The following is a 288358-nucleotide window of genomic DNA, read 5'->3' on the forward strand; positions in this document are numbered from 1 at the left end:
TATATAAAAAATGAATCAAAAATTATTTCAGTAAGAAATAGATTATTTTAAAGAAATAATTAAGATGAAGTAAAAAAAATGTTTACTTAAATTTTTATTTAAAGTATAAACTGTAAAAATTGTTAAATGTAAATATCTTCGAATTATTTCATATGTATATATATATTATTATATAATATTCATTTTTACACAAAAAGTATTGATTTCCAATTTCATTTTTTCCAGAACCTATTATACACTTGACACATCCTTAAATACTATTATCTTATATTCATATTGTATGTTCAAAAGTAAAATAACTTTGAAGTTATTTGACTTCCATGTAACATAAAAAATGGAAGATATCAAAATCGATAAGATCGCGATTAACACGAAGAATCACAGAAATTGCCTGATGGTTCCAAATTATTTTCAAAGTTACTACGATACAATATCGAGATCGCGATTATTTCGGGACTAACATTTCCAACATTTTCGGATCGGTGAATTTAAGGTCGTCCGTAGGCGGTCCCGTAGTCAGGTAAATATTTTCGAAGAACGTTGCGAATCTCGCGCCTTGAAAACTTCGGATCATTCCGAGTCCAAGCATGCGCACAGATAAGGCAGCCACGTCACGGCCGCGGACGAATATGAATCGTCAACTTTATTCGCGGTACAAATCAGAAGATTATTTCCTTTCCCCGGCTCGCTGGAACTGGGGAACTTCGCTCCTGCTGCTTCTCGGTCTCGTGAAATTGAATCGTTGCGCCCGCAACCTTAAATTATACGTCGTCGCTGACACCCACGCTCGTTACCCCACCCGGTATATTCACGCGCGTCGAGAACTTCAATTCGCGCGAGAGAGGAGTTGAGAAAGAGGAGGAAAAGGAGGAGGAAAAGAGAGAGGAGAGAGTTGCGTCGCGCTTTCCGGATTAAAACGTTTGTTTCGACGCCATTGCCTCTAACTACGACCTCTTTTATTACTTTATCATGGCGACTTTGCGCCTACGTCTCGCTTCTGTTTATGCTTCTTTGATACGCGTGTATGTGCCCTCCTTCGAACTCGAGAGTCTTTGGAGATCAGGAATGGCTTGATGTGTCCTTGAGTTTCACCTATATACTTCGCGTTATATGATTCACTGTACGCTTCGTCTATGAAAATACCTGCGCCAATTTATTTCAGCAATATCTTATTTTAAAATACAATTTTTTACGTTTTAAGATGCTTATTAACATTATTATTATTATTATTATTCAAATGATTAATTTAATGTATAGTATTCCAGCTTCAATTTAAGTCTGCAGAGCTTCAAGATTAGCTGTGTTTGGCACACAGTTTGAAGAATTGAAAAATGTATTTAGTAATTTACGTAAAATTATTGTTAGGCATTAATATTATTAGGCAACTATATTTGGGATATTATTTTATCTTATTGTTTATATGTTATTGTCTTATTTGCTACGACAATGATGTAACTAAAAAAATTATCATTTTATTTGCTTACAGAAAAAAAAGAAAACGATAAAGATAAAAAGGAGAATTACTTTAAAAGAACATACTTATTTATTCCTCTACAGTAAGTTAATTATTTCACTAAAATTACATTTCCCATTAACATTAAACAATTTTGATAATTCCAAACATTCAAACTTATTTTCCAGAAAACTCTGCTTTTTAAGTTGTGTCGTTATTGTAGCAAATGAGCGATATAATCTTACCCTCATTTTTAATAAAAAAAGAAAATTATTATCCTACAATTATCGTAGAATCTAGAATGTCTGAAGGAAGTCGGTAACATTCCACTTTACGGGTGGTTTTCATATGAAGAATTAAAGATAACTTTGCTAGATGTAATTTCTCTTCTTAGAAGAATTATTGCTGTTAGCGATTTCACTTTTTCCTATCCTTTGTCTTTTCTAAAGTTAACTATGTGGATAAGGATAATTTCCAAGTAATTAACGACATCGCTCCGGATAATGTCACGGTCTAGACTGTGCCGCTCGGTAAATCAACATCCCATTCGTGCGAACTTCGCGCGTGAATGATCGCAAAAATGACCGCCCGACGCTGGTAACGGGGCTCTCTCGCAAACGGCGAAACGTTCTCCGTTCGCGAACGCGGCGGCGATAACTCAGCCATTATCTCGCGGGATCTCCCACCATCGCGGTGCCGCCGCGGCGCGCCATCGTGGCTCGCCGCGCTTTTGCCGGGGCGTCTCATCAGTCAATCCTCGCAGAAGTATCGGGGTCCGATGGGCATAAATTCGCGTCTTGCCGGCGCGCGCGAAACTTCGCGAGAAGAGAGTTCGTTGTGTGCGCGCGCGCGCGATTCACGTGCGAGGAGCCCATATTTCTGACTCCGTCCATCGGTGCCATGCCTCCATCCACGGAGGCGATTGGCCGTAGCCGCGGGTGTTCTCCGCCGTTCCCTCTTTATCCCTCTCCTTCCCCGGGCCCATTCCGCTCCTTCTTCGCCCCCCGCCCCTCCGACCGTCGCCGTTTCTCGGGGCCCCTCTATGCCACCGCCTTCCGAGATCTCTCTTTTAATTCTCGGTTGCTCAATTAAATCAGGGCCCCGACTCTTTTTCGTTCTACTTCACCTCCTCCCCTCTCCCATTCGTGCCACTCTACCCTTCTTCTTCTTCTTCTTCTTCTTCTACATTTTTTTTTCTTGCTCCCCGCGCGTTCGATTTCTCAAACCACGCTTATCGGCATTATCTGGAAGGCGTCGTTGCGCTTTTCATGCATCCCGCGAGAGTAAGGTAGCCTCCGGTGAGAGGCTACTATAAACAACCCCTTTGCTAGATCCACGATTCCGTGGAAACGATTCCGTGGCCTCGTCGATAAGTGCTCTCCAATTAGTGCGAAAACATTTCTCCGCTGCTTCGTTTGCCGCGGCTGCACCAGCCACGACGGAGCAACGGCGGGAGTAGGATCGCGATAACGATCTCGGAAACGAGGATTTCGTGACCCTGGCTAACTCCCGCGAACCGCACGCCTTGTTTCTGGTGGTAGCGGATAGCTACCCATTGGGTAGCCAGCCATTGGTGTACCTGTCGGAATCTGTTTTCTGCAACGTCCTGAAACGCGCTGATTGCACGTTTATCAGAACACTCGGATTCGATGTTCAAAATAAAGGATATCCGTGTAAATATATTGTTAACTGTACTGCCTACAGTTTTCAGTACTTCCGTCATATTTATGTTCATTGTTAACGATCAACTACGATCTACTACGAAGAAGTCCCGATAAATCGAAGCACTGCACTGCCTCAAAGCATGGCGATCGCGGACACGCCTGCAAATCGTTCTCTTTCGAAAAAACAATTTCCGTTTCGAAACGGCATCATCGACAAGACGTGCCGGCGGTTGACGGTACCCGTAAATTGTGAGAGAGCGCGTCCATCGAGCTACGAGCTGGGAGAACCCCAGCTATTAGGACCATCGCCGGCATGCTAAATGACATCGGTGGAGAGCGCTTAGTCGGACTAAGGACGACATAAAGTTGCGTGTACGAAAATGAATGTTTGCTGGAATTTATTATTGCCGGGCCCGGCTCGTAACTCAAAGGTAGGCTGGCGTTATCTTCATCAGGGGCTGCACCGGTCCAGCCGGAGCGCCGCGTGAGCCCTCGCGAGATGCTCGCAGCATCATTCGTATTAGGCACATTCGCGTACACTCTCGCACAATGTGCGAATACCCACGCGCCCGGGCGCGTTATTAGTCTGTGTAAGCATTCGCATATATCTACGACTGATGCGTGTCCGTCCACCATAGCCCGCCATAGTAACGTTCTTCAATGACGCTTCCGCGCGCCGCCGAATCTTGAGAGACTATGGGTGCTTTCCAATTGCTTAAGGCTAATTCTACAATGTGTCTTTTATTTTCCTGTTTCTTGCTGTTTGTCTCTTGTCTTATTGACTAAAAAGGCAAGAGACAAACAGCAAGAAACAGGAAATAAAGAGGACATTGTAGAATTAACGTAACACATCTTAACGTAGACGTACACAGGAATGCACAAAGTGTATCATTGTGCACTTGCATTCAATTGGAACAGAATGTGTACGCTGTGCATGGTTGAGATCCGTTTCGGATAGAGTTAGATTAAATGTAGCTTTTTCCACCTGTATTAAATAAAAAAAAGTAAAAGTGCCGGCTCAACATCTTCCAACCTCATTTATAACCGCAGTTAGTAACGTGTAATTGTCACTAGAAAACATAAGCTTACACAGCCCTCGACTGAGTACAGATGTATAGCGTTGTGTCGACGATAACGGACAATTGGAACGCAACTTGTGTCGCCGCGTGCACGAAAGTGTCATAGGAATATTGCAATTGGAAAGCATCCTATATATACATGTACGAGATCTAGCGAACACGTCGAACCACTTCGAATATATGGCGATTATCTCGAATCTCCTTTGAATATTATACAAGAAAAACTCCGGACTGTCATAAAAATATTGAAAATTTTCCTAGTAGCAAAATGATGACGTCGTTTGTCTTGTTTTTTTTTTACGTCAAAATGGTGTTTATGACAATATTTTGAATTAGACAGACAATCTTAGAATTAAATAGATTATCTTAGAGCAATACACATTTTCTTTTTATTATATTTTAAATTATTATTTTTACAGAAATCCAATTTAATAGCAGAAATTACTTATTCTTAATATTAAAAGCACTAAACAACAGTACTAATAATTAATTACTATATCTTTCAATATTAAATTTTTGCAAGAGCAATTCAATTATCATTATATATGTTTACGAATCACTATTTTTAAGAATTTTAAATTTTTTCTTATCTTTATTTTTTTTCTTTTACTTATAAACGTTTCAGATATTTAAACATTTTTATTAAAAAGCATAAGATAAAATTTCAAGATATTCAAAAAACTTAAAAAATTTTTCAATACGCTTCGAATAAAGAAAATATATTCACTTTCGAATAACTTTCAAAATTTTATTAATTTAATTATTTAATTTAATTATTTAAGATTATTGTATGATTATGTATGATAATTAATTCTTAATTAATGAGAATATATGAAATGGCGACTTCTTTAATCGATACTTTTATTTAAAAAAAATACTCCTTCGTTCTCCGAACGTCTCGCGTTTAGTGTTATCTCTCATTCTCTCCTCTGCGATGACTTTGATACGAATATAAATTATTTATTTAAAAAATACCAAGGATAAAATTCTTTTAATGAGAATGATGGCAAAGTCGCAGAATGGAAACCGCCGTGCAAAATGCGCATCGTTAAATTATGGAAGCGTCTTGCCTACCCGACTCCTGATGTGTCGAGAGATGCTTTTCCACAGATATTCGGGATCTGTCGATAAGCGGAAAAGATGCAAGTGGATGTGGCAGCCGCTTCGCGGAAGTGTTCTCAATATTTACGTCGCCGTTCGATCGGCCGTCAGGAGCAGGTAAGGCCAGTTGAAAATAAGAGCAGCGGAAGGCAAACTGACGTGGGAGTTATCCGCAGTGAAAGAGGAACGAACGCATCAGATGAGCAAGCCGCAGGTTGGTCGACTTTCGTCGAGATGGCGCCAAGGGTGCTTTGGGGGTTGGTCCGAATGAATTTACCCTTTTCGAGTTATAGTACGAGACCCTTTTCCATCGCGTCTCTTCTGCCATGAACGTCTCATTTGAATCTCCGATGAATCTTGGATTTTCAGCGATCTCTTTTACTTAGGAAAACATTTTTCCATGAAAAATATGCAAACTATAAAACTAGATTTTGTAGAAAATCGAAGAGAAAAAAGAAAGATCAAGTATTTAAATTTTTTTTTTGATGTGAAATACATTGAAGATTAAAAAAGTGCCAAGAAGAAATTGTTTTCTTTGCTTGAAGAATTGTATATCTAGAAATTAATATAAATTTAGGACATTATAAATATTAAATACATTGCTTAATCACAATCTTAATACGAATGAAGATAGACAAAAAACAATGTAAGTTGTTTGGATCAAAAAGATGTACGATCGTCGAGATAAAATTCAATTTTTTACAGCTATTTTTTTAGGCTTTACGAAAATGTTGTCTTTATTTACAACCTATATCATAGGTTGCTACTTATAATATCTCTCTACTGAACCAATAACTAAAAAACATCGAGGAATCTTGATGAAATAGATATCTACTACATCTTTTGGCGAATAAGCGCAGACTTTCGACAAGTAGACGCAGGCAGAAGGTCGACTCTCGGAACAATAGGGACGAGCTTCCATATAGAAGCGGCGCGATACCAGAACGAGTGAAGAGGTAAGGCCCAATGAAGGAAGATGCGGCAGTATCGAACAAGAAGAAGAAGAAGAAGAAAAGGAGAAGAAGGAGGAGAGGAGACGGTGGAAGAATAGGCAGTAACAGACGAGAGGCAGGCGAGCTTGAGGAAGGCGAGTGCGAGGCACGGCAGCGAGGGACAGCAGGTGCTTTGTCACCGCGCGAGTAAATCCGGCCAGTTCTGGTGCCCCTCTACATAGCACTTTGCGAGTCGCGCGGCCTCGCCAGCCTTCCACACGCGCGCGCTTTTGTGCCAATGACGTCATTGAAATATGGTTCGCCCTTTCTCTGCGGTGGGAGCGGGGGCGCGAGCTGAACTACAAGTAGGGAAAGGGCAAAGACGTGGAGGAAGGAACCCGTACGAGGCCCGCGAGCCGAGCTATACGGGTCTGCTTACGCGCGGGCCTACAGCCAGAAAAGAGTACAGAGGAAGGGGGGAGCGTTTTTGTTTCCTGGTGACATTTATTTGGGCGCTGGGGGACGTCGGGGTCCGCACTTTGCATAAGTCAGATGTAGCCATGTGTGAGTGCAGGCACCGTGATATAAATTCTGGCGCGAGGAGACTGCCCAGTGGCTACCTCTTCCTCCTCCTTCGTCTCTTCTTCGTCTCTCCGATGTACTTTTCTAATCTCTTTCTCTCTCTCTCCCTATCTGGTATCTTTTCGCACACTCGTTCCTCTCTCTTTCTCTCTATTCCTTCTTCATTTCCTTTCGCTCCTCATGTCCTCTCGTCTCACGTCCTTACCGCGGGATTCTCGAGCACAGTATGGTGCACCCTGTTCTGCATATAATGTACCGAACCACTGTTTTTCGCCCGTTGCCCCTTTTACTCCCATCCCCCATCCCCTCGCTTAGCTAGACTCACTCCATCCTATGCACCGGTATGGTCCAGCGGTTGGCGCAACGTTGATGATTCACGAAAGGATCATTGAGGTAACTTTACTGGACTTCCGAAGAAGCACGATTGCCTCCCGAAAAGAATTCGTTCCAGTACGAATATATATTCGACGCTGTTACCGAAAATTAACGACCTAATACAGCGTCGACAGGATCAGTAAATTGCGATTGCACAATGACATGATTGGTGTGAATAAATGTGGAATTCATATATACGAAAGGTGTTTTCATACATTATATTTCAATCCTACCCATACAAAGTTTCAAGTTTCAATTTGCATCGGCGATTATTTTTAATATGATATTTATTAATGTTTAAAATAAATTAGTAATTAAAATAAATGTTCTGCTCGTTATTGAAAACAACAATATGAATGTACGTATTTTAAAAAGACGAACAAAAATAAAGGATGTTCAATTAATAGTATCTATTAATTAAACATCTTTTATTTCTGCTTTTCTTTGGCTCTTTTTAATATTCACATTGTTGTTTTCAATAAGAATTCATTTTTAATATCATATAATAAATATCGTATTAAAAATATTCGTCGATGCAAACTGAAACTCGAAACTTTATATGTGATTGAAATAATATCCCTTATATACAGAGTGTTTTTCGAAGTCCGTTCACAAATCATGTAGCGCTATTCCTAATTAAAAATTGAGTCGAAAAATACAATTTTACAATTTTCGTGGTGATTGACGAAATATTAATTTCTAAAGATTGCCGAATAAGTGCGTATCTGGTCGTCTAATATTTTATAAAATCTAATATTTTATACATCCAAATTTATAAAAATGAAAATATATCAGAATTTACATTAAAATATTATTAGATATCAAAATTCAGTCTCGATCATATGTATCTGACAACCTTTTTTTTATTTATTATATCTGTCACAAAGCATTCTAGTTTAGAATGCTTATAAATTTTTAACTTATTATTGATAACAAATTTAATTTCAATAGAATCAAGATGCATACTATAATAATTTGAGTTAAAAGATGAGATCAAACAGTCATATAAAATAAAAAGAATATAAATTAATCATCATTGTATTGTTATAAAAGATAAATATTTTTCGGAGAATATTATATAATATATGGTATAATATCTTCTCTTCTTTTCTTATATAGACATTTAGGTATAATTAGTATGTAAAATGCTAATTAAGTTGTCAACGATTATGAAATTGGCTGTTGCGTATATTAATTGATAATAGATTCTAATTAGAAGATCTATATGAAAAAATTTAAGCAATGATTTGACATTGGTTGTTTGTAAATTAGTGTTTTTTTTTTTTTTTTTTTTTTTTTTAAGTAGGAGTTGATTATTTCTATAAAATCATATTATACCAATCACGAAATAACGCCATTCAGGTGCCGCCGGGATAGATCGAGGCCGCAAGGATTTCCCCAAGAGATCGACTGCAAAGACCGATTCACGAATCGCGGTAATCTTAAATCGATATCTCGGGGTGTTCGGTAAATTTACTGGAGAACTCGGGGGCGCACATATAATCCGATCGTAACAGCCGATGGTTGATGCCGTGCCTCATCGTAACGAACGGTCGCCACGTTACCGCTGCACTCTACGTAATACGTTTTAGATAAGCTAAGAACGCAGTAACTCTCGCGTCGTAATAATTTTAACAGACATAGGAAAAAGCCATGCCGGATTCGAGTTTCTTAAACGCTGCCGCCAAAGCGATTGGCGATAACCGTCGAAGAACTGCAACGTTGAGGCACTCATGAACAAAAATTGGATGATCGTAATTAAAACCTGTTAGAAATGAAACTTGTTAGAACACGTATATTAAATCACTATTTCTTCACGTATATATGTATCTGGAAGAGCCACTTTCTGTGTGAATATGAAAAAAGTTAAATAAGCGATATCAATGTGAACATACGGGATGTACACGGATAAATCTCCGGTATTTTAAAATGTTGCAAAATAAAAGCAAACACACCCAGATATTTTTTAAAGAACAATCTTAAAAAAGATTCTTACAAAAAGTTAACAAACTTCCACGTGAGCATCTTTAATGTATCGGATTACCGACTTTGCAAGTCGATCCGACTGCTAACTTTGCTGAGCCATAGTGAACCAATCATAATTAATCAGCCTGATGTGATTGGTTCATTATAGGTCGATAATCAAAGTTAGCAGTGGGGTTGGCTTACAGAACCGGTAGTTTGATACGAGCTTTTGTGGCACGAAGGACATCGCGTCGATATTCTACATCATGCACTGTAGCATGTCATTAGTTATGATGTTAATGTTGATCACAACTCTTTGTGCAAAATATTTACGTTTCGCACGTTTGGTGAAGTATACTCTTTGGTATGCTTCGAGAAGAAGAATTCCAAGGAAGCGATATCAAAGGAACGAATTGATTAAGGGAAGTTTAGTAATTTTTTGTAAGAAACATTTTTTATTTGTTCTCTAAAATAAAAATAGGTAGAAATATACATGTATGATTTTATTTTGTATCATTTCAAAATACAAAAGTTCACCATGCACACTCTGTATATCTTTAGAATCCGACAAAATCATCATACGAACCGATAAATTACAAAGTTGCGAAGCAAAAATTTATTTGCAGAAATATGAACATGCATGCGTACATCTTCTGAGAAATATTTATATATAATTTTTTTTAGACCTATACATGTATTATAGATTGTTCAATTACCTTCACAACTTGCATCAAATCGATTTCATCGATGTGCAATAAGTTTACGGTCAGTTGGTACATTTCTTTAATAAGGTTGAATTGACATCATAACACGCGTGTCTTGCATTTTATTCGATAGAATATCGATTGCGAAGGAGTAACAGAGAAAGAGAGAGAAAGAAATAGGGAAGGGGAGCGCAGAGAGGCGCCTGGCTTGAAAAAAAAGAGGAATTCGACGACGGCACTTTCGGTCGCGAATAATTCAGACGGGGGAGTCGTTTAAACGTCCGGGCACGTCGCTCGACAGGTGTAGGCATCGATTAGCATAAGGTAACGACGCCAGCGAACACGTAAACATGTCCTGGCCGAGCGATCGATGGATCACGATCGCGCCGATATTTCCGGCGATCGTGATTAAAGTGGGTCTTTAGAGTGCTTGACGTAACAGATCGCTTGTTCGTCGAAACGGACGCTCCTTGAGGGACAAACGAACTCCGTTTATTCCCCGGACGGATCGTCCTGGTCCCTCAGCACAGATTTCTTTCACCTGTGCCAGGAGCTCGGATGACCTTGGCTGTGATTGACATCCAAGGCAAGAAACATGTAGCTCGTACATATCGTCGACCCGTCGAGCAGGTTCAAGGTATACCTTTCTAGGATCGATCAACAAATTTTGATTGAAAGAAATCCCAATCCATTCGATGCTCGATCGTGATTATTAATCTACGTCGTTGCATCCCTTCTTTACTTCATGTCTCGAGTTTCACAGGGATAAGATTCGAAAGCGAAAGAGAATAAAATTTCTACTTTGATCGCATGATCATGAAAATCCACACGGACATAAATCCACGCTGGAATTAGTTTTTGTGTGACAGATTCAGCTCTTGGTACCATTCCTTAAACTGCAACCTCGGAACCAGTTCTGGTGATCATATTGAATTTATGCGCTGCTCGGTATAATGGCCTATTATCGGCGCGCATTGTAATGATCGGATCGACCGATGCTAATGGGGAATAGCTGGATTTTTCTTTCTTACTTTTTCCTTTTTTTTTTTTTACGATCGTGTAGCATCGCGCGAAACTGCGCGGTTTCGCTACTGAGTTGCTACCGGACGCTGCAGCCTCCACGCGTGTAATCCACGGCAGGACGATCCTTATAAGGTCTGTCACCGTAGTTGCCCGGATAGGATAATAAGATACTACCGTCTCTTGCTCCTGGATCCTGGACAACGGGCGGTGACTGTCCCGATCGTGACCGTCTTGTCACGAGGCAACGCACACCCGTTGTTGTCCGAGCCTAGCGTCTTTCTTTCTCCCATCCGAACTTCTCTATAGCGTGCTTGCGTGTGTATCCTTGATGTTCCCGACGCCTTCCTTAAATCGCCCTTGACGGCTAACCAAGAAAGATGGACCTCTCTCGGAACTTATGCCGCGCTCTCGTTTGACAAATCGAAGATATGAGGGAAGAAAATCGGGCGTTCGCAAACTGTTGTTGTATAAATGGGCGAATTTATGTGCTCCGATCACAGAATCATTTAAAGGATTATATCATTTCAAAGCAGCGGAGACACTTGATACCGGTGGTGTCTTAAGCTCGAGATATTTTGTTCTTTAGAACGTGTTAGTTACCGCGCGTCTTTAAGAGAGTCGCCAGATCTTTCTTAAGCGCGATATAAATTGCATCGTTATGATAATTAATCAAGGCGTACTGCTCCTTACGAAATAGTGGGCACAGTCATTGCGAAATTGAAATTATTATATGCAGTCGAAAGTTCTCAGATACTTAATTGATGCTTTAGTTGTTACGTGTGATCGACTGTAGCAGCTGCTATGAAGGAGATATAAAGAACTGGTTTTCAGGAAAATTAATGTACAGAAGTCAACTTTCTTTTATAAAAGATAGAAAGCAATATATCCTCGTTTGCGCTACAATAAAAGAAATATTTTTACTGAAACTAAATTATGTAGGGGCAAGTTACTAATATATGTACAACTACGGAAGATACAACTGATGTATTATGAAATATATGTCAATAATGTAACACAAGATATATTTAAAAAATATTACGAATAAATTATAATTATAATAAATCTTCAAAATAAAATATGATATCTCGATATGATAATATCTCGAAAAAAGTAACTTTAACTGATTGTGAGATATTAATAGGAGGATACAACTTTCACTTTTTTGTAACTCTTCAGAAATCATTTTATTTGTATATTTTAATTCTTATGTATTTTTCTTCACGGAAACCAAAAATTATCATAATAATGACGCTACACTAAACAAAATTGGTACATTAAAATAAAGAATAAAATCTTTATTTAAATCATTTTTTAAATGATTGAAGCTGAGACTTGAAGAATAACTGACAACGGTTTCGTAACTCCTAACGTGAATGAACTGTAATGATATGAATAAGAATTTTATTAATTTTATTTCATACACGTATACTAATATACTAATTTTTCCTTGAATGCAGCATCAGTATTAGGATAATTTTTTATTTTTAAAGAAAAATACATAAGAAAATGTACATAATAAAATGATTCCTGAACGGTCGCGAAAAAAGTTATCCTTTTTTCTATAAAAAAATAAAGAATTTGTGAATGTTTTCAATCATTCATACTTTGTTAATGTAAAGGCTGTGTTCCAAAATTTATTTTGGATACTAAAAATCTACAGTGTAAACTATAGATATAAATCTACATAAAGTAAATTATAGATTTTCAGCACTGACTATAAATTTTGAAATCCAGCCAAAGTATTAAAACACGTAACTTTAATATAATTGCGTATTCTCCTGTGTGTATATACGAGTTCATCAGGTACGTCTATACCGAGGCGTATCTGACAAAGCGATATTCTCGATAGTCCCGAGAGCGACCTAATCCCGCACGTTTATACACATATAGGCGAGCAAGCATCGAAGTTCACGAGGATCGAACGCACCGGGGGCCGCAGATCGTATCTGGCGAGCGAGTTTACGTAGAAATCCGCGTACGGAGGAGAGCGAGCAGCCGAGTCGTTCTGAAACAACCTAACTTTACCGTTCTCCAGGAGTCAGGCTTCTCGATCGCTAGTATCGCACTACGAATCGTCTCTTCTGGATCTTTGCCGCATACATTATCGCTTAGTCCGCGACGAAGCCATCGCCAGATCGAAGAAATAATTTTGGTTACAATTTCGGTGAAGACACTTCGATCTGGAAAAAAAAATCTATTTGACTACCAAATTATCTCTTCGCATAACGTTGAGAAATTTAAATTATTTATCGGAAATTTAATATTTCAAGAATGTTCCCGGATTTGAGAAATATTGTCGCAATTTATACGAACGCACGAATTGCAATGATTTGGTCATATATTTTTATCACAATACTAAGCATTTGCTGTTAATAACACATAATTGTTTATGTTGACTCATTAAGTTTTAATGTGTATTTTACTATGGAAGAAAGTATTATATAGTATAAAATATATTATAAATACAATAATAAGGGCATATAAGAGTCAATTATATAATACAAAATGTATTGTATATTAAAAAACTAAAATATTATAAAATAATATACTATTCTAATTAATTATAATTGAAATACGTTATAACATGTTTAGGTCTTTAAATTAGATCCTCTTCAGATATTTACTAAATACAAAGGTTACCATAATCTAACAGTATTAATTGTAAAGAAGTATTATATATTTGTGAGAATTTTTTGAATGTAAATTCTACGATTAAAGAGAGAGAGAGAGAGACAAGAAGACAAATACATCCGTTCTTGAAGGACGATAACTCGATCTTTACTACCATAGACGCGGTGACTCCAACAGCCGCATGCGTCACGCGCAAACCGCACTCGGTTGCAAAGCGCACAGAGTTGCGAAGCGACGCTTACATTCGAAACGATGACATTTATGGGCCCGTATGGCGTTTGCATTGGAACGAGCTGATCGGTTCATAAAGCATCCCGGTCGCGATTCCCTGATAGCCACAAATCAACTCAACTGGATTTCGTTGGGGCCCCAGTGCGTCAACGATCGACGACGATGTAGAGAGGACGTACCTACGTCGGAATGTACCTATGGGTCCATGCTATCGCACCAAGACGAGCACAGGGAGATGACGGTGTGACGAGGGGAGGGGCGGGGAGCAAACTCACATATATCCATCGTCGGTTAGGAGCCAGAATCGGTGGAGGCAACACCGTACCTTCGTCTTCTTCGTGGTCTCTCTCGCAATGGACGCGGTGTGATACACGTAACGCGACGCCCTTAAATCACTGTGGGCCCAAACCTTCTCTCTGTCCCCCCCTCCCCCCCTCTCCTATCCCTTCTCCGCACCCCCGACTTTCGGGGAAGAGGCTGACTCGGAGGAAAAAAAGATGGATTTATAAGGGGCCGCAAGCGGCCTGGCGTTTCGGGGATTCTTCTCTCGTTTGCGATTCGGGGACGTATCGCCTTCGAACTGCGCCTTATGCTTCTCCCTGGAATCGCCCTATCGACCCAAGGATTATGCGCGATCTCGGGTAAGAGTCTGAAAGCCAACTGTCGCGAAGTGTCAGACCGGTCGTCTTTTTAAGAAGACGTATTAAGAAGAAGTATGGATCGTAGATGCATCAGTCTTCTCCCAGTTAAAATTCATCAACGTTTGCGTCCTTATTCTTTGTACAAGTTAAATATCTTAAAAAAAAAATACTTCCCTATATTTCACATGTTGGTAACATATTCATATAACATGTATTTTTAATTAAAAATATATATTTAAAGAATAGGACATTGATCTCGCAGCGAGAAATTGCGTTTAGTGTAAATCATTCAAACGATCTGACTGCGTTTAATAATCATTCCCGCCGGGACGCGTGATACGCAATTATTGCAGAATACATTCCGCATGTTGTGTACATGCCTGCACGTGTGCCCCGCAATCCTGCGAAGCCCTGTACTTGCGCGCGCGTGCTCGCTCTGAAAGGGGAGGCCTTATATTGCGAGGTCTTGATATTTACGATTGAAACAAATCGAATGTTATCAAGCATTCCGAGTCGGCGATAAAGAATACAGAACGGACGCGGAGGCATTCAAGACTCCCAGGAGAGACGCCATCGGGAAATCCTCCTTGGTGATGTCTCGCATCGTTAACCTCAAGTCATATTCGCGGCATGCTGTCATACATCGCGCCGTTGACGATTATTGGGTGACAACAAACGTGTTATTACACACCCTCTAAAAATTTATGAGAATTATCGCTCGTCCCATGTCGGCGCACGCGAGGTACGTATATATATATATTCGAGACAGTGTTTTCGTGACGCAGGCCATTTTATGCGGAAATAAAAATATTATAACAAAACTAAATAACAGGATGAAACGAATTGTTATACTCGAAATTTAATGCAAATTGTTACAACATTTGTAATTTGTTACATTATTGTCCGCTATGCATTGTTTTATTATAATAACTTAATATTTTAAAATTTAAATCTCTCTTTTCTTTTTCTTAATTTTCTTCTTGTCCACTTTTCTCCTCTTTTTTTCTCTTTTTTACCACTTTACTTACAATTAATTTGAATTACAAACATAATTTCTACATTAACTAGAACATCAAACCAACTTGGACCAATGAAAAATATTGCACGCAATACTTGAAGCTCATAGTCGAAATCAATAAAACAGTTTTTGAGAAATTGATTACTCTGATTTTCCATAATCTGTTCGAGGGGTTGACACGCGACGACGTTCATCGAGGACGTTCACCAGCACTCGATAACTCACGATTAGCGTAACACGCTCGGAACAAGATATCGTCGCCGCACACGGGAGCGCGAAGCAAAAAGTCCGGCTGTTTCGGATGCGTGGACGTGCTCTTAAATCCTGGCGCGAACGACGCGAGCGGCAAAACGAGTAGAAAGCCGAAAGAGTTTGAAGAGAGATAGAGAGAGAGAGAGAGAGAGAGAGAGAGAGAGAGAGAGAGAGAAGGTTCACACATGAACGGTGTGCACGCACGGATCGTGGTTTTTCAATCAGGTTTCGGCGCGTCCTTTAATTCGTCGCCCGGATAACCACTCATCCCTCCCGCACATTCACGCACACGCGGAACACACGCACGAGCGATGTATTTGCATTCTCGGCGTAAGAGGCAAATTCGAGCGCACACGACAAGTAGACAGCAGGCATCGAATGTTTAATTCAAGATACGCGAGGGAGGGCCCATTGCGTGAGAATGAGAGAGGAGTCATGCGTGCGTGCGTATGCGGGGAGAGCGAGAGAGGGAGAGAGAAGGAGAGAGAGAGGGAGAGAGAGAGAAGGTCGAGCAAGCGTAGAGTAGCAATTGATGGGACAGGGTGGCGCGTTTGTTGAGCTAATTACTGTAAGGCGAGGCGCTTACTCGCGCCGCTACATACAAACGGCATTAAAGGTGGTGGTCATCAATCCTCGGTGGGCCCCTTCGTTCGCCTGGCGAGTCAGCCTCTCTTCTCCCTCCCTCTCTCTCTCTCTCTCTCTCTCTCTCTCTCTCTCTCTCTCCTACCACTCTGTTGCGGAGGATTCCTCTCTTTGCGTCTCTCGTGTCCTCTTCAGTCGCGACATTAAAGATGCGACTGAATCAATGCGCTTTCGCCGTCTCGATACGAGCCAATCACTAACTCCGGCAAATGACCACTTCGACTTGTAACTACGGGATTATTAAAAGCTTATATATATATATATATATATATAACACCATATCTCAATTTTTGTGGAAGATAATATGTATTATATGACCGTAGAGATAAGCGCAATACTTAAGAAACGATTCGTTCAACGATGCGTCGTTCATTTTGATATCTGAATCCGATCGGAGAATCAAAGAAAAATCTGTTATAATTAATTTGCCGCCCGATGTAGGAACGATACCAACGGTAATCGTTATGTTTGCGCGGATCTGTATTTCTACGTCATTTGATTCGATAAATGACTTTGGAGGATGTGCATAGCGTACGTTTAATTAACTGGATTCTAGGATGCCTGTATAATCCCGTCTGAGGGAAGTAGACATCGATATTTTTGACGCCGAGATAATTAATATCGTCGCTTAATTGTATAAACCGCAATAGGAAAGCATGAACATTTATTTTACATTTGTTTAGCGCCAAGACGAATTATTATTGGCGTTACAAACCGATGGGTACGTATTGCCGTACAGGATACAAATGATGTAATATTAATTGGCCGAGATCCGCGTTGGTTGAGTCTGTCGATTTCTAGCCATGCACTACATGCACTAGATTGAAGAAATTAATATATCCCTCCTTCTCTCTAATTAACCAGATTCCTTCCTTTGGCTTAGTTTGAAGTTGTATTCAATTATCGCCTTACATTTAAGTGTTGTAAAGTAAATGTTCAGAGATGTAATCACATTAATATACAATATATAATAATGTTAAATATATAAATATTAATTAAGTTAAATCAATAACAGAATCATCGTGCAACTGTGATTCATCTATCTTTCTAAACCTAAAATGTTAAGTATTACGTTTAATAGCTCTATAAACTTGAGTCTCTTTAAGATTAAAGAGAGACGATTCGTGAACGATTCTGCGTGTCCTACGTTCGTTTCGGACAAACGTACTATCAGCAACATACGTCGCGTCTTCGCCTCCCAATCTCCAAACGTCGGACGATAATTTTCACAGTCTCTCTTGGAAGGACTTCATTAACTATCGCGGAGCGTCGGCGCTCCGGGGAGATCTCGAAAACTGGTACGTTCATCATCAGCGGCCGGCTGATTGGTGTGGGTGAGTCCGGTCCCACACCGCGGGCGAATGGAGGATGTCGCGTGTATCGGACATGCCCTGGTCTTAGGACCGGCGCGTCATCGGTCGAGCGTCGCGGTGTAAATAACAGCATGCTGATAATTAAGACGGCATTTCGGCGCGGGCCGACACCCGCTGTCTCGCGAAGCGACATCGGTCTCGTCGCGTGTAGACACGCGAGGCCGTATCCACGCAAGATATATCGCCCTGGACCCGCGACCACGGAATTCTCCAGTGAAATTCTCGCGGAGATGGGAGACCGGGAAGGAGGAGGGGGTTCAACGAGTATCGATAAGGATCCACACTTTGTATTCGCCTTCCCGTGTCTTGCGGGGATAACGGGGGTGATAAGGGGGGTGAGAGGATCGAAGAAAATAAAAAAAGATGCGCGGAAGATCGCGGAAGAATCGCACCATGTGCGAGGACTTCGCGGTAGAAGGTATTGCGTGGATTCATCTGGATAAAACCGTGGCGCGATCAATCACCGGTGATTAACTGCGTTACCTACGGAATCGAACTCGCGCTTGTAATTTATAGTGGTTTTTCTAGATAAGATATAAGGGACGTGTCGAGGTGTGTGACACAGGTGTTCATGTAGGAAATGCGCTCGTTATTGAAATAACGCTGCTCGTTGTACCCATGATATAAGCGACTTCTACGCGCGTATCTATGTATCTTCGAACGCTTGACGAGATCGTAGTAGAAGGCGAAATCGTTTAATTTGTCCATGCAGATTGGATCGCTCTTTTACGTTAGACAGTCTTTTTCCAGGTAAAGTATATTTATTATCATCCTTTAACTCGCATTGATAATTCATTAACGTTCTTTTATTAACATTAATTATTTCCGTATTAAAATATAACTAGTATGATTCCATCTTGTATAATAATTAAACATAATAAAGTAATAACATTTTTGTCACGACTTTATTACTTTGACTTTATATTATTGTGCTTTTTTTAGTTCCTATATCAAATGTTTTATTAAGATTAATGATACATGTCACGAATAAAATGTAATGTCATTCGACTTCATATGTTCTCCTAAAAAATTCAACAACGAAAGAAAAAGGAACGAATTTTTATGATCACAGCAGGGACAAGGACGGGGATTTAACTATCGCGCGAGTGCACGGATGAGCGCTATTGTGAATGCGCCGCTCCTATCCCATCGATATAACTTTCCAAGTGTAATTGAGGGAATAAAGTCCGCGAAATTTCGCGAGCCGCGACGCTGGCGTGGATCGTAAAGAGGATGAGCATGTCCCGGCGTAACCTGAGGCTGCGAAGGGGCTGCAGTAACGCGACGAGGACACGTCGGGAAATGAAAACGAGGGGCATCCCAGTGCCAGCGACGTTCTACCAACCCCACGGGGAGCCGGCACGTTATATCTTCATTAAGCAGTATACCTAACCGTCCTGTCGCAAGACTTCTTAGCACTTCGCAGCCCGCGTTAATTTCACGTTAACTTCTTCTTTCTACATATCGGTTTCTCCACTCCCTGTGACGTAAGTTCCATAAAGACACTGGAAGAACGAGCAATCCACAAATTGCCTTCTTTCTTCGAGATAATCACGGTGACACATCTTTCAAAATTTCTTCTTATTACGTAATCTTGTACTTGATTTTGTACTTTTTAATTATTTTATGTATATTAATTTTAAACAAGACAGCTTTTTTTAATCGGAAAGATGTATTTCTGTTTTTCCAAGAAATTTATATATTAATATCTAAATTTAAATATAAATAGCTTTTTAATATTTTCTGAAAAAAATTTCATTTCTTTTAAAACCTTAATGTATCATTAATATATTTAATATTTATGAGTCTGGCGTATAAATCATTATTTACGATTGCTTAAAATGTTTATTTAGCGTGTGACGAAAAAATATTCAATTTATTTGATGTTTATTATACGATTATATTGTTTATTAAATATCATTTATTTTATCATATATTATTATTCATTAAACGTATATCTGATAAGTTATGTTTTCGACTTTCGCACCGACAGGGAATTTATAAAAAAAACTTTTGTATAAAGAAATCGAATGATGGTTTTTTTCCTTCAATTGACGCATAAATCTTTCTAGAGATAGGACGTACTCAGCCTTCGGCTTTCATTAAACCGAACAACCTTAACAATCTCCTTTTGGCAGTGAAGGAACCGGCAGCGCGAGAGCAGCCTCCTTAGGATTTAATCATGACCCTTTGTCCGCCAAGTAACGCCCGCGAGTCTCAGGATCAGTGTCGATATACCTACCACTGGATCCTCTTAGGCGGGTGTTACGGAGGAAATTCCAGATCCCCGAATCGCCGTAAGATCAGGACGCATCGTTATGGGTCCGCGCGCTCCTGCGCGTCTCTCTCGCTCGCTCGCGGACGGTATCGGGCCGGTCCAGAAGGAGGACACGGTCGTAAATATTCGGGCGCCAAATAATGCCGGTTCCGAGCGAGAGCAAGCGACCACGACTGCCGACCGACCCGTAATGAAGGACATCCTCGTTAATTAGTCAATAAATTATCCTTCGCGCTCACGACGCTCGTGGTCGGTCCTCCCGCTCGTTCGCCACCGCGCAACCCGTCTCCTCTCGTCTCCGGGATTGCTCGAAAGGGTCGCATACTTTACGACACCTATCTCACGCGACAGCGCGATGCATTTCTCACAATCAACGACCCCCGAAAGACGAAAAACGCACGTCTTGTAGGACGATCTGGACGAGGTGGTCCACTGCGTCTTTCAGATCGCCATCATTTCTCGAGACGCTCTCAACGCTCGTTGGCGTCTCACTGGGAATGCGTCCTCTTGATAGCGAAATGACGGTCGATCACGACCAAAATAGATCCTCGAAATGAACTTGCACGAACCTGTTTCGATGAGATAAAACGTCGAGGTAACCAGTCGCAAGAATTAAATGCAGAATGCAAAAATGAACGTATTCACTTATATCGTTACTGATCGCCACAATCGCGACAACCGAGCTGGAAAATAATTATAACAATTGTGTTGTTATAAGACCGGATGATATAAGAATATCAAAATTTTTTGCTCATTTATGAATTTTCAATAAAATGATTTTGAATGTCCAACAAAGTTATTTTCAGACCTAACAAAATTTTAGATTTTTCAGCAAAATTCTTATTCACTTCTTAACGAATTCAAAATTCTTATTACATACATTACTAAAAATTTTCCATAAATGACAATTGCCCGACACTTGCGCGTAAGACGCATAAGTCAGATCGTGCAACTATCTTCAAATTCATGTGCTGGCCGTTGCAAACCCCCAATGCGCGTTCACACCCCCAATAGAAGCACGCGTGCTGCACCACGCAGGTGGACGACAGCGGGATCCTCTCGTAATGTCCTGCACGACATAATGTCGTGTGCTGAGCATAAAGATTCGATCCTATACGTGTCCGAGTTACATACCGTGCCACATGACCGTACATCACTTTAACTACTTCCTGGCTTGGTACAATTCTACCGGCTCACGTGGCCGCGAAGGACGGTGCTCATCTTTTCCGAGAAATCCCGACGTATTAGAAAACCAAGACGCAAACTATACGATGCATTGATGTCTATTTAAAAGAAACCCAGGTATATTAACGTGTCTCTCTTGAGTTACCTCCTGATAATGATCAATGTTAAAAAAGTCATACATATTATTTTTATGGTATCGCAATGAAATTAAAAGAATTTTTACGGTATCATGATCTTTTCCTTTTATGCAAAATAAGATTTTTTAACTTAAAACTTTTGAACTAATAAAAACACATATTTTGGTGATGCTAAAGGTATATAGATTCTTGGCTAAATCTATTAAGGTTTTTTTTATTATTAGTTTTAGGAGAAGTTAGGAGAAGGAGGTTTTACAATTTCCAATTATATGAAAAATTGCAACTTGAATTTAGTACAAGTATAGTTGGATATAATTAGCCTACAGTGATGTCCATCAGTGATGTGAATTTTTTCGACTCACCGATTCATAATAAAAAATAATAATCACTTTCTATTTAATTACAAGCAAAATAAATATATGCGACCTGAGAAACTTACCTAAAAATGATCTCCTGAAAATAATCCTTAAATAAGGGCATCATTGGCTTAGGACAAAAAATAATAACTAAAAAATAATATTATGAAACATAAAATCATTCCAAATCAACAAAAATTAGAAAAATGTTCCAGGATCATCATTCCTCAAGACTCATACATTCCTTACAGGCAAAGAAAGAATTCTAATTAATAAGGAAAGTATATTTGTAAACATAAGGAAAGTTTACAATTAGATATGTGATGTTAACATATTAATTCAGTACATTATATATAAATTGCTGATTTAATAAAGCCGTAAAAAGTAAGTAAACATCTCTTCCTCGCTTTTTTTTATTAATTTGGTCTAAAAATGTTATTCGTATAGTTGTTCGCATCATTTGGTGTAGGAAAGTCTTCAACGTGAGCTTCCAGCAGGTGAGCACGAAGTTCTTTGGCAAAATTTGTGCAGAATGGATCCATCTCTTTTTCTTTCTCCTTTTTGCAAAATTCGCATTCATAAATCGTTTTACCAGGATGTAAATTCGTCGATAATATGTGCTTCCGGAGATTTTCCTACGAACACAAAAATTCCATGATCTAAACAAAAACTACTAATCAGATCAATCTACAATTAAAAAATCAAAAACAATTAATTAGATCAATACAAGTAGCTTACAAAGTGCTAAAAAAGCGCTTATATGCGCTTTTTTTTTAACACTTTCTTAACTTTTCTTTGTAATCGCTGTGTGTTACTTGGGAATTAAGTAGACTAGAAGTTCCGTAACGGAGACTGCTGACAATCGATAAAAATCTCGCTGTGTTTAGTTTTTAGCGGTCGCGTAATTAATAGCCAATCAATAATCGATATTCCCATAGTCTAACGGCTTTTATTAGACGAATCGAGCACGTTGTTTTTACGAGCATGTTGTTCAATCGTTTACGTAGCTCTCTGATTCTCATCGAGCTCGACCGAACGAGCCTGCCGTTCGAGCGTCGCTATTAAAATTTCATTCGAGCTGATTCGAGCTCGAAGCTTACGCACGTACATGCAAAAGAATCTTTTATCACGATCGAACGCGGGCCTCACGCCAAGTCGAGTCTCGGATCGAGTTCGCATTTGTTGGATGCATTTGTTGGATACGCACTGTGGATATGTTCCTTACTGGTGTGCGAGGAATCGGCTCCTCGCAAAACCGGACGCCGTTGGCGCGTTTAAAGGCGCTTTACCCTCTCCGGGCTAAGTAGCCGGCCGTAGTCGTAAACATCTTCCTACCAGGCGGGCTTATACGAGCCGCTGATGGCAACGCGCGGCAACATCAAATTTAATTTCCCATAAGTAAATCTTTCCGCGGGCACCGCTCCGCGACGGGCGTCCAGATTAAGCCTCGTTCACACCGCCGTGGGCGGTCGCGCGGATCGGCGGAGCGGACGCGCGTTGTCACGCAAATCTAACGTGAGGCCGATTTCGTTGGGCCGATTGATTCGAATTGCCACGAATTTAATTTCTCTTCCTCCTCGTATGTATCAAGAAACTGCACTATCGTAGACCGCCTGAGACGGAAGGACGTACGGCGTGTATTTATGATCGTCGTCGAGAGTGGATGGTGATTTTACGAGCCTAATAATTTTCGGGTAGTCACAGAAGCAGCAAGATGTTAGAGAAAGATGTTAGAAGTAAGAGGATATTAGAAGAAACGTATTCTGTTCTCTAATATATTACACTTGGCAAAGAGCCTGAAGTTGAATATCTGAAGTTCCAATATTTCCACCACCACGTATTAAAGCCAGAATTTATCGTGTGATAAACAATAAATAAGTTTCTAATTCTACTAAAAATAAATCGTGTAACAAGAGATTTAATTTTCTGTATCTTTCTAAAACTTTTTTTTAAGTATTTGATACATCTGCACCTCATGCGAATATTTCAAACTTTTCATATTTTTTACACTATCGCTGATATTAGTTCTTTTATCTCTATAAGACAAAAAGAAACACACCAATTATAATTCTAAAACAAAAAGTTCAAGTCAAGCATATAAAAATATTTGTTTATGTGTACGATTTTTGGAAAATGTGTCACAACTTTTGACAGAGATATGTCTGCACCGAGATATCACGTGGGCTGTGTTCGAAAACACTATCTGAGTACTTCTGAGTATCATTTTGTCCTTGTTGTTTACCAAATGTTAAACAAGGATAAAATGATACTCGAAGGTACTTGGATAGTGTTTTCGAACGCAGCTCAAGGAGATTGAGTGGCAGTCTCTATTGCATGTTTATACGTGCCTCGAGTTGTTTTTAACGTAGACTCAATTAGTGTACCTATCCCTATACAGTCTACCCCCGTCTACACTTTGGAAAGGCAAGCAAGGGAAATATACGTGTGATAACACATGATATCGAATCGTAAAAAAGGCCTGATTTTATTAGAGCTTATTTGTGACAAATTGTATATATTCAAGCAGATTCGAATAAATTAGATTAATTGAATTTAAAAAAAAATACATTGTAAACGATTAAAACAGAAATACTTAATGAATTAGTTCATAAAACAAAAATTAATATAAATACAAATGTCACAAATAAACACAAATAAATCGTTTAACATCGTTTATAATTCGAAATCTTTACATTCTTTCAAATCTTCATCATTAACTCACAAATAATAAAATTATTTTTAATTCTTATTGTGAAATTCGATTTATTACTTTAATATTCATGTATCATAGATTATAGTCCATCGTGATGAAATAAAACATGCGACTTTTCGACAACACTCAGCGATCGATGTGGAAAGCAGGACGTAAGTGCCGGATTCGATGTTAACTGGTATCGGCTTGAGGAAACTTACCACCCTCGACGAAAGTTTTCCAAGTGCCGCCGGTAGCGAGTTGATGGCGGGGGTTAGGGGGATGATTTCGAAGCGAGGGCAGAAGTGTTGGTCGACAAAAAGAGGCTAACCGAGGTAAATCATAGCGACGAGGGAAGCGAGAAGGAAGAGAAAAGAAAACGTGTAATCTCATAGATGCAAGGTGAGTTTTGCGATCCTCTATGTAGGAGAATTTCCTCGTTAAGTGCGCTATTCGCGTATGTCTGTATCTTATTAAAGTACCGTGCAAATAGCTATCGCCAGGCTCGATACTACTCGCAATCGAGATACATCATTTTCAATGGATTACGTTCTTTCATCATTTGCGCGAATGTCCTCGGCCATTTATCGATACTTTAAAGTGGCTAATTAGATGACGACAATCTCGATATAGAGACAATCCTAGATATAGCCTCGCGAAATTAATCCAATATACAATGAATGTAAAACTAATCGTAGAAGAATTTTTATAAAAAGACTTATTTATGAATAATAAATATTGATTAATAATTTATTAACAATAAATCCTAATATAAATTTTCGCTTTGCGAAAATAACTTTATAATCTTAGCTTAGAAGCTAAAAAATGATCCCCAAAACGTTTTATTTTTGAAGAGACAATAAGATAAAAGAAGACAAAAGAATAAAATAAATTACAAAAAGTTTTCGTCATCATACGTACTTACATTTGAAACAACCAGTTTCTTAATCTCAAATCAATATTTCTTTTCGTTATGAAAGATTAAAAATTTAATAATTAAAACTATAAAATATAATAATGCTAATATAAAAAAATGCAAAGTATTACAAAAAGACGTTCTCTTAACCAATTAATTTAATCTTCTTCCTAAAAAGAATTATCAGTTAACGAAGCAGGAATTATTGTTAATTCTTCGGTTTCTACTCACAGTTAGAAATGTCTCAACATGTAAGACACATTTCAGCTCGAGGACGAATAAACCGATCGATGCGTTCGCAAACGCGAATGAGAACCACTGGAATGAGTTTATGTCGCTATATCAAAGAGACACGGAGACCTCGTATGCGAGTCGCATCCCGACTGAAGCATCAAAGGGCATTAGCATACCGGCCGCGCGGTATGACTGGGCCGTGCGTGCGTGTGGGCATCCAGTGGGCACAATTAACTCGTTATCTTATCGCGCCTCGCCGGCGCGACGGCAGAGGCGGCGGCGCAGTCCAAACGTTAAGGTTGTACTCTGCTTAATTTACGCCACGGAGCACCGGCACCGGCAGGACAAAAATTGGACCGCGTCGGGATCGCGGGGTGCGAATCAACCGGGGAGAGAGCCGCCACCGCGACATGAAGGCGAGCGAAGACTTTGAACCCCGATGACGATCGTGTTGCGAGAACGCGCGTGTGCGTGTGCGTGCGGTAGGTCTTTCGAATGCACGCACGTAACGCACGTAATGCACATAACACGCGGCGCTACTGGTTTTAGTTTTTCGCATAATATGAGAATGTTTCGGGATCTTCATTTTTTTTAAATAACGCCAACGAATAATCTGATCTTCAATTAAGATACAGAAACTAAGATAAATCTAAATAAGATAAAGCTTGTACTTCTCTGTTCGCTGAATGAGCGCAATTCGCTCAATTTAACTTACGTCAATAACATAGAAAATAAATTACAGATTAAAAAACTGAGAGTAATAGCTCGGTAATTAGTGTACAAAGAATTTTTAGTAAAGAATATATTCACTTTCAATTAGTTATATCCATCGAAAAATCATACATTACCCTTTCAGTCATCTATTAATCTGTTCTTTATTGTTTAAATTTCAAGGGTCCTTTATAATTTTTTGTTATATAAAAATTAGTTGTATTCGGTGACAATAATAACTTACCAAAGTATTACTGGCATAGGGACAATGTCGACAATTGTACGGCTTGACACCTGTATGTAGTCGCACGTGTCTCCGTAGATTCGAGCCGAGTTTCGTCTTAAAATTGCAGCCTTTATAAGTGCAGGAATGGATTTGAACCTTCTCGGTGTTCGCGGAATCTTCGTGCCGTATTCTATGCCTATATGGAGAATAAATACAATCACTTAAAAACGGAGCAATGTCAGCAGTAATCGGCGATCGTAAAATCTGGTAAACACGAGCGATTCTCGATGGAAGCGATCCACGTTATACACTTTCCTTCCGTTAATTAGATCCTCTCGATGTTGAATCAGTGACGCACGCAATTAAAGCATAATGATACGAATTTACGTATCCGATATGCACGATTATTGCCATTAAATGAAAATTCCTATTGGAATTGAGCGGACGCAAAATTTATTGGGGCCAATCGAAGCGTTTTATGAAAGTCTGATTAACGCCCGAGTGCTAATACCGGTCAACGCAGCTATTAACGCCAGATAAACTTTCTACGCCGAAGTGAAGTTCGATACCGAGTATCTAATCTCGGAAATATATCTGCCGGGACATCATACCGGTGTCATACATAAAGTAGTCGTTACCGCGATAGCCGCGAAGAGGAGTAAGTACGAGTTTGTCATCAAGAAGGACAGCCAGGCGTGCGACAAGGAGGCAGAAATACCTTCTGCAATATTTCCAGTAGCGGAAATATTATCAACATCGCATGCGATCAGCCGATTTATAACAGCAAATCTGTCAGCCATGTTTTAAAATCAACGATTGTAACTAACGACTAATTGAGCGCATAATAGTGATTTATGATCTATGTATATTCCCCGTAGCGCGATATCGATTCTCTCAAGCATGCAAGAGAGTTTCGTAGCATGATAAAAGAAAGTAACGGAATGTCAATAATTAAAGTTCTCGCATGACATATTCGAGTTCAATTCTAGCATGGACGATAGAAAACGAAGATGAAATACTTTATCTATGTCTATTTCTATCAATATAAATTAATTAACTTCAATCTTGCCTTAACTTATTTTTATTCTTACCTAGTTCTGAGCAATAGAAAAAAGATAAATTAAACCGAGTTAATCTACATATGCATTGATAGAGATGAACATTAAACCTATTAAAAATAATAGATTTAACGTCGTATTAATTTATTTATTGTGTCTTTTATAATTATTAAGTCTTTGATAACGTTTTGCGAGTTCTCTCTCTCCTCTGACATCTGCAAGATATCTTATGTATCCAGGGCGCGACAGCATGCAGATATATATATTTTTTCGTTGTAAAAGAGGGGCAGAGAGATCGTATCAGAAGTGTGTCCTCTACATCGTCCTCTCCTTCATCTCCTCCTCCTCCTCTGTGCTCCGCGAAGTTCATCGTCGCAGTCGCGGCCCGGTGATTATGAACGATGCGATATGCGTGCGCGATATTACGAGGGAGCCGTTGGCCGCGGCTACGTGTATATCAGGTTCGAGATGCGTGACACGTTTAATTAAAATCCCGCGTGATTTACTCCGCTGGGCTCATGGGCGACGAGGGAGGAACGAGGTGAGAAAGGGAGAAAGGAGAAAGAGAGACAGAAAGAGGGCGCGCGAGAGAGACAGAGAGAGAGAATAAGGGGGAAGTGGGGAACCGATATGAGTGGACGTACGGTCGGTGGAGGAGAGTTCGCGCGACACACTCTGCGGCTGCGTTGAGTTCGACTCACGTAGTAAGTACTCAATTCGCGATGATATATCGCGGCGACCATCGGCCATGCGCGGACGATCATAACGGGTTGCCCGCACTTAACCGGCTGCCGCACGCAACTTCCGCTTTCGCGGTCCTCCACCTCGATCTTTCTCTCGCCACTGCGCTATTTCTCCTCTCTCGTTCGTTCTCTCGATCTCCTCTTCCCTATCCGCAACATTCGTATTTCTTTGAGAGCCGTCTCTCGTGGAGCGGAGAAAAAAAGCGCGGTGTCAAACCAGGAGAAATTTATTAGCAGCACTTCCCGCGCCACAATAGCCTTAATAAGGCTTAATTTAAATACGCACACACCTCTTTCTCTCTCTCTCTCTCTCTCTCTCTCTCTCTCTCTCTCTCTCTCTCTCTCTCTCTCTCTCTCTCTCTTTCGATTCCGCACTATCGCTAGAAGAGCGATACAATTTTTTTTTAAATGCCCTTTGAAACATTATCTTTCACAAAATATTTACTATATATATTAATTGCGGCACTTCCCCTTCCAAAGCAGAGGGAAATTATTGGCCATCCCAAAATATTAATACATCAATACAAATATTCAAAATAAATAAGGGCTATTAAGAGCCAAACGCTGGATGTTCTTATTGCGGAAACAGTATATATAATTACGTTAAATATATATCAATTAAAAATTACAAGATTAAACATTAAAAATTTGACAATAATCATGCGTTTCGACCTTTAATGTGGTCATCTTCAGTGGGAAACTATTAACGCGTTGAATAACGCGTCTAAAAATTAAATATTAACTGATAAAAGATATATACTATAAATTAATATTACCTCCACAGTATTATACGCATAATTACGTATAATACCTTATGACAATTTACACACAGCTAAGTGAAGTGTGTCGATACGAGGAAGTAATGGCTGCACAACCACGTACCTACTTTCTGACAAACATTTTCATAATTTGTGTTCGAACAACGTACTATAATAAAATAATTTATTGTTAGCAGTTATATAAATTAGCCTAATCAGATTGTGTGCCTCACCTGTATCCCCTCATCAAACATTTTCAACACTGAATTATGTATTCTTAAAATTATAAAATCAGAGATGAACTGTGTTTTTACATTAATACATCACGTAATCGTCGTAATTTATCAAAAATAAAAAAAAACAATCTTTTTTGAATTTAAAGCTAATGTAATAACAAAAGAATGAATGAATCATAAATTTGTTTTTTTGTAATTAACAATCAAGTACTGTGTCATTTGCACCAATTTGATTCGGTGAGATTAGAGTGACGAAAGTTAAATATAAAGATGCTATAATTATGAGACATTTATATTCATTTGAATTATTCTGTTTAATTACACGGCATTTTATTCCTTTAAAAATTCCTCCAGCATGTGTACACGTGATACGTATGCGATAGATAGACAGTAAAAATGAATAGGATGAAAATGCTTGGTATCTGAATGAATCATTGAGTCGTGAATTAATTCAGATACAAATCCCGTCGTCCGGGCCTTAAAATAACCGGAGAATAAATCTAGGAGGTAGAGATAAAAGGCGGTACGAAAATTGCCGCCGTATCGAGACCATGCACCGCTTCGCACAGAGATGTAATCGGATTTTCGATAAATTACTCTTCAAATTATATCCTCCCCATTGTCTCTATCAATAATCCGCGAAGATTGATTCTTTCCACTGTCCGCGTCCTCGCAATTACGTATGCGAGGCGGCGCGCGACGCGAGTACTTGCGTCCTCGCAATTAATTCTCCGCTTCCTCGAAGGCATCGATCATACATACGCGAGCCGTGAGCCGCGCGATTAATGGCACAGGAATGCGTCGTTCTCGACGAGGACCTCGATTAAAATTAATGTCAATAATATCGGCAGTCGGAGAAGTCGTGCTGCCAGCCTCCTACGAGACGAAGCCATGTGGATCGTACGCGAACTGAATTGTTAAAAAGATCCTTGCATCTCTCTCCCGATGGCTGCCTCACCTTATTCCGTTTCAGTTGAGATCGCTAACGAGTTCAAGTATATCGGGCGCCCGTAACATTTAGACGTAATAGTCGTTACAATCACTAACGTTGCGTTCGACACGTGGCGATAAAAATGCTACACACGTCTGCGCATCTCTATTAATGTTCATAATTTTTGCACACTGAAAGAAAAATGTTCGATATCTATAACAATGATTACATAGAAAAATAATTGTAGTTAGGAACTCTATTTTTATAGTTATTATTAGGTGTTGGAATTAATTCGTAGCGTTTTACAAGTGATGGGAAGTACTTTCATTAATGTATTTTTTAATGCTCATGTGAAATAAATAACATTCTTTCATTAAAAAACGCTACGAATTAATTCCAACACCTAATATAATAATGTTAGTAATAATAATTATATTTGTATAATAGTTCTACATACCAAAAAACATATAGTTGGCACGATTATAGTAAGTCATTTTGGACGTTAATTGTATACTTTTTTTGTATATAGAACTATGAATATTGTTATTATTACTGATTCATAGCAGCAATAACTGTAAAAATGATGCTCCTAATCATAATTATTGTATTATGCAATTATAGTCGCAAAACTTTTTTCTCAATGCATATTTGGCCATTTTATAATTTATCGAGATGCGTCGTCCGTTTCTTACCTTGGAAAAACCTGTATCCTTTTACACGCATTTAAAATGTTTAATAACACAGTATAATTTAAAAAATGATGGATATTAAAATGCAGATAACAAAGATTAAAAAGGCTAAAATAAAAGGCCAAGCAAAAACAGATGTCAAATTAATAAAATTCCCATATGAATATTTAATAAAATTAAACAAGCGGAACGTTTCAGCTTAACAAAGTCTTCCCGGCCGTTACAAAGGAATTTAAATAATCAAATATTAAAATATTCAATTATTAAAACAATAAAAAATTCTCGTATAAAATATGATGTCGTAAAAACACATAAATAAAATAATAGAAATAAATTAAGTAAATTACAAAAAAATTGACTCGGTTTTGTTCATTTATTTCAGTCCTTTAAATCTTACGATACAATCTATCCAATACTCAGATAAACTAAAGTGTAAACAATAAATTTGAATTCGATATCTCGCTCACCTGCGCAATTGGGTTTTCGTTTTAGCGGCGTAAGAGCAATCAGGACATGAATACTGCTTCTCAATGTTGTCATGGACCAACCTTCGATGGGTCTTGAGCTCGGTTGCAGTACGAAGAATCGTTGGACAACCCGGAAGGCCACACTTGTACTTCTTACCAGCGTGTCGCAGCATGTGCTGTCGAAGGGCATGTCTACAATACATAACATGCATTACTGCAGAAGATACTGTATTTCATTTTCCGAGTTACACGACAGCTTCATATCATACATCGGACATATTTTTCAAATATATAAGTTCTCATTACTTATTAAAAATTTATAACATTGTAAATAAAAAAAAAAACGTAAACAAAGAACGATAAGAATGGTCACCAAATATTCGTTCTAAAATTACACCGCAGTTAAGGAAATTTGTATGAATTTAAAAAAAAGTCGTTCAAGAAAAACGCAATGAAAAATCTCATCTCATAGTATTTTATATACGTAACTATTTCTATGTCTTTTATGTTTATTTATTAGAGTCATAATTTCTTCATAAAATAACTATCCCTATACTTTATCGATAATTTTGTTTGCTAAATTGCCACCAAGTGCGCACAACACGTCCTGGAAACGTGTCGCCGAAGATTTGCGCGATTTTTGAAATACCTATCGGCGCAGCGTGTCGCGAATAATGATTTTGCGGTGGCGAGAGAACGCCCCTTGGTACTTTCGTTAGATTCAACCCGTAATAAGACAGCACAATGGTCGCGCGTGTGCTCGGTACAGGGACCATCGTATCGGCCGGTTCGCACGCCATACGATCCGATCGCAGCTGTTGCATCTTATATCAGCCCGCTGCCGCCGGCGATGCGGAGAGGAGCGGAGCGGAGCGGAGCTGAGCGGAGGGAAAAGGAGAGAAGAGAGGAGAATTGCGGAGCGCAGCGCGCGCACCGTACTTTAAATAGTTCCTGCCAGGAGATGACGATCTATACGGTTAGTGAACTTGCCGTGTTGCGCTAAGTGAGTCAACAAGACGTATTGAGGCCGGATCTCTAGGTTCTGTACACGTTTGCCGCGTGCCTCGTCCGCCGTGCATGGAATTCCCCATCCTTTAACCGCAAGTGAGATACGAGTGCAATACGGCTGCTTTATAATTAGATGGAAACGAACATTCCGCTCCCCGCGTTTCGAGAGCAACTTGAATTAGCGGAAGCCTTAGAGCGAGCTCGTAAATGCGATAAACACGTGGCGGTACTTTTAATTAACGGCCCCGGCCGGCTCGCGATCGCGACGGTACATGTGCGTCAATCTACTTGACCATTGACGCACTTTAAATCTAACGCGTGTCATTAATGTTAATTATCACCGTATCCCGTGTGATAAACTCCGAGAAAGTTAACTTATCATTTTTTTACAGAAAAAAAAATACCTTCATGTATACTTTCCGATAAGGAATCCGATAGCAACAGGATAATTTCCTTATTTCAGTATACGGAGGTATTTTTAGAATTTTATAGCTATTAATATAGAGAGTAATTTATGATTTAACGTATCTTGACGATAATATTTATCAAAATCGACAGCAAATTTCCAAACGTGGCGCGTATAGCCGCCATTTTCCCGTACATATCTTTGGTAACTCTTCATCGTCCGAAACATCCGCTGGCGGATTTCGAATCTCGACGCGGCTAGAGATTCTATAATTGAGTCTGTCTACGAGCGATTTTATCGAGAGGATACACCTATAACTTAACTATAACTTTATGAAAGAGGATACTCTCTATATCTTTAATTAATTTATTGAATAATATAGTATAAGTTAGAAAATTTAATTTTAATTTAATTTATTGTGTTTTCAAAGAATTACATTCATAGTATGCCAAGTTTAATAAGTACATGAATGAGGCACCAGTAAAACTGCTGCTACACCCCTCCTCCCCCCAAAAAAACGAAACAAATTATGAAAATATAATGATACATAGCTTGTCTAAAATAAAAGTTTAAATGTGGCCAATTACAGATTACATTTAAATAACCTGTTCATGGATCATTGGTGAACACTCACTTATACTCACAGATGACTATCTAAACGTAGTCCGTAATTGGCCATATTTAAATTTTAATATCTTAGAGAACAAAACTTTACAAGTAATTTTAAAAATTAATTTTAAAATTTACAATAACTTCTTTATTTAATTTTTCCAAAATATATTATATATATATATATATACACAATATATCTTTCTCTTTCATACAACTTTGACAAAATTTTTCGTAGCCAGACTGTGATAAGGTCTCTAAATGCAGCCAGAAGAGACTCATGATAGCAAGTCGAAAAACACATTTTTTGATATTTGTAGTTCGATGATATCAAGAAAAACTGAAAGTTGAGAGATTCGAAAGAAAACTAGAAAGAAAGCGAGAAATAGAGAGATAGGATCGCGAGGGTAAGATGATCGGAGAGAAGAGAGGAAGACGATGCCGTCAAAGAAATCTGGGCCGTCCTAGAGGGAGCCGGCCTATCCAATCGGCTACGCAAGTGTAACGCCGAGTTTTACAATGTCAGGGATATACACGCCCTCGCACGGGTCCGTGGATGCGTCCGCAGGCTTGCACCTGCAAGCCAGGTAGTCGCGTGAGCTGGGATCTGTCTTGGATCCAGGGATGCCTACGATGCCTCTGCGCGGGAACAGGTATTCACTGCTGCGCTCTTACGTGCGCTTATGCGTTTCGCTTACTTGTAAATCAGGAAGGACAGTAGGATAAAGATAAGGGTCACGCGGATATATGATCTTATTTCATCATATCGGATTTCGGGTTTCTTCGAAGATGTCGCGTGTACGATCCAAGGATGCCTTGTGGCTTCCGTTCGCTGTGACGTATTACTATACTCATTGTTAGAAAAAAATGTACTAGCAACTATAAAAGTGACAACAAGTTTTATATGCAGAATAAGTACACGTAATTGAATAAATCTTTTGTAACGAATATAACTAAGATAGCGGAATTTTGACACAAAAATAATGAAGACGTAGAATATGGTAATGTATGAGCAAAAGAATTTACAATTTTTTTCTTTTATTTTGTCGAATCCACTTTACAGCAGAGAAATAAATTTAAGTTAAAGGCGTAAGAACGGGAATTATTTGTGTGGGGGGGGTCAATGATTATTCGAATGATTTTCAGTACAATGATAAAAATTAAGTAATACAAGGATTAATTTGTGTATATATATATATATATATATATATATATACATATATGTGTGTATATATATATGCATATACATAACATTGTAGTTCAGGTAAACAAATTCACAGTAAAGCTGGGTGGATAAAATCTCACATTTTCTCGCTCGTGTGAAGATTCCTTAAAATATGCTCTGCGGAAATGTTAAATCCTTTCCAACGCTAAGCTGTTTGGCACCATAATGTTTGGGAGTTTATGTCCGATGGATTAAGCGTTTTCGGCTCCTTTGATTATAAGAATATTTTGATTTTCCATTGCATATTTTATCATAACAATCCCAGCCCCTCTTATCGTCCGTATTTTATCTGGGAGGTGTGATCGTATTTATTATTATGATATTTCAATTGGCATAAATAAAATGTAAAAAAATCTCCGGCTTTAATAATTTATTAAGCACGGATGTAAGACACATTATGTACGGTAATCCAAATAAAAGTTCTGATGAAAACTGCAAAATAATGCAAAATGGCGAATGGGAAATTAGTGATTTTTCTTGTACATATCAGATATGTCTAATTATAAATGCAAGTTTAAAATTAAATTTAATTGCGAATTCAAACACCGCCAATTAGTATATTCGTTTGTAGCACCTGAACTATCAAGCGAGAATGTTGATGGACGTTTCATTTCGCGTGCGGCGCTCGTAAGAAAGATACATAATTTAGTTAACCATGGAAGTGGTCGTTCCTTGTTCACAGCGCATCACATTCACTACGGAAATAATAAAATTCTCGTTATAATAAAATCAAAGAGATTACTCCCGCCGTTTCCTTGATAGAAATTAATGACAGGCGTGACTGTATCGGAATTTCCTACGCAGTGAATCGGTTCAAGGCTCGCTTCATGAACGTCGTAATTGCAATGAGTTATGATAGTCGTGCATATCCGAAGACATGACTTTTCCGCCGGATTGAAGTCGGCGATAAAAGTGACAGCTGCGCGTAAAGTCATATTTTCTCACATTGCACCATGGCGTCTTGAGAAATTATATTCCTGTCGTAATAAAGCAAACTCTCTTGCAAGGAGATACGCTAAATACGCAGAATCCTACTTGGCATACGAGCCAAACACGGAAAAAAAACTCATTCCTAGCTTAATTGACGTGCTATCGATTCTATCGAGCGAATTTCCAGCCAGTGATATAAGAAAGATGCTTTATTCTCGATACTTAAATGTTAGATAGAATATTCTTCGTTGATAAAAAACGTACTTAGAATTTATTGTATTTGTATTTTTAATATAAAGCGGAGTGTTAAAAAGTATTAAAATCAACACTAATAAATAATTAATAAATAATTAATTTAATAAATAATAAATATGTAATACACACAACAAATAAGAGTCCAAAGCCTGTAACGTTCCAGTAATATCTTAACAACATTGCAATAATATTGTTGCGAGCTGTGTTGCAGGTCTAAATCTATTAAGAAATCTAAAAAGTCCACAATCCACAAGGACCGATTTCGTTCGGCATATCTAGCAAATTATGAGAAAACGTTAAAAAATTCTACACACGCAAAGCCCAGTGAGAGTGCGATCCTGCTGGAATGCTGATAGAACAATATTAATATCAACGCCGGGCGAGAGAGTGAAGAGGAGGAAAGGAAGGAGTAAAAGCAAGAGTAAAAGAAGAAAGAGGAGAAGAGAATGCCAGGTCTATCTCTGCGTTTTTCGACCGGGAATGTCGCAGGCGTGACAAGAGGTCGTTAAGGGGAACTTCTCGGTCGCTCGATTGGGCAAGCGGATGCGGTCACCGGCGGATGATTTAACGCGACGTCCGCCGTCATCTCGTGAAATACGTACCGAACCGTCGCCGGCGGCGGTCTAGGACCGACCGCCATCTGAAAGTCTAATTCGTATCGCCGCGTGATCGCCATTATATCCACGTCAGCGTAAACGGCCGCGCACCGATGATGCGCGGGAACGTTTCCCCGCTCGAGGAACTTAAGAGAAACTCGTCTTGTGGGAGGCGGTCGCGATTTCCGGACAGCAGCCTCGCGAACCGCCGCCTCCTACTTTCAGGGTCACGCGATCCCTTCGGAGGATCGAGCGCTACGGCCGTTAACGGCCTGACGACTTTATAGCACCCTGCGCGAGTTTTTAACGTTTTTTATTCCGCCCAGGTCCTGCGGCAGTAAAAGTGACGACGGGCGAAGCTAAGGTTTCACTTTACCTCACGCGCTCGTTGATCGGCATTTTGTAGCCGCGTGTAGCAAGTCGACACGACGTACACGAGATCGTTTTCGTTGTCTTTCTTTGAAGTGCAAGCTAATAGCATCGATGGATTTATGGACATACTGTCGAATAAACAATACTCTGTTAGACGATTTAATTTCATTGTCAAATAAAAATCTCTTAGCTTCCTCCGATTAAATTTCTTTTATTTTACGCTTATGCTTGTATATTATTTGCTTTTTCATTACTTGTAGATTTTGCGTATCTTTTATTATTTTGCTATACTTTTCTGTCGTTATTATTATTAATTTTTTTGCGTTAAATTAATGCACTAATTATGCAATTTTTAGGGTTTTGAAAGTATTTCCTATTTTTTATTACGTAGTGTACCTATATCTATTTAAATTTTTCGGTCAGGTGGCATATTCACGTTATTTGTTAAAGTCTGATAATTCCGCAATATCGAATCATCGCGCATCATTGGCAAGAAATTCAACGAGCCGACGAGCTTCCCTTCCTAATTACACGAGCCGTGTAACCGGTTTATCATCTCATATCAGAAATTAACTTAAACAAATCTAATATATATTTACGTTCGTTGCAACCATTCGCCGAGGGCACATAAGTAACTATGATGCCCCGTATAAAAAACCCGCGTAACATTTACGGTTTCGAATAAACGGCAATAATTTTACAATCTTCGTCTATGTCGGTAATTCAGCTTTATGATCGCGGAACCTCATAAGACGATTAAGATCTTTCCTCGTCGGCATCCACACGGTACCTTATACAAGGTTTATGCAGGGACGAATGATGACTATCTAGAGCCTGAAGACAACTAATTTTTTAAAATATTATTTATGTTTCTGTTAGAAAGTGAACGCTTCTTAGAATTTTCTTGATAAAAGTAGTAATTGTTAAAAAATAAGAACTATTAATTTTTTGTACGCAATTGAGTTAAAAATAATTAAAAATAGAGTTGATAAGTGTATCTCTCTCTGAAAAATATATTCCTATCTTTTTGCAATTTAAAGACAAAAAGTTTTTATAAAATAACAGTAAAATATAAATTTGACATTTGTTTTTCATTGTTAATTATAAAAAATGCGAAGTATGCTTTCATATTTTTGGAATATTTTAAAAGAAAATTTGGAATATTTTGATTTCAAATAGGCATGGTAATCAACAGCATAAAGAATAATTCAGTAAATATTTAAATATTGTATCTTACTCTTTGAAAGTGAATCAGTGTATTATTAGTGAAAAATAGTAAATCGCTGAAATAGTAAATATTCGCTGATGATTATATCAGTTATAAGTGTAGCACTGATTCACTTTTAGAGAGTATATATATATATATATATATATATATATATATATATATATATATGTAAATATCTTTACATTTTATGTTTCAGTATTATAATAACGTAAATTTCAAAGGATATATAATAAATTCTCTCTCCCCCAATACTTGCGTCAAGTTATTTCTTGTTTCTCTGTATTATAGGTGTAATCTATGTTAAATCTTATATAAAGAAGACAGCCTTCAGCTTAATACTTCAGCTTAATCTGATATAGATGCATTCCCGTCCGCAGCCTACCGCGGTTTCCTTTTTAATTTTCAAAGCTGGGCGCGACTACATCATAGAACTCACAAATAAACTTCAACTTCTTGTTCAAAAAAGCGACATTAGCATCATACTCGATTCCTCCGGAAAATTATAAATAACGAGACCGCGTCGCACCGGTCGGCGAATCACTGATCTGGAAACGTGTAATTAAACAGGAAAGCGTTAATCACCATACGAGAGCATTTAACGGTCCCGTCCTTGAGTCAGCAGATCGGTGAACATAAAAATCCCGACGTTTCTTTATCCTGATGATCCAGATAGACGGCGAAGTTGTTACTTCCGTCTCTAGTACATGTAGTCAATAAATATAAATTTCATCAATGGAGGGATGAGTACAAGATAGAAAAAAGTATGAGAAGTGAAGGGAAGTGGGAAAGAGAGATTGATAAATAGGTAGAGAGAGAGAGAGAGAGAGAGAGAAAGAGAGAGATGAAAATGAAGAGCAAATAGAAGGGAAGAAAACGCCACGCGGCTCGTAATGCCAAAGCGAAAATTCGTGTAATTAAAATCAAGTAGCTAAGTATAGCAGCAGTGCTAGAGATTGGCTTGCCTTTGATCGGAACTGCTCGGTCGGGACTGCAGTAAACGCGGGCATATGCTGCACGAGGAAAATACAGTCAGGCGAGATATAGTGACGTATAAGTTAATATAGCTCTCCCCGATCGCTCTGGGATGGGAATGGCAGAGAGTCACGGCTACGAAGCGATCGTGTACTACGCGCGCGGAGGAGGGAAGCGGATGGGAGCGAGCGAGCACGGGCATTAATTAAAAAGGTTGCGCATTAAAATGATTTGTTTTAATTGGCTGAACGCGCTGAGGTATTTATGGCCTCGCGGTCCTTCGCTCGGTCTGTCGGTCTGCGGCCTCTACACAACGACCGAGTCGACTTCTTCTCCTCCTCCTCCTCCCCCCTAGGCCCCTCTTTTTCCTCACCCGCCCCCTTGCAGCCCTTCCTCTCTTCTTCTTCTTCTTCTTCTTCTTCTTTTTCTTGCCCGTCCTACCTTTCTGCCTCTCTGCCTCTCTTCTCGGCCGCTAAGTCCGCGCCCTAGTCCCCTCCGCCCCTGACCTCTTCGATTATCTCGAAATCGGACGATCGTTCATCCGGACCGACGCGAGAGCTAAAAGGTGATTCTCTTCTTGGCGCGCGGAGAACCGAGGGCGATTCATAAATATCCAGCCACGACAAGTGGATCTTTATTACCGCGGATGATTTATACATGACTTAGCCGTATTGTTCGACTTCGATTCGTGTGTCACTGACGTATCTTCGCGTTTAGAACAGGCCCGTGCGCCATCGCGCGTTTGTTCCCCCATGCTTCGCCCTCGGCCTCGACTGCAATTCCGCCGGACCGCCGGGGATCGCCCGACGAAACTCGACTGACGAGGTATAAATCCAAGATCTTGCGAACAGACGAGGCTGATTAGTGTTCCGAGTCCTTGGAACTGTACACACGCGTTCTCAATAGGGCACATTTTTGTGATATATATGTATAATTCGGTCTATTATATTTCTGATCCCTCGACTTTCTATGAATATCGGCTGATCGCAGTTCAGAGAGCGGATGTAATTGTGAATCAGCCCTTTAATCGTTATGTTCTATATTTATTTTTTAGCATTTAAAATTTTTTTTATTAAATCTTTTTAATTCTTTTTAATCAAATTCCATTGCTCTCCCGTTGACGGTAAATCATAAAGAAGTATAGAAAGGAGGATTTGCACTTTTGCTCTCTTCACCAGAAGAATGAGAATTAAATGATTCATTTCCGTATGTATATACAGTCTATAAACAATATTAAAATATTCTGGAATGTTATTTAGGTCCTGAAATTAAAATATGTGTATCTTTCAAAAATATGAAAGTGAATGTAGGTTATTATCATTATCAGGAATTCAACTCGATGATGCTATTATCGAATGAAGATTAAGAAAGATAAAAAATACGATAAAAATATGATAATAAAAACGAAAGAGAAAAAGAGGGGGAAGGGGGGGGGCGAAAGAGAAGTCACGCATACATTCGCGGTCGTAATTCGCGCGCAACGTATTATAACCCCCCCTCCCCGTTCACTCTCGGTAACGAGAAAGCCGAGGAAAAAAAAAGCATCGATGGAATCTAATGAGCAAGGAGGCAAGATCCCGATGGCTCCACGTCGAGCTCGTACTTCGCCATGATCAAGATCAGCCCTCGACGAGAAGGGAGATACGTGAGATACGACAGGGGAGGGGGAGGGGGGGGAAGGGAAGAAGGGAAAAGATGACGGCAGAGAAGAGAGACAAATGCAGGTGCAACCTGCACCGGTACAGGACGGACGTACGGACGTACGAGCGGACGAAGGTGGGATTGAGTTATGACAGCGTTTGCTCCAGGGGGCCGGCTCTGGACCCGGCGAAGCGGATATTCTTCTTATTCTTTATTTCTTCGTCTGCGCGGCCCCGCCGTAGGAACCGTCGGCCATGCATCACCTTCGGTTCACTCCGGCCCGGCCTCCTCTTCGGCATCGTTGCACGACCACACCGCCATCACGGCCCATCACGATCCCACCTCAGCCATCGTCCTGGCTGGAATCGTCGATTCCACCCACCTTAGCAGGTCGAGAGTGCTCGGCCAGCTCCAAGTATTTACGTTTCGTACATCGTCCGTTTCGCCTTCTCCTTCTCCTTTTCCTCCTCCTCCTCATCGGCCTCCGCCTCCTCTTTGGTATCTTTTTTCTTCTTCTTATTTTCCTTCTTCTCTTCGCCGTTGTCGTCCTTTATAGTCGAATCAAACGACCCGGACGACTCTCTTCGTTAATTGCATCTCAAGTGACGCTCCGCGAGGCCCTGAACTTCGGCATCTCTTTCTTTCGAGACTCGGCGACAGCGACCGCGACAATGTTTCTTCCTGATGTCTTAAGACATGAGAGATAAGGAAAAGCTTTAAGTGTCAAATATAAAATCTCACGAAAAGATTACTTTCCTTCATAATATACGTTTATTTGAACAAAGTATAGAATGTATGTGTTATACGTTTTTTTTTTGTAGATTATAAACGTCAGGTAACGTATGTATCATGCACAATAAATGATTTTCAAAATATGCCACTCACTCTGTCTGGCTTTTATATTAAATCTTTATTTCTTCTTTGCTTCAAGCGCATCTTTAAACTTGATCGTGAAATTTAAGAGATATTTATATATATAGTTATGCTACTACGAGCCTGTTTGGCTTTTTAAAAAAATCCCCGATATCGAAATCTTAAATTGACATTAACTTATTTTCTATCGAGAATTTATCCAGCATGCTGATTTCGTCACCATCGCTGCCATCGCAAAACCGGTTTAATCAATGATTCACGGGTGTTACTAAAATTATATTTATATATGTGTACGTTCATTTCACACAATGAAACTGGAAATGATTCAGCTCGCAATGTGGATCACGCGATCAATTATCGATCTCTGTATTGGAAAAAAATTTAATTGCATAAATTGGAAATCTAGGTAGATTTATCCAATATGTTTGATGGAAAATAAACGAATCAAAATTCTTTTAGAAATTACTAGTAAACATAATTCCTTCTTGTTAAATATATCAAAATTTTTTATAATACAAAATTTATTTAGTAATGTCAGCATACATTATATTCATTAGGTGTTCTTCATTAAAAAAAGAATGTGAATATAATGGAAGTTTTAATGAATATAACTGGAAGTTTTATAGGTCTAAAAATACTAACCAAGTTCTCAGTTTATAGCAAATTCAGTAGTACACATTAATGCGTATTAAAACTGTTGTATACTAACTTAATGTAAATGTAAAAGCAAATATTTTGAATGATAAAATACATATTTTATCAAACAGCACAATAATGTTTATTAAGAATTATATTAAGGATTAGGACGATTTAATAATTCCGTTTCCATAATTATAGTACGTTAGATACATATCGTCAATCCATTACAAAAATCGATTATATCTAATTTCACATCTGATATTCAAAATTATCTTTCGGAATCAATGGTCATAAATGACTATATAATTGAATTACCATTTTTATCTCAAGAATATGGTGGCCACATAAACGTAATCGTAACTATCTGCAAAAATGTCTCGGGAAATTCCCTACGTCGCAGAGAATACGGTAACGATCCTTTAATCGGGCGCAATCACAAATCACAATAAGCTCGTGTCGTCCGCGCCGCGCATGCTATTCCCCACGTGAAAGTAGGTTTCATTAGCGCACACGTGACCGCGCGTCGGAATAACTCGGAATTAACGCGGGTCTCCCAATCAAAGACGGCACCGGCCGGAAACAAACAAAACGGAACTTCGTTTCCCGGCGATACCCCGGGGGAGCGGTTGGTTAGCTGCCCAGGCATTGGCGCGCTGATGCTGAAAGTCGAGGCGAGAGAGTATCTTTCTCTTTCTCGCTCTCTCTCTCTCTCCCTCCCGCCTTGCCGCGTCAGGAAGATTAGGGGGTTGCGCGGGTGACCTAGCCAGAGACGCAGGCGGGACGCGAGAGGGCGAAACGTAGGGGTGGTTAACGCTTCGCAGTCGGGGCTCAGAATAAACAACAATATTATAACGCGAGCTTAATTGCGCCAGAGGGCTCGGTAACGGGCGCATAAATCGGAGCGGCGAGCGCGCGCTCGCGAACGCGACCACCCTCCGAACTACCCTTATCCTGTCTTTCTCTCTCTCTTCCTTTCCCCCCTTCTCTCTCTCTCTCTCTTTCTTTCCCCCCTCTCTCTCTCTCTCTTTCTCCTTGTCCGCTACTATGTCCCTGGGACACGTAGCAGTCCTCCACGAACCGCCTCAGCGAAGTAGAGGATTCATTTACAATAAACATGTCCCCCGCTAATTTCGTCGGCGGAAAAGGAGGAATCTCTGGAACAGAGGAGCACCTTAAGTACGATATACGTTGACGTTTCCCGCCACCTCGCTCCGAAAGGAGGATCGCCTTCATGAAAGCTGGATCCCGATCCAGCCCCCGCGATCTTCGTCCTCGAGGCTATCGATGACGGCTACCAATTTAATATATGTTTGCGGTTAATCCTTGTCTGTATTTTTGCTTGGAACTTTCAAGGTTCACGGTGTGTATCATTTTTATATTTTTATTTTCAATGTGACACTTTGATAATCCATTTCTTTAAAGTTCGCGCGACGATATGGATGGGAAGTTTGTGATAAAAATTTTAATAATATCTCTCTGGTAGTCATATACATTATTATAAGATAGACGTAAATAAATGATTATTTCTACAATATAATTGTTTTCATAAATTATCATAGCGTATTGCATTAATGACACACGGAGAGAATTTTGTTTTAAAATTTACTTTGAAAATATGATAGTTGTGGGACAATATAATATTTTAAAGATTTTTATATCATGCACTTCAGTAAAATTAATCAAACTTATTTTATACATTATTGTACTTTTATTAATGAATGAGAGAGATTTACATAAAAATTCTTCGAAATACAATGTTGTCTCACGACTATCATATTTCAGGGTAAAGTCTATATAAAAAGACATTCTCTCCGTGTAAAAAGAATAAAACGTATTTTAATAACAGAAATCTATCAAAAAATACTTTCATAAATCGTTAAACAATGAAATTGATTTCGTATCTACAGACATGTCCCTTCCATTAACATATTCAATTAACATATATATATTTGTACAATTTAGTGTATATTAACTCTTACAATGTGGCATTCTTATGAAGGAAGAATTCCTTTTCCTATGGTAAGCCATGTTTCGTAACCATCCGCAAGTGTGGATTCCGGGACGAAATGTCGCAGCGGTGGCCGAAAAATTTGGACGCGCGAGGAAAGCCGGCAGCGTTACAACGCTTGTGGCTTGGCGGCGTTTCAGCCGACCGTGGATAAATGTACGAACACGTACGAGAAGAGGAGGCTGAAGAGGAAAGGATAAAAAAAAAAGAGAGGAGTAGAAAACCTAGCGGAGGGCTATAAAATGATATGGAGTGCACGCAAGCAAGCTGGCATTACTGTTTTTGGGAGTCTCGATTATGCGTCTACGCATACATTAATTGTACCCCAACGTTTGTAATTCCAATTAATTTAATCATGCCTTATAAAACAATCTAATAATAAGATATATATATATATATATATATATATAAAATATATGCAACTTATAATTTAAAATTTACGAGAGAGAGAAAGAAGATAGTTTCCATAAACATATATTTCTAAAAAATATTTTACCGATGATGTAAGCAAGAATTCGTCCAAGAACAGAAATAAAGTTTAGAAATAAAACTAGACGATATAAATCAATCTGGCCATCACGATGTATAATGATAATGTAAAATAATCCCATATCAAGTTAGAGTTAGTTTTCAGTGTTAAACCGGCATTACACGACGGCAAGCTACTAATTATTTTTATATTACGCAAACGTGCTTCTCATTTAATGTCACTAAAACGTCGACCGGTAGAAAATGGCATTTTGAATTTACGTGCCACCACTATTTTATCCCACCATCCCGAAATATTTTCGATTGCGCGCTCTTTTTACAATTCCCCAGGAGCCTTCGTACCCATTGTGCCCAATGGATAATCCAGCGACGGAAAGAAAGATAAAGAGCTGGGGTATAGCGATGCAGTTGGAGGACCGGGAAAGAAGAGAGGCGAACAGACGAACAGAGAAGGAGATAAAGAAAAAGAGGGAGAAAGAGAAAGAGCAAAAGGGTTCAGGGGAGGGGGTGTCGCACCAGTCGAGTGTAGAGAAGGGCCACGCTAGAAGGAAGAGAACGTGATGGAGAAAGGGTAGAGAGGGCGAAAAGAGAATAGGAGGCGACGCGACGGAGGAGGCAAGAGGATGAGGAGGATGGGGGAGGGGAGGGGGAGGGAGGAGATGGAGGGTTAGGACGGTTAGCGGCCGGTGCGGCTATATGTACGCGTCCTCGACCGCAGGCCTGTTTTATTTTATGAATCGCAATATTTCACGCGACAACTGGACTCGCGGGGCGCGGCCACCACTAAACTGTCTGCATACGGCTGTGTGCTTACCGCGTGTGCCACACACTGTACCCCGTATACGACGCACGCACCACCACCGTCGCTACCACCATCGCGTTGCATAGCGTGGCGTCGCGTCGCGTCGCGTCGTCACCACGTCGATGACACATACGCAACTTCGACCAATGTGATCAATGTGAAAGGTTGAAAGACGTTCGAAAAATTAGGACATCATATTGAATCCTCATTTCTGACCTAATTCATATAACATTCACTTGCTATGCTATAAGAATGTAGATGTATAATAATGTTAGATGTGGGATTTTGGTGCAACAACAATTTCTTACAATAAATATTATTTAAAGTTATTTTTTCGAATCATTAATTAGTATGAGAAAATCGCTAAAATTTTGATTATGTCTAAGTTAACGAGTTGCGATGCGCAGCGCGTGAATGCACGAGCGGAGATGGTCTGGTCGATGCATTTGAATGCGACGAATGCGGCGCAACAGCGTCTCATTGTTTCGATGCGAGAAGAGAGAATCGCACGAAGATCTCTTCCCATCTTTCTCTCTCTTTCCACGCGAATCCTCGAGTAAGCTTTCCCTTCGCCGGAACGGTCGCGCACGAGCGGTCCTGTGGGATGCGTCGAGTGTCTACAGGGTGATCCATAAAGACGACACCGCGCTTCATTGATGACGTTTTGACGAAAACTAACGCAGTCGAAGCTGCAGCTCTCCTGTTTACCGAATCGTATGTAAAAAGATCTATAAATTAAATATTTACTAATAAAACTTCGATACGCTAATAAAAAATGAAATGATAATTGATCATTGCAAAATTGATGAATGCAGTGCAATCAGTTAAAATACATTGGAAACGAATCAAGTATCATAACTATAAATGCACTATAAAGTTTACACTTGAATGCCAAAAGGTTGCAAAAGATCACGATATTCTTTTCATACAAAAAAAAAATCTTAATTAAAAAGAAACTTTTTTATTAACCGAAGAAATCTACATACACGAAAGGAGGTGCAACATATTGAAGCATTGCAGGGTGGCGCCAATAATAAATTCACTATACCGTGTAAGAAAAACGTCGTAACCCCTCTTGCCCCCCTCCCCCCCCCCCTCCCCGTCATTGTATTTTTCTCTCCCGGTATCGAAACCACCGTCAACGGCGGTAGTAACAATTTCACCTACTATGCCTATCTACGCCGATGTTTACTTGACCACGTACAGAAGAAGGTGGACGCGCCATTACTGCTACGGGAGATAAAAGATACGCGCGTACCACGCCGCGGTCCATATATGTAAATACCTCTGGGGATCTCGCGTACACGTCGTGAGGCTGTGAATAAGAGAGGGTTGCCGGAGGTTGGACAGGGCCGAGAGGAGAGCAGAAGGGGGAAGGATCCTGCGGGCCCTGTCGGACCGCGAGGGACGGGAGGTGAGCGGGATGGAAAGGTGGCGGGACACGGGGGGTGGACGAAGGAACGAAACGTACGGTCAGTAGCTCGCGTATGTAACATACTATCTTGAATATGCGCATACATCGCGAGCCGGCCGCGAGTATTCCGAGAATCGGTTAGGCGATCGGTTAGGTTGCGCGGGAGCTGCCTGTCTCTCCGCGCGTAATTACCTTCTTTCTTTCTTTCTTTCTGGATTCTCTCTCCCCCACGATTCGCCACCCGTAACGCGACCCGTGATGCTCCTTTTCTGCTACCACCCCCCTCCCGCCCTCCCTACTCTTCTCCGTCTCGCGAGGACCATGCGGACTCCGCCATCGTCACGTTCGCCCCGGCTCTTTTTATACCTCTCCCTCCCCCCCCCTCCCCTCCGCCCCTCTCACTATTCGCCCTTTTACGCTGCGTCGTCCTCACATGCAGCAGCTACGCGAGCACGCGTCTTGTTCTACAGATAACGAACCTGAGCCCCTTCATCCCTCCCCTCTTCCTCCTTCGACAAGGAAGGGAATATCGCGTTATCGTTGGACCAGAAACTATCGTTGGACCGAATACGATCGATCGCGAGGCACCGGACGTTCCGCCGCGAGTTAATTAGATTATTCGAAGCAGTCGCGTTCACGCTAAACGGGACGAAGATATGAATGAATAACAACTAAGTCGTTTAACTAACAGTTGAAATCGTTGAATGTTAAAATGGAAATTTAGATCGAGAAGGAAAGTTCCGTTTTTAAGTTGAAGAAAACCCAAGGAAAAATTCAACAATTGGATCTAATGTAAGACGATCGAAGATACAATCGTAAATCATTGCAAAATACATCCATAAGAAAAAAATTTTGTACGACTTTACTTATTTTGTATTTCTGAACTGATACGTCATTAATTTTCCCTTCTAGGACTCGTTGCCGGCAAGTTGCCGAATTGAACACTTTATCGATAACTCTCACGTGTATTCCCGCTCAGTAGGATTGCCATTTTGTCCGTTTCTGCCGCAAGATGGGATAAGTTTGATCGGCAATGCATTAATAACTCTACGAGAGGTGTGAAATGAGAGACTTCGTCTTTCAATTCCAAAATCGGATAAATCCCACCTTTAATCGCCGATTGAGACATGATCGACTTTTATATTTCAATGATAAATATTTCTTCTCTTATTAAATTTCCTTTCTTCCATTACCGTTTATTAGTATTAATGTTTAGTTTATTAGTTAATGACATTCTTTTTATAATCGTAATATTTTCTCGCCGTTACAATTAGCAATCGGCTTTTGTATCTCGATTAGGTTTCTTTTAATTAAATTTCCTTTTTTTTTCATCACTGTTTATTAATATGTGATATTCTTCTTCTAATACAACTTCAACAGAATATTTTGTCGTCGTTATGATCAGCGTTCTTTTACTGCAATTTCGTTTATTGTATTAATAAAAACTCAAGCGGTATATATGAAACTGTCTTGGGAGTATATTCCTTTCGAATCTTCTTGTTGCTCCTTTCCGACTTCTTGCTCTGAGAGGAAATAAATCGTGCAGTTAGTAGCTCGCACGTATGACATACTATCTTGAATATGCGCATACATCGTAAGATGCATGCGTATTCTAGGAATCGCTTAATGCGCGATCCGTCGCTGTGCAAGCTCGTCTTCTCGTAATTGGTTTCTTCCTTTATTTTCTTCCTCTCTAAACCTCCGCTCGATTCATTACAATTCTTTTTTGCCCACCACATACCGCAGCGCTGACCTGACCGATATGACTCGCGTGCTTTCAACTTTATGCGCATTATATTTTTGCGCATTACGAAAAATCTTATCTGCACGCGAGAAAATTTCGCCACTTTTTTCAAACCTTGCTATTTAAAAAAGTTTACAGAAAGAGCAAAGATCGTAACTTCTTTACATAGTAAATGTACGATGTTTCCAACAGCGAAGGAAATCTAGCATTGTGGCAATTATTTAAAAGTATTATTCATACGAATTATTTAAAATATCGCTTCCTTGCTTCAAAAGTAATTAAAAAAAATTCAGTTTCTCAGAAAAGAGCGAGAACTATTTTCCAATTTGGCAGAAAATTATTGAGTCAAATATATATTGGTAAACAAAATATATTTTTAACGCGTCATTTTTATTATTTGCAACTCTTAAAAAAACCACCCTTTTTGAATTGTAACAACTGTGACGATTTCTTTTAAAATCATAAGTTGTGACAATTTTTTATGAAGTTATGTTCACTTAACTCATTCATGATAATAACTAAAAAATTACATTTTTTTTCCAATCGTGTGATCATTTTCGAAGTGAGGAAGCGATATTTATGAAAAAATTATTTTACAAGTACTTATTTACATTTTTGTTACAACACAACATTACTGTGGGACATTTTCCAAAACACATCTTCTCTCGCAGACTACAAAAAGTTTTCAGATGTAGGAAGACAAAATGAAAATGCAAAAGAGATGTTACTGAAGTTCCGGATGAAACTTGCGCGTAGACAAGAAGTAAGGTACGTCTTAACGGTAAAGGTCAAGCCGCAGGACTTCCTAGTTGTCGCCTGTACAAGATTTTTTTCTCGCGCCATGACACCGCGTTCCTCATGGTCTTCCTTTACTGCCGCGACGCGTTACTCTTCTACGAACACGCCTCATCTTGGAGCTAACGAACGAGCTTGCCAACTGACCTTCGTAAGAGATGACGCATATACTCCTTCCTGGTCGGCCCTTTTCTATTACAAGACGAAGTGGAAGCGACAAGAAGAGGTGGAGAGGGTTCTAATCAAGGTGGCTTGCTGGAACTTCTAACTCCTTTCGCTCGGAACGAGATGTCGAGTTCCAGGTACGTCGATCTCGCGTACCACGCTGTAGTGCAAGCTAAGCCCTAAGGAAGATTATAGGGTGTCTGCATAGAGATAGTCCGAGTTTGCCGCGGAGATGATACCAAGAACCTCTCGGTAGAGAGTGATTTTCGGGGGATAAGCTCAAGCAGGATCGTAAAATTTGTCGATTAAATAATTTGAAGACTCGTCGGAACTTTACAAAACTAGTTTCGACTTTCTTAAGGCGCGCCACGTAATCGCGGTCTCCGCAGTGGAACGTTCACGCATGAATATAAACCGCCCGGATTATACACGGAAAATGATAGTCTTCGATAAAATTATTTTCATGGCGTTTTGGTAATAATGCCAAAATTTTTATTGCCCATCAATAAAACTGGTACAATTGATACTTCATAAGTACGTTATTGTACGTTACCAAGAAATTTCAAAATAGCGCGACTCAACCAAATTTAAAATTTGCCAATTTTTCTAAGTACAACGAACGCGGGATAATACCAAAAACATTGTCAGAAGACGAATCAACATCAATGAGGGAGGAGAAAGAGAAGAACGGAAAAAGGTAGCAACGTGAACGACGGAGAGAGTGTACTAAAGAGTGTCCCGAATGACGACGGTCAAACATAATCCCTTGGAATGGCCGGAATCGTGGCATTAAGCGAAACCCTCGTGGTTCGTGGCTGCATGTCGAGACTTCTGGCTGGTCGTTCGGCTTCGGGGACGGCGGGTGTGAGAATAGGAGAACGGTGGCTGGATGTTGAATAGGCGCCGTTACAGAAGGTAATGCGTGTACGACGAGGACTCGGAGGAAACGGCGGAGGCGGAGGTAAGACACGGAGAGGAGAACCGAGGTGGCGGAGCCGAGGTGTTAACATTTGCTTTATAGCGGCCGCTCTACAGCAGGGCGATGGTTTAATACTTGTGTGCCGTACGAGCGGCACACAAACACCACCAGGGAGTGGTGACCGCGAAGGCGTTCACCTGGCGCGCGTATTAAAGGGACACGGAGTACATAACCGCTGTAACACGAGCCCGTTAAACACGTGAAATGATCCGCGCTCCGACAGCCACGCACGTTATTCGCCTATTATATTGGCAGAGAGCCCGTACGCCGTTGAAAAATATAATATTAATTTTGTTTACTATACATATTATTCGGTTACAAGAATATGCAGATCTATTCATAGATTCTTAATACTCGTACTTAATACTCGTACTCTTAAAAATAATAAACTATAATATTAAAAATTTAAACTTAATAAAGGAAGAGCATAAAACCTCAGCACAAGGTATTTCTTTGTGATATTTAATGTATAATTACACTAATAAATAATTTAAATTATTTATTAGTGTAATTATATATTAAATATCACAAAGAATATCTTGTGCTGTGGTTTTATGCTCTTCTTTTTATTAAGTTTTGATTTATAAACCATATTTGTTATAATTATATATTAAGAATTTATTCTAAAAAAAATATTTCTTACAACAGAGTTTCCTTATCAACGTTAGAAAATTATCTTAATTCAATTTACTCTTTATTTTTTCCTGAATTTAAAAATTAGAAAAGATAACAGAGTCTTATTCATATTTAATTTGATAAAATGGAATAACTTGGCCTAAATTTTGATAATGCCTAGACAATGTGTATATCAAAATCGGAACATAAGACATCTTAAAAATGTCTTAAAGATGTGTTCTGAGACTTATGTTCCAATTTTGGATAGGTATGCTATCTAGGTATTTTTTAAAATTTAGACCAGTTGTCCTAACTAAATCAAAATTGTTCCTCTTTATGGTACCATATCATGTTTCTCAATACGTTGTCAGAAATAGCGCGATAAAATATTAAAGCTTAACAACTCGTTGATATCTGTGTATTTTAATTTTATAACATCTCATATTAATGCGCGTATAGGCCGCACTCCCATATGTCGGTATTGTAGAAATATACGATGTGTATCACCGCTATATAATGGAGGCCCGTTAAATAGCGAAATGACCGGCGGGTTCATATACATTATTATGAGATGTTAATATGACACCCGTTGTTGGGCCAACGAGCGCACGTCTCTTTCTTCTAACCCGTTTGTATCTCTCTTTTCAGCTCGCAATATCTCGCGGTTCGTCTCGCTTCTTTTTGTCTCGTATTTTCGATCCGCTTTGCCTGGTCTCCTCCACATTGGGCCACGCTCCTTCATTTTATAGTTATGCAGCGAGGACACTTTTACTACGACCGCGCGAACATTTCGCGGTTCCGGCTCGCGGCGAGCGCTTTTATTGCCCGAGGGCGTTTTTACCCCCGAATACGCTATCCTTTATTTATTACGGAACGGTCACGCTGTGGGAAAAATAGCGTGTGACACGTTGTATCGAGAGCAAGTCGAAAAGTCGAAGCTAGTAACATTTTAAAGAGTGAATTTATTTCAATTGTCAATTCGGATCGATCCAAACAATTTTGCTACAAATCTATAAAAAGATCATTATTTTATATTGCGTAAGATGTGCTATTCATCATTTTTAAGTTAACACGTGATTGTGAAATTAAAACATGATTATACATAATCGATTGTAAATGCGGATGTAAATGAACATTTTTCCCTCTGCGAATGATACATGATACGTGTTATTTCTTAGGAAATTATTATTATTGCAGCTAAATTTGCGTAATATTCCATAGCAAATAATGTGATAAATTCTTGACATAAAACATGTCCGACCTATATCTTCGTGGAGCACTTGTCCTGCGATTGTTACGGAATTCTTAAACGTAATTTGTAATTTTAATACGATTTAGCAATAATAAATTTCAGAAAACCATAAATTACAAACTTTCGATAAAAATAAATATTACAATTCTAATAAACAAATTTATTAAATTTAATCGTTATTTTGTTGTGTCTTTATCTACCAAAAATTTATACTTAAACTATTAGGTGTTGGAATTAATTCGTAGCGTTTTACAAGTGATGGGAAGTACTTTCATTAATGTATTTTTTAATGCTCATGTGAAATAAATAACATTCTTTCATTAAAAACGCTACGAATTAATTCCAACACCTAATATTTGTATTATATATCCAAGAATGCAAATCTGTAGCTTTCAGATTAAAAATTAACGCGTCTTTATATATGTAGTTTATACGAATATTTTGGAACGGAAATTATCGAAACAAGCATGTCACTTATGAGATGCAATTCCAATAATAATAACAATTGATAAATTGAATTATCACTTACTTTGTGTAGAAGCCTTCTTTGCAATGCGAACAGATGAAGTTCCGCCGACGACCAGTTTTATCCAGAGATTTCGACGAAGTGTTGCATATCCTCTGATGAATAATGAGATGCGATCTTCTCGAGAATGAAATCGAACACTTCATACAGGGAAAGGGTTTTTCTCCAGTATGTTGCCTGATGTGATTTCGTAGTGATGTTTTCGGAAAAATCTTTCCACAAGTCGGGCACTTATATTTCGGCAATTTGCTCGAACTGGACGCCTCTTTATCCGTTTCTCGAACGGCACCGGCATGCAGGGCTTCGTGAAAAATGAATTCGGCCTTGGAATCCGTGGAAAAGATGCAATCCTTACATTTCCATTCTTTCTCGTTACTTTCAGTCTCAGCAGCGTTCGATGCATCATTCTTCAAACAATTACCCTCTCGCGTGTGCCTAGTGACGTCTTGTGACAGAGCGAAAAGCGTGCCACATCGAGGACACCTAAAAAGATTACAAAATTCGCCATTGCAATTGTATATATGATATACAATTATAAATTTTACACAGGATTTAATTGTAAGTTATAAAATATATAATTTAGAATGCTAAAGAAGAAATACTTTGGAATGCTTCAAAAATATCTATATTATCTACCTATTATATAACTAGAAAAAATGATAATTTTTATGCTATTTCATAAATAAAAGAATTACGAAAGCAACGTGCAACGTCGATGTAACTACATGTAACATCAATAATTTGCCTCAAGAAAAAAAGACAAATTACCGATGACAAAGCTCTGGATGACAAAGAAGAAGATGACTCTTGTGCGCCGTAAGATTCGGCTGCTTTTCATCACAGTGAGGACACTCTCGCGCTGTGTCTAATAGACCTTCCTCGCTTTTGCGTGCCTTTACGGCTTCCTTGTGACTAGAGGTTCTCCGATGCAGAACTGCTTCTTGGGCGGTAGTGAAGTTCATCGAACAGAAGGAACAGAAGTACGGTGCTGGTCGCGCGTCCGCCGTGACCTCGCCTTTTTCTTTGTCCTTGGCGATGTGACTGGTCAGCTGATGACGTTGAAGCGCGACTAAAGACCGGAGGACTTGGGAGCATACATCGCACTTGATACGCTGTTGATACACGTCCGACGCGGTATCACTCGCGGTGTGACCAGTCTCTTTGGCATGCAACCGCAGCTGGAAGTTGTATCGAAATTGCCGATCACAACTGCAGCAGGATAACATACGTTGACGACTAATTACCACCGGCACGGAGCCCTTCATCATCGATACTACGTCACGATGACTCGTACTTAGAAGGTGAGACTCCATTGTCGCGTTGTCTGCGCACCAGAAGTTACACGGAGTGCATCGGCAACTGCCGCCGATCTGAGAAAGAAAAAGAAAAAGAAAAAGAAAAATGACAAAGAGTCTCTCCGCGCAACGGAATATCCGGATGTACGAGTCAATTAAGACCGTCTTATTCGTTTCTCATCTATTTAATGTTCGTTGACTCGTCGACAGATGCAAGAATCGTACACGTGATTGTGCATAATATCTACATCGATGGATGAAAACGTGGATATGTCGATTCTGATCTTGAGCCGAAAAATATTTAACATCTCGCTTCAATTAATGAGCGACCACTCACCTGTTCTACGGTCTTAGAGTGAAGATCGGAACGCCAATGAAGCAGGAACGTCTCCTCGGTGTTGCAGTAAAAACGACAAGGAGCACATTGGAAGGGGCTTTGTCGAACCACGTTCGCTATGTGCTCCAGAAGGAAACGGCGTACGCTTGGATTGCGTGGATTCACGAGGACACCTGACACACGGCAATGGTAATGGGAGAGCAAATGTTTACCCATTTGAGGCCTCTTCACGCGCGTGCGGCACATCTCGCAGAGAAGAATCTCCTTCTCCCTTTGACGCAGACCTTTCTTAACTTTCTTTTGCTCGGGCTCTTCCTTCGTCCTCTGATAACACAGCGTGACTTAATCGTACAGTTTGCATTAGAGATTTAAAAAAATTCCATCCGGAGGGCTGCCATTGTTATTTACATTTGAAATATGTTTTCGTTTCAATATGATTTCTAAGATTTAATATTGTAAGATATTTTTGAAACACAGTGTATCATCTCGTAAAAAATCGGACAGAATTTTCTTAAATCTTATTAAGTTTCATTTGTATAAAGAGGCACGCAAATCTTTTCCTTTTAATCACAATTTTTTTATCGGAAATTTTTAAAATTAATTAAAAATATTTTTTTTTAATAAAGAAATATTATAACAAAGTAAAAATACAGTTGTAAATGTCAACTAATTAATTCATAGGAACTACAATAATTACTTTTTATTTCTCTTTCTAGTAATAGGCGTATTTAATTTCGTTCGGAAACGAAATGCAAGGTCATTGATGCAAAAAGATTCAATATAGGTAAGATTTCGGGGACTAAAAAAAGTGTTAATATGTGTCGCCCGGACAAATATCAACATTTTACAATCCCCGAAATCCCACATTGAATCTTTTTGCATCGACACAATCTTGCATTTTGACTTCGAATTAAACTTAGACATGCCTGCTTTAGCAAGATATATTATTTAAATAAGCTAACAGTAAAAATGTTGGTTTTAAATGTTGGTTCATGTGTTAACAAGTTAAAGAGACCATTATTACCGAGGTCTTCTTACGAGTGGACATTCTTCTGGACACTCTTGCGTGCGAATTTATTCCGCGCCGTAGATGGAGAGCTTCACCATCAAGTTCCCTAATGCTCCTCCTGGCGTGCAAATCAGAGAGCAGATGCCTGTTGTAGACCAATCGCGATGCGAGCTTCCTGCCACAAGGATTGCACCAATATCCCGACTCGATATCCGTTCGTGCACCCGGTACCCATTTCCCTCGCGTGTATCCTGGCGGCGGCTGTCCGGATGTATCCTTGCTTTCGTATTCCTCGACCTTCTGTAATGGTCGATGTCTCTTTGTCCAACAAATCGTCATAGCTCGCGCGAGGTAATGCACGCTTGTGGAATCATATCAAATTCATGCTGATACACAGAATGATTAGCAGACTGAATCGAATATAAATTAAAAATTTGCGCGTTGATTTGATTTAATTTGAATTATTTTTTCATTGTTTCATTTAGAATAATCTCCTGATGCAACTATTATTCCCGTGACTAAGTACAACTTTTCAAAATAAAAATTACAAATTATATAGAAAATTATTCATGTGTTTCTGAATCTTAAATCTGTTTTTTTCTTTTTACTTGTGATGTCTCCGCGGGTCGCCATTTACCGCCAGTATACGTTGGCGGGGGATGTTCCTGATGATCATTGTCGGGCTCTGCATCCTCCTCATGCATATGCGGCGTGTCCTGCGGCAAATCGTCCAGTCCAGGCTTCCACTTTCCACCAGTGTGATCTCGCGGTGGACCTTCCTGTGGATTTTCGCCGTCATCTGAATCCGAATAGGAATCTTCCCCCAATTCCTCCTCCAGAATATCGTCCTCGGAGTCATCGTACTCGAAGTCGTATCTCGCCAGCTTCTTGGTCGTGCTATTCCCTAAAGAAAGGTCAGCTAGAATGGTGTCATCCAACCAACTCTGCTGATTCTCATGCCTCTTTCGGTCGAGAGTTGTCTGCTTGAGGGACTGGATGCACATATCGGGCGGTTCGTCCAGATCGCTGACCGCGGGTAACATGCTGTGAAGTTTATCCTTCGTGCCGGCCTCATCACCATCCACCTGACCTTTCTGGTCTTTCTTTCTTTTGTCATCTTTCTTAAATTTTCTGTTATCCAATAAAGTCGGCGCTCGTCGAGTATTACTCTGTAATTCTAACGAACTGAAGAATGCGTCTGCGTTTAGAAATTCGGGATATGACACTGTTGTCGGTGTCGATGGTGATTCGTGAACAATCTCGATTTTAGCATCCGATGGTCGGCAGCCTGATCGACGATGCTGTACATAATTGTCGAGTCCATGAATTGTCAAATTACACTTGATGCAGAAATGAGTGTCATCGTCTTCTTCGTAGCCTTCCATTAGTCGAACTGCGAAGATAAATCTGCGGTAAAGGAACGAAAGTATTCGCTTGTGACTTAATGTTTGAAAATAACTATTGTTTCTTTTCTTAAGTATTATTATTATGATCGATCTTGTGACGTGGCAGCACGAAACGTTATTGCTATGAAACATCAATAATAAATATAGCAAAAATATATCTATGTGCGACGCATAATAAAAGTTATTTTTTTATTTTTGAATAAACTATTTCGAATATATTTTTTTTCATATTTCTTTTTCTTGACACATACCTATGTTATAAAAAGAACTGCATATACTGCATATATATTATTTCTTTCCTCATATTGTCAAATTTATATTATTATATTTAAACTATTTCTTTAAATTGTTTTTAATATTAGTATATTATGTTATTCTAAATTATACATACTATTTTATTGTCTTGAAAATAATTGAAATGTTTCTATAAAAATACAAAATATATTAATTCTTAAATATATAATAATAAATATAAAACGTTTTTCGTATACTTGTTATTAACTATATTAATTAAATATTTTATAATATTATATAATATTTTTTAAATTTCTGAATAGTAATAAAAATGCTTTAAATAAGGTATTAAAATTTAGAAAAATTTAGAAATAGTTTAAAAGAGATATACTTAAAAAAAAAAATTAATCAAAAAGCAACATATTAAATAATTATTTCAAATAACTTTTCAATATGAATTTTTGAAGAAATACATATTACAGATATTGAAATCTATTTTACATTTTGCTTATCAATAATTGTCTTATGTGCCATATGATTTGAATTAATTCCGTTTATATTGTGTAAATTTTTATTTTATATAATATAATTTAGAGAACGTATAAAACAATATAGGAGAAAAAAAAAGGTTTTTGAAATAGGCGCTCTTTTCAAAAATTATTTCATCTCGTTTTCTAATTCGACAGCAGAAATTCATTTACTCGCGGTTTCGCGCGCGTGCACCGCTGCGAAGTGAATTCGAGAACCGTTTAGCCGTCATACCCCGATCACGCGTCACGCAACAACCGCGTCATGGACAGCTCGCTGAGGACAATCGCGTTAGCGAACCGCAGTGGGCAAATTGAAGGTCCGATATTCGCGTAGCAGAAGGGAAACAAGTTGACGCTTCGTGCGGGCCGGGGGCAGGAAGATCGGTCGATGCCGCCTGGCCGTTATTCGGACGACGACACTTCGCCTCCCAGTCCTGGCCGCCCCTCTGCATCCCTCGCCATCCGTCCCCCTTTTCACCGCGTTCCCCCTTTACCGCCGTGCAGCCCGTGCGCGTCCTCCGCATCACCCCCGCCCTTGTTGCACCCTTTCTGTTTCCCCTTTCCAAAGTCTGCAAACCGGCAGCGACCTCGTGGCTCCGTCTCTCGTCTTATTAAGCGGAGAAAACTAGCGAATGAAATTTCCATCCGGCTCCGAAACACGCTTGTCGGTGTCGTCTCGTCTCCTCCTCCCTTCCCCTCTCTCACCCTTTCTTCTTTCTTTCTCTCTATCAACTAATATCCTCGATCCGAATTTCGTCGTCATTTGTAGTTTACCTTTGACGTGACCGAAATTCGATTTGCGTATAGTCGAGAAGTTGCAAAAATGTTTCGGTTACGACGTAACCAACTTAGCGCCCGGGTTAACCGCTCTCGATCGGATGTCGGGTATCACGCGTGGCCGCATAACAGAAGGGATCTGAACGAGCACCCTTGGTGGATTATTCCCCTGTTGCCGATATACCTTTAAAGAGTAAACTTCGGATCAAATTCCACGGAGAATTTTTTGCAATTCGTTCTCTCGATACCAGACTCTGTAACGGAAACTGTTGAAACAAGACAATGTATCGTAATCTTATTTGCAATAGCTGTAATATTCGATAATAATTTTTCCGCAGATATTCTATGATATCTCTTGGCAGTCTGCGTACTTTTAGTATACTGTGCATAGCAATCTGCAACTATATTTGAAAGAATGTATTTGCGAATTTATATATGACATTTTTTTCATCAACAGTCCATCTATATTCTATATAAAAAAAATCTTGTGCGGTTTGTTAATAAAAAAACATTTTTAAAGCTTAAATAAACCGAATTAATTTTTCAGAAAGTTAATTTTTGCACTGAGAAAAATGTTCGGTATATAAACAATTATAATTTTATTGATATGTAAATTACCAAAATTATGTTTTAATTAAAAATTTGCAATTTTAATTCAAAATATAATAACAAAATTTTAATTAGAATAGTACAATTTATAAAATATAACAAAATTTTGATAATTCATATATCAACAAAATTATGATTGTTCATATCAAACATTTCTCTTAGTGTAGAGCAACAATTTTTAACTAAAATATTCTTTCAATGACAAAAATAGATGCCTATTCATGAAAAGTAATAACATTTTTATTTAGTTTTATCTAATTGTCAGAAAAAAGTGAAATAGTGATTGGTTTTTGAAAAAATGACAAAAAGTTATTTTTCAAGCACTAAAATAATAACCAAACACTTTTTATCAAACTTTCAGAGTAATTAAAGTCATTTAAATAAAAAGATTTATTTTTATTTTCACTGTTCTATCTTTGGATAGCCTTTGTGAATAGTATAATAATATATTATTTAGTTAAAGCAAAAAAATAGATAAATTCATCAAATGATAAAAAAGATATATAAAAAATTCAATAATAAGATAAAAAGTATTCTTCGGTGTGCAAAAAATATTTATAGTCTTCGAAAATCAATGTCGCTTTTTATAGTTTTACATATATTTGAAACTTAAAAGCGATAAACTTAACGCTGGATTAGCACCTATCTGTTAATAAAGTGAGCGAGTATAGCAACTGCTATTACATGAAATAACAAAAATATGAGCAGAATTACGTTTCACATATTTCATGTCAACAATTTTTAATGAAAAAAGCTGCAGATATAATAATTCATTTTAAACACTAATAACTTTTCAGTGACTTATAAAAAAAACTTAACTGAATGGCAACATAGATAACTCGTTCTTATATTAGTAAAAATGCAGATATTGTGGCAATTATGGAACTAATAGATCAAGCGATTCTAATATCGGATATAAGCAAAACTAAGTCGATAAATCAAAATAAAGGCCTTAATAAGAGGCGCGAATAGTACGACGGATTAGAGATCCCTCGAAACCCGAACAATTTCGCGTAAATCCGTCGTGTCACGTATGTAACACGCGTACGACATTAATAAGGAGGACGATTGCCACGAGTATCGTGGATAAACCGGACGGACAGATTCACGCTGAGATTTACGAGTATTTGTCGAAAAAACAAGGATGGCCATTAATTGGGCGATGCTCGCGTGAACGTCGCTGAGGCACCGATACGTCAATGTAATATCCATGGTCGAAGCAACACTTCTAGTACTGCTCGTTGTCGTCGTTGATCGAGGATCGTCGATGACTAATCCTTAATTATAGATCGCAGTCTGGAAAAAGGATGCGCACCTGCTGCCAATGAATAAAAAAAAAACGCGAGATTGCTTCTTGAAAAGATCTTATGTGATCTGATCGTAAAGAGGAAGACGGGAAATCGCGAAAAATAAATAATACTTGTTGATGGAATTTAATTTGCTACAGCTTGATTTTACACCAATTTATCGTAATAACGATTATTACAGTTTTACTATGTTAAAATAATTTGTGTTATATAAGTACGCAATCTTTTTTCGTAACTGCAATTATTTTAATCTATAACTTTCATTTCCTAAAATTTTTCTACACGGAAAAGACGGTTATGCTGAAGTATTTAAGAATTTAACTAAATACAGATCAGAAAATAATTTTTGTTAGTCCATCAAAATAATTATTAGGACACTTAAATTAACTGCTAGAATGTCAAAACTTTTTGCTCAACATGCTTGAGATTGTTATATAATTATTGATAAACAACAAAATTATTTTTAGGTTAGTATATTGGTAAATTTTTTTATACTTCAGAAAATCATTTTTTTTTTGTGTATAAACGGATGAATATGTAGAATATTTATGTAAATGATTTCATATGTTGTAAATATGAACAAAGACATCTTAAAATATTAATAGTATCATGAAAAAAGAATAATTTTGTTAAAAATTTAATTATAGATATACAGATCTAAAAATAAATTTTGTTAAATTATATATAAAATAATTAACGGACACTTAAGCTGGTTCATAGATTATCAAAACTTTTTGCAATATTCCTCATCATGCTCGAATTTCTTGCACTTATTTTGGACTAATAAAATTATTATCAAGTCTGTATCTTATATATACACACACACACATATAATATTTAAAAATCATTTTTTCTATGCATATAGAAAATTGAGAGTAAAATATTATTGTAAAAACTGATTATTTTATGAAATAACATCATATATTTTAGCTGCAGTTAATAATGATTCGCTAATGTAAAAAGGCCAGCGATTTCCATGGGGAACGGCATTTACCGCACCTTCGATCATCACTAATCTGGCTAGAATGATCGAGGGTTTCGCACCCTCCCTCGCTCTTAATGCCCGCTATAATTAACAATAATCAGATCCCTCGGACACGAACACGCCGGCCTTGTACGACCTCGTCACCGAAATCGAAGTCCGAATAGAGCGAGCAAAAGATGACGACGAAGACGACGCGACGCGGAGAAAAGAATCCTTGCGGGACTCGTCGAACGAAATTAGACGATCCCGATCCGAAGCCCTAAGCGACCACGGGCTCCATTCCTGCAGACTCTCTTAACCTCCTTTTCATCGGTCTCCTCCTTATCCCGGTTCAAGAACGATGAGATCCGAGTGATCGTATGAAATCGACTGAATCTCCCTAACGTAATTCTGCTCGACTTGTTTGTATCTGTAAGAGGAATGGCGGACATTCGGTTCTCTCTGCCTCCAATTACAATTTCCGGCGAACCACTTATTGTGCCGTTTAGTCGTTAGGACTTGAGTATCAGAATAACATGCGAGGATAGATCCTTTCCAATTTCTGACTTCGTCGCATAACGTTTCTTTCTTCCAATTTTCTTTCAATCATTGAATATATCTCTATTCACAAAAATTTAATTCCAAGTTCTTTTACGTAACAAATAATTGAAAATTATTGCAGTTTACCTAAGGAAAAACAGGTTTGCTGAAGCATCTAAAAATCTGCAAATCAAGCGTTGATGATACAAGTAAGTGCAGCAACAAGTTTTAACAGTTTAGCAACCAATTTGAGTTTTACATAATTATTTTGATGGTCCAAACAAAATTATTTTCAGATTTGTGATTTAGCTAAATTTTCAGATATTTCAGCAAAACCATTTTTTTTCGTACATTTACACACAATCATGTCAAATATTTTGATATGATATAATATAATTTTATATAAAGTGACGGCTCAATATATGTTAAAAAAAAATATTTATATTCTAAACTTTTTTAAAACTTGGGCCCATAAAAGATATATTGAAAAGTCTACATTTCTGAGTTTGTTTATTAGCGATGCTGTAAAAGAAGCGATCGTATACAAAGGTCCGCGTAATCGGGAGAACGAGTAGTGTCCGAAAGCTGGTTACGCCGCAAGTACCATTCAATGTTTCGTACGTTCGCTAAGAAGTGGCGAGTATACCCTTTCGACTTCAGTCGTCCGAAGCATACCAAGTAGGTAAACCTTCGTAGGACCCGGAAACCATAGCAAGGTGAGCTCGCAGCATGCGAACGTCCGGCAAGCGGGAGAAGGGGGGGGGGAAGAGGAGGAAGGGACCTGCTTGCCCGAGAAGGGAGATGGACCAGAGGTAGACGCAGAGGGATGCAAGGTCCGGGGAATATTGAGCCGCTCCGTTAATGTTTATAACGACGTTAGACGTTGGTGTCCCCGAAGCGCGTGTGTAGGTGCCACGGGATAGGTAGAGAGGTGGCTTCGGCCACCCTTCGCCATAGCCGCCGTCTCTTTTTCTCCCCAGGTCCACCGTTCTCACTCTTCGATGCTGTTTCTCTCTCTCTCTCTCTCTCTCTCTCTCTCTCTCTCTCTCTCTCTGTCTCCCTTTCTCTTTCTCCTCCTCGGTGGCGGCAGTAGTGGCAGCGCCGGTAGCAGGACAGGAACTGACATAAGCGCGCGAGTGTGTATGTAGAGCACGTACTCGGGGGCTCTCCAGTTCGACGGAGTAGGTGGAGGGTGGGTGGTCGTGGGGACTCCTGTGTCGGAGGAGGAGGGGACGGATGGCGGGTGAGTGGGTGGTTGAAGGTGGCGGAGGACGAAGAGGAGAGGGTGGGCTGCATTCTAGCAATGGGATGAGGGAGCCTCTGTCTAATCGATGCCGCGGCGGTGCGCGCTCGCCCCGCTGGCTATTACGCACCTTAATGTCCTTTTCCCTCGACCCCCTCCCCCCTCCTCCTCTACCGCCCGCCGCCCCCGTCCGGCCAACCACCCACTCGACGGCCCTCGCGTCGTCCTCCACCTTCGACGCCGCGCCGCGCGCCACCCGCCGCCGTTGCCGTTGCCGCCGTTGACGCTCCTTCTCGCTCTCTCACCCTTATTCCGCAGCTTCTCACGGCGACCACCGTCCTTCTCTCACCCGCTGCTTTCCTTTCGTTCTCTCCGGCACTGAGAGAGAGGCGGCCATGACACGTGTCAATCTACCGCAGACGCCCGGATCGATACCGACGGACCTCGGCTTCTCTCTTTCACTCTATCTATCTCTCTCTCTTTCTCGACGCTCCTCCGCCTCTTCCTTCGTCGTACTGCCGACAACTGCCATCCCCCCGTCATCCTCCTCAACCAACCTCCCCCTCCCCCTTTATCACTTCCCCGGTAACCGCCGCGCACCCTGCAACGAACCTTCTACGAATGCTGGCGCTGTATGCTAGGCTAGCACTCAATGTCTGACCTGCTGTCTCCATCGGGATCCTCTCTATCGAGACAGAAGAAGCTTCGAATTCAGTTCAAATGTTTTCGAGTTTGACCAATCGGGACGAGATCTTGGTCGTCTAGATCTACGTCGCTTGGGAGCTAAATGGGACGATGTTTTTTGTAGCTTCAGGGTGAAAAGAGGTCTTCTCCTACGTGGAGGCATTTGCCCCTTTAAGGATATCATTTAAAGACGTTCGATTCGTTCGGCTGCGAAAAGGAATGCGACTTCTGCTGACAGATTTAATGTGGTTACCTAAAGGACACCAGATTCTAAGTTAAAAGGATGTTAGGCGGTCAGTAACTTTGCGGAACAAACTTCTTGCGTGGCCAGAACTTTCTCGTAAAGTGCACGATTATTCATAACGGCTGAAAGAAAAGAGCCGAAACAAATATTCTGAATGCGTACGTTTCCATTGAGAGAAAGATAGTTTCTATAAAAAAAAAGAAAGAAAGTTGTCCATTTTATTTCACAGATGCGATTAAAATGAGATTAATACTTTATAGAATATATTATAAATCTGGCAGATAAATTTGTTACAAACGACACATTTTGATAAACAATGAATTTTTTATGCAAAGAAAAATTTTATGCGTACGATTTAATTTTTCCTTATTTATTTGTTGATTAAAAGTACATCATAGCACATTATCGCACACATTGTATTCATGCTATACATTTTCCTTATTTTTTTATATGTTGTGTGTGTAAATGATTTCTTAATCTGTTTTCAAAAGTGGGATGTATTTATACAAAATATATTACATTACATTTATTTCGATAGATATATAAGTAAAATAGCTTTTGACAGTTATTACTATTAAAGCAATAACACTATGTCAAATTTCATGGATGTGCGTGAGTTAAAAATGGTTACAGGTTTAATGGACAATCTAGTGACTGCAATCAATGTCACAGGATAATAGTGACTAGATTCTCCACAACCCCCTGTGAAAAAATGGAGCGCGTGATCTGGACCACCCTCGCAATCCAGAAACGACCTCTCGATCGAGTCGTAAAACTTTTATTTTCGCCTAACAAACGTGTAACGCTTATTTATAATGGCACAGAAAAAAAAGACTATCACCTATTTTAACTATTCAAAAAGAAAAAAGAAAAAATCAAACTATGTTTAATTTTTTTAAAAATCTTAATGTTTACGCATGCATATGATAAATATAATATCATTGTATTAGATATACAATTATAAATGTGAGAAAATTATTTTAAAAGATAGAGAGAAGTTTATTTAAATCCTGAACATTAAATAGATAAGATTAAACTTTACATGTGAAGCATATTGTAAGTTGTTGGAAGTAGAAAAAGAAAAATTAATAATTTAAGCAGTAATTAAACATACTTGAGTGTTACTTTTATTACGTAAATTAATTCCTATATATCTCACTTAAATTGCCACTTCAGTATCATAATTAAGCGGTGTGAAATTAATTTTTCTTTGATATCGAAGTGTTCCTTGCACAAGTAGTAGGATTAATTGCGTTAAGAGAATGTCGACGTGCATGAACGAATTACAGTACGATAACGTTCCTTACAAAAGTGGAGAGATAAATTAACGTCTTCCATCCACACCAACAGTCCGCTTGCGTTTCTGGTACTTTACACTCGCCAAGTTCACAATATTATCGCTCGTACTTCTATGAAAAATTGTACCATGTCGCGTGTACGAGACCGGATAGAGTCCGCGTTGCAATCGTAACTTTTTAACGTGGACAAAAATATGCCGGTGCTCAGACTGAAACGTAATGAAACATAAGGATAAAATATGCGAAGTGATAAGTAATTATAAGAATCTAACTTCCACAATTGATACTCTTTGCATTTTATTCTGAATTCATTATTGTACATAATATTGCTATATATCTGAAATTGTTTATACATCTTGAAAAATTGAATAAAATTGCAGTATTTAACCTCTTCAAATCTAATCTAATTTTATTAAAACGCAATGTAAAAATTTTTTTTATTCAATTCATGCACACTTTAATATGTAGTTGATACTAAACAATTAATTTTTTTTAATTTTGATTATTAGATCTCAGATGATGTCGATAGAATTAAATAACTTCAAGGGATAATATCTTTAAATTTGATGTTACAATGCAGAATGTAAACAAATTAAAAAAGAAAATAATAGTAAAAAATAGTAAAAAAAATCCTTATTAATTAAAGTACAATTTCGTAAAGATACTTGCGTATAAAATTTCTAGAAAGTTAAAGCGTAATATCTTTAATTATACAGCAGTAATTAATTTTACTTCTTACATAATTGGAATAATACTGTACATAAATGTAATCATACTTTTAAAACATAATCATACTTTTAATTGTTCCTTTCGAAAAGTCACTGCGTCATTTTCTATAACATGTCAACAAAACTAATCATATTGAAAAATAGCTGCAATTACTATAATTTAACTAATATAATTTATAGTCATTTTTTGGAACAAATATATTTATAATCGCTTAAACTATGCAAATATTGTAATTATGCTATCAATAAAAGTTGTACACATTGCTTGAAAATCTTTAGTTTTTCCGTAACATATTTTTCAATTGTTATTACCAATTAGTAAGTGAATTTAAGAAAATTATTATTTTCGCTATATAATTATGATTGCATTTACTGAATAAAAATGTTTATTTTATTTACCATTCATATTTTCTCTCTTCTTTTATAATATTAATATTTAAAATTATCATAATTTATAGTACAATTATTTCATATTTGAGAGAATTGTACATATGACATTGTTATTATAGCAGTAATAATTATAATAATGGAGCTCCTATCATAATTATTTAAAAATGCAATTATAGCTACAAATACCAAACACTTTTCTCTCAGTATATAAAACGGTAAGAATAATTTTGTTAAAGTATTTAAAAATTTAGTCAAATACAGATTTAAAAATAATTTTGTTGGACTATAAAAATAATTACGCGTAAAAATTTTAAGCATGATGAGCAATGCTGCAAAACATTTTAATTTCTACCAACAATTTAAACATCTAATATAATTATTATGATAATTTAATCAAATTATTTTTAAATTTGCTAATTAAATTTTTATTTCAGATACTTTAACAAAACCGTATGCATTCTTTCATGTACAGTTATTTCTAGTATTCAATATATATGCTCAATATTCAACTCTATTCAATATTAAATATTCATGGAAACTACTAGATATATCAAAACATATTTTAGTTTTTGATAAATCGAGAAGCAGTGAATATCTTGTATTAAACCTTTTGATTTATTTTTCTCAGGTTTCGATATCAATAGCCATCGGGACGTATACTAATTTCTAGTCTAATTTTTAACGCATATGATTCAATAAAATTCAATGAAGTATCGGACATTTCGTAAAAGTCACGATAGACGAACTTTATCAGCGATCTAAAAAAAAAAGTGAGCCGTAACAAACGGACCGTGGGGGGTTCATCTGCGACTTCTCCACGTCGAAACATCGCGGCAATTATTTTCAAACAGGCCGCCTCCGGTCGGTCAATCTTCTCATCCGGTACCCGAAGGTATTCTAATCGTCGACTCGATCGCTCGCTCGGGCTATTTTTGAAACTACGCGAAGGTTACTTTGTTGGAAATGCGACCTCCCATCCCGTTCCATCTTGCTTCTGCCCCTTCTTCCCTCCCCCTTTCGTTCAAACTCGACGAACCTTTCTATTCTATCTCGCCCTTCTCGCTTACCGACTTTCCTTTCGACGCTCGAGAAACGAGTGCGGGATAATTCATGGAGGTCTCGGGGAAAAGGAGGAATTCGGTGGAATACAGAAGAAGATGGAGAAAATGAAAAGAGAGAGGAATCGTGACGCTTTCTTTGCACGACGCATTGGACAGAAGAAGTCGTCTTCGTCTTTCACCCCCTTGCTCGATTTGTGCCCTAGTCCGAAAATTGTTCCTTGGCGAATGACGCGATTCTAACGAATTTCCCTATCATCTCTCGTTGAGTTTCAAAATAAATGATTAAAAAATGTGCGTTGTTTCTTCTATTAAGATCGAGAAAAATAAGAAGATAAGAGAGAAATAGGGCAGAGGAGGAGAGAAGGGGTATATATATATATATATATGCGAGACGTGATAAAAAAATAAATGTAAACGCCTGTAACTCTCGCACAGATGCAATTCGATTCGGCAACAAACACGGGGTATTTAGCTGGCGGCAATCGACGTCTGTAAACTATTTCGTATACGCGATTTTTTCAGCCAAATTTATGGCCACGAGAAGCGAAATGTCGATAGTAGATCTATTTTCAAGCGTACCGTGTGCGTACGTCCGTCGTATGGTGTTATCCGCGATCACGCATATATAGATACTATTGTACACGCACACATACAAACATGACCGCCCACGTAAAGTTCGCTATTCGCTGGACGATTCTTATTGCGTTGCTGCGTTACGATTTTTAAAACAAATCAGAGGAAATTGTCGGACGTGCCAAATGTAAAAATTGTGTTGGCATATCTAAATATCGCAATAACCAGGTGCTGGTTCTCTGCACATGTAATCTTATTCTTCGACTTTATTTTACATTTCTATTTCTGTCATACAATTTTTTATTTCTATATACATATATTATATTTTATATATTAACATAATATATAAAATATAATGTAATGTGTATATATATATATATATATATATATATAATATTACATATTGAATATAATGAATTTATTAAAATGCGCCGTCTATAATAAATTTATAATATATCATATAAAATGTGTTAATCTCATTTTGAAATTTTTGATCGACTTGTGTATCATTTAATCACGTTACAAAAATAAAATAGATACCTTTTTATTCTTTTTATGATAATTATTTTTCTCTCCATGTATTGCTGAATTATATAAAAGTTTAGTAAGATGCAAATGTGGAAATAATTTTGTTAAATCGTCAAAATAATCATGTAGAAGTGATGTTTAAGCGTTGCGCTGATAATGCTGCAAAAAGTTTTAAGCAACGAGGTTGAGTATCTTACAATTATTTTGATGGTATAAAATTATTTTCAGATTTGTATCTAGCTAAATTTTTGAACATTTCAGCACAGTTCTTGCCATATCTTTTATGCAATTATTGCATTTATGTCTCGCTTTTCTATTGCATTTATGTCTTTCAAAATGTCTCCGATATGGATCATCGAAGAAAACAGTAAATGTGCTTGGAGCCGCAAGGTCTCCAGCAAAAGATTACAAAAGCGTATTCAATGGTTGACAGAATAAGTCTCGCTACATAGCAAAACCGAACATAGTAAAACCCAATGCTACTCGTCTAAGTATTGCATCGGCGTTACATCGAGATTATCGATATCGCCTATTGTTATCTGACAGATTGACGGCTTGGACTGACAGTAAACACACGCTCGCATACCCACGCGGATTTCGACGCGCGCGAGAATCGAGATCTAGGAGGATTGTCGCGATATTGTAAGATTGACATTGCCACCGTGAATACAGCAGATAGCTCTGAGAGAGGACTTTGTTTTACGAGGTGCACTTATTTCGGCCCCGCAGGGGTCTGGCACTACCGGCAAGTAGACACACATAAATTTATGCGCGACGGACTCGTACACTGACCCACATTGTATAACGGGCTGTCTTTAGAAATATTCGCAAGTTTAGTGCCTCTGGGTGCGTCTACCGACATCGGCAGCGCTCGTAAAAGGAACTCCCGCAGTCAACAGTAGGAGACACAAACGCGTCTATTGCGTTACACGAGATCGTTTTTGGCCACTCGTCACTCGGTGCTATATAATCGTAAGGAAAAATTTACTTTTTCATAATTAAAAAATTGTTTATATTATTTTGGAAATAGTGCATCTCCTTTGATCATCAAACTTACAGAACAAGAATTGAAAAACAACTTTGTTGAAATATTAAAAAATATAACCAAATACAGATTGAAAAATAAGTTTATTAGATCATAATAATTATGTAAGAGACTCAGGTAATAATGAGTAATGTAAAAAGTATTGATATTTTAACAACTAGCTTGAGTATCCTATATAATTATTTGGATAGTTTAACAAAATTATTTTCAAATCTGTATTTATAAAGTATATAAATTTTTAGATACCTTAGTATATGCTTTCCATATAAATTATATAATATTTTGTTTAATTTATGTTTTCCTATTTAAAAATTGTATTCTGTATAAAATTTCATCTATATAAAATTTCGTCTTTGACATTAATGATTAATTTTGTTTTTAACGAGGCAACAGAAAGGAATGTTTTAAAAAGAAATGAAACGCATAATCGCAACATTAGCTATTTTCCTTGGGGAACACGGTCATATCGTTTTCCGACCCGTACTGACCATGTACAATACTCCGAGTTGCACTGGTTGGATAAAGTTTACCGTTGGTAAGACGTCGGAAGAAATATTAGCCTGGACGGAACCTTTCGCACAGAGGAAAGTTATCGCAAAGTTATGAGAGCCGTCAAACATACAAGTTAATGATTTATTGAAGAATTTATTTCATGAATCTAAGGTGACTGCGAGATACGTACTTTCTTCGGCAAGCGGACGTTGTTGTCGGCACACTCAGCTAGCCTTTCACCTCTTTGAGCCAAATATCGCGAATGCGGTATCGCGAATGAATCTTACATTGCAACGCTCACATAAGGAGAGCAATTCACATATGTTCGCGATATTTTTACGGAGTGTCTTATAAGTTGGCCGTTGCTTTCATCTATATTAGAAACCAAACTGAAGAATTGTACTCGTTTTCACATTTGTCACTGAAATGACAAAGTTAAAAATAACTCATTTTTTTTTATAAATAAAGATTTAATTTAATTTAATTTAGATTAATTTTTATTAAATTTAATTAATTCATTTTATTTAATTTTAGTAAATTTTATTTATGTTGTTTAAAATAATAATATAACCAAAAAACACAAGTTGTTTGTTTTTCCTAAGGAATTTTGCTTTACAAAAATTTAATTTGGATTTTATGTATTTATTAAAATATTTAAAAACATGTCTAATGATATAAATAATAATAAATTTATATAATGGTCGATTTTAGTTTGATTTTATTTATTAATCAATATAAGTTGATTACATTAAGTCGCTATTAGAAAATTCTCGCGAATAAAAAGGAAAACATTTTTTTTTATATTTGTTTAATATATGTATACCTATAGATTATTATTTCTAACTATTATTTTGCTTCTCTTGAAAAAATTCCGATAAATATTTTATCAACATATATAGACACGGTTTCGGAAAAAACTAATAAATTTAGATTAGGTCTAATTGTCCGATACGAATGTCATTTAAAAAACGATTTCGTCGCCGAAATTGAATTGATTTAATGCGTGTGAATAAAAATGACGCAATCTCTTAAACTTTTCTGCAAAAATAATACAACTGTTTCCCAAATAAAATGTGCTTCTTATAATTATTTTATTTTCTTTATGATTTTAAAAATCAAGATATAAATCTTTATCGACATAAAATATAAAAAGTTAAAAAATTAACAAATGCAATTAAGAGATAAGTATAGCATAAGTCACAAAATTATACAAAAAATTATACAATTGCGTAAATAAAAGTCGAAAACTGAGGAAATTTTCTATAAAAAAAAACATCTTTATTTAGATCATCTTCAATCTTGTCAAATAAAAATTTGCGGAAATTAAGTAATTAAGATTAATATTTATATTCAATATTTAATTATTAAAAATAAAAAAATAGTAAATATTAAATTTGAATATCACGTTTCTCTAACTTAAAAGTAACTAATAAATAAATAAAAATTTTACTGCTTGACGATGTATGGTCAACACATCTTTCCGTACTGTACATTTTATTTATTATCTATTATTTTATAATTTGATTTAAAATTTTTTTAATTGTGTTCCTTGCTATCTTTGGATAAACAGTTTACTTTATGTGCTTGCAGTATTCGTTGACAGGCACCGAAAATTGTGAGTTCCATCCAGCCTTGTAACTGGCATGGGAAAATATATTCTCGACAAAGAACTTAATTTGGCCTGAAGACTGCAATAAATGAATTTCATGTCTTCCGGTCTTTTTTATATGTTAGGCAGTTTAAGTATATAACATTGCGTTATTATCGCTGAAGAAAGTTAGAAGACTAACGAAATGTACGAAATTTATTATCGTTTAACTATTTTTCTTTGTCTTGTCATCTCTTCAATAAATTTAACTTTTATATTGAGAGATTTCTTTGAACAATTTGCGCATTCCGAACACCGCCTATTCCCTTTTCATTTATTTTATAGTAAATATTATAAAATTATTAATTAATATGAGTACGTATAAATAATCCACTTCACTAATTTCATAAAATACTTTCCTCTTTTATCTTACTCTTTATTTACAATAATTGTATAATTTAATAAAAAAATACGTTAATTATAAATTTTCATATACATAATTAATTATTTTCTAGTAATGATTTAGATTATTAGTATATGATATAATACAATTCATATGCAGCACATAAATCCTTGCATAAATCATATAACAAATATGATTGCCAAGATAATATTAAGACTATAAATAATGACTGAAAACTATCCACGTCATATATACTTTTACTGCAAAATGTCTATGTTATACCTGTCGTTCCCGTCGATATATCCACCGATACGTGCTCCGAAAAAAAACCTAGCATTGCATTACGGAAAAATGTTGCCTCCCTTTGGAACGCTTCTGTCTCCGTGAAAATGAGAGCCAGGCGCCATAATCATAAACCAAGGTACATCTGCATGCGCGCTAACGAAAAGCCCATAAGTACAGCTATATTCTCTCGAATCCAGTAGAAAGTGCGCCAGGAAACAAAATGGAGAAAAACAAGGACAAAGGTTAAAAAAAGAAGGAAAAGTTCGCGGCTAGCCTCGTTAATATCTGATCCACGGGGCAAGCTCGCCAGAACGACAGACGACCGCTGGTAAATTGGGCGTCGGTGCACTTTTAATTGACAGGAATGTTTAGCCGTAATGAACGCACGCCGCGCTGGATGGAAGGAGCGAAGGATAAGACGGGGAGCGTACGCCGACGGTAGCAGTAGTGCCGTCAACGACGACGACGACGATGACGATGACGACAGGAAAGAAACAGTGCAGTGCCAGGACCACGACTAGATAGAGACACGGTGGCAGGAGCATAAACATCCTCGACCCTCAGTGGCGGCGGCGGCGGGGGTGCAGCGCGCACGTTCCGCACTGTAGGCGTCGCCGTTCTGTTCCTACCACGACGGCAAGGGTGTTCTATGACGCTATAGATCATGCGGGCTCCGCCTGGTGGGCGGAGACTGCCTGCCAGTTGGTACGGTTCACCCCACAACACTGCTGCGTTGCCAGCGCCTCCACCGGTGCCCGCCAAAACGAGCTCTCAAATCGAGACAGTACAGATCACCGGATTCTTTAAAAATAATATCTTCCAGGGATTTTTTCGAACCCAACAGGATTTCGGAAGACTTGGAGAGAGCGGCGAATCACTGAGTGAAGAAAGCGACGAGAAGAAAGTAGTTGTTCAGAAATGAAGAATGAAGTTTCTCAAAAAGTTGTTCATTAGAACAGATTCTTTATAAGAAGACGTTGAGAACGATTGCTTCTTATTATTTCTTCATTTATATAGTGATTCTTATAGTGAATTTTATAATAATTTATTGATGTGTGACATTTACTATGTTATATTCAAATTGTTTAAAGTGACAATTGAATAAATTTATTGCAATTATAAATATACAACTCTTTCTTTTGTAAATTTTATAATACTGTTCCTGAAACTATTAGTTGCTAGAATAAGGAGGTCACAGACACTTAATAACGATTCCAGATAAATCGTGAATGTCAAAAGATAATCATTTTTACAATTGTTGGAAACATTTTTTTACAACACTACATGTTCGTTAACTATTCGGTAACTTTCGATATTAGCTATAAGTAAACTGATCTCCCAGCATATAAATGCAACGCATTCTAGAGTATAAGCATATACATTTTAGTAAAAGAGAAATGTTCAGCAAAACTTTAGAACTGTTGTTTAATGCAACAATAAATTTTAACTTAGCGGTATTTACTAATGTTTTGTATTTAATACGAAAAGCAGCTTTAATTAATATATATATAATTCTCTATTAGTCTTCTAAAAGTTCCAACAATTTCCAATTAAATTGACGTCATACTTTTCTATGTACCACAACTGTACGTATTGATTTCAACATACATACATATTGCTACAAATTTTCCCAAAAGGAAGCAGTCAGGACGCATAGAATCTTAAATATAACAAATTTTATAGTTTCGTACATCTACTGTGCGTTTTGAGGTTAGATCTCGAAATACTCAGTAATACACTCGACAGCTTTACTTGTCGATCTACCCACGAATTACACTCTTAATTCGCTAACAAATAATACCAATCGAGTACTCACCACGATCAGCAGTATCCTCCTACACGGTTTTCTTCGTGAAAATCTCGAGAAACTCCTAGGTGTGGCTCCGCGTCGCCGTAGTACCGTAGTCGTCGTACAGCAGCGCCGCTCGTGGCTGCTATCAGAATCACCGCGGCTACAGCGACGTCCTCTCCCCCCTCGTGCGCCTCCCTCGTGGAGCGACATAGTCGTGGACCCCGCCTCCTTTTCCGACCTCCTCCTCCGTGCGCGCGAGCGTGCTTATAGTCCCATAGATCTGTCGACAGGCCCTCCGAATCCAGTTGATTCCTTTTTTCATTCAGTATCACGTACAACTCTGTCCGAAAATCCCGCGGCCCGGATAGCTGGTGAAAAAAAACCGGCAAAAAAACGAGAAAAATCGCGGCATTGGACTGCGACAGAGAGAACGACGCGTGGGTGCCACGTCGCGGCCACGTTGCAGTGAGGAGCGCATCCGCCAGAGTTTGGTGCATTCGCAGACGAGAGTGGCTGGCTTTTGCGCCGTCGCTGGTGCGGCGAGACCCCTCGCGTCTGCTCGCGTCGCGACGCGCGTGTATGGGTATAAACCGAGAGAACGACAAGACGCGCACGTCTCCCTCTCCTCCCCCCACGGGGATCTCGCTCATTCACTCGGTACACTTCGTCCAGCGGATGTCTCTTCGCAGATCCCTTCCCGCGTCCCTTCCCCGCCTCCTCGCGGCCTCGTCGGCCTCCTCGTTCACGGGCCGCGGACGCGATCGTGGCCGCGGCCGCGGAGGAGAGAAAGAACGAGGGCGACGGAAGGCGGGAAGGAGAGGTCGAGCGGGCGAGAGTGAGGTTAGCAAGGAAGAGCGGGCGAGCGAGGAAACGAGAACGAGTGTCGGAGGAGGGAAAGAGGACTACTACTACTCCTGGGGTCCCCCCCACCACACGGCCTGCCGCCGCGACGCCAGTCTGTAGTCAGTCAGCGCTGGACCGCCGCCCGCTCGATTTCGCGATCCACGAACGACGGTAGCCACCACCTTCACCTCCTCCCCGCTTCTTTTCCGTCTACCGCGTTCCGGATCTTTCGCTCTCTCTCTCTCTCTCTCTCTCTCTCTTTCTCCCTCTCTCTCTTTTTCTCCTTATCTTTCTCTCCCACACGAATTCTTTCTTCTCTTTTTATTCGTCCGCTCTCTGTTGCCGCGTTTTTATCATCTTTATCTACACGTGTTCTCTTTCACTTGTTTTATAATTATCTATCTGATTATCTGTGTCTTTTTTTCTCTAGTTTTTGATTTTGAGATCTTTCGATACTTACGTATGTACGCCAAGTATCGTACGCGCGTCGCGAGTGAATGCGACGTGTCATCGCGAATTACGTAAAAAGATTATCGCGTGATTATCGGGATTCTTCCCTTTCCTCCTTCGATGTAACTATCAGATATCTTAACGTAATCCCGATAGCGGTCGAGACGAGCATCGCGTACTGGTGTTAACACGACGACCGATCGGGAAAGTGACGAGTGACACTCATGATTGCTTGCAGAGAAAAGTGGTGAACCAGGGGTTGGTGCACAAAGTACGAAGTAAATCGGTCCGGTATCGCGAGATCGAGAATTACTCGCAATTCAGTGCGACCGGTGAAGAATGTAGTGACGATTGTAGCCCGAGGCTAATTAATTCAGCCGCCGATACATCGACGCGAGTAACATCACCGTCGATCGGCTCCGAAATGGCGACGCGAGTACAGATGATTTTACAAAAGTGAGAGATCCTTGGAACTTTGCGTTCTCGATTGCGCTTTGAGATTTGACAGGTATGTTGTCGCTTCGCCTCGTAATCGGTTCCTTGTGAACGTACGTACGATAAAGTGCACAAAGTTGGCCGCGAGCCCTCCATAGAATGATGGCGATCGCAAAGATTGCATCAAGATTGACGACGAACGGGTCGTCTGCGATCACGATGAGGTAGTGGTCGTCGGGACACGTGCCAGGTGGTGACCACAAGTGTAAACCGGAAGAGGAAGGCAAGACTTTTACCCCAGGTGCGAAGGGTAATCCCGGGGGAAGATTCTAGAAGGATACTTTCTCTTGGCAACTTCCAATCGCTTGACTTTTTGGGGACCAACCGATCGCAGTCGAAGGCGAAGAGAACTGGAGGCCGCACGGATAACCGAGCACTCCCGAAGGACGCAGATGCCCCGAAGGAAACAGCACGCACCGCAACGCATGAAATGTGAGTCGAGACAGAATCCATGCACAAGCCAAGACGATTAACAGTGACGATGAAACGCAAAGGAAATTTGTCGATCGAGCCGATCGAGAAATGAAGGGACAAAATCCGTTGAGTTTTTTTTTTCAGATTTTCCATAATCGAATTAGAAACGAAACTAAACTGTAGCGTTAATTGTTGATTTTTGCAAATTGAGGAATTCTCATTGTTTACCTGAATTTTATTTGGACTTGATTTTCGCGAAGATTTCCTCGCGCGAGAAAAATGCACGGAAGCAAATTTTCTCACGTGTGACGAAAAGTTCGATCGAGAAGCCGGCGTTCCACCGTCGCTGATTCGTCGAGCAAACTCGCGGAGCCACGTGGAATACCACGTGGAATGCGGCGTGATTTCGGGAGTAATCGCGGGGAATTCCACGCGCGGGATTACATCCGCGTTTATTTTCTCCCGACGTGACTAATTATTTCTTCGGAGCCGCGTGCTTACGGGAACATTTGACGCGCAACAAAAATTCAAGCGATGTGAGACGGGCACGATTGAACCGTCGTGCGATGATCGTCATCATGCTCGTCAAGCGCCGTCACGTCGGAATAAAATTCTTCGATGCGCACAATTAGAAAATTTACTGCATTTCTGCAGCGCGTGTTTATGGATTAATTAAAACGAAGAAAACGTCTAGGCGATCGTAAGGAAACTTCCATAAAGTCGTAGAATGTCTTTTACTACCCGTTTAGCGTTCACGCGTATCTCGCTGACAGAGTTCCTAAGTTACGCCACTGTCGTGCACAGTGGATATTATCGTGCGGAAAACTTTTAACGCGATGATTAAACAAATAGAAAATACCTGTTTTGTTGAACCGATGCGATCTCACGACTTAACACAGTCGCACGTTCAATGCAGAAAACTAAGCGTTTTGACACAATTTTTAAATTTGTTTTTCGAAAAAATTTTCTTAATTTTTATTGACGATAAATATATAGACCGCATTGCCAGCGATAAATTAAAAATAGAATAGAGCACAATTTTGTTGTAGATAGATCATCGGTATAGTGTCGACTGCTTGAGTAATTTTGAGTATGTGGGAGATGAAAAGTGTAAGTATATAAAATATGAATAGTGAGGTCAGATTCTATCTTTTTTTCGGATACTTTAAAATAGAGATTATCGACAAATCAAAGCTAATTAAATAACTTTTTTATACTTTTATCTGCAGTATTATGAGCGACATATAAAATATATAATTTCAAGAAAATTAATGATCTATGATACAAATGTTCTACTTATATATAGTGCTTAATGATCATATAAAAATATCGTATCATCCTGATATTAAATATATCAACTTTTTATAAAGATAGATACTGAGGAGCAAAGAAAGAAAGAGATTTATATTTTCAGGAAAAGAATGTCTTAATTATATTCCAAGTTCTATCAATTTTTAATAGAATTTATAAAAGCGCGTTTTAAATAATACTGCTATTCTATAAAACAAAAAATTTTAGCCGTACGTTTCTATTATATTTACTATATTTTTATTATATTCTGAATTTTTTTGTTTGCATATCGCTTACAAAATTATGATTAAATTTTTTATAGATATCATCATCTATTAATTAGATATATTGAATTTTTATCTGTGTGCATATGTGTGCATTTGATTATGCAATAACTTTCCTGAAAAATAAATTACACCTAATAAAACACGTAATAAAAGAAAGGTTAAAGTTATATAAGAATTTTTTACGAACATAACTTCTCTTGAAAGACAATTTAGTAAATATAAAACATACATTTTCTGTAACATGGAGTGTACTAAATAATTTTTATAGTACAATATACATTCTTCACCTCTTTCCTTTTACAAAAATATTAAAAAAAGAAACAGTTTTCTTAATAAAATTGAAAATTATTGGAACATGCTAACAGTTATACAATATTTTTTCATGTTAACATCTTTTGAAAAAGGAGTAATGCGTGAGATGTTTATTAATTCAACTTACATACATCAGAATATCTGATTAATCTTTTCTTTTCTTTAGATTATTATATTTTTCAATCAAAATATGCGCATCGATTGTATTCTTATGTCCATTTAAAAATTTAAAGTAAACCATTAATTATGCGAGTGAAAATTAATAAAGTTCCATCGTATTAGCGCGTTTAGCGAATTTTTATAGTTGGGGAAGTTGAAATCTATCTATCCTCACCTCGGTTGGGTAAGGTCGAAGATGGGCCGAAGGCGTGCAGCACGCCATTTCGTTGAATCTCCCGACAGATGGGCAGAGAGTGGCCGCGGCGGCGAGGCCCACGTTCAGACCGCGGCGATTTGTGCATTTAAGGCCGTGACGCGCGCCATGCTGCCTTTCCCACGTGGGGAGTCATGAGGCGTAAACAAACTCGGTGGCGGAGGGACGCCATCTTGGTGAAGTTCTGCCCGGAAACATTTACAATTCACTCAACTTATCTTAACCGAAACTCGGCCAAGCGCCGATAAATCTCGTGCGCGGGCGCGACGCGACGCGACGCGACGCGACGCCGGAGCCGCGTACCATAAATTCGCAGCAGTCCGCGGAGTTTCACTGACGTGTGTGCCACGAGTTTTTCGCCGGTTCCGACATCTTCGACAGCTCCACCGACGATCGAGGCGATTTCCTACATTCCTAATCCAGATGATTTTCTTTCCTACATGTATATGTGAACATTTCGTTACTGGATTAGTTACTGGAAATTGGTTTCAGCCGAAGATCTATTATTTGTTTGGTTGCCCAGAAAATTTAGCTGGACTCGAGTAGAAAGAACCTTTTTAAAAAAGGGTTAAAAAAGGATATCAAGTAGGTGCTCCTTGAACAAAAACACTATTGTACCAAATAAAAAGATGAGAAAGAATTATTGTACCAAATAAAAAGATGAAACCTATAAAGTATAATAGGTACTCAGTATCTTCCATTAAAAAATAAGAGATATTTTGTATTCCCATTGATTTATGACTCAAGTAAAAAATAAACAAAGTGTCTTAAAACTGCAAATGTGAATACACGATTGAGTAACAAAAACTTTAACGGGGTTTAAGCTAGATTTTTTTATAATATTTAAATAATCTTTCCGATGAATTTATGTACATATCTACAGATTATTACGCGCCGAAATTATTTTCAGTCTTGTAATACAATTACAAGCCGAACTGGATTAGTAATATCACAAATTAAGTAATATAACAAAGTATACCATAAATTAATTTAATAATGTTGATATTAATAAGATTTTAAAAAGATATAGAATAGAAAGAATAATTTATTCCAATTTTGGTTACATTTATAATTTTTCTATATATGTAATTAGATAATTTGTCTATAATACATTTTATGCACGGAGAGAATTTTTTTTTAGAATCTGTCCTGAAAATATGATAATCCTGGGACAACATTGTATTTTGAAGAATTTCATATAAATTTCTCTCATTCATTAATAAAACTATAATAAAATATAACAAAAATTTGATTAATTTTACTGCTGAAATGCATGGTAAAAACTATTGTATTGTATCATATTTTTAGGATAAATTAAAAAATAATTCTCTCTGTGTAAGAATGCTTGCTATTGTTAGTATATATATTATTGACTATACGATTCTAATATTATAAACAATAAATAGAATTATTTAAATTATTATAAAAAAAAATCAACAATACTTGTCTGTTATGAAAAGTTTAGCATTAATAGGATTTAATATATTTATGAAGTCAGAAGGTATACAATATATTTTAACTTTCTTTGCTTAAATAATTTAGAATTCTTGCAGAATATTTTTTCCATAACCGAACACACTTTCTTATCTAATAGTTATCTAATAGTGCAGACTTTCCAAATAATTTATGCAACAAAGATGCGCATTTACGAGTTAGTATATTTTTTAATTCTAATAGGTGCCAATCAACAACTTGTTTGAACCGGAAACGAATACGAAAGTTTTTAACCATGCAAAACGATAAAGCCGTCAGCGAAAGCAGACACGTATAGGTTAAAAAAAAAAATGACAAAATATGGCCTGGCGAGCTATGACGCGGATAATTTCTCCGTTTAATTTACGACGTTCCGGTGAAAGGATCCGTAAAGTACGCTGATTCCTACGAATCGATCTGCCGGGTATCGATCGTGCAATCACGCTGCGCTCTCAATAGGCCCAGAAATCTAATTAGCAGTATATTATGGAGAAACGATCATCGCCCGGTCGTATTCTTGTCATTAGATTTATTCTATTTCGTGCAAAACATTCGCAATATATCAAGAGCATTGCAAAATAAAACGGTAGAATTTCTAACTGCGGTTGGAGATAAAGATGAAAATAAATGTACAATTTATTCGACATCACCATTATTGTATATCAGTGCTCCGTGATGTTGAAAATATTTACAATTTAAATTAAAAATATTTCTTGATTTATAAGATTTTAATGAATAATAATTAAATGACTGTGAAAAGAAATATCTCTACGTTGATAGAAAAGTGATATCTTTCAAAATTAGCAACTTCAATAGAACGTTTTTAAATTTCTGAAATAATGTTTTAATTAGAATTATGATGAATTTGTAATTTCTGTAACTTTACTTTCTTTCTATGTTACAAAGCAAATGAACTACAAAAGTATCATTTTTCCACAAAAATATATTAGTCTTTAGAATTGATTTTCTTTCTCAATATCTCAAAAGTGTTAAATTTTTCATTTATGTCACTTTTCTATCAAGATATTTTGCATTTCTCAAGCAAAATTTGATTTATAGAAACATGTTATTTATACAACTGTTATTTATAATACTGTTATATATTTGAGTATATGATAACATTAGTTCCAGCATAAATCTAAGCTATTACTAGTCTCTAATCAGACTGCATAGTCAATTTATTGGACTTGTATTTATATTTGTAATTACTATAACTTCCTCTCAGTGCTCCTGGAAATTAAATGGTTTGGCATATTGTATTTTGAACAGTTGAATCGATTTTTAAATGCAACTTCTCAATCGGTTTGCCAGATTCTGGCGAAGAAGACCAGGTTATATAGATAACGTTTACTAACATTCGCATTCGATGCAACAGGTGCAGCCTCGACGCATCCTTCGGGCCTCCATGCCCGAAATTTGCATTACTAGTATTTCATCGCGTCTTCATATCGGCTTGCATGAAAAAAATCGGCCCTGTCAATCATTGAAAACATGAACGGAAAGACGAGAATAAGAAAGTATTTGTTAAGAATTTTATTTTCTCCAAATACCCCTTATTCTTTCTATCGAGAGCGACATTAAATTTCTCAATTTCGACGCTTTCTAAAATTGCTAGAATAATAATGAGTCCTGCGAATTCTTTGATTTTATTGATAAAAGAAAAAAGACGCGTTCTTACGCACTCGTGCTTTTCTCAGATATTTTCTTGGAGAGCACAAAATGGCAACAATTATATATGATACGATTTTTGCCAATGTTTATCGCGAACGAAAATCAGAATAACTAAATCGAAATGATTGATTTGCCGACAGACACGTCTAATTTATTCAATACCGAAGTTTTCAGACTCCAATTAATATATTTAGAGCGTCTCGTTGTTACTATTCTTTTTCTCTTTCTGTTTCTTTCTATTGTAAGAGAAAAATCGATTTTTGACCGTTCCTGAAAAAGCAACGCTGTATTGAATTAAAAAGACTTACGAGACATATTGATCTGCGCAAAGCGAACAAATCTGAAATCTTGTTGGGTCCAGAAAGTTCGTGTCTGTTTCTTTGCAATTTTAATGAGACGCATTCCTATCCCTGACATACACTGCGAATAAACTAGGCATTTCCAAATCAATATTTTACCCATACGTCCTTGATTGGAAACTATCTGATGATTTTTTGTCATCAGTCTCTGAAAACTGGATATTCTACGCAACAAAAGCTGCTAACTTTAATTATAACTATATTTTACGTTGTATTTAGAAATTTATTTAACTTTGCTGCAAAATAATAAATTTTATTTAATTTACAAAATGTTATTATATTTTTCTTATTTTAAAAATGGTAGCAAATATATAAATTTTTATTCAAGAATCGACTGCTGCTTTTATTTCATATATTATGTTTTATATCCTAGTCACTCTGTAAGCCTTGTGTATTATATAACTTTGATTTTGCTCACTGTAATGTGGAAAATTTTATATATGTTTTAAATGCTTTAGATAAATGTTGCTAAATTAAAATTAATTCTACTAAAACTTATAAATTCATGAGAATACAAATCGTTTAATACTTCAGCAGTCTGCAGTAATATATTATAATGTATGGCGTTATATGAAAATCAAACCAGTAATTTGAGAATATCTTTAAATAATCAGTCACTCTCTCATAAAATTTTTCATCGAACAAAATACTTTTTTATTATCTTCTAAAATTTCCTATTAATCTTTGCTATATCAATGTTATAAAATGTTTTTAAAAAAATTATATTTTATCATATGATTAATGAAACCTTTTACTTACAATTAATAATAATAAACAAATATTAACACAAAAATTATGGCATTTTCGATCTCATCAAGTAATATATACATGTATAAGTTAACTAAATGATTACATCTGAAACATTTGTGTACAAAAGACGGTAAAAATAAATGTCCGCATCGCCGATGCAGAATAACGCTCAGAACATTTTCTCGTCAGGAAATTACGGAAGGCGCGAAGGATCCTCTCACAGAAAAGTTTTTTGGCAGAAAGTTTTCTCGAGTTGATTTGCGGAAAATGCGTCGCTTTTCACATTGCGTTTACCTGAAGCGAGACCCGTGTCGTTAAAGTTTCACGGCAGAGTCCGGTTGAGGAAATGCGTCGAATCGTCTGCTTCGTTCTGAGAAAAAATTCTACTAGTCCTGGTAAAAATCGACGACCCATGTCGATTATTTATTGCGCAAAACTTTCATCTCAAACAATGTTTTAGGCCTTATTTGGGCTACCCTTATACTGTTGCCATAAATCCTTCAATCCAATGAAAAAGCATCACTCAGTCAAGTTCCTTTGCGTGACCCAAAGAAAAACGATTATTCAGGATAAAATGAAAAGTTTTTCCTTCACAAGAAACGAATTGTTTTCTAGAAGGTCTGAGCAGTTTGTGGTAGGCACACATTATAATAAGGTATAAAAATGATTTAAATATTTTAAAATCGAATAATACAATCAACATATTGTTGATAAATGAAGTGCAATTTATATTAATTCTACTGACTATCGTTTTTGCTTTTGTACGTTTATAAATTGAAAATCTTACTGCAATAGACTAACTTGTGTTTTGTAAAAATGGAGAAAAAATTTTTCATTAATTTTAGAATTTATTATTTGTTTTTTCCGTCTTTACAAAATGTGGATTAGTTTACTGTTGTACATTAAGCTGTTATAATTATATAATAATAACAGACAGAGACCAAGTTGCTCTTTTTTCGGTAATCTTTTATAAATTTGATATTTATTTTTGTTACTATTTCTAATTCAAATGGAAATTCGATATAAGGAATGTTATAGCTACATAAACATAATTTGTAAAGCACAATTAGATTTAGAATTTATCGATATTTATCGAATATATCTACAAAAATCAGTATGCGCTCCAAAATGCATAACATAATTTCTACACTGCAGATTCGAGTGTCGCGATGCTAGATATGGATATCTACAAAAAATGCTTTATATGTGAAAGCAGTCTGTAGTAGAAATAAGTTAGTAAGTTTCAACAAGGGAGTTAAGTGTAATTAAAGTTAACGTGTATTTATCCACTTTGCAGCGGATGAAAGCTAAACAGACGGCCCTCTATATGTTCAAGATATGATCAATTTTATAATGCTTTCTGTCTAATTGAACGTTGGCATTAATTGTATGAAAGTCAATGGACATGTCCAACATGATCTTCATAAAATAATCTCGCGCAATTTAATTATGACTGTGACATATTTTATATAACTTACTGTCATTTTTCTTTTATTGAATTTCATTATCAAGCAGGTGTGATAGCCAAAAATGGAAAATGACATTGATAAAAGTAACGTATACAATATATATATACACGCGACATCTGATTAAAATTTATTAGGACATTCAAGTGCCAATGTTTTGAATTTCTTTATAAGTGGTATAAATTAAGATTACTGTGAAATAGATGCACATAAATTTAGTAGTTGGGTTTAACACTTATGCCGTGATAGATACACATAAAAATATCTTTGTATAAAAGAATTTCATATACGATAAAGTAAGCGTATAATTTCCATACGATAATAAATGTAAGATATGTAATAACTCTAGATAAAATTGGACCGTTGCAATGGACCGAGAAACGAAATTTTTTCGCCGAGACGAATGCCGTTAGATGCGCTTCGGTTACCGTTGCAATCATACACTTTTGTACGCGATGGCAGAAGCTGGTTCTCGGGATTTTTGCGGAAAAGAAACGATGACGAATGGAAGAGCTATCGTTCGGCAGAGATATTAAAGACATATCCGCGTGTGAAACGGTTCGACGCTTAGATTTCCGCGTTATTCCCATAGATCAAGCATGGAGTCAGCTTTCTAATCGGCTCCCATTATTTCCGGTGATCATGATTTACACGCAATGCCGCACCGATGGGCGAGTACACCGAATGCAGTGTATCCCGAGATAAATGAGACTTCGCTCAAGAAGCTCCATGTGTTTTTCACTTTGCAATCTTCGGCTGGCGACGATATCTCGCGACTAACATTTGAGTTCGCTCGCGTATGCAAATGCTAAGTATGATCGATGGTGGCCACTAAAGGATTCATGCGGCAGAAACAGACACTGTACAATTTTCATTGCGCTGTCATACAGAGTCGGGTCATTTGGTACATGTGTACTTAAACCGTGTGTCGTTATCACGAATCTACGAGAAACAACTGACAGACTGATGTGTCCCACAAATTGCATTTGCGCATTATGCAAATTTCGCTGGACCAATTTATCCAGTGGAAAAGAAACGGAATTCTTACTTCAGAAAAGAATTGGAATCGTACGATTTTATCATTATTATACAGAGAAAAAGATTTCTTTAAATTTAACAAATTTTATTAAATCCAAAAAACCGTTTATTTATTGGAATAGTCCAATCAAATCGATGTTTAAAGTAAGAAATGTTTAACTTTTAAGATTGTTTAACTTTTTAAATAATACATATCTTAATTAATACAATATCTTATCCTTAAATAATACATACCTTACCTAAAACCAAATATTTTCTTGTAAAAAAATGTTATTTCATGAAAAAATATTGCTCCAAATAATCATGTTTTTTTCTGTCAAACAATGGATTTAATGCAAAATTAAAAAAATTGATATTAAACAAAATAATGTTTTATTTAGAATTTAATTGTTTCAACGAAGTAAGTCAAACAATCAGAAATCGGAGTAAAAAGACAAGAATTTTTTTTTCTCTGTGTATTTAAGCATCCTACACATTTTGATAGTTCAAACAAAATTATTTTCAGATCTACATCATAAGCTAAATTATTGAATACTTCAATAAAACCGTTTTTTCCGTGAAAAGTAAAATTAGCGTTTATAGTCGGTTTTGGTTACATATATTAATCGAGCATTTGATTAAAATTATTTTATGAAATCTTTAGTAACTATCATTTAGACTTAGTTATTACTATCTACTAGATTTTGTTCTAAAAAACGCTGTTTCATATAATATTCGTACAAGAAGAAAATTCCCAGTCCCGAAGGTATCGATGGTCCTCGCGTTTGGGCGGTTTAAAAGTATCGTCACCTTTTTGCGAGAGCGACGTGACGCGACGTCACGACGTTGTAATCGATGATATGAGGCAGGCTGTCGTGAGCGGTCCTCGTCGATATCTTCGTTTGAGACGAGTCATTTAACGGCGCGACGCTTCTCGCCGGTCTCGCGATGAGCGAGCGAGAGGGGTGGGAAGGGGTACGAGAGCTTCTCTCGCACCCTATTTTCGAGACTCGTAAAATCCGCCGTTCTCGTATATCCGACCGATCCGTCTCCCGATTTATACTGCCACGTCGCCCGTCACCACCGCCGTTGACGACGCTGACGCTGACGCTGACGCATGACGCCGCGCGCCTCTCTCTCTCTCTCCTCGCGCTCTTTCTTTCGCTTTAAGCGGCTCTAATAAATTAGCCGTAGAAAAAGACAGCCGCGTGACAGATGCCCGATGGCTGCCATAAAGGAGCTGCTGGCGACGCTCGCGGGTGGTGGCGAGCGCACATCAAAGCGCATCCGTGCGGCCTCATGCCGATCCATACCGGCATACCCGTAGTTTTATGTTTACCGAGTGATTTGTTGCCCCTCGCCTGACGGAGTGCGTCGCGAGAAGCGAGACGCTCATCGTCAAGAGGGAACGCGCCGAAATAAATATCCCGTTCTTATAATAGAGAGAAAGGCGTAGTTTTAAATTTTCTGTAATAAACACGATAAATCAGACTAAATAATATCCTGAAGTTACAATTCTGAAATTACGTTCGACCTATTGGGAATATTCAAAGCATGGCGGATGTGACGCACACGATACGCTCCGTCGCTGTGCTAGGCTTCGGTATATTTCATTGTCAGTCAAATCAATGATGAGAAATGATGACATATCTACGTATTAATTTAGTATTAAAATATTGGTGACATTTAATTAACGTATGATTAATCATTAAGACATTTTTAATGTCTGATTTTTTTTCTTGCGCTTCAGAAACAGAGTTTTTTTTATGTTAATGCTGCCCGACTGAATGCGATTTAACCAGGTACAGATCGAGAGAGCGGACTCTTCGACTTAAGTGTAGTGCGCCTTCCCGGTGATTTTAATTGGCTGTAAATAAGGAACAGAATTACACCAAGGCGCGATCATGGATATACGGGAGAGGTTGGAATCCGTGTCGTGTCGCACTCGACGCCGAAGTGGTGGTGACGGTTGTGAGTATCGATGCTGAAACGTCGCGTCGGTCTGTTATTATCGCGCATTATACATTGTTAGAACTCATTAATAATGTATCAGGATTGCCAGTGGTGCTACGTTGTCGTATCAAATATATTTTCCAACACACGCTTCAACGCGATCGAATCGCTTCGTATTAAATGTATTAAAATCATAGCAGTAAAGCCTGAAGATATGGCTCTCTTACTTCAAGAAAAAAATTAAGTTTTTTCTCAGAAAAAGGAAAACTATTTTTCAATTTGATAGAAAATTTTGAATCAAATAAGAGAAAGAATCCTATTTTCGATCTTGATGCTTCATAATATTCATGTGCGAATTTGCAAATACATTTTTCAATTCTCAATTTGAATCTGGAATGTGAACCTTTGAATTTCTCTTATTCTGTGTCGGCGTTTTACCAATTTGATTACCGAGGCATTGTGTGGAAATATATTTATCGCAATAACTATAGTAATTAATGAATGAACTTTGTTTATCAAGGACATGTGTATAAATAATTATAAGTCCAGAAAATTAGATCGATAAGAATAAAACAAATAAGAGAAAGAAAATTATTGACTAATGAAATAATATTAGTAAAAAGAATATATTCTTAATATTATCAAATGTCATTTTTTATTATTTTCATAATCCTTAAAAATTCGTTCTTTTTTAATTAATAATGACCAACAGATTTTTAATAATTTTTTCCTGAGTTGTGCCAATTTTGATGATTTTTTTGATGAAGGGTTACTTTTTGATAATAGATAGGATAATGGTCGCAGTAATGTGTTTACTTATAACTAATTCATGATAATAACTGTAGAAAATCATTTTTTTTTATTTGTGTCTCTTTCGAAATAAAGGAACGATTTGTTTTTAGCTTATACACATACGTATTATTTATCTTCGATTTTATAATAAAATTAAATTCTAGGCACTAGCTGATTCGTAAAGGAACGTTTCTTCTGACATTTTCTTTCTACATGCAATCTTCGAGATCTTTTTAATAAAGTAAAGCGCTAACGCGCAGTGTTACCCCTCGGCTCGAAAGTCCCATGCCGCGCGATGCAAGTTGAAAGCAAAGGTTATCCACTCCTTCGGCTTGAGGCTGCGAACGACTGCGTTGATCACCGGACGAGAATACGCCGTCCGGTGCTCTCGCGTAAAAGTTGACAGGCCGCGCCACTCGAAAACGAACCACCGTTCGAGCACGCCGGCAGAGGCACGCTTAAGTGACTTTCGGTGTTTGGCCTTTGCACGCGGCGAGAGCCTTTTGCCTTCGCGACAAGTCCCGCGGCGCAACCGGCTACGGAAGAAGTAGATGGAAGGCGATGGTGGTGCGTTGCTTCTCTCTTTTTCTCTCTCTCTTTCTTTTCCACCATTTCTCCCTTTCCCTCTCTCACTCCCTCTTTCTCTTTGCCCAAGTACTCCTTCCTTTCCTCCCTCCCATCCTCCTTCGTGGTCCGCATGCCACCCTCCGCGCGCCACGCCGCGTACTACGTATAATTCAACGCTACCAGCAGATAGCTAAATCACAACGACAAACCGGCGGTAAATGCGCGAAACGAAACTCGCCGTCCGCAAGATATGCCACGAACTAGAAAGCTACCAGGCCGCGTTTACGTGCTCGCGTTTCGTGTTTATTATTCTCTCGGAGTTTGAACAGAATTTAAAGAGGTGGATTTTAAAACCTTAAGGAAGATTTAAAAATAGCGCAACAGAGAGAGAGAGAGAGAGAGAGAGAGAGAGAGAGAGAGAGAGAGAGAGAGAGAGAGAGAGACACGATACGCACACAGGAAATACTACGTGAAATGTAGTGCCATCTAGTAGTCGCTAGCAGCTCTTGCAGCGAGCGAGGGAAGACTCAGTCAACAGTTATAGTTCGTCGAAGAGGGTGGTGTAAAGTATCCCCGACAGGTTGCCTCGTATTCTCTAGTCTATTTGCCAAACTAGACAGTTCGTTATTCCTGTCAGTCTCTCGAGCGACGGAAGTAAAAAAAATGGAAATAAAATTTTCAAGTAGAGAAGAGATTATGGTACAGAATAAATTAAAGGAGAGTACGGAAATATAATTTGTATGAAAATCTTAAAAATTTCAAGATTATACAAAAGTCAAATATTTCGATAAAAAAAAAAAAGGAACGAAAAGATACACTTTACGTGAAAGATGTCATAAAATTTGCGTGATTAAAATACCGTTGGACACGCCGTCAGTAATACGCGAGACACGGCTCGTTCAGGCGAGGTTTAGGAGTGATGGAAAGGAGCACAACTAAGAGCGCGCAGTGGTGGGAAGAGTAAAGGCGGAGGGGGAGCTGGTCAATCGCGGGGGCGGTGGAGATGAGGGGGGAGGCGGCGAGCCGCCGCACGTCGGTGGCTTCCGCGAGATGAACTTCACAGACGGGTAGACGCACGGTCAGCACGCACGCACACCACCGACTAACGATAAGTCGCCGCATCCGACAAAACGGTTCTTGAACATCCTTTTTCCCTGGGTGGAAGCACATTTTGAGAATGATCGCGTTTGACATTTGCCCCGAAACCTCGCGCGTTGTTCAGAGAACTGGAACATTTTAACGTCCGGCAACTCGCAACCAGACGTTAATGCACGCAACGTCGACTGGACAAGAGTCGGATCTTTCCTCGACAATTTACTTTTTGACGAAAGATATTTTAAAGAGAAAGGAATAATTCAGGTCTCCATACTGTAGAGATAAATCATAAGAATGTAAAATATTAGAGACGGTTAATATTTTTACTTATATTGTTCTTATTTATATAACATAATGTTTATAAATAAGGCGATTCATGCTTAATATTGTAATACGATTCTTCTAAGCAATTGACGAGTGAACTTTCCAAACAGAAAGAATTAAGTTTCAATCAACTTAACGTGGTTATTATATCTTTTCGTGAAGTTGCATGTGAATAAAATTATACATTCACGAAGAGACCGTATGAATATAAAAATTGTATTTTAATGAGGCTTTAAAAGTATTAAAAGGGGAGAATCCACGCGGATGTGAACGTGACATGTAATAGCAAGCTTTAGTAGGAAGCAACATAGAAGGCTTGAGAGAGTGAAGAGCTTACTTCCCAAACATTTAAAATCTGTACTTAAAAAAAACGGAGACGTTACAAAGCTTTCTGTAGCTTACTTTTTAATCATTTCAAACGCAAGCAAAGCAGTCTTGCTTGATCTCCATTTCTCAAAAGCCTAAAACGATAGCATACATGTTTCTTGAACTCGTTCAGTATTTTCACTCATAGTCCATGTGGAACAGTTAAGTAATTAACAGTTGATAAGAGAGACAAGCAATGTCGCAAACCCTCGTTGAGAAGCCTCACCGATGTTTCTTGCTAAAGAAAGATCTACCTATCTTTACACTGGTAGAGAAGCATTTTTATCGAGAAAGAGGGTGGAAGACGAGAGAGAGAGAGAGAGAAAGAGAGAGAGAGAGAGAGAGAGAGAGAGGAGCGAAGGAACGCGTAGCCAAAACCCGTAAACGTGAACCCCTCCGAGGGGTGAAATGCCTCGCGTAAAGTACTCCCCACGCACGAACGCACACAAGCGCACTGTCACGTACAAGGTGTGCTTGAGAATTTTTAGAAAGGATTAAAAGAAACAATGCTTCAGTTTAATCAAATTTTTTTATTTTACTTATATATTGATTTTACTTATACATTATGTTTGGGATATTAAAATATTCTTACTAAAGGCATATGATTCATAATAAAGCTAATTAGATGAGATATGATTTAAAGAAAAAATTATCGAATACATTATCATCAAATAATTCAAAATTTTTATTGTGTAATAGAAAAAAAATTTTTTTTAAATTTTTTCTCACTTCCTTGATTTATGTACACAGAAGAACTTGAAGAAATTTTGAATATTCAAAACTTTTTTTGAATATTCAAAACATCAAAAGAATTTCCGTTGACCTCTTTGTCTGAATATTTGTTAAATCTTGACTATCGAGATAGATATTGCGAAAAAAGTTGAAAAGTATTTTTTATCATATATATATATGAATAAAATTTTACTAATCTTTTGCTGCATATATATATATATATATATATATATATGCAGCAGGAGATTAATAAAATTCTGGAAGAGTTGAAACGAATGAAAAGATCGGCATGTTCATCCGTATTTTTATCTGGTTCGAGGGAACTCGGCGCAACTTTTCTAACACCTTGTACAGGAGCGCGTGCACGACACGCGTGTCGCAGGAACATCGATGGCACGGCCACGGCGGCGGTCGAGCTGTTCGGCCACGTAGGTATACGTATGTACAATCTAGATACTGTTTCGCGGTGAGGAGGCCCCGAAGGGGAAGTAAGCAGTATCTCTCGCACGCCCCTCCGTCCCTCCGCCGCCTTCCTACGAGAGCGACCCACCACCACCCCGCCGGCTCACTTCTCCAGAAGCCGTTAGGCGAAAGAGGGGCGCCACGCGGGGGTGCGGAGAAGCGAGGGGGAGCCTTCTCCGTCCGTCCGTCTCGTCTCGACTCGTCTCGCGTGACGGCCTCGTCAGCCGTCAGCCAAGCTCCGTCGGATCGATACGCCTGCCACCCTTACGACCCCAACTTCCTCCACCTTCTACTGCGAAAAGCAATGCACCTACCGCCCCCGCTCCCGCTCCCGCCACCTCCAACCCCATCCTTTTCCTTCTCCCTGCACCGACGCTCTCACCTCCTCCGCGCGCGCGAGAGCCTTCAGCTTTCTCCTCTCCCTTGCTGCTCTTCCTCCTCTCGCTCTGGCTGCTGCCTCCTGCCAGCGCGCGCTGAGTCTAGTTGAGTCGAGTTGAGCCACCGGCCGGGTCAGAAGACGTCTGCTGCCCGGGCGAGCGACAGCTACCCTCCCCCGTCCTCCCCCCCCGGGGACCGACTCCTCCTCGTCGTCCCGAACCCCCCCGGGTTCGGCCACCCAAACACCCCCATTTTACCACCCTCTCCTCCTCGTCCACCTTCGACCAACCGAGCACCCACCGCCTTTACCCCGTAACCCCCCGCGGCCGTCCTCCACGACTCCATTCTACCGCGACGTGCCGCGAGATGGACAGCCTCGCCTCCACGTCGAATCCGCACTACATACACACACACATATACACACACACACACACACACACACACACACACGCACACACACACACACACACACACGCACACTCACACACACACACACACACACACAGGATGAAGGCGTACTCGTCTATACGCGCACACATCCATGCGTGTATCGCGGACTCCGTCTCGTATTCCGTTTCGGTGTTGGTGAACCGCTACCGACGTTCTCTACGACCACCTTCCTCTTTCCCCTCTCCTCGTTTACCCCTCGTCGTTTCCCTTCCTACGAACGCGCGTATCTCGAGTCCGCACTTTTCGCGAGTACTCCCTCGGTATCGAGCGGACTCTCTCTCTCTTTCTCTCTCTCTCTCTTTCCGACGCAATGCTGCCGGAAACCATCGCCGCGTCATCGGTGCCGCGGCCCGGATGGACAATGGGTTCAATGGACTATTACGATCGTCTACTTTTCGTGGTCCGAGACATCGTTGACGCACCACGTTTCTTCGCGTTGCCTTTTTTAGGACTCGCGTAAATGCACAGCTCACGAATCACCGTTCTTCCGCGAGTGCTAAGGCAAACGATCGAGAATATATATATATATATATATCCGGTTTATTTTTTCCTTACGTCATCTTCTATTGCTTTTGCACCCTACTGGGTCGCCAATAGAAATTGGATAGAATACGTCGAGAAGCTTCACGTACACACATCAAAAATATATAATATATAATATTTATTGGATATCTAATTTTCACTAAAGTAAAGTATATTGTTATCTTCACTTAATATGCAAGAGCTTATTTGAAAGATATTAAATACTTTTCATATTTGCTTTTAAACAAGCATAAATAGATATAAGTTTTAAATAAATATAAAATGCTATATTTGGTCAAAGGATCTTCGTGTCCAATAATATTTTTCTACAAATTTAAACAATTTCTAATTCAAGCAAATTAAATTGATACAAATTAAATTGCTACAAGCGACTTAATATTATTGATATTAATATTAAGCACCTTTAAAACGCTGTGAATAATTATTGCGAAAAATGTTATCTTAACCGCGCGAATATATTTGATATACAATTTTATTTTCCGTAAAGAAATATCTCTCATTAAGAAATAGATTTATTAAGTTTTTAATTAAAAATTAAATATGATATATGTATTTGTCAAACGTGATAGAGAAATAAGAAACGATATAATATAATCAGCTTAAATGCAATACTGTATTTCAGGATAGAATCCTGTTTAAGTAAAGTTTAAATCATACAATATTATATTTTAACCGCACATGCAAATTAAGCTATACTGCTTATGTATTAAATCCATATCTCAATTAAAGTCTTTGGTTTCGATCAGTATCTAATAGGGTAACATTTAACGATCATGAACCTCCTATGCGCTTCTTTCCTTTCCTTTAATACCAAGCACGTGAAGATTTCATAAAGTGCGGCTGGTAATGAAAGTATTAAATTCACATTTGCAACCGAGTCTACTTTTGATACCCCGGAATATTATAATTCTTCATTAAACGTGCGCTTCCGCGTTTTTATTACGCAGTATCATTTATGCTCAGTGAACCACTATTATTTGCAGATACGATCTATTTCCATACCTGTACTTGCGTTAATGTTTAAGTAATGCTCGAGGCGCACATCGCACGGCGAATATAACTCGACAATGAAGGGGAAGGGGAAAGTTAAAAGTAGGGAACACAGCAGAGGTAAATTCTTTCTTTTACCGCCAATATACGAACGTTGAGAAAAATGCGAAAAAGCAGCATGTGGGTCAAAGGAATAGGTAACGACTGAAAGAAATGAGAGTTGATTGGGAGCTCTACTCTAATATTCGTATAGTAAACGTGCGCCAGCGATATAATTGTTATTTTGCTCTGTAAGTAATAACCGAAGTAACATTGCCTTCATTTACGTAAGCAATCGGTTTCGTTAAATAAAATCGTAAACATGTCGAATGTATGAAATGTGCACGCACAATACTGTTATTGATATGTCTATAAGCCTTTACTTTCGTTGAATAAAATTATAAACACACAGCGTATCGCGCGTACACGAAATGGTATTTTATATTCAGTTTATGTATCATAAACAGTACGATTGATTGTCCGATATGTCGGATAGGGAAGACAAATAAAACGTTAGCGAAGTTCATTTCAATGCCTCGTGATTTCAAAGCGGGGAAATTGTGGATGGAAAATATTTGCAAAAATGTAAAGGTGAATAGACTTTCCGCGATCCGTGCATTAAGTAAATGCGATTATTACCACGAGCTCATAATCGCGCGCTGGCGTTTCTCGAGACAATGTATGCGACGATACCAGCTCCTCGCCAGAAGTAATTAAAATTATTCCAACTTTTTCTCCTCGCTTTTTTTTTCCTTTTTCTCTTGTAATATTGAAACCGCATCGTTAGAAGGCACGATTTCCTACCTTCGATTTCTTTCCTGTCGAGCACCTCTTCTATGCAAAGACAAAGATCCCCGATAATGAATCATTAGTAGTCGAGAGTCAATCGAAGATTAATTAATCGTTCGGATTCGAGAGCCAATTAAAGTTTCCTCGACAACAAACCCAGCCGGTCGCAGCTACTGGACGATATAATGCGCCCCCGTATAGATTCTCGCTTGTGTTTCTCACTTCATTCCTTCGTTTCCGGTTCGCGTTCGCGCGAATTCATAATGACGCCGAGCTTAATACCGGCAATTAAGATCCTTCGATCTCCAACCCCCAACATCTTCGATGAAGATTTGCGTTTATGATCTGTGCATCAATGCAAAATGCTTTTTATTTTATCGGTTTTATGCTGGAGCATTCGCGATTTATTAAATACGTCAATTACAGCTCAACTAAACTAGTCGATAATTTTATAATACATGATTTATACACTGAGAGAAAAATGTTTGTAACTATACTGTATGAAATAACTATATAGATATAGAAGCTTCATTTTTATAGCTATCACTGCTATAATGTTAGTAATAATAATATTTATATGTCTATCAAAAAATAAACAGTTGACACCGAAAATGATTATAAATTATAGTTTAGTTAGAAAAATTATAACCATTTTTTTTCTCAGTGTACTAACTATTCAATTTTTTAATTATTTAAGATCAATTAGCGTAAAGAGTAGGCGATCGAGCCGACTGAAAGATGCTCAAAGAACATTCGCATTCTGTCAAACTTGCCAAACTTGTGCTTCGTTCCTCACGCAAGAGTGGATGGCGCGAGAGATTAAAGATTTGCCTTCGCTACCTTTCCAGGTGTGCGAAATATAGACAGTAATAAAAAACGGAAAAAATATTCTACCACGAATTCAACCGGCAATGAGTTTAGGTCGCGAGCTTGGAAGAGAGAGGAGAGGACGCAATGCGACGAAGCGAGACGACGAGAGGGACGGTCACGCGTGGCGCGAAAAGAGAGAAGCGGCGCGAAGAGTGGAGAACATATTTGGCACGCTGACAGTTTGGCGCACTTGTCGCTCTTCCTGCTAGAGAGCAAGGTGGTGGCGGCGGCGGCGGCGGCGGCGGCAGTGGTGGCGATGGTGGTGGCGGCGATGGTGGTGAAGAGAGGAGGTGGGTCGCAAACGGGAGCAAACGAGGTATGCGGGACAGGAGGTGGCGCGGACACGGCCGACGATTGACAGTGACGCGGGGCGACGTTGCGCGCTTAGCTAGCGCACGTGTAAGCGTGTCCGAGGCGTGTAACGATGACGGTCGCGCAGACACCGCCAATCAATCAGCTCATTACACCAATTCAATCGACGTCGTCGTCGACCCTGACGTCGTCGGCCGACCGCTCGATAATCACCGCGTCGCGCTTGCCTCTTCTCGTATCCCCCCCCCTTTTCCGCTCGAATTTGTCGCCGATCATCGTCCTATCTGCGTACAAATCAAGGACTGTGAAACTTGTAACCAACTTACATGTACGCACATGGAAAGAACAGATTGCCGATATCTATATTTAACATTCTTGCTAGATATAAATCGGAAAATTTTATTGGACTATCAAAATAATTATATGGGACTCTTATGATGAGCAATGCCGCAAAAAGTTTTGAAATTCTAAAAATTAACGTTCTATATAATTATTTTGAGTTTAATTACAATTATCTTCAGATCTATGCATAATTCTGTGCAATTCATGCAGTTTTTCATCTATATTATGTTTAAATGATCAAATGTAAATGTGTACTCATTCCATTTTAGAATTTGTTGCTCATCTTAACGGTATATTTATCATGAGTAAAAAAAAAGTCGATTGTTGAATATTTATATAATTATTAATTTTACATTGATTTTTTGAATATTAATAGAAAATATTCTTATTAGAGTCTTGATTAAACGTATCCACCAGTTGTATATGAAAGCGTATTTATTTTAATGTAGAAGAAAGTAAGGAAAGGACGGAGAGAGAAAGTGACATACGAACGCCGATTTTTGCTGGTAATCGGCGGTATCTCGTTCACCAGTGGTATTCCAAAAGTTGAGCAACCAAGTCCTGCCAAGATTAATAGCGTTCCTATTCTTGAGATATAACCGATCGATCTGCGTTCCACGCCGACGCGCACGTCTAAATCTAATATTGTTTAAAAGTACCGCCAGCGCGGCGCAGCAATAAATACCTATCACCCGCGTTCGGTAATTAATAACTTTACCGTCCGCATTCAAAAGCCACCGAGTGCCGTACAGGTTCAAAACACGGTCGAAACCGGGGAGAGGTCAGCTGGAACGCCCGTGTGATCCTCCGTAGCTGGGGTATCCACTTCTTCTTCTCTCTCTCTCTCTCTCTCTCTCTCTCTCTCTCTCTCTCTCTCTCGCTCTCCCATCTTTTTTTTCCTTTCCCCGCCATGACATACGCTGAAAATTATTGCCGTCGTCCGCGCTGTCCCATCGTCCTCCTACCCCGGCCCCGCCAACCCTCCCCCCTTCCCTTCTCACCGATCTTCTTGCGCCCCGTGGACGAGTCGGAGGCGATCCCGGCCTCCCGCGATACGGCACTGACGCCATCGTAGAGATGGGTGCCAGAGCTATCTAAGGGGTGATTTCTAATTTATGAGACTGGGGCGATGTGATGAACAGACGTCATAAAGCATGTCGCGCCCCGCGTCTGCAGCCTGCCATACGCCCTCCCTCCCCCCTTTCCGTCCTCTCTCCGGCCACCCTCTGGCCTCCCTGTCTCCTGACGCCAACGGTGCTCCTCGCCCTCGACCATCCCTGTTATCGCTGCGCCTCCGAGTTCACCCCGGACCCCCGACCCTCTTCCACCTTCCAGCGAAACCTTCCTTCCAACAACCGACACCCCCGTCCCGTGATTTGTGGCCTCTCGAATTCTCCTCGCGAGCTCTTCTCCTTCGCGAAACTTGAATTCCCTCCTCCATCGCCTTTCTCGCCTCTTCCACCGTCCACCTCTCTTCGTCAACGTTTACGATCGGACGTCCATCTGGGGACTCGACCGAATCCTTTCCATCAAATGAATTCTTTTTTTTTTCCTCAGACGAACAAGCCATAGATTCTCTTTCGATGACAGCAGTTTGATGAAGCGATAATATGTGGTGAGATTTCGAGAAATACTTCCGCGATTCTTGTACACGATTAATCAAGCTTTGGACGTATACGATTGATGTATAAGTTACGAATAATATTGCAATATTTAATACATCAACTTAATACAAAATAATATAATAATTCTCTCGAGTATATTGCAATTGACAGATGACATCTTACAAAAATAATATTTTTATTGCTGCCCGTAATTTCTTATTATTACAATATCTAGTTGAAAATAGTATTTCCGACCATAAACGTTTCTTTTTTAGAAAAAAAAAAACACAATTGTACGATAATTTTATAACTTGATTAATAGCTAATTATTCATTAGACTTAATTAAGTTTTCTTTAAAAATAACTAAACGACTAGAATAATCGAGTATTCAATCCAGATCGTCAGCATTTGCGATGAGAGCCAAAAAAGTATCTCGTGCCAGATACTTTTTTATGTCTCGTTGCAAAAGCTTCTATTTTTCAAGAATAATACTTTTTCAGTAAGTGTCAGACGTCGCGCCAATTTTTACTTTAATTTCCTGTTGATGGGATATATTTGCTGGATGACCTTAATACCCGCGTCTGGATATACCGGTGTATCATTGTCCATCATAATTGACCTGTGATCAAGTGCTACTCAATCTTGTATATCAATGATCGAAGATCTCGCAGACATTCTATATCTTGCGCGATAACTATTTTTCCTTCGTTTAAAAGAGATTTGAACCGGATACGAGTATATTAAATTATCTGCACATGATATTATTATTTAAGAAAGCACGGCACCGCAAACTTTTATGAATTAAAAATATCAATTCGACACGCTTGATGGAAGATATTTATAACTTATTCATATAGCAGCACATGTGACTATTAATAGAATAAAAGCGCCGTGTACACGTGTACATTACAATGTATTGCGATGTAATCGTTTTAAGAAACGTATATTATTAGGCTTAACTATTAAAATTAGCATAAAGATAACAGGTAACATTATAATTATGTTATGACATTGTATTAAATATTATATATTTCATATATATATGTTTATATATATTTCTTTTTATTTTATTCGTTGATATTCTACAAAATTATCTGTGCTGAATATATATTTATAGTTAGCATAGAGCTAAATCTATCGCAGACAAGACCGTAGAGTGTCCTATTATTGTAAAAGGTTGCATGCATTATTTCACGAACGATCATTGCTGACTGCCATCTAGACAGACCGCCAATAATACTCGTTCTTGATTAACAACTAACGTGAAGCCAATTTGAGAAAAATCGAAGCCAGACGCAGCAACAAGATATAAGCAGTAAATTGTTATAGTTTTAGATCGAACTGAAATCTAAAATCTTATATAATAAAAGTTATACTGCTTTTTTATATTGAAAAGATAATATAATTGACAAGTTTTATTTATTATTTTATTTGAACAATTTATTTAAAAATCTATTTGCTATTTCTCGAAACTTTAAATCAATCAATATTAAATATATTTTCAGTTTTTTCTCTCTCTGTCTAAACAAAATATATAATAAATATTTATTGAAATGTTAATTTCTAAAGTTCCTATATTGTTCAGTTTCTGTATTTTAAGGAACGTGCCGTCTGCATTCATCGATCTGTCGGTGAAAATAGATACACACACACACACAACAAAGTTGTTATGCATATGATTTAATGTAGACATATATTATGATACACACACATATACATAAATATATAAACATACAGAACTACTTTTTAATAAAAAAAAACTCTAAAATATTGCAGTCTCATCTACGAAAATCTTATGTGCAATTAACATTTCTTGCATGACCTCCTTTGTCTTCATAATATATGTTACACAATTTGCATATCTATAAGAAATTTGTTGCACATTGAGAGATAAATATTGAGTCATACAAGACATTCACATACATCTCCGCAGAAAATCGCGTATAACAGGCGAAGGGAGTGAATGTGGAACACATTCTTTTTATGACTCAGTTCTCGAGAAGAATAATTTCGAATGTGCATTGCATTCGCACATAAAGCTATGTTGTTTATCATCGTTTAATCAGATATAAATATGATTTAATGTTGAATACCCTTGTTGTTCACATTCGATTGACGCCTCGCATTGATATATCGCATAAGCGAGCACGAGTCTTATTTCACGTTTAATCTGTATGAGGACGCGAATCGATGGATGCACGGCGCCGAGAAGTCGAACAAGAAACGGAAACGACGTAAGAGCAGAGCGGCGCACGTTGACGTCGTCCAAGTCACGGCGCGGCGCCGCACCTGGCGCGACTTTATGCCCGCGAAAATCTGCCGAGTAATCGACTCTAACATGGCTGTAACATCGTGCAAATTGTCGTACTATACCGTGCGCCGGTACCGGCCACTTGAGACGCGATGAAACGATCATGATCAGATCGGGCAGGCAGGCAAGCAAGCAAGCAAGCAAGCAGGTATCATCGAGGCAGGTAGTCGTCGGCATGACGATGGGGTAAGAGGAGCCAGGCGGGAAGTACGGGAAGATGTTCTCGAAGGGGGAGGGAGGGGGGGGGGTGAGGAAACGGTTTGAAACGTGCGGCGCGGCCCACGGAACCTTTGTGAAAAATCGTGTTATAACCCTAATTTAATTTTATGGCCGGCATTACGGCGGATTGTGTTGTATATCGGGGCCCGGGCATAATGGCCGTATATGGCCGCGTATAATAATGGTGAAGGAGTGAGTGAGAAAGCAAAGGGGGAGGGGAATGTGCGAACGGATAGAAGAGAAGAGAGAAAGAGAGAGAGTTGGGGTAGACGAGAAAGGGGGTAGGAAAGGGGGCTAATAATCAGTTGTAACGCGAACCGTCGTAAACCGCAAAACAACGAGAATCGAAAGAGGGTGTAGAAGAGAGAGAGAGAGAGAGAGAGAAAGGGAACGCGCGACTGGACAGCGGCGGCGGCGGCGGCGGCGGCGACGACGACGGCGACGACGGCGGCGGCGGCGGCGGTTTCTACTGCAACGGAGGATAAGGGGAATTGTATGTTTATATTTAAGGGGTTGATGGAGGAGAGAGTATCATTATCTCGAAAATAGACGAAGGACGGTGGAACTTTTTCGTCCGCTTCGCTCCCTGAGTCCTCGTTTTTAGTCGTGATCCCCTTCAATAGCCGTCAAAACGTGACCACTTGGCGCCACTAATCGTAAAGCTCTCCCGCCAATCAAGCCGCAACTCGTCGTGTTCGGTACGCCAACTTCCATCTCTCTCTTTCTCGCGAGCTACGTATAAATGATAATTATCCACCTCAAACACGGGACTTGAGCAAGTAGACCACTTTTTTTTCCATTCATCTTTCTCTTTTATACCTCGGCGCATGCAATAAACTGTTCTGTCTTTCCTCTTGTTGTTTCTCTCGATTTTGTCTTTTTTTTTTTCAATTCGCGCGAACGGTCTCTTCAGAATCTTTTTTATTACATTAATTGTCAATTTATTATTAATAACTAATTGTCAATTTGTAATTAATACCTAATTTGTTATTAATAGCTTGTTAAATTCTAATATTTACGTTATTATTATGTTTTATAATTTATTCAACGTAATTGGTATTAACTCTCTTTTCAACGATAGACAATTATTAGCTCTTTAATAAAGAGATGAAAATTCAATTTAAGGGGAGAAATTTATATTTTATAGGAATGATTAAATAAAATTCGTAATATCGTAATACGAACAAAGAAAAAGAACGTAACCTGTATTTATTATTTATGCTACGCAGTTTCTTTCAATCATACCTTTCTATATTCTATCAAATCAATTACATCGTTTTACTTTAATATTTAATATCATTATTTTTACATTTCATAATCAACATTATATAGCATGAAACATTAATTTGTATTTTTTCAATTTAATTTGTTTTCATATTCAAAGAGACTGAGGATATATTTTTAAGATCCGAAATGCCTATATGAGATAAATTTTATGCTTTACTCTTTACTCTCTCTGTCGCAATGCGAGAAGGCGACCGTTCTTGCGAACTCTCGATTTCCAACGCATCGATCGCGGCGACCGTGAAAACGACCAATAAACTCGCTGTTTCGTGAGTTCGGATTTTAATATATACAGAGTGTGAAATTATCAATAAATATGAATGGATAGATTATAAAAAATTAGAATAAAATTGGCGCGTTATAACGATAAATATACAACTAATAATCCTTATCGCGTTTCTTATTAGATAAATGAAATATGTCATATAACAATGCAATGTTTTTCATTCTTTTTATATTTATACTTATATGAGAGAAATAAATGCATATTAAAAGAATTGTCAATTTATATAAATAGATAATACGAAAGGATTTTGGAATTATGCCAGGCAAAATTATTATCAAATTTGATGTACACATATTCTATGTATATTTAATATAATTTTCACAGATACATCGCTCCAAATTAAAATGGAAGATAATTTGTCACTCGCCAATAATACGTTGATCTGTAAAATGCAAATATATTCAATTACGGCAGCGCTCACAATGATTATCTAATATTTTGAAAATAATTGTTCCGCATGCATATTATAATAAGTTAGTATTTTGCAAGTAACAAAATAAAATAACAAATAAATTGCTTATCTCGTTTATTTCACCAACGCTTGATGCCTCTCAGAGGCTTTCTTTCTCTCTTCTCTCGTTACTTCATTGCTTCTTTGTGACATTAACGCTCACTCGCGAAAACACGGTTAATTATGATGGCGTGCATACTAATTACATCAGAATACGACGATCGCGCGGCACTTTCCACAGCGTTTCCGACGTTAATCGTGGATGACGTGCGTTTCAGTATACCACCACAGAATAATAACATCAAAAGATACGATGTCGCAGGAAGATACGAGCCGCATGACATTCATAACGTCTCACGAATTAGTGCAAAGGTCGAATAACGGAGGATTTTATCACCAATATATTGTATAAACGTCAAATTTGTACTGTACTACTGTTGATTGAAAAATATGATACAAATAAATATTAGAAGAAAATATTTACTAATTTTGATAACGTTATGACGGCCTTATCGCTCTAATTTCTATTTTAAATAAATAAATAAATTATAAATTAAATTATAATTATAATATCAGATTCGATAAAGCTATGATACAAATTATTAATTACAATTGTTACGTAATTCCTGGTTTGAATAAATAATCAATTTCAATAATTTCTCAATGATTGCTAATTCTAGAAATAATAAGAAGAATGAGCACATACAACGTATTTCAGTACGTTAAAGACATGCCTGTCAATTCATTATCGTCGAAATATTTAAAGGTGAATTCAGACCAAGCTGAGAAGAATGATCGATTCTTCTTCTTCTTCTTCTTTAAAATTTTCTAGCACTCTCTAGGTCGCTAACAAGGAAACTCAAGTATAACTTTTCGATTTCTTTCAAATTTAGTATAAATGTAGAATTATTGTATAAAAAATATTTTACTCAATCTTTCCATTTTAACCTATAAACGGTTTTAAGGGCAATTGTTACCCTTTCAATTTTCACTCTTTTAGTTATAAACAGAATATTAATATCTAACAGTTGAATATAAAATATAGGACATTTTTGGAAAAAGGCGAAATTTTAATAAAATTTTTTAAATAAAAATTAAATAAAATTTTCATATCCGAAAATAAAAGGTGGTAAAAAAAGTTAGATTTTAAACACATTTACTCTCAAATTTTTACTTCCTTAAATTTTAACTTCTTACTATAATATAAAAAATAAATTTTACGTAATATTATTATTACATTAAAAGAGAATGTTTTCTTCAATAATGTATGTAATCAGCAACCTAAAAATTTACAAAATTCATTGACAAGTAATTTAAGAATTACATAATTCGATATAATACTGGATTGGAATTTATCCATGAACAGTTAAAAAAAAATTGGTCTATATTACTTGCCAACCTCTTCGGAAATTCTTCGTCGATGACCTTCCAGCAGCAGACCAAGAGCATCCTTTCGTCGGGAGAAGGAAACCGTATTGCCATGAAATTACTATAATACGTCGCTCGTATCGGCGTCCGGACAAGAGAGCCGCGTATATTTCGTTATTATTATTGATCGGCTCGAAACGATATTAAAGTGGCTAGGGGGAACTACTCTCTCTCTATGTTTACGCCAGTTCGTCCGAAAAACCGTGAAATTACTGATAATCGGCATAAGCGGCCATGCGGCAACAACGCGCTTTCAACAATAACCCTTAACTATAATCACCCTTCTTTCCCTTCCCTCTTCGTATAATTTTATATACGCGTGAATGTTCACTTCCTGCCTTTCTTTGCCCTCTTAATTCGGATCTAATATAGTTAGGGATTCCAAATTGTTTATTTTTATATCTGTGCTTGAAACACATGTTTGTAAAATTTTAATTTCTTTAGAATAATGAGATTTGAAGGCTGATATATATTCTAACTTCCTCGTTTGTGGTTGCATTGATTTTGCATTTGTGCAAACTTTGATTTTTGAAACTCGATTACATCAAATAAAGCTTATGTGACATGACAATATATGTTTATATATCTATATTTGTAATAGAACATACGTCTCTATTCGAGCACGGAAAAGACGGTTTTGCTAAAGTATCTAAAAATTTTGTTAGATTTAAATCTGAAAATAATTTTAGACCATCCGAATAATTATGTAAGATAATAATTATGTATTCAAACTGGTTACTAGAATGTCAATCAATTCTTTGCAGCACATTATCCATTATGCTCGAATGTCCTATATAATTTTGATGGTCCAACAAAACCTCTTTTCATAAAGAGAAATAATATCATCGCACATCATTATTGAGCTTCGTTTATTGACAAGTTAGTTTTTATTAATGTAATTTTTATTTGTATGTTTTTTTTTTATTTCTCTTAATCGATTTTGATGTGTCAATATAAGAAGATAAGTTACGAAATGTATTTTCTTAATTTATTAAAATCATATAATTATTTAATCACTTTCAAGACTAATGTGTTTACGATAAATGCAAATTTCATTAGATTGTAGATACATAAATTAAATGTCTTTTTATTCATGAAAACACGGCATACAATATTTTCTCCGTATTTAGGTAAAACCATGATTATTTTGTAATTTTCTTTCTTTGACTGTTATGTAGATTTCTTCTGACCTTTGTTGTTATGTTTTGCGTTTTGAGATTCCAGAATGCATGATAAATAAAGCTATTTATCTATCCATCTATCTATCTATTTATCTATCTATTTATCTATCCATTTATTTTAAAAGTAGAAAAAAATGAAGAGCTGCTTTCATCCTACAGTCAATGCAGATCGACATATCATAGCACGATCAGAATTTCTTTTGATTTACTTTGTAATGTTCACTCAGTGTCATATCACGTGTCGGATTCTTACGAGTGTTCTCTTTTTCCTCGCTCACGAGGGAGCGACTCGGGGAAAAATAAGATGAGGGGGAAAAATGGTGCGGACGCCACGAGAGAGGAGAGCAAGGATACGTCGTCGTGCGTGTACACGCGTATTCCTGCGAGCGAACAAGGCGGCAGGGTCAGGCCGGGTGTAGGCAGGAGTTCGACTTCGGCTGCCGGCCGCCGTAAAAACGTCAATTAAAGTGTTTTATTTGATCCTTCGTTAGAACGTTGAAATGGAATTTTGATTTATGGCTGCACTGCTCTGTCTCTCTCTCTCTCTCTCTCTCTCTCTCTCTCTCTTGCTCTGCTCCGGGTCTGCGTATATACGAGAGCGGAGAGTGCGTCCGCGCGCATACGCGTAAATAAAATAAATAGGAGGCTATAATTAGTCGGCGGGTACCGGCCAGCCACTCCGCCACGATCGGTATACACGACCGGTTTTGCGGGCTCGGTTAAGTTCGACAAACAAATTCCATGACTCGTTTTACGCCGATCCTCAGAAAATTCGAACTGTGCGAGAAGCTCGATACTCGACCCGTCGAATATCGTATCGAATCGAATCGAATCGAATCTTAGATCAAAATACTCTTGATTTTGTTGAATCACTGTTTTTCTTGACCAAAGGCTGCAAGACTTTAACAAAAGCTCTGTAGAGTTTTCTCTTAATTGTTTGAAAACAATAACACAGATAATGGAGAATGCATTTAAGATATTAATTAATAACAGAAAGCGTTATTAATCACAAGTGTAATTTACGTGATGATAGACAATGACCTAAAATCTTTTAAATTCTTTTGCAACTTTAATTATATTTATATTCAATTTAAATTTTTTAGTTATATACAATTTTCAGATAATTGAATAAAGATATATGTCTTTATTTAAAAATTTTCTGATATATAAACATGTATTATATTACACATACTTTAATCAGAAAATACGATCGATGATTATTTCTTTAAATCTTTGATGCTCCAATTCAAGATTTAATTTTTTAATCCTCTTTGATTTTTAATAGAATATGCACAAAAAATGTCACACTTCCGGACCGTTCAATGCCATAATTACAGAATTATACAACCCGAAGTCTGACATTTTTTTTTTACGTATACTGAGATAGATATTTATGTAGATAGACTGATGTTTGTCTGATGTACAGATAGGGTTTAATTTTAAATTTCTAAGATTAGGAAATGTACAGAAATATCTACTAATTTTATATTATATTATACACGATCACTTATTATATTACTTCGTATTACATAAACGTAAACTTTTCAACAACTGTTGCGGAGAAGTTATCAATAAAGAGAGCAAGAAAGAGAAATTTGTGAATATCGATCATTATGAAAGACAACGCGGACGCGGGAAATCGATCGTCCTGTGCGTAAATTTTGCACCACCGAGGCGTCCCGTCCCCATGGAATTCTTGCGCGCGTCCGTCGCGCATCGATCGATTTATTATCGCGCGAAACGGTGCGCATTCAGGAGAACCGAGGCCGGTGAAATAACACGCGCGGCGCGAGCGAATGACCGAGTTAAGTGAAGAAGAGTCGCACCAGCCGTCCCGCCAGCCGGCCGTCCGAATGTTATTGTTTATTGTGGCCGAACGACAGCTTGATTTATCATGCGAGCCGGTCACATCCATGTGTGAAATAGTGGCATAATCCCGTTGATTTGTGGCGACCATTGTTCGCATCGGCACTCCGCTGAAGGTATTTTTTTCTCCGTTTTTTTGTTGTTGTTTTTGTTGTTCTTTTTGTTTTATTTCGGATTATTGTCTCTTTCGCGTTGTTCCGATGATTTCCGTTTTTCGCTCGTCGCTTCACACGAGATGCGTTTAAAGGTCGCATTTAATTGAATGCGGTCGATTGCGGCTGAAATTTCGACTCTGCCAGTCAAGATCTCTTTGCGAGATAGACTCATGTCCGTGTTATTACGTAAGGATTATGAATTAAAGATTAGAATTCGCCCAGTTAGATAATTTTAATTTTAATCCGTTTCATTTTGATTGGCTGAATGCTAAAATCTTTAATTTACAATCTTCGTTCTCCAACGCGTAGTGAAACACGGACTTTATGTGTATTTGTAGAAAATTTTGCTGGAATAAAATGTATAAATTTGTTTTTGTTAAATTGTGTATGGAAAAACATCTTATTTTCGTTTATTAAATATGCAAAATGTGCGCTGACGAAATATCTGTGTTCCTTCTATCTGTGTTTCCTTCTCTCTTTTTCTCTCAATCTTTCTCGTAAAAGATTTAATGTCATTGAATATAAATTATCAGAATCATCACTTTGTACATTCATAATTACAATATTATGTCGAATTACCGCTAAATATCATCTTGATCTTTTGAAATTTAAAATGTCAACACCATTATAAAGACTGTTCTCGTCAACTTTCTTAAATTGATATACTTGATCAAAAACTTTTTAGAAACTAAGAGAAGCAGTTTACATAAAATAATTATTAATTTTTCTAATAATTTTTATAAATAAAATTTTTACAATGTATAGATTATGATCGTTTAGGGATCGTTTTACCTATTTTCACATTTTCTCGTGTGTATTTTTTTTCATAGAAACAAAAAATTATCATAATAATGACGCTACACTCAAGGAAAAATATAGGTCCTTGGAATAAAGAATAAAATCCTTATTCATATCGCCGTTACGAAATCACTGAAATTAAGAGAATACTCTACTAATTAAGAGAATTGGATTAATAACTCTCAATTATAGTTGTTAAATGATTAAAGCATGACTGACAGTGATTTTGAAACAATGTCAATAAGAATTTTGTTTTTCATTTCAAAGTATCAAATTTGTAACATCATTGTTATGATAATTTTCGGCTTCCATGAAGAATACACATAAGAAAAAATGTAGAAACAAAACGATTCCTAAACGTCGCGAAAAAGTGAAAGTTCCTTTCTCTTATTATTTTTTAATAAACTTGTTATTTATTATGTGAATGAGATAATTGTTTCGAATTATTTTTCTCTCTTCCTTTTTCTCTCAAAGTTACGTATATGTGAAAATCTATATTTATTTTAATGATATATCTTAAATTAATTTACAAATAACAATATTTTATATAAATAATATTAATTGCATTTTTCCTTAAACGGCCAAGTCTGTTACAAATAATTTTTTATTAAAAATTTTACCTTTATTTCACTCGTTATCTCACTTTATTCATGTGTGAAAGAGGAAGGTCTAACCGATTTGGACACGGCAGATTGACGGCGTTGGAAATTTCAGAGACGCGAGCTACGAAATAAGTGGATTGCACGTGGGGCCTGATTCCGTCGTTTTACGAGATGCTAAACGTGAGAGCGTTTCCCCGCCGACAGATGCTTCCTGATTTTTGCCGTCAGAGATTTTCCTTCGATTTTTTTTATTTTTTTATTTTTTTCCACCAGGCATCGCATTCCCAGACACCATGATAGCGGTAGCGATGCTTAATTTTCCAATTAGCATTCGACGTACTGATAAATTGTCCGGATAACGTGATAATGATAGAGCGATGTCGAATAAAAGGAAGTACGTCATTATTCCTCAATGATAGATGCCGGACATTATCGTCGCTGAGATCTCGGCCGAGAATTTTCCCTGATAACGTGAAATGCGTATGTCGTGCATGAAGTGCGTTTTCGAGGCATTTATGACGCGTGTCGAAATCGATTCGACAATTATGAAGTCTCTCGCCAGCCACCGCGCGCTTTCAGCCGTTATTTTTACCAGTGCTAGTTTTCTCGTATACCTTTTTTTCCTTTTCGCGTGCGAGAATGCGAGTGGCACGCGGAAAATAATATGCGAGAAAGATCGCTCGCGATTAACGCTTTCACGGCCGAGGAAGTTTTATAAAGATAACGTGTCCGGTTTCACGATGACGTGAGGGGGAGTCAATAAACGTGGCGAATGTAAGCGTGTAGCAGCAAATAAATTTATTGCGCGAAAGATATATAATCATCGCGTATTTATCATTATGTGTTTGAAGTGCTCAGTTCTCTTTACGATGCCGAAAATGTTGAAACTCACGTGAGAATGTGTGTGTCGAGAAAAAAAAAAAGGATTCGCTACGCAATAATATTTCTCGACATCGCGCGTTCAAGGTGTCAGTGATTATTTGTGGAAATGTATAGGAAGCTAAAAAAAAATCCATCCTTTTTTTGTAACATTGAGTCCGTAACATATCACTCTCTTATTTCAAAAATGACACAATTCAAAAAATCCCAGAAAAGTGGAAAAATTATTTTACAATTTAACAGAAAATTATTGACTAATCAATTAATATTAGCAAAAAATATATTCTTAGTATGATCAAATGTTCATTTTGTCATTTTTGTTTCACAATCTTTAAAAAACTACTCTTTTTCGATGATTTTTAAGTTAAATTAATTCACTTTTAATGATTGATTAACTAACGTTTACTTAACTCATTCATAGTAATAACTCAAAAATTACGTTTGAGTTGTCACTTTCGAAGCAAGAGAACGATACGTACTTATAATTGAATTCTCTATGGATACCAGAGACTCGAGACTCTCGAGAGATTCGAAAGTAAAGTGTTGTTTTAAATAACAATCGATATCCTAACTTCGGAGTACACCGCTAAAATGGTGCACGAACGGCGAGCCGAAAAAGCCCGGGTGGCAGGCAACCCCGTGTGGTCTCTCCCGTAGCCTCTCGGTAAATATCTTGTTCTCTCGTAGGTAAGTAGCCGCGTGGTCATCAATAAGCCGACCTACTATGCCTCTTACGCGGACGAGTATTATGGCGCGAAACGGCGGGCGGTCCCTTCCGTTTGACGAGAGCCATTCATCCTCATCCACCTACGACGATACCCACACATCCGAACGGCGGTAACATGCACGCGCGCACGCGTGTTCTTCCATTGTGCATCCATCTATCACGTGTCAGAAGTAACGCGGCTTAGGTGGGTCGATCGGGGCCGAAGGTAGAGGCCCCCGTATATATATCCTCGAAGAGCGAAGTCGCACTGGCAAACTCGTCGATCAGACCTGTCGCTAAATGCGCGGGGAAACACTCGCGGATAAGCAAATGTGAGTAAACAACGGTAGATTTATGACAGCTGCCGAAGTACGATCTCGCGATTAGATTGGCCTTGTGACAGCTTTTATCGAATTGAACATATTACTTTATTTTATTTTTGGACATGGCTTATAAGCCCTGCGTGACCATTAAGATATTCAACAGTACGTTTTAATGCTATAACCATGTAATAACAATTTAATAATTTTTTTAATTTTCATAATTAGATATATTATTATTAAAACAATTAGGTATTTAATTTTAATTTTTTAATTCAATTTCTAGTTCAATTTATATGTAGTTGCTAATGTCAATTACAAAATATATATATATATATATATATAAATAAAGTATCTTTTCTTAAAGTTCTTAGAAGTTTGGTGAATAGATAATTAAAGAGATGATTTTTATGTGTAATTTAAAAAAACATACAAGATAGAAGATTAATTCTGATGATTTCAATTTCAATTTTCATTTGATATTCGTGTTTAATTCGTGTCTCTGCAAACGTAGCAAAACGCGTAACATTGCGCTGCGTTAACGGGATATTCAATCCTTAGCTCTCGACGTTGTCCCTGACGCGGAAGGGCCTCTAGTGGCAGGAAACTCAGGGCCCTTTGGCGATGACCTGCCAACGGCTCGCGCATTAGCTCGACAGATAGCGGTGCCTAATCGGGCCTCATAAATTACCAAATTAATATCCCGCGTTGCCGACGCCAGGCTATCCGTCAGGTGTCAGCCACGGTGCAGATAGCAGCCGCCTCCACCTACCGCTCTCCGTCTCCCTATACCATCCTCCAACGTCATCTTCCGCGCTTGTTACTGACGGACGGACATTCTCTTAACGAACGCCCGCGTGGAGAACGACGTGACGACGCCGCGAGAAGAAAACTACTTTTGACCGATAACAGAGGTAATCATTTGATTGCGATTACATATATAGAGAGAGAATTACATATATTTTAAATATTTAAATATTTAGTCTTCGCATGGAAAATAAAACATATTATAATGACCTTGGAATTAATGTTATTACGATAAAAATACAAATTTCAAATCGGTTTTAATTTGTTTAACTAATAAGCAAGTTTAAGTAAATATAATTGCAATCTCTAATTAAAATTTTCCGTAAATAATATTAGATATTAATAAATAATATCGTGATTGACCTTTCATTTTCATTATATTATTATAGAAATTTTTATCAATGATATACTTTACTTATTTTCAACATCTTCGAAAATTAATGTTTATAATATTAAAAAAAAATTGTTTGGATTAAGTGGAGTATTATTCGACGAAAATGATTCAACGGCGAATAAGCGAGCTCACGTCACATTGGCTCGAAATTAACGACGGGAGTAGCTCTGTACCGGACCGCGAAGGCTTAAAGGTTTCTATCAATCTTAAGTTGCCGACGACAGGCCATCCGTCCAAAGCCAGCAACACACTGAAGTAGCCATCTCTCCATCTACTGCTTTCTATACCACGCTTCAACGTCATCTTCCGCCTCTGCCGGTGACGTTCCAAGTTCTCCGAGTGAGCGTTCTCCGCTACACGCATATTACGGCACACCACGGTGTATGAAAGCCCCGCCGAAGTTGCGCGGTGAAAAAACGAAGAGAAAGAAAATTGCCGACTCTCACCCGTTTCCAATGCATCGCGCGCACTCCGACACGCGAAAGATGACGGACAAATTACTCTTTCATTAATGACTCGACCTAATACTCGATACGAGGCCGAGCGGCATTAACAAAAGGTGCTTAAAGGCGCCCGTCAATCCCGAGTCGCGAACATCCGAACATCCATCAGCTTTCAGACACACGCTGCGGTTTCTATGTATCACAGAGCTGCTGCCTTCCTACGAGCTACGCTCTCACATTTTCTACGACCAGATCAATATCCACGGTACAACAATATACTCAATCATATCTTTTCTCATACATTCTCGTATCGGTGATTTAGTTTCGGAATATCAGTTTCAAGAAAAGCTTGACCGATTATAAATTAATCCATCAGCAATACTTCTACCTTCATATTACTCCTGTCATTGTGTGTGATATCGAATAGTTCTCTTCTTCCCAATTAACCATCATTAATCAATTTTATTTCGCGACACAATTATGCGATAAAAATAATATATTTTTATCTGGAGAACGCGAGTCTTAATTCTGCCGATGATATTTGTTTCATGCTGTAGTATTCTTCTCTGTTAAACAATATTTAAGCTAATACGTATCTGCTCCGCGCGGCGGCGAACGAAAAGTTCTTAAAGCATGCGTCAATCTTGAGTTACGATTGACAGAAAAAGCATCGCGGGCGACCAGAAAAGACACTCGCTCATGTACGTATATATGTGAACCGACGTGAGGGGACCACCCAGGGTGTCCCAGGGTGTCCTACACAAACTAACGGCGCTCGCAGGTATGCGAGCGGGAATACGTTGTCTCGTCAGCAGAGCTCGCGTCCACTACCGCTCCTTCCGCCTCCTCCGCCTTATTCGTTCGGTTGGAGTCGCCCACGCATCACGCATAAAACGCATGGAAGGCAAGCGCGAGGTACCTGCGTATCCGCAGGTCATTATGTCGCTATTCCGTGATGTTTAGGATATTAGCTCTAGCTGCAGGTAAATCTTGGGATCGGACAGCTTAGAGCAGTAATGTATCTTGTTGTGACGCACCGTCCTATTTCGTTGACCATCTACAGTTCAAATCTTGAACAGGTTGTAAATTATTTTTTATTGAGTATGTAATCTCAAAGATTAATCATGAGTAGTAGAGAAACTTATTATTTTAAGTTCTCTATTAACTCTTACACACGATAATTTATCTATCCAGTCTTTTGCTACACGCAATAAGTCTTTCGTATACCGGATTAATTCCCATCACTTTTACGAGTATACAAAAATTGTTGTAAGTGATTCTTAACATACATTTTAACACAAATTTGTAAGGTTTTATGTATTTAAAAAATTGTATAAAAAGAATTGTATGTTATAATTAATTACTTGATGCTCCTAGTATTTTAAAGAAAAGAGAAATGTGCACAGCGAATGAACCAGTCGCATGTACTAAAGATTAAAATAAAATTTTATGTGATATATTTGAACATTATTTCTATTGAGTGCGATTTTTTATACCGCATTGATGTATGCCTGCGGCATTTATCATTGAAGGCTTTTACTTACGATAATGACAATGCAAATTGACGATAATTAATTTTGTATATATATATATATATATTATATATATATATACTAAATAATTGGAAGATGCAGGTCATAATGATTGAATTATTACAGCTGTCGTTGCCGCAAGTGACATTTTTTAATTATTCAAAGTATTATACAGGGTGATCCACTTAATAAATCGACCATCTGAAATATCTCGCTTATTTTTGAGGATATAAATTTAAAAAACATTTTTCAAATGAAAGTGGAAGGATTTCGAGAAGGATGCATTTTGGTCATGTTGGTTTTTTTTTTTAGGTGGAGGCATTAAAAAGATATGAAAGTTACTTCTATTTTTTAAAATAAAATTGTATGATTTTTTTACATAATATGATTCCTCTAATTATTCTGCATATAAAAATATTAAAATAATAATATTAAAAAACCAATAGTTGATGAAATATTTTACATTTTATTCTGGCACATATTGACATTAAATAACTCGTAAACTATTAACTTTTTGATAAATGAACTAGTTGATGGAAAGAACACATAGTTACTTATTTAAAAAATTATCCATTTTGCATACATATTTTTTTACACTAACTGATTCATCTCATTATTCTGTTCATAAATGTATTAAGGTACAATTATCAAAAAGTTAATAGTTTACGAGGTATTTAACATTTTATGTCAATATTTATGTGCCAGAATAAAGTGTAAAATATCTCGTAAACTATTGGTTTTTTGATATAACTATCTTAATTAATACTTTTATGTGCAGAATAATTAGAGGAATCAGATTGTGTAAAAAAATCATACAATTTCATTAAAAAAAATGGAGGTAACCTTCATATCTTTTTGATGTCTCTACCTAGAAAAAAAACAACATGACCAAACTACCTCTATCCTCCTCGAAATCGTTTCACTTTCGTTTGAAACATTTTTTTGTATCATCAAAATAAGCGAAATATTCAAGATGTTCGATTCAAATGGACCACCCTATATATAATACATATACGTCATTAGGCCGTTGGCTATAAGTTAATTTAACGATGTGTTTATCATCTAATTTCCCCATGTTTTTAATGATGATTATATTAAATTTTGCAATTAATCGATATTCTATAGCGCGACTGACGAATTTTTTAAGTAACAAGAAGCTTGTTTTATGAGAATCATTTATTCATATCCTCTTGCGAGTCACCGTTTCAAAATATTGACGTTGAATGCGACTTCGCAAATCTACATAGCTTTCATTCTTAATAAATATGTTTCGTGATATACATTCAAAGAAAAACATATGATAATAACTATAAAAGTGATAATTACACCAATTTAATAGTCGAATTAATGCGTATCTAAATTAAAATACATATAGTTGAATAAGCTTTATTTCCAAGTTGTAATAATTATTAAATAGTTTATTTAACTATGTGTATTTTGTGTGGGTATTATAATAATACACATAAAACTAGCTTTATTTTTCCAGTTCGACTCTTTTTCTCTAAATATTGACTAGCAAATAAATTTGCTATCAAGGCATCAATGATATCTTAATAAAAGAACGAATGACAACTATTACTCTGTTTTCAAAATATCCACGTCTAACTTCGACCTCTTGCGTGGGACACAATCATATACTCACCGATGGAGGTTGCCGTGACGGAGTGGCGGCGCGTCGTGGCGAGGAGGTAGCTGAAAAAGGTGGGAGGCCAAGTTGGTGGAGAACTGAAGAGCATCGACGCGGGAGAGGAAGAGATGCGCTATAAAAGAAGGGGCAAGAACCGCTTACGAATTACGCGACGGGTAGCCAGCTACACAAACCGGCTCCAGGCTACTTCTATGCGACACGGCTGCCAATTAGCGGACTGACATCGACCTGACTGACCACCGTGCACTGTCGACCAGTTTCTTCGGTTCCTTCTTCGAGGTTTCGCGTTCTACCATCACCACACCATCACCATCACTATCTTTTCCTTCTTTTTTTTTTTCTTTCTCCTCCTTCTTCTACTCCAGTCGTCAGGCCCAGCGCACTTTTTTGTTATTCTTTTCGTGTCCTTTTCAATTTTTCTGTCTTTACGCCCTCGTCACTGCGCTGATGTGTAATCGTCAAGGTATCGCGGTGTCTGTCAACTCGTTAAGTCGAAGCTTTTTTCGTGCGTGACCTCGAAATGCGAGGCCCGATTCACTGGTCCGCACTGAGAAAAATGTCTGATTGGATTAATTGGAATTTTGATAGAAAATGAATAAATTTAAATTTTTCTGGTTATAAATGTACTAAATTTCTAATTGAGATAATCGAAATTCTAGTTGATATAATTAGAATCTTCTGGTTCATCTATTTTCAAGCAGATATTTTTCTCAGAGTAGCAACTGACTGGACATGATTGGACAATGGACGTGCGTGCACTGAATAAATCTTTAAATGGTTTTGACTATTAAAATCTGTGTTAGTATTCATAGCATTTTATTTTTCATCTCTTGGACTCAATTATGTACTTAACTTTTTCTCTATGGCAACAATGTGAAAAGTGAAAATTTTTTGTACATATATGTATGCTGAGAAAAGAATATTTAAAAATTTATTTGTGAGATATAATGTTTATTTCATATGAAATAAATCCTTATTTAAATACGGCGAAATAAAATTTTATTCTTAGCAAATAAATCATCTATTTTATTCTCTTACAATTAATGAAATATATTTCATCATCACAGTCTTTGTTTATAAATATTGAAGAAAATGTTATATGCAATTTTTTGCGAATATTTCGAATTTTTTCTCAGTACACACACACACACACACACACACATATATATATAAAATCTCACTTTTTACATTTCAACTCTAGAGAAAAAGTTACATGATCGATATGATAGACGAAGTCAACAGTTTAATTGTAACATGGTAGACGATGATAATCCTAACTTGAACTTACGTTGCAAAGTAACAGAATATATAGAACTTTCTACTTCTTCCGTTTTGAATTCATTGAAATATATTTTCGATGCGAAAAACACTGCTATAACGTTGCAGAATTTGTGACATTCTAGCCAACTGATAAGTGCCTTGGATGCTCATTACAGCTCCAGAAAAAAAATATTTATAATGTTTATATATTTTTTAAATTCGCCAATTAATGCGACCTAAGTTGTATTTGCATCGAAAGTTACAAAGTTTAATATTTTAGAACCTTAGGCCGAAGTTGTTCCCTTAAATATCTTCTTTTAAATATGCGCAAAATGCAAATCTCGGGTTGCTCGCTTGAATAAATTACAATGCGCATCCAGAGTTGCAATGCTTATACGAGAGAAGAATTCAATTAAAAATCACCCTTCATTCCACTCCCGAATCAATGAGAGGTCCAATTGGCCTGGTCGAATAATCAGCACCGTGCGTAATTATCGGCCATGCACGGCGCTCTTTGCGTCGCACGAAAATGCAATAAAAAACGATCGCACGTCTAATAAATTGTTTCCGGCACGCAGATCGTACGCCCGACTAAAATCCACGATATCGAATTTGGATCGACAAGTTTCTCGGCGAAAGTGCGACACTTCGCACCGGAAAAAATGGTAATGGAAGAAGATACAACGACGGGTGGCGGTTGTGCGTTTCATTCAATCGATTCGATCCACCTCCAGAGCGCGCAGAAGTTATTTTATGAATATTAACGATCCTCCGATTTCGCGAGAGCTCATAATAATTGTTTCTCTACTCATTACGTCGCACATGAAATATTTACGCGACTCGATCGTGCAGTCTCGCGAGCTGTAAAAAGAGGGAAGTCGAGCACAATGGGCATAAATAAGCTTTAATTCGCATGAGGAACACACACTCGCGCCTTCGGCGCCGTGTCGTGCACCTTCCGGAACTGGCCGTACGAGACGCGGTTAAGTAATTGACCGTTACATGTGTAATTTACAATGTGCATACTGTTAGGTATACACACGACTTCGACGCTCCGAGGAACTCCGGGACCTGAGAACTTCAGGACGCGCAGCGGCACGTTTAAACCATTCCGATCGATACACGCCGCTTTCGTCGACGGAGTATGGAAGCTCGATCATGTATCGATGTACGCGAGTCGTACATAGACAATAATTATTACGTACGTCAGCCGGCATTATTCGCGGCTTTCTAAAAGACCAATGAAAATGTGCGTGACCGTTAGATACTTCTTTCTCCCCATCTCTCTCTCTTTCTCTTTTGCTTCCTCCTCTCCGCCAAAGTTGATTTTTTCTTCTTCTCTGGGTTTTTTTTCGATGCCGATGCAGCTGCACGCTTTTCAGTGGTGGGCTCGCGTCACGTCGCATTACGGAATGATATTTGCTAATTGAGCACGAAGATAAAACGACAACAGCGGCCGGCTAATAACCAGCCCTGCCATCCCAGCTCTCTCCATCCCTTTCGTCCCTCTGCTCTTTTCCCTTCTCCCCTGCCCATCTTTTCTCTTTTTCTCTTTTGCACGCGCGGACTCCCGCGGGAACGAATAATCATACCGTTGAACCACATCGCACCTAGCTGCGACACTTCGGGATACTACGAGACTCCCGTCCCCGACTATCTTCGCGTTTTTTCGTTTCCTCATGGTACACTCGCCCCCCTAACTAGCTTCATGCATGAAAAGCGCGCGGTCCATGCTCAATTCGCAATATGAACGCGCATTGCACATCTCGACAGTAGACTCGGAGAAACGCGAAAATTTCACACGCTAAATGCGTATCGTAAAAAAGATAACTCTAAATTGAGACAATTTGATCCGAATTTTGATGACGTCCAGATAGCACACAAGTCAAAAATCGGGATATAAGACGTTTTATTAAGACGTCTTATATCCTGATTTTGGACACTTTAGGAATCTAAACATTTTTTTTTATTTGAACCAACGTTATCCCAACTGCGCCAAAATTACCTCATTTTTGTATATACAAGAAAGTCTATTTATATATATAAATATATATATATATATATAGAGGCATGACGACCTTCCTTCATTTTCCTTCCACGTTGACTCTTACTATAAATAATGACGTAAAAGGCTTTACGCGACGTCTAGTTATATCGCTCGAATCTTCGTCTCAAAGGCAATTTTATTTCTACCAATGATTAGTTCGTAGATCGCACGTGCTGCAAAGACACTGCGACGAAGCACGCGATAGATATCGCGATCGTATGAATCTATAAATTATTGACTTAAATGGGTCACGGATCGAACAAGACACCGAGTGTCTGTGTTAGAAACGAGTGAGCTCGCATAAAGCGAATGAAGCGGAAGTCGGCGCGAGCATCGTTATCGCCACGTCGTTTTTAGTCCCGCGAGCTCATCTCTATACGTCGATTAATTATAGTTACTTCTTTCAGATATTCGCGAAAACGTGGGTGTCGTTCGCGATTACTTTGTCGCGTTCGAGAGTCGTTATTAACCATTCTTCATCTAGTCAAGTAAAGAATATTAATGTTTCAATAAGGCCAAAAGTTCAAAACGTAAATAAAAAAATATTTATGTAGGTGTAAAGAGTTTATTTATGAAGATTGATTATTAAAGCAAAACAATTTTAGACTAATAGACAAAAAATATATCTGAATTCGATATTTTTTCGGAATTAGTGTATACATCTTCATATAAATTTTATACTGAAATTATTGTTCTTTCTCTCTCTCTCTCTCTCTCTCTCTCTCTCTCCTAAAAATATATCACAATAATATTTAGAACATTCGCGTCTCCACATTTAAACCTGAGAAATGTCACGCCAACGACACTTAACTCAGAAAACGTGTCGGGAGTCACAATGCAAAATGCAGAGTTTTAAACGATTTAAACTTTCAGGATGCATTACGAATACGTCAATCGCGCGACGGTGAATTAATGCCGTTTTACTTAACTATGCCGTCCATGCTCGAACCGACAGGCGCCGAGAGTCGGTACGGTCCTGGAGCGATAATAAAAATGAGAAGAGCGAGAAGCGTGTTGCTCGATCTGACGGTTGATGGAGACGTCTTCGTTCCAGACAGACGCCTCGGACGTTCGCGACGTTTGATCGACAGTTTCTTTCCTCCTTTCGCATGCGTCGCGCCCGATCAAGTTCTCTGCTTCCACCTCTTTCCTTTTCTTCTTCTTCTTCTTCTTCTTCTCTCTCTCTCTCCCGTCCTACTTTTGTCCTCCTCTTCTAACACCTTCTCGTCTCCTTCTCGTACAATCTCCAGCCTCTTCCGAAGTCCGAAGGAGGCACTTCGCGCCCCACCGTCGTCATTCGTGTTTTTGTCGAGGCGCCTATAAATAGGTTTACCGCGCAGCGCCTTTGGACCAGCCGGGGCCAGCTTCCTCGCGTCACACGGTCGTCATAAGATCCAAGGTCGCGTCACCGACGAACCCGAGATCGCCCTTTGTCTCGAGTCTCGCATAGACCGCTCGAGGAGTTTGGATGACCGCGTGACGTTAATGCAATCGTTGGGTCTGATTTGCGAACCCTCCGTGAACATAATTTGGATTTTCCGCTCCGTAGAACTTTAATTCTCCACCGTGCAGAGTCGCGTAGACTCTCCGCGGAGAGATTTACATATATTTACTTAATTGACTTTCCATTTTTTTTCGTACGTACGTACATTAATTCGACATTGGATGGTGAGGCTGCATTACAATAAGATACAACTTGACAATTCGAACTTTGATTTTCTTGCCAAACATCAGAATTGAGATATTTTTGATCGTACCTTATACATACATGTTTGGTTTCCGAAGTTTGTGAAGTTTCTGTCGGTTGGTATATTTGGATACTAGGAAAGAAAGTATACTTAAACTTTACTGAAATCAGATAATAGTGAAAGTATTATATCTCTCAGCAATTATACTAAAAAAATGATACTCTCAGACTTTACATTTTACAAGATTTTTTATTTATTAAATAAGATTACGATGCGCATGCATTTATATCTCTGATATTTTGCTAAAATGTCTGCAAACAGATTCCGTATTGTTGGCGATTAATTACACGTTATAATTTACTGTCATTATCTACTTATTAAATTTTATTAATAATTATAATTTATTGCTCTTTAGTAATAGGCTCTTTATATATTTGATTCGTAAATTTTATAAATCCTGCCAACTGGCATTAAAGTGCATCTATTATTAGGAATGGTCGTTTTCTTGCACTGCTTTGTTCTATTTAATTGCTAACCACTATTACAAGTATTCGATAGAAATCTTGCATAATGATATAAATTGCAAAAGATTTCAGCACATTCCACTTAAGAAAGAAGTCTAAAGCTACAGTCACATGATCAACTTTCTACTTTATTATCATGTCGAAATACGTACGCGATTTATTAGTATTTTAATAAATGTTTAAGAGCAATATAGCTTCTTATCAAATGTAATATAATTATGTCGTTAAACCTGGTGAAACACGTTTGAGGACTTAAAAGTGGGACAGAAATATACGAGCGATTCACTCTCGCGCGAAGGTAATATATTTCTCGGCATCATCGCGAACGGCGAAAAATATGCCCGACGAGAACAGCAGTTTTGCGAAGTGGATCTTAAACGTGTCGGTTATTAAGAATTCACTTCCCTAAATTTCCGACGAAACGACGTACTTCTATCCTACGGTGCTATCTACCTCAATGCCACGCTGTCGTCTTTCAACCTGTCATGAAATGAGAACGTTGATGCTGCCTCCTGTTTCATTCAAAATCCTTCCAGAAGAAATAGGAGAGATCTCCCTCCCGCTATATTCCCCCACTGTCTCAGAAAATCCGGAATGTACGATAATCATCGGTAAATCACTCGCATCAGTGTGGGTGTGTGTGTGTGTGTGTGTGTATGTTCGTCAGCATACACACGCACATTCTTACCTGCGCACGTCCATCTACCAAGCGGGCCAATCTTTATGGCGGATATAACTCGTCTGATTTCACTGAAGATTATCTCGTTATTTATTGGAAAGGTGGACATGATGTCCGCGGTTGCCCGAAAAATTTCCTCTTCATCGCTCTCTTCTTTCATCTTCTCTTCATCGTTCACTTATTTGTATCTTAAAGTCTGCGTATGTTCAGTGGCAGATAGGAGCCGATCGCGAATGATTCACGATGATGCGGAATTCTATAAGTAAAGACTATATACTAGTGGCTCTCATACTCAGGGAAATTCACGCTCGCTCCAGTTTGTCATAATTATTTTCAACCTCGCGTAAATTTTGGCGGAACAAAATTTATTGCGTCTGAGATGTGGAATGTCATGTGAAGCTGTTCAGATTTTCGAAGAACTTAATTTGATATTTCTATGGAAATAAAACCGTTTACGAATTAGAAAGTATCAATGATATAAATTGAAATGTACTGAAAAAAATGTATCGAATTTTAATAAATGTTTATTTGAATAGTTCTAAGTAAATATTTATTAAATACAAACATATATTTATTTCGTACAAGAATCATTAATTTAATGTAACTATAATTTTTTTTTTATTGAGTAAATATTTATTTACTGTACATAAACATTTATTTAATACTATTAAAAAATATGTATTAAGATTAATAATTTTTTATAAATATAACAAAACAGATATAATAAAAAAATCGTATCTAATTAAGTAAAAAATAATTCTATTTTCGATCAAAATGGATCTTAAGTTAAGTGCTTAAATATTTTAATATGAATTTAAATACGTATCCAACAGCGCGCTGAAATTTTTTTCAGTCTTGAAACGCAATCTAAACAGAATTAGGATAGTCATATATTAAATTGACAAGAAAAATAATATTGATGCTAATAAACATCTTAAAGGAATATTCATAATTGGATCTTAATAAGAGTCATAAAAATTATAAATAATTTATTGCGAAAAATATTACTCTAAAGAAATCAAATTTAATATTTTTATTATTTTGCACATATTTCTCAAATTAATCTTTCATTACTTGCGTGTTCAAGACACCCTGTTTTACGTAATTCACTAAATGTATAAAATGTTAGGAACACTCTACGCCAGCAATTACATTTAAAAAAACCACTCGAGTAATGTAGGGTAACTATTAAGCTTAGACGTTACTTCACCTTGTTATCGAGTTATTTTTAATAATTATTTTATCAAGTTGATTCCGTAATATGAATTACTGTAATCGTTGCGAAACAAAGACTTTTTAAATCATCGCAATTGATTGATATTCATTGTATTCGGAAGATTTCAAAAAACAGTCTCATAGATGACAGCCTCCCGTTCGTACTTAGGTAAACACCAGGCGTTAATTCTCATAACAGAAACTTCCTAAACGCGAAGTTATGCATACAGTTCTACGGGCCGCGCAGGAACCGTAGGGGGATGAACGAAGCGAGGTGCGGGGGAAATGATAGGGGTGGCTTTCGCGTGTTATACGTGCCTAAGGCGCCGTTGGTATCCTGGTAGGGTGTTCAGCGCAGGGACGCGGAGGGATGGACGAGAACGGAGAATGCAGGCTGCACAACTTGATAATAATAAACTGAAAAAGGAGCAAAGGGCGTTATTTTAAAAGGGAAATGCAGCGCCGCATTTTTATGTCTTCGCCAGAACTTTTCATCTCCCGTGCCTGCGCTAAAAGGTATCGCGCGCGCGGGGGTGGCGCGACTTGCGAGATGGGAGGCGAGAGGAGCGACTCGGCAACGGCCAGCCGGCTCGTGGAAGACAAGATGAAGAGGAGGATGTAGGAGAGACAAGGCGGCAAGACAAGGGGAGACCGGGGGCCGTCAGGGGAGGCTAAAACGCGGAATGAAACGGCAGACTGCCGCTGATGAAATTCATAATTTAGATCCAATGCGCTCTCTGTACCTCGTTTAGAATACACTGCTATTTATAGTCGAAATTTTCCTTCGGCGCAATCCCGCCCCACCCGTCTATCCCCGCGAAAGAACGCGAAGCCATCCCTCGCTTAGCACTCTTCCTCTCACCTTCCCCTCAGATTCTTTCAGACAGAGGACTACGCACGCCACGTGGATCCGAAACTGTGCTATAAAGATAAATGTTCTCGTGGCTGATGTACGATTGCGAATTATCGAAATGAATACGTTAGCGGATGTGTATTCGAAAGAAGCATATGTTTTTTCTCTCAAAGAAATCTGAGAGATGGTAAATAATAAATTAATCATGAGATCTAATTTGCTGAAATTAGAATCCAGGCAGAATTAAATAAATTGTAAACTTTTGTGTTACCGATTGGTAACGTGATAAACTAATTTATGAGATCAAATATGTAGATGCATCCACTTAAACATGGCGTATAACGCTTTCGCTCTCGTTGTGGATTATTACTTAACCTCTCGGATACACGATGTATGCCACGAAACTTCGGTTAGTAAACAACGCGGTCACCCCCGCACAGAAATGAGGGCAGCAGGATGAAAATGGATGCGAACGGTGAGCGTCAGTTTGCAAATTCAAAGGGAAAGATATCGCGCACTTTGTTAGCTACACTTAATTTATCTCTATAATATATTTTTAGGAAAATACATGTTAAGAGCACTATAAAAAAATATTTTTTTAAGAAATTCTTGATTTTTAATTAAAGATGCCAGCACGAAATTCGGGAGATCCAAGTTCGAATCCCAGCTAATGTTATATTCTTCGCAATAAATTATTTACAGTGCTTTAAGGATGCTCATTATCATCAATAATAATTTGCTCGTTAATTAAATTTATAATGTTACGTACTCCAGTAGCTTCAGTCTGTAATTATAGTGACTTTGAAGACCGACGAATAATCGGTGCGCAGTTTGTTGAAAATTGTATAAACAATATTAAATTAAATATCTCATAGGATCGTACGTGTGAGTACAACCGATAGAAGATAAATGCCGTTTAACAGCCTTTTTAAATCTAGCTGGATTTTAAGTGCTCTTATGTAATTCTACATGAATTTATATATTACGTATGCAGTCCTTTTAACTGCGCGCCAAAATGATTTTTCGATCTCGAAAGGCAAACTTCACTGAACTACCGCAGTAATATCACAAGTTAAATTGACTAGCAATTTAACAATTTGATGCTCATAAGCATCTTAGAACGATCTTAATAATGCTAAATGACATATTAAAATTTTTAAATAATTTTATTGCGAAAAATATTAATATGGATTCGAATCGCATTTTTTGCATTCCTTGCGAGCGTCTAAGTCTTTAGACCACCGAAATTGTATAAATTTTCATATATCATTAAGCACTAAGACTCGCCTTGACTGACCTAAATGTGGCTTTCTTCATTCATTTGTTTTAATTAATTTTTATTAAGACGATTCCAAAAAATATCTATAGATAAAACAAAGTCGAGAAGTGTTATATTTCAAAGTTTCCAAAATTTCCGATTTTTTGATTGACAAGCTTTTTCGATCTCTCCAGAAAGATTTGCAGATTTATATTCCTGTTAACAGAAAATTACGCATCAAGGATATACTGTTCTTCAAAGGAGCGATAGTGACTACGGAGGAACCAGGGGCGGCCTAATCGGCTTGATCGACATGATACGGCGGAAGGGACGCGAAAGCAAAAGTAATTGGACACATTGGCGGGCACGAGTATTCGAGTAGTCGGCGATGCCCGGCGAACGCATGACGCGCAGGTACCCGAACCGTAATGTACGTTAAATAGGTGGATAGCGGGGCCGTACGTTAGCCGCGAAACGTCATATTACTCCGACGTGTGACGGCTGGGTGGCACGCATCTTGAGGCACTGCCCCTTCCGTTTATCGTCCGCTGTCGCGTTTCGCCCGGCAGTTACTCCAGTTCCTAATAGGATGTAATATTATACGGAGAGTCACGTCCACTCGAATCCGCGGGTTTTAACGGTGACTGGACACGAAACAGCCTATACGTCCAACGCCGACCGGCTATCCGACTACGTAGCCCTCATGCCATGCCGCGCGTAAATGTATGTGTGTATGTGTGTTGAGGGAAGGAGAGAGGAAGGGAGAGAAAGAGAGAGAGAGAGAGCTCTCCTCGGGTTCGCGTCGATACCGTGACTGAGAGGAGTCAAGATGAAAATTACGAATCGCCGCCTCGGCGCGGCCGATTAGATTTTTGCGACCGGTTTGATGGCCGGGGATGCGTAGATGATTGCGGAGCCGCGTCGAAGATGAGATGGCAGGTGTCGCGTCGATGGCTATCTCTCCATTGGCTTTGTTCGGTAATTCGAACGTGAAGGAATTAATTTTAATATTTTATTCCAAAGTCGCGTTGAATATCATAAGATTAGGATTCTAGCTGTAAAATTGCCTAGTGTTTATCTCTAAATTTCTTGGAAATTTCACTCCAAAAAAGAAGTTAAAATACTGTCATTATTGAAAAGGAGTGAAAAATTTTGCACTCTTGAATAGAGTGGCAGATTTTCACTTTTTTTGGAGTGAGATTCGTTAAAAAAAAAACAATCTACCATTCTTACTAGAGTTAAAATTTTTTACTCCTTTTCAATAGTGGCAGTATTTTAACTCTTTTGAAATAAGATTTTACTCCAAGAAATTTAGAGAGTAAATTAAAATATTATACATATCATATTAAAATCGAAATATTGTATACACCATGCATATATATTCTATATTATCAGGATATCTTGTTCATCAGGATATCTTATAACAAATTTGATGAAGTTTTCAAAATTTCTTATTTCTTTTTGCCAAAAACAATTTTAAATAGAACTATTCATTATTAAGAAAAAATATTTTAATTACTATCAGAAATAATTCGAAAATTCTACAAGAGAAGGAGTTTTATTTAATCAAGTGACTTTTTTGAGAAAACAGAATTAAAAAAAAAAAGAACAAAAATATGTGACTATAAAACGTTATATAGGCGCGCAATCGTGTTTGCACGAAGCGATGCATTTTTCCCTCCCAGAGCTGTATTTTCTCGTCGGAACATTTAGTTACAATTGCCGGAGTTTAGTTACAATCGGTTAAAACGTTGATTCACGTTAGACGACCGTGAGTGCTGCGAGTGCTGCGAGTGCTGCGAGAGCGCCGCTTAACGGGCCGCCCGCGCCGTTCTCCATGAAAAATCATAACGGCCCGCGGTCGCGTTCGCGGACGCCCACGCCGCATTCGCGTGCCGGCGCATTAATTGGTCGTGTTCTCGTAGTATCGGACGGAATCCCAAAAGCAATCGATACGCGGTCCTATCCACCCGTATCTACCTACAGGCGATTACCGGGCCGGCCGGTCGGCGGACGGCGCGGCCCCTGGAGCAGGGAAGACGGAGGAGAGGGAGAGAGGGGGGGAGGGGGGAGGGAAGCCATTGTAAATTGACCGTAATTGCGTTCAATGTTACGCGCGTACACGGACGGATCAAAGTCAATTGCTCGAAGTGACGCTCAATGCGCCCCAAGAAACGCAGCCAATTGGCTTTTGTATACTCGTGCGATCGTCGCGAAAAATCAACGATCGGGAAATTACAGTAGAAAAGAGCGTTTTTTCACGTGACGATAAGAAGAAAAAAAAATGGAGCGATGACATTCGATTGATTTAAGGCTCTCTTGTTCACTCATCATTATCTTCGATTATGACGTCAGAAGCGAGGAAATACATAAAGAATTCTTGTAAAATATATTAGTATATATAAATATATGTTTCAATAAAACAATAATTACAGTCGACAGAATCAACTTATATATAATATACCGTATTTTGGAAACTCTCCTTTTGTTTCGTTAATTAATAAATGACCATATCTGGAAATGAATTATGCATAACCAAAAACAAAATGAGCTATATTCACAACTGTCAAATTAATAATATATAGAAATAAATATGATTTCATTTCTCCCCGAAACAAGAAGATAGTTTTCAGTACATTTTATAAGTCTATTCTACCGATTACAAATGTTTTATTGAAAAAGATTTTTATTCAAATATAATTTACAATAATTTTTGTGCATTTTCTCGGGTCTCTTTCGCCACAATCTAAAATAATAGTGATGAATGAACAGGAGCTTTAATCTTCTTCTCGATACACGTTTATAAAATGCTATTTATAACATGCTATCGCTTTTTTTGAAGAAAAAGATACAAAAAGGGTTATTTTGATAATTTTGTAATATTTTTAATATATAATATTATTAGGATCTAGAGAAGTATATAGATAATGAAATCTAATATAATGAAAGAATATAGTAGTTTTTCTTTTATCAAATTGTCACTTTTGAATCAATTTTATTATTATTGCAGTTACATTACGATCGACGAGTTCTATGAAAAGTCAATATTCTTACGTAATTAACATGTTTGTAGGAAAAGAGATTTGAAAGTTTCACGAGTCTAAAAAGGCATGACAGCTCAATTGATTGATCATCGGCGGAGTATATCGACTGATTGTAACTCCGAACGTTGATTAGGCAACTCGTTCCATACATCGAATCATATTAAATCGCAATTGGTCGCACGAACATTACTTGTCAATCGATAAATTATCAACGAAAGTAGAATGTCATTTCCTATTACAAGGCATTAATCTCCGGTTGTTTCGAGGACTTGTAAAAGAGGACATTATTTATAATAAAATCTTTCCGACTCAATTCGATGATATTCCCGCAGCCATCGCTGCATCGATAACCATCGCTTGTCGCGGAAGTGATAGGACAGTTCTTAACACAAGTGTCAGTTGTGAATGCTGCGCAGAGAGATAATCCGTGAAACAAGTCGAGTCGGTGAATATAGCCGCGATGAGTGCATACAATAAGCGTCGAATGCCGGATCGGTTGACGTTTCAAGCCCGATTCATAGAGGAGAGAATTCCAGATTGCGTTTGAGCTTCGAAAGAGGCGAAACGAGGCGTCGATCAAACGCGGGCCTTCATATTTGCCGCATTGAAAGCCCACCTTTTTCTCCGGTAGGCAGCTTACTAATCATTAGGAAGCCCAAGTGTCAAGGTGTCCGGCTTGTCATGGCTCACTTATCCATCCAACTGATATCGCGTTTATTTGCCCGTAAAATGAACATGAGATTTGCGCCACCGGAAGATGAACTTGGCCTGATGATAACTGTTACAACGCAGCGAGCAAAGACTCGAGAACTGGTTTTCATTTGAGAGAGAGGACACTTAACTGCGAAAGCTAGCGGATCAGCTAATTACTGGCGATGTTATAATGGGCATGAATATATATATTTTATTGACGCAGAGCCGCAGGCTAAAATTTAACCCTTTCTAAACAATACCTCGGACATATTTTGACAAGTATTAAATTCAATTGTTAATCGGATTGTTGTGCCAACCGTATCATATTTTGGAAACATGGGAGGTGGAGACAATTCCTTTGACAGTTTAAAATTGCTATCTATCTGCGCGTGAAGCCTATTGGCTGTTTACTGACGACGAAACGCAACAAGCGCTATGAATATCCACAGAAATTAAAAACTGACGTGAACAATAGAAGGCGATTTTAATTGTCATCAACAACACGCAAGGTATTTCAATATCCAAAAGTTAAAAGTGATTGCATTTTTTCGTGAATAGAGTAATTATTTGAAAAATGCAAAAAGGGATTCGATGAAGTGATGTCACTGTTTGATCGCGTAAATCATAGTTTGACATGAATAAAACACTTTATTTTAATAGAAAAAGTGATTTACAAAATTCGTTTTTATCAAATCAATATGATTCAAAACATACAGTCAGTGTACAAGAAATTAACTACAGTTCTCTGAAAGAAATCGAGTATATCAAAAATTAAAGTTACAATTTAAAAATACATTACATATTCACTAAAATGCGTTTATTTAAGTAAGTTGACTTCAAGGCTCACCAATATACACATTCGCGATTGTCTGTTGTTCTCCGCGACATTATTTCTCGGTATTGCCATAGATCCAAATACTGTTTGACAATTCTATCACAATTGTCAAATAGTATTTAAATAAATTTATTTCAGATATATAACAACGCGTCGATTACTTTCAGACTTACAATACCTATATATAATCAAACTGAAATAATAATAATCCCCCCCAAACGTTATTTAATTTTAAGAATTTGATCCTTTAATATTAACAGAGAGTATGTAAAGAACTATATATATATAAAATCATACGCAGAATATGATACACACGGTTGTGTTCCAAAATTCACTGTCAGTGCTAAAAATGTATAGTACATGTAACGTAGACTGTAGATTTTCAGTGCTGGCAGTGAATTTTGGAACACAATCATCGTATGGAGTAGAATATATGCTTCGAAATGCTTGGTTTATGAAAGTTAAACTATAATCGCTAGTGCGACCGCTCAAAGTGCTCATTTGCAGTACATAGTTCTTCTAGGAATCAACGCACCACCCACGCATTCGTCAAACCATTTCTGAATAACGACACTTCCGGTTTCCGTTCTTGCGAGAAACGCACATTGTGCCGCGTCTGAAGTCGCGGTCAAATTCTCAGGAGGAAAAAAACGAAATGACAGAAAGAGAGATGGCGGAAAAGAGAAAGAAAATAATAGGAAACGCGAAAGAAACGTGAGCACAGGCGAACGCGCATGTATCTACGTGGATCGCGCGGAATAAATTAACATGCAAATCTCACGCGCAAATTGCCTACCGCGAATACATTCGCATAAGTGTACGTTTAGATGCGATTGACCTTCCTCGTCGAGTGTGTGTGTGAGAATTACCCTTTCGTCAGACGAGCTATCAATCTTACGGTGACACCGATAGGTCGCCATTACGATTAAAACCGTTCGCTTCGTCGCGCCGCACCTCGCCGCTCCTCGTCTCGGCGATCTCGACGATTGACATGAAAAAAATCGCTTGGCACCTTGTACGAGTCGTGCTCGCACGATCTGCGAGCAGCAATCATGCGGCGAGAGTGTCGGGCATTACTAACGAACCGGTAACCAGCGATCAACTGGCGCGGAGCAGCGCGTAAGAGATCGGTGTATAATCTGGGACGGGCATATTATAACTCAATTATTCATTCCACGATAATGAGCCGCTGACAGTGGTGCAGTCACGCGCCGTTCGATCTGTTAATCCGCGAAAGGTGCTTTTTATCTTGCGGCTGTTTCGTCAGGAATGATTAAAGTGGATGCGTGCGTGCGTGAACAATACGCAGCCGGAAATATTTTCGTACGTGCTAGAACGGGGATGTTGAATATGACGTATGAGCCGACCCTCGTTGTAACGTATAACCGATATGCAATTCGATAATATCAATTTTTTTTTTGCTGCATTCGCTGAGTGAAAAATTACGACGTAAATATCGAAATATAAGATATTTGATGAAATCGCTTCGGGAAGATGAAGACTTTGAAATCAGCGTGACTCGTGATTTCGCGCGAGATAAGTTATCCTCGCGACTACACAGATGGTATGACTACCGTGTGAAATCTATTGCACTTTCGCGATTAGGTAATGCGAGTTTTACTGGACGATTTCTGGAGTACAGAAGATACGCGGCGCGCAAATGTTGAAGTATAAGATGCCCGATAGAACGTTTCCCACAAACGTCGAGAAGATAAAGACTTCAAACGGCATTGTGATCGTAGGAGAATAATTGCAATCGCATGACTTCCATATAAATCTACTTCCACATTGAATCGCGCAACATGCATGCCACGTGTTAACACGCATCGCCGTGATTTCAATCTTTCTCCTCGATCGAATAGGCTTGATCGGCCAATCAATGCTCGAAGTTGGAATTGTACCGCTCTGCGCTCTATTCTGGAACTTTAATGCTACATTGTGCGATTCCAGATTGAATTGTGTCGGTTTTATCATTGTGCTGAAGGATGTATTATATGTATTTTTTTAACAAAGGAAAAAATTAGTTTTTTTTTTATATTATACTCGAAATTAATACAACAAAATTTGGCAATTTAGAATCTAGATCAAAAGTTATGTCAATAAGTAGGCATGTTTTTAAAAAAAATAATTAAGATAAGTTGAAAAAATTTTCATTTGAACTTGTGTTGTTAAATATAGACTTTATTAAACTGTTTCGTACGTAAAAGAAAAAGGAAAAAGTTGTTTCTTTTAACATAAAGTATCACATAAAGTATCATTTGTATTTGATAATTAATACACTGTACAACAGTCCTATCTAAATGGAAAATATATATTTCTAATTCCAGGCACTTTTTGCAGAGACTATACATCCTTAAACCTACCGTTCAAAACTCACACATTTCATGTGCGCAGCACATTTCCTGTAACATCTTTGTCTCCAATATTTTCCTAATAAGCTGTTTAACGTCAATTAAGATCCTCCTTATAAACTTATATAACATTTTCCATAATCTTATGCGGCATAGCGTGCACGAATTATATTATATGTACGTTACAGCTGCTTTTAACCTCGTGAGATACCATCGTTCAGGTAGAATTGCACAGTCCTTCCATTCCCGCATTTCACGACGGTTAATCATCGCAGTAAATTTTTTTCCCAATGCAACCTGCTAATTGCTGTTTTTCTCAGCTTCGCCTAGCGACTACGGGCCGTAGCGGACGAATGGCAGAAAAAAACTGAGTAGGTTTTACCCACGATAAATCCCGCGATCAGGTATAAGAGACGTATCCCAGTAGGGATACGATAATATCCATCGCGCGTCCCTTCCGCTGCTTTCTTTTCACCCTCTCTCATTCGCGTCGCTCTTCTCCCTTCATTCGCCCGATTACTCGCGTTGGCTTCTTCGTGCCTATCGCGGGAGGAATGGGTCCTCGAACGAAAATGAGGAGGTACGCCGTGAAGAAGAAGCTTACACGGAGAATCGGAGAAAAGAGAACAGCTCGAAAGAAGTAGAAAGGGTTGTAGAGATTGGGCAGGCGATAACGCTCATAATGAAAGGCATTCATTCCACTGCGAGCCCGACGGTGAGCTTGAGTGACGTGGTTGCAGACAGCTGCCTAAACCTGATCGGTCCGTACGTACGTCCATCCGTCCATCCGCTGCTCCATCCGCTGCGCTCTCTCTCTTCCTCTCTCACACACGATTTCTTTTATGATATCGTATAACCGGCCGGACCGGCGTGACGCTCCCTCTCACGTTCCGATCGGACCCGGAGACAATCTTCGTGGTGCACGCATCTTGCTTCGTGCAGTTGGCTGGTCCATGGAGAATGTTTACCGATACGCGCGCGGCGATGGAATTAACCCCGTATAATTCGACACGACGGGACCAATTCCGCCAAATAAGCGTCGCGTCAGAATAGATCGCCGGATTTCTGTTTGTTTTCGCGCGAGAGCGGAAATCGGCGCGCGGCGTCGCGACACTATGCGCGGTAATTTTTCGCGGCGCGCTGGCGCTCGCCTGACAGTCCCCCATTCAAAACGGTACACACAGTGGCTCGAAATTAATTAATGGTCTGAATTCTCGCAGCGATACATACGGGAAATATTAAAAATAATATTTCACCGGAGGGGGGGGGGGGAGGAACGGGAGAACGGGCTGATACACGAGATTTTTGGCTGGCAATGACATGTATATAGGATGTATCTGTGCGAAAGAGAGAAAAAGAGAGACAGCATGAACGTGTAACGTCCATTAATGTCTTTTGAAATCGATAATGCAATTTTGCCGCACTGGTTTACCACACTCCCTCGCTATCTGTCATATCAGCGAGAATTATATACTTTCGTCGATGACATCGAACCCATCGACGAGGCGCCACGAGGAGGCGCTTGAGATTTTAATCGGGCAAGAATATTTCCTAATATGTTGTATCTTTCAATGGAGTCATCATTGCTATCGTAAAATTATATCAGGAATTCAATTTTTGTTAGCTTTGTAGGAAAGCTTGGAATTCTTTCTGCAGGAAGCAGCATCTTCTTTTTCTATTTTGGCCAAGAGAATAAGGAAAATCTTGTAGCGTTAGATGCCAAAACTTTCTATTATCGCAGTTATCTCGCCAATTGCAAGACGATGAAAGACCGAAATTTCGCATTTGACACGTCATTTATTGTGAAATTTAACTCGTCGAGAGGCGAATTTGAGCGTTCTCTGAATTAATGATAAGATATGAGATCACGTACGAAGATGACAGTAGCCGTCACTCGATACCTCGTATCTCCACCTCCAATTTCTAGGTGCATCTATACGTGTCCCTGTGAGTGGCACCAATACACAAGCGCGGGTCGCTCTCACTCTCGTTCGCTGTTTATGTCGGTTATAAAACGTTTTACGATATTTTCATCGGAATATCCTTTTCCTCTCTCGGATACTTTCTCCGGTATAAACGTGACGGCCTTCTCACGCCATGGACTTAATAATTAAAACCTCGAAAAACGTGAAATACGTTAACATACGTCATCGATTTTGGCGATACGATTCGCTGCCTAATAAATAAATTCTTAATTACTGTTTTGTACTTGTCTAAAAAAAAATTTTTTTACAATACTGTGTAACGAAAATAAAATTAAAAATAAATAATGTAATGAGTGAAATAATGATAAATATTACTTTTGACTGACATAATACCAATAACGCGATACATAAAATGTAATATAACATTAATTCTGTGTCTTCTAACATTAATTCGATGGTAATTGCGCGATACGCTTCGTACAACTATCTGCGGCAAGACAAATACCTCGCTCACAGTGATTAAACACCGTTGCATTATTCCATATAAGCGGCGGATTTTTGAGAGGCGAGTTTCTCCCGCACGCGCAGCGAGATGCCACGATGACGATTCCGTCATCGCGACATTTAGTTAACCCACCCACGACTGTGCAACTCGTTTCTCATACCTATAATAAGCGACGGACGATAAATCTCTCAGCTTCTTGGACCTCCTCGAAGTGCGCGCACTTTGAAGCCACTGTATAAGATTCCCGTAAGAAGCATGAATCTTGAACGGGCTCGGTCTTGGAAAAAGTCTCATTCGTGTCTTCTCATGGTGAACGTCGACGCGATCTAAACCGGATGATTGGAATGTTAACGTGATTGTCGTAACGGAGCAGGAAGCCTTCATTTCGAAGGCCAATGAGCTTGGAATAATGCGTAACGTGCCTTCGCGCGGCCTCGTTCCACCTGTCCAACAGGCTTTTCCAGCCCCGTAAGTTAAAAGGGTTGCGTGAACCCGGTCGAGTCGCAATGGGTAATCTTATATACCTATCTTGCCCGCGCGAGATGTGTACTTGTTTTATTCGCACATTGATATCGAGCGGTAAGACGGACGTAAGGAGAAACTTGGTGTTGTAATAAATCGCTAGTGATCTTGGAGCGAAAATAATAAGAAGAACGGAGTTCGGATAATGAAAGAAAAATACGATTTATGGCATTCAATTAAAATAGTTACGTGTCTACTTGCATCGGACTGATAGAATGTTAATCTAATTACGTAGTCGCGAGATACGTGCTTTTAAGTTAAACGAAAGAGCGTTTAAATAATTTCTGTATCAACATACAAGTAACTAATGTATAAGTCATTTTCTTAATTATTCGAGTATCGCGTGTAATTATCTTTAAATTCAAAATTAATGTCTATATTCTCGAATTTATTGTATATACGAATATCTACAATGTGCAAAACGTACCTATAGAGATGATAATGTGAGCCCCTGTTGTTAATGTAGGTTCCACCTAAAATTCTGTTACATTTAACATCATCTCTAAAAGATTTTTAATTTGTTCTTATATAGGCATCGCAGTTGTAAAACAATTGTTGCTACGACTGGCCTTTTTATTGACAATGTTTATCTATTACAAGGTATTTTATTAAAGTTTTTTTTCCTTATGATTTTCAACGTCAAGTTTAACATGATTAAAATTCGTAAATAACGAGTTTATAATCTAAATTAATTAATTCTTAAGGTATTTCTTCTATTTCTGTAATTTTTATAATATTTCTCGAGGATGAAGCCCTTTTCGCAACGGATGATATTGCTTGTACGTTTCACAGTTAGCAGTCACCAGGTGGATTGACAATGAGCTACTCATTGACATTGAGCTCCATTCACGTGTTAACTAACGCGAGCTCGCGTGCCACGTAATCCCGGTTAGCTATAAAGAAGATACTAAAGGTCTGCCGGACCGAAGAGAGTGCCGTGTAAATTTGCGAGGTTAACGCTACCATGTTACCTCAATGGACAATAACCTTGACTGATGATATCAGAGGTCGCCCTTACAACGTCTTACGACCAGACGGGTTTCCCTCCTGGTCGCTAACAACCGGGCACTGCTGGAAATGTTCCAGTGACTTTTTTCCTCTCGCTTTCGCTGTCTCTTCCTACGTTCTCCTACGATGTGTCTCGCTTTCCTTCGGGTATCTTGCCTACACTATAGATTTCTTCCTTTCTCAGTATCTTCCTCGCTGACTTCTTCGAGCCTGAGCGTGACGCTGACAGAATTACGCTTGGGCCCTGCTTCTGCTCTTCGCCATGTAGAACCGAACCCCTCGGTCCTCTATGGCTCGCCATAAATATTGACGGTGACGTTTGGGGAGAAAAAAGAAAGCGGCTGGGAACTGTAGATGACCTCCGTCTATGAAACAGCAGTCAGCCATGGCGGTCTAACTACCGTTCGTTCTTCCTAAAGCTCAAGCGGGTCTCGTCCATTACACGCGTCAGAGAATCGTGGTCACCAGATGAATTTATTTATCCGCAGCGATATCGCTACCGAAGCAATTATCTTATACTTTATATCCTTCCATACTTTGGAACGTTAATTGCGGTATACCGAAATTCTTATACTTTGTTTTTATGACAATAAAATATTCAACAGCATATGACACTCAGCTTAGCTTGAATAGCCTCTCTTTTAATTTCTTTAATTTCTGAATTTGTATTCAGAAATTGGAGCCTAATTGGTAATTTTTTAATTGTTATATATTCTAATAATCTTTTATTTTGTAAAAATGTATTTCTATTGTGGCGACTCGCCACCAGAGATCCAACAGGACTCGCGAGCATCGCAGCCACGCGAATTCCCTTTAAATAGAACATCAATCTAAATTCATTCCAGGCGTCTAAGGCAGAGTCCATACTACATCGCCTTACTGATGAGTCTAGTAGTGTGGGATTGGGACGAAACACCGCGGCCGACCAAAAAGCTTCGAGTCAGTGGATACGAATATAATTTCCATACTATATCAACAGACATCCACACTATCAAAATCTTTATTGGACACTTCAATATCAATTAGTCATCTTAGTAAAATTAAAATTTGATAAAAATAACATATTCGATGCAAGTAAACGAAAATTAATCTCCTTTAAATTATTTGCATAATTGAAGATCATGTTACAATTTCGTTCTCAAAAGAATTTAGTTCATTTCTTATACATATCATTTCTTATACATATTCAAAAAAGCAAACTGTAATGACAATGGTGACGTTTCAACGTAGAGTACAAGAAGTATTCAGTCGACGCTTATTTCGGTTCGATTGAAGAGTAGCTTCGACATGGCGCCAGAAGAACTCTGTCGCGTTCGTGACACTTTTGGCGAGAAGCATTGAGGCGCTTGAAAGGTTAAGCATCGTCCAAGCCCGACGTTCCGATGCATCTACGGTGACGAGATAAGCAGCGTTATTGCAAACTTCGAGCAATGATGCTGTGATCGATAGCAGACAGAGTTATACGCGACAACGACGATGACGATGATGACGATGACGACGACGACGAGGGTTACACGACCGAGGTCGCGTCTTAATGGTTCGGAGAATCAGCATGACGAGGCTATGTTCTTCATCATGCACATCGATTCGGTGTATCATGCACGTGCCTCGATAAGCGATACCGATTTAGGGTACGTTTTAAAATATGCTGACTGCAAATCTATAGTATACATAACATGAACTATAGATTTTTAATATTATCAGTAAGTTTTTAAAAGAACCTTTACCATCATCTGAAAAGCAGGGAACTCTTTCTGTGAAAATTAATTTAATGCCGGTCGGATTATTTTCTAAGCTTATGACTAAAATTGAAATTTCGACAAATTGATATTCTTAAGGGAAATTTTATAAAAAGATTGAGAGAAGGATGAATTATATTTTCTTATGCTACACTTAATGTAAAATCATTATTTAATTTTAATATATTATTTAGAAAATATATACAATAATATACGAAAAATAAGAGCATCTATAAACATATCATTACGTTACACTTTTTTTTACATTCTTATTAAGATCTTAAAATAGAACTTGTGAAATTACTAATTCTAAGTAATATTACATAATATACTGTATCCTTGATATTTTAAGTTGTGTGTAAACGATTATTACGAAGTGTTTTTATACCATTAGACGCGGAGTAACGAATTCTCCATATGAGATAGGATGAATAAAAATCGTCCTTGAATCGCTTTCAATGCAACATAAATTCTATGCAGCATAAATCCTAGTAAACGCGTTGCCTGTTTTTATCATCGCGTTTAAGATCATAACTCATATTGTCCTAATTAGACTTTTCCTCCATTCGTCCAAAGAGACAGATTTCCGCGGCGGCGCGACTTAGCGATAAGGTCGCGTTGTAAATTACAACGTTCCGATTATCGAGTGACGCACGTATTGACGCTTCAACTTTCTTAATGAACGAGCAAAACAATCTTGCTGACAATGAAATAAATATTAAATATGATTTTTCAATAGGCTAATCCTATTGAACGTTAAGTCACTTGGATAAATGATAGCGTTAAGTCATTTATATAGCATGCACAGTCACGAAACTAATTATTCGGACAATGCGCCGTCGATATTTCATTCAAATTGTTGTCCGGATATTAAAAATGATAGTTTTTAACGCACGCAATAATAATTTCTACTTACATTTGGACAATTAGTTATGAAACTAATTTGTCACTAATTTGTTGAACAGTCTCAAGAAATTACCAATATAACGGTACACTGTCTGGACAATTAATTTCATAATTGTAAATAATTAATATCTTATACATCAGTTAAGTAATTATTAACGAAGTAAATTATTAAAGTAAGGATATAATTATTTCTATAATTACTTAAATAAATTATCTACAATACATAACATTTAACTTCACTTCTCTTCTCTTTCCTCTTCATATCTTTAATACTCTTATTCGTCCATAAGAGAATGCAACTCGACGTGATCGTGGTTTCTCGCACAGTGACTCCAGGTCGGTAAGCCTGCACGCGGATACATTGTCGCTTTAGTATCGTCACTGAATAAGCGACAATTTGTATGACAATTCTTCGATGGTCTGGTGCATTGTGCCGGTATGTGAAAGTATGGACGTAGGCATGCTGTATCCCACTGTGGCGGTTCCTACTCTCCTCCGATTCTTTCTCTCTTCGTCATCGAGGATCATGAGTGGGTGAGGAGAGTCATTGGACGAAGCATCGGAGCGAGACGGAGAAAGAGAGCGAGATAGAGAGGAGGAGAGCGATGGAAGGGAGAGACAGAGAAGTTCTCCGAGAGATCACGATCCGTGGAGCAACGGCAAAGGTCGATCCGTGCTGCACGGTGCGGCACGACGTCGCGCCACGACGACGACGACGACGACGACGACGACGACGACGACGACGAGGACGATGGTAGGACGAACGTTTATTAGAAACGAAGGAAGCGCCTCTGTGACAAATGGCGTAGTTTCATTGTTGTGCACCAGGACCCCCGGGCCCGCACGACAACCGGGGCCCTTCATGCAACGTCGTAAATCTGACCGCCGCTGACGGACAGAAATCAGAACGGACGGCCGTACGCGGGTTTCACGGCTGGAGCGCGGGCGAAGGAACAGCCGTCGCGACTAGAATTACGTCGACACCAGCCAAATATTTACGAGCTAGGTGCAATTGGGAGAGAATCCGCGCATCCAGCATCTGGGATCCAATGCCGACGCGTAGCTGTTGTAAAAATTTGACGGATCCTGGCGAGACCTACCAGGTGAAATATGTTTACGAAGTATCATCATTTTTTCAATTTTACTTGGAATGTTTGTAGGTCAAAATTATGCTACCTTGGACTATACAATTGCTCGAAGAAGATCATAAAGAAATCTTTAAGAAGTTCGTCATAAAGGTCTTTTGAGGTAGACCTTCGCAGATTTAGCATTGTTCCGGAAAATATTATCCTAAGCAGGTATCGCTTAACCATAAAGGTATCGACCCAATAAAGTTTCGATGAACCCAAGGCTTGATGTTGCACGCACAAGAAACATGATCTTCGCGTGTGGAAACGAAAACACCACATCGGTTGCACCAGAATTTCCTATGTAATATAGCGTCGGAAATTGAGCTTCTCTCGATTGAAATTATACCGCTTATAATTTCTGTTTTCCTATAAGCGAGTTCTAAGATTATCTATGTTCTAAGATTATCTACAACATACATTCGGTAATCGTTTTTAAATCCCAAAGTATGTTCGAGTAACCTAGAAGAGTAAAGAAGCGAAGAAGTACTAGCTCGGTACTAGCAGTCGAGGGGAATTAACTTCTACAAATCATTCCCGATCCGTGCTTTCAAGCCGAAAGGTTAACATCAATTGCCGGCGGCTTCGGTGAAAAAGTCGAATATCAATTTCCTCCTGCTGCGAGAGGACGATGACTAACAGAAACCCAGGAGTAATCGAAGAGATGAAGTAGGGACGCGATAGAAGCAAAATACGAAGAGTACAGAAGGTGTCTTATTGTTGGTAGTAGATCAGGGAAGGAGAATGAAGGAGAGAAAGAAGGAGGAGGAGGAAGAGGAGAAGGAGGAGGAGGAGGAGAAAAGGACACCGGTAGTGGCGAGTAGGAAAGCGTCAGGAGCGTAGCGGAAGAAAGGGGGAGTTCGTTAAGCGGCGATCGACCGCGGGTCTGTCAATCGGTTCGAGGGCCCGGAGAAACGAGGGGAGCCCAAGATGGCCGACCGGCAGCGTGTACACGAGGCCCCTGCTTCGCCAGCATCAGCGACTTAGCATAAATCACTCCCGCTCCGCTCCGCTTCGCTCCGCTCTCTCGCTTGCGCTCGCGCAAGCCTGTCCGCTCGTTCTCTCGGCTAACAGTCTACAGAAATACGCCGCAAATGCGGGGTCTCTGTCTTTGCGCCTACGTAGCTCGTACCGCGGCTATGATCGCATTTTGCGACTCGTTGCGGTCACGGGGGCACGCGATGCTGCATGCGACCTGAACCTTTATACGCTTCTCGCACCGATGCGATGCGGCACAACCAACTTGGATGGCATTAATTGAATTTTGTTATTAATTAAATCAAGTAATTGCTTTTGTACGACGGGATTGATCTAGTTGAATGGTGGACACACTGACAGTCATCTTTTATCTTACAACTCGTCCTCCGTTTTTTTTTATACCGTAATCGATTATTTAAACAACATGGCCTTTATCGGCCTTACAAATTAATACGCTTTGAAATAAATGAGCACGAAAATAATGATTAAGACGTGACGTATGTAAAGTTGACGCATTCCACTTTTGCGAAATTAATTATTTTTTTTCCCGCAATTGCGAATCTGCATGCACGTTTCTCGCTGCAGTACGTTCGTAAAAAGTTGAAAGTAGCGAAACGTACTTTATTGCAGTTTTTAGTGACGACTTCTCAGAGTCTTCACATGAATGATGTACGTATCAATAACGCGATGCTATCCGCAAATGACAGCAATATGCGCATATTATTCGCGCAATAGCCGGCGATCATGATTGCATAAGTATCGACGCTAGACTAAAAAGACAGAGAGGGGATAAACGTGCCAAGAAAGAGAGACAGGGAGGAAAGAGAGAGAGAGAGAGAGAGAGAGAGAGAGAGAGAGAGAGAGAGAGTGAAAAAGTGAGCGAACCAGTCGGTCAATCAATCACAGGAATTGATCTCGGTGGCAAGTGCAGTCACGATCAGCCAACCTGAAATATGTCGGACTTAAGAATTGATTTCGTAGAACGTGCACAATCCTCTCTCTCTCTCTGCCCCTCTACCCCTTCCTTGTCGACGGTCCATCCCCTTCCTCCTTCTTGGATTCTGCAATGCCGTTGACACGCACGATCACTCGAAGGAGTTGGACGACGACGAGATGTGGAGGCGAAGAAGGAGAAGGGTGATCGCGATTTTTCCTTCTTTCGCGCTGGTGAAATACTTCCTCCAGCGACTGGCTCGCTTCGCATGGCTCCAATATTACGACTGCAGGAAATTCAGGGGCGAGCGGTGGGGAGAGAAGATGGTGAAGGAGAAAGAGAGAAAGAGATCTGTGTGGAAAGAAGGAGGAGAAGAGGAGGGGGGAGGGGGACGAAGAAGAAAGAGCGAGTGAGATTCGCGAGGAGGGTTGGGCGAACAGAGCAAACGGACAGGTCGCTTATTTATGGCGACCATACTTCAGATATATGAACTGGTTCCCGTCGAAAGTTCGGGACGTCGCGTCTTTCCAGTTCAAAATGTATAGAGAGATGTCCCGCCGCTCGCCTTCAAACGGGAAGATTTGCGAGGGGTCACCCTCCTCGCGCGCTATCATACGAGCTTAATTCCATCTTCCTACTATACCGTGCGAGGTGAACACCGACAGGCGCACTCGACAGTCGACGCTACTACCGGTTTTATGGCGGAACGATGGGACAGCCAAACGCCGTGAATATTTGATTACCGTAACCCCGCACCTCTCGTCGGTCCATGTACCGCGGTGACTTAAGCATTACTTGAAGCGTTATTGTTGTGCCACGATTTCTTATTGCCACGTGAGAGCAGCATGATTTTCAATGGCTCTTTGAACGTGATATATGTAGTATGTTGTGTTTTTTGAAGGAGAAAGAGAAGGGGAGAAAGAGATGTGTATCTTGGCAAATTTCAAGCCAGTTCCTTAACGAAGGACTTGACAAAAGGTCGTAAAGGTCTCATTGTGAAAAGTATAACTGTCATCAGATATTAAATGGCTCTGTAGAATAGAATTTAAAAGTAAAAATAAAGGTTTTGTTTCTCAATGAATTTGTGAACATAATTCCGTTGCGCTAATTTAATTAAAAGTAATCGATTTCGTAATTCTAGTAGAGTAGAATTCAAAATATAAAAAGTGTCTTGTACGATCCGAATACAAACACGACGCAGTTTAATCATCATTCTTACGTGTCAGCGATCACGCAAATCCACGTGTACGACAAATCGCCGTCCCAATCGTCCTCCCCACTTTCCCTTCGTTGAGGATCAGCGAATCTCCGCGGGATCAGGGTGGCCAGGAATCGATCTCTTTGTCCTGAGCATCCCTCGTGTGTAGCACGGTTAATTTATATTTATCCTTTTCTTCGATATATACGCGGGATCATGCAGACTCGTTTCCGATATTCAAGCGACGTTTGGAAGAGGAGCGTTTACTCCGGGGGAGAAGGACTAGAAAGAGGGGGAGGGGCGGCCGTGAAAAGGGCGATGCGGGACAAAGATACAAGGAATGAGTGAGTGAGGAAGAGAGAGAGAGAGAGAGAGAGGGGGGGGGGAGGGGACGATGGAGTAGATAAATAGATGGATGGGCAATATTATAACTCACCGGCTGTCATCCTGTACGGCCGAGTCAGGCTGCTAATCAGACCCCGGCGCACACTCGCCCCTCGACCGACCCTTCACGAAAAATGGATTTATTGCCGTTCGCCTCGACTTCGGCACGCTATCGAGCTCTCTGATCCATAGAATGTAACCATCGTCGTACTATTCGCGTCGAATCCTCCCTCCGGGTCGAGTCTCTTTCCCGGGCTGTCCTATCCTCCCGACCTCTCAGCCTGCCGAAAACCGAAAACCGCCTCCTGAAGCCCCTTTCGGCTCCAATGTGGTGGAAAACCTTGAAATCTCGATGTCAAAGTTTTTGCAAACGATTTTCATGGGCGAATCGAAAGAATGATGAAATTATCAATTTAAGTTGCATGTAAATACAAAAGCAAATGCCTCCGAAAATTTAATTATGTGAAAAGGATCCGATATCAAAATTAATTTACATACATAAGGAGAGATTGTTTTTTTAACATAATTTGTAAATATGTATATCACAATTTATAACACATTGAAAATCTTTCGTTACATATCGTGATTGTACGATAATATGTTACAAATATTACTTTATGTTGCTTAATATTACTAAATGTTGCTTCATTTTTATTTTCTAAGCCGTTCGATTATATTGTATATTCAAAAACTACAATTATTTATTATGCTATTATATTCAAAGATACTTTGTGTTTTTACAACATAAACTCTCACTAATCAAATGGTTTGTCATGTTCAGCCTTGAATCAATTGTTTCTTGAGTTACATTCTCTTATAAATCAGAAACAACTATTGTCCTCTCACCGCGTGCATCGTGCCTGCGGATGCACTCTGCTACGTGACGCGTAACGCACCATTCTCTTCTTTCCGTCATCCTTCAACAGACCTCTCATCTTGTCGTGCCTGACTTATGTGCACGTGGGTGTACTTGGTTTCTCCACGAGAAACCGCGCCGCTTTCACCGTGGTCGATGACGATGAGAGGGTTGGATACTGGTAGTAGCAAGGTAAGGTAAGGGGTGGGAGCGGGTAGCCGCGGAACGACAGGAGGAAGAATGGTGCGGAGCGGAGGGTGGCGAAACGGAAGGAAGGGAGGGGGGAGTAAGGGGTCAAGTGAGGACCAATGCATCAAGCAAACCGTGACACTCGCCTCCGCATGGCGTGCATAGATCATGCCGACCTCGTCGGTGCGCGACAGGGTTGCCGCGGGGTGAAGAGACGATCTAAGCCGTACACTGTGCAGAGAAAAAGAGGGAGAGAGAGAGAGAGAGAGAGAGAGAGAAAAGGAAAGATAGACGGAGCCTCGTCTCTCGTCTCTCTTGTCCCTTTTCGGTCTTTCGATCACCCTTCTGTCTTTCTCTTTCTTGCGACTGCGGCGGGAGAGCACAGATGTACGAGCCGAACGAGATAGACGCGAGGAAGAGAGTAGACGTGCCTGCGAGAACCTCTGGTAGGTACGAGCGTGCACGTACACGCGTGTGTGAGAGTGCGCGCGAGCGTTTTTTCAACGAGATTTATTACCGAACTCCTAATGCTCCGGGACAAGAGGAAGAGGCCGGCGTCCCTTTCTCCGCCTCCACTTACTCCTGCCTTTGCCGTCGCCGTCGACGACGACGTCGTCGTCGTCGTCGTCGTCGTCGTCGTCGTCGTCGTCGTCGTCGTCGTCGTCGTCGTCGTCATCGTGTCGACTTCGAAGTACTTCGTACCTTCTCGCCGTGCCTCTGCTTGTCTCCGCGGGTCGCTTAATCCCCAGCTGCCACGCTATTACCAGTTGATTTACATTCTCGCGCTAACAAGGGTTGAGAATGTTGGGATAGAGACCGGAGTATGGATTTGGTTGGCCTTCTCGATTGGTCGTCGATACTGGACGGTCCCGGATGACGACGATACATCAAATTAACTGTATTTAAATTGGTGAACAATAAAGTACAGTTTAATGCAGGAATAAGAAATAAATCTATTGAATCGTATCAACGTCTCTCTTCAACTTGATATTTCAGAGAAAAATAAAGGGAGAGAAAGAGAGAGAGCGGTATGAATGGAAACTTCATCCTTTCTAAACCAATAGTGATATTTAACTTCATAATAGGAATATACAGTCTATACACATAACATCTATGATTTTTCTCATAATGTAAGAATATCAGGTATAATGTTCCTGTGGATGTGCAGTTATTCAAAATAATAACGATATTTATGATTAATCAAAAATTAAATATTCCTAAATTGTATAAGCTTAATATAAAACCGCTATTAGAAATTTGCCAATTACAAATTGGTCCCAAATTATGTTCTGCCGTCATTATGCGCAATGTTATACCTGGTTCCTACATCATGATTTTTCCACCAATTTTGATAACCTTACGATCGTTTTCAGCCGTTGTCGGTTATCCGCTGATTGATCAACCAAAAAACTTAAATGGGATCACAAAGTGTTTCGAACAACTCGTCGCAATGCCGACGGGTGCAAGTCCTCGATTGTTTAATTCATCACACAAAAATGCAGTAATGTAGTTGGTACCGCTAGATCTCGGAAGCAACGAGAAGATCGTATATAGGCTCGGGTTACACCGGAGCAATAAATGTCTGCGCTAGGAAATTTACGGCTACAAACGGCGTCATAAGCGCGAAATAAATCATTATTAAGTAAATCGTATTACTGTTTGTAAATTCTACTCTTAACCAGCCTAACTTTAATGAGATCATTATAAAAGGATTACATAATCGCGACGCGGCCGCGCGTTTTACGTGTCGAGACGTAACCGCCGCCAATCGCGCGAGGAGTTGATTTCGGAGGGAGGGAGATCGAGATATTCGATCAACGTTCGATCGTACAGATAAAAATCCAAGTGGAGAAACACGAGGCTGCACTTTGTGCGGCTAAATGTTATGGGAAGCGGGAAGTCGGTTAAGTAGAAGCCGCTGCATCACTGTCAGCCAGAGAAGCGTTCCTACTGAATCATTTTACATGTGGAGAATCAAAGAGCACCGTGCAACGAACGCGAAATATATTTGTTTCGTAAATGATGTAGAGTATTCGTTTGTAAGCTTGATGCTTTCGGAATTTTTAGAAAGAATCGAAAAAAGAAAGTAACATGAAAAAAAAATGATTTCACTAAAGCTAAAGTATCCAAAAATTTAGTTAGATGCAGATCTGAAAATGAGTTTGTGAAAATAATTTTGTAGAGCATTAAGATAATTATGTATAATGCTGAATGTTAAAATGTCAAAACTTTCTGCAGCATTACTCACCATGCTTGAGTATCCTGCATAATTATTTTGATGGCCAACAAAATTATTCTCAGATCTGGTTAAATTTTTAAATATTTGTGCAAAATCATTCTTCCTGAAAACTACAAAAAAGTATACAAGGAGAAAGTGGAATTCCTTATATTATATATTCGTATATATTATATTTAATATATTTTACAATAATTTGATTATTTAGCGAATAATCCAACAAGTGGAAATAGAAGTAGATATTTAAAAAATTGAAAAATTTGAAAATAAATAAAAAATGAAAGAGAATAAATTTTATATTGAAAGTCACACAAGTGTGATAATAACATCAAGATCAATAAACGAGTTAAATTAGACAGATATATGAATAAATCAAATAAGTAAAGAAGGATCAATACAATCTAGATCTTGATGTCTAATAATATTTATAAGTAAATTTTAATTATACATCTTTCAGCTATAATTCATATGAATTGTGCGCCGATTACTGTCAGACTTTAAATATAATCGCAAAATAAATCTGAAGTAATAATATCACAAATTAAATTGATCATCCATTTAGTAATGATGCTAATGTAAGCATTTTAAAACACTGCATTAAATAATTATTGTCAAAATAATTAATATTTAATTCAGAGATACAAAAAAATTTCTCTTCTAATATTATTTTCATTTTACCTCATAATTGTTCTCCCCGAATAGTTGCTCGAAGTTATCCAAACTTTAGCGAATTAATTATCACATCACTTTTACACATTGCACCTTTTTTTTCCAATTTGCATTACACTTTGCGATACAGCGTCTGCGTCGAGATCTTCGGAATAATTGGAAGAGGGACACATCGAACGCGTGTCGTTCCGAAGAAATCGTGGACGGTTGGACGTACAGAAGATGCGAACGCGAGTGAGACGAGACGGGATCGGGGTAGAAAGATTCGAAGGGTTGAGGAAGAGAGAGAATGGGATAGAGCGAGAGGAAGAGGGAGAGAGAGAAAAAAAGGAATCAGCCTCGAGACACATCGCCACAGAAGACGAGAAGGGCGACTCGCGAGGAAGAAAGACTCTCGGGAACTCCGAAGAGTGGGATGGGGGCGTGGGTGGAATGGGCGATGGTGGGGACGAGAGAAACACGGCGCGGTGCGGCGCCCCGCTAGAATCGCGAGCGGTGGTGGGGACAGTTCAGGGCCGCGGGGAGGGGAGCGACGGGACGGCGAGTAGGGGCAGACAACGCTAGGCATGGAGGGGGCAGAGGTGGGGAAGATGACCGCGGAGCCGTCAGTGCGCCACGTGCTGCCGTTGCGGGTGGGTCTTTGCTTTCGCTCCGTTCCGTTGGCAAACCATGCACGCTGTCGCGACATCGTGACTCCTCATCTCCCTGCGTGGTGAACCGATCAGAAGAAGCTCAGCGGGAGCGCGTCAGTTGACAATCGGGGGTGTGTGACAAGCGTTGCGGCGATGTGCGTCATCACGCGGTGACGGATGACGATCGAGCGAGGGTGCAAACGTTTCGAACGGTGGAAGTAGTAGTGATCACATTGAGAGGACCACGTAAGAGAAAGAAATAGTTGAGTGAATGGTGAGAGCTGTTGTCCCCCCGTCCTCTCATTTCTCCGGTTACTTCATTCTTCGCCCTCCCCTTCGTTAAGTCGTAATTACGTTGCGCGTCCTGGCTCGTCGTGACTCGTCGTGGCGATGACGTGGTGATATGGTGTCGAGACTGCCGAGAATCCTGCATCCGAGGAGCGTCCCAATGCTCGCCGTCCCAACGCCGCGTTGCTCCTGTCGTAACTGCTGGACGAGGATCGGCGCTGTCTGGTCTGAGGTGTCGGCAGTGACGGCACACCGGGACCGACGTATCCTGCTCGGTGGAACCACTACTTCGTGGTGAGTGTGCTGTGTGATTCATGCGCTTCCGGTGACCGCAGACAACGTGTCATGTTGGTTACCGATACGGTCCGAAGAGCTTGTAATCTTACCGAGGGTTCTATATAGAGCACTTAGGAAGTGCTCACTCGCCGAGTGCTGTCATATATTATTTCCTCTATCCTCTATTTGCTCGCTGGGAAGTAAAGTGAGAAAAGCGATACGTCGAAGATCAACGTATTCGAAACGTAGAAACTAGAGTGTGTATTGTGTCGAGAGGCTCTAAAAATTTTACTCCGTTCTCGAGCGTGTCGTTTCTTATTTAGTGTTTACGTGAATAAGTCTTGTTTTCCGATTCAACACGTAAATAGAATGAAAAAAAAAAATGATTTGTTTTCTTCGTGCAGAGAGTGAAGTTTGGTCCGAAACGGACGCGTGAACTTATACTCAAGTTTGTGTCGAGCCCGGTGAGAATTATCAAAGTGTCATGCACGAAAGTTTTTTACCTTGGGAAATTCAGTTTCGTTAAATTCCCTCTTTTGTTATCCCCACGATCGTACAGAATACATAATAAATCCACAAAGCCTCGATTCCATCTCGCAAATTTTCGCGCGTAAATACAGCCTCGACCATAAGTATAAAAAGCATTCTCGATTATCGCATCTTCTTGAAAAAGGCAGTAATAAAAGTCAAAGGAGGATTTAAAAATTGTTACAAAAATAAATGTTATTTTTAATAAAACAAATTTTAATTTATTATTCATCAACGTTTACGTTGTACGTCAATTTGTGAGAGTGTTTTATCTTTATGACAGTTACGAACAGGGCTATATAAGTTCTCGGGAAATTCTACGAGTCGCTTGTCTCGAAGAAAAATTTGGAGAAAAGTGCAACGCGGTCGATTGTCGCGTGCGGTTTCGAAAAAGAAAACGGAAGAAAAAAAGGGAAGAAGAAAGATTACCGCGGCGCGAGCGCGTGGCTTGCATAAACAAAAGTGCAGTGCGCGCAGCAGGTGGCGGGGAATCGCGTGTAATCCTCGTGCACGTCCGGATTGTCCGCGGAAAGCGCGTTGCCCCTTCGGAAAATTAACGTCGCGCCGCATTAACCTCGATCAAGCGTACGCCGGCCGTGTCAAAGCGTAGTCGCGGATTAAATCCACGCCGCGCGATTCTATTTTCGCCATGTCCTCGCGCCACGATTCGGATTTTCTCTGTTACGCGCCCTTCTCGTCTTCGCTGTCCCACATGTACACTTACATACGCACGCACATCTCTCTCTCTCTCTCTCTCTCTCTCTCTCTCTCTCTCTAAATAAGTATATATATATATATATATATATATATATGTGTGTGTGTGTGTGTGTGTTTTGCATATAATATATATCGCTATCTCCGATTCCGGAATATCTTACGAGCTGTCAGGATAAAAACGCCGCGATTTCCTAAAGCGCGAGTGACACATATTAAAGCGTTCAGACCTTGTAAAATATGATATTATATCGATGTGATGTGATGTGCAATATGTGAGATTATCGACACGTACTCGACGGGCTAATTTCGATTTGGGTCGAATTTTGATTGGTAAAATGTCAGTATATGACTAGACGTCACGTGTGTCATAATGTATGCGACGATTAGAATGAGAATAGCGAATGCTATATTTGCTTATTTCAACCGTATCGATGAAGCAGAAGATTAAGTGTTAATTCATACTATTTAAAATAAAATTGCAGTTTGTAATTAAATTGTAGTTTCTAATTACTTGTAATTATTGTGTGTACTAATCTTATTTTTTTATTTGAAAAGAGTACTCGCCTTGAACGCATGTATATGTATTTTTATATTACGTAATGAAGCGAAACGAAACTTTGCTGTCTAATTTGTAGCTGTGTATAAAGAATGACAGATAACGTTTGTATTTGCTCTCTTTTCAAGTGAAAAATGACTGTAGCAACAATTATTAATGCATGAAGTTCACTTGCTGAAGTTTTTAAAAGGCGTAATTACATGTCGATTTTACCAACGAAATTTAATTTTAATTTCTTAACCTTATTTTTTAATTCTTGGCCTCTTTCGTGAAATAATTATTCCCTATAATAAAGACAGAAGTATAAGAATAATGAATCTCTCTCTCAGTAATAATGAAACTATAATTAACGATAATTACTACTGATCGACATAGTGATGAGTTTCGAATTTATCTTCAATTGGATTCTTAAATTTTTCCATCTTCAAATTTCCTTATTTCTTTGCGTCATTCAATAAAGAGTACGATAAAAAGCGAAAGAGAGAAACAGATGGGGGGAGGGGAGAAAAAAAGAGTATATGTGAACGTGTCTATGCGTCATGCTGCGTGTGGTTTACCCCACATCTGCGCTAATTGTCAGTTCGTCAATATCATGCCTGAAAAATGCATTTTTGAGCGAGCACACTACAGGGGGGAGGGAAGGGAGAGTATAGAGCGTCGAGTGGACGCCTCCACCCTTTCGCCACCCGCCGGAGGGTTGGGGGGTAGATCGGAGCCGCTTCTTGACACGCTTTCCATCTTCGGTCTGATGGATGCGGTAAACGCTGGCGTTGACAGTGCGTTTTAATTGCGAGCTCCGCGTTACTGAAGCCATCCGAAGTGGGTCTCGGCTGACGGGATTGAAAGCGCGCGTCATCGCGACGAGAGATTTTTTTTTTTCTCGCCGCGCGCGATGCGGTATCGGTGTACGACTTGGCGCGGTGGATGGATCTTGGATCCTCGCTTCGATCACGATCCATCGCGACGTCAGGCCTGCCTCCTCGCGGCCTTTGATTCCGGACCGACCCGATTTTTTTTTTCCTTTTTTTCCCCTCCCTCTTCTTCTTTTTCTTTAACGGGAGTATTTACTTTACGCGTATATACGCGCGGAGCGAATCGTGTTTCGCGCACGGAAGTTCGGCGAAAGGTATAACACGTCGCGTCTTTATCGTTAACCTTATTTCGGGTCGAGAGAGCCCGCGACGCAATTAACGGGATGCAACGAGTCGAATAAGGTGCGGGCAACGTGAGATCGGAGAGAGCCGGCCTGTCAATCTTCTTGCTCGATCCTTGGCGAAGTGGTGCATTAACGCGCCACAAGTCATTCGTGTGCGCGCACTACCATACGATGATTCGCAATTATTTGCGCCGATACCCAACGTTATGCCTTCTCCTCCTGTCGATGGTAATCCCGAAGCCATTTCGGACCGGACGGCTGAATGCTTTATTTTTATTATTATCGTACACAGTGCACGTTATGACGATCAACATAAGGAGACACGTTTCGGAGCAATTACTATAGTTACGTAACTTACAAAGGATTTGATTACTGGTTTGTTTTACGCTGCATCGTTGCTTCCTTCTCTCGTATAATTATAAAGCACTTTGTGTATATATTAAGAGGCGCATTATGAATTTGAGAAAACGTGAAGCGAAGAGACGAGAAGGAGACAACTTCCGTTTGCCTATGTGTTATTTTAACGTCTGTGCTTACACTTGCGCTTGACGTTCGGATGTAAACGTGAACGCGAATTAGTTTATTATTTTAGTCCCAGACACCTGAGGAGAGAGAAAGAACTGTTCGGGGTTGCGTAGACGACGAGCGACGTGTGTTCGCATATTGCGTTCATATTAATATAGATGTTTATTGCATGCACGATGTACATTCACATCGAAGTGGGACAGGCTGTATTGTGCTTACACGCGCATATCACATTTAGCAATTCATAGAAATTGTTTCGAGAGCCTGTCTAGATAAGACCCGTTGACGGATGTTTAACATATATCTCTGTTTTTCGATTTGTCGTCTATTTGAATAGAGTTACAACGGTATAATAAATTGTTTAACGTCAAATACCTTTATATGATAGTTCTTGTAGTCACACAAACAAATTAAATTAAGATTTTTACAATAACGAATCGAATTGAAATAAAGATGTAGAAAACAGCGATAATTCTTCCACAAAAGTTTGGCTTTTTTCGCTCCGCGAAGGCAAAAAAATTATAGAAATACATGATGCCTATACGTCTTACGGACGTAACACATTTTTCACATTCTTTCATTGTTTTCACATTAAACATCGCTGTAAATAGTCTACTTTTGCACGTCACGCGCACGTGGTGGCAGTTGCCGGATATTTACGAGACAATCCGATGTGAAAAACATCGTATGGTAGATAAATTCCCTCGTGTGTCTCTTGCTATTAATTAAATAACAACTTTTTAACGAGCATTTTAACGATTAACCAGCTTTATCGCAGTCGGGCATTGAGAGTCGACTCGGCGATTAGAACGAGAATTATAACGGCGAATCTATAAACAGGCATATTATATACATACGTGTATATACATATATGTATAATCATATACAATTAATATATAATTATATACGTATATGTGTATAATTATAAATATATACGTGTAAATCCTCTCTATCAGTCAAAACGACTTAAAATTCGTCGACTTGCAATGAAGCGGACATGATGTCATCGGACGGCGATTAAATCTGCCATGTCATCGTGAGACGCTCTCGACATACGTATGACGAGTCATTAAGGATTCATGGGAATCAAAGCAACCTCGTCGTAAATATTGTTTATTGCATCTCACAGGTCGTCGAATTAATTTATGAAATCATTAACGTGTTATTATCCATGTCAACCAAACGTTTTTGTGACTTTATTGATAATCGTGATCTATCCGAGACGTTAAACGTCTCAAATCGAGCATATTATTAAAATCACGAAAATAGAGGATTATAAAAGAAAATTTTCGAACTTTACATAATCAAGTTATTTTCATTCAAGGCTGCTTTTCTTATTCACGTATTGTTTTTCGCACAATTCACGTATGTCGTGTTGGTCGCCTTGGTTCGTTCGTGGATTTCGACAAATCGCTGTCTAATCGCGGCACGGCGATCGGCTCGCGCGCGGAATGTGCAATGAAAATTTGTCGTCGTCGTCGTCGTCGTCGTCGTCGTCGTCGTCGTCGTCGTCGTCGTCGTCGTCGTCGTCGTCGTCGTCGTCGTCGTCGTCGTCGTCGTCGTCGTCGTCGTCGTCGTCGTCGTCGTCGTCGTCGTCGTCGTCGTCGTCGTCGTCGTCGTCGTCGTCGTCGTCGTCGTAAATCCATGTCCGCGCGCGTAGCCGTTCCTCCGCGGAGAGTCGCGTTGCATCACGTTCGTCCGCGTCCGCGATAGGGAGTGCTACGACTCTGTTGATTTATGAGTCAGTTTCGTAAGCGTAATGACGAGGAGGATTAAGATTCCGCTTTTACGTGTCGGCGGATAACGGCGGATCGAAGATAATTATCACGCGTAGCTTTTTTTTCCTCTCGCCGTGGGACAGACTCCTTCGAGATGCCGTCGTCGTTATAATTTAACATGCGAGCGGCCGGTAATAATACCGTAGCTGGAGAAATATCTATTCTTTTGTCATCATTCTCCTACGTTTTGAATCACAAGCCACCTGACAAGAAAGATGACTGACAATGAGATGCTTCATTATGGGAACGAATTTTTTTTTTCCACGCTCGCGTTATGTATTCGCAATGTTATCGATCTACAATTAGTGCGAATTTTGTAAATAATATTTATCCACTTTTAGACACTTTTTTAGACATTAAATTTCAAAGCAAACAACATTCAATTGACATACGGTCTCAGTAAATAATAAACTTTGAGTAAAAAATATATTTTTTAATTAAATTGTTCAATTCCATTACTTTAGTTAAACTAATAGCATATTAAGTACGAGCAATTTATAGAATGATTAAAAATAACTCAAATTGGATATAATTTGGCATTAAGAATTTAACAGTGTGTACAGTCTCTGCAAAAAGTCACTGAAATGGATTAAAAATTTATATTTTTCGTATAAAAATAAATATTATATACATATAAAACAGTTCAATATTTATATTTAACAAGTTTAAACAAAAATTTTATTTTATTTTAATTATTAAAAACAATATTTAATGGAAAACAGATCTACTTCTGATATCGAAATAATTTTTATTTCAAATTCCAGATTCTAAATCGTTGCCAAATTTTTTTAAATATAAATATCTGTAATTTTTTCATTTTATTAAGAAATACATGTAACACAATTTTAACTTTACGCATTAAGCTATTGTGAATGGTGGAATGGTATGTAAATATTTGGTAAAGTAATTAAATGATAATCGTTAATTTATCTAAAATCTTTACTGGATTCAACTTTCTAAATAAGTAGTGAAATCCGATCCAACACAGTTATACCTCGACGCGTATAAATCGACAGATAAGTGTGGTGTACCTGATTCGATCAGTCTGGATTGACAGATCTATTCTAGTACGCTTGACGTAACAGATCTGATCTGTCCTGAATCTAAAAAAGGGTACCCTCTGATTTTTAAGGACATGGCGTCAGAGGAGAGGAGTGTAGGAAGGATGAAGAACATATATATTTTATATATATATATATATAGAGCAGGATCAGAGCGCGCACCTTCGTGTCCCCTTCCCTTGTAGCTATTTGCTTGTCAACTTGTCTATCCATCCATGAAGACCCGTCAGGATACTCGAGCTGCACCGAGCTTATTCCCCTTATTCCTCGTGAACGGATTAATAATAGAATTGTTGTAAGCTCACCTGCCAATGTCGCCGGGTTAAAAGGTCCCTTTGATGTTCGCCCGCAGGATTTCGCGACGTAAATGAAGGATGCTCCCCCGCGTCCCAATCGGCACGGGGGCATCATCACGAAAAGCTAATGAGACACGCGTGCAAATGTGAGAACAAGCAGTTAATAGATATTAAAACGGTTCATTGCAAATGTGTGAAAAAATATGTACGTCGCGTTTAAATTTCAGGTCAATTATCGGCTGTACCTCACTTGTAGTCGTTAAAGTCCCATTAACATTGTGAATATTTTATGTGTAAACAGACGCTCATCCCTAAATTTCACTCGATGAGAGATATTTTCTCCGATCCATTAATATATTTAATTTTGAAAGCTGGCGAAATTTTCAATGTTACGACATTTAATATTTTTACTTATTTAGAAAATTTATAACCATATAAGAATTTTGTACACGTACATATTCGTGTATATACTGTAATATATCACAAGCCTAATAAGTAAGTTAGTAGTATCCGACATTTTATATAATAAAAATCTCACATTAGATTTTCCAAGATGTTCGATAAAAAGAATCTTATAATTTGAATATGTTAATGTTTAATTCACATCGTATAATAATATAATTTCTCTGCTGTACGTTTTCTAGGTACCTATATGTGTGCGTGCCATTTAATTTCTCCGAGTCCTCACGGTGCATCATTAACTCGGAACAGTTTGCAATCGCTTTTTTCCATTCCTCCTTACCGTATCGATGAGCTCTCCGGCGGTATTCGTTAGTACGGGTGTGCAACTCCTAGATAGCTAATGCGAAATGCAAAAGGGAGTAGTTTCGCCGTGTGTACGGATGTGAGTGTGCGCCGACACGTGTAGACACGCGCCTAACGAGGACGCAAGAGCGTTCAAACAGGCTTCGTCCGCATTCCCTGTGTGTGTGTGTGTGTGTGTGTGTGTGTGTGTGTGTGTGTGTGTGTGTGTGTGTGTGTGTGTGTGTGTGTGCGTACGCATGTGAAACACAGACGACTGTTGTATACACACGCTCGAGAAAAACATACACACGCGCGCGCACACACACGTACGCATATACATGTCAATAGCACACCCCCGCGATCCAGTACCGCCTATTGAAGTCCGCGATGACGGGGCCCGTCTGTCAGCAGATCAAAGCTGAAGTAAGCTCTCTTTGTGATGCTTTGCCGGGTTGGTATTTAATTATGTATGAGATCGATATTCGGGCCTTCGGGGCTCGTTGTCCCCCTCTTTCGCTTAGCTTGCGCTCTCTCTCTCTCTCTCTCTCGCTCGCTCGCGATCTCTCTTTTCCGCTTTTCACTACCCATCCGCTTTCCTCATCTTCCTTTCTCAGCTCGTTTTGGTCGCGACCAAATTCGAAGCTCGGCCAAGCAAATCTATATCCTTAGTATGTCTTTATTATACCATGAAAGTTTGGAGAGAGGAGAGGGCATTCACTCTTTACAAGGATGTGTAGAATTCAGTACGCCTGCCGATAGTTTTGACCGTATTGGCAAACCTGTACTTTGAAAAATGATATTATCGTTTGATGTTTTTTTTAAATTCTACTTTTGATGTGTGTGTGTGTGTGTGTGTGTGTGTGTGTGTGTGTGTGTGTGTGTGTGTGTGTGTGTGTGTATATATATATATATAAATCTCGTCTGCTTTCATATCAATAAAGGATGTTCGATTTGTTTGTTATTATATTTAAGCAGGCTTTACGAAGTTTATCGTGGATTGTGATTTCCTGAAATACGATAACAATGACAGATTTATTTTACTCGGCGTTTTCCATTTGTTCTTTCTTCCGATAAAATGCTGAATAGGGTAAAATACAAATAAGCAACTTTTTCGAACGATTACACATTAATTATCTCTGTTTCCTACATTAAAAAAAAAAATCAATTACATTAATTGGAATTCTGCTTGTGAAAATGGACAAATTAGAATTTTCTGGTTGAATTTATTGTACAATAATTCTAGTTGACATAAACAGAATTTTGATTGATATGATCAAAATCTTCTGGTTCGTTCATTTTCAACCAGAAAATTTTCTTCGTGTAGAAAACTTGCAGCTAAATATTTTGGATGGATACGAACAGGAATATGGATACGAAAGGAAAAAATAAAAAGTAAGAGAGAAAAAGATCGAGTCTCGATAAAGTTAATTAGTATTCACATTCGTTCAGTTTGCGCGTGCAATTCAAAGCAACGGTTTCGTGCGAACATATTTTACGCATACATTCGCGTTGAATCGTAAAGATCTTCCCGTAAGTACCGGGCGAATATCTGTCGAAAGGAAAGCATGCAGGAATCCCGCGAAAGAAGATGAGATTATTGCCAAAGTAAATGAACGAGACTGCTAGCTGTAACCGGCGAGAAACCGCGCCACAACATTTCGACGAGCGTGCGCGCGTTTTCGCTCGTATGTATGTATCTTCGAAATATATCTCCTTTTAATGTTTGTTAATAAGCATAATGAAAGGTCAGGTCTTGATGTTGATACGAGTTTTCTTTGATAGTTCCGCGCTTGCTAACGTTCAGCTCAAATTTAATTAAAATAGCACGCTCGGCTATCGCGTTTCTAAAATTGCTGGAACAAGCTAGACTTGATGTACTCCGAGTCAACGTTTTTCTGGTCGTGAATTTTCACAACAGGATTAGTTAAAATGTTGTTATTACGCGTAATTAAAGCTTGGCGATCGTGGCATAAAGAGTGCTCTCTGTACCAAAGATCTCAGTTCATTTGAAATACATTATATGTAATGTGTTTTGGGTGGACTTAAACTCGGGTCAGATTTTATTTGTCGAATGGCAAATCATTTGAGAATTATCTTTGCCATAACATCTCTTTTAATAGGCCGCTTGGAATCGATACTGTAAAACTATAGATCCCATATATTAGCGAATATATGCAGAGGAAGTCGTCACGTCTCTAACAAGAGATAAGGACCTTTACACTGTTAAATTTATAATGTCATTAGATTCTATTTGATTTATTTTTAACTATTTCTATAGGTCACCCCTGCTCCTACTCAATATGTCGTTAATTTAACTAAAATAATGGAATTAAATAATTTAACTCAAGAATAAATTATTAAATTTGACCCAAAAATTTATTATTTACTAAATGTATGCGTTAATACGAATGTTATTTATTTTAAAATTAACCACAGAAATGAATTGATTTACATTTAGCGAAAAAAGTTAAAAATAATAAATGTTATTTTTTTTTAACTCGAGAGTTTGAATTGCCATGCAAGCCATGCTTCTTTGATATCCAACAATATAGAAGAAGAATTAAAGCTTCGACAAACTAACAATCTATTCCGTATTTCACTATGTGTGCGTCAATGTGGAGGATACGAATCCAAAACGTGAGCCAACATTTGCGATGTCGCGAAGGAAACAGGGAGAAGAAAATATATTAGTCAATCGCGATGGCGTTAATTTGATGCGACCGACGCGACGATGACTCGCGCGCCTCTGTCGCGTCGCGTTATACCACCCTCATCCCTTCCAGCCCCCTCCCATCTCTCGCGCGCTTTTTCTAAATGAACGAATCCATTTCGCTCGATTTCCATTTTCACGCACCGATTGCGCGTGTGTGCAACCACGGCCGCGCGACGAATGGCCGCGAAAGGTTATCACTGTACTTCGAATTACGATCAATGTGTACCTTTCGATCTGACGACTCTGTTTTCGCCGCCGCGCTGAGTGACAAGTGTAGTCGGCTTGCGACTCTCATCGTGATATAATCCGGACAAAATGGTGGCGGAAATGGAGAGAAAAGGAAGGGAGGGAGCTAATAAAACGCTCTTGATTTACACGCGGTTCTCGTCCTCGCCGCAGTCCGATTTTTCGCAGTGTTACCTCTCGCTCTTCACTCCGCGAATCTTTCACTCACCCGAGATAATCGAACCTCATGTATTAATTCCGTTTTAGTTTTTAAGTCCCGCATTAATCTTTTATCCGATGGAAAAAATTGATTAAAAAATTCTATCTGTTGTTCGATACTTAATTTTTATGTAATTTAATCTTTTTTTTTCTTTTTTCTTTCGTTAAGTTCTTTTTCATAACTAAACGAACCACTTGGGATCCTTTTTATACGATATATTGCAATTTCACAGCAGGAAGGTATAATAATCGAAATATTTGTAGTTACGTGCTTTATTCCTCCTCTTTCCCTCTTACGACAAATAATGCTGCGACGTTTCATTGCAAATCTCGTTATTTTCCGTGCGCAACATTTTGCCTTTTCCCACTGTCGTCTGGGCTACCGAAGGTTCGTTGTTTTCCATTTCATACAGTCTGTTCGTTAAAGCACCCTCGATCGGGGCGGTTCAGAGAGATCATGAACGCGAGCTCGATCTAAACGGAAAAGCAAACGCTAGAGGCGTGCTGATGATGTAGACACACGCGGCGAACGAGGCATAACGCGGTCAGGACGGGGTCGGAGTAGCAGGCGGCAAGCGCGCCGTTTTGATCATTCGCACAGAAAATTGTATTTTCGAAATCAATTAATATCCGTGCGAGTAATAATACACTGGCTAATGATTGCACAACCGTACACACCAGAGACCGGAGCCGGCCTCGCCATATCCCCCTTTCCCTCCCCTTCGCCCTCCGGTGAGTACCCCGCGGTGACCCCCGGGCTACTTTCCAACCGGGTTCCGCGCGCCGACTGTGTGATGCGCCCGCACTGGCCAAAGTGCATTTGACAATTTTTAATTATCGATAACGAGCCCGACCGCACGACGCGATGGTACGTTCAGGTTGAAAAACAATGCATCGACGGCTAACTGAAAAGCCATCTCTCCCTATCCCTCCCTCCCTCCCTCTGTGTCCGTCCCCTCCTCCCCGCGTCTGCTTCTCCTCGTCCCCGCTGCCGATAATTCAATATTAATTCTATTACTTGCCGATGAACGCGTGAATTTTCCGTGTAACTTAACGGTGTTTAATTTTTATCCGTCCCCGATGATTTGCCGTTTAACTCGGGATGGATGCTCGATCCGCTATCCGGCGTGCACGCCCGTATAGCGTTGCGTTTACGTACCTACGGTATTTTTGCGGCGAATAAACGAACGGTGCACGGAGAATTGTATTTCCCGCACTTATGTATATTTTAATGCATTTTTTATTACAACGCAACGTGTAAGCGAATAAAAAGTTTTTTATTTGCTTATAGCAATTGGCAATCAGCAAACTTTAGATTACAAAGTTTGTGCTGTATGCGCGAATGAATGTGACGTATGCACAATAAACGCGCGATACGAAAGAAAAGCGTGCCTCTCTTTGGTAAATTTATTAATAAATAATCACCTCGCGCGCTAATTGTGCGACATCGGTAATGTGCAACAGCAACGTATATTCTTATTTTGTACTTTTGATTAACATAAAATAAAATATCCACTTTAATTATTTCTTCGATTGCGCGCAACAGCGTGTGAACAAATAAAACGAAGAAGATTGTTGATGACATAATATCAGAATTGTTTATATTTATTTTAGATATTTATAGAAGAGGTTTTATTTTGAATTCCTTTTTGTATAAACTATATCCATATCGTATCCATCAAACGCATTAAAAAAATGCGTCATATTTTTATATCTGATAAGCTGCAGGTGTGACGATATCTAAGAATGAGTCAAATGAGTATCGCTTCTTATTAGATCGTGATATCAGTTCAATAATTTCCCAAGCAGTTCTAGGTTTCTCTCCAATATCGTCCAACTGCATGTTTCAATGACAGTACATTCCATAATTATGCATAGATATATCTTCTGTCTGGGTCAAAGATCTCTCTTGTCTGATATTATATTAGTGAAAACACTGTTCCTTAGTCTATGGAATAAAACAATCTATGGACTTAGTCCATGGACAAAAACAGAAACATTATAATTTCATGTAACTTTTTTTCGATATTTTTCTCTCTAGTTCTATATATTTCGCGATAATCGCCCAAGATGTAATATAGATGATACAGTCGAGATTGAACATACAGCGATATGTTGCATGCTTCCGTGTAACGTCAGTTTTTTAATTTTCTCGCAAGGTTATATAATTTTTTTAATTTTCCGATTATATTATTGAATCTACGTAACTCTTCGATTTTTATCAGCAAAGTTTAGTCATTCGATTAATTACCTTACACGTGATTTTTTGTTTAAACACAATTAATCACATGAGATGTTTCTCTCAACCCAACATTATATCTCAATTTTCATTGTTCTCTTTAATGATTTGTAATTAAATAAAAATTGATAATATTCTGTAGATTCTTTAGATAAAGATAAATCCAAAATATTTTCTTCAAATTGAGAAATAAACAATTTGCACTAAATGTAATAATGTATAAATAACATTTATACATTGTTAACGAATTTATAAGACTGGAATGTCTTGAACACTTCACGCGTATAATGAAGGGTTAATAAATGGCGAGTTACGAAGTGACAATTCGTGTTTGCGTTCGCTTCTTGCTCATAGATCTGGAAATTACGCGAAATTCCAGGGAAATCAGCGCGCCTTACGAATACTTGATACAGGATGGCTGCGGCGTAACGGGCGCCACATCGATCAAAGAAGCCGCCAAGTTGACGGGCTTTCGTTGTAACTTACCCGCTACACGGATATCTGCATAAAACTGGTACCTACCATTTCTGCCAGTCCATTTCTGCCTTCCTTCTCTTGTCTTATTCGTTATGCTTTCGGTAACTAAAAAATTACGGTTCCTTTCTCGGTGAATTTCTAAGGACTTGGGTACATTTGCCTCTCATATGTTGTATTTGTAACCGCTATTCGTCATACTTTACGTATTCATACTTTATGTAACATTACTTTACGTCTTTCTTGTTTTTTGGACATTTTTTTGAAAAAAACTGCCAAGTCGTCAGTCGTTCTGACCGACTCCAAAATGCTCAGGATTTGAAAGTAAATTGGAAATATTTGACACACGTGGACGCATCGAAGCATTGCGGTCGTACCGTCACGCCGGAGAACCTGTCGATTTCTCATGTCCACGTAATATACAAACGTAATATATAAACGTTACAAAACTTATTTGGATTAATTTACGGATACTACGATCGACGGTCATTACAACGATTTATCATACCTCTTTTTTCATTCATTTGAATTCAATGTGCTGACGCTGATGTAAGCGTGCGTCAACAAACGTTTCAATCAAATGACTTTTCAAACGATTTTTGTAAAAACAAAGATATTGGAAAACAGTGAAAACGGTGTTTCGAAACAGTTATCTTTTGACATGGATGTTGATCAACCACCACCCTTAAGTATACGAAGGATGATGAAAATTTTAAATAGCGCTGGGGCTCAAATGAGAGCTTAAATGAAAGGCCTTTTGACGGCAATCAAAACAATTTAAGCTGCAAGCGACTCCATCCCAACCAAACGTCTATAGAGATCTTATAAAGACCAAAAGTTCATGTACTTTGGCATTACCCCTCTCGCCCTCGTATATCTGGGAGTAGTTGATCAACACCCATGCCAGAAAATAACTTTTTCAAAATATCGGAACATGTGCTTTATCGTTTTCCAATTGTTTATTTTTACAAAAATTATTAGGGGTTTCCACACTTTTAAAAAACCTTATAGAATCAAAGAATTATCCGGAATGAAAAGTTGCATACAATAAGCAGATCGGACAACGAGACTCGCGACATCTCGTTTATAACTACGAATGTGCGTAAGTATATCGATATCGTTCTGACGCGCCGCATCAGCAAGATGGACACGTTGATTAATTATCTTAGTAGAGTTACAGCTTAATGGCCATTCGGTCATTTTCTTCTACTCCGTCCAGTCTCGAGTTATGACGCGCTGCAACGCGCGGCACGCGCAGCCTCGCACTTTCGCGGCATCGCTCGAAGTTTTAACGGCTAGTGAACATTCTCGCGGGAAAAGATTACGTCCGCTGTAATAATATTTCACAGATCGCAAAACCACTGCCTGACACACTTCGCCCGTGCCCTCGTGATGAACGATAAACCCAAACCCTCTCCGCGTTCTCGCGTGGTCGTAGGAAAAATTCCTCCGTGAATCACTCACTAGATTACTCACATCACTGCCTTCCAGATTTTGCATGACAGAAGTGTTTCGCTATGCGAGAGTCGGGGAATTGCTCTGCCAACGTAATGCTATTCGTATCTCTACTACGTCATAAATCATTTCCCCGCGTTGATCCGTACTTACGTGGATACTTTCCGCATAACTGTCGTTACTTTCGTTAATTTCGTTCAACGGCCGAAAGCGATGTGACATTTTATAAAAATCGCACCAATCGATTTTACCGACAGTCGATCGGCGGCACGCGATCGCTTTCGTAGAATGGTATTGTCCGCGAACGTTAGTAAACGTAATATCGATGAGTCATGCGCGCAGATTCCGGTCCAATTCCGCGTGTTACGTAGATACATACGTACGTGTTGCATCTTCTAAGTAACGTAACCGACGTAAGCGTGCTTGGATTCTGTAATTGGTGTACGAACAGAATTGCCGAGTAATGTTCGCAACCGATCAACGCACGCATGAAAAAAATAATATACGCACACATGCACGCGCACACACACACACACACACACATACACGTGGAATATTAAAATATTTCATTGACGTAAATGTGAAACATGAATATATATTTTGTAAAAACTTATATTTGATATACACGTCGATGCCACACGTAAACTATTTTACATTTCATTGTCAGCATGTCCATACGCTGATGACTCAATCCTCAGACATAGATTGTATCCACCTGTTCCTTATACGGAATGGATAGATATAACATGGTCTATGTTCTCGTTATACGCATTGAGCGCGATAAGTGGTTTTATACTATTATATTAATGGAATGTTGCGCGACGATGAATAATAACATCGACACGAAATCGCGAATGTTTATCTCTTACATTGTTGCTCACATTAATACTATGACAAAATACTTCAATGTATGAACATTTACGTAGAATTCTTGGAAACATAAATACCGGCTGAAGAAATATGAAGTCAGGAGGTTGACAGTTCCAGGAATAAAATTAATATATGTATACTCAGCCGTATAAAGTTCACATTATTTAATTCAGTGAGAATTCAATTGGTCTTAAAAGTGCGAAACGTCACGGATCATCGCGAGATAACGCTCGCAAGAATACCCGCCGGTCTCACCATCGATTTATCGGTCGATTATTGACGGCAACGTTAACGATCGCTGAAAGATCAACTGGCTCTCAGTGCGTTGCTTTACGTGCGTGATTATCCCGTGCAACGCCGATATGGTAATTCCGTCCATAAAACGTCGCCGAGATGCTGCAGTGTGTTCATTCACGCTTTTCCCCGCGGTGATCGTACGCGACAGCGCGGCTACGCATCGCACGTATTGCGGACGAGCTGAAAAGCCACACTGATAATACTGGATAATAATTGCGCGCATTATGTCAACGCCGGCAGTGCAGCCCACAGCGCATAGATCTCTCTCTTCCTCTTTCTCGTTCTCTCTCTCTCTCTCTCTCTCTCTCTCTCTCTCTCTCTCTCTCTCTGTCTCTCTTCTTCTTCTTCTGTCTCTCTTTACGTGATGGACGGAGAATCTAGGTTCTTACAGCGACGTGGCGAAATGTCTCGAGTCGGTGTGTACAGTACCAGTCAAAATTAGAAATCACTCGCGAGAAATGGAATGTTGCGACTGTATGAGCAAACGTTGTGTATTAACTCATAACATATATAGGAAATAAATGAGTTTTAATTTCCAATTTAGATTTCATGTTAGCGTTTTTCTCCACATTGTTTGGAACTTATTTTTGCTTATACCTTTTAACGTCTAATGAATTCGCTCACTTTTGTAATTCTTACCTCGTATCATAGCGATTTAATTATAAAATATATGTAAAAATCATCATTTTTGCGATATCGATGCACTTTGTTCAAAGCAGTGCGTGAATCAATATTTTTAATTTTAATATAGTATTGATTATCGATTATTAAAGATATCGATTATTAAAGATATCGAATCCCTATGTATGATCTTTGATTTTCGACTGACGCTGTAGACGAGCATTGTGGCAGCTACCGTCTCGACGGGATCAGGCCAGCGTGCTTCCATCCGTGCGGGCCGCACACGTGTAACCTCGGTGCGTGCCCACACATGCGTAACGGTATCGAAGTCGCGTGTAAGCGGTGAATCACTACACAGCGACGCGGCGCGACGCGACGCGACGCAACACGACGCGACGCTACGCGATACGACGTGTGGAAAGTTGAGAGGCGGGAGGGACGCGAAGTGGAGCCAGTTGCCTCTTCCGAGGATGCGAATCTCGCCTGAGCGTGCGACGCCGATGACGATGACGGTGACAACGACGACGTTGTCTGGGTGGAGCTGACGACGCCACGGGGCGGTTGCCCTTTACGATTGCGAGACAGGTTGTAATGGAGCGGGAGGGAGGAGAGGGGACCCGTGGGTTTAGGGAGAAACGCGTGAAGCGTGTGTGAGCGTGGGTGCGTGCCGCTTCTTTGTGCGCGACATTGAGTTATGTCTCTCTCTGCGCTCGTCGATTTCAATCGATCGCGCGTGCTTCATGATCGAATAGGACGTACACTATTTGTATTGTAAACTGAGCCCGGTGATGTAACTTCCGTTCGACATACAGTATTTGTTCGTTTCTTTGGATTCTTTCGATAGTTTCGATGTTATAGCAATTAATACGCAAAAAAAATATCGGTTTATAGTTGGCTTGCATTTTTTTCTAACTTTTTCTTTTGTAATCTTTTTATAGTTATTTTTTTTATAAATCGAGTGTTTTAATAAAAGAACATATATATGGAAGATAGAAAGTTTGACATGTAGATTTTTTTATTAAATATTTTGAAAGAGAATGTTAAAAAGCATAAATATAATATTTGAAAATTATTTCATTTGTTACAATTATGTATACAATAAAACATTACATAATTACATATTTATGACTAACTTTTATGACTTGCAACATTCGAAATTACAAGACTTATATAACACACACGAAAATTTATTATATATTTACCGTTGATAAAGATAACATTCTCTCTTATTTCTGAAAAAAAAAAGTGTAATAAATTTGTATTTCAATGTGATAATGAAAGACATTTCAGTATAAACTGTGTAAGAACATATATATTCAAGAGGAAAATTACATATATAATTTTAAATAATCAAATCTAGATATCAGCAGAAAAATGATGTAGTATCAGATATGATTTAAAATAAAATCACTTAAGAGCTTATCAGTCGGCACAGTGCATTAAATACAAAAATGTCACCCTGTATATTTGTGACTTGTTCTATTACGTAGTCGAACGAAAACGCGTGACCGGTCTGGCTTGATTGATTGGTTACTTTGGTGTTTGCTCTGGTTCGCCGGCACCAGGCGAGTCAGCTTCGAATTGTCACGTCGATCGATTATTTTTGACAAGGTTGATTGATAGGCGAGCAGGATCGATCGATTGACGAACATTGTACAACGCACGGACCTCGCCCCCGTTATTGCGTCGCAGATAATAATTCCAGGTGATATTATTGTCACCTTCAGCTCGCCTTTCTCACATAAAACGGCAATTGATGGCAGGCTGTGCGGCACAATGCAATCGTATGCAATAAAATTACTGACGTTTTTCTGATCGTTATCAAAGTGCTTCGACGGATAATCGTCGCGTGCATGTTTTAATTAAACGGGTTACTCGCCCTTTTCTTCGAGCATTAACGCGATTTCGATATCTAATTTTTATATCTTTTTAAATACGCAATATTATCTTTTTTCGTACTTATTGCAGCTATTAAAACAGCTACTACTACTTGATTGAAATCAAGTATAAGAACACACACGTTCAATCATTTCTGTCATTTCAAAACCTCATATATTATACAATGAAAGAAAAATGTTTGTGACTATGCATGACAAAATAATTATGATTAGATGTTTCATTTTTGTAATTAGTAATAATATTTATATTTATAGTTTTATCAAAAAAAAAAAAAAAATATATATATATATATATAGTATATACATACAGTTGGCACCGAGAATAACTATAAATTATTGTAAAATTATGATAATTGGAACCATTTATTCTCTCAGTGTATGTATCGTAATTTGAAACAGAGATAAAAAAAGAATCGAATGATTTTCTTTTATTGAAGAAGGACTAACAAGAACCGCTAATGAACTTGAAGCAATTTAGCACAGTAAAGTGGAACGCCAAAATTGCTTTATAACGTAAAACAGTTATTATACTTTAACGCAAGATGAAGATGTGTCAATCGTTCGCAGTTAGATTTTATTTAGCATTAAGCAAGCGCGATCCGAGTAGCGTATTTCATCATGCACTAAGCGGCCCGTATAAATTAATCACCTACAATTAAGATGATCGCCGCATTCTGTTGAAGTATTAAAAGAACTGACACGCGCAGCATCTATAAATCTTCATCGCGTTGCGGCACAACGACGCTTTTGTCTCGAATTTTTTTTTCCAAATGACGGAGTTCTTGGGAGAGAAAACGAACGATCGCTCGAGTTTACGGCGCGGCATGACCGGTCGATCGCTCTGCGGCTCCGGCGATCGACTCATCGACCGTGTAACCCAATTCCTCCAACGACGAGAAAGACCCCACCGACGTCTTGAGGCCTCGTCACGAGGTGCCATTCGTCATAATTTTATCGATTACCCTGTCGGGATAGCTGGCGACCGACCGGTCTATGCATCAGACCGGTATGATCGATTCCGCGTCGACTCGCGAGTACGATTCCAATTAACCCGCTTCCACGCATCGGCGATCAGATACGATCCGTGGATTTCATAATTTCGAGTGTAACCGACGTGCGCGCGACTATCAATAATTGTAATCGATCTCGCGCGGCTATTTTGACGTATCCCGAGAGGCGGCTGTAAATTTCCACGTGATTTTCCTAGGATAATAGCGTAGGAGGAAATGTTTGTGCGCGAGGCCGCATCTGCGATGCGATGCGGTTACAATGACAACGAGTCTGAGAAACTGCACGGTTATTACTTTCCAGTGGGCCTTATTTTCTATGCAGATTTGCGGTTGTCATCGGGCGCGAATGATTTATCATTTCATTGTGCATTCCCACCAGTGTAAATTACTTACATAATGCTATTTATCACGTAGTAAACCGTCCATCGATGACGGTTTTTACTAATGGCACATCCGCAGAAGGATCTTTCCTTCCTCGGCATATTTGCGGTCGTATCTGTTTAAACAATCGAATTGCTAAGTAAGTGGCAAAAATGACCCCTTCCATTTTCTCGTAATTTACATCATTGCCGGGAGCAGTCGGGGCGCCTAAATCATTCCCTGCTCGCCGACCCCAACGGCAAGACCGTTAACTACCGGCTGCTTCTAACGATCGACGATTGCTCGACATTGATATAACGGATCGCGAACGGAAAGACCGTCCATGACGACGTATTGATAATAACAACAATAAAAGCAGTCGTCGGCCGGCAGTCGACGATTGGCGGCTTCGAAGGGATGGAGAATGAGAAGAGGGGGGGGGGGGAGAGGAGGAGAGGGCGACGTGTCTCCTCCCGGAGGCACATTTCTCATTAATATAAACGTCGTCGTATATTACATGCCACCTATTCTTCCATCCTGTTCGAAACTCGTTCGACGCAACCGATTGCATCGAGACGATCGGTTCACTCACGTCTCGTTCGCTTCGAAGAAGAAAGAGAGAGAGAGAGAGAGGTAGAGAGAGACTCGCGTCGATCCGGCTCTCGTTCGCTCTCCTTCGCCGGCCAGTCAATCCAAACCGCAGAATTCATTAATAACGCGATCACCGGATCGGCCGTATATATATCGCGCCGGCGCGGCGCGGCGCGGCCAGGGGAATACATATTCACTGTATTGCGTCGCTGCGCCGATGGCAGCTGATGGAGTGTGGCCATGTAGTGTAACCTACGTGCATCTGCATGTAAGAGCCGGATTGATGCGGCTGCGCGCGCGATCGAAGGACGACTTGGACGACAGTTTGGCGCGATCATCGCCGCCCGAGGAGACACCCGTTTGCCGATCTCGTGCTAATTATTTCTGATTTAACGTACAAGCGTGCGGTGAGAGCAGGTGCCGGTGTAACTCGAGAAATATCTCCCTCCTTACACGTTGCACAAAAAACCTTTCGGCTTCCGAGAGAGAGAAAGGAAATATCGAATATCGCGTACAGTCGGTCTCGATAATTCCTAAAGTCGTTGGATACGCACGAGGCAGCGATTATCACGCTTAACATTAGATTATTGCGACTGACGCAATAATTTAATGGTTGGTGAAAGGTTTCGTTAGAGTAGTATTTGCAAAAAATTGCTCGAGAGAGAGAATCTTTTACTGTCTATAAATACCTATACTATTTTTAGAAAGAAGCAACTAATTTGTGACTTAAATTAGTTTCTTTTAAAAATTCAAGCAGCTTTAAGAATTTCTATAAATATATTATTTTTAAAAAGAAATAACTAATTTGTGATTTAAATCAGTTGTTTTATCTAAAAATACTGTGCAATAGAGAATAAAAGATCCCTTCAAGCAAAAAATCTATACTATTTTTAGAAAGAAACAACTGATTTGTGACTCAAGTTTTGTTGTTTCTTTTTAAAACTAATGTAGATTTTTTGTAATAAAAAATTTCTTGAGAGAATCTTCTACTCTTTACAAGTATATTTTTAGAAAGAGTTTAATTAATTTATTCGAGTCACAAATTAGTTATTTCCTCCTGAAAATAGTATCAGTTTTTAAAAAATTCAGAAATCGGTATGCTGAAATTAATATCGTATATCATATTAATAGAATCATACCGTCTCATTAGAATTCACACAACGTTTAAAAGCCGCAGTATCCGTGCTGCTTCCAAAATACGCGATAGGCGTTTCGTAACGGGACAAATCCGCGAAATCACGTACGATGAAAAAAAAAGGGGGGGGGGGGAAAAGAACCGAGATGTAAGGCGTGGCGTATACAAGAATCTGAAGTTCGCGCGTGTAGATCCGCAAAGGAGGGAAGAAGAAGCGATCTCGCGCCATCGAGTACCTGTCGATACGCATTATGAAAGTTTCAAGAGCTAAGAGAGCGCGGCTCTTACGCGTTTAGCTACGCGCGGAGGATATAAAAAGACCTCTTTGCCGACGATGCATTACATAATGCGCGCGCCCGTTCATAACCGTCGCCGCTTAAGTATGAATGGAGGAGAAACCTATGCCCGCTCGTGCCCACTTCCATATATATCGGTCGTACGCCGCCGTAGCCGAGCGTCGATCTTGACCTGCCTCAAATCATGTAAATCCTAATCCGCCTGTGTACGTATACGTACACTCGTTCGCTCGCGCGTACGCGCGCGCGCGCACGCGTATTTTCAATAATTAAAATATTAATGAGTAACACCGACACACACCTGCCGCGCTTGGCCGCCAGTTAATTATTGATAGCCGATCCGCGTATTACTTCGCGTTAACAATTAACGATGTACAACCGGGAAAACAATTTATTTGCGCGCGGACCTCATGAAAAATTCATCCGGCGCCAATAATCCCACATTCGTGATCGAGCGCCGTGCAAGCTCGATTTTTGTCTGAATTCAGGTCTGAATTTATTATCGCGCGTACTTACGCTGTATAAATGTTGTATCGTGTCCGGCGTATTATTTATGTCGTTATTTCAAGTTCGATAACTTGAACAGAGCGACAAATCTGTTGCGAAATGCAACGGATTTTATACATTATAGGATTATTTGTATTATATGTATAATGAATTGGATTAGAACTTTTTTATTCCATTTACTTTTTCTAATTTTTTTACCAATGATGCACATTACATAAAAAATGTTACTTTTCTTTTACTATTAAAAGTATTAAAATTATATGATTAAAAAACGTGTATGAAAAGTATCTCGAATTCGAAAAATTATCTTTATAAATTTATAGGGAATTCAATTGAACGCATTGAGTATGCATTGGTGCATATTAAAGCCGTCGTACACAAATTGACGTAAAGATGTGTGCTTGATATAAAAACAGGTTAAATCGTGAAATCCTCAATATATTTTATTGTATTATTAAGTAAAATATATATTTTATAATTCGAAATATTTGCATTTTACTTTTACACTCAGATTAATCAGTGTACAACGGCTTTAATATGCACCAATGCGCATTAATGCATCCAACCGAATTCGCTATTAATCACTCGGTCAAAATTGTAACGTGAAATTCTGTAACAAACGCTCTTTTTTTCTCTTCTAACAAAAGTAGGCGACCTGTTTAGCTCGTGAAAAAAATGTCTAAGAGGCTCAGGTGCAAGCATTCTACGGTGTAGCGTCCGGCTTGAGAGATCAAGTTGCTTGATGTCTTCTCAAATACCTAAGGAAACTTAAAACGGCTTAAGACGTCGACTTTTGCGTCTCCAATATTGCAACTTTTTCCACGTACGCCATTTTGTTTCTCCTTCATTTGCAAATTTTCAAAGAGACTTACGTAGTGATGTTACGATCTCATTTCTAATTATGATTGATGATCTCTTATTACTTTTGTACATGAACAATTCGATATACCGCTGAAAATACACATAGAAGTTCTTATATTCCTTTCTTCTTGCATTCCTTTTAGAATGGACAAAGATGAAGGAATGTTATTAGGTAATTAACGCCTAATGAACTGTGCGCTTACATGCAAGTAATTTCCCTGACGATTGACGCATGTTATTACTGTTTTATTCTTGCACCGCGGGAGGACTCTCGAAAGCGACCGAAGAAGCGGAATCGAAGGTACGATCGATCTTGCTAGATAGATGAATCACTGAAGTGTGACTTTGCAACAAGATGACGTGAGACCTCATCTGTGGAAGGTCATGAGCAATTTGGACTCTCCCTTTTTTTGCGCTAATTTAACTCCTCTAGCTTTTTGATATTAAACCTACAATACTGTATCACAATGAAGATAAATCTAAAGCTTTTGAAATATTTCGTATTTTTATTTACTTATTTATAATTTCAATATTAAATAAAAATATTAAAAATTATAAAAAGTAATCAGTATTAAAGAACTTTTAAAGTAAAATCAATTAATGAAAATGAAAAAAATTCTTACCATTATGTATATGAAATTTTCATACACATACATTCTTTTTCTCTATTACGCGGAAAAGATTTGTTAAATAAACGAATCAAAAATTTGTTCTAAATCGGGGTTAATCTGATAACTAAAAGCATTCATGATATCATGAAATCTTGAAATCTTGATCTTAAATTCTAGGCTTTGAGCTTCTCATGCATGCTTCAACGATATCTAAATAAATGGAGGAAACGAGTTTGATGCAGATACGCAACCGCTATCTATGTGTTATCGTAACATGATTCACACTCGGCCTTTTTAGGAAAAAAGTTACTTCCGCCATGTATAGACCTGCCTGTCCCGTAATAAGTTCTGTTTCTACAAGCGATTTCTTCATAAGTCGGAGTAATCTTCGGATTAGTATACACACGCGCGTGTTTAATAGCGACTGACTGGCATGTATGAGCTGCGGCAGCCTTTTGCCGTTAATGTCTAACAGAATTCATTACTCGTTAAACATGCGGCGCATCACGAATTACTGTCGCGCCGTCGGCGTCGGTCTAAGGACGCTGCTTCTCTTTTTTTCTTTCCTTTCTTTCGCCGGCGAACGCTGGAAACGCCGACGCGAAATTGCGATAGATATTATACTCGACCTCGTCGAGATACTTTGGCGTTCAAAACCGAACAACAGTCAATGGCCTATCGACGGAAGCTGTCGAGCGAGCGGCCGCCCAAGTGTTGAAACGTAAAATGTCGTCTGAAAAAAACCTCTTGAGGACTTTTCGAACTGCCCACTCGTAAGAGAATCCGCTATTATATTTGAATAGACGGTTGCACAAACTACGTGTGTAAGGCGGACAGCTGTAAATGCGATTTAACGGTATATGAGCGTTCCGCGAATGCACTTGCGCATATAATTATGAGTACGTGCTTCTCACCTTTACCGTGTACCACATTTTATTCATTGACAATAACGCGACCGATTAATATGAACGAATAATGTACGTTGATGTATAGGTTTAAAAGAAAGTCTAGATATTGCTCCTTTACTTCAAAAGTAACACAACTCATAAAGTGAGACAACTCATAAATATTTTCGAGTTACATAAATGATTCGAGTTAAATAAATATTACTCCATTATTCATCAAATCTGAACTAACTTTTTCATAAAAAAAAAAATAGTCGAAATGTTACAACTCAAAAAGGATATTTTTTTAAAGGACTGTAAAACGACAATGACATTTGATTACGTTATATTCTTTTTATCGATATTATTTCATTAATCTGTAGTTTTCTGTTAAGTTGGAAAATAATTTTTTCTGAAAAACTTAATTTTTTAATAATATTAAATTGAATCTTTAACTTAATTTTTTTAATTGTGTTAATTTTGAAATAGGGAAGTGGTAACTTCGTGGCAATTGATATATGTAAAATGTAAATAAATGTTTTAATCCTGATACATGAATAGTTATATATATTTAATTAAAAACTAAATTATTTAGATAAATCTCTAAATTAATCTCTAAATTAAAACTCGAGATTTTGTACGTAACAAAATCTTATATTTCAATAATGTTTCATTTTAAATCTATTTTGTTCTCTTATTTCGAAAAGAATTCTAATTTAAAGTTTTAGATGTCGAAGTTTACTTCAATGATTTATTATTTCATTCATTATTTGTTAACTTCATGTGTGTAAATTATTACAAGACGGGAGGGGAGGCACCTGCAATTACAAGTCGTGATCTTCCACGTAGATAAATGACGAACTGCTCTCTCGAAGAAGATCGTCATCGCGACGTAAGTTCGTTGTCTTTGACGAAGTAAAAGTTTCTTGATTTATGAACGTGATTTCCATCCGAAGAGAGTCTCGCCCTGACGGCTCAGTGACCAGCCAAGGTCTTGACGTCCCCGCGGTTCTACAGGATTGACAGCTGCAGAGAGTCATCCTCTACGTCGTCATCGTCATCGTGGATACGACGATGATTGGCCGAACGTGCATTTGTTCCGTGACGCAGCAGGGGCGATCGTAAAGTTCGCGCAGTCATACGGACGCCTGTTTGCGTGACTGTATTTGTGAAGGGCCGATAGGGGCGGCACTATGCATCAACCACCGTCTCCCTTTGTATCTGACTTGAAGAGCGAAGAACTATAAATAACCTTCTCTCAAACTTTGCCGAAAAATCAAGGATCCATTTGACTACGGTTTCTCGATTTTCTTTTTCTTTTCCGCAGAAAGAAAATCGTCTCCGTAGAAATGTGAGAATATTAGGGAAAGTCATAGGCTTACGAGCTTTATTGAACATTTGCAGCGTGTCTGCATAATTTCTACCGTTTCTGGCAAGTGTTCTTGATGTCAAAAAAATATATTTATAATTTTTTTTCGACTTTATCATTATTTTAAATCCATTTAGACATTATTTGATCCAAGTATTCGTACGCGCCGCGAATCTCAAAAGTTCACTTATTCGAAATCACATTGTCGCAACGAATAACTCATGACAAATCTCTCCGATATCATATAATCGTCTCAGGAAATGAAGTTTGCGCATAGCGATGCGTGCGTACCTTATACCTGAAGCGTTGCTTCGTCACTGGCCTTTGGACCCACCGATGCGCAAGAAAGAAAGAGAGCGCCCGAGGAGGAGTATCCGCAACGGCAGGAATAATAAATAATAAAGGTATAGGTATGGGAGATTGATGGCTGCACCATGACTGACGTTCCATCCATCACCTCTTCGCTCTCCTCACGAAGGATTGACCGGATACCTCCGCTGCTCGTCCCCCTCGTCTCCTTACTTCTTTCTTTCCTCCGGTCTCCTCTTCGACTCGTCGTCGCACCGCTCTGCCTCGCTATTATCGCGCTCGTTCTTATTACCCAGGCTACCCCTGCTCAGCTCGTCTGAAGAAGGACTACCTACCGCGATTTCAACTTTCCTTCAGTTCGAGCTACGATGACTGCGCCATTTCCGAATCCTCTTATTTGACGTCCAGCCATTAAGGACCTTCTCGGGAGCGCCGACATTATGATTTCTAATTCCCAGGCGTTTCAGTAGGATCCGTTTTTATTATCCATTCTTGTGATCCCACCTGCCAATATCTACCTGACGCTAAAGCAACAATCAGATTGCCGCGATATGTCGGACGACATATTAAATGAATTTTTTTTTCTCAAAAGAAGTAGATCTAATTGAGATTTTATCGCTCTCACTTGGCACTGCTGTTTTATTTCGAGAAAAAGAACGGACCTCATCTATGTCAGCTTCTAGTTAAGAGTACTTTGACGTTTTCGATTCCCGATATTTCGCGCTCATCTCCGCGTGACCCTTCATTAAGCGGCTATCTGTCCACTTTAAAGCACCCCGGACGTCAACGACACTCGTTCCAGGAGACTTGCGCAAGGTATTCGGGGAAGATTCCGGCGCGATCCTCGACGGGGTGGATCGGCCATCGGCCGACTAATCCATCCCCTTCGGCGTATGGTGAGTGGCCTGGACGGATCAATCGGAAGGCCGGTATAAGTTTCCGCCGTTGTGGTTCGGTGGTACCGAGGTTAGCTGTCGCGGTCAGTTTCGAATTGCGGCGATGTCAGTGACAGCTGTGCTCGAGGGCCACGTATTGAACTCACGTCCAGTTACGCTCCTTTATACCTACTTACCTTGCTCTCCTCTGTCCTCCTCTTTCTCTCCCTTCCTCTCCTTCTCTTTCTCTCCCTCTGCTTCCCCCCTCTCTCTCTCTCTCTCTTTCTCTCTCTTCTTTCTTTTTCGGCCTCTCGCTCTTCGTTCTCTCATCCCAATTGCCCCTTCTTACGAGTTATCCGTCTTTCCTTCCCTCCTTCTCTTCGTTTCTCCCCTTTCTCTCACTCGGTTCCTTCCATCTCGATTTCTTCGCCTCGTCCGATCTCTTGTCAGGAGGCTTCACCGTGGCCACAACCGACCAGTCAAATAATCGTCCACGTAATGGGACACGCGCACAGAATCGAGCCAACCGGTAATAATAAGGTCGAGGGCGGCCTATCCAAGCCCATCTACGGCGATTAGGACGTACCACGAGACTCTGCAATCACCAGGACGCGCCAGACATCTTATCCCTCCCCTTCCCTCCTCTTTCTTCTCCACCGCCTCATCGGCTCTATACGCGCGACGATTAGGTATCGTTCTGATCAGTGACCACAAAGAGGAACCTACTCGCACGTGTTATTAGCAGCACTTTCGGTCGATTCTACTTCGGAGTAACGATCGTGGGATCATAGATTATACTCGATGCAGCATACGTGATTTTGAGGCTAATTATTACGGAGGACCTGCTGCTGAAATTTTACGCGCTCCGGTATTTTGTCTGGGAATGTAACGTTTCTCCTAGTTCAGAAATAAAAAAAAACATACAAGACCGTTGTATTATATAAATGTATTATATAAACGTCATGAAATACAAGTATTCCGAATCATATTGTGATTTTTTTGAACTCGATATTATCGAGTTATATTTACTTTAAAAATAAAAAAATAGAGATTGACTTAACATCTTCAATAGCACGCCATCAATGCTTAAGGCGTTGTGAAAGACTGAAGAAAATATCACTGAAGCTCATTTATATATAATATTCTTTAAAAATAATAGAAAAAGATAAAGAATTATATACTATAGTCCTTTTAATTTCCTTTTAGTTCGTGGCAAATAAAAATTTCAATTTGATTTCTACTGCGTGATAGACGAAGATGGTTACTCGTTACTTGCGACCCTCGTCGCTTAAGAAGCGCTTGACTTTTGAGAGGAAAAGAAGGACGATAATGGTCTTAACCCTCGGTGCTCTTACCCCATAGAAGCTCCTTGACCCAAGAAGATACGTACCTTACTCTTGAACTCGTGGAAGGATCTTTCAGGCACTCGATTCGCGCCACGACGGGATCCTCGAAAAGATGGGTTCGGCTTCTTTAATTAGCGCTCTCGCCCTCTCACGGGATGATACCGTGACTGTCTCCCTCCTGAGGGGGCATAGAGCCGAGAAAATCCGGAAAGCAGAAGGCCTCCAACTGGCACGTTCTTGGTTACGTGAGCAATACGAATAAAAGGATAGCCACTGTCAGGAATATGGATCCGCCGAAGTATCCCGGTGCATGTCGGAGGGCTATTTTACTTCCCAATTACTCGAAACACTCGGCTATCGGTGCTAGTATTAAAGAGGTTTCTTTCCCTTGCGTCTTTCTATATCTTCCTCGCGTATACACACCGCTTCTTAACTATCTTCCTGTCTATCTCTTTCTTTCCACAAAGACCTTCAACAGTACCTTGAAGATTTCTGATTGTCTGACGTGAACCTTTCACACGGATATGTGCATGCGCGCACTCGTCGCCGAGTGTAGTTTCGACTATAGACATCGAGAAGTCAGGATAACGACGGCGGGAGGTGCGAGCGTGATATTACACGGGGGTCGACGATGCTCCAGGATTGGTACCGTCGACGGTCGTTACGTGAGACGACGAGACGGGGAGGCGGAGCGACGAAACGTTCAGGACGGCTACCTAGGGACGCTTCAGCGCAACGAGCGCCTTATCTTTGCTACACCTTCGCCAGGGAAACGCCGGACCTATCTGGCCCGGTTACTACTTTGTCCCCTCACTTGCTCACCCTCGTTTCCTATTTCGTTCTATGTATAGTAGTTCAGAATATCTGCCAATTAAATAAACTACTCGTGCGAATATAATTATCAGCCGGCGGATAAATCATCGTCTTTTTTTCGAATGATTGATTTTCGTATGCGTTTCCTTTTTTGTAATAGGAGGAAGGTTGCAGTTTAATGGCTAGGATATTATTATTCGTGAGATATGCGAATAATAATCGGACAAAACTATAAATATTTATTTTTATCTCAGAAAACAAAAAAATTTATAAGTTTGTTATCATCTTTGTTTTCTTTTTCGTGTTTTTAATAATACAACCATTTCTTTCTACGATTCATTTCTATGATCAACGACTAATGTAGACGTTATTAATCAAAATAGGCCGTAGATTGCCGTGTGCATGTTTCACCTGCTGATCGTATGGTTTCTTCGTTTCGATACTCAAACTTTTTCTGGTTGTATACTTGGATTAGCATATCACGCGATCACAGGTTTCTTTCTCGATTATCTTGCTTGAAATATTTCCAAGAGGAAACGTAGAAGGAGATATATAATGATGAGATCTACAAATCATCTGTATATATGCGCCATACTGGTATAACTAATAATATGACGTGTTTGTCATTAATGTCAAATTAAATATACCCGTATAAATTAAATATGCAATAAAAAATCGTATATCGTATAATCATATATCGTAGCTTGGTATACGTTAAGAAAGTTATTCGATGGCAGATATTAACTCAAGTCACATTTTACAGGAGACATGTGGTTAATCATCAATTCTGCTTTGGTCATTCTATCAATGTTTTATATAGCCGTCTTCCTTATTCTCTCTGCTGTAACGTGAGCTCGCATAAATTGCGACGTTTCTGTGTCTGTACCTGACTTGCAACTCGATTTCTGCGAAACCTTTATAAACCGTGCTGAACTTTGCGAGTATAATGTCTACATATCACCTATTATATTACTCAAAAAGCTAGAGTAACCTTAGAAACCCGATCCGCGCTGATGAGCCAAGTCCTATATAGCTCGCGTCCGTTGTATCAAGTCAATTCATCTTACAATCGTCTTGCCTTCGCCAATCAAAGCTTGTCTGATCCATCATGACGAAAGCCACGGAAAATCGCACAGTTAATCTACCTTGTCACTGTTACTGCACGATATATATGAATATTCGTACCTTCGTCGATTTTACTCAAGGCTGTTCTTCGCATATACATATCACCGAGCGTCAGTTCTAGTCAGCCTAAAACAGCTTGAGATGGCAGCGTTTGATACTTTGTTTTACACGCCCGAGCACGGCGTCGTCGCTCGTCGTCGCGATGAGCGACGACGACGATGGCGCGTCGCTCTTTGCGATGAAGCGAAGGAGGACAGTTGCGATGACATCTGACAAGACGAGAAAAGGAAGGAGAAAGAGAGAAAGAGGACTTGACGATTTATAATCGGTGACGAATGGACGCGATCGCGTAGAGTCCTCGTCTCTTACCCACCGTTTTATAAATGTCGCGTAGCAATAAAGATACTGGATGGATTAGTCGCAGGCATGGCGTGCCGAGGCAGCGGTTTCTATTCTGGTGGATTGAAACCAGGCACGCGCGTCCAATGAATCAATCGAATGCCATCCGCCGCATCGGGTCCTACACTCCCCCTCCATCACGCGTCTTTGATCTGCCGGACGCTCTTAACGCGACAGCGACGATGCTACAGAGTTCGCAACACTGTTCCGACTCTACGAACTTCTCATCACTCTTTTTTCATTATTTTCAAGATTGCTTGACGCCCGATAACTTCGCGAAACGCGAGCACTGATCGTTCCGCTATTTTGGGCCCATCCTTCGCCCTCCTGCTTTCATTTTCCATCTTTATTGGAGACGACTTGCGTTGCGATGCGTGTTTTGCATTTCTTTCGTTCTTACGCACAATAATTTGAAGTTTGAAGTTTGAAGTTTCAAAAATAACGGAGATGCACTTCATCGTGATTCAGCGGACGACTAATGGAACTTGAACATTAGCACTATAATATCACGAATATTCTTGTAATATACGTGTCTTTAAATTCTTAAAAATTGTAGAGAAAGATCACCGATACCACTTTATTTTTAGATAATATTCAGATAATATTATCAATAATACAGACACTATTGTTTAAATTACGCAATTTGCAAAAAAATCATACGAATTTTATTTTTACATTTATAGAATTCGTTTTTAATTGACACTTCATGTAGAAATAAGCCATAAATGTATGAATTGTGAGTTTTACTTCTTTAATTATCTAAATATCTCTTATATTGTTATCAGCCTACTAATAAAATTTCCAAAATAATAATAATAATATCTATATATATATAAATAGTAATAATTAATTTCCAAAAAATAAGGGGATGTCTCTTTAGGAAACCTATGTCAATATAGTGATTTTCTTTTACATTATAAAATAAGAATGATTATTTATTTTCAATATATCTTTGTTCGCAACTATTTTTGTAATTTCCAAAAATCAGTAATAGATTTCGAGAAGTCTTCCTCTTCTATCGAGCTACGCACTCGAGTGAAGACGAGCATTCTTTTAGAATCCTTTAGGGCCTGTAAGATTTCGATGAGAGACTTTGATTAGCGATAACTGATTAAGGCACCTCCTATTAAGGTACGCTCTCACTTTATTATCGTCGTTGGGTGCGAAACTCTGAATTCACGTTCGGCCGGCGTGGCACCTCGCACAAGCTCTATGTAGAACCTCGGACCAGTTGTTCACGTCCCTCTTGGAACGTCCGTTGTTCTTTTTCTACGACGATGGTGTGACGCGAACACGGCGCGACGTATCCCCAATGTTCTCAGAATTCACGTACGCGTCATAAATAGTGCTCTACTCGCACTCCGCCCGTCTTCCGGTCTTTCTCTTCTTCAGCTTCTCGCGCGGACCGACGTTTTCCAATATTCCAAACTGCACTGATTCCATCTGGGGTCCCTCCGAATCACCTCCGACGTCGCTGTTTTCCCTCCTCTCCCCCTACGCCACTTCGTCGAGTCTCATGTATCGATCGTCGCGTGTATATGAGTTCTTTTTACGCTTTCAGGCTGCCTTACGTTGCCGCGGCTCGCGAATATTACGCAGATGTGACGATAATAAGTAACGCGACGAGGTATTTCTGGATATACTGCAAGACACGACACTAATATTCTCGATAAATCGCGATCTTTTATTAAACGATTCACAAGTCAACCTTCAATTTATCGTCATCGGGTCTGTAATAAAATACTCTTCGTGGCATCGATAGTCGATAGGCCATGGCATAATCGTAGATTATTCTCTGCGCTTTCGCCAATTTCTGCGCTTGCCAATTTCCGATATACTTTCATACAAATAGCTTTACGCCGTCTTACGCTGCGATTTATCGGCTTGCAATAATATCTACTTGCAATAAACCATGCCGGTTTGCAGCCACTTTGAACAAGTACAGGCCTAATTCACGCGTCGACTTGCACATACGTTCGCAATGAATTATTCTTCCACGTTAGACGTGCCGTGACATCGGAGTCGGCGCTTTCGAGAAGATCCACTCGAGATATATCCCTCCGTCATACGAATCCATACCGTTGAATGGAATTGGCGCCAAGCATTTTACGAGCGTGCGCGCGCAAGTCGGCATGGAACTCTGTTGTGCGTCGACCTTTACCTAACAACCCTCCCGCATCGTAGCCACCTCGCTTCCTCCTCGCTGCAACCACCGCGGCAGCCGCCCCCGTCGCCAACCCTGACCTGATTTATGAGATTCTGGAAGCGTCTACTCCACCGACGCGCGTATTCGGTCCGTCTCTCTCTCTCTCTCTCTCTCTCTCTCTCTCTCTCTCTCTTTCTCTTGCCCCCCCTCGTCTCTCTCGTCCTCGACCCTTCTTCCCCTTCTGCCCTCGTAACGTAGACAGCTGGCTAGTGTTTCCATGGGCGCATGTACACGGAGACGCTTTCTCGCACGTGGAGCGGAGCAAGTGGAATTCCCATTGCATTTCGTTCATTTCCGACTCTTTGTCTGCGCGTTTCACGAAAAGCGAAGACTTATTTCATATTCGTGTCTTGCGATATGTATCGAGGACGCCGTCCTAATTAGTCGAGTGACAGGCTTTCGATTGCGCGTATCAGATATGGTTGCCTTGGCGTCTTATCAAGTTGTGTTAGTCAAAATACATATCAGGCGCACATCGTTGCCTTTCAGCCGGAAACTGTGGCGCCGATCTCTTCACTCTCATTTGTTTACTCTTTTGTCTACGATTCGATAGTTGAAAAATTCGTATTGATACTGGCGAAATCGCGGAATGATAATTGTAGGATGTTTTAAACACTGCTGCAGTATTAATGTAATGCAATTTGCAAACTTTGGAAAACGTGCGACAGTCATTGTTCGACGTTTGACGAGACGGCGCACGTAATCCACTTCATATTCGTAAAAACATTCGCGTCTTCGCAGAGCGCAAACTTCGATGTTAGTTTTGACACAATTAAAGCGACGTCGAGTCCGAATGGACTTTTCATCCCAAGAGATTAAACTTGCTCTTTCGCCTTTGATGGCGTCCATTCATCGAACAAGGTGAAATTTCATGGCGACGAAAAATTCAATTTTTAGAACAATCCCCTCGCGCACACTGGCACGCCGACGTTTAGCAGGAATCTCTTCGTCAACAAGTAAATTTTCTTTACCCTGGGGAGAAAAAAAATTCGAGCGAGGGTTGGGTGTCACACAAAAGCCGAGTGATTTGTGACATTCGCCATTCTTTTGACCGTACGGCAAGGTTCGCCCTCTCTACATTTCCCTTCCCCCGCTCGTCCCTTCCCTTCTTCACCGTCTTGCTCGTAGATATGGCCGAGTAATATACGAGCCCTGCATCTGTTCCCCGAGTGACGCAACGTCCCGCCATAGATCACACCCAGGCTTTTAGAGAGTGAAGGCTGTTAAGGAGAGCGCGAGAGAGAGAGAGAACGGTCGGAGAAAGGAGATAGGGCGAGGACGCCATGAGGAGAAAAGAAAGAGAGGGCGAGAGTGAGATTGAGGGAGGAAGAGGAAGGGAAAGAGTGACAGGGTGACGTACTGTTACTGTTAAACTCGCCTGCACGTAAAGAAGAGCATGAGCAGGAGTGCGGCTGCCTCTCCAGCGTGTCGTGGCACGAAGGGGCTGAGGGGGGTGAGGCAGAAGTGGTTGCTGGTAGAAGACCATGGAAGGTGGACGGAGACGTCGGTGTGTTGTAAAGGAACGTAGCAGGCTTGGATCGTGGATCAGGGAGACGAATGTAGTGTTCCTAAAAACGTGCACTTAGTTGAGAGTCATTAATGCGATCGTACTGGCGATTGTATTTTGAATTGATCGCTCTGGTGTGATGGAGAAAAATGTTAAAACGCTTCACCGAAGGCGCTGTCCTATCTTGAAATATATGACGGAGTCGGCAAAATATCCAATTCAGTATTTAAGTCGATTCCATTTTTTGCTAAGCACTTCCAAAATTTGATATGAGAGATATATTATCGTGAAAGGAGAAAGAGAGGAATATAATATAAATTTCTTAATGTTATTCATCTAATAGATGTAACTATAAAATTATTATCGTCACATACATCTAAGGAATTTTATGTCCATTCTATATCTATTTTCGAAATAACCTTTACATTTTTGAAATTTATACATTTAGTCATAATTTATAAATTACAATATTAGCCATTGTTTTCTTGATATCTCTCGGAATTTATAAACGAAGCTCCATTTAAGACCCATTTATAGAAGATATTTATGGAGAACAGCAGACCTAATTGTAATCAACAAAGGCTATTTTTGTATACCGAAAAAGTTGCTATAGCAATTGTGCGAAATGATACCATCATTTCTTTCAAATGTCAATATCAATCAAATAATCATTAAATGTGAAAAATCGTGAACATCATTGAAAGCAAAGGAAACTTGCTTGTTCGGATTACACAACGAGTGAATAATCCAAAGGGAGTAAGTAGCTCTTACCGTTCAAAGAATATTACAGTAAATCGGTACATACCGGTGGAGCGATATATTGCCTGAATATGGGTTAAGAAATTTTCTTGGCTCGCATGAAGGGTCGAGAATAGGTGTAGAGGGTGGCAAGAGTTTTCAGATGGAGGAGAAGAACGGAGGTGTGAGACAGGAGGAGGAGTAAGAGGAAGGGGTAGAAAAGTGAAGCAGGGCGACAGCAGCACGATACAGTACGCCCCTGGCGCACCGACGTAGAAACCATTGAGGCGAGATATACGAGCGAGAGTTTGTTTGCGCTTATGGCCTACGTCTGGAAAAGGGAAGGTGGAAGAGGGTGACGGGGAACGGGGAGTTGGCGTTTTATCGGGGCACCCTTATGCCTATTATGCCTTCGCGCCTCGCTCCGTCACGCCGTGCAGAAACCCCGCGTTCACCTCCCCCTTCCCCGCTCCCTCTTTCTCTGGTCCCCGTTCGGCAACCCCCCGGTCGGCTGGGTGACGCGGTGTGCGAATTAAAACGCCTCATAAATATCTGAAACAAAGGCGGCCGCTTTCGAGGGCGTACGCCGGAAAGATATACGGCTGGTTACGATGGTCGGTACTGGGTGGTTAAGGGACGTGAGGGAAGGGGGCGGGGGAGGGGGAGGGGGTGAACTGCAACGTGGGACACGATCCTAGGTTTTGGCACCCTTCGTAAAAACCCGTCGAGTAGGGTGGCTCTCCACCTCCCGGAGAATCACAAGAGCGTCGCGTCGATTGGGAAACTCACTGTGAAAAAGCGTGGATTTTCTTAGAAGCTATCAACATTTGCCGGGCGATATATCACCCATTCAATATCAGCTGTCTTAAAAGTTGCATGCTTTTTTCCGCGTTATGTATACTAGAAGTTAAACTATGAAGAATGGTGGTTATATTAATACTAGAGTATCAATAGTTTGTTAATAATAACATAATCGCTGGAAAAATTGAATTTGCAAAATTTCAATTTGAAGCTTATGATTTCAAATTTATTTTAACACATTAATATATAAAAATTATAATATATATATATTACGATAATGTAATATATATTGAACAATATTAAGAAAATATATGAGCTAAACTGCGACATGGGATAAATTTATTGACTATAATTCAAACTGACATAAGTTGATAGAAAATAATACTTTTACGATCAATAGTCTGAAATCAGGTACAGCAGTATTGAATACACAAGATTTATTGATTTTGTGTATTGTTTTGAACTATGTAAACCCGATTTTGACTACACAACATTTTAGCAAGCAAGAGAATTCGTCTCGGATAACATTGAAGAGATGATTGACTTATAGCTTAGGTTCTGACCTAACCTAAAGTTTTTTTGTATTATTTTGACCTTATATAGCATCTGTTCTCTTCTTTTCTAGTTTTACATTATGTCTTTACAAAAGAAGATTGAAAAAAATATTAAAAAATGCGAATGACATGTTACGTTAATGTTTGGTTATAAATAAAAAAATTGATGCCTATCTTTGGCGCCAGAATCTGATTATCTGATTTCGAGATGTTGCGTGATCTCATTAAAAAAAGAACTTAAAGATTTGAGATTTTGACTGTTCTATCTTGTTCTCTTTCAGGTAAGTAGTGGTCTCCGATCGTTTGAAAAGCGAGCGGCTCGGAGCCGCCGCACCGGACGGGAGATATGCGCAGCAAGCAGCAGCCCAGGCCTTCTTTCCGATGGCCGCAGCAACGCGGTGATAACCTTACCGGTAAATATCCATATGTAACATCTCACGCACGTAAGCACGCACGCACGCACGCACGCACGTATATTTATTCTTTATTTTGCATCCTGCACTTCTCACGTTCCAACGAGATACCGCTTCTCGCGTGCCGCATAGCGGTATACTGCTCGCTCAGGAAAGAAGTGAGATTGATCGGCGATTAACTGATACCGTACTCATAGTCACTTGGAGATATTAGTTTAAGTTCGTTGCTTGTTTTCGTAGAACACACGGTTTTACACGATTTGTAGTAAAATTGTTTTAAAATTAACGCGGATTTTTTTTTTTCTGCCAGTTTTCTTTGATGCACTGTAGTGCTCAGGTGTCTAAGTGAGACGTGCAAGTATCCAAATTATGTATTTTACTTCGAATATGTATGGACTTAATTAAATATTTGCTTTTAAGAATAACGTAAAAAATCATGATGTAAAGACGGGATCCACATATCCAATAATCTCGGAAATCATAGACGAGTTTGTGTAATGCTGGGAAACACGTTGCGACTCATTAACTGATTATCGTCGACAAACCGGTCTGGTCTAGCCGTAAATCGGATATTTATGACGTTATAAGCGAATAACAGAGCAAAAGCGATCGGTAACGTGCGGTGAGGATCGATAAGCGCGACCAAGGATCATAAACGACATTCTGGACGAACAGATATCGACTGAGGTTTGTTCGTATGTCCTTCGACTGGATTATCCTTCACGATTATGATGTTCTTAAGTAACATTCGATCTATTACCTTGAAAGTACTCGGTAAATCATGATTTCTGTCTTTCATTTTCCTCTCGATTTATGTCTCCGCATCAGTCTCGATATCGTTTCTTGGAAATGACATTTACTCATGCATTCCTGACCAACAAGTACGTGATTAATTAATATCGATTAACTTGAAAAAGATATAAAAATACAAGTATTGAAGATATACAGTGCGTATATACTCTCAAATTATTTACACGGTTTTCAACTCGGATTCGCATTGCACGAAACGACATCTCATCGACGGTCATTATATTCCGTTACGGATGCTATAAAAAATAAATTTTTTCGTACAATTCACAAATTTACGATTTATTCGTCGATGCAGCTATATTAAGAGATAATGGTTTGCATCTTTCAGTCGATTCCGTTGGATGATATAAACACATAATACTTGCAATCGCGATCTTCTCGTCATCTTACACTACTTTGGCATACAGATCTATGTTAAATGACTATAAAGTGTTAGTAGTGTCTAAAAGAATACCGGTGCAGCTGCTATGTCGATCATATGATAGATATCCGCTAACGTATCCTGCTGCTTTTTCTTTTATTAAGAGTCTTGCGAGCCTATAACGGAAAATATTTCACTTTTCTTGTTCCTGTTCACAATATGAAAATAAATGAAAATAATTAAGAAGATAAGATACACAACATGGTGCAATAAGCGAGTTTTATCATATAAATTATAAATTGTTAAGTATTGTAAAAATTTAACTAACTTAAAAATCTGTTTGAGAAATAAAATAGAACTTTTCTGCGAAAACAAAATAAGACAGAATAAAAATGTAATAAATTAGTGTCTTAATAAACTAATAAAGAAATGGCGATGCACACATTAACATTCTTTCCATCGACTTGCATTGATTTATATATCAATAATAAATATCAATAATATAGTTTCTCTTTGTACGTACAATTTCTCTTGCATAGCTTTTTGTAATTTGCATTTATATATATATATATATACACAATTGTCAATAAAATCGTATATATATATATATATATATATACGATTTTATTGACAATTGTGTATGATATGATGATATTGATCAATCAAATGAGAGTGTAGCAAATCAAACAACGAACTCGAATTCGACGAGTGCAGTTATGTGAACAAAGCAAACAGAGCAACTGGTTGGACTCTTTTCACTTGCAGATCCGATGAAACTCGTACGTACGTACGGGCGGTACTGCGCGAAAGTCGTTTGGCTTTGCAGTGCCAGAATTCCTGCAATGAGAAAGTAATTAGCGAGACAGGAGAAACTAATAAATCGAACGATAAATCGAAAGCGGTATTGTGTAACCCGTCTCCCAAAGGCAAAGACAATCCAAACTGAGCAACTGGTTGACTCGTCTCACTTGCAAATCCAACGTGACGCCGTAACTCATTACGTCGCTTGAATGCGTCTCGAAATGGAGCCGCAAAGCGATAACCGGACGAGTTTTCTCGATCTATCTGAAACGTGTAATCAGCTCCGATTTCTCGGATCGCAGACCTTGCCGGAAATCCACGTGTTATTGTGAACTGGTTCACAGCGAACGTTAAGAACTTCGAAATTCTTTGTCCAATTAAATTACAGATTGGAAGAATGTTAAGATATTCACATCGAATATTTAAAAAACAGTGATAAAATATTAATAAGATTTATTATCTATGCATGAAAAAAAAACAATTATGGTTGACAAGATATGTTTGGTTAATCAAATTACGATAGAAGTAAACAATTTCTGGTTATCAAATATTTTAGTACGCAAACAAAACATTTAGATATGAAATCGATTTGATTTTGGTTAATGTATATATAATAATAATATGTATATGTAATAATAATCTGGTATCTTTTATGGATTATTATTTTACTATCAGGGAAAAAGGGCAAGATTGGATTAACGTGACAATATAATTAAGAAAGCATTATAGAATTAGATAAAATTTTTATCTACCCATATATTTTTTGTTATTTTCATTAGAATTCATACAGTCAAATATGTTTGATTATCATAATCAAAATATATGCAATCTTTATCTGGTTATTTTAACCAAAACCATAAATCATTCATATTTCATCAAACAGTCTGATTATGATATACGTATTTAATTCAACCAATTTTTTTTTTAGTGTGTTAATTATAAAAATTTTGATTAATTTATTTCTATACGTAGCATATTTTCGTGATAATTATATACCTAATTCTGGTAATAACATATTTTGTTTCTACAATTGTTAATATTTCTGAGATTATTGTTGCTTGTGAAACATTTATATACTTAAGTAAGTATAATATAATGGTGAAGCGGAACACCCCTGTTTGCTCTAAATCCATTACCGGGACGCTCTCTGCCCCGTGTCATTCTTCTATGTCGTCCAATTAATTACTTATAATACGATATTATGTGCGGGTAAATAAATCTCGCGTCTAAAATAAATTTATGTTGAAAGCTCGCATGATGAAATACGTCACAGATTGTCCATGTAAAAACTTTTTGTATTTCCTTAAAAAGAATTTTGGCGCCAGCTGAAGAGATAGGATTCGATTGTTTTCGTTCTATTTATACGAGATACATATCTATAAGACATACCTATATCTCATTCGGAATAAAGCATTCGACGATGCATACTTTTCGCTTTACGATCCAGTATGTTGTATTTGGTGTATTTGTTGCTGACTCTACAGAAGTTCGATGTCTTTGGACGTCGCCAGATTCAAGGAGATTTAGTTGCAACAGTGTCTTCGGAAGTTGGTCGACTTCCTTTGCCGGATATAATCTCGACTAATGTACCTCGTAGTTGGACTCTTTGTAAATGCAGCTCACGAAGAAATTCTCCGCGGGCGAACTTCGTAAAGGGATTCTCTCCGCAGTCGCTTTTGAAAAGGATGCTCGCCGTAGATTTTCGCTTAACGAAAATATTGTTGTCTTTGGTTCATGATAGTAGGAGATATAACTAAAGAAAAATATTTATGTGTAGTCGGAAATTCGCAGTAATTAAGCATAAATCGTAACTTAATGGAATTTTCGTAGTATGGATCACATTAATTAAAATTCACAAATTCAAGAAACGATAATAATCGCACAGCTTCGCAGCACTTGTGTTATTACGTAATACATTGACGGTGTATTTAATTCTTAAAATGAAATAAGTTCTTTATCCTTTTACAACATCTGCGCGAAATTATTTTTGTGTGAATATATATATATATATATATATACATATATGTTTTTGAGAGTAACAACTTTTAACTTTCTCAAATTGCAACTCATAACATTATTCTTGCCATAATGTGTTCTCGTTGTCTTTTTATTCGCGTTCTCGATTCGGTTTGATATTGTAATTATTTCGTATCTGTTCTGAAACTCTTTTTAAAGAACGCATCGAACACGACGTATTTAGAATAATAATAACTATCTCGAAATAAGTATTAATATGAAACGGGCGCCGAGGAATTTACGAGGATCACGCTGCGTCCCGGTGCGTACGTATTTAATGGTTAATAATTTCACGGAGGCCCGTCATCGTAAAAATGTGTCTCACAGCAAGAAAATTAACGCGTTTTAATCAGCGAAATACATCAGGAGGTACTTGAAAAGAGCACTCGTGCTCAGCCGTGCGGTTTACAACCGTCGTGATACAACCATTGCCGGCGATGGCAATAAATTTTGCATGAAACGCACCATCATAGTAGCTTCGATAAAAGTTACAAGGACACAATCGGTAATAATGCCGATCTCGTTTCAGGTATGTCATGACCCCGTCGCGCGTGTATCTCCGTTTTAGCGGTAACGATGCAGATGCATCCGCTTTGCGTAGGTACGTGCATGTAAAGGCTCCGTGAAAATTAGCGACGCAGGTCGGGATTTATTGTCGCGTGTGCTCTCGCCCGGCTCTCATCGCCTGAGAATAAAAAATCTGTGACAGCCGTGTTCATCGATTATGATACATTTACCGAGCGTGGAAATTCCTCTCTGCTATCGCACTGCGATTGGAGTTATCAATCATTAGCTTGATACCGGAACACGAGTCTTTTTCTTGTAACTTCTAATAGAAAAAAAATGTGCAAACTTTTGCAGTATTTGGTGAAATTAGACATTATTTAATATTGTCCAACATTCATAATAGTTGAAATTAAATTTTCTTATACAATAATTGTAAAATTATACAAATAAATTGTGTATGGTAATAATTAACAATTATTTTATGTGAGCGAACTCATATAAGCTAAAATAATTACAATTTTTTGAAATAAAAATTATCTTAAAATTTTATAAAAATTCTATTTTACTGGTTTGTCGCAAATTGAAATATTTAATATTAGGTTAGAAAACACAAGCCTATACATATCAGATTTAACGGCAGACTTTTTATTTGGCAGTTAGAGAAAAAGACAATTTTATTTTCTCTTTCGTATTACATTGAAGTAAAGATAAATTAATATGAAACCACAACTAAGGTTTTCTCGGGAAATCGCTGTCAATCCAATACGATAATTTATATTTCCGTTGATGTAAATCTTTCTACTTGACAGCTGCGGACCTAACGTAAGCATATCCAAGTGGTGCAGCCGCGCTTTCACTTTATAGAAGGCCCATTAATTCTAATTTCGCGTCATTGATGGTGATTTTACTCCTCACCGTTTCATATTTTTCACAAATGCCAGTTTCAACCAGTCTACATTTTACCATCAGCTTATCATCAGCATATTAACGTTTTATCTCGATCAATAAATTCGCTATAAATTCGCTATAAACACACATACAACTTTTTCGATGAAACTATAATTCCGTCTACGAATCATAATGTTTAGTTGTGCATAATTCAAAGAATATTAAATGGATTTCCTGACCAAGTGTGTTCATCACTCTAATCATAGCATTCGACAATCATCATCAATTGTAACATAGGAATAATTTATTATATCTTTTATCTAACTTATCTGTAAAGACATTTCATTAGGAAGGAATAAGAAAAAAAAATTGGAAGAAGAGATATATATATATATACATATATATTACGACAAGTTCGTAATAAGATTGAAAGCGAGAAAAAGTATGAGACCGCGTGCGTGCATGCGACAAACGAAAGACAACCTTCCCGTATCATCCTCGGCCGACGATCGTCTCGCTGGGCGATAACCCGCGGACGACGTGACAAGTGAAATTCTGTATCCATGAGAGCCGGTCGGCGGGGGATATCGGCCGGCGCACGTCTAAATGAACCGTTGTGCCTTCTGCTTTGATTTCAAAGAGGACCCCTAACAGCCGAGGAATATTCATTTAAATATCTGTCAATACTCGAGAGCGCTCGACGCGGCCCGCCGCCCACTCTGGGGATGGACTTATGTGCCCCGACGTGACTCTCCGTGTTTTCCGTGCGCGCGCGTTCTTCTCTGTGCACGTACACAAGCGCACACGCGACGTCTGATCTCTGTCGCAGGTATCCTCTCGATCCACTTTTATACAAACTGACTGTCCTGGCACCCCTCGATTCAGTATCTACGTCACTCGACTTTCCCGCCAAGTTTTTACGTGTACAAGCGGGGCAAGCTTTCAATTGCATCCGCAAAGTACACGTTATTGACCGCGTAATAATACCTTGTAGGAAAGTAAAATGCGGTAATTTGTTGTGGGGAAGATCTATACGAAACAAATTTATAGTTTACATGACTGTTTAGGTAAGTGTATGATGTTATCGATTCATCTTTATACTTTTTAGTAATTTTTTATATAATTGAAGACTACAAATCTTGGAATGTAATAAATTAAAAATTGAAAGGAAGTAGAATTGGTAAAGAGTAATATATTTTTTAATTTAGTGTAAATGGAATAAATTGAGACAGATTAGTTTCGCCACGTAACTAGATAATTACTATTTTGTTTTTTAAACTGTAAATTGCCGATTACTCGTAATTTAATAAACACTGTCACCTGCTTATCCGATTGTCTTTTTATTTCCAGCAATATATGTTCATAAGTCGTTATAGGTATAAGTACTGATAAATATCATTTTGTACATGAACTATTATTATCTTATAATAGCGATTCGATCAAGTATGTCATATACATAGATCATATTGCGTGCTTGAGCTTCATGTTTCGCTCCATATTTTACAATTCAAAACTATGAAATATTGATGCATCATATTAAAGATTGAATCTTGATTCGGAGATATCCAGCATTAATCATCATTTTATATTTAAAAGTTTTCGATTTGTTTGTTTGAGAAGAATTCCCATGTATATTAACCTTAGAACGTTATCGATACGTAAATTTTACTTGCGAGTGAGCGAGATCATTGAATGATGACTAAGCAATGCCTTCAATGATCATTAGAAAGTCCGATCTGCCATGTTAAAAGCTAAGACAACAACAGACAAGTTTTTAAAAACTCTATTTGTTATATATCAGTTTGAACTCTCTGATTGTCAGTATTATATAATAACAGAGAGCATGAGGAGTGATTTAAATTTTTAAGCAGTTTTTTGTGCGTTATTGTTTTATGTTATCATATATTTTATTTAAATTAATTAATAATATTATGAGGAGACACATACAATTGGACTATATATTTTTACTTCGTATCAAGATTGAATTGATAGTGCACGTGGTAGTTCCTTCTTTCTTTTTAAATTAAATTAATAATAGGTTATTTATTTATAAAGATCTGAATTATAAATACTTTTTTATTAAAAAATGTGAAATGTATCAAAAACTTGTGTTACATTAATTAAAAATAACCTATTTCGTAAAATTTACAATAGGAATACTGTATATTTAATATTGATGGCATTATAGGGTTAAATTTATTACCTACATGAAGTAACAATTATATATTCCCCGTTGATTAACACGTAACGATTTTTCGGCTGTAAAGTACACTGAACATCAATGGCATTCCGAGGCACGAAGAAATTGCCGGTTTAAATCTGTACGCGCGGACAGATAGATACTAAAACCGAGCGGAGAGGAAGGAGGAGCGGCGAGGATGGGTGCGAAGTGACTGGGTGAAAAGGTGATTTCGCACGACAGGAAGCAGCTTCTTGGCGGGTAGGTGGGTGGACCAGGATGGTTAGCGTTCTGGTCCAGAGGAGAGGATGCAGAGAGGAGGCGGCCAGGAGCACTTTGCGTGCGTCATTTAAGAGAAGCTTAATGCCGCCGTAAAATGCGCTAACGGCCGGCTCTCGTCGCCCCGCCGTCTCTCAGGAACGACCGTCGTTCTTCCGCTTCTGAACCCCGAAGCGGCGTGTTCGCGATCGCTTCTTTATCGTACTTTCAAACTGATCGTCCTTATTCGACCAAATGGTATAGCGAGGGAGAGTCTTTGCGACGATGCTCATTGAGGTAACGTTTATACTTCATCATTGCTCTCGCCCGCGCAGGGTTTCACTGGGATTGGCGAACAATGTTTATATAACGAGGAGACATGTAATTTTACATGTTGCGCAATGCACGAATACGAAGGGAGTAAGTAAAAAAATATTTATACAATATATATTGTGCCTTTCGTCCATAATTGAATGAGAGATAGCAAGTCAGCGTTATTTTCCATATACAGAATACAGATACTCGTACGATCATCGATTTATTATTAGACGTTTGCAATCGATCGATAACCTGTTCAATCACTGAGTAATAATATTTATTTAACCTTTGTAATATGTCTTTTGAGGCACGAAACAAGCTTATAAAGCGATTCATACATCGTGCAATTCGCGTTCTTATATGTATACACAACAAAATTTTTACTGAAGTATATCCATGTACATATTCAAATTTTTATTGCAATACTTAAAGTGCTGTTTTACATAATCATTATAATACGATTAACGATGATTGGTCGGCTGTCTCTCGTCGTAATTTGTGTGTACCCGTTTTCTTTCTATACAACTACCTTTCTCATTGGCTTTCTGTGTTTTATGGTGGCCATAAAATGTCGCATGAATTTTTATTATTATTACCGGCTAAGAGAACGACCCTCTTTTCGCGCGGCAACATTCGTTGTTTGCCGCGTGACATCTTCGATTATAACATAGAAAGTTGAATCTCGTTAGCTGTCGTTGATGATATAGCATGACTATATGTCAACATGGACGCATGCAAAAAAAGATGTAATTCACCATGTTGATTATTATTCCAGAGTCGCATATGCAGTTGTATTGCAATCTTTTTCTCATTGCTTAATCTTCTCAATTTCAATCGACCCGATTTCATTACTAACGTCTACTATTCGCGAAGTTGCATCTTTTATTCTTGACATTACATAATTTTAACTCTATCATCTATGCCGTCTTCTTTTTCTGTTTCCAAGAATATATTAGTTTTTTTTATCAAACTTGTGTATCACAAGTTGTTTCTTAGAACTGGAGAGTACGATCTACATTAAATATACTCAAGTATTTAGACTAAGCGTAAAAAGAAAACTTTTACGAAACATGCTAATGTCAAAAGTGAATCATACATGGAAATGATGGGTCTAACGATGCACCAAGACAACGTCGACTGAGAGATAAAGCGGCATGCGACGACATTGTACGATTTTGGAAGGAAAGAAGGAAACGGGACCCTCTCCCGAGGGTGACATCCGCTGCGTAGCAACCCTCGTTACATCTCCTAGCTCCGGTAGCGAGCATTTTAATTCAGCCGACCGACATCATTCCACCGCTCCGAATAATCAGCCCGAAATTCGTTGCAAGCGCGGGGGGGGGGGGGAGCAGGAGAATTGCCGCGAAGCGCAACAAAAGAACGAGATATTAGTCGTCCGCGGCTGCGGCTGCGGCTGCCGGCGAGAGACGGTTTGTAGCGGTTCGTCCGGGGTTGGTTCGACGGGGGGTCGTTGCGGAATGGGCTGACGGGGTGGTCCCGCATCCGCACTCGTCTCTCTTCCCTCTCTCTTCGTGCTCGACTTGAACGCGCAATTAGGCCGCGCGTCCAAGGAACTGGCTGTCCTCGTGCCTTAATGCCGCGGCGATCGCTTAGATCGGATCGCGATCTCCCTCGCGGCGGCTGATTGATTAACTACGTCATATCCCGGCGAGTGCGCTCCAACACACAGCTCGGCGCGACAGTGATATATCGTTCATTTATTCGAACATAATGATCTTGTGTTTAATGCGAAATCACACAATGTCCGTGAGCGACACGCTTCTATTGCTTAATATGCGCATCGGGAATTAGTCTTTGGTGGAAATTAATGTGCGAACGATTTGTAAGTAACCCTCAGCGTGCCGGCAGTTCATTGCCAAGTGTTTTGCACTCGCATGCACTTATTTATACGGATTTGCGCGAATTGAAACTTGGAGCGTGTCGTCGTGCTCTTGTCGATCTTAATGGAGGTTGGTAATCCGAGAGGAGCCCACCATCGAAGAATTACGCAAGGTGGATTCGCTTGGTTAATAACATGAGAAAAACCAAATATCGAAACGATTAACCGCTGGCGAGGCGAGATGCCGTGTCGCCACGCTCGAGTGAACGTGGAATGCGCGATGAGAAAATCGCGATTTATACCGGTGAGTGCAAAAATCGGTCGAATGTGCGCGACTTTTCGTGCACGATTGATTCTCTCATCCCGTAGATCCAATGAAACACAGTAACGCGCCATCGTGTATCGGAAAATCCTCGTCGAAAGTTCAATTATTGTGATGGTTTTATCACCGGGGAACATTACCATTCAGAAACCATTTACAGTTTTCGCAGATTCATGTAATAATCTAGACTGTGTTCTGATATAATACTTCCAGTACTAAAAATCTATATTTCACGTAACGTATATTATAGGATTTTAGTGTCGATGCTAGTTTGACGTGCCTAAGGCCCAGTTTCACAACTCACTCAGTTAACTCTTAAACTTCAACTTGTTTCTCATCTCTTTCCAATTCTAGAATTGGAAAGAAATATCAATACCATGTTGATGTTGATATTTATACCAATATAGTGTGGATTTAACACCATATATGTGTTGTTTATATAATTCTGACCGTGTTAGTGTTGATATATCAACATGGTATAGATTTAACAATAAGATTTTAAACCATGTTGTTAAAGCTATACTATGTTGGTGTAAATGCACATATTTCAATACTAACACGGTAAGAATTCTATTGAACATCCATGATGTTACGAATTCATACGCAGAAAAAATAATTTCGCTGAAATATCTAAAAATTGATATAGATTTGAATATAATTTTATTTGGACCATCAAAATAATTATATAGGATACTTAAACTGGTTGTTGGAATATTAAATGTTGACGCATTTTGCAGCATTATCACCAATGTTTAAGTTCTACATATTTATTTTGATGGTTCGACAAAAAAAATTATTTTCAACTAAATCTTTCTACTTTTAACTAAATTAATAAATACTTTAATAAACTAACTGTGCTTTCCGTGATTCATATTTTTTAGAATGTTCCAAGAAATACTGCAAACACGCGATTTTCCTTTCCGTTATTACAGAACGAAAGTTTTTGCACGATTGAAAGTGTAAGAGCGCCAAATTCATGAGAGGGAGAGCTCGATATGCAATGCAATGACGGGCGCAATATCGAACGAAATATCCCAATGATTTCATGGGGCGCTCGATAATACCCCGAACACTTTTTACTCCTCGCCGAGTAAGTATGTACGATTGTAAGTGCCGACAACTCATGTGCATACGCATCGACAGAACATTCACTTATCATCGCTTCATCTGACACGATGCAAGCGCTCGAGCGAGCAGCATAGTCGAGCAGAATCGGTTGCTGCCACTCGAAAAGCCAATGCTGCACTCTGATGGACTGGCAAGGCCACATTCGTACGTCGCGCGCGCTGCAAGATTGGGAAATTTATCGAGGACACTTTCATCATCGTCGTTTTCTTCGGCACAAGAGAAAGCAAAATCCTCTCGTCAAGATGACTTATGCAGAGGAAACGTCGGATCACCGTGTAATACACTCCTGTACAAGGTAGATCGTTGATAAAGGACAACCTTAAGAATAATAAACTGAATGGTCCATCGTGCATTATTGATAATTTCACATTTGCGTCGTATCTCGATTACACTTTTTAATCTCGTTCGCAACAATCTCGAGCGCAGATTTTATGTAACGTTACGAATACAATTACTTGACCTCTGCGGGGATGCCACTATCGTGGCGTTGAGAAAGGAGGACTTCTAGCGAAAGCTACGAGTTTTTATTTCAACGTCCACCGCGGGGGAAAACCGCGATTGTTTATTTTAATCGTTTTCTTAGGGTCCTGAAAACATTTTTAATATACCGCAGAAGGCTATCCGCGCACGAGAATGGAGTAATCCTGCGTGAGAAACGTGTAATATCTCTCGCTGCGTGCGTCGTGCCAGGAAGTGTGTGCACGTCTGCGTTCTATATAGATAAAAACGAAGACGAGCAAGAGAGGGTTTCCTTGCGGTGGACTCGAGAGAACGGCGGGATGCTTGTCGAGCGCGGCTGGTTGCGCGCATCACGGTAGTGGACGCGTATATCAGCATCGCGTCTTCAACGTCACGACGTTCCAACTCGGCCTTGTCAGTCCATCCGCCGCATCCGACGGCTGCTCCTTGAGTGGCAGCGATTCATTCCGCTCTCTTATACCGCTCGCTCCGCTCTTCGCGCGGCATGACAGGCGATGTGAACACGCCGAGAGAGGAGGATGCACGTGCAATATGTATGTGACTAGTTATATCTCTCGCGTGCGTCACACGTGAGACGGTACGGCCGGTCGACGTCGTCGATGAATTTTGGGGTGACAGTACGTAACTTAACGCGCGTTCCTCGGCGCTAAATTAGCGCGCAATGGCGGATGCGTCGCATCGATTTACATTCCTCGGCCCACGTCCAGGCCGCATCGTCTTCACTGCTGCATCGCACGGATGAGACAATGCCTCCTTGAGTGGCGTTGATGCATTCCACCATTCTGTATCCCCCTGTGACAGACTAAACAAATCAAAGTGTATCTTTCGCTATCTTCCTATGTATCTTTCTTCGTATAGTAATGTGACTAGGCGTTGCTTAATAGTTAGTCGCTAAAATAGTATCTACGCCATAATAAATGTTTAAAATGATTTGTATTCATGATTCACGTCCAACTAGGTCGTGTCTTCTTATTGCGTAGTTTTATAATATTATTAATCGTTTCACATTATTGCATTACTTGAACATACAAATTGAGATATAAACAGACTTCTTTTAATTGAGATTCCTAATCAAATTTCTTAGATCTTGTTTAAAATAAGTACAACTTTGCAATTATTCCTTATCTAGATATAAACAGTGAGAATTTTTAATACCAATGGATAGACTACGTATTAATTCTAAAGAGATAAACAAGTTATATTTATTACTACACTCTAGAGATGATTTCTGTAAATAACTTCTCTTTGTGCTAAAGAGATAAATGACCGATCTTCGAAGTTATCAACATGTACAAGCATATATTTTCTATATTTCGTGTCTTAGTGTCTTCGGATCAGAGATCTAATGAAAGATCTATCTATTTGCTCCCCGGCTGGCTCTGTCTTGCGTGTCTCGCACACATTGCCTGTGCACCGTACCCTTTTGCCGCTAGCTTAATTATAATACCGTGATATTTATTACCAGACGTATCGTTTATTTCTGTCGACGGTCGTAGGAGGACCGGGTGAACATGGTGATCGCGTGAAAGCGACGGCATGAGCTTCGTGGATCAACCAATGAGCTTCATATTCTTCGCGATCGCGCACGTGTATCTCTATTTCTAAAAGGTCGTCACTTTGTATCAATGCCGACGCATCCGTAAGGATTTGAGCGTTTAAAATCAATTTTTGAGATTTTCAAAGAATTTTTTATTTCTTTGTACCTATTACTGATTCTGACGATATACGAATTAACTGCAAAAATTCGAGCTTTGATTACGTCAATAATATAATCTTGTAAAAAAAAAAAATCATTAAAGAATAACAAACTTTTCGAAAATCTCAAAATTTCCTTAGAAAAATTAAATTTTCATATGTTTCAATAAAATCAATCTCACCTGTAATTTGTTCTAAAAAAAGGAAATATAACTTTTTTTTTACAGTGAAGAGCTCATGTCATAATTTTTTAAATACATAGCGTATCCTTGCATAATCGTATTTCCACTTACATTTGCATTATCTACAAATTCAATTCACGTTCATCGTGACACATATCAATTCTATAAAACTGCTGTGTTTGAAGAAAAATGGCCGCGAAATAAATATTGCCAATGAATGATCTCTTCGAAGAACTTGAAACGAGATTCTCTTTTTGAGATCGTGGCAGGCAGTTAAGCGCGACATTAATTAGAATAAAAACATAATTATGTTCTTCGATGATGGGTTTATACGAGATACACATGGTAATGCTTTAGACCGGAGATCTTAAATTGTGTATGGTTGGCTCATTACATTAGCAATGTGATTTCCTATGTATCTATGCGTTTATTACTTATACTTTATTGTACATGTCTCTATGTATTTATTACATGCGATATATCGGTCTATGATGCACTCTATGGAACGTCTTCCTAAAGTTTAAAAAAAGTTTTCGCTTTCAACGCATTGAGTTGGAACTTCTTTACCTCAATTCGTGAGACGTCTTTACCTCTATATAAAAGCTATACATTTACTTATTTTCATTCTAATTTTATAACATATAGTAATATGAATCTTCTTGCCCGTCAAAACTGACAATCCGATGAAAAGAGCAGAATTAATTAACTCCTCAAAACTTTCGTATAAATATGAAAGTCTTTTAGTTTAACTAGACTGAATTAGAGATGGGCCAATGAACGTTTCTATCCATATTTGTTCATCCATAATTGACAGCTTGTCAATTCTTATCCAGCGATCATCATTAGCAATCAACGACGTTCTCAAAGAAACCCGACGATCGCTCTTATAAATTCGTTACCGAGGATCGCTATATTGTCTTGAAGGAGAATATTTAGAGAAGGCGATCGACGACGAGTTGTCGAGAAAGGCGCGGAGACGATTTGAGCGTTTGAACGATGTCGGGTCGTTCCGGCGGGCGCCCGGGTTAATAACGGACCACACTCTTCTCCGAACGGGGGAGAAAAATTCATCGGTGTTTCAGGGCCGTTCGTGGTGAGGGTTCTTCGAGCAGGAATGGATGTGGAAAGCGACAGACGCAGGCTTTAGTGTTTTATGTTTTTGGTATTAAAGGAGATACGCGCGTTTTTCCTTTCTTGCTCGAAATGAAAAACTAAGTTTTATTCAATGGAATTATTTAGTGGTGGTCCTCGTGAGAAACACGAACAAGGTATAAAACTTTATTACCTTTTATATGAATCCATTCGTGAGAGTACTAGAACCAGATTGAGGAAGACGCGCGATCGCAATCCTCGGCATTCAGTCACGGCACTCGCGTGTCCTGACTGGATTTATGCGAGACCACGTGATAAGGACGATTCGGATAATACTGTCCTCCTCCGCTTGCCAGCGGGCGTTCCACCTTCATTTTTAATTCCCCACGGGACAGCCGATTTCGTTAGATCTTATCACCGCTGGTGATTCCAGGTGAGCCCACTGAAAAGGAGGCACAATGGGGATCCCCGCACTTGCCGCCGAAAGTGCGCAGGTGGTACCTTCGCGCCAGAGGAAGCTTCACGGCATTTGTCCTTGTAAGGCGACGGGAGTTATCGAATCCACGCTAATGTTGGGAGGTGACGCGAGCCACCGTTTTCTCTCTTTCTTTTTTTTCCAAGTCATAAACCATCGCTTTCAAAAGCCCGACGTGAATACAGCGCGCGGGTCATCGTACTCGATCCTTATTCTATAAATAATAAGCTTATCAAGCTGCAGAGCTTCGTATTAATATTACAAATGAGAGACTTATGTCGTATACGTCAGACTAACATCATGTCTGTGTGGAGATAGAAAGGAGATCCTCAATGTCTATCATTATTATAGAGTTAAGCTTATAATGGTTTACAGTGTTTTATATTGATGTCTATGTGCGCGCGCGCGCGCGCGTGCGCGCGCGTGTGTGTGTGTGTGTGTGTGTGTGTGTGTGTGTGTGTGCAAGACTCAAACAGTGTATGTGGGAATGCCGAACTCTCTATTACTCGCCACTGCGATCCCTAAAGAATTACTATCTGACTCGTGTCAGCCATGAATCATCTCTCAAATATAATGTAACGCGAATTAATTGCACTTGCCACGCGATGCGTCAGTGTAGTTCTTTCATTCGCTGTAATTAGGAAAATTGCGACGATATCGCTCTGACCTCGTCACGATGCGATTTCTTCAGTCGCGAGACAGGCGAGCGTTATGCGCTCAGCCAATCGCGCTTGGTATGAATTATTTCGATTACATATAGTCTGGCTATGTCTGTCGGTATCAATCGACGAATCGAATGAGAAAGAAGCAGCGGATCGAAGAGGGGACACTCTCGCGCCTTCGCTCCTGTCGTGTCGCGTCGCGTCGCAATTAACATCCTCGTCGCGACGACCTCGATCCGTCCCGATGCACCTGGCTTTCGTCTCGCACCGAAGCAGCAGACGATGACTCGAACGTGACGAGACTAGAATTAATATTCGAAAATGGATCATTTTCCGGAGGGTCGCTTAGTTCTCAGTCTCTCTCTCTCTCGTTACCGCCTCACGTATAATTCTTGACGAGTTATCTTATTTCCTTCTGCTGTGCTCCTTCTCCTTTTCCTCTCGTATCTTACACGTGGCTCGCTGCGGAAAATGATGAACCAAGCCAAGGTAATGTGCCAACGCGCAAAATCGTCTCTCGAAATTGAATCGGCGTTTTAGCGAGATAGTTTATCGTCGAATCGCTGACAGCTGTTTCATTCAGCGAAACGCGTCAAATTCTTACAATTAGTATATTAATGAGTATTGCGTAACAGGGATGTATCAGGTTTTCCACATGCGACTCTCTTTATTTCTACGTCTTTCTATCATAGTAGTCGCTCGTTTGCGTCCGTTGCAGCAGCGCATACAAGTTGTGAAGCGCTCTCCTTTGCGGATAAATCCTGATCTTGTCGTAACAGCCGCGTCAGGCCGGAGCGACATCGGAGCGAAAGGTTTCTCCTAGGATTGCGATGGTCTCCGATTTCTCCCGCCCTTCAGTCACCTCTCCCGAGCCGCGTATTCTTTTTCAATTTCTGAAAAGGAGGGAAAAAAAGGCGATACGTACGTACGTACGCTCGGGGAAGAACAATAAATGTTACGGGTCGTGCGTTGCGGAACCAGCGCTGGCGATAAATCACGTTAGCCGCGTGCTTAAATCAACGTCTAAATTCTCTTTTAAGTCACACGCTGTACGTTTTATAAAAGAGCATTATTGATCGCCCCTTCTTTGTAACTCATGTACACGTCGCCCTGAGATACGTGCGTACGTACTTTCTCCGTTTCTTATCTCCTCTTTATCAGTGCATCTGCCTCTCATTACTATTCCACGAGCATTCATTATTATCCCGTCGCTCCTATTTACATTTCGTGTATACGCACTCTATCTCGCTCTTGCAGACAACACCGTAAAATCAGTACTTAATCCGTTTAATTTTCTCGTTTTATAGAGCGGCACGGTATACATAAAGAGCTTTTAAAATTGGCGCCGTCTCGCAAAAGCAATTCTTATAAAATTTCTATTTCTTATTTGATACAAGAATTATAACGTTGACTCTTAAAGATTATTACGACGTTATATCAGCAAGTAGGGAGCAATGAGTGTAATGACATAAGCTGTAGATTTTAATCTTAAATTTCAGACTCGTCCGAGTCTGTGTAAAAGTTGTTAATGGATCGCATTATAAATATTAAAATGCTCAACCAAACTGCATAATATTTGTTTTTATATTTGTAAAATCTTGAAATATTTTATATAGTATATCGTATACATTAGCGTAAACGATACTAAATTATTTCGGAATTTTTGCGACACGCAAAAATTTACGTATTTTATGCCGCGTGAAGGAGACGGATATTTCGTCCGTGAAAACGGATGGCATTTAATACAGGCCCGGTGTGTCTTGCATTAGCGGAGGCGCGGAGACGGACGAAGATGAAGAAGGAAAAGGAACGGCGGGAAGACGTGAGAGTTGAGGGCGAAGTGGACCGTTCGTCCTGTCCATCACATTGCCAGCGTCAGATTATCGTTCTGACACTTTCCGAGTTACTCCGGCCGCGCTCGTCTCTCGACTATTCCCTGGTAGACGGGATCACTGCCGCTTCTTCCACCTCGTCATCTTCTCTCTGTCCACTGCGAGAGACGGACTTTCAACCAACGTCCGACCACTTGAACAAAACTCGGAAGCGAGGAAGAAGATGAGAGGAAAGGGTGGTAGTGACGGCGGCGGCGGAGGAGGAGGAGGAGGAGAAGGAGGAGGAGGGAGGAGGAGGAGTAGGAGAGCGGCAGGGGCACGTTTGAAGTCCGGTCTACTCGTTTGACCGGTGTCGATCAAATTTCCGAGGGCGAGATCGTTCAAGGCCGCCGTCGACGAGATCGAGACAAAGCCCCTCCTTCATGGCTTACCATCTCTGAACGCATTTTTTTATTTCTTTTCCCCTCTTGTCTCATCTTCTCGTCCCGTACCTCATCCGTCTCAGGAGTGCTCGCGCTAATTCCAAAGTCGATCTAAGAGAGAATCCGCTTGATGGTCCGACGCGAACCGGGAGCTCGCGGATTACAGCGAGTTTTGCGTTGACGGGCGAATGAACACACGAGACGGGAAGGGAGTACCTTGCTCAGCTTGTCCGATTCGCGATCCGTCCGACATGAACACGCATTGTCATAATTACATATAGCGAAAGAAATATCGGATATACATTCATCGGGCGTGCTGATAAATTTTTAATTGAAAATCGTACGCACGGCCAGGAATTTAAAACGAAATCTATTTTCGCGTACGCGCTCGCGCGCCTGCCTTTTGGCGTGCTGCTACTGCTGCTGCAGTAAAAGCACGGGAAAGAGGAGAAATTTAATTCTGTCGGTTTATCGGTTGTCGATACATTTTTCGAGACGCATTAAAAGGCACTAGCTGCACAAGCCCGACGAATTATTCGCGATGAGCAACCGTCTCATCGTTGCGAGAGAGAGGTCGGATACGCGGCAGCACGCGTGTGACCCCAGCCACGCGCGTCATTCAATTAATAATTCAATCATCGTTCTCGATTGGATTACCTTTTGGGCGGAAAAAATAAAAAAAAAGAGGGAGGAAGAGAGGAAGGGGTCGACAGAGTATGACGCCCGGGGCAAAACGCAGCGAGAGGCTGTCATTACGCGCAATGGCCCATGCATTTATCAAATTATTTCGGTTTTGTATCGACCTATCGATCGGGAGAAAAAAAAATTTATCGACGATGAAATTTCGGATTTGCACGACGCATCAGTAATACGAAGTCTGTACTGTCGTCCATCAAAGCCTTTGAATCATTCAACAGAAAGATCGCGTAGCACTGTGGATGATCCGTTCAACCGGCGGATTAGGAGAAAAATTTTATACAATTGTAATTAACGAAATTCGGTCGCCAATAAATTTTTGTATCGTCGAGATTCCTCTTCTCTTCATATATTTTAGATAAGAGTAGAACTCGTTCTCTGATCGTTAAAAGAAAAAGTAAGTTTTCGAAATACGAGACCGCGTCCATTCGCGAGCTGATTCGCGTTTGACCAGTTTCTTTTTTTCTTTGTTTCGGATAAGAAAACTTTACTTAACACGCTTTGCAACAGCCAGTTGCAAAGACGCGAAGAATTCATGAGTAGCAAAAGAATCATTCGTCGTAAATACAACAAAATCCGTGGCTGCTAATTATTGGCTGTTAACCGATGCAGGAACGCACTCGTTACGCCCCTATTATTAGGTAACGCGAAAGTGTTATTCGAGCTGGGAACATCCGTCCCGCGTATTAAAATGCAAACACTACGTTCGGTATGGACGGTTTAATGCCCCGTTTGGTTTGAGCGCGTTGGCCAGGTAATTAAATTGAATGAAATTACGGACGATTAATGGCCCGGACACGCTCTCGTGACTCATGCGCGAAATCACGAAGTCCCTGACAAAAAGTATTCTCAGTAATGTCATTTGATTCGCCAACGATCGTATAGTCGTTCATAATAAAATGAGAAAAATAAATCTCGTTATACTCATTCTAATCGTTTTGTACACGTTGATTCTTCATAGGCGCATAGTGACTGCGTAACGAGTTTGGAATTATATTTCTAATCTGTTCTATCTTAGTTATTCGTACGTTTATTTACTTTATTAGAATTTGTGCAAGAAAATTGTTTTATATTCTCCATATATAATTTCATGCTTTTCCATTAAAATATTAAATAGTAAATTGAATTAAAATTGAAACAAAATTAACAATTCAAAAAACGACGCATTAATTTTTTTCTATATATTTTTCTAATCCTTAATACTGATAAATATTGATATGAATAACGATACGCGATATATTAATATCATATTATGTGCATATGTGATAATTATAACCTGTGCATACAGTAAAAGCTTCCCGATCTGTGCAATTCGCAAGTATCCAGTGCGTGGCTGGAAAACACGCGAGGTTGCATTATATTTTTGTAACATATATATCGCAAAATTATAATTACATTGCACGAGGCACGAGGCGTTTCGCCCCTACCCGAGGTGCACCATTATCGCGAAATACTGCAGATGCATCTACATACACGGTCGCATTCCTGGACATTAGCATTGCCACGTAGCGTGCACGTACACGTGACGTAGCCCTTGTGTGTAGGTTAATGCTGGTACTCGTGAGAGTGGTGCGACATCCCCCTGATGAAGTTGAGCCGCGACGTGTAATAAGGGTCGCGAAAGGCGAGGTGGGGGGAGACGAGCCGACGGACGGACGCTAGTAAAAGGTGGGGCTGGATGAAGTCAGGGACGGATCGGTTCTTACGACTGTTTCCGGAAAAATGTGCACTTCTGAGATACATATCGTTCTTCTATCTGTACTTCAAATCCATCTGTCAAATTATAAGTATCTTTAACACATCTCTTCTGAGAATATCTAAAAAATCCAGGATTACTCTTAATGAACAACATATATTAAATGTAATAAAGTAAATACGAATAATCTTTCCCTCATCCACATCCCCATCCCGCAGCAGTTGAGGAACACATATCGGATCTTCGAATTCGTAAACGTGCGAGATGCACCTGAGCCCGAGGAAGACCCTACGTCCCTGGATGAGGTTGACACGCGGGGTGGACCTGTCGAGGAGGAGGGTTGAGGCTGGAAGCGGACGTGACACGGCCGTCTTGTGACCCATACCCTACCACCGACACCACTCCTTCCCCGTCTCCTCCTGACCCCTTCTCGCTGACGTCCACCCCCGGTCCACATGCCACGACGGCGACCGACCGCCGTTAGAGTCCAGCTCTATTGTTGTTATTATTAAAGGGGGTCGTCGGGGGCGAGGGGGTGGCTGCCGGTCGGGTGAGAGGGACGATGACGGAAAGGAAGGCGGCGTCTGCAGGTGACAGATGAAACAGCCGACCTCTCGCTCGCTCCCGTTTCAGATCTCGGTCGTTCTCTCTTCGCCTCCGTCGAATATACTCGCGCGCGCGCGTACACATATATAGACATACACATTCGCGTGCACGCAACCGAGGCGGCCGGGGCTTTCTCTCTTTCGTTACTGCAAACTCACGTTCACCCTTCACGTACCACACCCCTTGCCATGTCGGACCTTGGGATCGTCGTCGTCCAGCTTCCTTCAAACTGTCGGACTGAAGCGTTTCGACACTGTCTTCGACGGATGCTTTAATCGATCCTTTAAGCAATCACTTTGAACTCTCTTCCCCTCTCTTTCTGCCTTTTCTCTTTTCTGCTTTTTCCTCTTCTCTTCCCATTCGTTCTTGTTCTTTTCTCCTTACCGGGACAATGCGCCACTTTTGTTATGCCTTTAAATTGGCTTTGGAAAATTCGCTTTTGCAACAAGGAATTATCAACACTTATCAAGGCTGTGCTTTTGATAAGAATAATTGAAACTTAAGATACATACGTTTTATATTAATTTAGTATAAACTTGGTTCTCGTATAGAATATTTAAAAATATATATAGATCGAAACGTAGTTACAATATTTGTAATAAATAATTGCGTTATCTTGATTAGATTTTACGAATGGGAGCATGTTATGGAATCTCATTATCAATCTAACGGCGAAGGCAATTCGATAGAGCGCATCTTACGTACAACAAGCCTTTCATCGACAAGCATGATCTTAAGATAAACCATGCCAAGCTCGCTTTCAAAGCCCAGCCCCGTTCATCCATTTGAGGTTTACGTCTATATTACGTACCTCGATTGTGCGTTACGGAGATTAGCGCGAACTCTGCCGCATTACATGTAGGATATTCAGTATCTGCTCCCGTCTGCGAATGTATGTCCTTCGTTACGGATGACTGGCAGAGAAGTGATTCTGACGTCCATTGAGACGCCAGTCGAGAATCACGTGCGCGTATTGGCTCGACGTCCTCGCAGTCGCCGAGAGCTGAAGTTAGTTCGCGTTTTGTCCGCATTTATGTGATCGAGGCAGTCAGTCGCGCGTCAATTTGCCGCCACCGAGTTCTCCACGCTTTCCTTCCTTCCTCCCACTCCTTTCTTTCCTCTTTCTCTCTCTCTCTCTCTCTCTCTCTCTCATTCACTCACTCACTCACTCGCTCACTCATTCACTCACTCGCTCTTTCCATCTCTTTCTATCTCTCTCTCTTTCTCGATCCCATTGGCATCTATTCGCGCAGTTGTCGTTGTCAGTGTCCGTTGTTCAGTCGAATCCGAAGAAACACGAAGAACTGGAGAGAAGACAGAACAAGATAGGGAGACTTCGCACTCCGCCGAGATTAGTTTTATCGCGGTTCGCGCCCTTCCCTCCCTCTGGACGATCCGCTGAAGTGGACACTCCGGAAAACGCGAGGAATGCATGTCTCTCGTCTACCCGGTGAAGGAGGGACAGCGTAGTTACATACGTCCTCCAGGCCGAATTCTCTTCTCTGACTTTTCCCCGCTTTACTCTCGAATAACTCGGCGTCACCACCGGCATCGCCACCCTCGTAATCACACCGGCCGCACTTCAACGTCTCTCGCCTTCTCCTTCTCCCTCCCGCCCAACATCGTACAAACCTGGCCTCCGGAGGATTCACCGGAAACAAAACCAATAAACCGCCGCAGAACGATATTCTGAAGTCCCGTGGAAGAACTGACTCCTTTCCGAAGTCCAATGGCTCGTGTCATGGTTCCCTCCCGCCGCGTTGACACCTCGCCATCCTTCCCGTTCCGGATCTTGCTCCGCGCGGAGTTCAAGACAAAATCCTCCTACCCGCATGGTTCCACTCGCTGAATATGCAATGAAGCTTACGAGTGCGGTTTCATTCGTCCGTCTGTCCGTCAGCTTGTCCGCGCAACGCACCTATGCTGTTTCGAAGAGCGCTTTTAGGAAGCAACAGATACTATCGTTCATCGATTCTTCCGGAAAATATTGTTTTCTTCTGAAACTTACGTTAGTCTTTGATATGAATTTCATCGCGATCGCGTACATTTATCTTTACGTACTTTTTTTACATACATAATTTTGTCTGACATTATTAAATAATGCCATTTTGTCTTGTCACTTTGTATCGTGATAAAAAGAATTTATAATTAAACAATAAGAAAGAAAAATATTTAATAAATCTTGATTATAAAAAAATGTCCATCTCTTGCTTTTAACCTTTTAAAGATTAATTTTCATTCTAAAATAATTGTTTAGTAAGCAATGTTAGTTTAACTACAAAATAACATCATGTTGATTACGTTATATCATTATATTAATAATTGTTAATTACGCGTTGATATTACAAATAGTGACGCTCTTAATACATTTCATTTTAACTTCGCTTCGGCGGACTAGCTTCGGCCGTTAATCAGTCCCCACAATGCGGCTTGATGCGGCGGTTCCCGAGCGACCGAGTGCGCACAATGGTTCTTTGGAAGCAATCTAGGTTGGGTCTTGCAAAGCCATCAACCGATTTTCGAGGGTCCGTCTATGTCCAGCCGTCCGTCCGAGGAGACGTCGGTGGACGCCCAGGCGTCGTCGCCGTTCACGGCATTGATCTGTCGGACGGGAGTCTTGATATCGACGGTAGGGAGGGTCCGGAAAGGCGACTAGGAGGGTGCCTACTCCTACAGACCGCCACCTCTTCTCCCAACACCCCTTCGGACGACGCAAGTGTAGGTGTATTGTACGTACTGTGGCTCTCACTTCCATACCTATCAAGCTCGATCGGCGAGAGGGGGGTAGGACGTCTGGAATTGTTGAAGTGGGGGTGGGTGGTGAAGGTGAGCATTGAAAAGGACGGGTCGGGAGGAGAAGGTGGAGGACGTTCGTGTCCAGTCGTCATGCCGAGAGACAGCTCGTCACCCCGCGTCCGAAAGACTGATTACATCTCCTCCCGCTCTCGTCCTCTCTTCTACTTCTTCTTTACCCTTCCCTATTCCGTCGGGACATTCGTCTTTCCCCTTCGCCGTCTCTGTTCTGTGCCGATGCTCCCACAACGTGAGAGAAGAGACGTTAATCGAAGCAAATTGAACACACCGCGGTTTTGAACGCTCAATTAAGTTCCCCCTTGACGTTTCTACCCTTTTGCGAGGTGAACTACATGCGCACCCTGCATTTCAATGTAGTTCATTGTACTATGCATCGGCACATAAACGCTCCGTTTAAAATTTTGAAATTTTGTAAGGGTCTGGGATCAGCGAATTTGTAATATGCTGTTCTAATTTTCCCCTCGATGAATATAGTTTTCTCAAAACTCATGGAGTCAAGATACATGATTCCTGGAAGAAAAAATAACAGCTAATAAATGGGCTGTTAATGACAGTCTTGGGTTTATAGTTTCAGGTAAAATTCTACGAACGCGATGAGAGATCATCATTATCTAACAAATTATAAATAGGATCACTTGTTTTTGTGAAACCTGTGTATGCAAGCACTGATATTGAATTAAGCTGCGAATTTTGTTTCATTATCCATAATTATGAAAACTATAATTTAGAACGTTGTCAGAATAAGCAAAAGAGTTTAATATAAGTTCTATATGAAGGTCAACGAATAAAATCTCCGTATGATTATTCGTTACGAGAAAAGTATTGACATTGTTACAATTACCCGTATTTCTTCGTCATTATTCGCCGTTCTTCTAAGTAATTACCTATGTCAAAGAGATTTCCGATAATAAAAACAAGACGAATGAGAGAAGAAAGCCACTCATTGCGTACACGAACGAAGAGACTGCTTGAAGAAGAGGGGTTCTGAAGTTCGGGTTAGGTTGGTTGGCTGACCCGGTTGACAATCGATTGACGGCTGTCGCCAAGACCTCCACCCTTGTCTCTTTCTATTTCGACGACCCCTTCCGACCGTGTTGAACCCATCGCCCTCCTTCGCGCAGAGCCTGTCTGTTGCGACAGGTCGAATAAGTTCCACTAATTAGCCTCTTCATGGGAACTGGAAATCGAGCCGTCTGACAATTAATCACGTTCCATATTTCATACCGCTAATTTCTAATTCATTATCATTTTTACTCGTTCCACCCTATTGACTCGATGCCACGTGAACTAGAGAGTGCGTACTGACATGACATATGGTAAGCAGATGATGTCCAACTGATGTTGACGATTATTAATATGTCCATCACTTTAACGTTAGTAACGGCGCTACAAGAGAGAATGTCTCTTACGAAACAACATGTATCCGGTTGTCACAATCGGACGAGTCTTCACGAGATAAATCGTAAGATAAAATTGTAAATTATTATAGTCCGGTTAATATTAGGGGGAAAGTGTCTTTTCTCTTTGTGTCGCAACGAATACCTGTACAATCCATTTCCCTCATTTTATCTGCGATCCTGAATTTAATTAAGTTGCCAATGGTCTCCGATAAATTGTAACTCCATCCATACCCCTAACGCAGTCGTCGAAGTGTGAGAGGCTCGATGACAAGGGTGGCGAAGATGGGAAGGTGTAGTCGCGAAGTAGCGCCGCGAGGTGTAAAGTAAGATCGCGGTGCGGAGTGAGTGCGTTGAACGAGAAAATGTACAACGAACGACCATTCCCTCGTAGTGGTGATACGGGGTGGATATGTAGATATCTACAACAAATGCATAATACGAAAAGCCGACACGAATACCAGTTCGCCAAAGCATATATTCGCAAATACACACACGCCAACTTCCACTGCGGGCCTCTCGTTCTGAGGAAGGTTTGCGGAGGCGGTGGGATGAGTGTGTAACGGGCTGCGCTGGATATTATTTGCCGAGGACAGTGACAAACACCCGTCAACGTCACTTCCACTCGCACCCTCAGCTTCCCACCACTGCCACCGCCCGCCACCGCTGCCGCTCCGTCGCCCGCGTGCCCACCGCTGCTGCCTCTGCCTACCTCCTTCTCCTCCTTCACTCCCACCTCCGTCGTTCCTCTCAGGAGCCAGAAACGTGACGAGCATATCTAGCTCTGGACCAACTCGTCATCTCTGCCAGCCATCAGAAGGCGCCTCTGGTGACTGCGATGGCACCACTACTATGGCAACAACGACACTACTAACACTTCCACCGACGCTGACTCTCACGCTCGCGCTACGTGTACGTGAAATCGAAGAAGGTGAGAAGCGATGTGGAGAGGCACGGGTGGAACGTCGATGTGGGAGGAGGAGACTTGACGTATCGCGGCCTCACGTCATCCCGTCTTACTCGACGCTGTCCGTCAGAACTTCTGCTGCACAGAGAATATACGAGCGTTTCTCCGCGATTTTGCTTCTGTGAAAAATCGTTATTGCCGAGTCCTCTGAGATGACGATTCTTTCGAAGCGGTTCCTCCGCTCGAATTTTCGGACAATCTTTTCCTACTTATCGCTTTATCAAACGATTTATGTCAACTTGTTCAATTCGACCGTTTGATTATTCTCTTTTTGTTTGTCGCTGTGGCAACGTACAAATAGTTCACAAATCGTATCCGAAAATAAATGTTATTATCTATGAAAACTAATATCGTGTATATAACCTGTATATATTTATGCAAAATATTTATTTAGAAATTTATTTTAATTACACATGTATCTTTATTTATTTTTTATTAATAATATTTTTTAATAATATTTTTTGCGTATTACATTTCTTAAATATAAATTTAAATCATTTCTATGAAAAAATTCCATTTTCCAAATACTGATTAATAGTTGATTAAGAATTGATTTCCCTAAAAAAACACTTTGATAAGAGTTCTAACATTAAATAGACGGCTGGTACAGATGAAGATAAAATTTATTATTTATTACATTTTTGTTCTCATGCGAATAAATTCCTCATGGGTGGGAAATAGTATATCAGCAAACGTTAATCGCGTAGTAGAAGTCGCAGGTGTTCGTGTGCATTTTTAACCATATTAGACCCGCATCGCTCATTATCTTACCTTCGACACAGGCAAGTAATATCGTACTCCAGCAAACTGGAAGTATAATATAACTAGACGAATGCTCTAGTTGGCCGCGTGAGGAGAGTGGGGGTTGGTTACGCAGAGGGGTGCACGCTTCAGTACCGAGACATACAAGACCAGAGGAAGGGGAGGGGTGGTTAGGAGTCGAGGGGGACGCATAGGGGGGAGGATGAGGTGGAGGCAGGATCGTACAGAGGGGAGAAGGAGTCAGGGGCGTAGGTAGTCATTATGTGGAGGGAGGTGACGTCACTGACGGTGACGGATGGCTACACGTCAGGCAAGTATAAACCCCATGGTACCCAATAAATTATTGCAACTATAAATTACTTCTGTGCTCACGATATAATGCTACGGCTACTGCGTCGGACGTTGTGTGCGTAGGACGTCGTACGTGCGGGCTTGTGTACATGCTTGCGTGTGTGCGTGCGTTATGTGGATTTGCGTGCCCGGTCCTCTGTGTACGTACGGTCGTGACGATACCCGTCGGTGGGGCGAACAAACAAAGGTGGTACGATGCCAGACTAACTAGGCTTGGTATGGGCATAGGTAACCCCATATACAGAACTTTCTTTCTTTCCCCCCTTGATACTCTCTTTTACCATCTCTCTCTTTCTCTCTTTCTTTTTCTCTCTTCATCCCTCTTTTCGTTCCTCTACTTCTCTCGGTCCCTTTCGTGCGGTACGCGCGCAAACGGGCTCCTCGATTTACGAACGTTTCTGACCACCATATCCTGCTGCACCGACGTTTTTATTCGCGTTATGGGAATATACGCTAAGCCGACGAAAGCGAGAAGTCCGCGGGATTTACGAGAGCATTCGCGTGCAAAAAGCTTTTTCCGCGATATCGATGATTCTGGACAGAACGTTTCGTTGCCAAGGAAACAGGCGAAAATAGCGACGTGATTATTTAAAGATATAGCGACATTCCAAATCTTGACGCGAAATGTGGTTCAAAATGTGTTGTTCAGTAATAGCTCTTTGATTAAACCGATTGACCTGTTTACCATCTGATTAACGTCGTCTTTGTTTCCAATGAAACAATCGATTTCTTTACTCGAGATTAAATTGTCGCATTTATATTTCAGTATCAATTGCTTACTATTATATTTAGATGACCGACCGCATCAAGATTCTTGACATTTATAATTCAAAATGATGTATTCGAAGATGATAAACTCAAATTTTGCGGTATATATAGCGGGATACTTTTGGAGTTTACAGTGCATTTCTAGATCTTTTCGAACGCATCGTTTTTCGCGCGATTTCAGAACGTTTGGGGCCCCGTCGCGATGAGGAAACCACCGGGGTAACATAATCCCGATACGTAATAAATATCGCCACGTCGGTCTCGTTCGACAGTATTGGTGCGTCTGTCTCTCATCTGGATGCCTTTGGGGGCCAGGAAAAGGGGCAGAGTAGGATTCAGCGGGGCCCGGGGGGTGGATATTATGGGCGAGCGAGTGAGTTATACGCCTTGCCGCATGTGTGTCGCATAAATCTGTTCCAACCTCGGTCCCGGCCCCCTTACGACTACGCTGGAACTGCTCTGGCTTCGAGCGACGGAGGACTGAGTGACTGACTGACTGCCACCTCCTCTCTCTACCTCCTGGCCATCACCTCCTTTTGCCCTGCCGCGTATTTCCCTCAGCGAACTCTACTCCTCTAACTTTCCCTGACATTTCCAACTGCACATACTGCCGAATGCTTGGCGTACCGGGGCGGGGGCAGGGGGTGTACGCAGTTCGTTTAGTTTAAAATACGTGTTACACGGTATACTAGCAGTGTTTGGGTAACAGGAAAAACGTGGTGATATGTGTTCTCCATATTTTTCACATTTAGCTATATACAGTATTCTCCGGCAGAAAAATTTCAGATTATTATCGCGCAAAAGGAGTAACGTAATAACGAGCGAATGAAGTGTTCAAGATTTCAAATGCATATATGCGGACTGTATATACAATATGTGTATATCATTTAATTCTATAATTCTACAAATCTTGTTACGATACAATTATTTATGATAAATTAGATTAATGCTGAGATCTTTATACTATTTCTATTTAAAGGACTCTCTAAGAAATATGAATCTATTAAGAACTATCATAATAACATTTTGTGGTATAATATCAACGAACTGATGACAAGTTTTATAACAGCGCAGCAAATTTTAGGTCGCTTCCCTCGTCACCGTTTGAACTGTGATTCATCGCACGGACCATCGAGATGATAGTTGGTAGCGGTTCATAAATCGTAGTTCGCGGCATATTAGTAGGACTATATTTAGGCGGCTGTCCACCGATGAAGTGGCATTACCCTAAGTCTTCCGCGACGTAAGAAAGTGACTTATAGACTTTGAGGGACACGATATACGGTGTAAATAACTCTCGCCATATGGTTGCGGAAAGTAGACCGAGCGGAAAAACGGAATAGTATATATACACGGCGATGCCAAAAGTTAAACGGGCGTCGTAACTTTAAAGTATCCAGTTTACGTACAAGTGACATCCGCGCTCTTCGGTTGTACGAAGACGTCGGGTGCTCGACGTTCTCGAGAGGATGACAAAGGTACAATGCGCTCCCTGTGCAACGATGATATTCCATTCGAACGAGAGTCGTTTGCGCGCGCATGAAGACTAAAAATAATCGCTGTCGCTATTAGAAACGCGCGTACAAAATGTCGGGTTACGAGATACTAAGTGCGAGTTAAGGCGCGAGTTATTTGCGTTGGGGAATCGAAGCTTGTCGTTGGACGTGAATTAACTGAGGTCGGCCGCGTGAGAGAGAAGAAGATTGAGAGATGCACCTGTCGTCCGTGTCATCCATCCGTTACTCAAACGACAAGAACGTTTCTCTAATTTCCATTCACACTAATCCGTAACGGAGCTGTACGTGAGAAATCTTAAGAATTCATGGGCATAAATTATATAACAGGAATGCGCGCATTAATTACTAATATCCGCTTTGACTAACGACTTATTCAGATGCGATAAGAAGTGATAACCAAATAACGCACATGGCGATCCGGAAATTTCAAACGCGCGCTGGCAGCAAACTCGCTCATCCTCCCTTCTCTTCCCCAATTCGATACAGTCGTGAGAAAACGCTCAAATAACATCTGCCTCTTGCGCGTTTTACGTGCAACATCATACGAAATCACTCGCCGCGCTTCCAAGTGAGAGCCGTCAAGGCGAAACGAACGCGAGAGCGACGTTCGGGGCGCAAGAACGATTCGGCCACGGCGGGAAGACGAAGTTAAGAAGAGCGAGGAACGAGAAGACGAACTGCGAGCAGACGCACGGTAGAGGGGAGGAGAGAAAAGATCGAGAGGCGCACCTGTCCTTCTGTACATCAGCCGTCCGTCATCCGGGCGACAGATCGACTCTGTCGGTGCGCCGCCGTTCTCCACCTTCTCCGGCCGCTCAGCTCGTCGAGCACTCGCGGCGGAGTACTACGTGGCATCGCACTTATTTACGTTGACATAATATTTATTAGGACGGATCGGTGAGTCGGCCGTTCGCTCATTCGCGCGGCTCGCCAGCCTATTTCGGGACCACCTTCCCTCTTTCTCGTTCGCTCGCTTCGACGACGATGGCGACGGCGGCGACGACGACGACGACGACAACGGCGACGGCGACGGCGACGGCGACGGCAACGGCAACGGCGACGGCAACGGCGACGGCGACGACGACGGCGACGACGACGACGACAACAACGTGGATGACGATGGAGTAGCCGTTTCACGAGAGACATATCTACTCTTCTTTGGGATTAAGACGCAAACTGGTCACGCGCCTTATTTTCTTCGTGCCCGTCAAGACGCGCCGGATGCGTCGCCGTTCGCTTCGCCAATTGCATCTCACATTGAATGTTCGTCACGGAAGTTTTTATTTCGGGCCGTGACGGCGATCGGACAGGCACGTCGTTGATCTACATATGTCTTATATTACACTTTCCAACTGCGTGATAACTACATTTCAATGTCTTCGTGAAAATAAAGCGATACTCTCCGTGTGAATTTTTGTTAATCTTCGTGCCACTCTCAAGTGAAGATTATCATTTATTTGCGTAAAGATTTTATGTCATCCGCAATATTTTAATACAAGTACCTATGCATAAATAAACGTTCTTATAATCTTGCTTAGTTAGAAATTGTAATGTCTTTACACTTGCTTAATTAAAAATTGTAACGATCAATAATCTAAATTAAAGCTATAAATATTCTTTTTACTCCAAAATTATTTGTAATCCGATTACAATTGTAATACGATTATTTCATCATTAAAATAGGTTTATCATCGATGACTGAAAAAATGACTGTTGTTTAAACATTTTTTGCAGTCACCAACCAACATATGTCTTCCATATGCATACTCGCGGATGCCATGCGGCGTTAACCGATTTTAACAGTTGGCGGAAATTAAATTCGTACGATATAAACGTCAATCTCTCTTTTTTTTTGTACAAATAGAGAAATTGCACAATTCGCTTACAGTTCACTCTTTGTACTTCCGTAGTACCCGGAAAGAAGAGGATATTCGTGGTTCGCGCGGTCGCAACGCCACTTCGCGAGAGGATATGACAGGGGCTGTGTAAACGTGGCGATAACCGGACGGATCGACACCAGCTGCTCTATGTTTGTTGCCGGTTCTATAAATAGGCCAGTCGGCCCTTTCTCCTCCTCGCGCTCGCGCTCCGCGCCCACCGCCCCGCCACCTTCATCCTCTTTCTCTTCCTCGCGATGCTTGAGAGATGTTACTTCGCTGACAATTATTGTTGTCACGGCCTCCGCTCCGGCAGTCGGTAACAGGACTGACACTTCGAAAGGCAGCGTGACGGAAAGCGCAAGAAAGAGCGGCGGAGGGCGAGAAGGCACCGAGCAGTACGACAGGGAGATGGGGAGAAAGAGAGAGAGAGAGAGAGAGAGAGAGAGAGAGAAGGAACGAGAGGAAGGCAGCAGGGTGACGAACGAGGGGGGAAGAGAAGAGTGACGGATATCGTGATGAAGGCGTCCTCCTGTCATCTTCCTCCCGCCCCCGTTCTTCGCGGCGGCCTCACCATTCTGCGCTTGCACAGCTTCTCTCTTCGGGCCACGTCCGGTTCAAGACGCCGTCAGAATTGCGCGCGAAGGACCAGCGGACGAAAGAAAGAATCGAATCCATATGAAATCCTATTTCTCGTATAGCATCGTTCGCGATAGTCGCGCCGATTTTATTTGTGATTACTACGAAAATGGTTTGATTAAATTATCTGTCGACTGAGGTCTAAAAGTGACAAAATTAATAAGATTAGCATTATCCAAAAAAGACGGTAAAAATAATTTTCATTACACATCAGCTTATTCTTCTTTATGGATTTCTTACTCTTCTATGGATTTATCTTCAAAATCTTTACAGTTTTTCCTTGAATAAATTTCTTGTAATTATTTCATCGATGTATTCTTCTCTATGTATTAATTTAACATCTAACTTTGACCGTATTAGCGTTTTTGCGTATTAAGTTGATTTATTTAAATAAATATTCTGTTTCTAATTTTAGTATTATTTAAAGATTTTATTTTACAAAAAAAAAAAGATCGTATAAGAAATACTTTCCAGTATGATGATACGAATTACTTATCCTTCTAATTTCTGTATTTCAAAAACTGTTGTGATTAATTAACGCGCAACAATACAATTTTTACGTATTTTTACATATGGCATATATTGTAAGATGACAAAAATTAATCCTCTAAATCATCTTATCCGCGCCCTAAACCGACAATATTTTGAGCTTGGAAAAATCCGTTAATTTCTGTTCTCGATGGTAATATATCACGATAAGCCGCGCGACGTTGGGACGTTGTGCGTCAACGTTAAGGGTTAAAGAGAGAAATAAACGCGTCGCGATCCTCCAGTTCGGGATATTAATCGCACTCCTCACAGATCCCGACTTTCGCCTAATGCAAAACGCCGTGGGGACGGATGCTACTAACGAAGAGCGAAACGAGTTCGCGGATTTCGCCTTCCTGAGCAGCGGGAGCAGCGACGCATCGATCATCACTGTCGCCTGTTGCGCGATTGGACGGACGAACGGACGGACGGACGGACGGACGGACGGTCGGTTGGTCGGTCGGTCGGTCGGTCTTACCGGACGTGCACACCGTCCATCCATCATTCAGTCGTCGTACCTGCATCAACGGACGCATCTTCGGCGCCTCCGTGTGCGCGCGAGCATTAATACCATTCCACGAAGAACGCGCGAGACGATTAGCTCGATCGGTCTGCTATATTTCGGGCCGCGTCGTAAATTATTTCGCGCGGCCGCATTAAATTTATCGCGGCGATGCTCGAGACCAGTTTCGAGACGAACGAGTGCCACTTAACCGGCAACTTTTTTGCGATCGAGACACGATTGACGTGAGACCGAGGTTTTTCGTCCCTTTAAATCAAGCAGCAGACAGCGTGATCTAAAATTTCGAGAATTGATTTCACGCTTCAACTTCATTATAAATATATTTTTCACGAGTGAGAACGAAGCGATATCCATTACATTTGATCCATTAAATCGAACATCGATATGTCAGGGGCAAAAATAAGAGATTATAATACGTTTAACTATAATACGCGTCTGTTTTTACCAGTCTATATTTGAATGTGACAAAATTTTGAAAACTCGAATATACTTGGCAAATTTTCATATTATAAGCATTTTCAATTTCAATCCTCATGTTTTGCTAATGTAACAAGATAATTTGTATCGTTGTTTGTCAGACATTCATCTAATAGCAGACGAATAAACGTGTCTTCGAATTCTTCAAGAGATTAACAATACATATAATAATGTATCTCTTGTGTCAGTTATTTTCACATATTATGTCACAGTTCCAAAAATAGTCGGTAGACACAGATTTATATTACGTGCAATTTGTGGATACTTTTAATCATTGCATGAGAGAGAGAGAGAGAGAAAGAGACGCCACAAAGATTAACGTCTTCGAAGAGACGAAGAGGAAACGTAGACTGACACAATGTCGAAAAATATCTTTTGGGCAGCAGGTTATTCGCCGTGTGTCGAGAAGTCTTTCCCCCATGCGTATACACTATGCAAGGACTGTCACTAAAATATGAACGTTAATAACTCGTACACGCGTTCGAGCAACGAGTGGCATGCCTTGCCAAAACGTCAACCTTTTTTTCACGAGACACAGCTCTTGCGTCGCCGGACCTCCCTGTCCATCACTCACCGTCAAGCCCAAATGTCTTTGCTCGGTTATACCCCGCTGCTCGTTTGTGTCCCTCCCCTTCGCCAGGATACTCATCATCCCGGTTCTCGTACATTTCTAACGCGCTACTGCGACGTTGGCGCGACGTCTAATCGCGTACGGACAATCCGCATCCACGCCAGAACGAATTAATACACGAATTGAGCCGCTCACCCTTGTCGCATACACGCGCAAATTGGATTAGCGTAGATATACGTCGAGAGAAAACGTGTTGAAGGAGTGAATTTTATTCCGTTGGAATTTCGCTGAATTGCACATAACGAAACTGCTTCACTTGCTGTTACACAATTTATATTAATTTTTCTATGATATCACAAGAGGTAAAATTATAACTCCGAGCAGAATTACAATTATTTATGCAAAACAAAAATTTATATATATATATATATATATATAATATATATGTAGAAGATTATATCTTATGGATATAATTCTCAACATCAAATTTGTGTTTACCTGTCTTAAAGTAAATTACCGTTGAATACATTCGCTATCTCCGTCGTTAGGAGTAAATTATAGAGCATCGTGATAGTAGAATTGTAGCTGTTAGTATAGTTAGCTTAACAAAACTTTAGATAATGATAACTCTTTAATTTTTCTTGGAAATATTGCCGTTACTTATGCATGATATTAATTTGCGCACAATTTATACACAAATTGTTTTTAATCAAATCGAGATATGACGATATCACTGATAAAATTATTATATGCGGAAGTGTTAATCTCGCAAATGTTAATTAGCCATTATACTATGATCGGCAATAGTAAATTACGAGCTATTAATGGGGAGCCTATCGATGGTATGGATCAACGAAAGGATCGACTTTAATTTAACAGTTTATGTGCGCCATGCACATGCAGACTAACCTGCTATCATTCGATGAGAGCGCGGGCGATGTAGTGCGGGAATGATCGCCAACAGGGTGATAAAGTCCTCACGATCGGTCTCTACGATAAATAATCACTCGGTTGTGCGATGTTTTCACCCCCGCCGTGCTAATTTATCGCCACGCGTGTACGCATGCAGTTAGGCAGTCTCTATTGCCACAGTAGATATCTCTTTAGCATTGCTTCTTATTCACAATATGGATAATAATATTATTACGCGAGATTGATAACGATGTTTCTCGAGATCAGGTGTGCCAGATAATAAATGCGATTCTAAGTTAAGTCGATCCTTCTTGTCAAAATGTCGAAAAATATCGTGTCGCATAAGGTGAATCGTGTAGCAAAGCGAGGGAGATGCCAACGTATATATCTTAATAAATTACGATATAAGTTCGCTGAATGATTACTAACCACCGGAAAACGACAATCGAAGCTACCGAGATTTTCGTCTAGAGACTATTGTCTGAGACTAGCTTTGGTTCATGACGAGCGCCAGTCGAATCAATGGATACCAGTCGAAGTCGCGCATAGGCAGGCGTCCTATAGACGTCAGATTTCGTAGCTCTCGGTTGAACGAAATGAAAAGCGCGAACGAAGCTCCGTGGATTGCGGCGCGTAATATTCGCGGCAGTTCGTGCGATTTTGTTACGAGGCAGCACGACAATTTCGCAGCAGAAACACCGGCTCCGGAAATCCAAGATCTCCGAGCTCGATATTTCAAGGCTGGGGCAACTTGAAAGGGAGGCTGGAAGGCGGACGCGAGAGAGAGAGAGAGAGAGAGAGAGAGAGAGAGAGAGAGAGAGAGAGAGAGAGAGAACGGGGAAAGATTTCGAGTACACGTAGAGAAGGCGACGGCAGCAGAGAAAAGCAATCGGGCGACGCGGATTCGGGGTTTTCACAGCCCTTGTCGATCGCGCGAGATTGAACGAGGCGTGTCCAAGTGCCGCGACTTCGGAATATCCATGGAAAATTGAAGGAGAGTACGCTCTATGCGGATTCCGCTTCCAATGGACCCAGCAGCATGACATTGCATTCGTTGATCGCTTTTTAAACGGTTAACCGATGATCTCTACGCATTCCTATATATTTAATCCGTACACGTGACAAATTGACTCGAAGTTTTACCTGACTAATCTCGGTTTTCACCAATGTAGATTGATTTTATTCTCAGTTCATTTACTGTTCATTTTTTTAAGAATTAGAAAAAGATGAAGAATAAGTTAATTCGAGATTAAAGTTATTCATGTAGAATAATTTTAATCTTGATGAAAATAGGCATAAGGCTCAATTTTTTTATTTCCTAGTTAACTTGTGATTTAAATTTAATCTCACTTAATCTGATAATAATGTTGAAACTGATGTTCTATAATTAATCACTAGTTATTTGACAGTATGGACTATAAAAGTTATTCATTACAAAATCATCACTTTAGACTAATTATAATTAGTTATTTAGACTAATTATAATTAGACTAATTATAATTAATTATAACTAGAAAAATACAATTTTTACATCATTATCAGATGTCCATTGTCACCAATGTAGATTAACTTTAAACTCGATTTACTTACTCTTCATTTTTTTATTTAATTCTAAGAATAAAAAAACGATAACAAGTAAATTGAACCAGGATTAAAATAAATCTACATTAGTGAGAACGGACATAACCTAATCACAAATTAACCAGAAAATGAAAGATCAAGTCTAAGAAATACCGACGTATGAGTAGTTTAGTTCCGGATGAGTAGTTCAGTTTCTAAAGTGAAATTTCAGTATGTATTTACAAGGATAAAGTTCAATCAAGAAAATTAGTTTCAAAATGATATTGATTTCAAAACTGATAATCGAATTTAAAAAACTTTTTAAAATCAATTTTGTAACTTCAAGTATTGAAGTAATATCTCTCATTTATTTATCCTAATCTTAATCGCGCTTTTCTACTTACATTACTAATAGACGCGAGCCATCAACGTCATTACCAATTTCTTTTGATGGGCCATCTCGGGAATTATACATATAGATATAGAATCTGATCGGGGTACATCGTTTACGATGGCGTGAGTAGCAGCGAAGGAACGCAGCAATAGTTCGTAGTAGAAGGGGAAATTCGACAGACTGATGGAGTGAGTGTTGACTTAGGATAACAGTCGCCTCATCAGTCAATCAGTCAGGTAGACAACGGTAGGAAGGTACTCCGTCTTCGGTTGGAGCCTGTCGTCTTGTTCTGTTCACGTCGTCCTAAAGAACACCTAAGTGAGTCACGAATCTGACCACCTGACATTCGAGGGACTTAAGATCGAGGGCCAAAATGAAAAAAAAAAGAAAGAAAGTAGGATGAGTCTGAAGGGATCGAATGCTAAAGAACCGTTTGTGGTCCTTGATACCAAGTGCATTGATCTAATTCCTCGGATGTTCCTTGATGCATCTTCTTGAAGCCATATTGAGAGTGAATAGTTGGAAGTTTAATTTTCATTAAGGATGCAAATTTTTCCTTTTAAGTTAAAATCGTGACCTCTGTCATTCGAATAAATTTACATTGAATAACGATTGAATAATGATTACATTGAATAACTAGGTTCATTTCATTTTTTAATGTATACAATTGTGACACTTAATAAATTAAGATTCGAACAACAACAGTTTTCGAATATTTTATATTATTATGCACGAATATTAGACTAGAAAAAAATTATGCTAATCGACTATATTGCTCTGTTTCATAACAATTTTATTTAATTCATTCGTAATAGTATTTAAAATACATGTTACATGTCACACTCCAAGAATATTTTATAATCGTCCTTGCTCTCAAACTCTCGAAACAAGAATGATATTCTTCTGGGTTCGGAGCGCGACCCTCCCGATCGATCTGAAAAATCTGGATCATCACTTGAGGAAGTCGTAAATCAACGTCTTGTATCTCTCGAATACGGATTGAGTATGAGGCTTTCAAAGCCGGTTACTCCGAGAGAAGGAGGAATCGCGGAGTTTGCGCGAGGGGGAGGAAGAGGGAAGCGAAAGAGACACGGAAAGAAGGACAGAAGGCACGCGCGAGGGAGAGAGGAAGAGACGCGGAGGAAGGAGAAAACGGATTCACCCGTCAGTCACTCTCTGGCAGACCGCGAGAGAATCACAATGCGAGGCCTCCCTCTTCTCGCCGTCCCTCTTCGTCCTTCTGTCCGCCCGTCCGTTCGTCCGTCTGTCTGCCTGTCCATCCGTTCGTCTCTTCGTCTGCCTCCTGTCACTCTCCCCGCCAGCCTTCCGACGGTTCTCGCATCAGAAATTCATCTCCTCTCCTGTCCTCCTCCGGGTTCTCCTTTTGTTCCTTCCCTGCCGCCGCAGCCGCCGGCTTGTTATTATGTACTGTTTTATTGCCAGAACGTTGCTAAAGTTCGACCCGGTTACTTGCCCCAGCGTGGCGTCATTGCTGCCTTAAGAGAGAGAAAGAGAGAACACGAAGGAGATAGAAAGATCCGCGCCTCCCCGGGATATTCGCCGAGATAACCGTGCGCGAGTAGTACTACTTATCAAAGATCCGTCTCGGAAGGCGTCCCAGCAACTTCGCTCGGCCGTCCCGACATGGAAGAGACGAGAAATTAACTTCGTGCACCATGAAGTCGGGCGGCTCTCTCGCAAAGATCTTTTCTGATGTACGCAGCTCTACATTCTAACACGGTGGTTATGTAATTACCAGTATCCACCGACGGCCTGTCTGACAATGAGAGACAGAGTAAAGACTGGCGAATGCTCATGTACGTAGCAGCCTCCACACAGTTGATTATGAATGTCTAGTACATTGAATCGATAGATATAAAGTTATTTCCAAAGGAAGATTTTTTCTGTGTAATACATCATACTTTAAAACGAGACTAATATAATTTAGTATTCCATAAAATAATGAATTAGATTATCAATCAATATTTGAGAGAGAATTTTTAGTAACTTAAATAGATTTTTAAAAATATGTATAATAAAAAAATATGTAAATATAGATTTTTATAATATACTCGGTATATATTATAATATTTTGATTTTACATTTATATTGTATTTTTGTTCTAATTATGCTTTTAATCACATCATTGTGTCTACAATGTATATCATATTTACAGAAAAAATACTCGGCTATCTTACTCGCTTTAAAAGCTGCCGCTCTGCATATCAGATTTCTTACAAACAATTAAACAGACACCTTGCATTATAAATTTTCTTACTGGATGAACGTTCGGCGTAAATGCTAATTACAAGTAAACCTAACTGATTTAGCGCGTTGATTGCGCGTAAATCACTAAGGTACACAAGCTGACACTAGTGCGGATGCCTATGAACGCTAAAATTTACGCCTTACTCACGGCCGCAATTTATGAACATGCACTAAAGGATCCTTGTCTTAACACCTTATTTTTCGTTCTGCCATTTGTAAGGCTTACCGCATTTCATCTTGGCGACTCGTTCCGCCTTCGTACGTCTAAGAATGACAAATCGTTTTCCGGAAGAATGACTTCAAAAGAATACGTTCAAAAATTGACGGAAAATAATTAGTTTTATTCTTGGTTTTAAAAGACATTATGTTATATCGCATTATAAAAGTTTATGTCAAAGTAAGTTAGACTGTAATTAAATCTAGGTAATTTTTTCAATAAATTATTTACAGGTTTTTAGGATGCTTATTAGCATTAATTACATCATTAAATTATTTGTCAAGTTTAATTTATTACTATTCTAGTTTTAGTTTAGGATTGCGTTTCAAGATCGACAATTATTTCGGCAGTTTACATAATTCGATATGAGAATAAATTCATAACGAAATATTATTTAATTAAGCGCTAAGATCCAGCTCAGATCAATAAAGTTTTCTTGTTATTTAAATCTAGATAGTTATGAATTAAGAAATATCCCTATTTGCTAAAGTATCTTTCTGTACATTCGATAAGCATTATTAAATAAATCACAGTTTGTAAATATAAAATATAATGAAGTACAAATAATATTTATCTCAAGTTTTATTTTATTTTTGAAATTATTTTGATAGATTACAATTTTTTTGTAATTTGTGATAATGGAATTTATTTGTATACATTAAAAATGATTAATATTTCTCTGTGATATTAACGCAATTAATTAAAGTCGACATAGTTTTCTTTTACAATACTCGCTTAAAGCTTCGCATATAAAGGCTCGGGATTTATCAGCAATTAGCAACTGCCGATCGTCCATACGAATAGTGAGCGTGACTAGCTCAGTTGTTCGATTCTTACGACTGGATCCTTACGACTAGCGGTCAGGATAGCTAATACTGTCGCGGTACCAACACCAGTTAGTTCCTTGGTACATCGCCAACATGTGTACGCCAATATATGCAGGTGTCTGCTATCTATATCCGTAACTCGTGCGCAGGTTCGTCGTAAAGGTGGGCGAGGAGAGACACGACAAAGGGGCAAGAGGAAAAGATAGAGAATGCGCAGCGACATACATTTGTAAAAGAAAAGAGAGAGAGAAAGAGAGAGAGAGAGAGAGAGAGAGAGAGAGAGAGAGAGAGAGAGAATGTGTAGAAAAGTCAAGCAGAGATCGTAACGGGTTTGAAAGTGGATGCTTCGCCGATAAGACTAATTATTGTTCTGGACCAAGAGTCGTAGGCGGACTATTGGTGCGGAACCATCGTAGATAGCGCGACCCGCTCTCGGCATAGCACAGGCTGCTAATACACTGCACTTCTTTTCTAACGTGCAGCGGTTCGGGTGAGTCAAGGACAGGAGGAGCTGGATATCGGCCGGTAGCATCTCGCCGAGTGTCAAGCCGCTTTTAAGCTCGGTACGCCACGCTCCTCGTTCTCGAAGCGTATCTTACCGACAAGCTATGTCCGGGATGCGCAACCCGGTGCGGTCCTTGTTAGCGGCCTGCCAATAGTCCCGCACGACCTGTGCTCGTGCAAACATTTGCATCCTGAGCCTGACTTCGACATCCGATCGATCTCGATCGCCGGTGGAATATTTTCGAGTCGCGGAACCATCAGTGACCTTTGTCATTACGATTGAGTCGGGAATCAGTATTCTACTAAATTATTCAAATCCTATGACTTCGATATAATAAACAATTAAAGTAAATATAATAATATTTAATATAAAAAATATATTTTAATATAAAGTATAATATAAGAGATAATAAGCAAGTCATCCGAATATATTTTATTTCTTTTAAACAAATTAAGTTTTAGAGGACGAGAGAGGTTCATTTTGTAATGTTTAGCTTTTCCTCAAATAAGATTTATTATGGTTTGTTATGAAATGATGTCACTTTGAAACAAGAAGTACAGAAATAATAAAATATAATAATTCTTATAATTCATTATTTCATTGTATTTCTTACATTAAAATATGATACTGTTTCAACATCATTATAATGGTTTTCTCGTCTTTAAAAGTTAAACAAAGCATTAAATAATACTGAATCAATTACATTAAATAAAGGGTTTTATCTTTCTGATGAATGCTTATGAATAATGATTCTTCTGATGTAATTGTCGCACGTGCGTACGTGAAGATAGTATCAAAATGCCATTCGCTGCTTCCGGAAACAGAATAACGCTCGTTGAAGTCTCTGGCTGGAGATGAAGATGGTGCTGACGGTCACGATTGAAATTTTGAAACAATACCTCTTCAAATCCAGCTATCATGTACAAGTGGGTGGGAAGGGTTAGAAATGAACGGCACGCAAATAGATTCCACAGATTTGCGATCAAGCGCCCGAAGGGGGGCCCCCGGAAGGATAGAAGACGGACCATGCTTGTAGCGGGCGGGGCTGCCCGCCGGTGGTCCGCCCGCTTGGTTCCTCGACTTCTTGCATTCTCCTCTTCGATACGCGCCTGGATCTGAGCGATCCTCCGAGAGGTCCTCCTTTTATCTCCTCTCGTCGTCGCCCCGTCGTTCTCTCCGTAGTCGTGCACCTTCTCGCCGTCCTACGGCTGGTCCCAACCGGATCGGCCAACCAGTCGCTTCCATCGAATGGTCCGAGCCGGGGCACCAGAGAATCGCTCTCGGTAGAGAGACAATGGACAATGGGGACATAAATCTGCGTAATTAGTTGCTGATGCACCCGCGGATCAATGTGCGATCTCCTTTCTCTCCCTCTTCCGTAGCCTGTCTGCGAACAAACGATCGTTTGGTTGGTCACTCGGCAAAGTAGGACGGTGCTCCTGGTTGTCCCCACCCTCTATAAGGGGAGGTGAGCTGACCATCTTTCGCTCTCGCCCTGCTCTCGCTTGGCTTGGCGATTGCTCGCGATTGAGGACATGGCACTCCCTTCTTCAGAAAGGATATGCCGGGAGCAAGATGGCGACTAGGAAGATTCCGTTGGCACTGAGTATTCACGTCCAGGTCTATCAAGTGTAGTTTACTTTCGTTAGATAACCGTACGATAGTAGTGTAAGATGTTTTAATATATGCGTGGTTAATATTTGAATACACGATTGGAATTATCAGATATAACGTAATGTGGAATTTCTGGATAAAATTTACGCAACATAATTTCCTTCCATAAATGTTTATTGATCTTAGATCAGGTTATGTTCTTCGCACAGTCGCAAAGCGACAGTTCTGCCGTTCATTACCAAGGGTTCAAATGGAAACGATTTGATTAAAACTCATAATGCAGATGATGGAACTCCTTGTCCCGCCACACAATACCTCGTCGTCGACGACGTTGACGTATCCGACATAGCTCGCATTTTCTCTTTCTTCGTCTCCCTCTTGGGCGTCGTCGTCGTCGTCGTCGTCGTCGTCGTCGTCGTCGTCGTCGTCGTCGTCGTCGTCGTCGTCGTCGTCGTCGTCGTCGTCGTCGTCGTCGTCGTCGTCGTCGTCGTCGTCGTCGTTGCTGTCGTCGCGAAAGGCTGATAAATGAACCGATAGTGCCATTGTGTTACTCGCCATCTAAACCTTTATATCACTCCTAGGTACTTAGCTTCGTCATTTCTCAGTATCTCCACTCTTAGGTCGTACGTTCTTCTCTGCTCTTCTATCAAGATACGGCGGGTGACAGAAGGATTTGATTCGCGTCCTACATCAACGATCTCCACGCAGAAAAGACGATACACGATGTCGTCAACTGATATGTATTTGTGTCCGATTTTTTGATTTCTAAATTGCTTGGCAATACATAAGTATATCCTGCAATACAAGTTTGCTTGCTTGTCACGCGAGGTTATACTGACAGAGAGAAGTATTTTCCTCCTAGTAACGATACAGTTGTGTATCGTATTTTTCAAATTCAACATCTTATCTGCAAGTGTAATAGAAAATTTGCCGATGGGTCAATGAGATATCTAGATTGCTAAAGCGACATAACTACTTATATTCCGTTATACAAGTAGCTAAAAGCATCAATGAAATATTCGTTATACAGGCATTTAATAGAAATGTAACAGCACATCGTTATTTTATAAGATGTGGCATGTTAATGGAGTAGCCATTTCTTGTTAAATTACGATTGATCTAATCTACTAATCCGCTATTTTACTTATTTGTTTCAGGGGAGGACGGCGTCGAAGGCTCTGCGCCCGGTACGGACCTCCAAGGCGAGGAGGGCGATTGCGTCGACGAGGATGGCCCTATTAGCCCCAGTGAGAGGGGCTGCGCGCCCGCTGCGAAGGAGGACGAGGATGCCGAGGGAACGGACGAAGAGGATGACGAGGAGGCATCGCCACCTACACCCCCACCTTCCGCCACCTCAAGGTTAAACCCGACTATCTTGCGAGATACGGGACCTTCGGATAGGTGAATTTTGCATCTATAATTTTCTATCCATGCACAATTGAAAACCTTACTACACAAAGATTAAGAACACGGATTAATCCTCAACGTCGCCATATGATATTAGTGAAAATGGATCATCAGCTCTTTATTCATTTTTTACGATTTTTTCAAAATGTGGATTAATTAGTTTACTGTTGTGATAAGATCTTCAATTGATGTTCTGTTTATATAACTACTGTCTTAATAATTACTGAAAAAAGCAATCACAAAATGTGCATCAAAAAGAAACAAATACGCGTTTCTCCATAGGGTTAAGTCGATAAATGTTGATGGAGATAATTATTGAAACCTGAAAGACTTGATTATGTGTGCCAAGAACTTAAAAAGCTTCTGTCGATATACAGTAATGACCAGAAACATCACTCGTGTTAGCTGAAACGAGTTGTTGAACGAGTAATGGCAACTTTTATTCGCACTTTCTCAGTAGCTATTTATATATCCATATCAATTTTCTTTAGTTTTCCTTATCACACTTCAATAAGTCGTGTAGATCTCCGTACATTTATGTCCACGATATTTTTAAATCATTATTTTCAAAAAAATTAAGCAAAGAATTTTGTAAATCTTTCTTTTAAGCAGTGATTTTTGAGATATAAAGATTTAAATATGGCCAATTGACTACATTTAGCTCATTCACACTCATATTATTACATGCATAATTCAAAATAGCCGTCTAAATATAGCTTGTAAAATCGATCATATTTAAAACATTATTAGCTCAAAAATTACTGCTATAAAATTTAGAAATAAATTTTTCACTTAATTTTTGAAGAATTTTTTGCTACATTATTTTAATTCGCGAATTTTGGAACACCCTATGTATATGTATCTCTTTGTCCATGTGTCTCCACGTGTCTCTTCGTATCGAGGAGACACGTGGGTGTTACGTACATGAAGAAAGGAACACTCGACGTCAAGCGTGAGGCAGCAGCCTGTACAAATCAGCCGCAGATAGCCGCGCGAGTGACGCTTCGGCGCAAATCACCTACGACGGTCATAGCAGCGACGCGTAATGGCGGGCATAAAGTCGGAGGCTCGTACCTAAATTTCATTTGACGTTGTCTGCCAGCGCACTCATTAGTCGGTGCTTTATCCGGACGCAGGCTCCTTATAATAAAGTGTTTAAATCATCGCGAGTCGCGCCGACGCGACAACACGAGCTTTTTGATGTTTGCCGTCGTTGGGAGTCTCTTGTGTACATGAGGCACGTCGTTGTTTAAGAGCAACAAATCGTCACGAGGTCTCTTTCATAAATACATGTATGCGCGAGGTAAGCGTCGGGCGGCGAGGGTTAAGTGGTAACGGAACAAGCGGGCGGGAGAGACCCTGGATAGGGATAAATAAGCCGGTGTCGGAGTTGATATCGGTGTCTGCCGCGCGCGACGTCACACGGCTAATAGAGATAGGCACGTGTTACACATCGTCCCATACCGACGATGCCCCACTAGCAGGCGCTGCCTCCTAACCGGGGGCGGCAGTGGCGCTCCCGCTCTCCCGTACACCCGCGCCGTCCCGCCAGCCCCCAAAAACTTCCCCTGCATGCGTGGCAGCGGTCCCCTTTCATCTCGCAGCACGCATTCGGCATTCAGTCAGGAACAGTCAGTTACGAGCGAACCGTCGACAGGCCTGGAACGTCGCCGCGCTGCGCACACATCGCGCGTTGAGGCTCGCACAATCCATTACAACGTTCTCTAATCGTTCCGACCACGTGCTCCCTTCCGACAGTCGATCCTCGTGTGCGTTGATGACGTTGCGACAGGTATCGATCGCTTCTGCACACTCGACAACTTCGACCAATCCGCGCGGTTTTTGTCGCGAGCTGGATGACTAACGTTCATCGGTGGAGCGTACAATTATTCGTAATTTGTTCATGATCGGAACTCCGTTACTTCGCGAACGTTATGTTGTATTCACATATTTGTGATCGTGCGTGAGTCGAGGATTCGTAGCCGCGATGTAAACGCGCGTATTTTAAGGTCGACAAATAACGCATCGCGTAGCATGGTGTGTTCGTTCTCCATATCGATAATAATCTGTCGCATCTTGTCGTAATGTCCGTCGCATTTACATTTACAAGATACGCTTCTATGTGTTGTGTGCATTTCGCGTGTACACACTAGCACGATAGACGTTTTCATGCGTGAGTTATCCATCGCTGTTGCTATCGTTGCAACGTCTCTAGGCTCTATTTATCACGCGAGCCTTTTTTCCATTTATTTCTACCGATGATTCCGGGTATCCGTCGTTCCCATCATATAATACGGCGAAAGCTGTTTGCGTAGTAATTTCTATGGCGGACGCTTATGAAATATTAACGTCACGGCGTCACCTGCGTTATGCTGCGGTACTCGCAGATCGGTTACAAGAAAATTATCGTGCGATTATCATGATTAATGACCACTGCCTGACTGCAAACGTTTCGTACTTTTACGCCAAGCTCCGATAAGATTCGTTTCATCCATCATAACCACACTTCGAATCCTAGAGAGATCTCGAAGAGAAGTACGTGTATTCGTACTCGAAAATTATAGCGCTCGATATCGTTTACAATTTCAGGGAGCCAATGAGTCCGCGCTGTCCCTCGAGAGATTCTCGGGAATCATCCGGTCCGGCGACCGGAAGTCCCCCACCACCTGCTACCAGGAGCAGCGCGAGCCCAGTCAGTCCAAGTAGTATCGTGCCTCTACCCCTTGGAACTCACTCCCTGTTACCACCTCACTCGGCAGCGGTCATGGCGGCATATCTGCAACAAACCCATCAGCGTCTCCTCCTCGGCCACTCACCGTTATCGCGTGGCTCGGTGTCGCCGCTGGTTTCCTCCTCGTGTTCGCCACCAGCCGCCACCCCCGGCCTCTTGGTGTCGCCTACCAGCGTTGGAGAGATTTCGCCGTCAGCGACACCCCTGCCGGCTGTGCTAGACTTTAGCACGAGAAAAACGTCCTCGACTGAAGAAGACGAGGAGGAACAGATATTAAATCTCAGCAAACCACCTACGCCGTCTTCCTCGACGGAGACGAACAATGGTCCGTTGGATCTTTCGGTATCCAGCAGGAAACGACCTGATCCGGAAGATTCGCCACCACCACCACCTCGCAAATCATCAAGACTGGGTTCCACGACAAGTTCCACGAGCCATCAGGAAGCAGCACCGGGAGTTGCGCCATCAGGTTTCGGTAGACCCCCCGTGGTGTCTCCATGGACGTCGCCGATGGCCACGCACTTTCCGTATTTCGCCGCAGCGGTAGCGGCAGCGGCTACTAGTCAGCAGCAGCTTTCGCCGAAAAGCACCAGCGGAGTGGTGGATCATCATCAGCTTTGGAATGGGAAGATGAAGCCGCCGGCCGCATTGGAAAAGCCGTATCAACCTAGTGAGGCTACAAAGGCGCTCGAAAAAATGAGCGAGCTAAGCAAGCTGGGCGGGGAGGATCTCTTCAGGTCGTCTTCCGGAAGTGGTGCTACAGCGACAGGTGCCAATGCGCCAGCGACGACGTCCAGCAGTCGTCATAGCGCTTGGCAATCTCACTGGTTGAATAAAGGTGCTGATCAAGCGAAAGATGTTTTAAAATGCGTGTGGTGCAAACAAAGTTTCCCGACTTTGGCTGCAATGACGACGCACATGAAGGAAGCGAAGCATTGCGGCGTGAACATGCCGGTACCACCGCCAGCACCAGGAATTCACTCACAGCAGACGACGATGCCTACCATACCACCGCCTCAACAACCGCATCAACCGCAGACATCTACCGGCAATACTGGCAATACTTCGGGTACACCTAGCAGTAAACAAAGTCCATCCGATTTGAATCTACTGATTAAAGAAACGATGCCACTGCCGCGGAAACTCGTGCGAGGCCAAGATGTCTGGTTAGGTAAGGGAGCTGAACAAACACGACAGATTCTAAAATGTATGTGGTGCGGACAGAGTTTCCGTTCGCTAGCTGAGATGACCTCGCATATGCAGCAAACGCAACATTATACGAACATCATCTCTCAAGAACAGATAATATCTTGGAAATCATCGGATGAAAGCAAGGGCGGTAATTCTACAGGCGCTGGCGGAGGTAGCGGAAGTGTCGCTGGTGGAGGAGGTGGCACAGGGGTACAACCAGGTGGAGGGTCCGGACCTCATAGCGGAAATAATGGTGGTCCCGGAGCAGGCGCCACAAGCAGTCACGTTAGCGCCGTGCTGACCTGTAAGGTTTGCGATCAAGCATTTAGCTCCTTGAAAGAGTTGAGCAATCACATGGTAAAGAATTCTCATTACAAGGAGCATATAATGCGGTCGATTACAGAAAGCGGTGGACGTCGACGGCAAACGCGCGAGAAGCGGAAAAAGTCACTGCCCGTGAGAAAATTATTAGAGCTAGAACGCGCGCAAAATGAATTCAAGAATGGCGATGCTGCTGCGGGTTTGACTCATAGTCTCGGAAAGCATGCTGGCAGAATCACGTGCGAGAAATGTGGTGAAAAGATAGAGACCCCGCTTTTTGTCGAGCACATACGTCAGTGCATTGGCGCGGGCACGGTGGGTGCTAATCAGCGGAACTTTTTGAAGAACGCGCTCATGTCCAATCATTTGCCCGCGACGTTACCACCAACCGAGAGCGGACGTAAGAGCGTCAATGAGGAAACGTCTTCGATATCGTCGAGGCATCACCGGTCTCCATCTTCGGCCAGCGATGCGACCACGCCGGGGAAAGATACTCCTACATCAACTGCTAATGAAACTACCGCTCCCATGGGTACCTCACCGTCGGTTTTGAATGCAATAGAGAAGCTCATCGAGAAGAGTTTCGATTCTCGCGTGAGGCATGGTACGCCCGGCTTGCATCACGCTCAACCCGGTGCACCAATGGGTACGAGCATTCTTAAGCGTTTGGGTATCGACGAGAGTGTAGATTACACAAAACCTCTGGTAGATCCGCAAACGATGAATCTGCTTCGATCTTATCAACAGCAACATCAGCAGCAACATTATAACGCCAATGCTGCGGCGAGAAGGGAGCGAAGCGGCAGCGAATCTAGTTCGATATCAGAGCGAGGAAGCGGTAGGACGGATACTATGACGCCGGAGAGACGCATGGACCTGACTAACACGAGTCACGAAAGACATTCGAGTTCTTTGTCTCATCATCATCGCGTCACTCCCGAGAAGCAGGCCGCTTCGTTACCTAGTCGCCATCATCAAATTGCGGAAGAATCCGGAGACGAAGAGTCATCTACTGTGGTAGTGAAGAAAGAACCGAGGGACGAGGAAACAGAAGAACGAAGCGTAAACGAAGAGGAGCAACAACAGTCGCAATCGACGAGGGAAGTGTTTGTCAAGAAGGAGATAGTAGACGACTGCAGGGACGAGGAGGATCAGAGTTCCTACAATCATCGAAGAAGTAGCCTTCACGAGACACCGGAAGATGGACGAGAGGTTCTATCACCTCGTATGAATCCACCCACGCCCCGACCGACTAGCCAAGTGGAACAGGTCGCGCGTAGTCCTTGTAGAAACAGCACGAGTAGTCCCACTAGCAGCGATCGGTCGGTCACGCCGCGAGGTACACCTGACACTAAGGCATCCAGCAGTCTCGGAGCGCTTTCCTCCATGTTCGACAGCTTGTCCGGCGGTGGTGGTAGTGGCAGCGGCAATAATGTCGACTCGCAAGGACGTAAAACAAGCAGCCATCCTCTCGCGGCATTGCAGAAATTATGCGATAAGACAGAAACGCGAGGACCCGGTGCTAGCGGCACCTCGAGATCCGGAGGTAATTCTGCAGCTAGTACCATCGGTTCGGGCAGCGGTAGTACGGTGTCAGGAGTGTCCGGTCCAGGTCCTGGTCCAACACCAGGTGCGATCTTGGCTTTCAGCTGGGCATGCAACGACGCCGTGGTCACTGCGGATTCAATAATGAAGTGTGCATTCTGCGATACGCCCTTTATTTCGAAAGGTGCATACAGGCATCACCTGTCCAAGATGCATTTTGTCAAAGATGGCGTCATCCCGGATCCATTGACTATCGGCAGATCAGCGGCAGCGGCCGCGGCCGCGGCTGCCGCGGCAGTTTCCCAGGGCACTTCCGGTGGGCCGAGCCGTAACTCCTCGTCGCCGCCAACGTCGCAGCGCAACAAGTCGCCGCCGATTCCACAGGCAAACGGCAGCCCGTCGCAGTCAGCGACCTCACCCCTCGAGGAGAGCCCACACTCCAAATTTCTCAAGTATACGGAGCTGGCAAAGCAATTGTCCAGCAAGTACGTATAGTCCGAGCCCCGTAAGTAGCGGTGCCACTTGTACATAAGTGTATCTATATTGTAACGACTGTAAAACTAGCGATGTGAAAATTTTCATCCCCTTTTCCCGCGAACACCGCTGCGCCGAAAGACGTCGTCGTGCATCCGACGTCTTCGGATTTATGCTTAAAGAGGCTGTGTCGTGGCTATATTGAATATATAATGGAAAAGAGGTCATGAGAACTTGTACAATTACAAAATAATTTCACATTATCATCTATACATTTGATACAAACCTTGTATCCTTATTGCTGTAAGACAAGATGAGTTGAATCATATTATATTTGTAGTTTTCTTGTAATTGGCATATATTTATAAATCAATAGACTGAAATCGATACAAGTTTACTGAGCTTAGATTTCGATGCCAGAACGAAAGATGATTTCTATATTAAAAGCCTATTCTACGGTGCTTTTTGCGATTTGTTTTCTATTTCTTGCTTTTTACCTCTTGCTTTTTTTCCCTTTTGCGATCAACAATGCGTTTTAACAATAATTGTATTTCTTGTTACTGTTTCTTGTTTCTTCTGAAGTTCGTTAACTTTTATCCCGAGTGACAGAAAACAAAAAACCAGATAAGAAGCAAAAAGGCAAGATATATAAAATAGCAAAAAAACCAGAAACAGAAAACTGAAAACATATTGTAGAATAGGCTTAAATAAATAGTAGAAAAATCCTTTTTTGCTTAGCATTGAAATTTGAAATCATTGAAATTATATTTTTAACTCTTATTATATATTTCTATATATTAAGCCTACATCTGCTTGCTCAATACAAAAAAATATAATTAATATTATATACAGTACATTGAAATAATTACAACTCATTGCTATAAGAGTTAATTTTTAATAATATAAACAAATCAACTATTGGTTAAATTTGTGTTATATATACATTACTATTTAAAAATTTGAAGCATTTTACAATCTTTAGATAAAATTATTATGTATACATAAAATATTATATATATTATAATATATATATTAATATTATATATTATATATATAAAATATAAACATACATATATTTTATAAATATAAATCTAAAGTCTATCCATATTTTACAAAATTCTCTTGCATTCCTTTTATTTTAAGTATTTCTTGCGAAACTTGAAATTATATTTTAAATTATCCATATGCACGATGAATTTTTTATTTAATAATTCCTGTGTTTAAAAAATGACATAATTTTCGAGAATTATTTTATACTTCTTTTCTTGAAAATATTATCGATACAATTCGATATAATCTATTTATAGAAAAATATATGAAAAAAATCTATAGCTGAAATAAAATCAGCACCTAAAGTTGTTTTTCTGAAAAGCAGTTTAATAAACTTTATTTTGTAACATTAAACATGAGTATAATTTAATATACTTTTTGTTTTAATTTTAAACTTTATTTAAATGTCTTTATTTAAATGTTCGTATATAAATGTCAATATTTAATAAAATTATTGTATTTATAAAGAAAATATAGTTTATTCCAAATATTAATTGAATAAGATGCTTCATATTTTTAAGCGATAATGTATCATTTTTAATATTTTTTTTAATTATTTGTTCATCGGTTTTATTAATTAGGAAGTTATAAATACAAATAAAATAAACAAATTATTATATTGAACGCATATTTTAATTATTAATTTTATAATGTACAAACAAAAGACAGAAATTAAAGTTTATGCTCCGAAATGATATGTTGAAAGATTTTGCAAAACTTGTTAAAAATTAAGCCTCGTCACTGCGCTCTTTCAGCCTAAATGTGGATATCTCCGTCGAAAAGACTTCGCCGTTGCGACGATATTATTATAGTAAGAGATTTCGTTCATTCGCAGAATAATGCAAACGCGACGCGACTCCTTTTCCGTTTTTGGCGATCGGTTTTAGTCTATCATCGAGGACGCATCTTATCATTCCTGGGTTGATGGCACGAATAGCGTGCCATCAAACCCTTCAAAAATTACATTGGAGAGAGGCCTCAAATTCCGTTTTATACACATCTCTTTCATTGTTTCTTTTATACTTATCCTCTCTTCTTTTCCCATTTACTATATTTTTAGTCGTTACGAAAAGATTATGCTCTAGAATAGACCTCCGTACGCAATCGTTTGGAATGTTTCCTTCTTGCTATAGAATCACGTGCAACATGGGAAACGTCACCAGAGAATTTTTCTGCTTTTCGCAGAATTTTTTTCTCGATTGCAATCGCTACGGGAATATAAGTCAAAGGCAGGACGCGAATAACTTTGTTCAATTGACATTTCCCTGTCATTAAGACTTTCTCGCAGTACGTTTCGCCTTCCGTTTTTTCGTATCACTTTCCTTCCATCGGTATCGAGAATTAACGAATTATACCAGTGACTTACTTTCTTTCGTGCCCAAGGAACATGAGAGGATGTGATGAAGATGTGGGTGTTGAACGAGCGTTAATTAAATTGTGATGCCACCATATCTCGCGGCACTGCTGAGTCACGGGGCTCGGCACGCGGCCAAGTTTGTGATTTTATAAATACTTAAGGACGTTTACGACGTGAGATGAGAAAGATCGCGACGAGACAAAGGAAACAATAAAAGTTGATTAGAGCAAAAAGAAATGGATAGATAAAGAAAGAAGAAGAAAAGAGAGAACGTGAAAAAGAGAAAGCTTACCTATCATCTGTCGTAAGATCGTCAGCATGTATACCTCTAGATCGTAAGGCCGTAGTTTATTAGCGCATAGGATAGGCTAGGGTTCGACCCTGTATAGGAATCTCTTTGTTGATACTTATTACTACGAAAACCCGGTGAGGTTGCTCGCAGGGACGGACAAGAGCCGCCTCGAAGAGCGTTACGACTGCTGCGAATCGAAGGTGTGGAGATTTACACGAGCGAGTGTAAAAGCGATAAAGGGTGCGGAGACGCGGTGCAATAGCGAGGCTCGCGATTAATTGAATAAGTACACGCGAGTCGAATGCATGCGTGAAATAATGGAATGAGAGAACGAATGAGTGAGTGAGTGAGTGAGTGAGTGAGTGAGTGAGTGAGTGAGTGAGTGAGTGAGAGAGAGAGAGAGTGTGTAAAAGAGAGAAAGAGAGAGAGAGAGAGAAAGAATGTGAGGAAGTAAAAAATGGTCGTTGAAGAATGCATATTTTCTCGATGTAAATGCGTACATGTAGATCATTGTAAATTTTCTTTGTTCAAATAATATTTATTGCGTCGTGAGCGAGCCAACGCGTCATTTTACGTGTAAAATATTGCCATTATTATCACTCGAATTATCGCGACTACTGTGTATATTGATTATATAATTACGATTATTATATGGCGATGATGCGTGGCGTGTGATGAGTGCAGTGATAAATGCGATGCAAAGGGCGCGAGCGGATTAGATGGAAAGGCGAATATGACGATGATGAGAGTAACAGAGAACGAGAGACTGTGCGTGTGCGTGCATGCGTACATATGTGTGTGTGTGTGTGTGCGCGCGCGTGTATGGGTGTGTGTTTGTTTGTGTCGAGTGAAGGCAAGGGATAGAAAGATAGAGTGACAGTCTGAGGACAAGAAAGAATGCTTCCGAGAGAATGAGAGACTAGAAGCAGGCCGGAAAAGATGGAGCAGCTGCGTGCGGCCCTCAACAACGAAGGCCGGAAAAGAACGGAACATAACTTGTATACGTATTTCTTGTAAACTCTAATTCTTCCATCGCGGACTTTAAAAGTATTTATCGACATAATAATATTAATATTATTATATTGTAATTATATACGCGCGCGACTGCTGAGAGTGTGATGAACGTAACGCGAGACGATTACGTGGCTGCGACCAACACGACATACATGTACACCTATTTACACATACACACACACACACCCACACACACACAACACGCGCGCACGCATACGCACACACGTGAAAACACGCGTACACTGTCGCAGTAACACTCGAGGAAAGGAACAGCCAGCCGTGCGAATGATACGCTCGAAACGTACCTACCTACTTACAAACACGCAACCACAAAGATATGCATCATGTATACGCGATTCTTGAAACCATTTTACCAGATTTGTCATTATTTAATTATTTCGGTTGTATTTTAAAATGCAATTAAAGCTCAAATAAATATATATGTTATAAACTAAGAATGTACGTTTGTCTCGTGTGTGTTTATTTCCTGCCTGTCGTCCAAAGATTGAGTAATAATTTACTAAGAAGTCGACGTAAAATATTCAGCATAAATGATATTATATCTTTTCGAAAATGTTTTATAGAGATAAGATGTTATTAATTTTCCTATATAAATATTACAAATATATATTTTTTATTTTATCATATAGTCATTAATTTAAATTTATGCAATGCCTTTTTGTGGAAATCGCGAGGAAACGAATCACAGATAGTAGACTCTCCCGGTTGATCGAGGAAACAACTATTGAGAATCCGATCCGAGCAACTTGCAACCGACCGTTAAACATTTTACATATTTCAGGAAACCGGCGCCGTCTCCATTAATTCTTATTAATTTGAACGATGTACCTATATACAGCGTATGTAAACGTCAGGTAAGTGTCTATTTAAAATAATTTGTCACCATGGCGTGTCTTCACTCTTTAAATAAGTGGTTGACGGTTCAACCATTAAGCGTTGAACTAATAACGCGAATTTGCATTATCAATGCGATCATTAAGCATGAAACTATTTTTCGTTTTCTTTCGACAGAATGCCTGAATTAATTAGAAATACCTGTATCCATCTGCGTTCGCTCCGTACGTGGCTTATCTCTTCGCCTTCTCGACGATATGGCACTCAAATTTACGTTTGTGAACGCTAGAGAATGAGAGAGAAAGAGAAAGAGGTGGAGAAGAAGGATAGGAGGAAAGGAAAAAGGGAGAAAGAGATGGAGTCCTTAATATAGCGGGCAAGTCCGGAGTCCGCGTACACGCTCGCTAATTCAGTGCCATACAATACCATATCGAATGTATCTGCATCAGTATCAAACTCACCCCCGCGTATGTTAGCCGCAAAGAATAGACATGGTCGTCGGCGGATAAACTAGATAAACCGGTGACTCTGTATACCACATTACGAGCGCACGATTTCGCTTATCAGCCGGGAGACGTTTCGCGAGATATCATCTCCCTCAAGGCCGCCGCTCGCCTTCGGACCCTTCGTTGATTCCAACGAATTCTCCGATCATCCCACTCGCCCACCCCTCGTTTCTCTCGCGTCGACTCCAGCTCACCTACACTGGTTGGATTCGCGGGTCGTCTTTACTTCTTCCTCTTTTTTTTTTCGCCATTTGCGATGCATAATGATGACTTCGAGTCGCTGGATGGTGGTCGTCCAGCCAGCAAATCACGGTGAAGGTCGGTCCGCTGAAGGAGCTGAAGGGAGAACGGCGACAGAGGGGGACACATCGCAAGAGAGAGACAGGGGCAAGGAAGTGGGAGGGAAGGAGGTGGGTAGAGGAGTTGTGTACAGAAACCGGTCGGCCACTACTCGTCCTCTTCATAAGAGATACGCCGCATGCCGCAGATACGCGGATACTTTTATTTTAACCGTAATGCGCTAATGAATTGATACAGCGCCGAGCAGTTGCCTTTCGTTCCCCGCGCCACCGTTCTCTACTCCGCTCGCTTATTCTGCAAGAGAGAATCGGCGACTGTGATGCCGTCGCGGGATCTCTCCAAGCAATTCTGGATTCGACTAACGAACGATTAATATTGGAATGAAGCGATTCCCTAAGTGTGCAGCGCACATTTTCAGAGCGTTTATTGAATACGCTTAATATAAACGGCGGCCTGACATAATTTTTCTGGTTGTAAGCCTTAAGATAAATTTTAATTATCTAATTTAATGTAGTATAATATATGTATGTAAGTACAATATATCTAAATATATGAATAATATATATGTATAATATTAATATATGTATAATAATAATATATGTATAATATTAAAGTACAATAATAGAGAAAGAAAGAAGATAGAGCATAAAATAAAAGTTTGAAAAATCGAAATAATATTCTGATTTTCTCGAGCAAAAGATAAAAATTTTGAGTATGCAATAGTTCTATAATTTACGTTGAACGAACTGAAACGCACATAAAATCCAAGAAATACATGTGATGGGTGTAACCCATAAAATTGGACGTTTAATTTTACGAATCAGTAAAGTTTCATATTCTTATTTAACACACGAAACGTAATATTATACTTTGCAAATTGCCGTGAGTCATCAATGCTCGTAAAATCAGGTAAAAAGTTTGCGATTAAGGATCGACTTTGAAATACGTTCGTCCAAATTCGGAGATAAGACGGAGGTAACCGTTCGCGGGTTCAATAGCGAAGGAAACCGTAAAGGAGGATTTGTGAAGGGCGAAAAAGGGAGCCGATGAGGCCAGTGAAATCCGAGAGGAGGACGGGCGCAAGACGGATGGGTAACGGTAACGATAAAGAATTTAAATCTTGCTCTATCTTAGTGAACGCCCAATAAATCCTCGATAAGACACGATTCCACGAGTTGGGCTATTAAAGCCTCCGCGCAAACGTCCGTTTGCCGGAAGTCGACCGTTACGCATGGTCAACGACGCGTAATTACTCAAGCATAATGATCGCGGATTCGTCGATCTGAAAGAAGGTAAACCGAATGATCTCGCACAAGCGCTAAAACGTTGCGCCCGATAATGCGCTCACAGCGGAAAGAATGACGGTTATCGTCGTGCGCGCAATTGCGCGCGAAGATAGCCGCGATATATACTGTAACAAAAACCGTCGATCGAGCGTACACGCTCTTGGTAATCGCCAGTGCATTCAATTCGAATCGGTGCATCGCCTCTGATTTCCCTATCTAAATCGCCGGGTGCATCAGCCGGCGCATCAATTGGGCGACGTTATCGTAAACATAGAACGTACATATATGCCCGATCCGCGCTTGGATTCGATCGACCATTCGAATAATAATTACGAAGCGATCGACCTCTTCGGTTTCCAAAGTGGATAGAGGAAGAGAGGGGAATAAGTCGACGATTCAGAACGAAAACGATCAAGCTCCGCGCGCATAAGACGAAGGAAAGGGGTGAAAAGAGGGTCGAGTGATGAAGTAAAAGAGTGTAAGACAGGAAGACAGGAAGAAGAGAAGAGAAGGAAGATAACTGATGGAAAGAGAGAGAGAGAGAGAGAGAGAGAGAGAGAGAGAGAGAGAAGGAAGAGGAAAGGAGAAAAGAGGGCTTACGAACCTCACCTACCTATTGCCCAGGGCTGGTAATGAATTCGTCTAATGGGTCGTAAAGAATGCGATCTTATGGAGCGGAGAGGATAAAATAAAACATCGGAGAGGCTACCGATTCTCGAACGGCCCTTAAACTAACCCTCGTCTTAAAGAAACGAGCCCTCATTCCACTCAACGGTATTTAAACGCTACCGTCGATACACACATTTTTCCCGCGTTGATGAGGACGGCTGTAATGGAAAAGGAACTTTCGCCGTTGACGAGAGAAATCTTAGAGTGGAGCAACGTCGGCATACAGATGAATACGTGGAAAATGACAATATCACTTCAATCTTACAGTACAGATTGCGAAAACGCATGCTCTCGTTTTTATAATAGATTTCTCAGTATGAGTTATCATAATGAACAGATACTAAAGATACAAGAAATGATTTTCCCTTCATGTGAAGATACTAAGAACTTGCTATATATAAAATTATTCCGCATGAGAATCACTGTCGGATATCAGAAGACCGTTGACGATATCGAAATCGGTAATTCTTCGGCGATTGGCTTGCCGATGAACTTAGTCCCCTTCCTTCTTCTCTTGTCTGAATTCGTTCTTCTTCCTTTTACCGATATCCTCGACCATCCTCCGCTGCACGACTGCTCTTTCCGCTCGCCGTCTCATTCTCGTAGCGCAATCCGCGTTCGCGTAAGCGCAGTTCGTCTTGAACATGTCCTGACGTTTCTGTTCTTTATGTGCACCACGCCAAGAGCTATGGAGATCCCTAGTTACTATCTATACTGACGGTGTGACTTCTCTTTCCCTCGCTCTCCCCTCTCTTTCGTGTTCACAAGTACCACTGCCGTTGCCGATTCTCGTGTCCCTTTCCGCCACCGAAGGGTATATATGGGTACCGGATATCCATCGAAGTCCATGATACCTCTCTTCGGCCTCCTACTCTGCACACACATACATACATATATACTCGCGCAAACATACGCAAACTCTATTTCTCTCTCTCTCTCTCTCTCTCTCTCTCTCTCTCTCTCTCTCTCTCTTTCTCTCTACAGTCGCTCCCTGAGCGCTCGCGATGTTCGAAAGCGAGAGCAGAGGCATTAGAGAGCCACCAAAAACCAGGAGAGATCTGACGATAGCCCAAGATTTGTAGCGGTCGCGGCCGGCCGATAACCAGCGCACTGGTTGTCCGTGTGCGAAGGACTGTTCGTTCCATACCCACTTCATGCCCAGCCACATCGATGACATCGAGGCTTAATCCTCGCCTAGTGGTCATCCTATAATACATAGTTATGTCGTAGAGGAATCGACGACTATCTACAGCCACTCGTGGCCCAGCTCGGATCTCCAAACCTGGCCCTTGTGCTGATGGTACATTTTACGCGAACGAGAACTATATTTTAGGAATAGGAAAAAAATAGGAGGGGCAGATAAATATTGCAGAAGAATGATGTATATTTTTTTTACATATATTTTATGCTTTTTCATTTATTATTTAATTAACTGAATTCGTCTATTTCTGTTCTGATTTTGAATAATAATTTTTCAGAATATTTATATTCTGCAATATTTTAATATTGTATTAGGTGTTGGAATTAATTCGTAGCGTTTTACAAGTGATGGGAAGTACTTTCATTAATGTATTTTTTAATGCTCATGTGAAATAAATAACATTCTTTCATTAAAAACGCTACGAATTAATTCCAACACCTAATAGATAAGTGGATTCTATTATTTCTGATATTTAAAAAAACTAAATACAACCTACTGTTAACTTCCACTCGCAATAATAATAATAATAATAACTAATTACAAAAAACGATAAAAATGAGCGATACACGTGATTGTCAAAAATAGGAGTTCCTCTTCTCAGAGAAAAATTGACAATGAAACGCATTTTTAAGACTTTGTAGTTATCTGAAGATAGTTCAAAATTTTATAGTATATTATACATATATAATTGAATCTCTTATGTATTAAATTTATTTTAGCGGCTTGACAATTGCATGTGACTAGGATTTGCCGTGTTTTTACTATTAAATGTAATATTTTTTCCAAAAAAATAAATATTTCATTACGTACAATGGAAATTTATAAAAGCATCATTGGACTCGTCTTTGTTTGTCCATATCGAACAACATGTCGAAGTTAGCCACGTCGATGCTACAAAATTCATGGAAGGCGCTGACCGCCGATCCGATTTCAAGAATGGCCGAGGGAAGAAGACTCAGGTGTTTTTTCGACGGGTACGTCTTTCGAGGTGGCTGCGCGCAAGGATTTTAATCCTGTTACTACGTGACTCTGGCGGCGGATGATGAAGATGTCAGTTGGCCGAGAACGCGTGGGAGAGCCAGCTGGATATGCCGCGCCTGGCCGGTGGGTGTTCGCACTCTCGTCGTGCGTTCTGTTCACCAAGTTTCTACCCATCTTCTCACTCTTTCTTCTTCCCTGTCCTCTCTCTACTGTCCTTTTTCTCATTCGCCTTCCTCCCTCCTCTCTCTCCTTCCCCTTCGTTTCTATCTCTTGGTTCTCTGCTTTTTTTTTGTTTCTTTGTTCCCCTTCATTCCCCCCTCCCTCGCCTCGTTCCAATTTAGTTTCGTAAGATACGCGCGATCTGTACATCTACTTTACGACGGTCGCACGTGCATACTAAGAGGGCCCCCGCAAAAAGAAGTTGCGCTTAAGGGTAAGGCGCGCCTGATCAGGTAAGCTACTATCTGAGTAAGACGCGACTGCCTCGTTACATTTGTTCTTCACTTTACACAGGTCCCGTGTACCGTGAACAACAGGCTTAAGTTCACGTCGCAATAATAAAAATTCCGCAACGACACACACACCGCGGAATCGTGCGTGGCATTTGCATTTCAGATTAGCAGATTTTATGTCCCGACTGCTGGCGACTGCCTCTTCGTCATATGTAGAATATGAGTCATGATCGATTGGCTGATTTGGTCTAAAATTTTATCCTTGCTCTCGCGACATATAAAATCGTGACGTTCAGTGTGCCGTTCGCAACAATCTCGATTTGTACGAATGGACGGAGATACGTGTTAAATATCGAAAGAAATTTATGATCAGACAAAATAAGAAATATATTACGTCATTTTTTTTTAAAATAAAAAAAAATGAAATGAGGTATAGGAAGGAAGGTCTTTTGTTTGAACCAAACCATAAAGTCATTTTCGAATGATCGCGTCGATCAAAGAAAAAAAATGTAAAAAACGAAGATTTCGTGGGCAGTGATTAACGATGTTTTACGTTTTACGCCTGTCGGTGCGTCGCTTCGTCAGATATTCGGGTTAGCATAACATCGTAAAATACCTCGACGTAAGCACAGCAACACCACACGACGAGCACTTTGCGCGATATCCGCGTGAGTTACGCGCTTTCTACATCAACCGTGAGATCGAAAATCGCGGCGAGATCGTTGTAAATAAATAGCTGGCTGACGACCTCACAACTCCTCTTCGTTAAACATTTGCGTTGGCACAAGCGCAGAAATTCATCGCGAATGCCTCGTCGAACTTATAAGAAACGTGATAAAATAAACACGCGTGTAACAGAGAAGCATTACTGCGATTTCTAATCGCTATGTACTAAATTTTATAGCACAACCGTTAATGCTCTATTGTATATGCTTGTATAGACCGCTTTTCCTCGTGCCGTGTTTAATTATTAAAAGATTTTACTACGTAATGGTAAATTGATAAATTTATACAATGAATGCAAAAAGTATGGAGCTCTCTTTAAAAAAAACCTTATATATTATACAAAATTATTATATTGTAGAAAATGAACATTAATTAGAAATTTATTCATAATAAGAACATAATGAATTTTCATTTTTGCTTATTATAGAGATAACATATTTTAATTATTACATCTTTTTAAGTAAAATAATTTTATGAAATATGTAATTTACTTCATTCTTTGTTAATAGATTACTAATTAATGTTTACTGTTTAAAAGTAAAGTAAGTTTTTTTTAGAAAATATCTTTTTTATATGCATATTACTTGTATTCAATATATTGCGGATAATATAAAGATGAGATTATGTTAATCAATTGCTGAAAATATTTTCTGGTTGCAATATTTTTAAATAGTCGCGTATTCATGAACGTTGCTAATATAGTACAGAATAATTGCAATATAAGCAAAAGTCAACATGCTGAATATAATAACCGCAAGAAACGAATGTGTATCGCATTTAAGATTAGTACTGTATGCAGCTGAAACTTGCGATCCTGTCGAAAGGACTATACCTTTCGCAGCATTTGTAAGAAAATCCATGATAAAATTTGCTAAGTGTATTAATTGCGCTGAGATGTAATTTACGCAACGCGACTGAAAAGCCTCTTAAACCTGATCTGAAATTATTAAAGTGGTACATTAAATCTCCTCTAAAGAAAACAGGACTGGAACTAGACGTTTGCGATGTGTGCGGAGGTGGACAATAAATACATCTCGATTCTTTTCGTCCCCTTACCTAACTGGGTACAAATGCGCATAAAGTAGAGAGCTCGCGCAATCGATGACTTGTACTAACGATCTCCTTCTGAGGAAAGGGGAAAACGGGCCGTGGTCAAGATCCAACAACGTCACGCACGCGGAGGAAGAGATTCAAATGGAAACGGAACGGGTTAAACAAAGACGTCATTGCCGTCAAATGGATGAAGTGAGATGCAAATCCGCCATTCGTTTTCGACGATCGAGGTTCGCCCTGGCAAGCGTATATCATCTGATTTATCTTTCTCATTCTCTCTCTCTCTCTCTCTCTCTCTCTCGTCCAAGATCATAACAAATTTGATTCGAAAAGTACGCGAGAGGAGAGCTGCGTTTCTTCCGGCACAGCTCCCACACGACGTAGAGGTCGCGGTACATCGAAACTGGTGCAATCTTACCACGAAGGTCGTCACGTTCGCGACGACCTCATTATAAGAGACTGTTCGTCGGCGGAATCTGACGGCGGGGCAGCGGGAATCGCGTGTGCCAGGGCGAGGGGCTAGAAGGGGGTGAGAATCTGTCAGGGCTGCCGCACTCGGGCACAGATTTACAAGGCTGACGCTGTTTTACGACCCCACAAAGTGCCGCTCGCTCGCTGAGCACCCGCGCATTACACATAGACGCTGCACACGTACGTTTCGTTCCTGTGTGTGTGTGTGTGTGTGTGTGTGTGTGTGTGTGTGTGTGTGTGTGTGGGTGTGTGTGTGTGTGTGTGTGTGTGTGTGTGTGTGTACCACGCATATGCTGATATGCACGCGCGCGCGTTACACGAAGGGTACGTTCGCGTATTCGTACGAGTGCAGACTTATAAACACGTCATTCTATCGCCTCGCCAACTCCATTATTCAGAACTTTACAATGCCGGCGCCGCTTCGCGTCTAATAAGGTTCGGCCGCGAATTACAGATTTTATCGAGCAATTTGCATCGGTTTCTTCTTCTTCTTCGACGTTGGCGAGAGAAAAATGTATGGACGCGCTTCAAATGCATTTCTACGACTAAATTATAATCTAATACCATCTTTCTGGTTTATATAGAGCTCCTCAAGAAGCGTTCCTCTGTGAAGCGAGGAAACTGAATTTGAAGAACACACCGTATTCTGGCTCGTTGCAATCGAAATTATAGATAGGCCATGTCATACTCGAACGCGCGTACGAATTATTCACGAGACAGAATTACGCGGGTTTGTTGTAAACAGTAATTTATATTTGCGAAAATAGATTTCGTGACGCTGTTTGTGAAATGGTAAGTTGCGATCCGGCGTAATAAATCGCGGGCGTTTAAACGCGACATATTTTGCGATTATTCGCAAATTCGTACGTCCATTGCGAATTGCGTATTGGCAAATTTATTTTATTATATGGACGCAGCTAAATGATAAGCCGAACATCCATTATAATGAGCCCGTTACCAGGCTCGCCTTTGACGTCAAATTTTTCACGAATTATCTTCCACCGTAGTCATCGTGACAAATAACACGGTTGATCGCGAAAGAGCCGCATGATTTACGGCCTGGGAGCACAGCGGCAATCTTTGTAGTCATCTGAAATAACATCTCGAAAGCAGCTTCTGATTACCGAGCATGTTTTATCGAGCTCTCTACTTACGAACTTAGGCGATAAGCTAATGTTGAGTCTAACGACCATTTACGCATATCGAGTAATTCTCTTTTACAAATCAAATACGCTCGTTTCTCGTGCGAAATCGAAAATCAATGTCCACTTCGTGATCCGATCTTGTTTTTCTCTTTCTCACTAGAGAGTTCATATAAAATTAATTTCCACAATATATTATAAGTGTACTGCATACTTGCGTAATAAATAACGCTTCTTTATTTATAGGGTATGCGTCTCTCCGGAGACCTTCGCTCGTGCTTAAGCCGAACGAAATTGAGGCTCGTTTAGATGTACATCTCGACGCACTTAATTTACGGATTTGCTCACCGTACGTATCCAGTTTTCGCGAGTGTAAACGCGCTTAACGAATGACAAGTATCCGATGACAAGTGTAAGTCGAGATAGCGCGGGAAAGCCGCAAATTGTAAATGTAAATTACTTCCGACAAGAGCGTCTATATCCACTTTTTCTTACCAACAAATTATATCCCCGTAGAGCAATGTTCACACGGTCAGAAGTTATCAATCCTCTCGAGGCGCGATGCGATTTTTGCGACGCACTGCCGGCCCTCGAAGGAATATAGAGCTGGCTTTGTGGATTCGTTATCAAGAGAAGGAGACAGAGGTCCCTGTCGAGCCCGCAGGTGTCAGGACGGTGTTTTATTGCGGTGTAATCGAGCCGACGGAGAGACGCCGGAAATACGGTCGCAGATAGTCGACGGGACAGGAAGCAGTTATGGGACCTCACACGATGCGACTGTCGAATGTCTTGCCATGGTTTTCTATCAAGTTGACAACGTTACGCCATAAAATCTCAGGTGTCGTTCTACGTTCTGTTAATGTGTTTTTTTTTTTCAGCTTTAATGACGAACGGCTACAATCGTGTTACCTCGTTAGATACTGAAAAACGTATCATAATATACAAACGTAACGTAAGAACAAAGAAATACTAAAATGCATTAATCATTTATGGAAAATATATTCTTATGTAAAAGAGATGACTGATAATTTTGATTTCGATATTCGAGAGGCAAATAAACGCGTTCGTTTCGAGAACAAACAAAATATCACATGATATATTTTATGATCATACGTTATCGTTATAAAATCTATGAAGACAGCGTACGTTTACACGATTTACTTTACGCACGACCAGTAATTCTCAAAGGCAAGAAAATCAAGTCAAGGGAAACGGACATCCATCCGACATGTTTAACTTATTAATCGATAACTTGTTTATATGCGTATCGATGCGGGGCGAGGGAAGCATGTGCGGATACCGCACTTTACTTTAATCGATACACACGCACACGCTCAATATTAATCCGATCGATTAAATCAATTACGGGAAACGCTACTGGATTTAGTGCTAGACCGAACGCCCGACGGGACAAGTTGCTCGAATAAATTAACTGGATATAATCGTCGGACCGTTAGCCGTAGGCGTATAAATAATATCGACAATATTCTCTCTTCTACGAGCGCGCCATATGATAAAGAGCGCGTCCTCCGTGGCATTAGGACTTTGTGCACCATATGTATAATTTCGAATATTCTAGCGAACTTCGGAACGCAAACATTTAGCGCAATGTAATTAACATTAATACAAACTAATGAACATTTGATATTTTTATATTTAGCACATAATGATAAATATGAATATTATTGTATTTTGGAAAATAATTGAATATCTGTAAGATTTTAAAATAGGTATGTAAAGATTTAAATTCTTTCAAAATTTTTTACATGTATAATTTATATATTTTATCCTGCAAGAATAATCCATAAGATGTATAATCGTAAATAAAAATTTATTCTTGTCTTGAATAATTTGGCAAAAGACAGAATATGTGTAATTTATATTTTTATAATTTACAAATATTATACCTAATAAATCTAAATATTATAATATATTATAATATTCTATCGTTCGAACACACGATTCTTAAATACAAAAAAGTTAATTATTTAACAATAGAAAAATAAAAATGCCAATAATATTGTCATAACTATGTCTCAATGTCTCAGTGATAAATCGTATTCACGTACCCGTTCATAGTACAATTTCTTAATGTGTGGAAAAAATGACCTCTCCTCATTAAAGAAACTGAGAAACAGAGAAAATGGAGAAATGGACATCGTGGCGAGTCAGCAACGACTGATTGGAGTGGCACGATAGTACAACGGGAGCGGTTATATACGCGTAAGAAAGAAAGAACGAGGGAGGCTACTATTTCGTAGTTTCTTATAAATATTCATTCCCCCTTGCCGATGAATCAGGGGACCCGAGCCTCGCACTCCAGGCGGTAAGTCGCGTTAAGAGCGCTAACGAGCGACCCCTCCAACCAAATGGGAAAGAGAGAGCGAGAGAGAGAGATTCGCTTTTCTCACTCTTCTCAGTCCTTGTCGCCGCTGCGAAGGGAGGAAGAGGCAATGAGAGCGCGAGGGGAAGACGAAGAGAAGCAGAGGGAAGAGCATAAGATGGTCCACACCCGCACCTCCCCCTCGAGCAATTCCAGCGCGGCGCGCTGAGTTGTGCGAATTTGTTTAATTAGAAGTTAGGCCGGCGATACATTAGCAATGTAAATACCCCTTTCACTTCCACCCCTTCCTCTTCCGCCACCACCGCTTCTCTCATCTTGCCCTCAACTCGTCCGCCGATCTCCTTCTTTGTCGACTGCGGGCCCGACAATTTCACTCACCCCCGGCAAGGGCGAGTCGGCGTTTCGTCTGCTGCCGCGGACACACCATGATTTAACGTTTCTGTTTTGACTTCGCTCTACGTTGATTCCGCATACGTTAGTGTGTATGTGTGTACGTGTCGAGAGCAACGGGCGCAGTCGCAAACGGTATAGCTACGTACGGAACCGTTATTATAATAATGATTTATGACGTTTATATCGTCTTAGTGATATAAATTCAAAGTTTGTTGCGACCGACGGCCCCGACACTGGCACCAGTGTACGTGTATATGTATAGGTGCATGTCCGGCTCTATCTATAGGTATACGTATATAAGTGTGTACGTTAATGTTGGTCTCTCGTATGTAACACCGTACGTGCCGAAGCGCGGCCGGCAATCGAAGGCTCTGGAGGATCCAAGCTCAAATGTGTTAGAAACTTGGATGCTGAGCGTACGATAGCTCGTATAACAAACCGTAGTCCGCATGATATATAGTGAGGACGAACAATGGACAAGAATGTTCGCTTAATTTCATGGAACCGTCGAAACTTCAGAAAACTTGAGAAAATCAAATATAACTTTAAAAATCGTGTAATTATTTTCATTTTCTCTTTATACTTCCTTTCTTTATCCACCTAAAACTTCACTGTCGATAATTCGAACTGTGTCGTAAAAATATAACAAAACTACTTATAATCAAATAATTCTGCTCAAAAATAAATCTCTTATATTTATATACATGAAAACAACGATTTTGGTGAAGTATTTAAAAATTTAGTTAAACACAAATCTGAAATTAATTTTGTTTGGTCAACAAAATATTAGGTTGCTGCATGAAATAATAATATATATTAATATATATAATATATTTTTAACAAATTATATAATTTATTATAACTATTCCTGATAATTTTTAACAAATTCATTTCATGGTTTAACAAATTCATTTTCAGATCTGTATCTATCAAAACTTTTAAATACTTCGTCAAAACCGTTCTTCCCGTGTACATGTATCATCTGTTTCTTTTGATTTGCTTGATAAATCATTAGTTCCTATAATTTTTAAATTTAGCTGTAAAAAATAAATAATTCATTAATTAGCTAGATAATTGAGGCTATTAATTAGATCTGGATTAATTTAAGCTTTTGCTAAGTTGAGAACCGCGGGATCATGGATGTACGGAAGGAGCGACACCACTCCGACCGAGCGTCATCTAATTATGTTTTACGCGAGACAGTGTAATAACTTCCAAGGCTTGCGTTTTTTGCTGGCCAGCGCGACGGGTTCATGCACGCGATGAGATTTTCCTCGGTGATTCGAAAGTACAGCAAAGTGCCGCGGTGTAGCCCTCGGAGGCGAGCCACTTTTTGCAAAAGCGTCTATCCGCAAAGAACAACGGTAACGTCTACGACGACCAATTTCCTTTTTCCGATGTCTCATTCGGAAGAAAGTATCATGCGGCATAACTAAGATCGGCGCATGAAAGCTCCCTGTTAATCGTGGTTTTTGCAATTGCAGTAAAACTCAATCGACTATCTTAGAAACAAAGGAGAAAATTTTTTTAGTCCCCAATCAATTTTTATTTAATTTTTTTTTATTATATGATCATTAGAAAAATAATCATTATGCGAGAAAAAAACTTAATTCATAAAGCTTTATTTAATGGAAATCGATTGGATGCCAAAAACGGTCTTATTGATTCTTTTCCTTTATTTCAATGTTTCTAATCGTTCTTCCCTCTAGCAATTATCATGGCATGAGTGTATGCTACAGTATTTTGCAGACAGGCTATATAGAACATGTTATTAAAAGTCAGTCAATTTTACTGGATTATTAGACTTTAATGCGGATTAAAGATTTGAGAAAGTGGTAAAAGTATTTGCACGCGTGAACTTTCTTAAGATTAAGCGTATATTATAGCCGCGAAGGGATAAGTTTGTACTTGGACGAGAGCGTGATTAAGCATGCGTGAGAGTAGCTAATGCTTTTAGCTTTTTTTGGAAAAAAGAAGCACAAAGCGTGAACATGTTAGTTGTTGTGACGGGACATGTCGTGCTGCAGCAGCCACCAATTATGCTATCTTTCTATCCTAAACCAGGAATATCCTTATGTCGAAAGTAGTTTCTTGTGTCTGAGAACTGGTTCTTGGAGTTACAACTCGATATTCAAGCTCTTTAAACATACCTCGATATCTTTTTCATCCTCATAAAATCATGTAACTGCGGTTAGTTGCTGCACTACTGTATAGGTAGTACTGTATAGGTGAGCTCATCGGAATAGCAAGTGATAGAGAATATTAGCAACGACATAATTATATGAAATATAAGCCTTGTAAAAGAGATTTGTCAATCTAAAATATATTTTCTGTTACAATAATAACGTCAAAGTTATGAAAATATCTCTATATTATGCATACAATAATCAATTTCGTAATTGCTACGGGCAAAGTACATCTTAAAATAATTAAAATCTTTACAAAGAGAGAGAAAGAGAAAGGAGAAAGCCGCGATATAATAATCGATTATAATTATTGTATTAGGTGTTGGAATTAATTCGTAGCGTTTTTTAATGAAAGAATGTTATTTATTTCACATGAGCATTAAAAAATACATTAATGAAAGTACTTCCCATCACTTCTAAAACGCTACGAATTAATTCCAACACCTAATATAATAACAAATTATACGACAAACAATCGGCGCACAGTGCTTGAATTGGAAATTGTAAAAATTCACATAAAAATATTATTAGTACCAAGATCCATTTTAATATGATTCTTTACTTGTAGTTTTAAACATTTCTTAGACGATTTTTATTTACTATCGTTTGTTTATACGTCATCTAAAAAAGACATTCTTTTAATATATTATATATTAATATCATCATATGTCTCGATATAGTCGAATTGAGAAGATGTTCACGGAATGAGAGAGATCCATGTTTGAATTTTGGCTAAGGTGATATTATTTGCAATAAATTCCTTACAAAAAATATTTTTAAAATGCTCTCATTAGAATCAGTAATATTAATTTGCTAGTTAATTTAATTTATGATGTTACTTACTCCATTCAATTTACATGAAAAGAACAATTTTACTGAAATATTAAAAAATTTATGCAGATACAGATTCGAAAATAATTTTATTACACTGTCAAAATAATTATTTATATATAAAATAAGAAATTCAAGCATAATAAGCAATGCTGCAAAAAGTTTTAAACATTGTAGCAACTAGTTTGTGCGTTCTACATAATTATTATAATAGTCTAAAGCAAAATTATTTTCGGATCTGTATCTAATTAAATGTTTAACTACTTGAACAAAATTGTTCATTCCGTATTCTAAAATCGACATTACATTGGCGTGCCAGTTTGGTTCAACTGAAAATTCATACAAAAATATTATTAGAACTTTGATTGAATACACAGCGTTCTTGACTTATTAACATTATAAATATAAAACATTTCTCGGTCAATTTTCATTTGCTATTGTTTAATAACGAATTGTTTCAATATATTGCATGCGCGAATTCAATATTTTGACATGCATGATCAATCTTTCACGCGTCCGATTGTCTCATCGATTCAGCCATGTTGTTCACAATGAACAAGTTCTGCCATAAAGTAAATGACTACATCGAAATATTGCAGACTCGTCACGGAGGCTGCGCTGTCACGGGATGGGATATCTGCACGCGAGACAGGACATTAAGGAACATTAATATTTTGGTCGTTGGAGCACATTGGCGGCTGCCCAAATGTCCTAACGGCGCGGCGCCTCGGCTGATCAGGTACCGGTAGAGTACGGAGGGCGACGCAATCATTCGTGCGACGACTGTCGATGTTGCGTCTATTACGCCGGAGGAAGGACGTGCGCGGCGCGAAAGAAAACTAATCGAGGTGCAGGAAGAGTCGAAAAAGGACGAGGAGATCGACGGCGGCGGCGGCGACGGGCGTCGGCGGCGAACGCGGCGAGTCTCCCCCTCATTGGTTCGCCCGAGATTAACACTCATAACTCATTCGGGACACGGAGTCGTGCGTCACTCCTAGCTATGCTATAATTGCCGACATAAATCAATCGCCCGATGAGATCATAAACCCGGGGCGATACAGTGCGCCAACAGATCCATATAACGCCAAGTGCAGGGCTGCATGTTAAATGTCAATTGATGTCGGCCTGACGTATCGGATTATACTGCAAATGCCGCTGCGAGATGACGCGATGAACAGACGCGAAATTCGGGGCCGACGCGACGTTTCTAAAACCATGCCTTCGATGGCGTTCTTAATTTTTAAACGCCGCCCCGCTTCGAAACATTCCTGAAATAAATGTTGGCGAAACTCACTTTTATTACATATCACACGGTGGACGAGTCACTATGGATATAAGCGCACACGTGGTATACGCATATCGAAATTTTATTCGTTTAACAGCGTTTTACCCTTTTTTTCGATCATCACTTGATCACGCGAGCGCGATGAAATAACAACTTGGTGTGTCGTTTGCCAGAATATCTCAACGCCAACGTTAACCGCTCATCACGCGTCCTCATATTTCACCTAATGCACCGTCATCTTCCATTCGCCGGACTTGCACCTCGCCATCAACAAACTCGGTCGGCCGTTATTATCGTAAAAAGCCAATACGCACCTACGCTACGTACACGATGACGAGCCAAGTGAGTGAATGAGTGAGTGAGTGAGTGAGTGTGTGTGAGAGAGAGAGAGAGAGATCTTACTCGATGCGATTCAGCGAAGCGATGCAAGTAAATAACTCCCGTACATTACGCCGGTCGCTCAATGGGAGATGATTGGCCCAATTACAGGCAGCGTGGCAGAAAATGAGGGCTTCTCTACGTGGTTCCACACACCCGAGGATACTACTGCGATCAGCCGCCATTGGCGCAGGTGGCTCTCGTCGGTTTCCTCAACTGCGAGTCCCTCGCGATCAAGTCCTGATGGGGTCATCTGGGTTCGCCTTCGATGACCAAGCGATGATTGCTCACGTCACTTCTCCGATTTTACCGATAAGATCACACCTTATAGGTCAAAACCCACCCACTGATCTTCAGCACTCCTTCTCCCTCTCTCCCTTTAATTCTGTCTTTCACTCTCTTTCTCTCTTTTACCATCGCGCACCTCTTTCCCTCTTTCTCATCATCTTTCTCTAGGTTCGAGACTTGTATCCGTGCGGGAACATGTGGCGATCGCGCAGCCTCCAGGGAATTCAATAACTGTAGATCATCTCGATCACGAGTTAACGCCATGCCGCGCGCGCACAGTCGTTTTACGATCGCCTCAATATCTCTCGTATACATGTATATATACACGGGCAAGGGCCTCTTCATCTCTTCCAGGTGAAATGAACGATCGCTCATTCCCCGCTGATTGGGATTCCGAAAATTACGATGCCGTGCCGCGATCATCTCTTAAGATCTCCTTGCGGAATCTCATCGTAAAGGTCGGAGAAAAGTGCCGGGATTAAGCGTGACAAATGTACATGGCGGACGATTACGTTGTTTAACGAAGCCTTGGCGTGGTAGAGGAGCCTCGTTGAGAAAAAGACTCGTCGATGTATCAATAATGTTATACGTTGGATCACGTGGATACTGATATTTAATGATACCGACTCGATACAATATTGCCTTCAAGAGAGGCTTTACGCCTACTTGCGATATTAATTAGCTTCTCGCCAATTCGCCTTCACGCTTCGGCCGAATATTGCAGTGCAATACATATAGGACGATACTGAACAAATAATAATGATAATAAAACTTATAATTAATAAGCAAAAGGAATACCTTCACTTGACATGACCTTTCTTCATATATTCTAACATTCAGTAACAGTCTTTGTTTATCACAGAAATAAATTTCAGAATTTAACCTACCTAAATTCTTTGGTGTTAAATACTTTAATTATTCGAAGAAAGACATATTTATTAAAAAATAAAAATAAACTTCTCTCTAAATTCTACTGATTAATCATAATAAAAATGCAATAATTATAATAATATAGCTTCATTGGAAGAAAAAATGGTAGCAGTTATTATAATTTGACATTGTGAATTTAATAGTAATTGTAGTAAACCCTTTTCTCTAATATATGTTTCGCGAGTCAAGATTATTAATATTATATCGGTTTTATTTCCTATCTGAATTTATACGTGTGTGTAAATCAAATATTAGATAATATAGATTCGATCGGGAAAGTTGAGAAGTAAGTTAGTCTTTTTATTCCTCTCCTTCATCTCACCTCCGTTCGCTCACTATATCTTCGACCCTGAAATCTCGGTGGTTGGTTGCTATATGCGCGCACGGTGGTTGCGTGGCGAGGTCTAAATATTGAGACGGTGTTTATTTAGCGGGGAGATATATGATATGACGCGGACAATATAATGCATTGTATTCAAATACGGGAGCTCGCGAGTCGTGACCGGGAGCAACCGCGGCGAGGAGCCTCTCCACCATCACCATCACCATCACCATCAGCATCACTTGCGGTACCACCACCATTACCATCGCCATCGTCGGCGTCGTCGTCGTCGTCGTCAAGTCATCCCGACCTCTCCGCTCATGCTACTCCACCTGTATAAATAATATCCCGCGGTCGGATTCTTTTCGGTATTAGATTCGCGGCTTGCACATACAAACAAACGGCCAGCAGTCCCGTCATCGTCCTCCTCCTCTTCCTTCTTCTTGTCGAATCGCAAAGGCGCGCACTTACGTGTGCGCGTATGTATCGCGCTTTCGGAGCGATCGAGCGTGCCGTATACACGGTGGATAATGGCGGACAAGAGACCAAGGGACGTACCTGCGACTACGTACCTGCGTGACAGAGAATCCACACGTACGTTACCGGTTATCTACGGTCCATATCAAATGCGACCGAAGTCCTTCCACTGCGCTCTACGTAGCGCTCCTTCGTTCTCCTCTGCTTGCTTCTTTAGTGTTCCCCGTCCTCCCCTTCATCGCTGGTATCTCGCCGTCCCGCGACAGGACAGAAATCCTTTCGTTCGAGTCTTCTACTACGACCTTTTCGCATAATGTATCCACAAGCGGATCCTTTTTCAATCGGCGGTCTAACCGACCACGCAGGAAAACCTTCGTGCGAACGCATTGCGAACGTCTCGTTCTTGAGATACGGCATGAACACGGAGATCGAATTATCGATTTTTTTCAAAGAAGTTCCTTTTCAAAGTTGATTTTAAAACAATAAGACAAAAATATATAATCTTTTTTGAATATAAATTTATTTTGAAAACATCATGTGAAGATAATAGCGTTGGTCTTTATTTCATTGTTTTGTATCAATATTTAATATTTTTACAATATTTCATATTGTTAACTCGAGAATCAGTCACCTTGAGGTGATGTATACGCCATTTTTTCTCCTATTTCTTTTTAAAAAATCAAATAAATTTATTCACATAATGATCCTATACTAATAAATGATAGAACAATCAATAATATGCAACATGATTAATAATAATGACTTTTAATCGAGATATAAAAACATCCCAAATGATCGGTCACACAAAAAACAATTAGGTGATTATTCCCGAATTAAATTACAATTTTTTTCCTATTCATTGGTGACAAATAACGCATGCTAATATCTGTTATTTGCAAAACTGACGTACTTCAGATTAAATGAAGTATTTAGAATGCATTCCTTCCTTTTCTCATCGTAAACTCAAAGAAAAATGCTTAGAGATCACATCACAATCGAAATGCCGCTATCTACGATCCAAAGATGACAGGGACAAACGTCGGTAGTCTTTCTGAGTGGTTGGGTGGGCCGCATTACGACTTGCACGCATGTACGCGTGCATTACGATCAGTATGCGGGAGCATACGGCAACAAGGATGACGAGGTCTTCCGCGACGACGACGTGCGTCGCGTGGCCCGCCCTGTCTCCTCTCATTTTCGAGTTCCCGACGGATAAATATGTAATGCCCGTTTCCTGATTCATCGGTGTGCTTGTCGTTACCGGATGTTTCTCGGAGGTCGGCGTGACAAACAACTTTACCGGATGTTATAAACTCGGATGGTTATTAATGCCACCTTGCATCAACTATGTTTTGTGAATCATGTTTTTACATGTGACAATATAAGTGTCTCTATACGTCATATGAATTATTTAACTTGTTTTTAAGGTGTTTATCTTATAAAAAAATTTCCTGACAATTCTCAGATTTTTCAGGCAATTTTGTTTAAAAATGTAGGCAAAGTTAGAGAACTGTTTAATACAATTTTTGAAATTAGAGTACAAGTAACGCACACAAACTGAAAATTCGTAGAAGACAAGAATTCCATGAGACCATATTTACCTATTATTTTGTACGATTGTGTGTGGAACGACAAAATCTATAGAATAGTATAGGGTAGGGTACTTCATTATAATTTAGTATCAGTGAGTTATTGTTTTCTGCTGACTACTGTCTTTTACTATCACTTCGATTTTTTTCAATAAAAACTTATAAAACACATGAGAATGTGTATGAATATACGCGCATGTGTACTTATTGCTAACATTTTGCATTATTAAGAAAAAAAGTTTTCAGAAAAAAGAATTTAAATTTCAAAGTAAAATTCTAAAAAAATTTCCTTGAGTAACGGTTACATTTTATAAAAATCAGAGATTTTTAAGGATGAAGAAGAAATTTGCTGAAATAAAATCCTTGGCCTTTCTTCATAAATCGACATACATTATAGCAGAAGCATTTTGCTTTTTATTAGAAAAATAAGGTATTATTCTGATTAAAAATAATAAGATACCTGAAAAAATCTGAAAATCTGAAATTTTCAAGTTTTTCTAAATGATAAACACTGTTCTTTTAATCGTGAAATATACATATATCAAACTATGAACAAGAAGATTTTATTTCAAATATCACAATTTGCAACATCATAAATAAACGGAGATTTAATCGAAAATTCCGAGATGAACCTAAACGTAATATTGTTAACAACAATATCGCAAATATAGTTTCCAGACCAAGAACATTGCGCTGATTAAACCCAGATGCGTAACTTGGCGAGTAAGACCAATCGATTGGCGATATTCCGTCTATGCTTCGTGTCTTCTCGAAAAATCCTGAAATCTGCCGAGTGCTCAGTCGCAGCGGCAACTTCTCGGCCACTCATCCTCGTAAGTTTCTGGAGGTGACGGGTGGTCGTAAGAGGAAGATGGCGTCCGACAAGACGTAATATCGTTCCCATCGTCGACTCACTCAGCGTCGTCCATCCCGTGTCGTTCTCCGCGCCGTTGGCTTTCTCAAACCCCTTCCGCCACCTCATATATCTTTTGTTTCTCGATACTTTCGTCGAGCAGTTTGTTATTGCCCGATGTAGACTAGGGTATGTACGTGCGCGAAACAGACGGAGTGAGCCAGGACGAGTGAGCAGCGAGAGAAACGGGAGAAAATGAACGAGAAACGCGGAAGATTAGGCGGCGAAAAGAGAAGAAACGGGCGAGAAAGGCAGAACGGAAAGAACGGTGAGTGTACTGACACAAGTCGGCAGCTACCGAACTGCTCAAACTAACAAACTCGTGCTATACCTCGTACTCGAGGGGGTAAACGCGGTGGATGATGAGGCAAGGGAGATCGGCGTGGCGACGCGGGGCTGGTTCGTAGAACGAGAGAAACGGAGAATTCAGGACAAAGTTTCGTCATTGCGAAATGACACGAGTGGTCTTTATAGCGGCAACGCCAGCCGAGAGAGACGCCACCACCCTGTCGGCGTCTTCCTCTTTCTTTCTTGGTGTATTGACAAAAGTGTCGGTCGGCCTCTCCGCCTCTTGTAGTTTCGTCGCGCCATTCTCCGATATTACCGCCCCGTCGTCGAGGCTCTTGGCGCGGGGGTAAGACGAGGGTGATTGCGACGAAATCATTGCGAGGAATAGAAGAGGTGCTGCAGTTGGGAACTCATAAGACGTAAAACCGCCTTACCAACGTAGAAGGCGACAACGGCGGCGGCTGCGAAGAAGGACGTCAGCAGCTCCTCTAATCGAGGAGGGTGGGAAAAAAAAGAGGGTGAAAGAACACGAAGCGTCCTCGCGACGATTACCGTGTCGGAAAAATTCCTGGCAAATCGCGGAAATTATCACCTTACCATCATCAAGGATCTATGTCGATCGACATTTGTTTATTTGCTACTCGCTTCGGATCAGCGCGACAAAGTTTTCGTTTCACGATTATTTTATTGATACCTTATACTCTGAAAAATACGGACGAATAATAGATTTAATACCACGTAGTTCTAAATAAATATAGGTGTGGATTTAACACCAAGTAGTGTTTATATATCTTATTCTCACCGGCGTATTGATATTAATATTAACACCAACATGGAATAGATTTATAACTGTTATTAATATTAACATCATCGTTATGTGGATTTGAAACTTACGGTTAAATTTACATCATGTTAATGTTAATATTAACACCAACTCAATGAGAATTATAGATGCACGGTGTTAAGTCTACATCAATATTTTTATAATGTGATTGTTAAATATAATTCTCTCCGTGATAGTATTAATATAAATACTGATATAATTGTGGATTTAACATAATCATTTAAATTAGGATGTTAAATCCACGCATAGTATAATATTAAATCTGTTGATGTTTATATCAATACTAACATGATGAAAATTATATAAATTGGCATTAAATTCACATCTATATTTTTTAGAATGTAAGTGTTAGATAAATGGACATAATGAATTGTTGATGTTCAAAATAAACTACAACGTTATTTCTTCAATTTAAACATAAAAATATACGTGATGTATGTGCACTTCTTCTTAATAAATCTGTATGTGATTGTATTTGCATCTGTACGTATGCACAACTGATGAGTAACGTTTAATGGAATCTCCACGTGAATTCTTCAGTCTGCATTCGCAAAGCATATTGAATGTTAAATATCGTCATTTAACTTTTCCCACGTGCGATGATGTCGAACGCGCGCGCGTAATCTTCGTATTAGAAAAATAAGATTCGAGATCAAAGGGCCGCATGTTTAACCGTTGAATGTGATTGATAAATGAAGACGGGGCTACGTAGTTTTACTATATTTCTAAAATTTTGCACTCACTAAAACAAATTACGCTAATGTCCGCGAGCACTCAACAACGGAATTGGATCAATTAATATCGTTAAACCACAACGCACTTCGGCAGCTTCGTTTCACGATGATAATGATAAGTAGGGAATGAAACGCGGAAGGGACAGCAGTGCGGCGACGACGGCGGTTTCGCCAAAAAGAGCACAAGCGTCCAATCGCAATCTATCAGAAGAGGCTAGTGACACTTTCGATCGGGTGTCAGCCAACTTCTCTCCCATCACTTTGACGCTCATCTGCTCGCCCTCGCCCCGTTTCGTCTCGCCACGGACTTCCTCGTCCCTCGGGTCCGTGGAGTCTGTGCTAGTCAACTCTACGATGATAAAGCAAATAGATAATGTCCGAACTTTAATTAAAACCGGACGGCTGAGTGACATATTTGATTACCCGAGAATTTAATTAATCGCCTCGCGAACCTACTCCGACGCGACAGGGACGCACAAGAGCGGAGGGGGAGACGAGTTATCCGATAAGTCGCGGATTTGTATTGCAAAATTATCATCTCGTTGTCCTCTTTTTTTTCCTTTCTTCCGTTCTCGCGCGTCCGTCCTCGCGTCCTGGAACGGGCCAGCATCGGCTAACGAGAGGCTAATTAGTCGTGTGAAATTACTCGCATTCACGGCCGCGATAAGCACCAACACTCGCGCGCACGTACGGCCGTGCAGCCCACTGAAAATGGCATATCGTTTCCTTTACGCTCATCCCGTTTTCCTACCCCCTTCGATCGGGCACGAGAAGCACGGATTATCATTTTTATTGTTATTCCCTGCTGTCGGCGCGGAAGAGCCGAGCTGCCGAGTACGTTGTTGACAACGCAGTTACTTTATATTTAATTAATGGCTGATGCTCGGGCCGGTACTAAGGCTGAACTTTCATCCGAGAAACGAACTCGGCACATAAAACGATAAGGTACGGGAGGGAAGTAAAAAAAATAAAAACAAAGAAGTAGCTAAGATAATTACTATCTCGTATATGATTCGATGATACACACGTAATAAAGCGAATTTTTAACAACGCTATCAGACGCGTTTCGTTTATACTCCGGCTGATGGTAATTAAAAACGCATAAACGTATAACGCGCGGTAAAAAGTCGCCTCACCTCGCCTTTTTTGATCATTCTTGCACACGCCAATTTTTGCACCTCGCGGACTGCAGAACAGTGTTTCTACGACACTAAATGAAACTAACGAAACTATTCCTCGTCCAATGTATTCGTGAGATGTAACTATAATAAAATTTGCTTGAAATAGACGTTATTCCGCGTAGATTAGATCTCGGAAGATTAATAATGTCTAGATTAATATAATTTCTGCTTTTGTACCGACGCGTGGAGGGAGAATGGTTTAGCTGCGTGCGCGACGGCGATCATGAATTTTATGGCTCACTGTCGATTTCGCGCGGGGAAATTTCAAGGTTACGAGGGATCGTTCTCCATGGTAAGGTCACGCGTGCTGAGCGTAGCTCCGAACGGCCATTGCCGTGTGCACGCGTGAGTGACTCACAGTGCACGAAGCCGCTATAAAGCCTCCGGCTACCGCGGGACCTTCCGGCGGTCGTTAAAGAAGAAAGAAGCTACGCTCACGTGTCTAATAGATTTCGCGGCGTTATTATTTCATTGCGCATGCAGCACGCGAGCTAGCCAATAATGTTTAGCTTTTAGCTTCGCTGGATCGACCGGACGAATTGAATTGCACAGATTCCGGCAGATCGTTTTCTATATTCTGCCTGTGTAAGACTGCTTGTCTCAAAAGCTTCCTTCTTCAATATACGGATTATCCGATTAGAAGATTACTCGCTTCGTCCGCGTCCATTGCAACTACAGCATGTATTTAATTGCGAAATATTAGCAATGCGGTATCTCAATTGATGAGATTTTTTTAAGCTATAGAAAAAACACATATTTTGCGACATTAAATTATGATCCTTGGAATATATGGGTCCTTGGAACTTATTAATTATAAAGTGTTTTTGATAGCATAGTTTTTTTTAATGTTTCGAGTTTAATTATATTTTCTTAAACTGGTAATTAATATAATATAAGGCTGTTTTAAAGACAAATAAGATTTTTATTACTTATAGAATTTATTGTTCCTAAATCTTATTAGATAAGCACGTATTGACCTTCTTTTTTCAGGATACACTATAAAATTATTTTTAGGGTCACCAAGATCATATGTTGCAATTACGGATTAAATAAAAATTTTTATTTACTTGCCTCAATCTCACATAAAGGGAGAATTAGAAATTAGAATTTAAAACGTGGATTGTACGTGAGATTATTATACTTAAATCATAATTATCACTAGTCAAGTTCCTCCCGTGAACAAACATTGCTTTAAAATTCCTTGTATAAATCCTTAATCCTACACGTAATTCATCTCTTCAGCAATTTCTATCAGAAAGCGAGAACACACATACCTTAACACATCTTTTTCTCACGCAAGTATGCACAATGCTACTGCGCTACCTTAGTCCGACATAGACAAATTGACGCATTACTCGCATCAGGTACCATGCCTCACGGCGAAGAGATCAGCCGGATCCCTAAATTAGTGCGGATCCACATATCCATCGGGCGCCGTCAAAGCGAATCGCTGCTCTGGATCGTTAGCCGCGGCACGACATGCCGGTGATTTACATTAATGATTCACCGGACAGGTAGGAAGAAAGCGAAAGGGTTACAAGGCGTCGTTTCACACGTGGTGCATTACGCATTCCGAGGAAGAAGGATGCCGCGTGAGCGCTCCCGCAAGAGTGCAGCTGCAGGTCGGTCGGTCGGTCAGCTAATCACGTGAAATAATTACGTTTTGTTTTGGCGACGGCAGTGGAGGCAGCGGCTGCTGCTGCTGCTGCTGCTGCTGCAGCAGCGGCGGTTGTATGATGGTGGCCGCGGTAGCTGATGGACATCAGCCCGTCACGCGAGGGATGTCTGCGCTCACGCGCGCGTTAAGACGCACGTCGAGAGGACGAGTAGGAAGGAAAGGGCGAGCGAGCAACTGAGAAAGCTAGAGAGAAAGGGTGCGCAAAAAAGGGCACAGACCAGAGGGAGGCAGGATCCTGAGGTACCATGCGCGCGGAGACGTCTCGGTGAAGGGACGACGGAGGAAGCTGAAAAAGGCGAACTCTCTTTGGCCGCGGAGTTCTTGCGGCGAGCCACACAAGGAGAGGCCGAGGTAAATCCCCATCAACGCTCGTCACGCTGGCTCAAAATACCGGCGCTCGCAATATTCATGACCGTATCGTCCACAGGCGAGACGGCCACGACCGCGCAGAAGATCGCACATTCGGACTGTGAAGATTCGCTCGTTCCCGTGACATGCGCGACGAAGAGATACATATGTTATGATGTATTTCAATCTTTTTTATGCAACACGATGCATCATTGCGAACAAACTTGTGTAATTACCTGATCGATGTTGACAAAACTAATGAAAATTAATTCGTCATGGATCGATTCATGACATAATTAATCTTTATAGGAGGATAGATTTGTAGAATGTAATCAAACTGTAGATTCAGTTGTATGTATTAATCGTCAAATCATAATCTTAAACAATAATCGCTGTGATCTCCTGCGCGTTTTGTGACCTCGTTTACAGTCCTGGTCGAAGGAAGGAGAGAGGGCGGGAAAGAAAAAGGTGATAGACGCACGAGCAAGAATCAGACGTTGGACGGAAGAAGGCGAAGAAGGAGAAGGATCGCCGTCAGGCTTTCAGCGCCGGGTTTCGCCAGGGCGTGCTGATCGTAAATATCGCGTGGCGCATCAGATATTTCGGAGGGAGCGACCGAGAGTTATGGCGGCCAGTCGGCCAGACGAAGCGCACAGAGTCATAGGTAGAGGGGAAGGAGAAAGATACGGTGGGAATGAGCAGAAGAGGGGGAGGGGGGAGAGAGGCAGAGAGAAAGAGAGAGAAATCTACTCTATCGTAGTACGGTGGTAAGAGCGATGGCAGGAAGGAGAGAAAGAGACACACGGGACGAAGAAGGACGATGGCAGCTTCGGTATAGCATAACTTCAGGTATATCCAGTGCCAGTAAATTATACGCAAAGTGTACGCGGGGGCCCTCTCCACCCCACCCCGGAGCGGCATCGACCCCTCCTCCCCCGTCCCAGTCTCCATCCTTTTCGTCCTTCTCCACCTTCTCCTCGCCACTTCCCACCCTCGACACCCCAGAGGCCGCGCCTGCCTCACGTACATCATTATGATTGATCGCTTCACCTTACTTTGTAATTAAAACTAGTTGCCATTGTGCCCAGCTCCGTGTGCTCGTTCGCCCGCTTCGTCTCTCTCTCTCTCTCTCTCTCTCTCTCTTTCTGTCTGTCTTTCTCTCTTTCTCCCTATATCTCGCTCTCGTCCACATTTACATACACAACGATGAACCGGCAGCAACGGTGGCAGTGTGCGCCCACCACCAGCTATCGTGCAACCAGCCAGCCAGCCAGAGCAGCGACAGCAGCGAACCAGCAACGACGTCGGTCCTTCGTCGTCATGAGGAACAGAAGTAGGAACGGGGAATCGTCGCATCGTTTGCTGCCACGACGGCACCGCGAAACTAACAGTTATCGTGGAGCGGACCCCCACCGACGAGATCCTCGACGATCCTGTCACCCCCTTTTCTCCCTGCCGCTACACCACCGAAGCGTGATAGCTCGCTATTCCTGAGTCCTCTTCGCTTACCCCCGTCATTTACCCTACTCACTCTCCCTCCCCCCCTAGCCTGAACCAAGTCACCACCGCCACAATCCGGTGAGCGCACCCCTGTCTCTTCCTGGGAGCCATGCGTCATAGTTATCTATGCTTTTTGCAACGGAGACTGATTTAGAGCCGTCTAAGGACCCCGGGCCCTACGAAAATTAAATAATTGCTAATTTATGGCGTGGATCGAGCCGCTCGCACCCCGAGACACCAACACCGGCTCGTCCCGCGCGCACGACGCGACGCGACACGACGCAGCGCGCGATTCCTTGTGCAACGATTTTCAGTTTCGAGAAAACAAACGCGGAAGGGACGCGCAAACAAGAGGGGAATGGAACGCAAGAAAAGCGAATTCGATCCTTGGGTTTAATTGTTTCGAGCAATTAGTCGAGAAGCTGTAGGAGAGACACGCGACTATCTCCCGCAATTAGACTTGAAAATGTTGGAAAAAGTTCTGTCTCCTAATGTTTGACATTAAGAAACACAGCAGATAAGACGCTTCCGCGGATCTTTAGGAACCGCAAGGCTTCGAGAATGCAAAAACTGTTGTTTGTTTATTCCTCAAAGTTAATAAAGAAAAATAGTAATGTGTTTTATGTCGTTAAAAATTACTAATGGCTTTTTGGCAATTCATATATGGAGTATTCACTAAGCTCTTAAATTTACAGTAATGTGTGACGATGATGGGGAGGATAAACGTGATCAATCGTTGCCTCGATGGCGAGTTCCGTGTGTCTCGCGATATAAAATTAGATTCAGAACCGTTCAATAAAAGATGACTGAAAGAGACCAGGAGCAACAAAACAAACGTTTGCTGGCGTGCTAGCGTGCAGCGAGGCGACGGAGCCACGACGAATTAACGGGCGCGTAATTATGAAGCGCGACGCCGAGATCGCAAGATTCGTCAAACGACGTGGAATGCCAGACGCATGTTGACGCTCCTCCGCGATCGCGCTCATGGCATGCAAATTAATGGTGACGCGCTTTAATTCGGCAATAAATAGGGGTCACCCTTGCAGCGGCCATCAGACCATCGCTTACCCTGCTCCTTTTTGTCTTGCAACATGGGAAAGCTTCAGATTTATTTGACGCGTTTCGACAATATTTATAGGTCCGGTTCGCCCTGGCCGTGCACATGCGACGTCGGCGCGACTTAACGAAACCTCTCTTTTCTGTTCCGTCCCTCTCTTTCTCAATTTCTCCTCGCTTTCCTCTCTTTCGTCCTTCCCGTTATACTCCATCATAGTCTTTCCGCCTTTCACTCCCTTTTCTTTTCTTTTTCTCTCCTTCTCATCTGCCACGGAGTCTGCCACGGGAACATGGTTTAAGTGTCTCCTGCGGTAATCCAGTTATGTTTCTGCATCGAGTCTTGTTTCACTATAACGCGCCATAATCCCTTTTTAATTTTTCGCAACTACTAACAGAGAATTACAACTACAAGAAGTATATGCAAAGATCAAGTATATTCTATTTTATCTGAATCTATAAAGAGATAAATATTTTAGATATGAAAATTTAACACAATGTTCATAATGCTCACGATTCATAACATTTAATTAACATCGAATAATTATAATAATATAAGTAATTAGAATATTGTAAGTAATAAAATTTTAGACTGTTGAAGATAACAACGCTACTTTCAATTCGCATTGCCTCTATTAGACGAACTGATCATATCCGAGTAGTCGGTTAATCCGCAGAGAAAGAAAGATTTAAAAAAAGCTATGAAATTTATCGCTCAAAAGAAAAGGGGGCCACGGATATAAATCTCAGGTATTATAATGGGATCTGTCTATTATTAAAGAATGAGTGATTTAAGGGAGGGGTGGAGCTCTCTCTCTCTCTCTCTCTCTCTCTCTCTCTCTCTCTCTCTCTCTCTCTCTCTCTCTCTCTCTCTCTCTCACTCACTCACTCACTCACTCACTAAGCTGCACTGTCGAAGTGGGTGGATAGAGAAAGGATCGTGAATTTGATCGGCAATTCAAGCGTCTATCCTCCTTCTCTTCGATGCTTCGTTACCAGCATGTTTTAATCCTGTTTCTACTTGATTGCCATATACATTCTGCATATATTGCCGTATATAAATACAAAAAGGTATTTCAGATTCATCTTTCCACAGTTATCTTATAATCAAGCTTATATATCATTTATTTATATTTATTTATCATTTATGTATTTATCAGTTAATATATACATGTAGTAGTTTCATAATTTTCAGACATTTATATTGACAAGTTTTAAATTCTTTTGGAATTAAAAGAAAATTCATCATATAATTAAGTATACAATTTTTCCAGTACTTAAAAATATTTATTATTTTTCAATATTATATCCATACTGATTTCATAAATAACGTTGCATACATATTCTATTACTAGTATGTATACATTAAATTATGCGTCCTTTCTGCGGACACTTGATGGCGTTGTTAATAGAGGTTAATTATTTTGTATTTATCGCTATCCAATTATTCTTCGTTAAGTACCACTCAGGTAGCCTTCCTTCGAGCAGCTTTGCGGAAGTTGGATCGTGCCTGCTGGAACGACGACCGTTCGAAACCGCCCTAACGTATAATTCCCAGTTACCAGGGAAGTATCTTATCTGTCTTCGGTAAGATAGTACCGGAAACTACGTACCCTCGCCCGACAGTAATTCCAGAACGTCGTAGGCACGTAGAACAGCGAGCTGCAAGAGTCCTATCGATCTTAATATCGATCCTTAGACATTTCTTACGATGGTGCATTACTGTTAGATGCTCGTATAAACTCGCTGACCGATCATTGCAAAATAATAAAATATATTTGTATGCGAGAATATCAATAAGTTTAAACTTTCTTCTTGTAAACATGAAATTTTTGAAATTTTTATATAAGTTGTGTAATCTCGTTTCTTTTATTATTTTGCAAATCGAATTATATAAAACTAAAAGATTTTTGAAATATATGTTATTATTATATGTTATTATAATTATGATTATTGTTCTAATGTTACATAATAATAATTACATGTATATAGGTTTATTAATAAATATAATGTATCTTGAAAATGAATTATAATGCTATAATGCGTACTATTAATTATGCAAATACTATTACTATTGATAACTTGACGCAAGTCTAATATTTTTTGTTTGTTATCTAATATATTTTTTTTATATATATTTATAGAAATATGAGAAGCGATGATACGATAGCGATTGTATCATTTTCAACCCGTTTTACACAACGTATTAAGAAAATTCACAAAAGGAGTTTTGCAAGCATTTTAAATGAAAATAAGAAAGATAAAGACTCGCCCTCGAGCGAATTTCAACGTATCGTGATATCGGAATGAAAGGCAGCACCTTCTTGGCCCTGTCAGTGCGTCCATCCATCGGTCCATGGGTCCCGCCAGGATATTTACGACTGACCGACTCATTGGCGCTGTGAGTTGAGCGAACGGTCGCCACAAATCACGCGAGAAAGCCGGCCTTTCTCTGCTCTGGGAAACGCCTGGCATTTTTCTCTGCCGGGGATAACTTTGACTTATTGGTGACAACGGGGAAAAGAGACGGAATGAGAAAGTTAGGGCGCGAGTGAGAGAAGTGAAAGGAGACGGGAGACGTCAGTCCAATGGAAAAAAGACGCGTGCGAGAGTGAAGAGCGAGATGAGAAGAAGATAGACAGCGGTGGAGAGAAAGAGAGAAGGGAGGAGAGCAACGGTGCGGAGAAGTGTCGGGAGAAACGATCCCTCGGGGGTGGAAGCGAAGCGAGAGAAGTGCAGAGTGGAGAGAGAAAGAGACAGAGAGAGAGAGCATCACAGAGGGTAGCGCACGTCTGAATGTCAGCTGCTGCCAATAAATAATGGTCGTACATTGACGTACGGTCGGCAACTAATCATCCATCGTGCGGCCAAATCAGCTGGTGATTTTTCACGCGTCACAGCGCGCCGCGCGTGTGAATCGTGCCGCGGGATTACGCGCCGCGTGCAATCGCTCTCCTTCGAGGCTGTAACGCGTTTGAAAAAGCACAATGCTGACATCAGTGCGACACGCGTGTGAAACGTTATTACTTTTGTTACTTTTACATTAGAAATTTTGATCCACGCAATTAATTATCCTATTTTCTTACCTATCACCGCACGGTCTCTCTCTAAATTTCTTGGAATGAAGTTCCACTCAAAAAATTGAGTGATTACCGAGTCAAATTGAAGTGACTTTTCATTCATATGAAGTCAATTCTTCCACTCTGTGTCGTGGAGTGAATATTTTCACTCGCAATGAGAGAATGAATTTGAATTTGCTCTACATCATTGTAACAGTTGGAATCAGTGCATACATCAAGCCAGAAAAAGTTCGATAAGCAAGTCACATAGACTTCATCACGTGTCACATTGTGTTTTGTCGAGACGATATTACATGTCGACAATGCTTCTTCCTGCAGAGATAAAATACAAACAAGAACTAAATAAATATTTTTTTAGGTTACGACGTAATTTCTGGTCTCATTCTAAAGTAATCTTGATTAATGTTTCAAACAAATAAAATATTTATTATGATTGAAGTTAAATATTCCTTCTTATGAAAAGAGTGAAACGATACTCCATTCCGAGTAGCAATATTTTTGCCATTAATTAGAATGAATTTTTATTTTGAGTAAGATTTCACTCTTACTAAAAAATTTAGAGAAAAATTAGAGCATTTTGATACCTATATGAAATGCTGTTAACAATATTACGTCACAAAAAATACATGTGCGTTTTGCGAAAAGAGTAGAATCTAAAATTAATATAAAGCAAAGTCATCAAAATATCAATCTTCATGACATACGCTCAGTTCGTCCAAATAAAGCACTAGGATTGGTTTCCACGTTCGTTCCTTCGGCGTTGAGAAAAGTTTTGACGTTGGAACGTAAATTTCTCCCGATTTCAACGCCGCAATGATGTTTGGAGATCGGCCTCGCGATATCGGTCGGCGGGCGACTGGTCACGAGACGATACGCGGAGAATCGTTTCTGGGGTTCGGCGATGCTCGCTGGTTGGATGTCGCTGTCGCATAAATCACGGGCGGTATCTTCTGGCGCGGCGGTTCGCTCATCACGCCGAAGTTCTTGTCGCGCCTTAATAACACTCGGGCGTCTCACCCGCGCCTCCGCTCTCTCACCGATTCTCCACCACCCTGGCCTTCCCCTCCCCCTCCCCCCCTCAGTCGTCGGAGTATACCTTTCGTCCTTCTCTCGAAACCGACCTCTTCTCCCGCTTGCGAGACGGCACCGACCGCGCGGCACGACTCCACGCTTCGCTACAAATCCTGATTATATTCTGCAAGTGACGTTATACCGTAAGGGTGCGATGGCGTGTTGAAGTCTGGTTTTTGTTTCCCTCCGTGTCGTTCCCTACCACCCGCACCTTACCCTACCAGCCGCCCGGTCTCCTCTTCGCCCTTCCACGTCAACCGCAACCGACCTCCTCCTAGTCCCTCCGCGATAGTAGCGTTGCTCTTCCAGCGGCGTCTCTCCACCACCGCCTCCTCTTCTCTTTCTCCCGGTTTTACCTTCCAGCTTCGACATCCTCATCCTCATTCCTCTTCCTCCCTTCTCTATACGCCGCGGCGGCAGCAACTACCCTCACGAAACCGGATGGAGGCTCCTCTCATCTTTACCCGGGCGACTGACAGCCTGGACCGCGTAAATCAATTTTCAATTACGGCTCTGGGATACGTATAGGAGGCAGGCGGGCAGGCAGGCAAGCAAGGCAAGGCAGGTTGGTGGTCGGTTGGGTAGGTGCCCGTGCAGTCGACCGAGGAAGAGGAAAGTCGACAGACGAAGAGGGAGTCTGCCGCCTCTCTGTATAAAGCACGTACCACGGGGGAGAGAGGTAGATGGTACGAAGAAGCAGGGGGTTAGAGAAAGAAAGACAAGGTTAGAAGAGACGGTGGAAAGAAGAGAGCGAGAGAAAACGAGATAAAGAGAATGAACGAGAGAAAGAGGAAGAGCGAGGGAAACAAGATGAGAGAATAAGGGAAAGAGGAAGAGGAAGAAAGGGAGAGAGAAAAGCGACGCGGCTCGGTGGGTACGTACGTATTATTATACTTCGCTACAGTCATATTTATAAATCAGCGATATAGCACGACGAGCGGAGACGTGGAGGGATGGAATTTATAGCTTCGTTCTCTTTCCTCTACTGCCAGTTTCTGCCCCTCTTGACTGGCGACCCACCCACCCCCTCCCCCCTTCGCCTCCTTCAACCTCTGCTCATTCTACGAGTTACCCCTTCCGATAGCCCCTTCCCCCCGTCTCTCCCTGTACGCTACTCTCGTCTCCAGTTGTCCTTCTTTCTCTCGTGTTCCCTCTTACTCCTTATTCCGCGAACTCCCTCTTCTCGGTAGTCTCTCTCGGCGGAGAGTGCGCGGGCATACAAACTGCCAAGCCGGTACGTATGAGCTTAGGTCGACATTTTCCCTCCTCTCTTTGGCAATAAATCTGCGAGTCTTTTGAGCCGATGGCACAGTCCGGAGAGTGAGAGAGAGAGAGAGAGAGACATGGTAGGAAGTGAAGAACGGGGAGGATTTCCAGAGCGTGGCTCGCCGCTCTTGGGGTGCCAGAGGTCGCCCTCTTGTTCTCTCTCTCTCTCTCTCTCTCTCTGTCTCTCTCTCCCTCCCTCCCTCTCCCTCTCTCTTATTCTCTCTTTCGACCCTCACGGACGGGCGCTCTCCCTCTCTCGCGTCACGGGAATGTATATAATTAGCAGCATTGTACTTCCTCGGACAGATTTACGGGTCGTATCGCTACCGCGGCTGCATGCATAAGCGCGTTAAATAAGTATTTATCCGCCCCGTGGGGTACGGCGATGCCCGAGGTATTCGCCTGATGGATTTGCCGCTCGAACGCCCGAAACTGCATTAAACGCGACCCTACTAACCGCGAGCCACCCCTTCCTCCCTCCCTCCCTCCCTCCCGCCCGCAACCTTCCTCAGCCAGGGTGAAAGAGGAGAAATGCAAAAGTCGAGACACAAGTTTACGTTAATGTCTACCGCCCGTGTGGAACGGGATCACGGCCGTATATATCGTCGCGGAAATTCGATTTTAAAAACTCAGTTACTCTCGACATGGATTGCCAAGGACCATTCGTTGCGCTTCTCGGTTAGTCGTCCGCGGAGGGAATACGCTGTATCTGCGTATCGAGACAAATACTACGTTACCGTAGGCGAACGACGAATCGCGAAGTGCAGCGGAACATTCCGCGTTACGACGGGAACGTTTACATATTTATAACGCCGAACCGAGTGGCGTTCCGCAACATGCATAAATTATGCAAATGCGCCAAATGAACATCCGCGAATAAAGCGCGGCCGAGTAAAATAGAAAAAAAAAAGAGAGAAAAGAGACCCGTATCGACCGTCGTAAGGCGATGAAAGCCGAACGAAGAAATGGAGAAGGAAGAAAGTAGTATGGCACAGAAGATACGAAAGAAAGGTACTAGTAATACGAAAAAAAAAAAAAAGAGAGGAAAGGAAAGATTAGAATTTCGATATCGCATAGCATACGAACAGCATTGCCCATGTGTCAGAAGGGCGTAAAAATTCTATAACGTCAAAAAAAAAGTACGGGACGAAGATGGACATCCGCCTCTCGGAAGCCGGCCACGTCACCGCCGTCCGGTGACGGTTCGCAGTTTGCAGCATCGGGCAGCAGTAGCCCCGACTGTGCTTCCATCGACGCCTGATCGAACCATTTATCACCCGTGAGAGCGAGAACGCGCCGTTGTCGTGCGCGCGTGCAGTCAGCGCGTATAACGCGGTCGGGCCACACACAACGGACGAATGAGCGAGCGTGCGAGAGCGCGAAAGCGCACTTCCAGCCACTCGGTGAACGGGCCAGTCGTGGATATAATGCACACACGCATAGTCCATGTCCCCGTATATACACACATACACGTACAGCATGCCGCCGCGCCACACGGCCGGGACTTCCGTCAAGTTTCAAAGGGTTGACGGATGATCGCCACGGGACGGAAAGACGACGAGTCCGGATCCATCATATTTTCTATGTCCCACCGTTGGTCTACCCCTGGTAACCCTTCCTTGTCCACTGGTGTGATCAAGCGCAAACCTAGCTACCGCGCTGTATCGGGTCCAGGCTTTCCAAGAATTATCTTTAAGCACATAGGGATGAACTGTGCCGTTCTCTTTTATCTGCGCGCGAATTCGTTTTACAATATTAAATAGTAATATTTATACAGATTGCATTTACATGTTTTGTAATTAAAAATTAAATATTGAGTCCAACTGACAATTTGAATAAAAATTTGAATAAAAATACGTTTGAAAGAAAAGATAAATTCTTTTTAATTTTTTTTTATTTTCTTCAGTCACAGATTTTCATCAGAACTTTATAAATATATACGGAGACATATACAAACTGCAAATTTAATAACAAAAAGAAATAAATTTCAATTATTTAAAAAATTATGCTATTCAATGTTTATATAATTGTATTGATTTTAATTTCATAATAACGTAATTAAAAATAATATAACAAAATTGCATTTTAAATCAATAATAAATATAGATAAAACTTGCGCAATTACGCTATCGATAATATTTTTTAAATTAATTAGTTAATTTTGCGAAGAGAATTTATGTTAGATAATATTATTCAAAAAGTAAAATGTTTCTACAAATTAGAGAATGGTACATAGGTCGGTCCTATATAACTTTATGCAAAATGTTGAATTTGCTAATTAATCTAATTAATTAGGAGGAACGATTGTTCATCGTTATTTAATTAACTAATCAATTCCAGTAGTGCTCTGACTGAATCGGGAAACCATAATGACGCTATAACCAAGCTCACCAAAGGTACAATTATTATATGTTCAATAATAATAGTTATTGTATTATTTTGAAACTAATAATCGACTGGTAAAGGGAGAAACAAATATCTACGAGATAGCAACATCTTAAAAATAATTAAATACTTATCCAGTAGTAATTCTAATTTGAATGCGAGTAACAACACCTGTTACGTCTCCGCGTGCTTGCCTTTTTCGAAGAATCTGCAAGATAACCGCCTCTTACTGTACTTTCGAATTACATGCATGCGAGTAGTTTTGGCCGCGAAGTTGGACTCTTGTTAAGACATAAATGCTCTTTCCCGGCCAACGCACGATGTCCTGGAAATGATTTTCTGAATTGGCAGCATTCCAGAATCGGTAAGCCGGCAATAGGCATCCTCTCAGGATCTACTAGTGAATTCGCAGCTCCGCGCTGGCAATATATTATGCCTTTATCGGCGTAAATTGCAATGATCGATTCTATTTTCAGAACTCGGGATTATATTAAAACGAGCCTTGGTGACGATCGGCCGATATATTAATTCATTGGAAACGCGCAAGAGTAAATTAAAGAAAAAGTATACGTCACGTATCCTCAGGAAATATACCGCGATAAAAATGCATCGCGCGTTCACGGCGAATCGGGCTTTATGTCGTAGTTTAGTGGTTACTGGAAATGGAACAGTCGATCGTTGCCCGTCCGCAACATTCCGCCCGGACAGCGCGTCGACTCCGGATCAATCTCATAATTTTGGCGACAAAGTCATCCGGGAACGCGAAGGAGATACAAGGAAACGCGCGACGGTGGCGGCGGTGGGACGAGAGAAAGAGCTGATAGGGTAGATACATCGCGGGATAACGGCGACTATCGAGGAGAGCATAGCGTATTTCCACCGCTTTCCTCCTTTCCCTCGTCCGGCGGATTCGACGAGGAGAGAGGGTTCGGGGTTCCATCGGTTTGTCTCATTTCCGGGATCCAATCTCTCGGCTCGGTGCCGGGCCAACCTGCAGCCTTGCCATCCACGAACCGCTCGCTCGTACAATCCTATCCCCCGCTGTCGCCGCCGCCGCCGCCGCCACCGCCACCCCCGACCCTCTTTCCCTTCGATAGCGACCGGGGGTTGCCGGCACGCCGCCACCCAACGGCACTTTAGAACTGTTCCCTAACCCTCTCTCTTTCCCCGTGTGTATAGGTATTCTCTCTGCTCGAGATACGTTCTATCCTTTATCCCAAGCCTAATGTGCGCGCTGGAATCGGGCTGGAAAGGAGAAGGAGAAATGCCGGCGAGACGGTGAATGAGAGAGCGTGGAAGAGGGAGAGAGAGGTGACTTTATCTCGTGGCGCCCAACAAGGCGACTCTCGCGTTTCAGGACGAGCGCCAAGTGTATCGCCGCAAGTTTATGCGAGCCGAACTGCAACGGGTCGAGCTGGATCTGCACGAAGGACGAGTCGGAGAAGAGCGGGAAAGGGAAGCTGCAGAGAAGGAAGAATGAGAGAGGGAGGAGGGGAGGGAGGGAGAAAGAGAGAGAAAGGGAATGAATCGAGTCGATCCAAGTCGACTGGAGTCGAGTCGGGTTGAGTCAGGCTCCATCCCAGTTGTCGTGCGAGGGAAACTTTGTCCATTTTCATCCCGTGGGGATCCGTCCACCGGCGCTATCTCCGCCGGCGTTGGAGAATTTTGCGCGCGATCGTGACGAAGACAACGACGTCGAAGGATAATTCCGCGTCGTAAAGAACCGCGGCACCAACGCCCGGCGCCGTCGTCGCCAGAAAACCTTCGAAATAATGAACGCGCCAACCAAATAGACGAAATAGTCGAGAAGAATCCCGAGAAAGAAAGTATCAAGATATTATAGATTCTTTGAGACCCCCAAGACCAAGAGATTATACAGAGAGATAGTTGAGCTGAAAGATGAATATTGGCTGATGATTACTCGTCAATGGTAATGTTAATATGTTCGTAGAATTCTTGCAATTCACAATTTTAAAATCGTGAACGAGACTATATAATTTAAAATGATTACATATGACAGACAAACAACCGTACAACTGCCGTTAAGACCACATAAATTAATGAAAGAAAGAATCTAATTGAATGGTAAATCACGCCGATAAATAAAAGATCTGTCAATGATAATTATAATAACGATGATTTTATGCAATTTAATGTATTAAAAAGCTCCATTCACAGCCATTATTTCAATGTTTCTTTTAAATTTGTTGACGCTGATATGACATGATAATAATTTACAATAATAAGTCTGCAATAATATCCATGCTGGAATCGAGTTGTTTTTTTACACAAGTTTTTGTGAGCTCGTCACGATGCGCAAATGTCAGCAGGCAAGTAGCGGATTCAATGGACCGGCAGCTCCGTTAAAATCGATGAATTACGAGACAACGCATTAGTGCAGTCCGCATGATACTAATCAGCGAAATTTCCGTGCGATAAATAAACGAATGAAAACGCGTAACCAGATATGCGCGCGGTAATGTCGATGCGATGGAAACGCCGGCCCTCGTAAATCGACAGATTTTTCAGTAAAAAGGGAAAAACAAATAAATGAACAAAGAACGAAAATCAAAACCTGGGACACACCGGTAACGATTGCGCCGGGATATGTATATGAGGTCGGCGGCTTATTGGTGGTTTGGAGGTGAATTCGCTCGTAAATATGTATGTGTAATATTGATTCGACATAGACGCATAAAGATAGACTAAAGTGGATTTGAGCATGGAACCGTAATTTCTGCAAATATTATGTTTGCATACGGCGCGGACGCTGCCCGCATGGGTCCGGCAAAAATCATTTTTTAATCTGTGCATCGGAATTTCATAATAATTTTATGTACGTGTGTCGAATAACTTTTCACTATATTCATTATCTATGTGTTTCGTCATCTGTTGGGATGACGAACAGACTAGATGAGATAGATATTTTTCATTGCTGCATTGTTGTATATATCACGCTATTAAAAATGTAAAAAGAATAAATTAGATAAGAAATTGATATGATTACAAGTAATTAGAAATAAAGAATCTGTATTAATTGGAAAATTTTAATCCCGGTAAAATGAGTTAGTATTCACATATAATGTATTTAATTTATAATGTGAACAAAAGATGTTATATACATATAAACAAGGCTCGATAATAATTAATTTTTTAATTATATTGTACGAAAGATGTTCTGTGAGCATAAATTTTATACTATTGATATATCATAGCTAAAAAATTATCCATTATTAAGCCTTGTGTCTATGGCAGATTTTGTATAAGTATCACATTCCCCAGAAATTTAATATTGGTCAATTTATTATTGAAAAACTGTTTTTCAGCATTATATTTCTGTAAGGGTTATAAGCTACATTATATGTGACAAAATCAACTCACTTCACCTATTTTAATAGAATTAGTACAGATATCATATAATTGTACACATAAAGAATTATTATAACGGTCGTAATGTTGTTTTGGAATTTCTTTCTAAAAGGATATAATTTGTAATTGATGACTAGGAAAGTGTTGACACGCAACGAAGACACAAACATCTTGGGAGACCAAAGAGACAAAGATTTATCGCTAGAAATGAGAAGAAGGGATAAGATCCAACGGGTAAATGAAGAGTCACAAGGTGTCAGTTTGAGACCCTCTTGTGTCGTTATTTCTGAAATATCAACTGTGGGTGATAACCAAGATAGAATCCGAGTAATGAAGACGCAAATGCGATCACGGTGGGAGATTTTCGAGGACCGAAAAGACAAGAGATTGGACGGCGCAGTCAGAGAGAGAAAGAGAGAGAGAGAGAGAGACAGGCGAGAAAGGATCAAGTAACGAAGAACAAGGAGGATACGAGCAAGGAGGTCGTTGCACAGCTGGCATGCCGAATGTAATGTAACGAGGCGCTGGCCCTTATCTCTTTGCTATTATCTCCGCTCGTTTTCATCGCTCTGACTATGGCCAGCGCGGCGTCTCCTGGCCAGGAGATATACAAAAGTATTATGTAGGCACTTACGGTATCGCACGGCGGGACGGGTGCACAACAATACAAGCTGGAATACGTCTCGTCATCCTACGACGGTGCGAGAATCGTTCGTGCGTGACCACGAGCATCACTGGTTCTCCAATGGGATCGAGTCGCACGACTGTCCGTCTCTCCTCTGTCTCTTCCGTGTCTCCTGTGTGTTTCGTGACTTCGCTCTGACGCGGAGAGCCCAGGCTTGGATCTCGGCACGGATATATGACGAATGCGAAAAGAACTTATTGTTCCGTCGACCAGTTCAGCCTCGACGTTGTCCGTCGCACGAGCCACGCGAGCACGTCAGGGAAGATGCACGTCGTTTCCGGAAGCGACACGAACCACCGCGACATGCCATGGCAGGTCTTCCGCGACTCGCGGTACCTTTTACATGATGGGCGTACGCGAATAGTTTGCAATAGGAAATTCCAAGTATTTGTTGCGGTTAAGCCTAATCGATTGGAGAAAACGCGAGGAGGAAATAATAACTTCGCGGAACCAATTATGGTTCCACTCCGTAAGCTATTACGTGTTTATTATCTACTCTAACTGTATATACTTTTCTTATCTATCTAATCTTACTGTAATAGCACAGAAATTCATTTTTCTGTCCGATAAAGTTTCGTTAATAAATTGGGATAATGTACCTTAATATTGTAGATTATTCTTTTAGAATAATATTTTTAACGTGCTCATAAAAAGAAAAATATTAATAAAGTATCTAAAATGTGTAAAGTATTTAAATGATTGTAACTAAATACAATCTAAAAATTTTGTTGATTATTATCAAAATAATAGTGTAGAAAATAGCTGGTTGCTAGAATGTCAAAACTTTTTATAGCATTCTTCGTTATGCTTGAGTATACTACATAATAATTTTAACAGTCCAACAAAATTACTTTCAGTATCTGTATTTATCTCAATTTTTAGATACTTTAGCAAAATCGTTCTCTCCATGCACGAACAGTTTCTACATTTATAAATATATTTTGTAGCTATAAGAACGGAGAAGAAAGATTTTATTAAAAATATTTATAAAAGCGAAAGCGAAAAGTAATTACTTGTGTCATCATGAAAAGCGACATTCATATTGTAATTTGCTATTATAGAGTTAATGTTACACTTATATACGGCAAACAAGATAATTACATTTGTGATAATGCCTTAACGCGATTAATCATTTAAATAAAGTTATTTCGGATAGGTATTATTGACCTCCGGTCATTGTTTGCAAGGAAAGAAGCTATTTGCCAGTCTTGCAACGTTATTGCCGTTGAACGACGGGTTACCTATGGTCCTTCGATTGTTCTCCGAAATGAAACGTATTGATTACCCGTCCTCAATGAGCAGCGGGCTCTTCTATCTGCAGCCGACGCATCTGCTTCACTTGGTTCCTTTCTTCATTCGATGACGACGATGACTTGTCATCTTTTGACAGAAAAAAGTAGGAGTGAAGAGACGAGAGGAGTAGGGGAGAATGATATCCTCGTCTCGAATGGCCTGTTCGCCCTTGATGTCGCCGCGATGAACGAAACGATCGACGGGGAATAATCATGCACCGATGATCTTGAATGCCTCCGATGACAATGAGGCGTCGACCCGACTCGATCACAACTCGTTTATGTCCGCATTATCGATTTCAGAAAGGTCGACAAAAGATTCTTAATTATGATACCGTAGATATGCGTCATAAACATTACACTATCGTTGCTCCATCATTTACTCGTGATAATTGCGAGAATGAACGAGTTGTGGAAAATAAAGCTGAAGGCATTGCACTTTATATCAGAATCCCTTCACTTTTAAATTTATATCAAAATTGATTAAAATAAATATACATTGTCACAAATGAATTGAAATTATTTCTTTGAATAAAATTCTTTACATTAAAAATCGAATTAAGAAAAAGACGAGTTTTCTCTTGAGACATTAGGTCCGGTTTTTATAGCTAAACCAGCGTACACTTTTTGTACTTAAAGTGAAATACTTAGATGTTTGAGAAATGCGCGATTTTAAATGCGAGAGAGAGAGAAAGAGAGAGAAAGTTTCAGTACAGTCTAATGCAGTACATCTATACCGATACGTATTTACATCTCACTTTTATCAATAAATGGACGCATTTAGCATATAATTTACGTTACATGTATTATAGAAATAAAAATGCGTATTTAATTGATAAAAATAAGGCGCAAAAGAATAAAGATAGTTTTCAAATTATATACAAAATCAACATATATAATATATAAAATTGTAAAAAAGAATTTATAACTGTGTATGCCCACATACAGAATTTTATATGGACGAACAAGAGGACGAGCGAAAAAGAGTTAATTCGTCAGCCACTTCGTATTTTAGCGGAATGCGGCAACTGGATCGAATAGACGAATCGCGGGGCTATTAGAGCGTCTGCCGTGAGGACGGGCTGAGGGATTGCTTCGACAGAGCGATTACAGTGGTCGACGTGTTCGAATGGAAAAAAGGGGGAGAAAGAAAGAAAAAAATCAGCGATACCAAACAACGGGTCGAGTCTACGTAGAGAGGCTGCCGGTGGGGTCGCGTTTTTCCGGGGTGAACTAATAGACTCCCGCCCGCTCGCTGAACTCCGCGTGCACCCTCTCTTACCCTCTCACCCTCACTCTTCCTCTTCCTCTCTCTGTTTCTCTCTCTCTCTCTCTCTCTCTCTCTCTCTCTCTCTCTCCTTCTCACTTTTCCTGCCTCCGTTGCTCTCACGCTCTCAAATAAAAGTTTGCCGTGACCCACCACCACGACACCTGTTGAACCGTTGGCCAGAGCTGGTTTTCCGGCCAAAAAAATCGGCAATTAGCGTATGAAGCCTGTCCATCAAGGCCGGCTGAAAAAGAGTTACGACGACAAAGAGAGAAAGAAGGAGAAAGCGACGAGCGCGAGAGCGAGAAAGGAAGGAGCATCGGAAGGACGAAGTGCGAGACTGAAAGCCGTTCATCGCGAGATCCAATCACTCGTTCATATTGATGCGTGTCTCATAAGTCAAAAAAAAAAATATTTGACAGCGAAGTAGACCGTACATATAAATTTGCGTAGCATGATATTTACGTGCTATCCGTTTATGCGTGAATGAAGAATGATATTACGAGTTTGATAATTCATCGCGACCCACAGTAATCCTTAACGATACATTACTCGACGAAATACCTTGACATCGAGGCAAAACGGACAAAAAAACCAACAATAACTGGAATACGTAAATAAAATGTAAAACTGACCGAAGATAAATCGTTACAAAAAGAAAAAAAAAATGATCGAGCGAACTATCGAAAGTAATACAAATACGATAAATGTCACAAGAGGGATTATCACAAACTATAAACAAAATAAAAATACTTTTGGCTTGTAAGGGTTTATAAATTGTGATTAAACAGGAATCGCATTCGGGAAAGATAACAGCCGGCAGTTTGCGAAACTGCAACGACGCGGTATATTCGACGAGCAGTAAATTCGCGAGCGTCCGCAATTTGGCGCGATCTATAGACACCGCTATCTGCATAAGGGACACTGCAGTCTGATTATGCATTCGGCCGGCGCATAAGAGTGAGTGGAAGGGAAGAGCCGACGGTGATTGACGGTTGACAGGATTGACTGACGGGCAGACGCGACCCAAAGGGTTGACGAATGGCTCTCGGTGGCCAAGCGAGCTTTCTAGCCGCAACTCGGTCCAGCGGTCCGCAGGAAATGCATCACGATCCGCGTCAGGTGCACGTCGATCTCCCATTGTACACACCGGCCGTGTCGTTATCTGTTTATCGCAAGTGTCCACGCTGGATCACGCAATTCCCAACCATTTCGCGTTTACCCGCAATGCGCAGATACAGAAGCGCGCTATACTTGTTCCGTGTTTATTTTACTGACCGATTGCGTGGTGACCAAAACAACGACGTATATTATAGAGTACAATAAAACGATCTATCGAACGATCTGATCGTCTATCGTCAAAAAATATTTGAAAAATATCTGACATATTATGTGCTTTCGCGATGTTCATAGAAATTTTTATTTTATCTTTACAAAATTCTTGACTCTTTTAATAAAAATAATATAGAATATAATTAATAGAAAACTTGTTTAAAGTAATATAATAAGTAGAATTTTAAATAAAGAAATTAAAAATCTGTAAAAGATTCCGGTTATTAACTAAAAGAAGAGAAAATAAAATCATATGGTAAAATCAAGATGATATTCTTCAAATTTTTTCAATAGTAGCATTTTTTTTGTTACAATGCAGTTCCTACTTTGCGATACTCGAGACGATTATACGTGTTGGAATTACAAGTAGTATCGATCTTTCGGTCGAATGGTCTTCGACGTACGAATATCTATTCGCCGAGCAACGTGAGAGAACCAATCGTCGTACGTTCGCAGCCACGACGGCGATTCGCCAAGAACGGAGGTCGAAATGGAAATTTACGAGGCAGATTCCAGGATAAATGCTGCAGCGTACCGAACAGCTTTTAGGGCAATGGGTCGTGCGTTCTGTCGGAGTGGGAATCGGTCGTGCCCGCATTTTACGATTAACGTAGTGTTCTTTCGACTCCTTCGATGCGTTCCTTTCGCGGACTCTATATGGTAGCCAGACTGCTACTACATACATCGTGGAAAATAAGTACATATATACTCTTCATTTTTTTCGCCGCCGCAATTTCAGGACACCACTGCGCAAAGGTCGAATGTCATATGTGATCGATGGAACGAGCTGTTTAGCAGAATGCCATATTATTTCGTCACGTCGGTGAACAGAAGCTTCCGTATTTCATTCCCCGATCGCGTCGTAACTTTGCTTGTTTTCCAGTTAAACCATCGACACCGTTACACATAGTAAGATAAATGCTCGATCTAAATCAGTAACCGAAATGCGAGACCATGCACCATATTTAATACGTTACGCGAGAAAATATGCGGTAAATAAATATTGTCCAATGGAAATCATTGGATAAATTTTACATTTTGATAAAAAATTCTTACATTGCAAAATCAATATTAGAGATATATAAAATTTGGTGTTATTTTACATAATTTCACAATTGTTATCAATATATAAATATTTATATATTCAAAATATATTACATTGTAACGGAATAATTTTTAATATAAGAATTAATTGAAAAACTAGATTCGAACAATGTTAAATGACATAAATAATATTATATCATAAATAATATCCTTAATTGCAATAAAAAGATATGTTTATGTTTTAAATTTCTTAATATACATATATACATATTAAATTGATACAAAGTATAAAATATTTTTGTGTATTGTAAATATGACACTTGACCATATAGTTTTACAATTCGAAGTGTCACACTTTTGGTGATTCGTTGATATTTGATTTGCGTTCTTCAATCGTCATAGTGCGATTTCTTACGCATTGTAAGTCTTTACGAAGAATTATAAGGCGTCACAATACCTCGCGAAGGCTCTTCCCAAGAAGAAGCGCGTTCACGTCTCGCGTACGTGTTTATCCGTGCGTGTGCACAACGAGCGACAGCGAAGGATCCATCCACCCCTTCCGCGACCCTTCCGTATTTCCCAACTACCCCCAGAACCTGCGGCGCGCCGGAAGGCGAGGAGCGCGGCGGGGCCGTACGGGGAGGTATGTTTATTGCTCGAAGCTATCTCTTCTGGCGAGGGTGGCTGCCGCGTCACACGGGGTCATTTTCATAATTCGGCTGTTCGTATTCTCCGCGGCCGCGCGGCCCGAATCGAACAACAGCGCGCGGCGGAGGCCGCGAGAACGCTTCTCGTTCTCGAAGTCTCTCTCTCTCTCTCTCTCTCTCTCTCTCTCTCTCTCTCTCTCGCTCACTCGCTCGCTCTCTCATTGCCAGTCTTCCTCTTACCCTTCTTCTACAACCATCTTCATACCCTCCGCCTCCGCCTTTTCAGACCTTTGCCTCTCTCTCTGGTTGACTACCTATCCTCTCCTCTGCCTCCCCCTTCGGCACCCACGAGCCTCCCTGTCGTTATCTAGTGCCGTCTTGATGCAACACCTTTCTTCCTCTTCTTCTTAGCTCTTTGTCCTTTTCCCTGCACGTTTCCACTGCCCGCTCTGCACTTCTCCTATCTTCTGTCTGAATTCTTTCCCTCTCTCGTATCACTGCAATTGTCCTCGGTCTCTCTGCGTAGCAACTATAACACCGCGTCTCGGTAGATGGCCTCGTATTGATGCGACACCTTTCTTCCGTGCTGCCATCCTTTCCCCTTTCTAAACTCACGAATCTTCACGCTTCTCTTCTCTTCTCCCTTTTCCAACCTGTTCATACTTTGACATTGCGGTTGCAAGCTTTGCTTCTCGATATACAATCGGGTTTGCGACGTGGACATCTCTCTTTTTCCTTCTGGTTCGTTTGCGCGACCGGGGAGGTAAAGGAACGAAGTGGGAGAGATGAGGGCTGGCTCTCAGCATGGCGTCAGTGTCTCCGCTGATCTATTGCTCCCTGTATACTGGATCGATGCGGACCAATCAACCGCTACCAGTCGACCATGTCGTCCCCGATGACCGGAAGAAGAAACGCCTCTTCAGTTCCTCGAGCACGAGAGTTTTGTCTTCGAGTCCTCCGATATTTGACGCTTTCGGACGCGACTTGCTTCACATTTTACGACTGAAGTTGGATGATTTACGCTACCGTTGTCTATATTTGGATCGGACTTTTATTCTTTATTTCTCTCACTTTTGTCGATACAGGAGATAACAGGAAAGGATTAAGCGCGGCATGCAATAAGTTGGAAGTTTCGAGGACGTATATGTTAGAAATATCTGCCGTACTTAGGAAGTTTCTTTGTTTTCGTCGGCGGAAAACCTGTTTGGAATTCGATACAGCAGCCGAATACTTTATGTCTTTCAAGCGATGCCTTTAACCTGCGGTGTATCACGTCATGAATTTCCTCTCGTGAAAGGACTTCATAAAATTCTGAAGAATTCGTTTAACCGGCTGTTTGTTACCTTGTCGAGTAATCAGAATATTTATAATTCTATTATAAAAGATGTAACCGATAAAAGAATATCATTTTTCGAATATCAAATAATCCTTGATTTGCATTATCCAATAAAGCGAATTCAGACATGCGTATTCTTTTAGATTCTGTTCGCTTTCAATAATTTCATCGTATAAAATCGGATAGATAATTTGGATTTATGATGCATTTCAGTGAAGATAATAACATAAGTAATGGAGATTGTTCCAAAACTAATTGAGATATGCACTTTGGTATCACGATCAAAGTCCTTGTAGCACTTTAAAATCGGGAACGAGAAATACTATCTTTAGAGAAAAAGGTGGATATCATTTTTGTTCGTTTCGTATTTCTTATTTTTTAGTTAAATTCGCAAGTCAATAATAATTTATCACAAATGATAATTTATCGAGCTAAATTCATAAAACATATTTATTGATCTAAGTTCACAAAACATATTTTAGAAGAAGAATTTAGACTGTTCACAAAATGAGAAAAATTGTTTGAATAAAAAGATATGATATGATTATTTGAATGTGATAATACAGTGCCCTTTTCCTATATTTTTATAGAATCTGATTTCTTCAAGTCTATTTGACTTTCCCTTTAAAGTCTAAACAAATTTTTAAATTTTTAAATTGAAGTATTATCAGATTTAGAAGTTTCTTTTCATGAACACATTCTCTTAGTAATACTTTTGCGTTAATTCTGTCCTACTGAATGTTTAAATTCCCCCCTCCCCCAACACTTCTTCGCTGCGCAAATACTTTATATATATATATATATATATATATATATGACTTCTTAAAATTATTTTAAAATAATAACTAAAAATTTTTAATAAAAAATAACGATCTGTAATGTTTTTCGTTAAAAATCCTGGAGCTTACTATTACCATTTGTTAGAGGACCCAATACAGGAACATTACACAGAAAGAACGATTTGGTGAAGTCTAAAAATTTAATCAGATATACACAGATCTGAAAATAAATTTTGATGGACTATCAAAATAATAAT

The 288358-nt window shown here is 40.0% G+C and overlaps 2 protein-coding genes and 2 long non-coding RNA genes across 10 annotated transcripts; 2 read left to right on the forward strand and 2 right to left on the reverse strand.

The window, feature by feature from the left end:
- Window positions 1–20187: 20187 nt before the first annotated feature.
- Window positions 20188–74346, reverse strand: LOC105153620 (uncharacterized). 5 transcript variants are annotated; one of them, XM_087406265.1, is made up of 10 exons: window positions 74213–74329; window positions 65313–65512; window positions 56076–56860; window positions 55483–55767; window positions 54459–54782; window positions 53595–54196; window positions 52830–53309; window positions 31284–31475; window positions 26420–26597; window positions 20190–22257 (listed from the first exon to the last, which is right to left on the reverse strand). In XM_087406265.1, exons 2-10 carry the CDS (start codon window positions 65341–65343, stop codon window positions 22039–22041), a joined length of 3096 nt encoding a protein of 1031 aa, XP_087262391.1. In that variant the 5' UTR covers window positions 65344–65512; window positions 74213–74329; the 3' UTR covers window positions 20190–22038. The 5 variants fall into 5 exon arrangements, with proteins under 5 accessions (XP_087262395.1, XP_087262391.1, XP_087262393.1 ...); XM_087406267.1 differs by having other exon boundaries at window positions 20191–22257; window positions 56076–56874; XM_087406268.1 differs by lacking the exon at window positions 65313–65512 and having other exon boundaries at window positions 20191–22257.
- A 798-nt stretch (window positions 74347–75144) lies between these two features.
- tio (zinc finger domain-containing protein tiptop) lies at window positions 75145–239802 on the forward strand. Of its 3 annotated transcripts, XM_087406264.1 has the most exons (5): window positions 75145–75202; window positions 75720–76408; window positions 185077–185208; window positions 229120–229363; window positions 231959–239802. In XM_087406264.1, the coding sequence occupies exons 3-5, from the start codon at window positions 185142–185144 to the stop codon at window positions 235650–235652; spliced, it is 4005 nt and encodes a 1334-aa protein (XP_087262390.1). In that variant the 5' UTR covers window positions 75145–75202; window positions 75720–76408; window positions 185077–185141; the 3' UTR covers window positions 235653–239802. The 3 variants fall into 3 exon arrangements, with proteins under 3 accessions (XP_087262390.1, XP_011066876.2, XP_011066875.2); XM_011068573.2 differs by lacking the exons at window positions 75145–75202; window positions 75720–76408 and adding an exon at window positions 139495–148144; XM_011068574.2 differs by lacking the exon at window positions 185077–185208 and having other exon boundaries at window positions 75168–76408.
- LOC147909803 (uncharacterized) lies at window positions 208768–212174 on the reverse strand. Its single transcript, XR_015545162.1, has 2 exons — window positions 210173–212174; window positions 208768–209798 (listed from the first exon to the last, which is right to left on the reverse strand). It is a non-coding gene; the product is annotated as an uncharacterized LOC147909803 (long non-coding RNA).
- LOC147909804 (uncharacterized) lies at window positions 215181–216584 on the forward strand. Its single transcript, XR_015545213.1, has 2 exons — window positions 215181–215833; window positions 215939–216584. It is a non-coding gene; the product is annotated as an uncharacterized LOC147909804 (long non-coding RNA).
- Window positions 239803–288358: the final 48556 nt, after the last annotated feature.

The sequence above is a fragment of the Acromyrmex echinatior genome, chromosome 5 (genome assembly GCF_024713525.1).
Source record: "Acromyrmex echinatior isolate Ae372 chromosome 5, ASM2471352v2, whole genome shotgun sequence".
Taxonomy (NCBI): Eukaryota; Metazoa; Arthropoda; class Insecta; order Hymenoptera; family Formicidae; genus Acromyrmex; species Acromyrmex echinatior.

Coding starts and splice junctions, on each gene's coding strand:
- tio (XM_087406264.1), top strand. CDS start 185,142: ATGCGCAGCAAGCAGCAGCCCAGGCCTTCTTTCCGATGGCCGCAGCAA. Junction 185,209..229,119: donor ACGCGGTGATAACCTTACCG/GTAAATATCCAT, acceptor TATTTGTTTCAG/GGGAGGACGGCGTCGAAGGC. Junction 229,364..231,958: donor GATACGGGACCTTCGGATAG/GTGAATTTTGCA, acceptor TTACAATTTCAG/GGAGCCAATGAGTCCGCGCT.
- LOC105153620 (XM_087406265.1), bottom strand. CDS start 65,343: ATGGAAGACGTTAATTTATCTCTCCACTTTT. Junction 56,861..65,312: donor TAATTTATCTCTCCACTTTT/GTAAGGAACGTT, acceptor TTATCTTCGCAG/TTCGACTAATGGAAGGCTAC. Junction 22,258..26,419: donor CCTATGCCAGTAATACTTTG/GTAAGTTATTAT, acceptor TTGTGTTCGTAG/GAAAATCTCCGGAAGCACAT.